The sequence below is a fragment of the Molossus molossus genome, unplaced genomic scaffold (assembly GCF_014108415.1).
Source record: "Molossus molossus isolate mMolMol1 unplaced genomic scaffold, mMolMol1.p scaffold_m16_p_5, whole genome shotgun sequence".
NCBI lineage: Eukaryota > Metazoa > Chordata > Mammalia > Chiroptera > Molossidae > Molossus > Molossus molossus.
This window is the reverse complement of record NW_023425388.1, coordinates 45,486,141-45,774,498: the sequence shown is the minus strand read 5'-3', so window position 1 is coordinate 45,774,498 and position 288,358 is coordinate 45,486,141.

Genomic DNA, 288,358 nt, shown 5'->3' with positions numbered 1-288,358 from the left:
TTCATATACATTATTTCTTCCTCCAAGAATGCCATCTGGATTACCACTCATTCTTCCAGTTCAGTTCAAAGGATATTCCCTGTACAAAGATGATTAGTTGGCTAAGCCTCTGTGCTTCATTGTATACTTGTATATCATATATTACTTGCATATTGCTCAATCGATATAAGTAATGTACCAGCTCAGTATATCTACCAACTCAGTGTAAACTTTTCAAAGACAGGCACCACTATTAAATTTTTGGTATCTTTCCTCCTTTCATTTTAATGTACATTGTTTTTCTTCATAAAATTGTGGTAATCTTTTTGTCTTATTCTCTCAACATTACATGAGTACACTTATTCATGTGGTTAAATAGTCTTCAAATCCATAGTTATTATTGGCAGCGTAATGTCACATGTATGAACCATATTTGATTTAGCCATTCCTCTACTTTTGGACAATTAGGTTATTTCCAATTTCCTAGCATTAAACATGATGTTGAACTTTCTTTTTTTTTTTTTTTTTTTTTATCCTCACCTGAGGACATTTTCCCATTTTTTTTGTTCAGGTAGAGTGGGAGGGAGAGAGAGGAAGAGAGAGAGAAACATCGACATGAAAGGGACACATTGAGTGGCTGCCACCCGCACGACCAACCAGGGCCGGGGACAAACTGCAACCGAGGTACGTGCCCTTAGCGGGAACTGAACCCGGGTCTCTCGGGACCGCAGGCTGATGCTCTAACCGCTGAGCCAAACCGGCCAGGGCATGATGTTGAACTTTTTGAAGATAGACACTTGTCTATAGTTCTGATTATTTAGAGTTTGAAAATTTCTAGAAGTGATATTACTGTGTCATAATATGAGCACTATTAAAGCTTTTACTTGTAAATGGCCAAATTGCTGTCTAAAAAGTCTATTTTGTGAGTAATATATGAGAATGCATGTTTTTTTATCACACTCACTCCTTGCCAACCCTAGATATTGTAATTTAAAAAAAACTTTTACCAATTTGACATGCAATAAATAGCTCATTTTATTTCTAGAATAATTTTGTTTTATATGATCTACTTTTGTCCTTTGAATGATTCTCTTTTCAACCACTTGACTATTTTCTGTACTAAAAGAGAGATGTTAAAAAGGTTAAAGAAAAGTAAATTTAAAAATATACTTCTAAAAAAGACTAAGAATGTTTGAGTAGTATACGTCATGTTAATTTTTAATTTTTGATAAGTACAAATATTAAAATATTTACCATTGTGGTAAAAATAAGTTATGAAAAAAATACCCTTACTCTTGTCCTGTAGTCACATATCACATCATTATATGCCATTCTTTTTTCCAAATTTGCAGAATAGGACAAGTTGTGTCAAAAAAATCCAAGGAGTTAAGATAATATAATAACAATGGGGATGACTGATTCTTAGAGTGGTTAAAATGACAAAAAACAAGAACAAAAATACTAAAATGCTGACCATACCAAATGTTGGCAAGTTTATGGAGCAACTAGAACCCTCATGCTGGTGGGAATGTGAAATTGTCCAACTACACTGAAAAACTGACAGATATTTTCTCATTTTTTTAATCCTCACCTGAGGACACTCTTTGCATTCATAGAGTGAGAGAGAGAGAGAGGGAGGAAGAGAGAGAGAGAAACATCGCTGTGAGAGAGACACATCAACTGGCTGCCACCCACACAACCCCAACCGGGGCCGGGGACAAACTGCAACCGAGGTACATGCCCTTAGCGGGAACCGAACCCGGGTATCTCCAGACTACGGGCTGACACTCTAACCACTGAGCCAAACCAGCCAGGGCCTGACAGATAATTTTCAAGCTAAACAAACACCTACTGTATGACCCAACCATTTTGCTTGTAGAAATTTACCCAAAAGATACAAGAACATATGCTCACACAAATTTTTGTATATGAATGTTTATAGCAGCTTTATATATAATAGCTCCAAACTGGAAATAACCAAAATGTTCATCAGTGGGTAAATGAGTAAATGTAGGGTATATCCATGCAATGCAGTACTACTCAGCAATAAAAAGGGAATGGACATTGATAGATGCAATAACAGATTAATTTCACAATTATGCTGAGTGAGAGAATCCACGGTCAAAAAAAGGGTTTATACTGTGTGATTTTATTTAAACAAAATTCTAGGGGATGCAAACTAGTTTATAATGACTAAAAAAAAGTCATTGGTTATCTGGGGAGGCAGGTAGAGGAATGGGTTGGGATACAAAGGGGCTTGAGGAAATTTTTTTTTAGTGAAGGACAGTGTCATTTAATTGTGGAGATGGTTTATGAGAATATGCATATTTTAAAACTGATCACATTGTATACTTTATATAAGTAGTTTATTGTACTTAAATTATACTTTTAAAAAAGACTAAGAATGTTTGAGTAGTATACGTACATCATGTACTTAAATTTTACTTTAATTAAATTAAAAAGAAAAATAATTAGAAGGAGATGGCAGTGTGATGGACTATCATTAATATCTTAGTGTTAGCTCTGGTTCTACTGTGTGAACTTCTGAAAAACATTCATATCCCTAGGACTTGATTTTCTCATTTGTAATAAAAAAGGACTTGGTTAACAAGGACCCACAATTGTAGATTTATAAAAGAGTTAAACATAGTCTCTCATTTATCTATAGGAATTTATTTTAAGCATATTTTTTATTTTGAAAACCTAAACCTTTGGCATTTCTTGAAATATTGAAGAATTCATCAAAATATATCTCCTTTTCTATCCCTACTTCTATGAGATATAAAACCTCGGTTGGTCTTAGAGATTATCTATTAGATCAATCTAATTCAAGTGGGTGCCAAATTTAATTTATGATGTTCATTGGAAATTCTATATCAAATGCATCTGGGGACTTAATTCTAAATGTTTATAACTATGAAACAGCTTTTTTTTGGAAGCATGGCTGAAATCTTTTATTGTCCCAGGTTCTAAAATATATTCTATTAAATACATAAGATATGCACTAAACCTGCTTATTTTTTATTGTTAGTATGATTTGTTTAGATATAGTGACAGGTCTTAATTTATCACAGTCTTTTCTTTTGTAAAAAAAAAAAAAAAAAAAAAAAAAAGAAAAGAAAGTACTGGTCGAATGTTATCCAATGACCTAAGTCTGCCAAGTGAACATCTTACATTTGGTTTCAGGTGAAGTATCTATGAAACTTGAAATCTTCCTTCGTGAGGGTTTTTGTTTGTTCAACACATGTATAGCTACCTACTTGAATTACAGAAGCTGAGAACTGAAAGAGACCTTATATATGATTTAACTGTAACATTTTAAGATGAGGATGCTGAGATTTAGGTATATACACCACTTGCATAAGATCACACATTAGGTTTGGAAGACATGAAGTTTAAGCCTAGATTTCTACTCCTGGTAAATTACCCTTTTTTGTATATCACCTAGCAGCTTAATAAATAAACCTGCTGACTGAATGAATGGGGTCATTGTGGCAAAATACTTTAACTCCACAGGCTGTCCTTATAAGGCCGTGGGTGTAAAGGAAAGAGAACCAAACTAAGAATCAGGTGTCAGTTTGAGCTCAAGCTTGTTGACTTTTTAAGTCATTTTACCTCTCTGAGTCCCTGTTTCTAAAATGAAGTAGTTAGCCTTGTATAATAAAAAATAATCAACTGTATTGTTTTACTGTATTTATTAACCACTCTCTACATGTGGGCCCTGAGATTTTGGTTTTGACATCAAAGCAGTAACATAACTCAATTCCAAACATAATTTATTTTGTTTTTGATCTGTGCCTTCATAGGCACATTTTAATGCATAATTGAACTAAATTTTATTTAGTTTATTTTATTCCACTTTTGGAGATCATATACCCTGTCTCTGATTTGCAATTATGAATGCTTCATTAACTCAGAAGTGAAACACTGAAGTACTTTTCTTTTTCTTTTTTTTTTATTCAGATAGAGCAGGAGGGAGAGAGAGAGAGAAACATCGATGTGAAAGGGACACATCGAGTGACTGCCACCCGCACAACCCAACCAGGGCCGGGGACAAACTGCAGCCAAGGTACATGCCCTTAGCGGGAACCAAACCTGGGTCTCTCCGGACCGCAGGCCGACACTCTAACCACTGAGCCAAACCGGCGAGGGCTGAAGTACTTTTCTTAAACAAAAAAAAAAAGGAATACCCAGTGGGGGAGGGAGCTGCAGTGTTCTTGACTTTAAGAAAAGTTTGCATTTCTAATTTCTTGAAAGGTATTTTGAGGTCACACTTATGACCTCCTAGCCATTCTGTATATTTGCACACTGAGATTTTTTAGTCATCTTGATTTACAGATTGATAAACTGATAGTCAACTTCAAGAATTTCTAATAGAAATGTTTTATGGAAACCAAACTTCAGGATTCACTATATGAATTAAAATTTAAAAAATTTGTCACTCCCATTTTCTCTAACTTGACAAATGAAAAAGATAAAAATATTTTCTATTTCTACTTTGCAATAAAAAAAAATAGACCATAATTTGAAAAGAATGTGTTCTTTTCAGTTGACTATTTATACACTTGAAGGTCAGACTTGATAGCTTTATTAACTGGACTCCTATGTTGGTACTGTGGTTTTCGTGTTTCAGTTAATTTTTTTTTTTTATCCTCACCTGAGGATATTTTTTGTATTTATCTTCAAATAGAGTGGGAGGGAGTGAGGGGGGAAGAGAGAGAGAAACATTGATATGAGAGAGACACATCGAGTGGTTGCCACCCACATGACCCAAACCGGGGCCTGGGACAAACTGCAACCAAGGTACATGCCCTTAGTGGTAACCGAACTCATGAAACCTCCAGTCCGTGGGCCAATGCTGTAACCGCTAAGCCAAACTGGCCAGGGTGTGTTTCAGTTAATTTTTTATAAGACCAGTAACAACTCATTGTATGTAGAGCTTTAAGTTCATGGGTAACTTAGAAATGGGGTATAGCTCCTATACATTATTTAATGATGTATAGTATCAGGACTCTAGGTTATAAGTTCCAAAAAATGAAACTCAAAGTGGCATAAGCAAAATATGGAATTTAATACTTTACGTAATTGAAAAGTCTAGGAAATATGGTTGGCTTTCACATATATTTTGGCCCAGGGTCTCAAGTGATTTCATTTGGACTCTGTTTTCCTCCATTCATTGGCTCTGTCTCTTCTATTGTTTTTTACTGTAACTAGAGGCTGAGCTTTTTGTTTGTTTTTATCCTCACCCAAGGACATTTTTGCACTCATTTTCAGATAGAGCGAGAGGAAGAGAGGGAAGAAAAGAGAGAGCGAGAAACATCCATGCGAGAGAGACATGTCAACTGGTTGCCAACCACATGACCCCAACCGGGGCTGGGGACAAACTGCAATTGAGGTACATGCCCTTAGCAGGAACCGAACCCAGGTGTCTCTGGACCCCGGGCCGATGATCTAACAGCTGAGCCAAACCAGCCTGGGCTAGGGGCTGAGTTTTAAAGAACATGGTAGGTACTTTGTTACATTGCTGAAGTAAGAGAAGAAGCAGTTCTCTGATGAAGAAGAATGGTTTGGGGACTGTGGAATTCTGTTCAGAGGAAGAGATGGGTATGGGACAAACTAAAATTAGATATCTACTTCAGACGCCAACTTTTAAGCATGTGACCTAGTAAAGTATCTGTAATAAAGGAAAAGGAATTTTACTTGCATCAGATTTTAATAACTTTATTCATACATCTCAGTAGTAGGAATATACATGCCAGGAAGACCAGATGTTCATCCTCACTGGGTGTCCTTCTCCTTGAGAAATGCTTAGATGGCCCCTACCTATGTTTGCTTCTACAACACTAACTTATTTCTGCTCTAATTCTAAATGAATGCATTGTTTAGTTTTGTTATTAGAGCTAGCAATCTGTTTTTGAAGATTCTACATATTTCTGATATATTTCACTATGTGTTATTTTTATTGTTTAATTATCAGAGGGAAATTTTGTTTTCAAATTCTGGATTGTCCTATTTATCAACTAATCCATTCAGAATTTTGGAGTGTTTTGTACATTTTTCTGAGGAGGCAAAAATAATTTCAGCAGTGTAATTTCTTTTGCAAGTAAATTCTTGAGTACCAAATATACCCAAAAGTTTTTACTTCAGTTATTAAGCAACTTATTTTGTTCTGCATAAAACATGGTTTGTCCATGTATAAGGAAATTTAAAGGATTAGGGAGAAATCTATGAAATTATTTTTACTATCTGCTCTTAATGTGAAAAGATGTAATAGTAGCTATTGGAGTGTTCTTCACTTAGTTTTTTCCTTTTATGTTATTCAACCTTTCTCATCATGCTTTACCTTTTACACCAAGCTTTTGATATGGCACCATCATGCTCATATTTACTCAAACCCAAAACCTGAAGTCATTACCATATGCCTCTATCTCACTCAGCCCTCACTCAGTCACTAAATCCTATTTATTTCACCTCCTAAAAATCTTCTAATCTCTCTGCTCCTTTTTTTTTAATTTTTAAATTTTTTATTACAGATGTTTCTCCTTTTTTAGCCCATTGGCACCCCCCCCTCCCCACCGCTCCATCCCCAGTTTCGTTGTCCATGTCCATTGGTCATGCATACATGCATGTAAGTTCTGTGGTTTATCTCTTCCCACCCGCCACCACCCCTTCTTCTGAGGGATGTCAGTCTGTGCCCTACTTCCATGTTTCTGGGTCTACCGTATTCCTCAGACTGTTATGTTCATAATATTCCATATATAAGTGAGATCATGTGGTATTTGTCTTTTTCTGCTTGGCTTATTTCACTTAGGATAATGCTTTCAGGTCCCTCCATGTAGTCTCAAAGGATAAGAGATCTTTCTTTCTTACAGCTGCTTAGTACTTCATTGTGTATATGTACCACAGCCTTTTTATCCATTCGTCTACTGATAGACATTTGGGCTGTTTCCAGATCTCAGCTATTGTAAACAGTGCTGCTATGAACATGGGGGTACATATATTCTTTCTGATTGGTGTTTCAGGCTTCTTAGGGTATATTTCTAGAAGTGGGATCACTGGATCAAATGGAAGTTCAATTGTTAATTTTTTGAGGTAACACCATATTGTTTTCCATAGTGACTACACCAGTCTGCATTCTCACTAGCAGTGTACTAGAGTCCCGTTTTCTCCACACCCTCGCCAACACTTGTTTGATATTTTGTTGATGGCGGCCATTCTGACAGGTGTGAAGTGATACCTCATTGTTGTTTTAATTTGCATCTCTGTGATGATTAGTGATGTTGAGCATTTCTTCATATGTCTCTTGGCCATTTGTATGTCCTGTTTGGAGAGGTGTCTATTCAGCTTCTCTGCCCATTTTTTAATTGGGTTTTTTGTCTTCCTTTTGTTGAGTTGTATGAGCACTCTATATATACTGGAAATTAACCCCTTATCTGATATATCATTGGCAATGATGTTCTCCCACACAGTGGGCTGCCTTTCCATTTTGATGATTGTTTCTTTTGCTGTGCAGAAGCTTTTTAGTTTGATGTAGTCCCATGTGTTCATTTTCTCCTTTGTTTCTGTTGCCTTAGGTGATACATCAGTGAAAATTCTGCTGCGTATGATATCTGAAATTTTGATGCCTACATTTCCTTCTAGAATTTTTATGGATTCGCAGGTCACATTTAAGTCTTTTATCCATTTTGAGTTTATTCTTGTGGATGGTGTAAGTTGATGGTCTAGTTTCATTTTTTTGCATGTAGCTGTCCAATTTTCCCAACACCATTTATTAAAGAGGCTGTCTTTACTCCACTGTATGCTTTTGCCACCTCTGTCAAATATTAATTGAGCATATTGCCTAGGGTCCATTTCTGGGTTCTCAGTTCTGTTCCACTGGTCTATATGCCTGTTCTTGTGTCAGTACCATGCTGTTTTGATTACAGTTGCTTTGTAGTATAACCTGATATCTGGTATTGTGATCCCACCTACTTTGTCCTTCTTTTTCAAAATTGCTGTGGCTATTCGGGGACTTTTTTTGGTGCCATATGAACTTCTGAAGTATTTGTTCTAGTTCTGTGAAATATGTCATTGGTATTTTGATGGGGATTGCATTGAATCTATAGATTGCTTTGGGTAGTATGGACATTTTAATGATGTTAATTCTTCCAATCCATGAACAAGGTATGTGCTTCCACTCTTTTATATCTTCCTCTATTTCTTTTTTCAATGACCTGTAGTTTTCTGCAAATAGGTCCTTTACTTCTTTGGTTTATTCCTAGGTATCTTAAGTTTTTTGCCACAATGGTAAATTGGATTGTTCTTTCAGTTTCTCTTTCTGTGATTTCATCATTGGTGGATAGAAATGCCATCGATTTCTTGATGCTAATTTTGTATCCTGCTACTTTGCCAAATTCATTTATTAAGTCTAGTAGATTTTTGATGGAGTCTTTAGGGTTTTCTATGTATAATATCATGTCATCTGCAAATAATGACAGTTTCACTTCCTCCTTTCTAATTTGGATCCCTTTTATTTTTACCTGCTGTCTGATTGCTGTGGCTAAGACTTCCAGTACTATGTTAAATAAGAGTGGCGAAAGTGGACATCCCTGTCTTGTTCCTGTTCTTAATGGAAATGTTTTTAGTTTCTGCCCATTGAGTATGATGTTGGCTGTAGGTCTTTCATATATGGCCTTTATTATGTCGAGATATGATCCCTCTATCCCCACATTGCTGAGAATTTTTATCCGAAATGGATGCTGGATTTAGTCGAATGCTTTTTCAGCATATATTGATAAGATCATGTGGTTTTTATTCTTCATTTTGTTTATGTGGTGTATCACATTTATTGATTTGCGAATATTGTACCAGCCTTGCATCCATGGGATGAATCCCATTTGGTCATGGTGAATAATTTTTTTGATGTATTGCTGGATCCGATTTGCTAGTATTTTGTTCAGGATTTTGGCGTCTATGTTCATCAGGGATATTTGCCTGTAGTTTTTTTTCTTTGTAGTGCATTTTTCTGGTTTTGGAATTAGAATTATGCTGGCCTCATAGAACAAATTTGGAAGTCTTCCTTTTTCTTGAATTTTTTGGAATAGTTTGAGGAGAATGGGTGTTAGTTCTTTTTTGAATGTTCGGTAAAACTCCCCTGTGAAACCATCTGGGCCTGGGCTTTTGTTTGCTGGGAGAGTCTTGATTACCTCTTCAATTTCCTTAGTTGTTATTGGTCTGTTCAAGTTTTCTATCTCTTTCCGGTCCAGTTTTGGGAGACTGTGTGTTTCTAGAAATTTGTCCATTTGGCTTAGATTGTTGAATTTGTTGCCATATAGTTGTTCATAGTAGCTGTTAACGATCTTTTGTATTTCTGTGGTGTCGGTTGTTACTTCTCCTCTTTCATTTCTGATTTTGTGTATTTGGGTTCTCTCTTTTTGTTTCTTGGTGAGTCCAGCTAAGGGTCTATCAATCTTGTTTATCTTTTCGAAAAACCAGCTCTTTGTTTCTTTGATCCTTTGAATTGTTTTTTTTGGTCCCTATGTCATTTATTTCTGCTCTGATCTTTACTATTTTCTTCCTTCTACTTGCTCTGGGGTTTTCTTTTTGTTTGCTTTCTAATTCTTTAAGTTGTGAGGTTAGACAGTCAATTAGAAATTTTTCTTGCTTGTTGAGTAGGCCTGTAGTACTATGAACTTCTCTCTCAGAACTGCTTTTGCTGCATCTCATAGATTTTGTGTTGTTGTGTCTTCATTTTCATTGGTTTCCAGGAAGTTTTTAATTTCTTCCTTGATCTCTTCAGTAACCCATTCATTGTTTAATAACATGCTATTTAGCCTCCATATGTTTAAATGTCTTTGCATATTCTTGTTGCAAATGATTTCTAGTTTCATGCCATTGTGATCTGAGAAGATGCTTGATATGATATCAGTCTTCTTGAACTTGTAGAGACTTAGTTTGTGCCCTAACATTTGGTCTATCTTTGAGAATGTCCCATGTGTGCTTGAGAAGAATGTGAATTCTGCAGTTTTGGGGTATAATTCTCTGTAGATATCTATTAAATCCATTTGATCTAGCGCTTCATTTAGACTCTCTGTTTCCTTGCTAATTTTTTGTCTACAGGATCTATCCAGTGCTGTCAACAGGGTGTTGAAGTCCCCTGCTATGATTGTATTGCTGTTGATTTCTCCTCGGAAGTCCTCCAGAAGATTTTTAATATATTTTGCTGCTCCTATATTGGGTGCATATATGTTTATCAAGGTTATATTTTCCTGTTGGATAGATCTTTTCAATATTATGTAGTAGCCTTCTTTGTCTCTGCTCCTTTTTCATTCCACTGCTACTGGTCTTCACAATTTCTCAGCTGCCTCTTGCTACCTTCCAAACTGGTCTCTCTGCTTTAAGTTTGTCTTCACCCCCACTCTCCCAGCACTGAGCTCAGTCCTATATTAGGCCTGCAGGCAAGGATATCATTCTGATAAGCTTATTTTATTGTTTACCTCCTTTTAGATGAATTTTCATAGCCTTTAGGATACAGTTTGGATTATATGGCTTGTGTTCTGGCATCTCACCACTTACTCAACTCCGTTTTCTGCCATGGTGGCTCCTACATCCTTTGCTCTGAACAAATCGTATGTACAAGCATCTGTTTTTAACACTGATTACTTTTGCCTATGCCTTTGTATCTCCCCCTACCCACTTCTCCTGCCTAGTTCAGTATCTCTTTCTCATCTTTTAAAAGTTGGCCCAGTCATTACCTTTCTTCTAATGATTGTCAAGCTTTACTGTGGCTGAATTTGATGCCCTCAATCCAGCCTCTTTAGCACTTTAGCATAGCACTTTCCATACTGTCATGTAATTGTTGATTTATTTGTTTGTCTTCCATATGATAATGTGATAACCTTGAGGGTAAAGTCTATATTTGGAGTAGTACTAGGCCCTTAGGAAGTGCTCAATTAATATTTCCTGACTGAATGTGTGATGATTAATTTTATGTGTCAACTTGGGTAGGCTGTGGTCCCTAGTGATTTTGCCAAATACTAGTCTAGATGTTGCTGTAAGGCATTTAGTAATGTGATTAACATTTGTAATTAGTTGATTCTGAGTAAAACAGAGTCAACTAATTACAAATTAGTTGTAATTTTACCCTTCATCTATGGATGGGCTATATTCAATCAGCTGAAGTTCTCAAGAGCAAAATCAGAGGTTTACTAGAAAACAATGATTTCTACGTGAAGGCTGTAACAGAAATCCTGCTTGAATTTCTAGCCTGCTGCCCTGTCCTACAAATTTCAGACTTAACCCTGCAACTTCAACTTTTTTCTGAGTCTCCATCTGGCCCGCTTGCCCTACACATTTCAGACTTAACCACCCCCCAATCATGTGAGCCGATTCCTCAAAAGTAATTTCACCATATATATTTATATATACCATTTTGATTCTGTTTCTTTAGAAAACCCTGACTGATACAGAATGTATTAATTAATGAATTTAATCCTGAGCATATTTCATCACAATTATTTGGACAAATACTATAATAGTATAGGTTCTTATTAATGAAATGAAAGAATGCAATCTATCTACATCTAAGTTGAATTAAGCTCTTACTGAAAAATTCTTATTAAACCTTTATTTAAAACTGTATGTGCAAAATATTTAGTGGACTAAGTGTATGGCATTTAAATTTTGCATCATTGTAGCAATTCATAAAGTAAAAATAGGGCCTTTCCACTAGAGCAGTGATTCTCAACCTGTGGGTCATGACCCCTTTGGGGGTCGAACGACCCTTTCACAGGGGTCACCTAAGACCTTCAGAAAACACATATTTCTGATGGTTTTAGGAACCAAGACACTGCTCCTCTATCTCTCTCCAGGCAGGTCCACCCACATGCAGATACACCCACATACAACATGAGGAACTGTATTAAAGGGTCGTGGCATAAGGAAAGTTGAGAACCAATGCACTAGAGGTTTATGAAAGACAATTTTAAAAAGTTGGATTATGGCATTTCTAGAGGGCCAAAACAGCCCCACCTAGTCTCTCTCCTGCTGCTTCTTCTATTCTAAGCCCTTTCTTGTTTCACTGTCCCCAGCTTTAATAAATGTACTCTCAAAATAAAAATAATAAAATAAAATAAAAACAAAAGAAGTACAAATTTGGATTATGGGATTATTATTGGCATTCTTGGTCTAAACTTGTTTTCTGTTCAATATTTTTGGTATAGATTTCTGGTCAGTTTGGCAAAAATAACCTGAAATTTAAAGTATGGTTTGCTGTCCTATTTCCATGTTTTTATTAAATGCCAAAAATGTGATAAAGTATTGGAGCCCTTTGAGCTAATTTCCATTCATTTCCCTGAAATATTCTGTGAGGAAATGGAGTGCAACAATGAAATTTTACCTCTGTCCAGGCACTGACTTGTCTTTTATGTAAGGCATTATTCACCTCAGTTGACAGACTAATTTTCTTTCATCGAGGTATCAGAGAAATAGATGTCCCATATGAAGCAAAAATGAGCCAAAAATAAATGTGTCCATGTGAACTACATCTCTTTAAATTAAGTAATAAGCAGGCTCTTGAAATTTAAACAATTGCCAAATGCCTATGAGATAAATATGTTTAAAAATAAAAAACTTTTTATGAAAAGGTAAGATTTGCCATGGCTGCAAGGCAAGCAGTCTCACATGGGTCTTACTTTTGGCATCAGATACTTTTGACTTGATCCAACTTGGTAACATTTGAGTTAAAACGTAAATCAACATTTATTGTGCCTCTACTAAGAATAAAATACTATACTACTAGATGTTTTCAGTGACTCAAAGATGATCCATAACTTGAAACAAATTGAAATATAGTCATACCAGAGATACAACATATTTTAGAAGGGAAAATAGCTAAAAAGCAGGACTATTTCCAAGTGGTAGAAGTTGGGTATGGTTCATGGCTTTGGAGTTTGATCTAAACCATGAGACATGATTCCGTACTTTTGCTACCAGACTGGGACCAGCCTGTAGTGGGTCTGCCTCAGGCCAGTCTGTAGTGTGTGGGTTCTTGACTGTGCAGGAAAGATTTCACAACCCAAGTCCAGATGATTTTGAGAATACATTTATTAAAGTTGGGGTCAGTGAAACAAAGGATGGACTTAGCGTAGAAGAAGCAATAGGAGAGAGCCTATGTGGTGCTCTGCTTTGGCTCCCTAGAAACATTGTAGGAAAGAAGTGAGCAAAGGCAGGGCTGCTGTTAGCTCACTGGAAAGTCAGAGAAAAAGGGGGCCTTGGAGATAGGATCAGGGGATAAGTCCTGAACGACCTACCATGGTCTGCTGTTCCCCTGGTTGCAAGTCTCATGGGGACCCTTAGAGTTTAGGAGGAAGTAAAAAGTTCATGCCAGAGAAGGGGCATGGACTTGCTGCAGAGAGAACCCACACTGATACCCTTTGTCTTGAGGGTTTTATCTTTCTTCTGTGGGCGAGAATCTTAGGGGACAGTTTGAGTAGAATATTCATCAACTTTCCAGGTGTATTTTTAATATGCTGATGCATCAAAACAAGTGGATAGGGAATTTGGGATTATACTTTGGTCTGCTTTATTGTTTTACTTTTATCTTAGGTCTGCCTGGCTCTGACTGAGTTTTTGTTATTTGTTCCCCTGACTTCATCTAACCTTGGGTTTAGCTGGCACAAATGGCACTAATTGGGCCTCTGTCCTCTATCTCCTTGACCAGGGTGATTTAAGCTTTGTATTCTTTGGCTAGGGAGGAAAGGTATACACCATTTGCTCTCAAGTGTCATTGGTTAGGGAAGATAGGTATTGTGATTTGCTAACTGGCTGTAAATTATTTAAATTGTTTGTCCTTGTTTAATGATCTAGTCTCAGTTTCTCCATTCCACTTGCCCAGGACTTTTTGTAGCTTCTTACTATCCTGGCTCACTTTGAGTAACAGATATGGAAATGGGAAGAAGTTTCCAAGCATCAGAACAACTTGATCATCATAAGGAAGACATGTGAGGCAGGAAAGCACAAAGTCATTGGGTCATGGCTGTAAATCCAGATAATGGTCTGGACAGGGAAAAGTCTGCTCACAGGAGACCAGTTTTAGGGTCCTTTCAGTGATGCAGAGGAGTGATAAGAATCTGGGCTCAGACAGTAGTGATAGAAGGTAGAAATAATGGAGTATGTTTGAAAGACAGTATAGAGATATATTTGATATTTTAAGGACTTAGATAAGTGAGTTTTTTTTTAAAATGGACATTTTGCTCTTCGTACATAGCGTAAACCATAGGCTGCTATGAAAAGATAAATAAGAGAGTGCTGAGTTGTTTAAGTTCAAATGATTAGTCTTCAACTGAATTCCAGGGTATGAAAGAACTTTGGTTGTGGTCACAGGGCAATTACTGGTGATTTTGAGGAGCCTGGGTGAACAGGGATGGAAAGGATGCAGAGATGAATAACAACTGTTTCAATGATAAAAATTGTGTGTGTGTGTGTGTGTGTGTATTAAATATGGATGATGGGGGAATGCATCTTCTAGGAATAGAATAATGCATTTAACAACAATTCCTAGAAGAATTCTGGAAGAGAAATTGAAGAATAGATTTTTTTGTGTACATAGTAATAATGTGTTAAATATTAGGAAACATCAGGATTTCAAAGAACAAGTTATGTTCAACTTGGTTCTTTTTATTTACATTTTTTCATGTTATTAGTAGTATATGTTCATTAAAGAAAGCTTGAATCACCCAGAAAAGTATAATAAAATAAATAATCTAAATATGTAAACTCTATTGACATATGTATATATTTCTTGCCCTTATTTTTGGACTTATATGTAATGTGGTTAGAGGTCATTTTTAGATTTAATTTTTATTAAATCCCAAAAATGCAAATATTATTTGTTTTAAAAAGATTTTATCAAATGGTTCTTTAAGGCTTATAATGAAAATTAGCAGTCTCTCGCCCTGTTTTTTTCTAATCTCGAGGTAATTACTTTTATTTATTTATTTATTAAGTGTTTTTTATTGTTTTTTAATTGATTTTTTTAGAGAGAGAGGAAGGGAGAGAGAGATAGAAACATCGATGAGAGAGAATAGCATCAACATTGATAAGCTGCCTCCTGCACGCCTCCTACCAGGGAACAAGCCTGAAACCCAGGCATGTGCCCTGACTGGGAATCGAACCAGTGACCTCCTGGTGCATAGGTCGACACCCAACCACTGATCCTCACCAGCCGGGCAGAGGTAATTACTTTTAACTATGACTTACAAATAACAGATTTTTCTGTGACGGCCTGACTTTTCAGATTTTGGAAGATGAGCATCTGCTCTCTTGCTCCAGTGCTACCCCCAGTCCTACTTCGCCCTTACACATGTACCCACACTACTTGGTTTTCTTTCATATTGTTATGTCACAATTTTTGATTAATAGCGTTTATGTTATGTTATGATTGTATAAATATTATTTCCAGTCCAGCTCTTCAGTATACTATTATATTTTCTTTCTTGTAAATTTATTTTTGTTTTCAGTGGATATCATTCTTGTTTATTGTTAAATGTGCTTGTCATTGAGTAAATTGCTTATCATCAGTTCATTCAAACACATAAATCAATCCCTCAGTTTCATTGTTTTCTTGGTGACATATTTGGGTGATATATCTTGGTGACTATTTATTTTTTTAATTGATTTTAGAGGGAGAGGAAGGAAGAGGGAGAGAGAGATAGAAACATTGATGAGTGAGAACATAGAATGGCTGCCTCCTGCATGCCCTCCACTGGGGATTTGGCCCACAACCTGGGCATGTGCCCTGACTGGGAATTAAACCGGGGACCTTTTGGTGCATGGGTCAGCAATCAACCATTGAACCACACCAGCTGGGCCCTTGGTGACTATTTATAGTCATCTGACCTCATGCTCCAGTCTAGATGGGTTACTCTTTGAGTCTGCTGCTTAGCTAGCTGCCTGGAACTTTCTTCCCTTCACAGTTCCCCAAGGAATACCTTCATCTTTCCCTGAATTGGATCCCCTTTTTTTCTAGATTTCATGTTTTCCTACTTGTATGTTCATTCCCTTGTTTTGGTGGAACAGATCCTTCCATAGCTTCCTGAGAAATAATTCATGGAAGTATAGGCTTTTTGAGACTTTATACATCTGAAAATGACCTTATTTTACCTTCACTCTTGATTAACAGTCTCCAGGCATAAAAATCTATATAGGAAGTATTTTTCCTTCAGAATTTCGAAGATATTTCTCTTCTTTAATCACTCTCTCTCTCTTTCTCTCTGTTTGTCTTTCCCTCTTTTTAAATGAGAGCAAATAAGATTAAGTATACTTATATGTGTCCCATCTTTAGTACTTATTCCCAGTTTTTGAGTCTTTCTGTGACTATACACTATAAATCAGTGAATGTTTTGGCTCCCTCAGCCATAATTTTTGTTCTGTTAAATTGGCTACTTTTCAAATTCAAAATTTTATTTTTATAATTGCTTCTCTACTATCTTCTTTCCATATTCTGGCATTCAAGTGGGGTTTTGTGAGGGAATGTAGATAAACTCATGTGTTCAATATATGATTATTTGGTTTTTCTAGAGTTCTTCCTACACTCAATATTCTATTCTACGAAGGTCCCTATATTACTGCACACTCTTGTATAAATATCGATTAAATAAAAATCTAATGTTTTCAAATATTACATGAAAGGAATATACTATCTTTCTTAACTATTCTTTTACTGTTACATTTTTCAGTTTTTTTTTTTAAATCACCAATGAACATGTTTATGTAAAAAATTTTAATATGTGGAAAATGATGTTAACTAAGAAGTTTTTATTAATGGTAGGCTGCAGAATCCTATATTTGGTCCTGTCCTATTAATATATTTTTAGTGACTTTGATGAAGCATTCTTTCAAAGGCTTCTTTTGCCTGTAGGATAAGGTTTATAACAGATTCAATTTATTTTTCATGATTCTGGAAGGCAGAACTTAGATAAAAATTTTAAGGAGACAGATGTTAGTTCAATAAAAGAAAAAAATTAATATTTATAGTCATTTAAAAACACGACTGCTTAGTATAAAGTAGGCTCTCCTTTGCTAAACAGTGAACTCTGGGAGGGTGGGGACCATCTGGTTCCTTAAAGTCCAACCAACCCCTAGCACAGTCCTGCCTTAGGGTAGCTACTTAATAAACATGTACTTAATGTTGAAAGCATTTATATTTATTTACCACCAGCAGAGTTGTTATAGTAGTAGAGATGACTGTTCTTATTAGTGAAAAGTTTACCTAAAATCCCTGTCTTTGAAATCTTCTGTATGTAAAAGGAGAACCTAAAAGCCAAAAGCTGATAACATGGGAGAACAATGAATCCAATATCTGAAATAAATCTAGTATCTTCTTTTGACATCTGCATAGAACCGTTAACGTCAGTAATGCCAAATTATGTAGATAACTCATTTAGATATGTTGTTATTTCAATAGTCAGAAAATAAATGACCTAACTTGCCCTAGTAGTGCTTCAGAAGGCTGCATCTTTCCTGCCCTGTAGTCCCAGGCTATTGTTCTCGACTTATGGTTGATTACAGAGTTGTATCCTTTTAATTTAATTTAATTTTTTATCCTCACCTGAGGACATTTTTCCATTTTTTGTTCAGGTAGAGTGGAGGGAGAGAGAGGAACAGAGAGAGAGAGAAACATTGATGTGAAAGGAACACATCGAGTGGCTGCCACCCACACAACCGACCAGGGCCGGGGACAAACTGCAACCGAGGTACGCGCCCTTAGCGGGAACCAAACCCGGGTCTCTCAGGACCGCAGGCCGACGCTCTAACCACTGAGCCAAACCGGCCAGGGCCAGAGTTGTATCCTTTTAATTTAGCAGGATGATTTCATTTGATCATTCTTCTGCCAAAATAATGAAAATAATTCAAATCACCTAATCAAACATAAAACTTAATCATATATTTTTGTATTTAAGAATTTTTGTAAGTTAACAACTTTCTTGCCTGTGTATTTGTCTTTTTTTTGTAATATACACATTTGCCTAAACTGACATTATTTTGCCTTAGTTGCATGCTTAAAATGGTCCAGGAATTGCATGGAATTTTAGATGGTAAAACTTCAGTTTTTTTAAAAAAATTTTTTTCTTTATTTATTTTAGAGTGAGAGGAAAGGAGAGGGAGAGAGAGATAGAAACATTGATGAGAGAGAACATTGACTGGCTGCTTCCTGCATGCCCCACACTGGGAATTGGGCCCACAACCTGGGCATGTACCCTATCTAGGAATCGAACTGGTGGCCTCTTGGTGTGTGCATGGGTTGATGCTCAACCACTGAGCCACACCGGCGGGGCAAAACTTCAGTTCTTTATAAACCATCTGATATTACTCTGTAAAGGTCAGAGTCATAACAATTTGTAAAGTCCCTGAAAGAGACACGACCTTTGGTTCTTGCCCTTGTATTGCCAATCTATCTGGTGAACCAGCTAGTTTAGAATTGAACATGGAACTGGTAACTTATGCAAATATTTTCCTGGGTCTTATCTAACAGGGCTCATCTAAATCTAAATAAATGCCCATAGTACTTCATCTTGAGTTCTCTTACACCATTTGTCCTTTTCGACCTTGTATTTGTAATGGCTAAAAAGAGCTGAAGTTCTCCAGGGCAGGATCCATGACTGAGTCCTCTGAACTTTCTGAAAACCCCCACCCTCAGCTCAATAAATATTAGTGAGATAGATTAAATTAAGTATATAATTGAATCCATGTTTTTGTGATGATATAAATATAACAAAGAAAATGATATTTTATTAACTGACATAAGAATTCCTGTTGTGGAGAGAACTGCTTTATTTAGAAAAATACCTTCATAAACAGCTTTGTCAGGTGGAAAATGATGTGCCCCCGGAAAGCATGAATATGAAGTGAATAGGGATTTCTGGGTGTAGGTGAGCAAAACAAAATACAGGAGGAGGAGGAGGCAGATAATGATGCCTGTTTTAGGGGAGAGGCTGCTGAACCGCATAGCAGGAGGCTACAGGCTCTGAAGGGAAGTGGGAAATTCCAGCTTTGGAGCGATTAATAATGTCAAGAAAACATGTGACTAATAATCCAATAGAAATCATTTGAGTTGCTCTCTGTAAATCCCCTTAGTACACAACGTCAGGGAACTTGGTTCACTGAACACAGTAACATATTGAACCCACCACTAAAAGCCCAAATCTTTATTCAAGACTACCACAGAAACATACCTTGAGTGAGTAGTTTGGAGAAAGAGTAATCAAGGAAATTGGGCTGAGTCCCACATTTGGGTTTGAATAGAGGGGAAAGAAGAGAATGGTACAGGAACTGAGAGGTAAAAATCAGAGATTTAGAGCTGTCAGCAAGAATTAGCAGAGGTCATTGGACTTCACATACACTTGTGGTAAAGGAGAATCTAATTTTGTTTACAACTCAGAGGCAGTGTGAACTCAGGTGATATCTGGGCTACACAGGCATGGGTGAGATCATCAAAGACCTAAATTCTTGTCACCTCTCCACTAATGGGAAATCCAATTTTCTGACAACTGTCTACAAATTCAGTAGGGCCGGAAAGTTACTAAGTCACATAACCTATATCACTGACATCCTGCCATGTTCTTAGAAGTCCAATGCGCTACCCATTGTGCCACAGAGCAGAGGCTGTGTTCTTAATAACTATACGTATTCTGATTACTGTACTTTTCAGCATGGTCAAACGTCTGAGCCACAAAAGAAGATAAAACCATCTTAAGATTTTTAAGTAAAAAAAACAGGTAGGTCAACAGGTGAGAATAGCCCTGCCCGGCTTTCAGCACTGCTGTTACTTACCTATGGTAGGAACTATTGTGAGTTATATTATGCTTTGTTTCATTTCTTCAACTTTAAAATGAGAACCATGACTACTCTTGATGTCTTTCATGGGAAAATTTTGAGAACAAATGAAAACACATTTGAAACATTTCATCAATGTATAGAAAAGTCCCATGGAAATTATAAGGTCATGTATGAATATTATAGATACTTTGAACCCTCAGCTAATGGTCCAATAGAACTGGGTAATGCCTCAATAACTCTGAGTTGAAAGATGGAAAATGCAAGTAATTCAAGCTTTGAGGGACATTTTCTTTTTTTTAAATTTATCCTCACCTGAGGACATTTTTCCATAATTTGTTCAGATAGAGTGGGAGGGAGAGAGAGAGAGAGAAAGAAACATCAACGTGAAAGGGACACATCGAGTGGTTGCCACCCGCACAACCCAACCAGGGCCGGGGACAAACTGCAACCGAGGTACATGCCCTTAGTGGGAACCGAACCTGGGTCTCTCTGGACTGCAGGCTGATGCTCTAACTGCTGAGCCAAACTGGCCAGGGCAGAGGGACATTTTCTTATACCTTGAATATTTTCTCAGTGATGTAATGAGCTGTGAGGAAAAATAGATGCTGGATTGGGAAAACCTTCGCCTTAGCCAGACTTAATTTTTTATTTTTATTTCTAATTTTCAGTTTATTGTTTTAGAACATCATCTGTACACACTAAATTCATAATATAGAGAGGGTTTAGGATGTGCTTCATTGTTATTAATCCCCAGTGTGGCCAAAGGCAAGAGTCAGAGAGGAGCTGGCAAACCGATGAAAGGCCTTGGGTCAGAGTCTATGGGAAAGTAAATGGTAACAGTCCATCTATCACCCACACCATCTTGCAATTTCAGTGCAATTACACTAGACTCAAGGCACTAAAATATAAAGGGTTGCCCAAACCAATTTAAAATGGGTGAGATGGAAGCCTGTGGCATTTTGCTGGGATTAACACAACAACCTCCATGAAGAGCAGAGTCAGTCCCAGTGTATGTTCAGTTCCTGAGAAGTAGCAATTTGCGCAGAAGGTCTACAATGCACAAGAATAACATTATTTTCCATGTATAGTTCACAATATAATGATTACTTCCCATGAGGGCAGAGATCTTTGTAAAAGGGAAAGGTTATTGTGATAAAGGCAGGGAAAGAAAAGCTAAGAAAGGAATAACAAAATTATTTAAAAAGAAATTTCTTGGACTATATTTCACTATTCATTCTAAAAATTATAATGGAGGCCTGGGGAGGGGAAAGAAGAAGAGAAGAAGAAGAAGAAGAAGAAGAAGAAGAAGAAGAGAAGAGAAGAGGAAGAGGAAGAGAAGGAGGAGGAAGAGGAGGAGGAGGAGGAGGAGGAGGAGGAGGAGGAGGAGGAGGAGAGGAGGAGGAGGAGGAGGAGGAGGAGGAGGAGGAGGAGGAGGAGGAGAAGAAGAAGAAAGGAAGAATAACATGAAAAATCAGCCTTAAATTTATTTGAGAAATATTGCTACAGCCTGAGATAGATCTAAGTGACGGTAATTGCCACTGAGACCCAGAAATTTTCATTCAGTTTTACATAACAAGATTGGTCAGTTCTAAAGAATCTTCTAACTTATAGCTATTTCTTTCTTCGTTTTGTTTGTTTGTTTGTTTTTTAAGGTACAATGAAGTGCTCTTTGCAAAGCGAAGGCTTAGGCATTTCTTCACCAGCTCCTCTTATGTGGTATCTCTGGAAAGAGCCTGGTGCTAGATACCATGAGGTTGTGAAAATAAGACTTTGATTCTGTCCTCCGGAAGCTTACAGTTTTATAGGGGAGATGACCTATATTTAAAATAATATCAAAAAGCTAGAAAGTGGCTAACCTAAAAACATGGCTCAGATAGGTTATCATGGGGATTTAGAGCTGGAAAGATTACGGGCATCAGTGAAGACATGAGAAGAAGGGCTTATGGGAATTCAGGAGGGTATCCCAAGAAGAGCGAATGATTGTATTTTGCCAGAACCTAGGATTGGAAGTTCAGGGTTGCAAAAGTGGTTCCTTCTCTATGGTGACTAGAGTTTTGGGGATGGACTGGAGCATGATTTAGTAGGATATGAGCCTAATTGACTTTTTCATAGGATCTAGGCAATCGCAGACCACTCCCCACCTTTCTGTCAGGCCCAGGGGAACTTAACCTGCACTGATTACATGGAGTTGTGTCAGAACCCAGAAGAAAAAAGAATTATTCCTCATGTTGAATTTTATTCCATATCATTCTGTACACAACTGTTAATTATGTATTTGCTTTTAGTTAGAGATTTAGTTCTAAAAGATAGAATTTGCTTTTAAAAGAACCCTTGGATAACATATACCATAAGAAAATTCAGTTTATTTTTAATATATTTGTATTAATTCTTTTGGATAGAAGGTTGGTTAAAGGAAAATCTATTAACATTTAATAACACCTGATTTTTATGACACTGCATACTCATATGTAATCACAGTGAAGAATCAGAGGATACCTTACATTACATAATCTGATATATTTTAAAGAAAGTTAATTTTAAATTCTGCTTTAGTGTTTTACCTTTTTTGGCTGTGCTTAAATAATAATTCACTGCTTAAGATATCCTCAAATTATTTGGATTTATCATGTGAAGAGGGTTTATATAAATACAAAAATTATTTAGTAATTTATGAAATTAGGGGAAAGAAAGTTAATCAACCATATGGCTGCTGTCTTAGTGATTTAGTTACTTAATGTCTCTAGCAACTTTGATCAAGTCTTAGTTTGTAATTATAAAAGGTACAGACTTTTCTCCTCTTAATGGAGAAATAATAGTGAATACCTCATCAACATCTCTCTTATTTATTGCCCTCTTTCTTTAACAAGTGGCAGGTCTACTTTAGGCCCTCCTTATCTCTTCTCTGGACTATACAAGAGCCTCCTAATTGGTCTCACTACCTTCTGTTTCTTTCCCAACTCCTGAGAAACTAATCTCAACCCAAATCATGAGAAACTAATCTTGCTAAAAACAAAGCATGGATCATGTCATCATATTGCACAAAATCTTTCAGTACTTCCCCATTGCAACTTGATCTAAGCTCAGATAGTTTGCCTTGATTTGCAAGGTCATTACAATCCAGTTCCTCATAAATTTTATGTGTTATAGTCAAAGTTGGTAATTTCTCTATAACCATTCCCACTTTCGCCTTTAAGCACATGCTCTCTGGAAAGTCCTCCTTATTACTTCCAGTTGCAGAAATCCTTCTCATCCTGCAAAGCCTGACCTTAGCAAGTGCTTTCATCCTAACTACCATGCCCAAGAGCATCCCAGTTCAGCCAAGAGGAGAAGCATTTTTCTTCCTCTGAATTTCCAAATTCTTTCTTTGACCTACCCTTATAGCAGTGACCACACTGTGCCTTGCATTATGATGATTTGTACATCTATTTATGCCCCTTCTATACTTTGAAATAATTAAAAACCAACATCACATCTCATCGTCTTTATATCTTCCACAAAATCTATCCCAGTAGTCTGCACATTATTGCTGCATAATAAATTCTGGTGCTTGGAAAATGTATTTGATGCAATATTTTTTTCAGAATTTTCTGCCTCTGGTGCCTAATTGGTTTGTCCTCCTGCATGAAGACTCCACATTCTCACAGTTTGATTGGTCCAAAAGGCACTGTCCTGATTGGTCAGAATAGAGCTGCTCTGTGCAGCTCCAAGTGGATGGGGAAAGCCTCTGTCCTACTGGTTGAAATGGAATTCCAAGAACTCCTTTAGAAGGGCTCACTCAGATGGCAGAAACACAGTGCAGGTAAGCTGTTCAGTGCAGAGGCAGGTAGTTCAGTGTAGGCTTCTTCATGAAGTACAGAAGTGCAGTTTGCATGAGAGGCCCCTGTTGGTAATTTGGCTGCCAGAAATGGCTGCTAGGCTTGGCTTTTTTTGTTTGTTTGTTTGTTTGTTTATTTGAGCCCAGTTAGCCACCAGAAGCCCTTTTTAGTAGATTTTTTTTCCCCTCAGGGTTCACAATATCAACTCTACTTCCTTCCTTGTAGTTTCCATCTCCCTTGTTTGCATATTGAAACTAAGTAACCCTAGTTAACCTAGCCAGCAATCCTTCATTTGCATGCAAGAATTTCATTTTATAGTTTTTTTTACCTTTATAAACTCAGCCTTGCTTGTTCTCTCCAGAGCCCAGTTTGGGTTGCTACCTGAATCTGCCTCTCTTGGATTGCAATCCTTTGCTCAAATACAGGGTGGGACAAAAGTATTTAATGCACCCGGCCAGTGTGGCTCAGTGAATAGAGTGTTGTCCCATGGCTGAGGGTTTCCGGTTCAATTCCTGGTCAGGGCACATGCCCTGGTTGCAGGCTCAATCCCCAGTAGGGGGCGTGCAGGAGGTAGCTGATTGATGTTTCTCTCTCACATAGATGTTTCTATCTCTCCCTCTCTCTCTACAAATAATTAATAATAATAATAATAATAATAATAAAGTAGTATTTAATGCAATATTGACTTGCTCAGAGGTTTTAATTGCCATATATCTTAACGGGAGAAATTGGAGGCTTCCAACAATTTCTGTGGGTTACTTTTCCTGAAACTCCTGACTCATTTTAGGCCATATTTCAATGTTAGAGATTTTAATTAAAGTCAGTTAAACTGGACACAATATAAGAAGAGTGTCAGAAAAGGAAATGCTGCAGATTGTACTCGTGAATTTGTTGAGCTCAGGATAAGGAAACAGCATCTGTTCCAGAAATATAAACTAGTTAAGACCCAAGAAGTCAAACATACCTAACTATCCTGCATATCACATTCTTTCAGCGGGAGGTGCCAAGAAGAAAAGGAGCAATCTACCATTTGCTAAGCCATCTGTTTCATAAGACCTATTCCTTATTTAGTGTGATCAGGGTTTTTATTTCTTTAAAAAAATGATCAGCATCATTGAAGACCTCAAATAAGAGCATATGATAATATTATCTAACAGTTATCTCAGCAGCTTCTATTTTTCTCAAAGTTGTTTCCTGTTGATTTATGTTCTTTACAATGTGTACAGTGTGAAAAGAGCCTAATGTGTAAATCAGAAGCCCTGAGTCTTAATTCTAACTCTGCTTCCTACTAATTTATGTAGGGCAGTTGCCTACATCTGACCTTAAAGTTCTTCCAGTGTAAAATGGAAATAATATTTACCTCATCAGATGTAAGCTAAAATGTAAGCCCCATGAAGGCAAGTATCTTTTTACCTGTTTTGTTCATTGATGCACGCAAGCACTCAAAACATTGTTTGGCACATGGAAGATGCTCATTAAATACTTGCTGAATGTGGTAATTCTAAAATAAATTGATACCTATAAAATGCTTTGAAGACTATCATCCAAATAATAGATTTTAGGATTAGAAGCATAAGGATCACTTAATTAACTCTCCTTGGCTTATAGATGAATAAACTGAGGACCAGAAAGACTAATCGGCACGAGATGTTACAACTGCACAGTTTCGGAGTTGGCAATAATCTAGGTTACTCAAATTCTAGTTCAGTTCTGTTCTTTTTGTTTTTAATCCTCACTGGAGGATATTTTTTCCACTGATTTTTAGAAAGAGTGGAAGGGAGAGAGGGAGGGAGAGGAAGAGGGAGAGAGAGATGAGAGAGAGACGCTTAGATCATGTGCCTCCCACATGTGCCCGAACCAGGCCTGAAGATCAAACTTGCCAGGTATGTACCCTGGATCGAATCTAACCTGTGACCTTTCAGTGGGCAGGCTGGCACTCTTAACTGCTGAGCCACACCAGCCAGGGCCCTAGTTCAGTTCTGTTCTACCAAACCATACCTTCCTCTTATAAAATTGTAAATTAATCCCTTACCTTAGTTCATTGTTTTATAGACTTTAGTCTTCTGTGCACCACCTTCTCTATTTTTGCAATATTTACGTAAGTTATTATTTACTTTTTTCTTTAGGTTGAGTTAAATCATTAAACTTAAATACTTTATCTGTGTCTTGTCTTAAGTAATAATGTCCATGAAATAATTTGTTGCATGAGTAATTTTTTTCAATGTATATTAAGATAAAAACGTGCAGTTAAGTACCACCTAAAATTGCTATGCCTATCTTCTGTAGTACATATTCTTAGGGAAAGTCTGCCTGGAAATATCTGTGATACGTGATGACTCTATACAGATGTGAATATTTTTCATGGAATAAAATAGTAAAGAAATTTCCAATATGGTGAACTCAAAGTTTTTATATTAGAGTAGCACAGATAACTAAAACTATGAAATAATTAGAAATTCAGCACACATTTTTCTCTTCTTGTTCTGTCTCAGTGGAGATGGAGAGCAAGATCATCATGCTATTGTAGTGGTTAGAAAATTCATAGTTACAAAGTTGGATGAGCAAAAAAAGACATTTATTTTATTAAAATTATATTTAGCTCCTGAGTCTCCATTCCTGCTGTTGGTACAGAATTTAATCTAGTCACTGAGAGGTCAACATAGATACTGTAAATTTTGTCTCACATGTTTTGTTTTGTTTTTTCCTTCTGTTTTTGGATAAATATATTATCAATTAAATGTCTTTTCTTTTTCCTTCTTCTTTCCTTCTTCCATGAGGGAATCCAAGTCCAGCCCAGGGGTGAGTGGGTGGCATAAATGGTGCTCTCTGAGCATAGGTTCTCTTCTTCTCTTCTCTCTTTTTTTGCAGCTTACTTTCTTTATAGTCGAAAGGGTTTTTAAAAAATATTTTTTTCAAGTGTGTATGAAAAGTAGGCTTCTACATTACCATTCATCATTCCACATTTATGGTTTATGGTATGCAATTATACACACATATAAGCTTGTATCTGCATAGGGAATTTCTGGAAAGAAATATATAGAGTGAAAGAGAGGTTTAGGGAAGGAGAAGAGGCTTTTTAAAATGTTATATCTTTCTGTATGATTTGCTTTTTAAGAAAAGTCATGAGCAGCATTACTGTTATTGTTTTAAAATTAATTGGTTAAAAGCAAAGAGACTCTTGTAAAGATGTGAATAGGCATTTTACAAAATATATAAAAATTACCAACAAATCTATAGAAAAACATATGCCAGTATCTTAACACTATAGCCATATTTTTAAAAAGTCTTGCCAAAGATGAATTTGTTTCAGAACAATTTTGTTTCATAATGATGTCATACTGATTTCAAAGTATAGCCTAGTCATAGTCATAACTACAATCAATATTATTAAAACATTTAACTCTCATAAGCACCAATATAAAACACATTGCTTAGGTATCTAGATTTCACTACTGATTCTGGGGCTAAAATTCATAGTGTGAATATTGCAGGGCTATAAAATCAGTAGAAGCCATATTGTTAACTGTGTAAACATGTCTTCTACTTTGTTCACCAAAGTCCTGCAACATTGAATCTCATCTATATTTATTGTGGAGAGCCTCTTACCAAAACCTGTAGTAGTCCACATTTTAAATGAAATAAGTTCTTTGCAGTTGGACCAAAATATGAAGCATTTATATGTAGCTTTCTCTGAGTGCTGCATATTGATAGTCTTGTTGGCTTTTCTTGGCTTCCTGGTAATCTTTATCAAATCCACTATAGGCTATAAGACCTGAGGTTTCACAGGGCAGGCAGAGCACACTTCAGTCTATACAATTTATAGAAAACTTTCCCAAAAGGCAGTGAGAGAAAGAAGTTCTGTACCCCTTTAAGGCATCTTTGTATTTGATCCAGCTATTTGAACAATTGGATTTGGGGTAACAGAACACATGGAAGGGGAAACAATAACTTTCAATTGTGATTGTTGAAATAGTTATCAATAATGAAGAAAGTTTTAGTTACTAAATGATGATCAGTGCTGGATTCTTGATTGGAAACATGACCAGCCATTGCAAACTAGCTTTTCTTGGGCCAAATTCAGCCTTCAGATGTATGCATTTGGCTGAATAGAGTTATAAAACCTTAAACTTAAATGCTTTTTTGGCCATTCATGAACAATGACAACACCATGTCCTACGTTTTTATACCTACCCCTTCCCATTAACCTCTAGATGCCTGTCTCCTGAAGGAATTTGAGAATGCTATATGCTTTAAAATTTGTTAATTTCTTGTCATTTAATGGTATTACATTACAATGAAAAGTTAATGGAGGAGAGGTATAGAGTTATAGAAAGTAATCTTTCTAAACCTGATTCAGTATGAATTGAGCTTTGTATAATTTTTCCAGATATGGTCTTTGCTTACTGAGATTTCTGAGTGTCCAAAGGGTTCATTAATCATGTAAATATGGAACAACTACAGAATTAAGACCGTGGAAGGGAGAATATACCTGTTAAGAAAGGCTGGGTATGTCTTATCACATAGCTGCCTCAATATCAGAAATAATGAATTCTTGTTACAAGATATTCAGAAATAATATTTGAAATATATATTATATAATATTTGAATAAATATTTGAAATGCTTGTCCTATCTACCCTTACTTCTACCAAAGTAAAATTGGCAAGCTTTCTGATTAAAGATATTTTTAAATCTTTGAGTGTGAGTGTGAGGAAATTCATCCTTCAAAATTAATTTTGTTATATATAATCATGATAAATCTGGGAGGAAGGTGATCTAATTGGGATTTGCAGGTGCTCAATAAATGTTCATTGGTCAAATTAATAAAAGATATGGAGGGTTCATCTTTTCATGCTTTCTAGAAACTTTCAGCTTTAATTTCTTCTTTGATCTAAAGATTATTTAGAAGCCTGGATCTTAATTTTCAAGTAGTTAACTTTATTTATGGTCACCTTTTAATTATTTCCACTTTTATTGAGTGATAAATATAGACTGTATTTTTAAGAACTTATATATGATAGCTTTTTATAAATGGACAAAGACAATAAAAGAAAAAAGTATTTGAGAGGTGAAAATTTTATATACATTTATGAAATTTAATTTATTTTTATGTTCCATTCTTCATCATTTTATTTATTTAAAAAATCTGCCCAATTCTAAAGAGGTGAGTGAATATTATTATATATACACTATAATTATATATGAATTGTCTAACAATATATAGATTTCCAAGCCTTCAAATACATCCCTTGTAGTGTGCGCTATATTTAAAAAAATTTTTCTTAAAAATTTCACCCTTCTCTTAGATTGGCATGCATCATAATATGTATCTATATATCTATATCTATCTATCTATCTATCTATCTAATCTGTGTTTGAGTTGTACTATAATTTTTTGTTGTTGTTGTTAATCCTCACCCAAGGAGTTTTTCCATTGATTTTAGATAGAGTGGGAGGGAGAAAAGAGAGAGAGCAAACAGACACATTGATTGGTTGCCTCTTGCACAACTGAGACCGGGGCGGGGGGTGGGGGAGGATTGATCCTGCAACCCAAATACTTGCCGTTGACCAGGAATTAAACCTGTGATCTTTTTCAGTCCTGGGCTGATGCTCTAACTGCTGAACCAAACTGGCCAGGGCTAGTTTTACCAGACACTTCCTTTAGCAGCATTCATATAATAATCATAGCATTTTTAATTTAAGTGGATGAGACAATCTGATCTTCAACCACCCCCCCTAAAAACCCCCAACTTTTCTTAGGATAGACATGACGTTATTGGCAGTGATTGTTCCTTTTGTTATGAAAATGGTAGTGATTCTCCATTGTCAGATGGTAGAGTGATCTCAGCAGTCATATCCTAAGTTTATAAACTACAAAGGAGTATCAGCTCTGGCTACAGAATTAGAATTTTAAAAAGCATGGTTCTCTTCCTTTGTGCCTGTCTTCAGCTGCCACCTTTGCTGTCCCTCAGCTCCATGCTGGAAGTTGGCCACGTAGTATAGCATCTGTTTATACACAGGGCAGGAGGAAAGGGCCAGGGAGGTTTGGGCTGGCTCAGGCCATCCCATGGTCTAGGGTATCTGCTCTTGGGCACTCTGTGAAGGGCAGTGGATGGGAAACAAAATTGAATAAAGGGGAAGTGTCCAGCATACAACTATGGGACGTGATCTCACATATAAATTGAAGAGAAATGTTAGCTTCCACTGCCTAATTGGGTTTTGGTTCATTTTAAAATTCTGTTTACTTTAATTAGGTTCACTGCAGAATGGGAAGCTTGCCGAGCTTGAAAATCTGTCTCTCAAAATAATAAAAGAAGGCTGGCTCCTTTGGTGGTTCATTGCTACTCTTTCACTCCACTCCTTGTTTCTCAATTATTTTAGATATTTTGTAAAATGCTTCCTGAGATGATTTCAGTTACGTGAAATCTGCAGTCAGGCACTTGCTTGTTTCTTTGGAGTTAGTTCAAGTAAGTATAAGCACTGTTTAATAAGCCCCTGAAAAAAACTGGGATGAGGCTGTCCACTGAGACTTCTTCATTCCACTCTCTAAAAAATAATAGCTGGCTTTTTAAGCATGTAACTCAGTAACCTTTCTCCGTCTCCCCACCCCATAATTACTCTCATGGCTTCTCATTCTGTTTTTTTTTTTTACCTCTTCTCAGTATGTATCTTAGGTATAAATAAATTGCGTATGCAAATTGGATAATTTGAGGTGAGTTTAATAAGGTGACAGTGAAAAAATTAAGGTGACGATTTATTAATATGTATGGGCAGGATGTAGGGAAAATACAGAATCTGGGTAGAATGACAAAGGCCTGTTGCTAGCAGAAGCTGTAGTCTTTAGTTGAGGGTCCCAGCCTAGCACATGGAAACCTTGCAGAGGGGAGTCAGAGGAATAAATACCACAACCTCTCTCTTTTCTCTCTTATCTTTGCTGGTGCACATCCCAATGACTATCCCACTGAAAGCAAGAAGACAAGAAAGCCCGTAGATATTATCCATGAAGTATCATACAGTGTACTCCATTTCCCTACCACAGAGCAGGGCAGAGTGAATCTGGAAGGGGCAGAGGGAAGATTATTAACATTCTCTCTGACCTCTGCTTCTCTGAATCCTTTATGGGTTCTATTTCCTCCCCCTCCTCACTGTGTGGAGGTACTGTCTTTAATCATTGGCTCCTCTCACTCAAAGTGTTCTTTCTTGGTGATCTCACCCTTTTTCATTTTCTTATAACTACCAAGACTCTATTAGTCCTTTCTGAAACTTCATCATTATCTTTAGGCTGAGTTGGCTTTTAGATTTTCTTTAAAAAACCAAAACCAAAATTAAAAAATAGGTTCAACTTCCTCTAGGACCACCTTGGTTCACTATTTATATGACTCTTTCAGTGTTAAGACCGTGGTAGTCTGCATACTAGTCATTGAGAAATAGGAAACAATATTTTCCTCTCAATATATCTGGGGGGATCAGATATTTATTCTGTGACTCAGTGCTACTCTGTTTATTTGATTTGTAGACACTGTACCTGAAACCGTGGGTATGATCAGCTAGAATTCTTGCACATTTTAGGGCATGCAGGAGTTGAAATTAAAAAGAATTCCTGAAATATAATGTATAATCTAGAGTATAGAAATGACAACCACATACCAGGTAAATACCCTGTACACCAATCCAATCCATTGGCCTAAGTATTCTGACTCCAGAGCACATACTCTTAATGCTTTGCTATACTGGATGTGGCTAGATAGACAGTGAGTCATCAAAGATGATGCCAAGGTCTTGATTCCAAGTGATAGAATGATGAAGAGTCACAAGACAAGTTTTGAGAAGATGAAGAATTACATTGAATTTGTGCTATCTAAAAGGAAGTGTCTATTAAGCAACTAGATATAGGGTGGTTGTTGGGAGTGCTGGGATTTTAGGATTTTAGGGAAATTCAGGAATCATCAGCATAGAGGTGGGAGTTTAAACTGTCATGAGCTTGCCCTTCACAAGTATGTAACATCAAAAGGAACAGGGTTTAGTTTTCCTCACCTTCACTGCTACCATCCAATATAAGACAATACCTTTGATCTTTTGCAAAAATCTCCTCACTTTGGTTCCTATTCAATTTATTTTCCCACATAATCCACAGTCAGTTAATCTTTATAAATGTGGGTCTTCAAAGCTTAAAACCATCAGTTTTCTTATTACACTTGGAATAAAGTCCAAATAAGTGCTTTGGAATGTCTAACAAGGCCCTCAATATCTATAAGGCACATGTGCGACCATCCACCTAATTTTATCTTACCCTCTTGTCCACTTTTTTGAGTTCCTGTCATACTGGTTCTCTTTATGTTCCTGGCAAACACCCACCTGTTTTTCACATCAGAGCCTTGGCTCCAACTCTTCATCTGTTGGTTCCTTTTTGTCCTTTAGTTATGAACATAAATGTCACTTGTTCAAAATTTCCCTATCCCCCAAGCAAAAAGAGTCTTCATTACTACATCATATTATTTTGCTTCATAACATTTTTCTGAGTTTAGAATTATATAATGATATGTGTGTTTACTTTTATGTTTTTATTTTATTTTTTTAATCTTCACCCAAGGATATTGAATTTCAGATAGAGTGGGAGGGAGGGAGGGAGGGAGAGAAACATCGATGTGAGAGAGACACATTGATTGGCTGCCTCCTGCATGACCCCAACCAGGGCCAGGGATTGAACCGCAACCAAGGTACATGCCCTTGATAAGAATCAAACCTGTGACCTTTTGGTCCTTGGGCCGACACTCTAATCACTGAACCAAACTGGTCAGGGCCCTGTGTTTACTTTTAAAATATTTATGTCTCTTATTAGATTGTAAGAAATATACTCAATACACAGTGCCTACCACATTAAATATTCGAAGCGCTTGTGAATGAATGAATCTGTGTTCACTCAAGCCACCTATATGAATCTATACTATAATCATCAATATTCTCTATCATTTATGTATATGATTCTTTGTACATGGGTACTAAGCTGAAACTCTAAAGCCTCATTTTTAAAAATCTCCCCACAGGTATAAAGAGATCATTGTTATACTTTATGTAAGCAGCTGCATATGAATTTCTGTCAAAATCAAATAAAGACATCAAAATTTAGATGGAAGACAGGAATGGCCTTCTTTTTCCGTGTTCTGTTTTGAAAAAAACCTTAATTACCATAATTGGCTGTGGTGTTGTCTATAAATATTATGCAAACTGCCTTGAGTCCTTATAATGAAAGTTAGATGATAATGAGAAATGAGTAGCAATGGCCCTGAAGACAAGCAATCCTTTGGATATGACTTTTCCCAACATGTTTATGGAGTAGTATAATAGGGGTAAAGGTTCAGGAAATAAGGAAAGGTAGGGAAAAACCTGGTCTTTCACTAGATCTTTTTATTTTTTACTCCATTCCTACTTTTTCTGTTTCCCTTAGGTTAGATGGTGAGAGAAGGGAGAGTTATAGGAAAAGGTGAAAAATATTACATGTAATCTGGCTGTAAAAGTCCCCGATAAAGAAAAGGCTATAGCCTGGCCATGTGGCTGCCTGGCCAGTGTGGCTCAGTGGTGGAGCATTGACCATGCACCAAGAGGTCGCCTGTTTGATTCCTGGTCAGGGCACATGCCCAGGTTGTGGGCCAAGTCCCCAGTGAGGGGCATGCAGGAGGCGGCCAATTGATGTTCTCTCTCATCGATGTTTCTCTCTCTCTCTCTCCCTCTCTCTCTCAAAACAATAAAGAAAAAAGATAAAAAGTAAAAAAGAAGGGGCTATAAAAGCCCCATCAAAAGGAATATACTATGCAACTAGTATATTGTGGGGTAGTATATGTGGGGTAGTATATGTGGGGTAGCTGAAGCCTGGCTACTTTCTGTATTCTCTCATCAGCCTACAAGAATTCATATCCTTGCCTCAGCAATGGATGAAGGGTAGGCTCTTCCCCTTTGCCTCCTCTCTTCTCTGCCATCATAGAAAGCTCCAGACACCTTCGTAATATTCAGGTGGACTCAAGCATCCATCTTCCTGTTCTCAGTTACTTCCAAATGCCAGCGACCACGTATAAGATTTACTCTCTCCGAGTGCCAGCTGCCTTGGTGATCACACCAAGATGGTCCTCTGGATTTTGTGGTTCAGCAAAACCTCACCCCTGGAAGATTCACCCAGTCTTTAAGAGTGGTTATTTAGGGGCTCTCCTACTGGGAGAAGAGAAGAAAGTCAGTGCGCTCTCTACTTCTACGAATTCTCCCTGCCTCACTCTTCCCCACTCTAGTCCCTTCTGAAAGCAGCAGCCAGAATAATCCTTTGAAAAACTCAATTTAGATTAGGCTACTCCTTTGCTAGGAATTCTCTAATGGTTTCTCATCTCAGAATCAAATTCAAAATTCTTAATAAGTCCATATGTCCCCCTTGATCCCATTTTCTGCTTTCTTTTCTTTAGCTCATTCTATTCCTTGCTTTTCTTTGAACAATCAGGCTTGCTCCTTTCCATATGCCTGGAATGTTCCTCCACAAACTTCTATTTGGCTACTTCTTCATCTGCTTCTGCTTGAATGCCATATTCTCAAAGAGGCCTTTGCCAACCTCCTTGTCTAAGAAAACACTTCCCTTCTGGGATCTGAGTAGTGCTGACTAGGAGGAGTATTCTGGGTTTTTAAAGTCCACAGCCATTATTTTTTTTACTTGAGTCTAAAGTGAATATGCATTTTTTTTGCTTTATTGATTTGTTTAATGTATCCGCCCATTTAGCTCCCATGTTCCTGGGAAGGCAGAACATGACCCTTTTTATTAGTTCTGTAGCAAATAGGTACTTACTAAATGTTTTTTGAAGCTTGGATGAAAATCCAAATGGGCAATAGTTTTTGAAGCTCTCTGATTTGTACTGTTGGTCATTGAAAGTTATGCTGAATTTTTCATAGACTTTCTTTACTCTGTTTCTAACCCTTCCTTAAATAATGCTGTCAGGTTGCAATTTCTAAATGATCTTCATTGTCTTCCTCCTTTACGTAGAACTTTTGAAATCATGTGTATCTGGTTGTGTAGTGTACACATGTGTGCATATGTGTATCATGCTAAGCCAAAGCTTGCTTGCTCCCCTCTCCCTCCATTTCTTCCTTCCTTTCTTTTTCAGCATTATGTAGTGAGCACCATTACATATTAGGTCTATTTTTTAAGTTTTACCTACAAAATATTCCTGTAATCTTCACAACAGACTGCAGGCTACTTTTGTTTATTTGTTTGGGTTGTCTTTTTTCATTATTTTATTGAAGTCTAATATAGATATAGTAAAATGCACAGATGTTCAGTTCAATGAATTTGAAATATGTTTATCCAGGTAATTGCCACTCAGACCAAGACATGCAACATTTCTAGTCCCTTAGGTAAACCACTTTTTAAAGAAAGAAACATTTTCATAGGTGGCCAACGCTGAATTAAATTTTTTTTATTAAATTAAAATAAACAGAAAACTATATATAATCTCCTTATGTTTCTCATTTCTTTACAAACATTAACACAAATAAATCTGTAAATTTAATATAAAGAAAGCTAACAATTTAGTAAAATTACTTTTAGCATAAATTTAATGAGACAATGTTTTGCTGAAACCAAATATTTGCTCACTATGTGACTATCATATTGATTTTATAGTTTTTTATGCCTGTGTCACTGTGTGATATCATTCTTTTTTCCTATATGAATTACGTCAGAACCTTTGTTCATATATTATTACGTGACACCATATAGACCTGATTTGGTGGGAATACAGCATTTATGTATTGCGTCATCATCCTATATTTTGTTCTCAGGAGCCCTCAAAAAATAAAGTAGTTAGCACCAATATAATCACATACATACACAGATGTGAATTCTCTTGTCAGTACCTGGTATTGAGTTGGTCATATGGATAAATCTATCCACTATAAACATTTGCTTAGATAATAAAATGAAAGCACAAAATATAAAAATTCTTGTGGCAAACTTGTGGGCTACTGAGGCTATGCTTGTGGAGTTTCAGTAAGGGAAACACTGTTCTGTGCCATGCTCAGTCCCATGTGTGACCCTCAAGGTCCCCCATATTGTGAGTCATCTCTGCTTAGAAAGCACCGCTGGTGACAATACATGCCTTTTGTTTTTGTCAGGCTGGTGTCACTCTCTTAGGAATGTGTCACCCACATTCCTAGTATATGCCTTAACTTTTCTGGAAAACCTTCCTTTAAGCTATTGCCCACTTAATGCCCACCATTCTTGAAGTCATTGTTAAAATTCTACTTCGTGAAATTCATTCTTCATGAAGAATATGCACCCCCATGTTCATTGCAACATTCCTAACCTCTTAACCTGTTAACATCTTTTTCCAACAGTATTGTATCTGTATTTTTCTATTGACCTTATTTAGTTCATCTTGTTTTCTACAGCTTAGCATAATATAATGCATAGTCTTTTTTTTAAAATTTAATTAATTTATTTATTTATGTTTATCTTTATTGTTGAATGTATTATAGATGTTCCTTATTTTCCCCCCACTGACTCCCTCCTCCCCACTGCCACCCCCCTCCTGCCTTTTCCCGCTGTTGTCTGTATCCATTGGTTATGCATATAAGTTCTTTGGTTTATTTCCTCCCAGGCCCCAACCCCCTTCTCTTTGAGGTTTGTCAGTCTAACAACCAATTTGTTCTTCTTAATCCCTTCACATTTTTCACTCATTCCCCCCAACTCCCCTCCCACCTGGCAACCAACAAAATCTTCTCTGTATCTATGAGATTGTTTCTGTTCTACCTGTTCATTTTGTTTGTAGATTCCATTGTCAATAGATATGTATTCATTGCCATTTTGTTTGTTCATATTTTTTATCTTTTTCTTCAAAAAGGCCCTTCAACATTTCATATAATAACGGTTTGGTGGTGATGAACTCCTTTAGCTTTTCCTTGTCTGGGAGAGTCTTTATATGACCATCGATTCTAAATGACAGCTTTGCAGGATAGAGTAATCTTGATGGTAGGTTCTTGCTTTTCATTATTCTGAATATTTCTTGCCACTCCCTTCTGACCTGCAAAGTTTCTTTTGAGAAATCAGTTGACAGTCTTATGGGGGCTCCCTTGTAGGTAATTATCTGCTTTTCTCTTGCTGCTTTTAAGATTCTCTCTTTGTCTTGAACCTTTTGCATTTTGAGGATGATGTGTCTTGGTGGGGCCTCTTGGGGTTCATCTTGTTTGGGACTCTCTGTGCTTCCTGGACTTGTATGTCTGTTTCCTTCAACAAGTTAGGGAAGTTTTCTGCCATTATTGTTTCAAACAGGTTTTCGATTTCTTGTTCTCACCCTTCTCCTTCTGGCACCCCCAAGATGCGAATGTTGGCACGCTTGAAGTTGTCCCAGAGGCTCCTTACATATCCTCATTTTTTTGGATTCTTTTCTCTTTTTGCTGTTCTGATTGGGTGTTTTTTGCTTCCTTATGTTCCAAATAGATGTTTTGCTTCTTGGCTTTACTTTCTCTACTATTGAATCTGTGTAAATTATTCTTTATTTCAGTTAGTGCCTCCTTCATTTCTGACTGTGCTTCCTTCATTTCTGACTGGTCCTTTTTTATGCTCTTGAGGCCCTCACTAAGTTCATTGAGCATCCTTATAAGCAGTATTTTGAACTCAGCATCTGTTAGGTTGCTTATCTCCATTTCGCTTAGTTCTTTTCCTGGAGATTTGTTCTGTTCTTTCATTTGGGACCTGTTTCTTTGTCTCCTCATTTTGGCTGCCTCCCTGTGTTTGTTTCTATGTATTACTTAACGAGAGGTATGGGGCTATCTGAGACCAGATGCTGCTTGTTTGAAAGAATTTAGAAAAACCTAAAGCAGGATCCAAAACAGGCCAATCCTGTGGTAAAGCAACTGGCAACAGCTTGGGTGGGCCTGAAATTTGGGTTGGGCGGGGCCTCAGTGAATCACCAGGGTGGGGCTACCAGTGTGAGCCAGGTTGCTGGAGTCCCAGAAATGGCAGCTGTCTGCTGCTCCAGGGAAGGGCTCACCAAAGTAACAAAGGCCTCTGACAGCATGTTTGTCCCGGAGAAAGCCCCCTCTCCAGTTCTCGCTCCAGTGCCAAACAGCTCAGTTCTTCCCTGTATGTCTCTGGCGTTCTTCGAGCTGCCTCCCCTCCAAGCTTGGAGGGAGAGAGTCTGATAAGTCAGTGTGCGGGCCCTTTAAGAGGAGCTGCCTGAGGCTCCCTGAGCCTCAGCCTCCCTGAGCCTCAGTTCCCGCTGGTTTTTCCATCCAGAAGTTATGGGGATTCTCTTCCTGGCATGGGGACCCTGAGCTGGGTACCTGGAGTGGGACGGGGACCCCTCAGTCCTCAGGGGGACCTTCTCAGCTGAGGTATCCTCCTGATTTTTATCTGCCACACGTGGGTGTGGGACCAGCCTGTCCACCTCCGCCCCTCCTAGCAGTCTGGATATGGCTTCTTCTTTAATCCGTAGTTGTAGGACTTCCATTCAGCTTGATTTCAGGTGGTTTTGAATGATGGTTGTTCTGTAGTTTAGTTGCAACTTTGATGTGGTTGTGGGAGGACGCGATACGGCGTTTACCCACGCCACCATCTTGACCGGAAGTCTGTATAGTCTTTTATTGATTATTATTTACAGCATGTGCATTGCTTTTTTGTTTATAATTGGATTTTAAGAGTTTGAGGTCAGGAGTTAAGTTCTGTGATACTGTGGTGTAGCAGGAAGAACAATGACTTTTAATTATGATTCCATTACTTATTAGCTCTGTGACTGGAAGTCTCATCGATATTGTTTTTATATGTAAAAATTGGCCTTCATGCAGCTTTTGTGGAAAACAGTATGGAGTTTTCTCAAAAAATTAAAAATGGAACTGCCTTATGACCTGGCGATTCCACTTTTGCGAATATAGCCAAAGAAATCTAAAACACTAATTCAAAAGAATATGCACACCCATGTTCATTGCAACATTATTTACAATAGCCAAGATTTGTTACAAGCAGCCCAAGTGTCTATTAGTAGATGAGTGGATTAAAAAACTGTGGTACATTTACACAACAGAATACTACTTGGCCATAAAAAAGAAGAAAATCATACTTTCTGCAACAGCATAGGATGAACCTGGAAAATATTATACTTAGCAAAATAAGCCAGTCAAAGAAAGACAAATACCATATGATCTCACTTATATGTGAAACCTAATGAACAAAATAATATAACAAACAAAAGAGAAACGGAAGCATAGATACATAGAACAAACTGACAGCTGTCAGAGGGGAGGGGGCCTAGGGATTAGGTGAGAAAAGGTGAAGCAAAAACAAAAACAAAAACCAACTCATAGTCACAGACAACAGTATGGTGATTACCAAAGGGAAATGGGGTTGGGGGGATGTAGAAGAGGATAAATGAGGAAGGAAGGAGACTAAACTTTGGGTGGTGAGCACATAATACAATATATAAATGATGTATTATGGAGTTGTACACTTGAAATCTATATCACTTTATTAACCAACATCACCCCAATACATTCAATAAAAATTAAAAAAAATAAAAACAAATTGGCATTAGGAATTCCGAGGAGTTAATATGATTAAGAAAACCTAGGTACTCTCCCTCTCGGGAGCATGCCCATGCCTTTCTTTCCTCTCAGGCGCACCTCCTAAACTCTAAGTCTCCATGAGACTTGCAACCAGAGGAGTGATGAGTAGTGGCAGCTCATCCTGGGCTAATCCCCTAAACCTGTCTCCAAGGCCTGTTTCTCTGACTTTCCAATGAGCCAAACCAGCCCTGCCTAGGCTCATTTCTTTCTTATAATGTTTCTAGAGAGTCAAGGCAGCTCCACTTAGGCTCTCCTGTTGCTTGTTCTATCCTAAACCCTTCCTTGTTTTACTGTCCCCAGCTCTAATAAATATACTCTCAAAATAAAAAGAGTAAAAGAAAACCTATGACTTAGAAAGAAGGGTCTTAATGGTGGGTTTATTTGCTCTTTGTGTTTCCTTATTGAATTTATTGGGGTGACATTGGTTACTAAAATTATATAGGTTTCAAATGTACAATTCTATAATATATTTACTCTTTATTGAAGGTGATTATGACTGTAGCTTCATGAAGATTTACTAGGAAACTGGAAAGACATTGAAACTGCTGACCACTACTCACTTTTGATGATGAAGGAAACTACCAAAAGAAACAGAATAGTTGAATGTGACTTTGGAATCCTAGAGAACTTAAATGGTGAAAAGAGAGAGAGAGAAAGAGAGAGATTGCATCTGAATAGCTAACTGATATATAGTGTTATTAGATGAAAATGGGTTTTCCAGATTAACTGGGCACCTGGGAACAGTTGGAATATATCTTATAAAACCTGGTAGGAAACTTGCATAGTTTTCAAAGAGTTTTTTTTTTTTTCCAAAGAGTTTTCAACTCAGATTTAAAAAGATTTGAGAGATAGAGATCATGTTTATCAAAAACTTTTTCTAGCCCTGGCCGGTTTGGCTCAGCAGTTAGAGCGTCCGCCTGCGGTCCGGAGAGACCCGGGTTCGGTTCCCGCTAAGGGCATGTACTTCGGTTGCAGTTTGTCCCCGGCCCTGGTTGGTCGTGCGGGTGGCAGCCACTCGATGTGTCCCTTTCACATCGATGTTTCTCTCTCTCTCTCCCTTCCTCTCTCTCCCTCCCACTCTATCTGTACAAAAAAATGGAAAAATATCCTCGGGTGAGGATAAAAATAAATAAATAAAATGTAAAAAACAACAACAACAAAAAAAAAAACTTTTTCTAAATTATTTTCAGGATGGCAGATCTAACACTGACAGATCAATAGTGGAAAAGATACATTTCTCACTGGAGAAAATAAGGAAGAGGGTCATTAACAACTCTTTTGGCCTTAAATGTATTCATACCAAAGCCTATGTAATGAAGAAAGTGAACTTGGCATGTTCAGCTAAGGATGTAATTATTATCTTGAGATCAGGGTGGGATGGTATTTAGTGCTAGAACTTAGTAATGAAATGACATAAAGACACACCTTGTTCAAAGTAACCTCTAGTCTGAACTAAATGTGATCAATGAGAGAGAACTGCTTGGAGATGTGGAGGTATTAAAGACCATGAATAACAGTGATCATGTCATTTTGGAGTTTGTAAAACCAATGAAAGGGAATAAGGGAACATTGGGACCACTAAGTAATGCTAAGTAATGATAGCTTTTATTTATTGAACAGTTACAACATTCAAGGTACTGCACTATATCATGTGTTTTACATTAATTGTAAACAATGTTTTATCTCATTTCTGTCTATTTCTTTCACACTTTTTGAGCTCCAGCTTTGCAAAATTCTTAGTGTTTCCTGAATATTGAACTTACTAATACTTTTGTGTGAATGCCCCTCTTTGCCTGGGGGATTCATGGACAGTCCTAACTCACATATTTCTACCTTTTCAAAACCATGCAAAAGGGGATAGTTTTCCCTTTGTACCTACATGGCATTTGGTACATATTTCTATCATAGCACTTATCATGTTAAATAAATGTATTTATTTATATATCTTTCTTTCCTGCTAAAATCTAAGTTTCCCAGGGGGAACTATTTTAAATATATTTCTCAGCCCTTAGTGAATATTCAAAATGTTTATTGAGTGAATTATGAGAGCATGCAGATGGTTTATATTAATTCAAGTCCTTAGGTGCAAATGAAATACATACATGCTAGTGTAGCAAAAAAAGAAAAAAATCTAGCTGTGAGTTTTTAGTTATTGCCAAGTATCTTGGAGGAATTTGGGGTAGTAGATGTGTCAAAAGACTTGAGATAGCCAGTGGCCCAATTTTCATAATGAGTGTAAAAGTATATCTAGAAATCAGACTCTAAAGCTTTAGGCTATACACAATTTTAGATCAGGTTATTAGGCAGATGGCTTGTGAACACTTTAGGAAACATACTGAAAAGTACATTTCTATTGTTGTATTATAACCCTTCTTACTGTCATAAAAGATTAGAGGCAGATGTTGATTCCTAGAAACCTGTAAATGTTTGCTTAGGATAAGTAAAATGGTATGAAACTCTTTTCCTATATTCCTTAAAAAGTATTGACTAAGAATAGTGGCTGTGTATTCTGTAAAGCATTTATTGATGTCTCTAATGGACTCTATTATGGTTTATGTGGATCAGATAATGTTTTTGTATATTGAGAACTATAAAACTCTATGCCAGTGTTTCCTATTTTCAGTCATTTGCTTTACACCTTCATATTTTGTTTTTGCCATATTCACATGTCATCCCTACTTTTATATACCTAATATTTTCGTGAAATCAATTCATTTTTTAACTTAAACTTAGCATTATTCTAAATGAAAATATTTGTGAAGTCACAGGTATGTAACATACTAGTTGATATCTTTTCTAATACATCTTATAATAAAATGTATAACTATGAACATAAAGAATGATAACCTATGTATCCTCTTGAATACAACCAGCATAAAATTTTATAATATTTTGCACTACAATCATTGTATAAAATATGAGAGAGTTTAAGCTAATTCAAAATATTGTTGAATGCATTTTATCTATTGCAGCCTTGCATGATACACAAAAGTAGTTGATTAATGGATTGATATTGAGTTAGAGGGATGTTTTGAGTGGCAAATTTCAGGGCTGTGAATTTTGTTCTAAACTGCTTACCATTTTTATTAGTGATCTGAAGACACAAGAGGTGAATGGATTCAACTGGAAGTGAAATAACATGGAAGGGATAACTAATCTGCTAGCAAAGAGAACTGACTCAAACATTTTTGACAGGCTTGGATTATAGGCAACTAATAGGGACATATAAGGAATTAATGTGGAGGATACATAATTAGATTGAGACACGTATTTAAATATAGAAAGAAGATCTGGCAAAATTATTTTGGCATTATAATTGCTGCAAATGCATTAGGAGAAAAAAAAATTTGACATAGGTGTCCTAGAAAGTAAACGTAAACTTAGATTTTAGTCATAAAGGTAATATGCTAAAGAAAGTGCTTTACAATGAAATGTCCAAATTAAGAGAGTTCAGTATTCTACAGCAGATCAATCTATATCTGGAATATTCAGTTCCAGGATATTACCCAGGAAAATTACAGAGCTGTAGATCTGACCAGCTGTGAGAAGTTGAAGGAAATTTGCATAAAAAGCCTAAAAAAAAAAAAAATTCTAAGTTGGGGCATGAGAATTGCTTTTCAAAAACAATATCAGAAAAGTTTCAATGTAGAAGAAAATTTTATTCTGCATAGTCTAATAAACAGATTTGACTTTGTCTCCATAAAAATTAAAATAATTTAACAGTTATGGATATTTCCTTGCAGGAAAGGAGCAAACTGCCAGAATTGCAATATGGTTGTGTTGTGTGTGTGTGTGTGTGTGTGTGTGTTGTGTGTGTGTGTGTGTGTGTGTGTGTGTGTGTGTGTGTGTGTGTGTAAATTGGCAGAGAGGTGACCCTTTAACTTTCTTTTTTGATTTGAATTTTTGTAATGATCACATATCACCAACAAAAATATGTTTTCATTTTGAAAAGTAAAATTTAAAAGTACTTGAGAAGGGGAATAGTTGGAGGAGACTCTTGCTTCTGCAACTTAGTAACTGTGTATTATTGACTGTTACCTTAACTTCTCAGAGCCTGAAGTTCCTCTTCTAGACAATGGGGATGACAACACTTTCCATGCTGGATGGTTGAGAAGATTAAATTAACACTGTAAATGCAAATTCCTGACACAGTAGGACTTGAGTGTATCTAGTTTTCTTTTCCTTGTGTTTGGTCTTGAGTTTTCTTTTGGAAAGGACAGCCAAAAATTAGTGAGCAGGCAAGAATTCAGCCCTAATTTTAAAACCTAAAACAGTTCAGTCTAATTTGTGATTTGGAGGTTTTGTGGTATGGGATAAATAATATAGAAGAGAGAGAAAATACAAAGATAACTGGTGAAAGCCTTCATAATGTCATATTACAGTCTTCACAGATGAGTTCAATAGTCATTATTTTCTTGCTTGTCTTAATGGCCAATCACTGTGGGCCACATGGCCTATTCAGTTTAGTTGCAATAAAGGTGAAATATTCAAATCATCCATTTTACATTCCTGTTAATTGAGTTTTATAGTAATTAAATTAGGTAGTCATTTAATGATCCAACTAACTGCTTTACAAATCGACCCTCAAATTACTTTGTGGAATTCTCACTTCAGTCAAGTAAACATATTTGAAACTTTAGGCTAGCTTATTAAAATTATGTTCTCAGGTTTAACTAATTTTGGAAGAAAATGTAAATAAAGGGAAACCTCAGATAAGGACATCTCTGTCATTCAATCCAGCCCCCCTCCCCCCAAAATATATATATATGTCTTGGCAATTCATTAGACATCACTTCATGTCTTCCCTTTTAGATTCTATATTCAAGAAGTTAATATTATTTTGCAAAGAGATTATTCTGCTACCTAGATATACTGTGGCCAGGTAACAGTCACTGCTACTGCTTTTAGTTCCAAAATGAAACCATTCACTAGGATTTCTCAGTGGTCATATTTTCGTGCTTCTATGATTTAATTATTATTTTTCTATGTATTTTACTTTTTATAAAAAATAAGTTTTGCTTTAAAGCAGTTGAGCTCAAATAATGTTAAATCACCTCTATTTAAAGATGATAATTGAGGGGGAAAAGTAGAGAGATAAATGTTTAAGGTATAGTTCATTACTAATATAGTTTATTACTTCCTCACTAATCCTACACTTTGCTTCCTTTACCCATAAAAATCTTAGCTTGAGCCCTGGCCGGTTTGGCTCAGCGGTTAAAGCGGCGGCCTGCGGTCCTGAGAGACCCGGGTTCGGTTCCCGCTAAGGGCGCGTACCTCGGTTGCAGTTTGTCCCTCGGTTGCAGTTTGTCCCCGGCTCTGGTCAGTCGTGCGGGTGGCAGCCACTCGATGTGTCCCTTTCACATCGATGTTTCTCTCTCTCTCTCTGTTCCTCTCTCTCCCTCCTACTCTACCTGAACAACAACAACAACAACAACAAAAAATGGAAAAATCTCTTTGGGTGAGGATTAAAAAAAAAAAAATCTTAGCTTGAAATCAAACGACTTCTGGCAGTCATGCTTTTTCTTGGACTGTCTGGGCCTCAGCGCCTGTTTGTTTCTCTCAGTTGCCAATGAAGCACTGCCTCAGGAACAGGTGGCCCACTGGTCCTTTCTCTTCTCCCTTTCCCAGGCTATGCACGTTAATCACAGAAAAGGTTTAGTTTGCTTTTATAGTCTTACTGCTTTGGAACCCCCTTCTTATTTTTCTCTGATGCCTGCTAATAGCAAATTATAAACCACATTCCTTCCTATAAATAAACAAATGAGTTTAAAAACAACCCTCAGAGTTTATACTACTCTTCCCATGTAGATTTTTAATTTAAATCTTAATCTGTGGTTTCTTTGCAATTTACAGGAAATTATTTTCATTATCATTGATGGATTAGAATAATTACCACCAATTTCATTAATGAAAATGGATATAAGTTTCTTGGGAATGTTGACTTTAATTCACTTATTAGCATCAAAAGTCTTTGCACTGGTGAGGCTAGCGGTAGGGAAGAGAAAGAGATGATGTAATGGAGATTGTGGTGGTCCCAGCTTGCATTTTCTTCTATAATTAGTAAAGCTTATTGTTTGACACTTAAGAAAGGTTTTAGAATATGAACTCTGCTGATGCATTTTTAAGGTATTCATTAAAACCAGTTGTGCAAGTCTCCTGATGTTTGCTCTGTTGCTCAGGCGCCTAAATGACTTCAGTCCACTCAGGGCTCTCCACTATGTCATGCTATTTTTGAGCAAGGAGAAACTTCTGGAGACTACATTTTTTTCTTAAATGGAGAAGATATTGTAGGTAGGAGGGAAAAGGCTCTGTGTGTTTAACTGACCACTTCACCAGTTACAAAAGCTTCTTTCCTCTCACTCAATAGCTTTAGCTGTCAGAGGAAATAAGAAGTGCAGAATAAACCTTAGAGAAGGTTAAAGATAAGAAAAATACATCTTATACATAAAACACATTGATGTATAAAATGGATAGTGCTTGCCCAGTTTGTACATGGGTTCAAAAGATCAGATTAGCAACTCTTTTTTTCAGAGGTTAACAGGAGGAACTTTTAAATAACGTTGCATGAGGGTTTCAACTTCTAATTGCCAGTGGGAATGAAATGATTTCCAAATCATTTCTCTAGTAGATGTGAAAATATCTTTTGAGTCTATATTAAATGAAGTTCTATGTTTTGTTTTTTAAAATCAAAACATGTCTAGATTTGCAAAAGAGGCATGGAATCAATGTGATATAGTGGAAAGAACAATGGATAGGGAATGAAAGAAACCTAGACTCTAGTCCAGTTTCTCTACTTTTATAGATGTGTAGCCTTAGGACACCTTAATGGATCAGTTACTATTGCTTCACTGGCAATGGAGGGAGCATTAATGGCTATCCTGCCTTCCTCACAGGGTTCTGAGGAGGATCGCTTGGGAATATTGAGAAATAACCTAATATAACAGTCATTATCAACCCCACTTGTTCCAAAAAGTGCCCAGACACTGATAATCCTCACCCCAAAAATGAAATACTCTCTCCTTTTTTTGAAACATCCCTAAACTTCTGCTTGCCTTAGTATAATCAACCAAGGACCGTCAATTTATCTTGAAGACCAATTAGAAAGGCCCCCTACTTCCAAGAATCTCATCTTAATAGAGCACTTGCCAATCAAAGATTCAGAATTTCCTCTACAAAACTTAGTAGTTTTTTTCTTTCTAAAACTTTTGAAACTCTGCTGGAAAAAAATGGGTTTCTTTGCTATAAATGTATGTCTTTGTTAATTTTGTATTGGGCTTAAGTTTTCCGTTGACAACATCTATATGTCAGCATTTATAATGAATGTTAAATAAATATAAGACTACTGTTGTAGAATGTAAACTTTATTAAAAGAGATAGCATAAGTGAAAATAAAATTTTAAAGGATCAAACTTGAAGTTCATTAGGAAAGTCAGATTATAAGGAGGTAACTGTTTTCATGCTTCAGAATCTAGGCAAATCATGTTTGATAATAACCATCATTTATAAGTGCTTTATGCATACCATTTTAGAGACAGTAGAGTATATTTCTGGGAACTGACTGCCTGGCTTTATTATTGGTTCCACTACTTACTAGCTGTATGAGCTATACAAAGTTTTCAATAAATGCTAACATTTATGGATTATTCACTATAAGTCAGGCACCATGGTAGACATCTTTTGTGGAATATTTCTCTTTCTTTCTTTCTTTCTTTCTTTCTTTCTTTCTTTCTTTCTTTCTTTCTTTCTTTTTTGATGCTACTTGAATGACCTTATTTTTTTTTAGTTAATTAATTTTTGTTACAGATGTTTCTCCTTTTCCCCCCAATGATACCTCCCTCCCCCTCCCTCCCCACCCTGTCCCCAGCTTTGTTGTCCATGTCCCTTGTTCATACATACATGCATATAAGTTCTGTGGTTTATCTCTCCCCCCCACCTCTCTTCTTGGGGTTGTCAGTCTGTACCCCACTTTCACATCTGTGGGACTACCCCATTCCTCAGACTGTTATGTTCATTATATTCCACAAATAAGTGAGATCATGTGATATTTGTCTTTCTCTATTTGGCTTGTTTCGCTTAGGATAATACTCTCCAGATCCCTCCATATGGTCTCAAAGGATAAGAGATCTTTCTTTCTTACAGCTGCATAGTACTCCATTGTGTATATGTACCACAGCTTTTTTATTTAATCCTACCCGAGGACATTTCTCCATTTTTTTTTTCAGATAGAGTGGGGGGGGGGGGAGAGAGAGGTCGACATGAAAGGAACACATCGAGTGGCTGCCACCTGCACAACCCAGGGTTGTGCACAACCCAACCAGGGTTGAGGACAAACCACAACCTAGGTACATGCCCTTAGCGGAAACTGAACCCGGGCCTCTCTGGACCACAGGCCAACGCTCTAACTGCCGAGCCAAGCCAGCCAGGGCGTACCACAGCTTTCTTGTCCATTCTTCTTCTACTGATGGACATTTGGGCTGTTTCCAGATCTTAGCTATTGTAAATAGTGCTGCTATGAACATGGGGGTACATATATTCTTTCTGATGGGTGTTTCAGGCTTCTTAGGGTATATTCCTAGAAGTGGGATCATTGGGTCAAATGGAAGTTCAATGTTAAATTTTTTGAGGTAACACCATACTGTTTTCCATAGTGGCTTCACCAGTCTGCATTCCCACCAGCAGTGCACTAGAGTCCCCTTTTCTCCTTTTGTGGAATATTTCATTGAATTCTCCATGAGACTGATATTATTATCATTCCCATTTTAGAGAAATTCAGAAAGATAAATAATTTCCCCAAGATCATATTTACAGCAGTTTCCACATCAACAAAATGAGATATGTTAATAACATATAGGTCAAGTGTTGAAATGATTACATGAGACAAGGCATGTAAAGTGTTTGTTTAGCAAACTGATACATAGGAAGTATTCAGTAAATATTTTGTTACTATAATTGCATTTGTCACTTATACTAGGTTACTGTAATTGTCTGCATTATTAAGATCAAGAAATTTCATCTGACTTTAAAGAATTGAACCAAACATAATATTGGGAAGGAAACTGATATATTGGTACTCTAAAATAGGGACCATTAGATTAGCCAGAGAAAAAGTTCATAAACTTTTTTGGGATGGAGAACCAAAATGTTTCTTAACTTGAATCCTTACAATTGACACAGAATAATGTCAAGGAGAAAAAGGTATTGATAGTGTCTTTTGGGAAACAGCTAAGGGCAGTTGTAAAACAAATGCAATAACTTGAGAATTATGATAGTACACTGTTGAGTGGCTGGGTTTGGGGAAGGGATGTACCTACCTATGAATCATTGCAGTTCTATAATTAAGCCACTTAAAGGGTAAATATTTAAAGCTGTGATATATGGGGAGTCTTATATTATGCCTCAATATTTAAAATATTAGCAAGCTGTAGATTAGTGAATTATTTGAAGGACTAGGGAAAATGGTAGTGGCCTCTAGCTTACAGTCTACCATAGCAGGGTCTGGTCATAAAGATTAAGCAAACACAAGTCTAATAAGTTTAGATCGTCAGTGAGGTAATGTAGAAAGACCTAGGTCGTTGCTGGGAATTAAAAGCCCCAGTAGGAGTGGTGTTGGGAGCAGACTTCAAAAGCTAAGGGTCCTCTGAGGCTGTAAAAGGAAAACGCAAGAGGTTAAGAAAGAGGGATATCAAAGACAAATTGTGCTTAGTTCATATTTTTCTTCATTCCAGCTCCAATTTTAACAATCCATAAAAGAACAATGATTCTACCTACCTAATTTCTGTTGATTAATTGATACAAGTGCTTTCAGTGCCAGGCTTGTGAAACTGATGGGAATTTGAAACCAGTTAGGAGAGGGCTAGGGTCATTGCAGGCCAATGAATGAGCTATTTTGAGGCTTGCCTGGCCATTTAAATTGTACTCTAAAAGTTGCCTAGTCATTTAACCTCTGGGCCTCAGTTACTTCATCTGTAAAATGAAGGCATTGAACTATATGATCTCTGGGAAACTTGGCAGCATGAAAATGTTATGATTTCTCTTTTGCTTACTTTTAAGGAGAAGGTATAGTCTTCTTTGGCTAATAAAGAATCAAGAAAAGAAGCTCACATCTTACAAGGGTATATTCAAATGGATATGAGCATACCCAAACATACATCCATAACATTATGTAATTAACCCATGCCACCCTAACAAATTTAATTAAAAATACTAATAAAACTGAAGTGAGTGACATAAGATTGAAGATATATCCAACTTACAAACTATTTCTGTCTTTGCATTATGAAAGAACATAACACATGCTTTTAGAAGACTCTTCTGGCTAAAGATGAGGGGATGTGGCAGTTCATGTAAGAAAAATTCAAGTTTTATTTACTCAAAAAGTAATAGCATTCTTTGCTCTGCATCCCTGTGTCCTTGAGAGTATTTCATTCCCTAGTTTCTTGCCCATAATTCGACAACCATTTATCCTAAAGATTTTTTATTTTGATGAGTATTTATCTCAGAAAGATTAAAGCCAAAATTCCCTAAACTCACCCTTAGGAAGTATTTAAATTTAATTTTTCAAATTACTCAACCACTGCTAAAGTTATCTTGACAACTTATTATTCAGGAAGCTTTATGAATTTTAAGCTTTATGTATGGCCATCTGACGTGTTTCTCATGAGGTATGGAATTAAGGCATTGTGATACCATTCTTTTTTTATTAGTGGAAGTGACAAGATTTACTGGAAACTGAAACAATGGGGTCATGCATTGAATAAAGAAAAAAGAAAAAAAGCAAGGCTGAGAAACTCTCAGACTAAACTAAACATTCATGCTGATCTGTAAAGAGATCATCTTTCTGAGTAATAGAATGCTATTTAAGAGAAACTGCTGATGATCTTAAAAAGTTGCTAGCAATCGACAGGGACACTAGGCTGAGGAAATCAGTGGCGGGGTAGGATCAGGAAGGAGGGGGTCAATGGGGAAAAAAGGCGGACATCTGTAATACTTTCAACAATAAAAAAAAAGTTACTAGCAAAGACAGGAGAGTTAAGGAAGAGAAGAGAAGATTAAGGAAAAAATAAAATAAGGTGTTCCTCTTGTTTTGTGCAAATAGAAGGCCTCAACATTTTAAAAATGATTTATATAAGCTGCTTGTGCTTATCAGTGAGATACACAAAAGGAATAGATCAATTTTCAAAGAACAATTTGAAAATTTTGGTTGCTTCTTCATACCCAGTAAGTAATAAAGACACTGAAGACTAACCAAAAGTTTTAGACATTTCCCATGCTTATAAAATGTTTTCATTCATTATTTATTTCTGTGTTAATAGGCACATGCATTTTTTAAATTAATTGGTATGACATTGGTTCACAAAACCATACAGGTTTCAAGTGTACAATTCAACAAAACATCATCTGCATACTGCATCGTGTGCCCATCACCCAAAGTAGTCTCTTTCTGTCCCCATTTATCCCCCATTTGTCCACCTCCACCTCCCCCCACCCTCCTTTCCCTCTGGCTGTCACCATACTGTTGTCTGTATCTAATTTTATATATATCCCCCCTTAATCCCTTCACTGTTTTTTTTTCACCTAGCCTCCCTACCCCCTTCCCTCTGACTGCTGTCAGTCTGTCCTCTGTATCTGTGAGTCTGTTTCTATTTTGTTTGTTAGTTCATTAGATTCCACGTATAAGTGAAATCATATGGTACTTGTCTTTCTCTCACTGGCTTATTTCACTTAGTATAATACTTTCCAGGTCCATCCATGGTGTCACAAAAGGTAAACTTTCTTTTTTTATGGCTGAATGGTATTCTATTGTGTAAATGTACCACAGCTTATTTATCTACTCATCTACTGATAGGCACTAGGGAATAATTTGAGTATTCTTTATATTCTAATTACTGGATGAAATACAAGAAAGAAAATAAATGATTCTTGCCCTTAAGTAATTTAAAATATATTTGGAAAAATAATATAATGCTTTCATTTTGATTAATTCCCCATATTGCTCTAATAAATTAAATCACAAAAAAAAAAACCTGAAAAATCAAGTTTTTTTTATGAAGTTCTTAAGGGGTTTTGATAATTGTGTCTGCTATATTTTAAAATTGTCTAGAAGATAATGTAGTCTGTTTTATGAGGCTATTAGAACCAAATGTATTCATGTTCAGTATGCTGTAATTTTATTCAGAACCTATTTTTATTCTGCTAAATATTTTAATCCTAAAATTCACATAGCCCAAGGGGAAAACGTCCTGAAATGTGTCATCTGTTCCACTCAGTAGTTAGACTACCAAAGTTCCAACTTGTTATGTATGTTTGCTTTGCATGATATCCCTTTATCCCCATGGAACCCTTTAGACTTGTTCTTACTCCCCTGCTGTCCTTGGGGGAAATTCTAGCACCTGGTTGCTGGGACTGTATGTAAGTTAGATATAAATGTTTTTCTCTGTTTGTTGTTCATGGTCACTATTCCAGTTTTCTAGTTCATTCTGGGTATGCAAAGCAGGATGGTGAAGTTGTGTATGTTGTTCAGGCAAATGAAGTGCTGGTAAACATGAATGAGGTGGTGTGAGATTAGAAATTATGTAGTAGTAGGTCTTTTGATAAAGGTGCTGAAGTTGTTTCTACTGGAGAGGAGGAAACTCTAGGGAAACATAAGAGCTGTCTTCAAATACCTGAAAGGTTGACATATGGGGCCAAAAAGATTATGGTGGCTCTTTGAGTCCCAGTAACTTATAAGGAGTGGAAAGTAGTAGGAATAGCGTTTGGCTTAACCTCAAAAAAAGATAGAGGTTCTCTACCCCTATTGAAATAGAAGCTAAATGGCTGCTTGTGGTCTTATAGAGATGAAGTAAATGGGATTAGACAAGGAGATGGGGCTTGGGATAGGGTGGAAAACGGATTCAATTCCCATGACACATGTATCAACTAGTAAGGGCTGCCTGGAGAGTTGTGGGCCTCTGAGACTATCCAAGCTCATGAGGAAGCAGTGCAGTGATTGATTAGAATAGATGTGCATGCCATAAAGTCTCTCTTTGGGATGTTTCTTCAGTATTCTTTCTATTCCTTACAGTCCATGATGCTAAGGTGGTAATACTTGGTGTTACTATTAGCCCAACATACTACCCAGCTCCCTAGACTCAAAAGGCAACTTTGGATCCATATTACTTGCTATTGTCTACCACTTCTTATATTTTGTTACCCTTGAGTGGGTAAGTGTGTAATTAGGTTGATCCGATTTGATTAAAAGAATATAGGAATGTTATTTCCTGCTATAATAAAATTACAAGGAGGCATAATGTTATACTAGAACATAATTTGGCTTCCACCCTCACCACCGCACTCAGGCTGCGTTCACCAATGATGTCTGTATTACCAAAGCCAATGCACACTTCACAACTTTTTGAAACATTGTGTCTTTTGGCTCATGCATGCTATTCCCTCCTCACTGACTGCTTCTTCTCAGTATCCTTTACCGTTGTCCAAGTACCAGAGTAAGATCCTCTTCAAGATATTAAAACACATCTACCCTCTCATCTGCCCATTCCTGTAGATTAAATTCTATTCTCATATTGATAATTCCAATATTTCCAAAAATCAATAACTTTGATTTTGACTCGATCTAACCACTTGCTTGAAATTGCCCCTTAAATGGCTCATCGGTATCTCAAACTTACCATTCAATAGGGACTCTTGATTCCCACACTAAGCTATCCCCTTGCAGCCATCCATAGCATAATTAGCCACACAGTTGCTCATCCAGGATATCTAAGGATTATTTTTTATTCTTTTCCTTCTCCTACCTCTTAAACCTTATTTCATTCAATCTATCATTGTAAACATCTCCAAATTACATTTTTATTGTGTCACTCCTTTTCATCACCACTACTACCACCCTAGAGCTACCAGTGTCTCACTTGAACTACCAGTGTCTCACTTGAACCACTGCAGTAACTTTTTAAATACTTGCCCCCCTGAAATCCAGTATTCACACAGTAGTAAGAGTAATCTTTCATTCTTTTAACATTAATTCAATGAACGTTTGATTGACTACATGGAGGGCTTTTTATCGACTAGGCTGTTCAAGGCTCTTGGGGGTCATAAGGGAACAAAACAAATATTTCTGCCTTTGAGGAGCTTATGTTCTACTGGCAGTAGATATACAATAAACCATAAACATAAATAATTCAATTATATATAAAGATAGATGATACAAATGCTGTGCAAAAATTGAAAGTGAGGCAAATTAAAAGGGATAAGATGTGCTTGGTAAGTGAAGGTTTGGATTACAATATATAAAAGGAGGTCAGGATAGGTTTAATTGAGATAAGATCAAGCAGACCCCAGGGAGAAGGATGTTCGAGACAAAAAGAACAGCTAAAGTAGGAGTCATTCAAATTAGAATGTATCTGATATGTTTGAGATATAGCATGCAAGCCTGTGTGGTTATAACAGAGTGAGTGAATGATGAGGAGTGTAGGAGGAGAGGAGGTCAGAGTTAACATGAAAGAGAATCAGAGCCCTGTGGGACATTGTAAGAACTTTGGCTTTTACTATGAATGAAAAGAGGAACCATTTAGATAGTTTTCAGCAAAGGAATGACATAATATGACTTATATTTTAAAAGGATCACTTTGGCTACTGTTTAATAAATACTAGAGGTAAGAGTAGAATGGGGAGACCAAGTAGGAGGCTATTGCAATAATCTGGGTAAGAGGTAATGGAGATTTAGACCAGGGTGGTAGTGGGAGAGGTGATGCAAAGTGGTGAGATTATGGATATATTTTGCAAGTACATCCAACAAGATTTTCTGATGAATTCGATGTGGAATATGACAGAGAAGTGTTAAAGATGACTGCAAGGTTCTAGGGCTGAGCAAATGGAAAAGGTGAGGTTGTCATCAAATGAGAGGGAAAAGATTGAGAAAGGATATTTATAGATATTTATAGGTGAATAGGAGGGGACATTTAAGTCTGAAGTTCTGGACAAGCACTGAGGGGCAAGTTGTTAGCGTATAGATGGCCTTTAAATCAAGGAGTCTAAATGAGATCATCAAGTGAATGTTGAAAGAGGAAACGACCAGTGACTGAGACTTGAGGATATTTCAAAATTAAGAAACTAGAGAGAAGAGGAAAACTCAGAAATAGATAACAGCATGGTGGTTACGAGAGGGAAGGGGGTAGGGGCTAGTAATGGGTAAAGGGGGTCAAATATATGGTGACAGAACATAATTTGACTTTGGGTGATGGGCACACAATGCAATATAAAGATCATGTATCATAGAAATGTATACTTGAAACCTGTATGATCTTATTAACCAGTGACACCCCAATAAACTTAATTAAAAAGTTACATGAATAGTTAAGTAACAACTATCTATGTATAAATAATATCATTAGCTATGATTTCCCCAAAACAGAAACAATATTTCCTTACATAAAGAATTAATAAAATATAATTTAATATATATAAATTAATAAAACTGGCCAAAGTAAAAAAAGAAAAGAAAAAGAGACTAAGAAGGAGGAATCAGTGGAGCTGGTGAACAAGCAAAACATGTGATGTTTTAAAAACCAAGTGAAAAAAAGGGCATCAATCAGGAGGAAGTCATCAGCTGATAGATTAAATAAGATGAAGACTGGGTTTAGCAATAGAGTTAAGGGGTTAAAGGAACCTTGACAGGAGCAGTTTTGTTTGACTGGCATAGGTTTAAGAGAAAAAGGAATATTTCCTATCAAATATTCATGTGAAAAAAAGAGCAGAATCAGATTTAGCTTCTGTACCTACTAGATTTTAGGACATGCATGCAAGATAGGAACAACATGGGCAAAATCCTGATTGTGGGAAATGAGAACAAAGGGACTGGTTTCTTCAACAAATAACATTGCCATTGGGGTGGGAGGGAAAGACAGGGGTTAAAGAGAAAGTGGAATCATGAATTGAAACAGATTTAAGAATAGGATGATCACACATTTCAGTTTGCCTGTGATTATCTTGGTTCATGCTTATCTTCTGGCATAATTGTTAATAGTGCCCCCTTTTACTCTCAGACATGCCCCAGATCGGACAATAAATTATTGTAGTATAAATAAATAAACATCTTAATATAATATAAATTAAAATAACCATATTTAAGATATATAACAGACAAATTCAAGTTTAGATTAAACATAGATTGTAAAAGAGAGTTTTATGAAATAGTTTGGAGAATTGGAACACTGATAATCTATTTGTTAATGTTAGGGAGTTATGGTCAATATTGTGAGATGGTCATATTTTGATTATGTTTTTAAAAAGATCTTATCTTTAGATATTTATCGATGAAATTGTATCATACCAGGGATTAGCTTCAAAATAATTCTGTGTGGGGGTGTGTGGTTAGTAGTATAGATAAAACTAGAATTATAAACTATGAATTTTATAATAATTGAAGCTGGTAAAGAGTATATGGGGATTTGTTACATGGTTTTCCTTTCTTGTGAATTTGTTTGACATTTTTTATAATTAAAAAAGATATAGGGAGAATGGGAAGAGAGGAATTACAAATAGTGATTAGATATCACTTTTGAGGAATCTTCTAAGTCATAAACATAGTATATCTTTCCTTTTATGTAGGTTTCCTGTAATTTCTCTCAGCCATGTTTGTAGTTTGCAGTGTAAATGTCTTGCATATATCCTGTCATTTTCATGCTTAAATATCATACATTTTATGCTATTGTAAATGGTATTGCTTTTTAATTTTATTTCTAGTACATAGAAATACAATTGATTATTGTATATTGATCATGCATTCTGGAACTTTGCTAAATTTACTAATTAATTATAGTAGGTGTTTTGATAGTTTGCATAAAATTTTCCACATAGACAATCAGTTTACTTGCTTTATTTCCAATCTAGATGTCTTTTATTCATTCTTCATGCTTATTGCACTGGTTAGAATGTCCAGTAATATGTTCAGTGGAAGTGGTAAGTAAACATTTTTGCCTTGCCGCCATTCTTTTTTTTTTTTATCCTCACCCGAGGACATTTTTCCATTTTTTGCACAGATAGAGTGGGAGGGAGAGAGAGGAAGAGAGAGAGAGAGATAAACATCGACGTGAAAGAGACACATCGAGTGGCTGCCACCCGCACGACCAACCAGGGCCGGGGACAAACTGCAACCGAGGTACATGCCCTTAGCAGGAACCGAACCCAGGTCTCTCCAGACCGCAGGCTGATGCTCTAACCGCTGAGCCAAACTGGCCAGGGTGCCTTGCCGCCATTCTTAAGCAGAAAACTTTCAGTCTTTTGCCATTAAGAATCATTTATACTGTAGTTTTAAGTAGAGGTCCTTTATCAGGTTGAGGAATTTTCTTTCTGTTTCTATTTTACTGAGTTTTCTCTACATCCTATCTGCATCTATTGATATTATCATGTTTTTTCCCTTTGTTTAGTGTGTTAATATGGTGAATTACATTGATTTTTGAATGTTAAACCAAACTTATGAGTCAAACACAAATTATCAAATGATATATTTGTCTTTTTAATGCAATTTATATATTGTTGAATTTGATTGTTAAAGTTTTGTTAAGAATGTTTGCATCTATGTTTTGGAGGGAATATTGGTCTATAGTTTTCTTTTTTTTCCTTTCTTTTTTTGTTTTTCAATGTTCTTTGGTTGTGGTATCAGGGTAATATTGGCCCTAAAAAATGAGTTGTAGAAATATTATCTCTCTTCAAATTTTGGAGACTTTGTGTAGAATTAGTACTATTTCTTTTTTAAATGTTCAGTAGAATTTAACACTAAAGTCATTTAGACATAGATAGTTTATTTTCTCTTTGATTTTTAAGAGGATTTAAACTATAAATTCTATCTTTTAATAGATATTGGACTATTCAGATTGTTATTGAGTGGGCTTTCATAGTTTGTGTCTTTCAAGAAATTTGTCATATGTATTGGAATAAATTTTTCAAAATAGTATTGTCTCATTTTCTTTTGTTAATACTTATAGAAACTGTACTAATGTAACCATTATCATTTCTGATATTGAAAATTTGTCTCCTTACTTTTGCCCTGATCAATCTGACCAGAGGTTTATTAATTTTATTGATATTAAAAGATTTGCTTTAATTGATTTTTATATTATATTTCTAAATATTTATTTCATTGATTTATCCTCTGATCTTTAGTATTTCTCTTTTTTTCTGCATTTAGTTTTCTCTCTTTTTAATGAGATTCTTATAGTGAAAGAGAAGATAATTAATTTCAGACTTTTCTTCTTTCCTCATAGCAATATTTAGTGTTTTAAATTTTCTTTTAAAACTCTTTTAGCTGCATTCCACACTTTTGTTATATTTTCATTTTCATTCAGTGTGAAATATTTTCTAATTTCTTTTTTGCTTAATTTTTTAATCCATGGGTGATTTGGAAATGTGGTATTTTGTTCTAAATATTAGGAAATATTTTAATGATCTTTCTATTAATTGGCTTCTACTTGAATTTCATTGTGGCCAGAGAACAACTTGTTTTGAACTCTTTTAATTTATTGAGATTTACTTTATGACTTAGAATACGGTCTAGGTAAATGTTCGGATGCACTGAAAAGAATGTGTATTCCACTGATACTGAGGGGAATGCTATACAAAAGTCAATTAGGTGAAGTTGATTGGTAGCATTATTCAAGTCTTAAATATCATTATTGATGTTTTGCCCACTTGTTCTATTTATTGAGAGAAATCTTTGGAAAATTCTTTGTATATTTATCCACATAGTTTCCATGTCCAGTGATCTTCATTCTTTTGTGCAGGTTTTTGTGGCTTACTTCCATCGGCATCATGTTCCTTTTGTCTAGAGAACTTTAATATTTCTTATTTCATTGATTTATTGCAGATGCATCCTTTTAGCTCTTGTATGTCTGAAAAAGTCTTCATTGTGCCTTAATTTTGAACGTTTTTTCTCCCGCAGGAATAGAGGTTTTGAATGACTTTTTTTCTTCTTCTATCATTATCTTAAAGATAATTGCTCCACTCTTTTTTGGCTTGTATTTTTATGATGAAAAATCTTCTGTCATCATTATATATATTTTTTCTACGTCATGTATCTTTTTCCTCTGGCACCTCTTACCAGTTTTAATCTTTTTTTTTTTTAAATGCTGTGACTCAATGTAGTTTCCTGCACATTTCTTTTGTGTTGGGTACCTTAAGCCACTTTGATCTCTGGGTTTATAACTTTCATCATATTTGGAAAATTTTTAATCATTATTTCTTTAAATATTTTTATGTCCCTCACTTTATTGATTCTCTTTGCCCTTTGTTTTAAGTCTTTATCCTTGCTGTGTTTAATTTGGGGCAATATCTTTTTCTATGTATTCAGGTTCATTAATTTTTTTTTTTCAATTTCAGTTTTCTACTAGTGAATTATATATATATATATAAATGTATTTGTTTTTTTCTTCTAGCTTCTTGGACATATGGAATATAGTCATAATAACCATTTTGATGCCCCTTTCTGCTGATTTTTTTCTTGCATATCATTACTCCTGGGCTGGTTTTGTTGATATAGGTTGTAGTTTTCTACTTTTTTGTATGCCTGATCATATTTGAATGAATTTGCATTGTCAGTTTTACCTTGTTGAGTGCTGTATATTTTTGTATCTTAGGCATATTCTTGAACTTTGTTCTGGGGGTACAGTTAAGGTACTTGAAAACAGTTGGATTCCTTTTGGGTTTTGCATTTAAGTTTTGTCAGGTAGGACCAGAACAGTGTTCAGTCTAAGTCTAATTTTTCCAACTGCTGAGGCAAAAACCTTTTGAGTACCCTGCTGGATACTGCATGAATTATGAGGTTTTTAACTCTAGCTTTTGGGAACATGAACTACTCCTGACCCTGTGAGCTCCTGGGATTCTTCCTTCTAATCTTTTTGTGAGGTTCTTTCCCTGGCTTCAAGTAGTATTCTTCTAAGCACACACTTATTAGTAGTACATAGCTGAAGACACAAAGTTGATCATCTGAAGATGTCTGGACATCTCTGTGCAGCTGTCTCCTTAATGATACTCTGTCTTGAGAACTCTAGCTTCTTTAGTCTCTCCAGAATATCAGCTGAATCTCCTCAGCTGTGGTTCTCTCTTGCTGAATAGTAGCCTGGGAGCTCTCTCAAAACAGTAAAATGGAGCAGTTTTAGAGTTCTCATTTGTTTCTCATTTCTCTGGGATCACTATCTTTTATTGTCCCATGACCAGTGTCTTGAAAACCATTGTTTCATAAATTTTGTCCTGTTATTAATTGTTTCAGGTGGAAGGACAAATGTGATCCCTCTTATTCCTTGGCTGGAAGCAGAATTGCTTTCCCGCCATTAGGTTATAGTTCTTTTTTATTGTTTGGTTGCTGCTACTGAAAACAGATTTCTTTCATGCTGTTTTTCTTTGACTTAGTTTTGTTCATTGCATTAGGTCTGGGGAGGGATATTTTGTGATTCACATAGCCATCTTCTTGTGCTTATTAGACGTTTACATTTTCTTTTCTATGATTCATCACTTTTATGCTCTTTATCCTACTTTTCAGTTGACATCTATATGAATTTCTTATAGGTTACTCTGAGATATTAAATATCAACTATACATCCCCTGTATTTATATGCCATACTTATACCAACATTCTCCCCAGTTTATTGTTTGTATTTAATCTTGGTAGTGAATTTTTTTGAAGTACAAGAGCTTTCACTCAATGTGGTCAAACCTACATAGTCCTTTTTATAAAGTCCCTTAACAATCTAAGAATGATATTTACCTGTATTGGCCTATGTTTTATTGCTTGTTTGCTTCTAACAATAGCTTCTAAATTTTGAGGAATTTATTCCTTTATATAAAGCATAGATATATATTTATTTTTCCCCAATGTATTCTCTTGGTGCTTTTGATAAAGCATCTTTCTTTTTATGCATATTTGTAGAACTAGTTTTATGTTAAAAATTCTGTCTGTTGTTGAATTATCTATTCTCTTCAATTTATTCATATTTCTACTCCTATACGATTAAAATTTTTTTAAAATTTTTGTTACATATGTTTCTCCTTTTTCCCCAACACTGATTACCTCTCCCCCTCCCTCCCTGCCCTGTACCCAGCTTTGTTGTCCATGTCCGTTGTTCAGGCATACATGCATATAAGTTCTGTGGTTTTTCTCCCCCCAACCTCCTCTTCTGGGGATTGTCAGTCTGTACCCCACATCCACGTCTGTTATGTTCATTATATTCCACAAATAAGTGAGATCATGTGGTATTTGTCTTTTCCTACTTGGCTTGTTTTGCTTAGGATAATACTCTCCAGGTCCCTCCATGTCGTCTCAAAGGATAAGAGATCTTTCTTTCTTAGAGCTGCATAGTACTCCATTGTGTACATGTACCACAGCTTTTTAATCCATTTGTCTACTGATGGACACTTGGGCTGTTTCCAGATCTTAGCTATTGTAAATAGTACTGCTATGAACATGGGGGTACATATATCTTTCTGATTGGTGTTTCAGGCTTCTGAGGATATATTCCTAGAAGTGGGATCACTGGGTCAAATGGCAATTCAATTTTTAATTTTTTGAGGTAACACCATACTGTTTTCCATAGTGGCTGCACCAGTCTGTATTCCCACAAGCAGTGTACTAGAGTACCCTTTTCTCCACACCCTCGCCAACATTTGTTGTTTGGTGATTCGTTGATGGTGGCCATTCTGACAGGTTTGAGATGATACCTCATTGTTGTTTTAATTTGCATCTCTCTGATGATTAGTGATGTTGAGTATTTCTTCATATGTCTCTTGGCCATTCATATGTTCTTTGTGGAGAGGTGTCTGTTTAGTTCCTCTACCCATTTTTTAATTGGGTTCTTTGTCTTCCTTTTGTTGAGTTCTCTGAGCACTTTACATATTTTGGAGATTAACCCCTTATCTGATGTATTGTTGGCAATTATGCTCTCCCATAGAGTGTGTTGCCTTTCCATTTTGGTGGTTGTTTCTTTTGCTGTGCAGAAGCTTTTGAGTTTGATGTAGTCCCATGTGTTCATTTTCTCCTTTGTTTCTGTTGCCTTGGATGATGTATCAGTGAAAATTCTGCTGCATATGATGTCTGAAATTTTGTTGCCTACAGTTTCTTCTAGGACTTTTATGAATTCATGAGTCACATTTAAGTCTTTAATTTATTTTGAGTTTATTTTTGTGTATGGTGTAAGTTGATAGTCTAGTTTCATTTTTTTGCATGTAGCTGTCCAATTTTCCCAACACGATTTATTAAAGAGTCTGTCTTTACTCCACTGTAAGCTCTTGCCACCTTTGTCAACTATTAATTGAGCATATTGTCTTGGGTCCATTTCTGGGTTCTATATTCTGTTCCATAGATCTATCTGCCTGTTCTTGTGCCAGTACCAGGCTGTTTTGATAACAGTAGCTTTGTAGTATAAACTGAAATCTGGTAATGTGATCCCTCCACCTTTGTTCTTTTTCAAGATTGTGTGCCTATTCAGGGTGTTTTTGGTTCCATATGAACTTTTGAAGTATTTGTTTCAGTTCTGTGAAGTATGTTGTTGGTATTTTGATGGGGATTGCATTGAATCTATAGCTTGCCTTGGGTAGTGTGGACATTTTAATGATGTTAATTCTTCTAATCCATGAAGAACGTATGGGCTTCCACTTTTTTATATCCTTCTCTATTTCTTTCTTCAATGACCTGTAGTTTTGTGCAAATAGGTCCTTTATTTCTTTGGTTAAGTTTATTCCTAGGTATCTTAATTTTTTTGCTGCGATGGTAAATGGAATTGTTTTTTTAGTTTCTCTTTCTGTGAGTTCATCATTGGTGTATAAGAATGCTGTTAATTTCTTGACGTTAATTTTGTATCCTGCGACTTTGCCAAATTCATTTATTAAGTCTAGTAGATTTTTGATGGAGTCTTTTGGGTGTTCTATGTATAATATCATGTCATCTGCTAATAGTGACAGTTTCACTTCCTTCTTTCCAATTTGGATCCCTTTTATTTTTTCCTCATGTCTAATTGCTGTGGCTAAGACTTCCAGTACTATGTTAATAAGAATGGTGAAAGTGGGTATCTCTGTCTTGTTCCTGTTCTTAAGGGAAATGCTTTTAATTTTTGCCCATTGAGTATGATGTTGGCTGTAGGTCTTTCATATATGGCCTTTATTATGTTGGAATAGTTTGAGGAGAATGGGTGTTAGTTCTTCTTTGAATGTTCGGTAAAACTGCCCCGTGAAGCCATCTGGGCCTGGGCTTTTGTTTGCTGGGAGAGTCTTGATTACTTCTTTAATTTCTTTTGTTGTTATTGGTCTGTTCAAGTTTTCTATCTCTTCCCAGTTCAATTTTGGGAGACTATGTGTTTCTGGAAATTTATCCATTTTGCTTAGATTGTCGAATTTGTTGCTGCATAATTGTTCATAATATTTGTTAATGATTCTTTGTGTTTCTGTGGTGTCAGTTATTATATCTCCTCTTTCATTTCTGATTTTGGTATTTGGGTTCTCTCTCTTTTTTTTTTGGTGAGTCTAGCTAAGTGTTCATCAATCTTGTTTGTCTTTTCAAAGAATAAGCTTTTTGTTTTATTGATCCTTTGAATTGTTTTTTTGGTCTCGATGTCATTTATTTCTGCTCTGATCTTTACTATTTCCTTCCTTCTACTTGCTCTGGGTTTTTATTTTTGTTTGCTCCCTAGTTCTTTAAGTTGTGAAGTTAGATAGTCTATTAGAGATTTTTCTTGTTTTTTGAGGTAGGCCTGTAGTGCTATGAAATTTCCTCTCAGAACTGCTTTCATTGCATCCTGTAGATTTTGTGTTGTTCTGTGTTCATTTTCATTGGTTTCTAGGAAGTTTTTAATTTCTTCCTTGATCTCCATGGTAACCCATTCATTGTTTAATAGCATGCTATTTAGCCTCCATGTTTTCAAATATTTTTGCATGTTCTTGTTGCAATTGCTTTCTAGTTTCATGCTATTGTGATCTGAGAAGATGCTTGATATGATTTTGATCTTCTTGAACTTGTAGAGACTTAATTTGTGTCCTAACATGTGGTCTATCTTTGAGAATGCCCCATGTGTGCTTGAGAAGAATGTGAATTCTGCAGTTTTGGGGTGTAATTCTCTGTATAAATATCTATTAAATCCATTTGATCTAGTGCTTCATTTGGAGTCTGTGTTTCCCTGTTAGTTTTTTGTCTAGATGATCTATCCAGTGATGTCAGCAGGATATTGAAGTTCCCTGCTATTATTGTATTGCTGTTGATTTCTCTTCTGAAGTCATCCAGAAGGTTTTTAATATATTTTGGTGCCCCTATATTAAGTGCATATATGTTTACCAAGGTTATATCTTCCTGTTGGATAGATCCTTTCAATATTATGTAGTGGCTTCTTTGTCTCTAGTTATGGCCTTCATTTTGGAATCTACTTTATCAGATATGAGTAATGCTACCCCAGCTTTTTTTTTTTTTTTTTGCTTTCCATTTGCTTGAAAGATTTTTTTCCATCCCTTCACTTTCAACCTATGTGAGTCTTTTGTTGTGAGGTGTGTCTCTTATATGTGTGAGTCACATATATGAGAGTCATGCTTTCTTACCCAGTCAGCTACTCTGTGTCTTTTTATCAGAGCATTTAAACCATTCACATTTAAGGTACTAATCGATATGTACTTATTTATTGCCATTTTTGTTTAGTGTAGTTCTATTTTTCTTCCTATTTCTTTTACTGATTACAGCAGTCCTTTTAGCATATCTTGCAGTGCTGGTTTGGTGTTAATATAGTCCCTTAGCTTGTTTTTTTATTTTTTTGGTCTGGAAAGCTCTTTATTTGACCTTCTATTTTGAATGACAGCCTTTCTGGATAGAGTAGTCTTGGATTCAGATCCTTGTTTTTTCATGACCTTGATTACTTCATGCCTCTCCCCTCTGGCCTGTAGTGTTTCTGTTAGGAAGTCAGCTGACAGCCTTATGGGGGTTCCTTTGTAGGTAACCTGTTGTTTATCTCTTGCTGCTTTTAGGATTCTCTCTTTGTCTTTAATTTTTGGCATTTTAATTACTATGTGTCTTGGTGTGGGCCTGTTTGGGTTCTTACTTGGGGCTCTCTGTGCTTCTTGAACTTGAATGCCTTCTTTTTTCACCAAGTTAGGAAAGTTTTCTGTCACTATTTCTTCAAATATATTTTGTAAACCTTGCCCATTTTCTTCCTCTTTGGGAACTCCTATGATGCGAATGTTATTATGTTTCCACTTGTCCCACCGTTCTCTTAAGCTATCTTCATGTTTTTTAATTGTTTTTTTTTTTCTTTTGGTTTTCTGATTGGTTGATTTTTCCTGTGCTATCTTCTAATTCACTGATCCGGTCCTCAGCTTTCTCTGCTGTGCTGTTTAATCCTTCCAATGTGTTCTTTATTTCTGCCATGTCATTCTTCATTTGCACTTGGTTAGTTTTCAATGTTTCTATATCTTTACTCATGGTGCTGATGTCCTTACTCATGCTTTCGAGCTTCCTCAAGATCATGGCTCTGAACTCTACCTCTGATAATTTGCTTAACTGCATTTCATTGATCTCATCTTCGATAGAGTTCTCTTGTTCTTTATTTGGGATTTGTTTCTTTGTTTCACCATTTTGGCTATCTCAGTGGGTTTTGGAGCCTGCCAAATTTTCCCTGTGGGTGTTGGTGTTCTGCTGTTTGTGGCTCCCTCTATTGGGTTTGGATGAGCCTAGGTGGGCCCACATTAAACAGCACTGTCAAGTCTTAGTTTCCTGGGTAGATTTTCAAGCCCAGGAAAGGTTCAGTTACCCTCTAGCTTTTTTCTGAAGGCTAGTATTCTCAGTTACTCAGTGTCTTGGAATGTAGCCCAGGTGTTCTGCATAAGAGGATTTCCAGAGGGTGGGATAGATGCTGGTTGTTAATGAGCCTCAATTTGCATTTCCTTGCCTCACCTGGGAAAGGCTGAATCTCTGATGGGGAGGCTGTTGTTTTTCCCCACAGCTCTGGGAAGGAGCACACTGGCCACCATCCTTTGTGGCTGCAACTCAGCAATAACTCTGAGTGCTCTCCAAATCCCAGGTATCCCCACACAGTTCCAGTCTAGTCTGCCCTCCCTCTGCCGGTGCCCCCTTGTGAGTGGTTGTGGCTATTTTAGCACTCTGTCCCAACTCTCGGCACTGTGGAAGAGACTTGGTCTTTATTCCCCAAGGGTGCTGCTCACAGCTAAGACTGCTGCTGTCCGTGGGCTCCCAGCCCACCACCCTCTCGCATCTCCACCCTCTCGCGTCTCTAGTGTCCCTGGTTATATGGTCTTGTCCTGCTGCTTTTCTGTTGCTTTTTTCTGAAGATTTGTCTTTATTTTAGTTGTAATTCTCGTTTGGTCCTGGGAGATCGTCTGTGTAGCTTTCATTCACTCTGCCTCTATTTTCACATTCTCTGACCCATTGAAATATTTTATCATATTTGATATCTTGTAGTCAAGAGCCCCATTTAAATTTTCCCATATGAATTAAATTTTTTTATGCAAATTAACATATGCTCATCACAAAATAATTAAATAATGAATGCTAGTGCAAAGAACACAGAGTATCCATGAATCAACCAAATTAACTTTTTATAAGTGGGAATGTACTGCATTATTCTATAACTTATTTATATTTCTATACAATAACATATTGTAATATATATTTTTTTGAATGTGTTTTAATTGATTATTTTTAAATAAGGAAAACACAATTTTTTTCTAGAAACTCTATCCAGGAAGTTTTGCTTATAGCTCATTAACTACATGGCTACTTTTAACTACAAGAGTAAAGAAAATAGTTGGGCACATTACTACCCCAAACACAATATGGGTTCTCAAAGCAAAGAAGAAGCTTAAAATAGATATAAGATAGGCATTAGCGGAGACTTTCATAAGAACATGTTGCCCTTTGTCTCTTGTAAGTGTTGAGTATATTTGAATTTCCCCTTTGCCATTATATATATATATAAGTTATATATATATATACTATATATAACTTATATAGTTATATATATATACTATATATAACTTATATTTAAATGTTACATTTTAACTATTTTTACAGCTTCTGTTTTTGATAATTGTGTTCAGAAAGGTCTTCTACAACCCAAAATTGGCCTGATTTTTATTTTTTTATTGACTTATTAGAATTATAACTTCAATATTGAGAGTTTGACAAAATTATATTAAACTATGCTAAACCTGAAAAATTGATATATCTGTAATGTCTATAATAGCCAATAATATCTAAATTCATAATATAGAAAGATATATTTTCCTCTCTTGCTCAAGTTTGTTTTTGCCTTCTTCTTTTTTTTTTGTTTCCCATTTTTTGTTCAGATAGAGTGGGAGGAAGAGAGAGAGAGAGAGAGAGAGAGAGAGAGAGAGAGAGAGAGAAACATTGACATGAAAGGGACATATCGAGTGGCTGCCACCTGCACCACCAGGGCCAGGGTCAAACTGCAACCGACATACGTGCCCTTAGTGGGAAGTGAACCTGGATCTCTCCAGACCCTTAGGTCGATACTGCTGAGCCAAACTGGCCAGGGCTGCCATCTTCTTCATATAGATCTTGTATATCATATTTAGGTTGCTCCTAGACATTATATATTATAGAATTTTGTATTTGTTTTGTTTACTTTTCTGTGAAGAATCTTCTTTCTATTATATTTTAAAACTACTGCTAGTTTGTTGTAAAAATATATATATATATGTATGTATATATATACACACATACATACATACATATATTTCTATAAAGATTACAATAACTTTTTGTATCTTTCCTATTAATTCTAAGTTTTTTATTGTTTTCTAGAATTTCTGGATATATAATTATTTTTCTGCAATTTATTATACTCTTGATATTTTCTTTCAATTTCTTAATGTGCTTTTTAGAACATCTTTGTTCTAGACTTTTATGAGACTGGCTTTAATATTTTAACATTAAGTGTGATTTTGGCTGCTATAATCTTCCCAGTATTAGGAAAGCATACTTCTGCTAATTTTTGCACATAGATTTTATTTTTATTCATTGTATAGCACACCATCAACTGACTATAGAGACTTTTTTTTTCCTATAGGGCTCAGGCTTAAATTCATTTTTGCCTGAGTCTCTCTTGGGGCTCCAAGTTGGTTTTAAAGTCCTTGACCTCAGGGTATGTATTTCCAAACTGGAAAAGAAATCATTGAAAACCTAGTGTTGGCTATGCTAGCTGTTCACCTAGAAGTACCTCCTGATTTGAAGGCAACTTAGTATCATAGGTGAAAGCTGCTTTTACCACAGAAGTCCTTCCAATTGAAACCTATATTTTAACCTACCCAGAAATATATATTTTATGGTGCTTCATTTACTAAGTCACAGAGCTTATTATGATAAACATTTCAAGAAATTTTGAAACAGAAACTTTTTATGTTATCTGAAGAATTTCAGAATATTCCTATATTTACTCGAGGAACCAATTTTTTATTCTTTATCATTTGATTACAAAAGTTGTACTAATACTGGATCTACTTTTAAAGTTGTCTCTTTCTTTTTTTCTCTCCAATTTTTATTAATTTATTTTTGTTACAGATTTTTCTCCTTTTCCCCCCCTAAATCCCTTCCTCCCCATCACAGCCCCCTCACTCTCCTAGCATTGTTGATATGTCCATTGGTTATGCATGCATGCAATAAAGTTGTCTCTTCCATTCATTCTTCAAATATTATTGATTTGTTCCTGAACAGGAACAAATTATTAATTATTAAAATATTAGTTTGGGGTACTATCTTTGGGAGGAGGAATATAAAGATGAAAAAACCAAAGCACTTATATGCATATATGCATAACCAATGGACACAGACATTAGTTTGGGGGAAAGCAGGAAGAGGGTGGGAGTGGGGAGGAGGGGGTCAATGGGGGAATTAAGGGGAGACATCTGTAATACTTTCAACAATTAAAAAAATCATAGTCCATACCTTCAAGGTGATGATAGTCTAAAAGGGAAATGTTTAAACAAAATAATTCAGGTCAGTGTGATAAATACTATGACCAGGTATTTTGAGAATATAGAGAATGTTCATCTAAATTAGACAAGTTGAAGGAAATTCACTGACATTGGCAGTGAATATTTGTCCTCATCTTTTTCTATTATAACAGAACTTTTAGTTATGCACACGAATACTCAGCTATAGCCTACATTTCAACTAACTTCTAGCCAAAAGAATGTGAAGGGGAGTGTCGTGTGCCATTTCTGGGTCCTGGTCTCCTTCCTTCCTTTTCTCCATATGCCTTCCTAGAATGTGAAAAATCTGAGGACTCACCAGGAACCATACAGAAGAGAGCAACATCCTAGGAATAATGGAGCAACGACAATCTTATAAAGCAGGATCACTCTCTTCCAGACTAATACAAGAGAGAAATAAATGTCTGCTTTGTTTAAACCGGTGTTAATTTGGGTCTCTGTAATCAGAGCTGTATCTAGATCCAAACTAATATACACGTGGTTAGCTTTTCCCAATCCTTACTCTCTTGGGTCTTTCAGTATATTTTGACCATATCCATCCATTTTCACGTTTAAAAGATTCTTTATTGATGTCTTTGTTCTGATTCTCTTAATGTCTCACAACTTTTTCATCAGTCTCTTGTAAGACTCTTCTTCCTATTGCTTCTAATAACATGAAACTTCTCCAAGGTTTCTTCCTTGACCTTCTCTGTCTTTATGCTTTTTTCCCCTTAGAATTCCATGGCTATAAATATCTCCCCTAGAAACAGATTTACAAAACTCTATTGGTCTTCCACAGTCTTGGCCTGTCCAGTGGGCTTCATGCTAGATTTCCAATACACGGCATACATTTTCGATTGGCTGTCCTCCTGTCATTTCACATTCAGCAGGTTTAAATTAAACTCATGGTTCTCTCCAGACCAACTTCCTTCTGGAGTTTGCTGTATATGTTAATGACGTCAGTATTCTCCCAGTCATTTATGTTTAAACCTTAGCATTGTCTTTAGTTTCTTCTCTCTTACCTGTTAACTGAAATTTAAAATGGTAGACTGCCTGAAATCACTTCCTTTTAGTCCTGGCCTCCCAGAGTCCTCTCCATAAAGAGTAGATGGTAATCTCAGTATCCAGAACACCTTTAATTCCCACTTGCCAAAGCCTGATTAAAGGAGCTCATTTCAGGTCACCTCTGTGGGAAAACCTCAGTCTAGGTAACTCAGGAAGAATTCTGCTGGCAAATCAATTAAATTCCTTTGCATAGAGTATGAACCCATGGTTCTGGCTCTCCTTTTGCCATAGTTTTGCTAATTCCTGTTCTTGCATCTTCTTTCATATAATTCATGGCTACATAGCTTTCAAGTGCTCATACTTCCTTAAATATTTGCCCATTCATTTAGAGATGATATTTTACCTTTTTTATTTGTCTGTAAACATATTGTTATTTTTTTCTCCTAGTTCCTGATAATTACCAAATCGTTGGTTATCACTACTCTGAATAATTCAAGGGCATTATTGGGAATTTTGTCATCAGTTTACTGAGCTTGGAGTTTTTGAAGCATCTTATCTCAAGTGCACAAATTTGAGTTAAACTCTTGAGTCATAACTTAGAGTTCAACCACATATTAGCTTTCCTGTCCTTGCCCTGTGTTCCCAACACTGGTGTCTTCTCTCTACTCCCATGCAGTCACACCTCAGTTCTTGTGAAATCATATGGTATTTGTCTACCATACTGACAAATACTGACTTATTTCACTGAGAAAAATACTGTCTAGGCCCATCCATGCTGTCACAAATTGTAAGATTTGATTCTTTTTTTTTTTATGGCCAAGTAATATTTGTATATATGTACCACAGCTCTTTTATCCACCCCTCTATTGGTGAGCACTTGGGTTGTTTCCATAGTTGGTTGTTGTAAATAACCCTGCAATAAACATAGGGATGCATATATTATTTTGAAGTAGTATTTTGAATTTCTTTGGATAAATCCCCAGAAGTGGAATCTCTAGGTTGTAAGGCAGGTCCATCTTTAATATTTTAAGGAATCTTCATACTGTTTTCCATAGTGGCTGCACCAGTCTGAATTCCCACCAACATTGCATAGGGGTTTTCTTTTCTTCACATCCTTGCCAATACATGATTCGTGGATTTATTGATGATAGCCATTTTGACAGGTGTGAGGTGATATTTTATTGTGGTTTTAATTTGCATTTTTCCATCTATTAGTGACATTGAGTATCTTTTCATATGTCTATTGGCCTTCTGCATGTCCTCTTTGTAGAAGTGTCTTCAGATCCTCTGCTAATTTTGTAATTGAATTGTTTTTTGTGTGTGTGTGTGTTTAATAGTATGAGTTCTTTATAAATTTTGAATATTAACCCCTTATCAAATGTACCTTTTTTATGGTTTTCTTTGTTGTGTAAAAACTTCTTAGTTTATGTAACCCCATTTGTTTATTTTTTTCTTTCATTTCCCTTGTCCATGAAGATATATCAGAAAAAATACTGCTTTAGGAACTGTCTGAAATTTTACTGCCTGTGTTTCCTTCTAGTATTTTTATGCTTTAGAGTCTAAAATTTAAGTCTTTAATCCATTTTGAGTTTATTCTTGTGTAAGGTGGTCTAGTTTCTTTTTTTTTGCATGTATCTGTACAATATTTTCAGCACCCCATTGTATGTTCTTGCCACCTTTGTCAAATATTAAGTGATCATACAGACATGGGTTTGTTACTGGGCTCTCTATTCTGTTCCCATTGATTTATATGTCTGTTTTTATGCCAGTACTATGTGTTTTTTTTTTTGTTTTTTTTTTATCACTATGGCCATCATAGTATAGTTTTATATTGGGTAGCATGATACCCCCAACTTTGTTTTTCTTTTTCAATATTGCTGAGGCTCTCCAGGTTATTTTGTGGTTCCATATAAATTTTTGGATTATTTATTCTAGTTCTGTGAAATGTGCCTTGGTATTTTGACAGGAATTGCATTGAATCTATAGATTGCTTTGGGTAGTATGGACATTTTAATGATGTTAATTCTTCCTATCCATGAACGTGGTATATGCTTTTATTTATTTGTATCTTTGATTTCTTTCTTCAGGGCCTTATAGTTTTCTGAGTACAGATCTTTTACCTTCTTGGTTAAGTTTATTCCTAGGTTTTTTATTTTTTGATTTGATTTTTTGCTATAATTGTAAATGGGAGTGTTTTCTTGGTTTCCCTTTCTGATATTTCATTATTGGTATATAAAAATGTAATCAATTTCCAAATGTTAATTTTGTATTCTGCTACTTTATTGCATTTATTTATCAGTTCTAGTAGTTTTTTGGTGTCATCCTTAGAATTCTCTGTATATGGCATCATGTCATCTGCAAATAATGAGAGCTTTATTTCTTCCTTTCCAATTTGGATGCCATTTATTTCTTCTTGTTTGATAGCTGTGGCCAGGATATATATTCTTTTGTTTCTCCCCTTCTTCCTTTCCCTTTTTCTCCTCTGCCTCATCCTCTTCTTCTTCCTCCTGAAAATAAAATACATTATCAGTTCATATTAATCCTTTGAATTAAGATTCAGGACTAAACAGGTTTTTAAAAAATCTTTTTTGTTTTTAAAGTATCTTTATTGTTGAAAATATTACAGATGTTCCTCATTTTTATCCCATTGACCACCCCCACCTCAGTCCTGTCCCCCTTCCCCAGTCCTTCACCACAGGACTGAAGAGTTTTTATTTAATCTCTTCTATCTTGCATTTGTATCTTTTTTCTCTTCACACTGAGAGTTCTAGATCTGAAGGACAACAGAGATGCAAGAATCAGAGTACCAAGTAATTAGTATTTGTTTTATCCCACATTTCCCAGAGCAGTTTCAGCATAGAATGACTGATCAACAGTATTTGACATAGTTGATTACTCTTCCTTCTTAAAATCTGTTATTCACTTGGTTTCCATGACATCACTAACACTTGTTTTCCTACTACCCTATTGACTGCTTTTCTAAATCTCCTTTGCTGGATTCTTTTTATCCTCCTGACCCTGAACCATTAGAGTACCCCAGTTCTGTTCTAAGACCTCTTCTGTGTTCATAGTCACTGCCTAAGACATGTCATCCATGGTATTAATTGACAATCTATATTCTGACACAACCTAAGTTTATATTTCTGACTTAGACCTCTACCCTTACTGCAGACTCTTGATACCAGTTGCCTACCAAACATATCCAATTGGATATCTAATAAGCAGCTCAAAGTTAACATGTCAAAAAAGCAGAAATGTAGTGCTTGTGATTTTAGAGATGATAATACTGAGATTAGCAGGGGTTTCATACGTTAGTAAAAAGCCTTATGGAGTCATATCATTGAAATCCATCTCTTGACTTTAAGTACTATCATTTTGTTATGTTATAACCCTCTCTGTTGTGATCTGTATAGCTTAAAATACACCTATGTTGAGTTTAGGGGATGTATTGGTTCTATAGAAAGTAAGAGAGGCAATGGTGAGTAATGACCTCCCCTAACTTGTATTATTAGAGATAGAGGAGTGTGTACAAAGTTTTCATATACCTACATTCTGCCATTGTGGGGTTGTTAGTCAGATAAAATAAAAAAGATATATAGAGAGAAATTGGACTTTCCCACACAAGAGACTTTCATTTGAGCATAACTATAATGAGTTCAGGAGCGTCTGTAAATCCTCAGAAAATTACTTACTGTTAATAGCTGCCTGCATTGCCACAGCAGGCCCAGCTCCCTCTCAGTGTCAAAGGATTGAGAAGCACCATCATTCAAGAGGGAGAGAAAGAGCTCAGAGATTATGGAATGCTCTTGTTCCGTAAAGGCAGACTACACTGAGCAGCTCTCTTATTTCTGTTGATCCTCAAATGTTGATCACGTTAGTAACTCTCAATTTAAATGAAAAACATTTCCCTACTGCATCAACTATAATACAGTCTGGTCTACTTATATGTGGTTGTAATGTTTTATGAAATTACTGCAGACAGAGAATTGGTGAAGGCTGAACTATTGCTCCTATGAGAAATACAGGGTAAGTTTCTGTGAACCTTATGGAATAGCATTTTTATCAACTGAAATGCCATTTGTGTTTATTGGTTCATTTTCCAATATCCTTGTAAAAGAAGTTAGTCTCATTGGCTTTGAAAACCTACTTTTCCCCATAACGCTTTTCTTGTATAATTTTTGGTAGGTATTTAAAATTCTTTTTTTTACAGCTTCCTGATTTGCAAAACTTGCCTTACTTTCAAGTTTAACATTTTTCACTCTGGATTGCCCTTTGAAATGTGGGTAGTCAGTACTGGCTAAGAAAGGTTCAACATTTTTCTGACCCTGGGTAACAAGGCCATGACTTTCTTTGTTTTTAAGTATCACAATAGTGCTGTTTGCTATACTTTTTCAATAGGTCGTCATCTGGTGAATCCACAAATTTAGCTTCTCTTCCATCTTTTCCATAACTTCATCACACACTGCAGATGTTACTTTAACATTGCCAGAGTGGCCTCATGTACAGATCAGCAAATTTCCTGTTTTCTTCTAGATGTATCATATTGTTGATTCATTAACATTGAACTCGCAGCCAACAGCATTATAACTCACACCTGAAGAAAGTTTATCTAACACGTGTATTTTCTCCATAAGGCACATTGCAGCCTTTTTTGCTCCTAGGAACACTGGATAACACTTAAGTACTATGCTTGGGGGACATTTTAAATATTAAAATCAACAATAAAAAATGCGAAAACCTAGCACTAAATAGACCACCTTAAGGACAATTGTTTACAGTATGAGAACTGAAACAAGAAGGTAGAGGGTTTTTTTTGTCTAACCTCAGTTGGGAATGTGTCAGTCAATTCAAATTATTATTCTCCATTTTGTGCAGGTCTCTGAATGAGTATGAGACAGTTGTGAGCATTGATTTTGGGGCTACAAATATATTTTAGTGAGTAGGTGAATTTGCAAATATGGAATCTGTGAATAATTAGGATCAACTGTAGCTGTGCAGGTGATGACAGGGAAGTAATCTGTATTCGTTCCATGCCAATGTGGTGATTGTACAAGCTCCTTCACTACAGACGGCTATCATTCTTTGTGTATAAAGTGTCCTTAGAAAATTGTTATATTTGATAACTAAGGCTAAATTTTTAACATCACTCAGTATAGGTTAAGAAAAAGGCTTTATTGGGAAATTTAGGACCAAGGGCCAGTATGAAGGGGCACATAGATGCCCCCATCCAAAGAAGCAAGGTAAGGCCAGGGGCAAGATGTAGGAGGGTTACATTCCAGGAAAGGGACCCTTCCTTCTTATATGGGAAAAGCACGAGAGCAATCTTTTCAGCTGGGAGTAGGGTAGAAGGAGGAACAGATTATTTGGGTGTCAGAGATTCTGAATTTAGATGTTGGCTATTTTCCAGAGATTTCTGTGAAATCTAGCTGCCCAGCACCTGGACAACTTCAAGAGCCTGTGGGAAGTTTCAGACCCTTCTGCTTTGGGGGAGTCACAGTCTGGACAGCTGAGTTTGGGTGCAATTCTTCTCACTGTGGGAACGCGGGAATTTCAGGTACTCACTGAGCGGTCTGGACCGTGCAGAGTGAGCTTCCTCTTCATTCCAAATCACCTCATAGCACCATAGTGGTCGCTGAATCATTGTGTTAGTCTGATTTTCAGATTCAAAAATGTGCGATTATTATTCCTGTATGTAGTTTTCCATTATATTGTCTCCTCTTTTGTTTCTAGAGACTAATAGTAATTGATCTCAAGCAACCTAATTAGAGAAGATTACCTTATATTGAGTACTCTGAATTCAAAACTGTCGCAGAGTTATCTATGCTACTTAAGTTAACTCTATAAGTTAGTTATATAAGTAATATAACTTTAAAATTAAAGCCCATGCCCTGGCCGGTTTTGCTCAGTGGTTAGAACATCGGCAGGCAGACCAAAGAGTCTCAGGTTTGATTCCTGGTCAAGGACATGTACCTGGGTTGCAGGTTCAATCCCTCGCCTTGGTCAGGGTTGTGCAGAAGGCAATAGGTGTGTCTCTCTCACATGGATGTCTCTCTCTCTCCCCCCCTACCTTCCTCCCATTCTATCTAAAAATCAATAAAAAATATCCTTAGGTGAGGATTAAAAAAAATTAAAACCCATACAAATCAATATATTGCCCTCACTCCAGTAAAAGACACTTATCTATCCAAGTTGCAAAATCAGCTGAAGAAATTCTCAAATTAAAACCTAACTTATCTAGCCCTGCTAGTGTGGCTCAGTGGATTGAGCCTCATCTCATGGTCCTGGTTCGATTCCCGATCAGGGCCCATGCCTGGGTTTCAGGCTTGATCCCCAGTAGGGGGCATGCAGGAGGCAGAGGATCAATGTTTCTCTCTCTCTCCCTTCCTGTCTCTCTAACAAATCAATAAAAACATTAAAATAAAGCCTAACTTATCTAATTTTATTGTAGCATACATTTCTACAACCTTTATTTTCTTTAGTTTTAAATTTAAATTTTAGTAGTTTAAATTTTCCAAATCAAGGACTTTTCCAACTTGTAGTTGTAAATATCTTAAAAACCACATTTCATTAGACTTGGTGGGAGGACTGGCCAGGATTTCTTCTTATTTAGACGTCACAGATTCCACAGCATCAAACGAGGACTGCAAAACAATCTTCAAATAACTTTCTCCCAAAACTTCAGCTTTGAAGAACGATTCTTGGATAACCATTATTAAGTATATAATGCTGTGCAATTCTATATTATAGAAAGATTTTCTACCTTTACCCATTTTTATACTTCTTTTTAATCAGGGTAATCTTTCTAAAAAGAAATCTAAGCTAAACTCACAAAAAAGTGATTTAAAACAGAAGCTAATTTATAATAAAAGGTTAACAGATCAATTGTTGCAACATCATTTCAGTTCGGTATACTTGGGGACCAAGGTTCATCCATCCTGAAGTGAAAAAATATATAGCTTTAAAAATTCTTACCAGCATAGCCCACATTCTAATCTTTCTACCTGGTTTGTTTTACAAAGAAGTTTCAGAAATACTTTGACTGTAGTTTTACCAATAGAAATGTTATGTTTTCATGTCAAAGCAATGAAATCATGAAGATTAACTTGAACCCACCTTTTAGTACATTCACAGAATATCAAAGTCTAGCATTTGTTATCTATAAGGAGAGAGGTTTAAACCACACACATTACAAAAATAAAAGTTATTTACAGTTTAAGGTTTTGTCTTTTAACTAGCATTGCACTTAGAGTTTCAAAACTTTTTACTTTGAAACACTTTACTTGAAACCAACCTTTTTTTAGGTTGCTCGTTCTGAGAGGATCAATAAAAGCACAGCATTGCCCCACTCTCAAAGCCTTTGGCATTCATCCAGTTTCCCTTGGTTTTTAGTCTTTTTATTGCTGCCAGTTCTCAGAGATTTATTCTGTTTCTGTGAGGGCAGGTCCCTTGTCAAAGAGGTGGGCCATCTTCCAAGCTGTCTCATCATTTTTAGCTGCTTCTTCATTCTGATGTCCTTGCTTAGGACAGTATGGTGATCCAGATACCAGATGTAGATCAGATGCTAGAGAGCCTGGTCATCATCTTTGACTCATCACCCTGGGCTCATGATGGTACCCATGGAGACAACCTTGACAGAGACAGGGATGGATCTTTTCCAGTTGTCAGGGCTGGTATACTACTCTTTTTTTTTTTTTTTTAATTGTTTTTTCTTTATTGATTTAAGAGAGAGAGGAAGGGAGAGGGAGAGAGATTGAAACATCGATGAGAGAGAACATTGACTGGCCGCCTCCTGCATGCCCCCCACTGAGGATTTGGCCCACAACCTGGGCATATGCTCTGAACCAGGAATCGAACTGGCAACCTCCTGGTACATGTGTTGATGCTCAACTACTGAGATATACTACTCTTTATAGCCATTGTCCTTTTTGAGGACTAGGAAGAGAAAGGGAAAACCTTTTTTTGTTTTATGCTTGGAAATCTCCTTGTGACATGGGATAGCTCCCACTTCCTCTGGGTTAGCTGCTGCTCTGTCACTTCCAGCCCCCAAATGGCTTGTGCAGAGTTTGCGGCAATGACCTGCTAACTCTCTGCAAGCTTTATTCTCTTCTCGGTTCTTTTCAATTCACTCATCATCTTGACCAAACCTTACTTAAGGACCTTTAGTCCTAACCTTTGGGCAACTTTACCCTTTTTCCTCACTTCCAGAGATGACTCCAGTTCTATTTATTGGAATCTATCCCCAGTTTCTTTCAGGACCATGAAAGTCTCTCCATGTTTCTGAACCTGATGCTGCAATAAACCAAATATTTACTGGTTTAAATGTTGCATCCCTTTCTGACACCAGTCATGATTGGATTAGTCTCTTTCTGTATTTTTCATGCCAAGCACCGTTCTAGTTTTCCTGCCTTTCCCTCAGTACAGGTCAAGTTGTGTTATTAGTGTCTCTGCAGAGGTCAGCTCACATGCTGCCCATGTGCCAGTTTATTGACTCCTTGAGAAATCTAAGTATTGGGATTGACACAACCTTTCTAATTCCCAACCTAAGTTATATCACTGGGAAAACGAACTTCTGCTTTTTCCTAGTTTTGGTGAGGAAAGAAAAAAAATGTGTGTAAAATGCTTAAGCCAAAATCTACTTAAAATTTTTTTCAGGCAGTAAGGCTGATGAGTAGAATAGATGAGACATTATGAATTAGGAAAAATAAGTATAGCTTCACCTGTAATTACTAATGTATTTGCATGTGGTTTCCCCATGTTATGGTGCACATGTCTGTTACCAAGAAAACTGAATGTGGACCTTGAGAATGTCAACCCCAGCTGCTCCATGTAGTCCAACAGTGTTCTTAGGCACATTCATTTTCTGCTTATATGTTTGTAAATATTCTTCAGTGTCTCCCTCTTTTTATTTCATTTTTAAAAATATATTTTTATTGATTTTTTTAGGCAAAGGAGACGGGAGAGGGAGAAAGAGATAGAAACATGGATCAGCCCTGGCCAGTTTTCTCAGTGGTTAGAGCACTGGCCTGTGGACAAGAGAGGCCCCGGTTCAGTTCCTGCTAAGGGTATGTACCTCAGTTGCAGTTTGTCCCCACCTCGGTTGGGGTCATGTGGGTGGCAGCCACTCAATGTGTCTCTCTCACATGGATGTTTCTCTCTCTCTCTCTCTCTCTCTCTCTCTCTCTCTCTCTCTCTCTCCTCCCTCCCTCCCTCCCTCCCTCCCTCCCTCCCTCCTACTCTATCTGAAGATAAATGCAAAAAAAAAAAAAGAAAAGATCTTCTGTTGGAGATTGAGCCTGCATCCTGGGCATGTGCCCTGACAGGGAATCGAACCAGTGATGTCTTGGTTCATGGGAATGATGCTTAATCCAGTGAGCCACACCGGCTGGGCTCTTTTTCACTTTTAATTTTAGTCTATCTCCACAAATTCTTGCTGACCTGTATGTGCTCCTCTGAATTCACTGACTTTACACACTCCATTTCTTCTAACTGTGATACTTTCTCCTTCTCCAGTGCCATGGATTTTTTTCCCCTCTGAATTTTCCCTTTCATCAGTATTGCCCATTTGACATAACTGATGTGATAAGCGCTTTTGTAGAAGTGTGAAGGAATTGCTTTGCAGAATCAGAGGAAAGAATTATTGATTCCATAAGCAAAGAAAAGGCTCCTGAAAGATTTCATTGAGGAGTTATCACTTGGAGACATTAGAGGAATGCACAAATAGAAGGTTGGGAAAGGCACTTTAGGCAATGGGGACAGCTTGCACAAAGAGAGCAGTACAGTGTGCCGGGCAGGTTGGAGGAGGGAGGTCAGGGAAGACACTTAAGGGTCTTGGTAAAGACTGTGAACTATTATCATATAGTATCTGGCAAGCAAGTGAGTAACTGTTCAAATATATGTATTAGAAGCAAAATCCTTGCAGAAAGAAGGACAAATGGATGGCAGATGGGGAGAGACTGGAGGCAGGGAGACTAGTTAAGAGACAAGTCATCAACTCTCCTCATTCCTCAGAGCAGTGAGTGTGCTTCCTGTCCTCCCTGCCTGCTTCCTCCAGGTACTGTAAAGCAGCTCTGCTCTCCAGAAGCAGAGCGATGAAGGAAGGAGAGATGTGCATAGTTCTCAGCATGTACCCTGAGTAGGGGTAGTGGGGACTTAGAGTTGTAACTCTGGAGTATAGAACCTTGCATATCATAGGTGCTTGAAAATATTTGTTGAATGAATGAGTACATGAAAAAAATAAAATAAACCAACAACCTCTCCCCCCTTCCCTGGCATTATCCTACCCACAAAATCAGAAGTTCCCTTTACACACTTCTGTGGAAAAAAATAGATTCTTCTTAAATCTAGTTCTAGGTTTTAAGTTTTTCTTCTTAGTTACATTTTCTTGAAAATTGCCTCTGCACCTTGCTGTTGGAGGTCACCTGGGATTTAGAATTAGCATGGGCTTTAGAACCGGGAGATTCAGGTTCAAATCCTCACTTAGTAATTGTGTAAACTTGAGTAATTATGTAACTTTCTAGACCTCTGTTTTCTCATCGCTACCCTATCAATAAGGAAAAGGTTGCTGTAAGGAAAGAGATAATGTCTATAAAATGCCTAAGTCAGAATTTGGCTGCAGCCCAGCCAGAAGCACTCAGAAGGACACGGGCAGGATCTCTGAGATGGAGTCAGAGAGAGAGCTGCAGGGTTACAGCGGGGTCCCCCTGGCTCCTCTCCTTCAAGCCTCTGCTCCCGTCTTGCACTGCACCCCCTTAGGCTCTTGTCTGAGGCTAGGGCATGAACTAAGTTAGGCTCAGGTAGCATTCATCTTATTTAGCAGATAAAATCTCAGTCCAAAAAAACCAAGTCATACAAGTGTGTTAACCTTATTTTTCCATAAGGACTAAATTTTCTAATTCGAGGCTTAATTTAATGGAAAGGGAGTACCATACTTTCAGTCAACGTGGCATTCCTTCTCACTAACTACCCTTATCTGGAGCTGTATATAAGAAGACTTTCATTGGACCAAATCATTGGGAGAACATATCTGGCCATTTATAGGGTCAGGTGCCACTTAAGCATTTGATGGAATAACCTTACTCCCCTTTGGTCTCTATGGTAACTTCTGGGTCCTTATTCCTTTTCCGAGCAGCTGGTCCTCTGGGCCCTTTCTGTACCACTCTTGGGAACACAGGAAGCACTCTGTGCTCCTGAGCCACATAGTATCCCAAGGATCTCTAGAACACCATCTGAGGACTGCCTACCTATCTCATATAGCCATCTCTTCTGCACGTGCACCACAGGAGATTTGGGGAAACCTGGAGTTTTGCTGCTTCTCCAGAAATTGGGGCACAGACTCACCTAGACGCACCTGGACCTAGGAGTTTAGGAAGGATTCTCCCCACTCTTATTTCTCTAGTCCTAGGAACCCTTACTAATCTCTAGCTTATTTTTTCATCTTTTAGCTTTACTAGGATTCCTATGTATTGTTTCAACATAATAATTCTTTTTTTTTTTTTTTTTTTTTTGTCCTTTGATTCTAAGGTTTTGAAATTCAAAAGCCAGAAATAAGACCTTTTTATTCTTCTCAAGGCAATGAGTGCTATTGTGGCTGAATTGAGGGGAAAGATGGAGAGTGAGGAGTCAAGGGATATGAATCATTGGTGGGTGAGTGGGGGGCAGATATATTAGTTAATTTAAAGTCTTAACCACTTCAGACTTTACATTTTCTTTGGTTAAACCATTCCAATTTATTTTTCCATATTTTACCTTTTTTTTGCCCTTGATATTATACATCGTCTAAAGCATTTTTTTCTTTATTGCCAAAAGCATCTTTCTGAAAGTGACCATATTAAAGTAAAAATAGGAATTTAGTCTACTGGACTATTCATCACATTATGAAAATACTTTGGGATTAAATCAATCATTTATTTAACACTAATATCCATATATACTTTTCTATGGGTGGTGTTTTTAAAGACTGCAAAAGGGTATAATCAAACAGACTCTGTAATCATTAGATTTGGAGCATTAATATAGAATTTATTAGCAACTTGCTTTTTTTCTGCTACATTAATTTTATGAACATTTCTACAAAAGTATTTCACAGAAACTATTTGACAATTTAGTTTGTTGGGGAAAGGTCAAAATCTGGTTTTCGAAAGAAATAATTTAAATTAAATGGGAAATAAGAATAGAGCTTAGGAGAGCAACTAAATAAGGATTTCAGTCTTTTTTATTAGAACATCATGATCTGCTGTTTCCATTATCAGAGTATAATGTCTATGACTGAAATAAATTTGACCTGCCATCAGAATATAAATGGAATATAAAATCACTTGGAATGTAAATTTTAAACATTTATAGTCAATCTAAAGTTCTTTTGATTTGATGTCCAAATTAACTCATAAATTTACTCATGATTTGTGATCAGTCATTCCAGAAAGCAGTAATATTGTTGAACTTGAATTTACTGTTTTGGGCTCTTATCATAGAATAAATTGAAAATATTTTCTAATACACAGTTTATATTATTTTGTACAATTTTTTATGTGCAGGGATTCCTACATTACCCAGCAGCACTAACTCTTCATGAAACACCTAAGCAAAGTAGATAATTAGCAAGGCAAATTATAGGACTGTTTTTTCAGATAAATACGTTTATAAAATAGACCATTTGTTCATAGAGATGTACATTATTTCATCTTTTATGCACAAATTAAAATACCATTATGTTGCTGTAATGACTGATGTAATGGGACACATCAACCTTCATGTAGCTAAACCCTCCTCAGCACAAAGACAACCTAGTAGAAGCTGAAAGTCAGAAAACAATGGAAATGGAAAGAACCTTAGACATTCATTAGTCTAACCCCTTGCTTTACAAGCACAGAAATTAAGGTCTTAAACAGCTTGCCTGAAGACACACATCGCTGGCTAAGCCCTGCTGGGAGTCCCTGCTTCCCAGCTCTCACTCTGACCATTGCAGAATTCTCATTTCCTGCTTCTTGATTCACTGGGACAGATGTGTGTACAGCTCAACCATCTCCTCCTGAAAAGTGCAAAATGAAGGGTTATGAAATTATTTCACCTTTTAATTTTACTTTAAAGTTTTCCATTTGGTTAGAATTATAAAAACAAGTTTCTCTAATAATCCAAACACTTCTAATTATAGAGCAAATATCCAGCTTACCATACATTATATACCCTGTTTCTCCATAGTTCATTTGTACATTCACTATAAATACATAAAATTCTAACCATTAACTGAAGTATTTTATCCATTAGCAGTGAACTATCTGAGGTCAGCTATTATGTCTGAGCTCATTCAGCTTATTATATCACTAAATCACTAACATAGTTCATGGCACAGTACATTTTTGGTGAATGTATTTGGTGAATATATTTTGATTACCATTTCCTTAGAGGTAGTAGCCTTGTTTTATATTTGTGTCTTTTGTACACATTAGGCACTCAGTATATGTTTTTAAAGTGAATAATAGAATAAATGAATGAAAATAATATTTATAGAGGGTTCTTTTGTAGATTTTCCTAACTGGAAACAGTGGTGAGTTTTTGAAAAAGTAATGAACTATGAAGTTCTTAATTAATGCTCTTAGTTAATGCTCATGTTACACCTTGTGAATATGTAAAATGTTTGTAGCCCTGGAAATTATATAATCAAAGTAAGACCAAAGTGTGATCTAGTGTTTGGCATGAAACCAGAATATCTTAGAGAAAAATGTAACAAATTCATTTAACTACATAGGTTACTGGTCTAAGTTTTCAGTTTTATTTGATCAATAGTATATTTGGTTAGAATGTTTTATTTTAGCATCAAAACTTTCTAGTGAATTAAAATCAACAACTAAGATAGAAGACTAAAATTGGGGTACCACCATGAAGTTGAAACAGATGAGAATACAATTTTATACAGAAATAGAACATTTTCAAGATTTAGTAATCTCCCACTTCTTACTAATCTCCTGTGTGTGTGTGTGTGTGTGTGTGTGTGTGTTTCTATCAAGTTTACATATTACTGTAAAGAAATGTAAAAAAAAAAAAAGTGAATACTTTATCTTGAAAAGAAAAAGAATTGAACTCTATCTAGCTTGGCACTCAGAGAGACTTCCTTTGAAAAATCATTGTGAGAAGACCCATGAGATTGTAAGTAGAGCTTTTGTTAGTTAACAGGAAACAATGTGTTTGAATAGATGAGGATTTACATTAAAAACATAAAATCTGAAGCCTAACTTATATAAGAGAAACCAAAATGTATTATTGTCACTACTGTGTTATAGATAGTATAGGAGATCAGAAGATTGCTGGATTGGTCCTCATGATCAGGGAATAAAAAAGGCTGTGCCATCCCTGTTTCTCTGTTCCCTTCACTACATTGTTATTTAATCCTCACACATTCCTATCAGATAGATGCTACTACATTTATTTCACAGTTCATAAAACTGAGGCTCAGTTAAATAAAATAATTGTTGAAGGTCACCAGTCACTCGGCTACTTCTCCAGCTTCACCTTCACCGTTCTCTACCTTCCTTACCTACTCCCCTCAGCTACAGTGACATCTTTGCTTTTTCTTGAACATGTTATGTTATTTCCTCTGCTCAGGCCTGTCTGCCCCTAGCTAATTATGTGGATATCCCTCTCTTCATTCAGGTCTTTGATGACATGTCATTGCAGAAAGGCCTTCCTTGATGACTCTATATAAAAAATATTATTTCCTATGCCAGTTTTAGTGAGATGCACCATCATTTTGGGCACCACTAAGAAAGAAAATAGCTGCCAGTTAATCAATGATACGACAATTTTGTAACATCCTGATTTCAGAGATGTTGAAATGTGAAGAAAAAAATGTTTCTAGACTCAGTGAAATGCAATAGTATGTCCTGGCTTTCTAGTGTTTTCTTACCCTGAATTATTTCTCTTTTCAGTACTCATCACTATCTGATATGATGTACATTTTCTTTACTGCCTTCTCCCTCCACGGTAGAATTTAAGCTACATCTAGAGGTTTCGTTTTGTTCATTAGTGGTTGCAGGACTATGTTGCCCTGGCTCTCTTTCAGTTAGGTGAACCTATGTGACAGACTTCTGGACAATGAATTATAGGTAGAAGTGAGGTTTTCCACCACCAGGCCTCTCCATCACTGTAATTCTCCTGGTGGTTAGAGCCACTAGTGATCAGAGACACTAAAGGGAAGGAGCCCAGGTCTGTAAACGGTGTAAAGGAAAGCCTGCCCCCATCCCATGACATTGATCTTCATTGATTGTGAAGAGAGAAATAAATCTTTCTTGATTAAAGTCACTGAATGTGGGCTTTTTTGTTGTTTTAGATAGCCTCCCATGACTAATACATTGCTCTACATGCAATGCTCAGACTATGCATGGCACATAGCCAGCTTTTAATAATTTATAAAGATAGGCAAAATTAAAGGAATAGCAGGTCTGTGTTGAAACATGATTAGTTTTGCTTTGTACATAAGGCATCTACCTGGAAGTACGATAGCTACATCTTGTACCTCCTCCTGACAGGAGACCTGGAAGAATGCAGAGGGGCTAAAGATCTGAAGGTTCCAGTGTTCAATTTGTATAAAGAGTAGATTTAGCCCTGGCCAGTTTGGTTCACCGGTTAGAGCGTCGGCTGACGGACCAGAGAGTCCCAGGTGCGGTTCCCGCTCAGGGCACGTACCTCAGTTGCAGTTTGTCCCCGGCCCCAGTTGGGGTCATGTGGGTGGCAACCAGTCGATATGTCTCTCTCACTTTGATGTTTCTCTCTTGCTCTTCCTTCCTTTCTCCCTCCTGCTCTATCTCAAGATAAATGCAACAAAAAAGTCCTCAGCTGAGGATACAAATAATAAATAAATAAATAAATAAATAAATAAATAAATAAATAAATAAATAAAATAGTAGATTTAGTAGAACAAATCAGTGGGGATTTGTGAAAGGAGAAGTAATCAAAGGGAAAAACTTTGCTTTAAGGATCACTAATTTGCAAAAACTCTCAGTGACAATAGGTTCAAAGCAGTAGGTAGGGAGATTAGAATTGAGAAAGTTGAGATACTTTAAGGGTCATTGAGTTTTAAGGTGAGCAAAACTTGTTTATTATGGGACAAAGAATAAAAAGATGAACTATTTGTTGAAATAGTCTAGGATGAGCATGGGCAATTACCTGGTTAGGAGAATGACCCACTTCCTTAGATGCCATCTTCTTTTCGTTTCTTTTCTTTTCTTTCTTTCTTTCTTTTCTTTCTTTCTTTCTTTCTTTCTTTCTTTCTTTCTTTCTTTCTTTCTTTCTTTCTTTCTTTCTTTCTTTCCATATCTATTATCTGTTCTTTTTATTTTTTAAATCTTTATTATTGAATGTAAAATGTATTACAAATGTTCCACATTTTCCCCCCATTGACCCCCTCCTCACCACTCCGTCCCCTCCTGCCTTTTCCCACACTATTGTCTGTGTCCATTGGTTATGCATATAAGTTCTTTGGTTTATTTCTTCCTACCCCCCACCCCCAACCCCTTTCCCTTTGAGGTTTGTCAGTCTAGCAATGAATTTGTACTTCTTAATCTCTTCACCTTTTTCACCCATTCCCCCAACCCCCTCCCAACTGGCAACCAACAAAATGTTCTCTGTATCTATGAGAATGATTCTGTTCTACCTGTTCATTTTGTTTGTAGATTCCATTGTCTGTAGATATGTATCCATTGCCATTTTGTTTGTTCATATATTTTATCTTATTCCTCAAAAAGACCCTTCATCATTTCATATAATAATGGTTTGGTGGTGATGAACTCCTTTAACTTTTTATTGTCTGGGAAAGTCTTTATATGGCCATCGATTCTAAATGACAGCTTTGCAGGACAGAGTAATCTTGGTTGTAGGTTCTTGCTTTTCATCACTCTGAATATTTCTTGCCACTCCCTTCTGGTCTGCAAAGTTTCTTTTGAGAAATCAGCTGACAGCCTAATGGGAACTCCCTTGTAGGTAACTAGCTGCCTTCCTCTTGCTGCTTTTAAGATTCTCTCTTTGTCTTGAACTTTTGCATTTTGATGATGATGTGTCTTGGTGTGGGCCTCTTGGGGTTCATCTTGTTTGGGACTCTCTGTGCTTCCTGGACTTGTATGTCTGTTTCCTTCACCAAGTCAGGAAAGTTTTCTGCCATTATTGTTTCAAACAGGTTTTCAATATCTTGTTCTCACTCTTCTCCTTCTGGCACCCCCAAGATGCAAATGTTGGCACGCTTGAAGTTGTCCCAGAGGCTCCTTACACTATCCTCATTTTGTTGGATTCTTTTTTCTTTTTGCTGTTCTGATTGGGCATTTTTTTGCTTCCTTATATTCCAAATCAATGGTTTGCTCCTTGAATTTGCGTACTCTATTATTGAAGCTGTGTAAATTATTCTTTATTTCAGTTAATGCCTCCTTCAATTCTAACTGTGCATGCATGATTTCTGACTGGTCCTTTTTTATGCTCTTGAGGCCCTCCCTAAATTCACTGAGGTTCTCACTATGTTCATTGAGCATCCTTATAAGCAGTATTTTGAATTCAGTATCTGTTAGGTTGCTTATCTCCATTTCGCTTAGTTCTTTTCTTGGGGTTTTGTTCTGTTCTTTCATTTGGGACCTGTTTCTTTGTCTCCTCATTTTGGCTGCCTCCCTGTGTTTGTTTCAGTGTATTACTTAATGAGAAGTATGGGGCTCGCTGAGACCAGATGCTGCTTGTTTGAAAGAATTTAGGAAAAACCTGAAGCAGGATCATGCCATCTTCTTTAGGTGTCACCTTTATTTACATTTTTCCCTGTCACTAATCTATCAGTATAGTTTTCTTTAGGTGAGTATAAAGAGATCTTTCATGAGGGGTTGTGGAGATAATGTCTGTAACATTTTTACCTGCATTTAAAGATTTGAAGTTACTCCTTAAACATTCAGTATTACTAATGGTTCTATGGCTAACTACTATTCTCAATATACATAACTTTGGGTTTCCTGAGTATGAGTTTAAGTAACTCAGGAAACCACAGCAAAGCAGAAGGAACATGTAAAATATTTAGACACTTTAGAGAAAGAGGTTCAGACTAATTCTGAATAACAAAACATTTATTTTTTTATAAGGTTATTCACATAATTCCTTATAGGATCCAGTATTCAATTTGAATTTTGAATTCCTCCTTGTTTATACTGCCTTTGGAAGTTTCTGGATATTTGAGTGTTAATGAGGTGTGTGTTCTAGTGCACAGTTCCTCTATAATTAGATACAATCTACTCCAGAAAACTGTTCAAGAAATGTCCAACTTTCTTCCCCAGTTTATTTTTTGTTTTTGTCTTGTTCCTATCTTTGGACAAAGGAAAACAAAGTGATTAGTGCTCATCAGGGTCATGATGTTGGATAGAGAACTATTTTACTTATCTTTCTCATCTCCATATTAAAATGTCTGGGAAATAACTGTCAAGGTTATGGAATCTCAATGATCTAAGAATAGGATTAATTTATTTTATTTTCGTCTTTCAGGGTTTAGCTTAGATGTTATCTCCTCTGGGAAACAGTAGGTAAATTCCCAAGACTGGGTTGGGTGCCATCTCCAGGGATGCTCCCAGCATTCTGTGCTTCCCTTTCCACATACGATTCCAAAGGATGAGCTCATCCCAGAGTCAGAGTCCCTATCAGCTTCATCATTGTATCTCTATAGCACAGCACAGGAACTGAAAAAGTATTCAATAAATGTATTTTGAACAAAAGAATAAATGAAGCTCTCTTTTTTGGAAGCAATGATTATTTCATGTCTCCAAGATTATTTCAATGCCTACTACTCTAGGTTTAAACCACATTTTTTTTTTTTTTAAAGGTGAAAAGGAAGATTACTCTGGGTAGAACATTTATGTATTTCAAATCAAGTGTTCCTTCCCTTGTTTTTTTTTTCATTATTCTGAAACTACTTAGAATGAGTTTGTTGGAATAGGCTCCTTTCTAATTTGTAACACATATTGAATAGACATTTGGCATGGCTTCATAGTAATCAGTTTTATCTGTGAAATTTGCCGATTTCATCTTCCTTGGCTCTTCTTAGTTTTCAATTTAGTGCCATAGGTTTTAGGCCATTATGAAAGTTTCAGTTTTAAGGTTTGAGTTGATGGCCATCCTAAGATAAGACTGAATTGATTTGATGTTTTAAAGCTGTTAAGTATAACCCATACGTAGTCGTCATGAGAGAATAACATTCATCCTTGAATAAGAGCTTGGTTAAGCTGCAGCCCTAAGGCTCTTTGATTTCTTTCCCCCCGTTAGGATGTTGTAAGAGTCAGGGTGACAGTGCCCTACCTAAAGCAATCAGACCTATCTGGCAGAAATCTTTCTATGGCAGTGGATGTGGAGAGATGAAGTGAGGGTTGAAGAGAAAAGGAAAAAGATGGGACTAAAATAAGGGGTACTAAGACCAAGTGGTGTGAGGAGAGGGCAATATTAATAAAAGGAATGATGAAAGAATCAACAGCTGCTACTGTGTTCTTACAGATGAGACATACATACAAATAAATGAACATCAACACAAAACCCTCGCATTTGCATCTGTCACCAAAACCTAGGGTATTTGCAGAGAAACTGGAGTAGTTATAGCTGTTATTTCAATAATGACACAGGGAATCAATGAGACTGGCATGAACAATATGGTAGATGAAGAAACTCAGGAAATCACAATGTAATATGATTTCATGGGGGGGTCACAGTGCCTGGCACATGTCAGCTATTAAGAAAAGTATTGGTTCAGCCTGACCAGTGTGTCTCAGTGGTTGAGCACTGACCCATGCACCAAGAGGTCACTGGTTCAATTCCTGGTCAGGACATAGGTCCAAGTTGTGGGCCCAATTCCCAGTGGGGGGCATGCAGAAAGTGGCCAGTCCATGTTCTCTCTCATCGATGTTTCCATCTCTCTCTCCCTCTCCCTTCCTCTTGCTCTCAAAACCAATAAAGAAAAAAAAAATTTTTTTTTAAGTGTTGGTTTAATGTCCTTGAATTTTGAATATGACACACTTAAAGTTAAGAATGAGAGAAGAACTAGTTGCAAGATCAGGACCAGAACCTGAATGAATAAAGAAATGACCACAATTGCCTGTTACTTGAGCTTTATCAGTACCCTGGAACTGATAAATTTAGATAAATTTATCTGCAAAACATTTTTCCATTTCTGGTTCCAGGAAATGAATTAAAGAAAAGTGAGTTAAGAATCAAATAACTCTAAAATTCATATTAAATAATCACACATTAATATTTTAATTTAATTTATAATTATATTTAGACTGTCATGTTTTATTTTTCACAATTAATTTCATTTGATATCCTTATAAACTCCCTAATTATACAATTTCTTCAGATAATGTTCAAAAAGAGATAGATGACATTCATTGGAGTGAATAGACAAAATTAATGGTGCATCCCCAGGGGCTAGCCCTAACTGATAACCAGATTAGAGTCTGCATTCTCTATCAGTGCTTTTTATATTTTGAGGACACAATAAATATTTAGTGACTAAACTAGTTGGTAGCAAGGTAAGTGATCTTTTACATGAGCATAACTTATACCCACTGATGATGGGAAACATATATATAATTATACATATACTTCCTTAATGGTTCTATATTGAACTGTTTATTCTTTAAAATGTAATGTTATAAACTACATCTTAATTATTGGTTCTGTTTTTATAGCTAAAATAATCACTTAGAGAAACAGATACGTCAATTATTTTCTCTGTCATAAGGACTTAATCTTTTTAACGCCTGCCCAGCTGTCACACAGTATTTTAAACCAGAAGTATCAGGTAAACACAAGCACTGCCAATTCAGTCACATTGCACCAAATAATTTTTTTCTGAAATTACTGAATCAGTGTTCTTTACAATATGTAACCTATTAGGATTTGCCTCTCTACTGTTTAAACTTATATTACAAATAACAAACAAAATGTTATAAAACCGAGGCAAGTCATAGAACAGGTGAACGTATTCACAACTTTCATGAGCTATACATAAATCAAATGACACTTGTTCTCCTCTGATGGTCCTGTTTCTAGCTTTCTCTTAAACTGAATTCCACAAATAATTCTAATTTAAGCAAAATTCTTTGCATTCATTGACAGTTTATAGGCTATTCAGGAAAATGAATTAGCTTTAGATCAATTTATCTGCAAAACATTTTTCCATTTCTGGTTCCAGGCCATTTATGAAAAATTTTGTTTTTGTCTTAGAGCTTGAATTGATGAATCTTTACACTGGCTGTCTTTTGTCAATGGATTCCCCCCTCCACCACCTTCAAATTCACTGCAAAGAAATTGGAAAAAGTAAATTATGAGGAAAATTTTGACAAGACCAATTGTAAAAGAGTCAATTGAATAAAAGCACCTAAAATGAAGTGAAGTTAATAAGAGCAAATAGATTTAGTGAAAACAATATGCATTTTAAAACCATTAATAGATTCAGATAAATAATGTTTTCCTGTAAATTTCTCTCCCCTTTCTGCTTTCCATTCATCACTATGTGCGTCTGCAGACTGGGAAAGATAAATTCTTATGCCTTCCTCTAGAGGCAGATCGGCAAATATTACCGTTCTGTTATCAGCTGTACAATACTTGACATGCCCATAGTTTTTTTAGTTGGGAAAACTAATAGGCTGTGAACTCCCAGGGGTGGAGAAAGTAAGGAATTAGTCCAAAATCATAATGAATGTCAGAATAAGTGTTATCATTGTACTCACGTTCTTGGCTTCTATACACATTTTTTCCCCTTGGTCTCGAAGTCCCCCTCCCCTAATCTTTTTTTTTTAATCCTCACCTGAGGATATATTCTCAAATATCTTCATATAGAGTGTGGGGAGGGGTAGATAAAAAGAGAGAAACATAAATGTGAGAGGGACAAATCGATTAGTTGCCTCCCGCACGACATGCACGACCCACCTGCACAACCCGCATGACCCCAACCAGGGCCAGGGTCAAACCGCAAACCCAAGGTTCGTGCCCTTGGCCGGAATCAAACCCAAGACTCTTTGGTCTGAGGGCCGATGCTCTAACCACTGAGCCAAACTGGGCAGGGCTCCCTTAATCTTTTTCTTGCCATTATTCATGCTATCTAGTTTTCCTCAAACAATTTCCCATTCTAATTTGCTGACACAGATACCTCTTATTTTAAAATTTATTATATATCCCCTTGAAAAACTTATTCTGATTAAAAGTAAAGAAACTTAAGGCATCGGTGATTGTCTGTATTGATAGGAATAAGATCTTTTAATTTCCATCTCTTCACTGGCAAGCCTAACCCATCACTTCAGCCACCTTCCTCTCTTATCTTCATAACCTGGGGAAGAGGTGTTTACACACATGTCTTTAACATGACCATAATTCCTCCATCTCTGCTCGTATCTAATTCTAAAACATTTCTTCACTAGTTTTCTCACTTCTATTTACAAATATGCACAAGTTTTTACCATCCTAAAAACAGCAACAACCCAAAACTGGACCGGGAAGAGATAGAAAACTTGAACAGATCAATAACAACTAAGGAAATTGAAGAGGTAATCAAGACACTCCCAGCAAACAAAAGCCCAGACCCGGATGGGGGAGTTTTACTGACCATTCTAAAAAGAAATAACACCCATTCTCCTCAAACTATTTCAAAAAATTCAAGAAGATGGAAGACTTCCAAACTCGTTCTATGAGGCCAGCATAATTCTAATTCTAAAACCAGAAAAAGACACCACAAAGAAAGAAAACTACAGGCCAATATCCCTGATAAACATAGACGCCAAAATCCTGAACAAAATACTAGCAAATTGGATCCAGCAATACATCAAAAAAATTATTCACCATGACCAAGTGGATTCATCCCAGGGATGCAAGGCTGGTACAATATTTGCAAATAAATAAATGTGATACACTATATAAACAAAATGAATAAGACAAACCATATGATCATATCAATAGACACTGAAAAAGCCTTCGACAAAATCTAGCATCTATTTCTGATAAAAACAATCAGCAATGTGAGAATAGAGGGATCATATCTCGACATAGTAAAGGCCATATATGAAAGACCTACAGCCAACATCATACTCAATGGGCAGAAACTAAAAACATTTCCATTAAGAACAGGAACAAGACAGGGATGTCCACTTTCACCACTCTTATTTAACATAGTACTGGAAGTCTTAGCCACAGCAATCAGACATGAGGAAAAAATAAAAGGGATCCAAATTGGAAAGGAGGAAGTGAAACTGTCGTTATTTGCAGATGACATGATATTATACATAGAAAACCCTGAAGACTCCATCAAAAATCTACTAGACTTAATAAATGAATTTGGCAAAGTAGCAGGATACAAAATTAACGTCAAGAAATCTACGACATTTGTATACATCAATGATGAACTTACAGAAAGAGAAACTGAAAAAACAATCCCATTTACCATCATGGCAAAAAAATTAAGATACCTAGGAATAAACTTAACCAAAGAAGTAAAGGACCTATTTGAAGAAAACTACAGGATATTGAAAAAAGAAATAGAGGAAGATATAAAAAAGTGGAAGCACATACCTTGTTCATGGATTGGCAGAATTAACATCATTAAAATGTGCATACCACCCAAAGCAATCTATAGATTCAATGCAATCCCCATCAAAATACCAATGACATATTTCACAGAACTAAAACAAATACTTCAAAAGTTTATATGGAACCAAAAAAGTCCCCGAATAGCCACAGCAATTTTGAAAAAGAAGGACAAAGTAGGTGGGATCACAATACCAGATAGCAGGTTATACTACAAAGCCACTGTAATCAAAACAGCCTGGTAGTTTATTTATCTTCTAATAGCACTTTAAAATGACTTGCATCAGCATAAGGTACAATTTCTCCCAAATGTAAAATTCCTGGCCCAACTTCTCTCCTGAATTTCATCAAATTTCCAGCAGTTTATTACGCATTTACTCTTTTTTATCCTCACCCAAGCACATTTTTGCATTTATCTTCAGACAGAGCAGGAGGGAGAAAGGGAGGAAGAGAGAGAGAGAGAAACATCGACGTGAGAGACACATCGAGTGGCTGCCACCCACACGACCCCAACCAGGGCCGGGGACAAACTGCAACCGAGGTATGTGCCCTTAGCGGGAACCGAACCTGGGACTCTCTGGTCCACAGGCCAGTGCCCTAACCCCTGAACGAAACTGGCCAAGGCTACTCATTTACTCTTAAGTATCCTTTATCAGTCTGTCTTTAACATGACCAAGACAGAGGTTATCACCTGTCTCCTGAAATCTACTTTTCTTCTTAGATTTACTATCTCAGGTAATGTTAATCAAAATCAAATCTAGGAAAACATTAGACTTGGACTCAGAAGTCTTTTTTTTTTTTTTTTGGCTTAATCCATTGACCTTTTTCACCCAGTCCTATTACCCCTTATCCCCCAACAGCTGTCCTTCAGTCTGTTTTCTGAATCTATTAGTCTGTTTGTTTCTATTTTGTTTGTTTGTTTTGTTCATTAGATTCCACATATAAGTAAAATCATATGGTATTTGTCTTTCTCTGACTGGCTTATTTCATTTAACATAATACCCTCTAGGTCCATCTATACTATCACAAAAGGCAAGATTTCCTTCTTTTTTATGGCTTAGTAGTATTCCATTGTGTAAATGTACCATAGCTGTTTTATCTACTCAGCTACTGATGGGCACTTGGGCTGCTTCCAAAAAAACAAAACAAAACAGCTCATAGACAGACAACAGCATGGTGATTATCAGAGGGAAAGTGGGAGGTGGAAGAGGGTAAAAAGGTGATAAATGGTGATGAAAGGAGACTTGATTTTGGGTGATGAACACACAATACAATATACAGATGATGCATTATAGCACTGTACACCTGAAACCTATATAATTTTATTAGCCAATGTCATCCCAATAAATACAATAAGAATTTTTTTTTTAAGTCTTGGGGTCAAATCCTGGATCAGGATCAGATTAGTTTTATGATTTTGTGTGAGTTTCTTCATTTGAGCCTCCATTTCCTCACTGGCAAAATAGTAATGGTAATACTTCATAGAGTTAAAAGAACAAATAAGTAAAGATTCAAATGCCTAATTTACAGCCACAACTCAATGAATGTTAGTTTCCTTTCCTTTCTACATTGCCTTTTTCCTGTTGAAGAAAGAGAGTACCACACAATAACTAAAACAATCAGGTAAATTTATTAAATAGAGATTTATTAGATAGGTAAGAACTAGATAAAATCTCATAGTATGGATGCACTCGAATTTATTCAACCATTTCTTTGTGGTTAGACAGTCATGCTGTCTCTGAGTAAGGGAGAGTGATGATAGCAAGGCAATCTCTCTCAGTGAAGCAGACATTTGGACAAGGCATGGGGAGAAATTGACAGACTTTTGGAGAGGCATGGCTTTCAGAGTTTGAAAGAATTTCAGGAGCAGTAGTGGGATGAAGTCAGCTATAGAAGAAGCATGGTTTCTTGGGTCAGACTGATTGGCTGACTTTCAAAAGTTTGTTCAGGGAGGGAAGTAGTCATTTTTTGATTGATGGTTTTAACATTATTCAGTATGATAGCCTTAGAACAACCAATTTTGTCCTAGGACAGTGGGATCTCTGTTTTTGTTTTTCTCATTCTTTTCCTCTCCACCCTCCCTCTAACCAATTTTCAATTGTTCAACAGTCTTGCTCTTTCAATTTCTGATGTTTTTAAAAATTGCCCTCAATGTCTGTTTTTGTTGCTGGTTTTCAATTCACGTTTTCATCACTTTTCAACTACAACACTTTGGTAATGGGTTCTGAATATCCTAACCCAATCCTCCCACCCCCCAGTCCACATTTCATTTTCTACACTGATGTCAGAGTTAGTCTAAAACACAAATCTGATAATGTTATCATTCTGATGAAAAGTCTTTGATTATTTCACGGAGTTTATAGCATTGTTTCTCAATGTCAGCACCACCTGAATATTATAATGTATATTCCTGGGTCCCGTGGAGCTAGATTCCAGGAATCTGAGTTGTAATAAGCACTCCTAGGATATTACTATGTATACTGAAGTTTGGGAACTACTCTCCTGTAGGCTGCAATTCATATTCCTTAACACAAGAAACTCTAATGAACTGGCTTGGCAACTTCATATTTTGACACTCACCACGTACCCTGTGTTGTAGTCACACTGGTCTGCTTGCTACTCTTCAAATATACACAGAAAATCCTCTTCTGTTGCCTATAGATTTTTGTCATTCTTCCTGAAATATTGGTTCACCTTATAAATCCCTGTTAATTCTTGCAGGTTATCTTTTCCTAAGATAATGAATTATAACCTCATAGATGTTCCTATGCCTATTTGTATATTTTGTAATTGCAGTGGGTAGGATTAACTGCCTCCTTTTTCTCTGGAGAACTGAATTTCTTCAGAGTAAATGTCAAATCTTATCCATATGTGCAGGATCACTTCCTAGCACACTGCCAATCACATAATGTGTACATGTAGGCTGTATTTTTGCTTTTATATTTTTATAGTATCTTAAAGGACTTACAGAACATTAGAGGGAGGAGATTTTAGTTAACCCCCTTATTTGTAGCTGAAACTAAAGCCCAGTGGTATCCATTCATGACAAACCAACTGTATTAACTTCCTAGCTTTCCTTGGAAATAAAAATTAACTTAAACCTAGACACTTTTTAGCAGAAAGTTGTTTGTGTTTTAGATTGTTCATTGGATTAAACGTTTTAGGATTGTTCCAGAAGATTTATAAATTCCTTTTTAACCCATGCTGGAATGGCCTATAAAGAGCCCAGAGTAATAATCACTGCTCCCATGATTTTATTTCATTAGTTTTCTTAATTAGAACTGTAATACATGCAACTCTTACACACAAAAACAATCCAAGATGTTCAAAGTAAAAAGAATAATTTGCATACACATATACTTCCTGATTCTCACCTTCATCTAATTCTTCTTTTGCCTGTGTAGAAACCAGTATTTATAGCCTGATACGTATTTCTACAAATCTTCTTTATACTCATATAAATACACACAAGAATAGGTTTAAAAATATAATTGTTTGTTTGTTGTTAATGGAATCATATTATAAAAACTGAAATGCACTTCTCTCCAGTCAATAGGTAACAATTTAACTTGTTTTTTAAAAACCTAGATAAAAAGTCATAATGTGACTGTACTACCATTTTTTCAACCACTCTCCTGTTAGACGGTCATGCCATCTTGGCTCCATTTTTTGCCCGCCTCTATCCACACTGCTTCAGACTATATATCATAGTCTATATAGGTACTACTGGTTGTAGTTATATAGAACAAATTACCATGAGTTAAATAGCTCGATCACAAGTATTATAATTTTAGTTTCATTAACCAGATTATGTGACAAAATGTTACACATCTTTTCTTAAGTATATCGCCACTTAGATTTTTCTTCTTTGTGTATTATATGCTCCTATCCTTTTTCCATTTTCCCATTGATTTGTTCTTTTATAAACAATTTTCAGAAGCTCTTTCATATTAATCTTTGGTCTCCTAGATAGGTAACTAATATGTCTCTCTATTTCTTGTTTATCTTATTTCTTTGATTTATAATATCTTCACTCTAAAAACATTTAATATTTTTATGAGTTTAATTATGTCTATCTAGTCCTTTATAGGTTTTTATATTTCTTAATTTTATTCCAAATTTCTCCTTAACCCCCAACTTATGGATAATCCTCTAATTTTCTAATATTTTAATTTTATTTTTTATTTAAATATTAAATGTTAAAATAAATTTATTTTTGCCCTCTTCCAGATGGATGGCCAATTAAGTCAACATGATTTATTATGTAAATTATTCTTTCCATATTAAATTCACATGTGACTTGAATCATATATTAAGTTGTCATATATATTTGGAGAAAGGAATTTGGGAAAGGAAGTGAGTTCCCTCAGTGTCCATTATAAAAAAAAGTAGATGTCACAAGTTTGGTAATTATATAGGGAGGATGAGGATAATAGGCAAGATGGGAGGGAAATTGATTACCATTATACTTTCTTTAATACTTATTTGCATCTTCATATTTTTATTTCTTCTCAAACTGTAACATTTTAATTATAGTTATGAAACAGAAAATGACTAAAAATATTTTGTACCATGAATTTAAAATAAGAGTTTTATAGATATGACAAAGTTTTTTAAGTTGTTAAAATTTTTTCTTTACAAAAAAAGAAATTTCTAAATTTGCTGACATTTTTGAAATGACAAGTGACTTCCACAAACAAAGCTACCAGCATTTTTTTAAAAATTAAAATAAACATATTTAATATGTTCCTTTACAGTAAGATATTTTTTTTTAAATTAATTAATTAATTTTTTTTTTTTTTTTGTGGTACATGCCCCTGGTGGGAGCCCAACCCGGCACTCTCTGGTCCGCAGGCTGACACTCAACCACTGAGCCAAACTGGCCAGGGCAAGGTGATTCTTAACAGACAGTGAGAATGTACCTTCCTTTCAAAAGCCTTGTACTAATAATAGATCACTTTAGTTTGTTCTATTACTATATTTTGTTGCTCAAAATGTCTGTTTTATTCTCCATCTCATAGACTTACGTCTTTCTTTAGCTCAGGAAAATTTCTTCTATTATTTCTTTAATCATCACTTTTCATTTTCTTTTCTTTGGAACTCTGATTTTTTAATACTCTTAAGTCTCCTACATTTATTCTCTAAGTCTCTTACTTTTTCTCCATGGTTCTCATCTATTTGTATTTTTGCTTTGCCAGTGAGATATTTCTTCTACCTGATTATTTACCATCTTTAAAAAAATTATGTATTGACATTGTAAATTAAAATATTATGTTGATGTGGACACAAAAATAATCAGTTATGGGATTTTCATGTAGATTAAATAAAACAATGTGTAAAAATCTTTTAGCATATAGTAGACTGCAAACATAGGACGATGTCCAGCTCATGGCTAAGCTAAATATATATTACCTAAATTAATGAATAAAGAAGGAAATAATGTTTCTGATTGCTTGTGCCATTAGATAAAATACATGTAAACTTGGGAAAATTTTTAAATTAAACTTTCTATTTTATTTTCTCTTTCTCTCAAATTGCAAGTTGTTTCTAGTTTAATTCCAGTTAGTTTAATGATACAAATGACTAACTGGGAAAAGACTAAATTCTAGAAACAGGCATGACCAACTAGATACAAGACAGAAAAATGTGCCATAGATTATCCTAATTATCAGAAGGCTATGGCATTGGATAATGGTACCCTGCTCTTTTATTTCATGGTATACTAAATCAACCACATGTTATTCAGTTTACTATTAAGTATAAACATTTCCTTAACTCCAAGATATTTGTTTATGAAATATTATATGAAAAGAATTATTTTGACTTAACAATATGGTCCATTCTTCCTGGTGGTAAGCATTTACAGACAGAAAATGTGGTAAATTTAACAATTCAATTTTTCCCATGGAATAGTAAACTTGAAACATGGGTTCTACAGTTTTAAGGAGGCTGCCTGTGGACCGTGGATGGTCAGAACATTTATCTCTTGATTCAATCATCTATGAAATTGGTAAAACAGACATTTTTACATTTTCTATTTTAATGTCTTTTGACTCTGAGAATCATCTATTTTTGTGACCTTTAAATGAAACCTGCAAGTGTGTCATTTTTCTAGTAGCAGTGTCTTAAGATACAGATTCTTTGTTATTTTATCTTTCCTGAGATGTTATTTGTAACTTTCCATAAGCTTATGCCAATGTATCTTGTATGTTAATTATTTTTGGAAACTATACTTGATCTTTTTACATTATCTGTTATACTACCCATACATACTACTTCTTAAACATGTACTCTTTAAATTTCCCAGTAAAAAATACCATTCTCAACTAGAATCTTAGTTAATGGATTTTATTTCAAACTATGCCATTGAAATTTAAAACTTTACTTTAAAAAGCTAATCAGAGATGTCATTTTTATATTTAAAACTTTTCTATAAAATAGAATTAAGACATTGATGAATATAAAGGAAATCTTACTAAAATTAGATGTTTGTTGAATGAATCAGACAAACATAAATTACTTTTTCTATTTATGTAGTCATTCATTCATCAAACATAAATTGTTTTCTATATTGCCAAGTACATTCTAGTCTTTGGGTAACAATGATCTATGGAATATGTTCTACTTTCCGCAGAGAGCTCATATTTCGGTTGAGGAGACAGTCAAACAATAATTCAGTAAGCATGAATATAATAATAGACACATGGATAAGTTCAGTGCTAGCAGACAGTATGGAATGTTCAGTTTTGCTTGGACACTACAAGGGTGTCTGGGAGATTTTACTGAGAGAATTATAGTTAAATTGAGGTTTGAAAGATAGATAAGCATTCCCTGGTGGACAAAAGATAATCATTAAAAATATAAGGAAGAATATGTCCTAATACAAGAAGGCATAAAAAACACATGGTATGTTCTAGGAAGTGCAAGTGGGTTAATGTTTTTGACTACGAGGTTTGAGGTTGGGAGTTTCTGGAAATGAGACTGGATTGATATAATAAATCTATATGATATAATTTATATAGATGATGTGAGTTCTAAGGGATTTTCATTATAATGTTTACCTTTCAGGTAATCTAGCTGTAGTGTATATACAACCCAAATACTAAAACAATTCACCTTGATTCACCAAAATAGGAAGTGTATAAAAATTAGATAAAACAAAGCAGATACAATTGTTTGTTACTTATTTTTCCATGGGTATTTTAGGAAATCACAAACTATTCATGAATACATAAATGAACTCATATGTAGACAATGAAATTACAAGTAAAACTAAAATTATTAATTATGAGAGTGAATAATTATAATATTAACACAATGATTAGATTAAAATATTTACTTTAAATTTTTGATTTGGTAATTTTAATACAAACTAATCGAAATACGAAAATAGTCTAATGTTTCATCTATTAATCAAAGAGCAATTCAAAGAGATAATTAAAATTTGGCTGAGTTATGATTATTTAGTACAAATAAGACAACTATATAAATACTTGAAAAATTGAAAGTATTTTTATTTTTTCCTAGAGGTAAAGTTCTTCAAGAGCTCAGAGAAATTAAGATTATTTCTAGTTGGATAGGGTAGTATTTTATAATTGGGATTTTGAATGGTGGGCTTGCATTAATGAGTTTGTAGGTTTACAATAAATGAAATATGTGCAGGAAAAACAGCATGAAATAATGTTTAGCAACTGGCTAGATATTTGGGCTGATGGGATTTAATACTATTCAATTTATTTCATGAATTCTTACAAAGTCATAACGTGGTTAGCCATTACTCTTTCAACTGCATTTATAGAAACTTAAACAGCTCAAGCAAAATGGAGAATTTATTGGCTTTCATACCAGAAAAATTATAGGTGGCTGTATCCAAGGGTTTAAGCAATGCTATTACTATTCTCTGTCTTACTTATAATTGGTTCCATTTTAAGGCAAATTCCTTCCCCTCAATAATGGCCAGCATTTTCAGACATATATGCCATCTTAGTAATCGCTACAGAAAAAGTTTCTTTTTCAAAATTACTCTGAACACTTTCCATGTGTTTGCATTAACTGAGCTTCCAAGCTCTTCTCTGAACTAATATGGTGGCTGGTGGTTGATTCCTATGCTCAGATCATGAAGTCCTTGAAGTGCAGAGGTAGGGCCAACCTGAGAAAATTATATGATCTCAGAGTGGGGAAGTATTTCCTCAAATGAAAATCAAATGAATCCTGGACTGGTAAGTATAATATTTATCTATTTTCATCTTTTTACCTTTTACTTTTTAAATTTTGAACTTGGCATAAATGGGGCTACTTGGAATTTTTTTTCTTATCAAAATTAACTTGAACGAAGAGCACTAACATATGTTCTTACTTGACCAAACCTTACATACTAATGTTATAGGTTTCAACTTATATGTAACTGCTAACTCACTCTTGAATTTATGTTACTCATGAATTCATAACTTATAAGAGACTATATAGTCCAAGTGGAAATTAGGGTCAGAGAGGAGAAGACCTGGTATAATAAGAAGGCAAATTTACCACAAAATTTTAAAAAGTAAAGATTTACATACAGCCTATATTGATTCAAGCAAATATTTGTTTTACTTTTGCAATTTTTATTAATTTATATTTGTTATATATGTTTCTCCATCCCCCCCCAGACACCCCCCTCCTGATCCTACCCCACCCCCCAGAATTATTGTCTATGTCCATTGGTTATGCATACGTGCATTTAAGTTCTTTGGTTTATCTCATCCTTCCCCTTCATCCTCCTCCTCTGAGGTTTGTCAATCTGAACTGTACTCCTTTCTATGTCTCTGAGTCTATTTTGTTCATCAGCTTATTTTGTTCATTATATTCCACAAATAAGTGAGATCATGTGGTATTTGTCTTTCTCTGATTGGCTTATTTCGCTTAGCATAATACTCTCCAGGTCCCTCCACGTCATCTCAAATGATGAGATCTTTCTCTCTTAGAGCTGCATAGTGTTCCATTGTGTGTATGTACCATAGCTCTTTTATTCACTCGTCTATTGATGGACACTTGGGCTGTTTCCAGATCTTAGCTATTGTAAATAGTGCTGCTATGAACATGGGGGTACATATATTCTTTCTGATTGGTGTTTCAGGCTTCTTAGGGGATATCCCTAGAAGTGGAATCACTGGGTCAAATGGCAGTTCAATATTTAATTTTTTGAGGACCCATATAATCAGGTACAGAAAAAGAACACTAAATTAAGCCTGTTATGATCTGGGAAGGCAGGAGAGGGCTGGGACCCCACAGACAGCAGTTGTTTTAGCTGTGAGCAGCTCCCTCTGGGTTAAAATCCCAAGCCAGCTCCACAGTGCAGAGGGCTGGGACAGACCAATAATTAGCTACAACCACTCACCTTGGGCTCTGGCAGAGGGAAGATGGACTGAACTGAAACTGTGTGTAGACTCAGGAGCTTGGAGAGCTGAAAGGGCAATAGGAGTTTTGTGCTGAATCACTCCCTCACAAGACAGTAGATATCTTACTCAAAGAGCCCCTTCCCAGAGCCCTGGGGAGAAGCAACAGCCTCTCCCTCAGGAATTTAACACTATCTAGCCAAGCCAGAGAAATGCAAATTGAGGCTCATTAACAGCCAGCTGGAAATTCTCTTACTCTGAACACCTGAGGAATTTTTTCATTCAGTTGAGGGCTACAACCCAAGGCTCATCAAGAGATTAATAGCCTCCAAGAGAAAAGCTAGAGAATAACTAAACCATTCCTGGGCTTGCAAATCTACCCAGGAAAGTGAGACTTGACAGTAGTGTTTAACGTGGGTCCTCCCACACTCACCCAAAACCAGTAGAGGGAGCCACACCCTGTGGACCACACCAACACCCACAGGAAAAATTTGGCAGGCTCCAAAATCCACTGAGATAGATAAAATGGTGAAACAAATAAATAAACCCCAAATGAAAGAACAAGAGAACTCTACCAAAGAAGAGATAAATGAAATGCAGTAAAGCAAATTCTCAGGTAGAGTTCAGAGTAATGATAATGAGGAATTTCAATAGTAGAGAGCTCAACAGCATGAGTAAAGATATAAAAGTTTGAAAACCAACCAATTAGAAATGAAGAAAAACATAGCCAAAATGAAGAACATACTGGAAGGAAGAACCAGCAGAGTAGAGAAAGCCAAGGGCTGGATCAGTAAATTAGAAGACAGGGTAGAAAAAAATCACCCAATCAGAGAACCAAAAAGAAAAAACAATTAAAAAACAGGAAGACAGCTTAAGAGAAAGTTGGGACAACTGGAAACATAACAACATCCACATCACAGGAGTCCCCGAAGAAGAAGAAAATGAGCAAGGGTTAGAGAATATATTTGAAGAAATAGTGACAGAAAACTTCCCTAATTTGATGAAGGAAGAAGGCATTCAAGTTCAAGAAGCACAGAGAGCCCCAAATAAGAAGAACCCAAACAGGCCCACACCAAGACGCATAGTAAATAAAATGCCAAAAATTAAAGACAAAGAGAGAATCCTAAAGGCAGCAAGAGATAAGCAACAGGTTACCTACAAAGGAATCCCCATAAGGCTCTCAGCTGACTTCTTAACAGAAACACTACAGGTCAGAAGAGAATGGCACAAAGTAATCAAGGTCATAAAAAACAAGGATCTGAATACAAGACTACTCTACCCAGCAAGGCTATCATTCAAAATAGAAGGTCAAATAAAGAGCTTCCCAAACAAAAAAAGGCTAAGGGAATTAGCACCAAACCAGTACTGCAAGAAATGTTAAATGGACTGCTGTAATTAGTAGAAGAAATAGGAAGATATATATAACCACACTAAACAAAAATGGCAATAAATAAGTACATATCAATAATCACCTTAAATGTAAATGGATTGAATGCTTTGATAAAAAGACACCGAGTAGTTGATTGAATAAAAAAGCATGATTCATATGTATGTTGTTTACAAGAGACCCACCTCACAACAAAAGACTCATATAGGTTGAAAGTGAAGGGATGGGAAAAAATCTTCCAAGCAAATGGAAAGCAAAAAAAAAAAAAAAAAAAATGCTGGGGTAGCAATACTCATATCTGATCAAATAGATTTCAAAATGAAGACCATAACTAGAGACAAAAAAGGTCACTACATAATATTGACAGGATCTATCCAACAGGAAGATATAACCTTGATAAACATATATGCACCCAATATAGGAGCACCAACATATATTAAAAATCTTCTAGAGGACCACAAAGGAGAAATCGACAGCAATACAATCATAGCAGGGGACTACAACACCCCACTGACACCATTGGATAGATTCTCTAAACAAAAATTTAGCAAAGAAACAGAGACTCTAAATGAAGCACTAGACCAAATGGATTTAATAGATATCTACATAGAATTATACCCCAAAACTAGATAATTCACATACTTCTCAAGTGCACATGGGACATTCTCAAAGATACACCACATGTTAGGACACAAACTAAGTCTCTACAAGTACAAGAAGATTGAAATCATATCAAGCATCTTCTCAGATCACAATGGTATGCAACTAGAAATCAATTGCAACAAGAACATGCAAAAACATTTGAACACATGGAGGCTAAATAGCATGTTATTAAACAATGAATGGGTTACCACGGATATCAAGGTAGAAATTAAAAACTTCCTGGAAACTAATGAAAACGAACACACAACACCACAAAATCTATGAGGTGCAGTGAAAGCAGTTCTGAGAGGGTAGTTGATAGCACTACAGGCCTACCTCAAGAAACAAGAAAAATTTCAAATAGACTACATAACCTCACAACTTAAAGAATTAGAAAGCAAACAAAAAGAAAAGCCAAGAGCAAGTAGAAGGAAAGAAATAGTAAAGATCAGAGCAGAAATAAATGACATGGAGTCCAAAAAAAAAAACAATTCAAAGGATCAATGAAACAAAGAGCTGGTTCTTTGAAAAGATAAAGAAGATTGATGGACCCTAAGCTAGACTCACTAAGAAACAGAGAGAAAACCCAAATACACAAAATCAGAAATGAAAGAGAAGTAATAACTGACACCACAGAAATACAAAAGATCATTAACAACTACTATGAACAATTATATGGCAACAAATTCAATAGTCTAAGCAAAATGGACAAATTTCTAGAAACACATAGTCTCCCAAATCTGGACCGGGAAGAGATAGAAAACTTGAACAGACCAATAACAACTAAGGAAATTGAAGATGTAATCAAGACACTCCTAGCAAACAAAAGCCCAGGCTTGGATGGGGGAGTTTTACTGAACATTCAAAAAAGAAATAATACCCATTCTCCTCAAACTATTTCAAAAAATTCATAAAAAAGGAAGACTTCCAAACTCGTTTTATGAGGCCAGCATAATTCTAATTCCAAAACCAGAAAAAGACACCACAAAGAAAGAAAACTACAGACCAATATCCCTGATGAACATAGACGGTAAAATCCTGAACAAAATACTAGCAAATCGGATCCAGCAATACATCAAAAAAATTATTCACCATGACCAAGTGGGATTCACCCAGGGATGTAAGTCTGGTACAATATTCGCAAATCAATGAATGTGATACACCACATAAACAAAATGAAAAATAAAAACCACATGATCATATCAACAGATGCTGAAAAAGCATTCGACAAAGTCCAGCATTTATTTCTGATAAAAACGCTCAGCAATGTTAGTATAGGAGGATCATATCTCAACATAATAAAGGCCATTTATGAAAGACCTACAGCCAACATCATACTCAATGGGCAGAAACTAAAAGCATTTTGCTTATGAACAGGAACAATACAGTGATGCCCACTTTCACCACTCTTATTTAACATAGTACTGGAAGTCATAGACACAGCAATTAGACATGAAGAAAAATAAAAGGGATCCAAATTGGAAAGAAGGAAGTGAAACTGTCATTATTTGCAGATGACATGACATTATACATAGAAAACTCTAAAGACTCCATCAAAAATCTACTAGACTTAATAAATGCATTTGGCAAAGGAGCAGGATACAAAATTAACATCAAGAAATTGACGGCATTCTTATACACCAATGATGAACTCACAGAAAGAGAAACTGAAAAAACAATCCCATTTACAATCATGGCAAAAAAATTAAGAACCTAGGAATAAACTTAACCAATGAAGTAAAGGACCTAAATTCAAAAAACTACAGGACATTGAAAAAATAAAAAGAGGAAAATATAAAAAAGTGGAAGCACATACCTTGTTCATGGATTGGAAGAATTAACATCATTAAAATGTCCATACGACCCAAAGCAATCTATAGATTCAATGCAATCCCCATCAAAATACCAATGACATATTTCAAAGAACTAAAACAAATACTTCAAAAGTTCACATAGAACCAAAAAAGACCCCGAATATCCACAGAATTCTTGAAAAGGAAGGACAAAGTAGGTGGGATCATGATACCAGATATCAGGTTATACTACAAAGCGACTGTAATCAAAACATTCTGGTACTGGCACAAGAACAGGCATATAGACCAGTGGAACAGAACTGAAAACCCAGAAATGGACTCAAGGCAATATGCTCAATTAATATTTGACAAAGGAGGCAAGAGCATACAAGGAGTAAGGACAGCCTCTTTAATAAATGGTGTTGGGAAAATTGGACAGCAAAAAATAAAACTAAACTATCAACTTATACCATACACAAAAATAAACTCAAAATGGATAAAAGACTTAAATGTGACCCATGAATCCATAAAAATCCTAGAAGAAAATGTGGGCAAGAAAATTTCAGACATCATACGCAGCAGAATTTTCACTGATATATCACCTAAGGAAATAGAAACAAAGGAAGAAATGAACACATGGTAGTACATCAAACTCAAAAGCTTCTGCACAGCAAAAGAAACAATCATCAAGATGGAACGGCAACCCACTGTATTGGAGAGCATAATTGCCAATGATATATCAGATAAGGGGTTAATTTCCAATATATATAGAGTACTCATACAGCTTAACCAAAGGAAGACAAAAAGCCCATTTAAAAAAATAGGCAGAGGAACTAAATAGACACCTCTCCAAACAGGACATACAAATGGCTAAGAGACATATGAAGAAATGCTCAACATCACTAATCATCAGAGAGATGCAAATTAAAACAACAATGAGGTATCACCTCACACCTGTTAGAATAGCTGCCATCAACAAATCATCAAACAAGTGTTGGCAAGGGTGTGGAGAAGAAGGGACTCTAGTACACTGCTTATGGGAATGCAGACTGGTGCAGCCACTATGGAAAACACTATGATGTTTCCTCAAAAAATTAAAAATTGAATTGCCATTTGACTCAGTGATTCCACTTCTAGGAATATACCCTAAGAAGCATAAAACACCAATCAGAAAGAATATATGTACCCCCATGTTCATAGCAGCACTATTTACATTAGTTAAGATCTGGAAACAGCCTAAGTGTCCATCAGTAGAAAAATGGATAATAAAGCTGTGGTACATATACACAATGAAGTACTATGCAGCTGTAAGAAACAAAGATCTCTTATCCTTTGAGACGACATGGTGGGACCTGGAAAGTATTATCTTAAGTGAAACAAGACAAGCAGAAAAATACAAATACCACATGATCTCACTTATTTGTGGAATATAATGAACATAACAATCTGAGGAATAGGGTAGACCCAGAGACGTGGAAGTAGGGTACAGACTGACAACTCTCAGAAGAAGGGGTGGTGAGGGGAGGGCAGAGATAAACCACAGAACTTATGTGCATGTACGCATAACCGATGGACATGGACAACAAAGCTGGGGACAGGTTGGCGGGGAGGGGGAGGAAAGTGTCAACGGAGATAAAAGGAGAAACATCTGTAACAAAAATAAAATAAAATAAAAAGACGATCACAGGCAGTGGGGGAAACTGAAAAGTGAACAAGAAATATCAATATAGTGTATTTCATGTTAAGGGAAGAGGAGGGAGCTTTACCTCAGGTTTTATTAGTCTTTTAATAGTTTGGAAAAGAAAAATATTGGTCTGCAGCATGTACACAAATTTCCTTGTAAAATCAAACCTGAAGTGGAGTAAACAGCAGTTTAGCATATTAAATTACTCAATGAGTTGTGTCAGCACAATCATAGTACTCATCCAGTGGACCTTTTAAAGCTGGTATAAGAGAACTTCCTTTGTATTGATGTGTTAGTAGTGTTACTTGCTCTCTGTAATGTGTCATAACAGTGACCATAAGTCACTAGCACCTGGAGAGGACTAAAATTTATATGAAAGTACAATTCTTGTTTTATATTACAGCTACTCCCAAGCATTATTTGAGATGACTAAATAACCATAGTTTTCATTACATGAGATCCTACACTGTACTCAGATGTACATGTATTTTATAATTTAACCCTACAACAATACTGTAAGATAGATAATAGGATTATTTTTATTACCCTTATTTCACAGATTAGAAAATTTAGGATCAGACGGGTCAAGTGGCACAGTGAAGAAGGGTAAGGATTAAATTCCTATCCAGGTCTGGTTAACTCCAAAAGCCACCTGCTTTGAAGTCTCTCTAATACAAAACATACATGAAAGTGGGTGGTCAGGAAAAAAAACGAAGAAGAAGAAGAAAAGCTGTTAGAAAAAGGATATGGATTGTAATAACTTAGTTACTGTAAGTATCAATTATATCCAGCTCTGAGTTTCATGACAAAGCAAAAAATATGAAAGTATTTGGGTTGAAAAGAATCTTAATCTGACAAATAGAAATATTCATTGAAATTTTTTTCTGACTGTAAATTTTAGAACTAATTTTTTATATCTCTATATGCTAGCTATGTCATTAAAATAATGGTCAACATCTTTTCTAAAAAAATTTGGAAAAGACATAGGAGTCTCCTTCAAATAGATGAATTTCTTGCTTGAGATTTGCTGAACTTCTTGGATAGTAGTTTCCTGTTTTTGGTCAAATACTGGAATATTTTTAGTCAAGATTTCTTCAAATACTTTTCTTCCCCATTTTCATTCTACTTGCTTTTTGGAATTCTTTTAAATATATTTTAAATAGCTTGAGAATGCCTCACATGCCACTGAGACTTCCTTTGTGCTTCTGTTTAGATGCTTTCTGCTGACCCATGTTCAAGTTCACTGATCTTTTCTTCTGTTGTGTACAATCTACCATTAATATTTTCAATATATATTTTATTTTATATATTGTATTTTTCTGTTGCAGTATTTTTGTTTCATTATATAACGTACTTTCTTAATCTCTCAAAATTCCCCAGTTCTATTCCCATTATAGTATTTTTTTTTCATTTATATGTTTAACATATTTAATAGTTATTTTAAAGGCCTTATTGGCTACCTGGCCAGTGTGGCTGAGTGGTTGAGCATCAACCCATGCACCAAGAGGTTGCTGGTTTGATTCCCAGTCAGGGCACATGCCCTGGTTGTGGGCCCAGTCCCCAGTGGGGGGCATGCAGGAGGTGGCCAATCAATGTTCTTTCTCATCGATGTTTCTATCTCTCTCTCTCCTTTTCCCTTCCTTTTTCTTTGAAATCAATAAAGAAAAAATATTTATTAAATAAATAAATAAATAAAGGCCTTATCTGCTAATTACAACTTTTAGATTTTCTGTGGGTCTCTTTTTATTGACTGATTTTTCTTTGGTCTGTGTGTCAAATTTTCTCACTTATTCACATGTATAAATTTTTTTCTATTGTATACTGTACATAATAGGCAATATGTTATAAAGACAGTAAATTTTGATAACTTCTTCTAAAGAGCATTGGGGTTTGTTCTAGCAACAGTTAACTAGAATGCATAGAAATGTGGCTTGATGCTTTGTTCATGAGGGTCTATTTAGGTTTGCTCTTAGTCTTTGGGCAAATATTCTCAATCTGGAGCTTAATTTATATTCTTAAGATGTGGCCATTCTGAGATATCAGTGGAAAAACCAAGGTGTTTACCAAGTCTTTATATTTTCGCAGGACTCAATTTCCAAACTCTGCCTTTCTGTGGTAGACAGAAACAGAAACATCTGGTGTGACAGCATTATACCTACTTTTAATCCTAGGACATAATGTACTTACTTTGTCTAGAGCACGTGCTGATGCAATTTCTACTTTTCTTTTCAAACTGCTATCTGGGTCAGATGTGATCACTAGAGTTGCTTCATGGATTAATTGATATCTCCAAGGCTCAGTTTCTTAGAAGTGTTCCTGAGAGCTGGAGGTAAACCATAATGAGCTTAAAGTAGAAACTACAGAGCTAACTTCTTCCATTTGCCCATCCCTAGATATACTTCAGACTGCCAAATGTCCAACTGAAATGAACTCTATATTTTCCACATTCATCTATCACCTTATCTACTAATTTCCCCAGGGGTCCCTGTAAACTTTTGGAGAAGTTGATTTCAGGCTGTGCCCCAGAAACTGTTTAGTTTATCTTCTCCTGGGACTCTAACTTTAACTGTGGCAATATTGACTTTTCCTACAGAACCAGTTTTATTTTTGTGATTAATTTGTTCAAAGTTGAATAAAATATGTGTAAGATACATACATGTATGCCAAAATGATAAACATAAAGGAATGTTTAACATAAAAGAGATTATTAACCTCTATAGGGAAAAGAGAAGATTATGATTAGGAGGGACTCACAGAAGGACTGGTGCTGGTAAAGTCCTTTTACTTAATCTAGATATATGGTTATTTATTGTGTTATGATTCTTGAAACCATACATACTCATCTCATACACACTTGTGTATACATTTTACAATTTTTTTAAATAGAAAAATAACAGTACAACAGAAAAAGACATAAAAAGAAAGGAAAAAATGATGTATTAGAAAGTGACTTCTAGTTGTACATTTCTGTTGTACATAGGGAGACTACTGTATTAATTTCAGAAGGTTCTGTTCAACAAATAATTATTGATGATGAAATTTAAAGATGCAATTAATTAAGATAATAGTGTTCCCTATGGAAGTAAAAACAAAAGTTTAGAGCCAAATTCACCAGGGTTTATATTCCACCTCTGACAAATTATAATAGTGTAATTTTGGGAAGATTAATTAATCTCGCCAAGGCTCAGTTTTCTCAAGTATAAAATGAGCATAAAAGTAATTACATCACAGAGCTATGGTAAGGAGTAATGAGTTAACATGTGTAGAGTACTTTCTAGCACAACATGTGGTATACTTGTAAGTCCTCAATAAATATGTCCACCAAGCTCCACCTTCAGACTTATTTCCATGGATATTGGACAACTAGAAACAGTAAAATACATAGCCAAACTAAATTTGTATTGATCATGAGAGGCCTTTTCAACTCAGCTTTCTTGGAACTTTGCTTTTATTCTAGAGTCAACAGTTACTCATGACATCTCATTATCATTAGATACCCAGTTGTTTTATCCTTTAATATCCTTCAAATTCAGTGCCCCCAGAGAATATTTCATTTTTTAAAGCACATGAAAATAGAGTATAGGAGCCCTACATAGGGAAGAAACAGATTTGATGAAAATAAATATCATATGAAAAGGAATCCACAGAAAGATTACACAAACTCCTCTCTGCTCTAATGATTCACATGGTAGAATTTTCTTATACTAATTAACAGTATCCAAGAATATAGTCATATGAAGAAGTACATGGCTCCAAGACATATTGCTCTATCTACAATGAATCTGTGATGAACACAGGATATATTTTCCACAGGCTAGGAAAGGCATTTAAAGATACATGGAAAAATATTTCTGGATTTTTTTTTTAAGGTTAAATTTATGCAGAAACATTTTGGAAATCACTTAAGAAAGGAACAATTTGTTAATGAAGTTATCACTCCTCATTAAACTCAACACTGAACTCAACCTCTTTACTTCTTTGGACAGTCTAATTTTGGTTTTGTTTTCTAATTTTTCATCTTGAGCAGTGATTTTCCTTGATGCAGAGGTTCATATCCACATTACTCACATAAATACAAAATAGTAATTCAGAGACAGCACATTCCTATGCTGAAAAAAATCATTTTGTTATTGTCAGTGCAATGAAGGGTCAAAAGGTTGAGTGTAAGGTTTGAAACTTAGGCAGACTGAAGATACTGAGTCCTGGAGTAACAAAGGTGGGCCCAGAAATTAAACAGATCCAAGTCTGGGTCCAGGCTCAACCATTCTGTAGCTCTACCACCTAAAGCAAGCAATTTAATCTCTCTCCACATCAATGTTCTGTTTGGTAAAATCCCACCTCACTTATCTTCACGGAGTTACAGGGGGATTAAATAAGGCATATGTGAAGGGCCTAAAATGGTGTCCCCTCACCCCCTAAAATCTGGGTTAAGACAGATATAAGGTGTCATGAATCCCACAGGTACTAAAATTAAACTGCTTCCCTACTCCCCTCCCCATGTTTTCTGTTTGTTTGTTAGTTTGTTTTTTCTGACCTGCACATTAATTACACTTATATAAAGTAGCTCTAAGGGCTGACCCACTAGCTGCCCTCAACCTGCCCTGAAACACAAAGCTGCCTTAACGAACCAAAGCCAGGTTCATCTTGACTGAAAATGGAAGAACAATCCCAGAGAGGGAGAAATGGCTGTCTTTCCGCCTTGAGTCCTTCCACCCGAATGACTTCCTCCTCGAAGATTTCTCACCAGTAGTGCTGCCCTAACCCTCTCATCTCAGGAATGTTGTTTCCCTAACATGTGGACTAAAGTATGAGTATAGAAACTTTCCCTAGTTTCCCAGTAGCACAATAAACCCTGTCATTCTTTATCAAATATCTGTTAATTGCCCAGTGTGCCCTGGCACTGTTCTAGGCATGGGAGAATGCAGCCGTTAACAAAGCAGACAAACACCCCTGCACACATGGAGCTTACATCCTTGTGTAGACCAGAACGTAACATTTAAAAATAGGTTTACGAAACACACGGGAAAACACATGGAAAGAGGCAGAGTATGTAAAGTGTAATTTGATAACCTGGTTTATAAATCAAGCTTCTTATCTCTCTTCAGTCTGTGACCTATTCTAGAATATTCTTGACCAATCTTTGTCTCAAGATGTCATGAGATTTTTCTTCTCCAACGTTTAGGAGTGTCCTTAATCTTGACTTCACTCCTTCAAGTTGAAATGAGTATTGTGGGACCTAGAGATCATCTTCCAAAAATCAGCTTCTTGTCTCAAAACCAGCTCGCCTCAGTGCTTTTTAGGGGTAGGAGAGAATTACTAACTGCTCACATGGATATAGTCTTTCCCCATCATCTCGTCATCTCAGCCAACAACATCAAGTAAGCAACAGTGTCTAGTAAATGCAAAATGAGCCCTGAGGCTACACACATACTGCAGGGAAATGGCGGTATTTAATCCCATACACACATGCACATACATACACATACAGGCATGACATTTTAATTTAGTGGCTGAGTTTATCCTATATCTTATTGGGAACTATGCAATTGTGTGAAAATATTCTTTCTCTCACAGAATGAGACTAGAAAATTCATGTGTTTTGGGATATATTGGGATTTGTTACTTAAGATGACATGCATAATTCTTACATACATGCATAATTATAACAAGACATTTTGACTGGCTTAGCTGGGTTCAGACCCTACTGGTTTTGATAACATCCTCCTTCTCCCCCCTTTTGGTAGCTATATGTATTTTTAACCATGTAACAATTTTTACTATGCATATATTTTCCTTGAGTGCACATGCTCTTTTACCCTCAGGACCCACAAAGAGTAAAATGTTAGATTTTTATGATTCCTTATCCTACCTTTAGCTGTAGCATAATTTGACAGATGCCTTATATATAGTTTAGAAATTTACTTAAGAGGGAGTGTTCCTTTATTTGATATAGAAATGAACATTTTAAAGGTTCATTCTTTAGAAAACACTTCTCCAATTTTAAATGCTGTGGCAAATTGTCAGGTTCTGCTATGTTCATTTTTCAAGTGACAATGCTATTAGGATACTATCACACCGTGCACTTTTCAGGGATACATTTCATTTGGGGATGATTGAAAGCTCTAGGTATCAGCGATTCTATCAAGCCTGGTTGCATTTCTGCCTTCCCAAAACTCACTGAGAAGAGACTTTGATTCTAGAATAATATTATAAAGGCTTTCATAACTCTTCATTAGCTCTCCGTTTCATGGGTTTGTTTTCCTAATGTGATTTACAATACTTCAGGGTTAACTCTTTCCTTCATGTTTGCAAAGACATTTTATGGAGTATTTTCTAATAAAAGTAAAGGTATTTTTAGTACAGACTCAATGTAATCCTTTTTCTCTACAGTCAAGATCCTCTTTATTGGTCCTACCTTTTGTCTCTCTTTAAACTCCACCCCAGTCCTTCTCCTATAATGGATCTATCTTCACCCCGGTTCCTATAAAGTGGCTTTTCTGAATTTTAATATCATTGATATGAGGAGTAAGTTTCATAAAAAAACAGGAGTAGAGCTTGCACATTTTGATCTCAGTTACACGCTCTGAGCGTTTGGGTAAATTCCAATTGCGTTCTTGACTCATCTCAATTTTATGGTCCCAAGAATGAGTATACTCCGCAATCTCTTCATCTTTTCTTTTTCCCCACAATGTATTATGAACCTATGCATATTCCCTTGAATTTGCTGTTTTAACATATTCTCTTTTCACTGAACCTTATATAATTCCCTCCTCCAATATAATAGATCCTCTTCTAATCAATACTACCCAATTCCAATGAAGTAACTGATTCCTCAGGCATAGGTGAAAAAAGTGTTCTATAAATAAAACAAACGTTCATTTTTTTCCCCTCTATTGTCATAGTTTTTACCCTGAAAAACTCTTTATTGTAGAAGTAGCTATAATTAAAATTTGCTTTCATTTATATATATAAGAAACAAGGTTAATTAATATGTTCTACATTAAGAATAATGAGTGAATTGGGAGAAAAATTCATTCCTTAATAGCATTAACTGTTATGGTTAGTATTTTAAATACTTTTGTATCATCTTTTATGTCACAGAGAAAAATTTAAATACTATTTTTTAAAAAGGCAAAGTTACATTATCAAGAAAGTGAAAAGATAACCTATAGAATGGAATAAAACATTTGCAAATTATATATATGGTAAAGTGTTAACATTCATGAATGTATAAGGACCTCCTAAAATTTAGCAACAAAAATACAAACAACTCAATCAAAAATGGACAACAGACTTCAACAGACATTTCTCCAAAGAAGATATATAAATGGTTAACAAACAGTAAAAGATGGTCAACATCATTAGTTATTAGGAAAATATAAATGAAAACCACAATAAGATATCACTTTATACCCACTGAAATGGCTATAATAACACTTTTAAAAATACAGAAAATGACAAGTATTGGCAAAGATGTAGAGAGGTTAAAACCCTTGTGCAATGCTAATGGAAATGTAAAGTATTACAGCCACTGTGGAAAATGGTTTGGTGTTTTTGGAAAAAATTAAACATAGAATTACCAAGTAACCCAGCAATTTCACCTTTAGGTATGCACTCCAAAGAATTGAAAGCAGGGACTCAAACACATATTTGTATGCCAATGTTCACTGCAGCCCTATTCACAACAGCCAAAGGGTGGAAACACTCCAGGGGTCTATCAGGAGATGAATGGAAAAGCAAAATATGGCAGACAGCTCTGGGGAGCAGAGGAGTGCTGGGGGAAGAGGATGGTTGGAGGGGCAAGAGGGCATAGAGGGGATAAATGGTGATGAAAAAATAAATAAATAAAAATATGGTACATACATATAATGAAATATTACTCAGCCATAAAAGGAATAAAGTTATTATACATGATAGGACATGGATAAACATCGAAACGTTATGCTATGTGAATAGGCCATAAAAAAGGACATATATTGTATTATTGCACTTATATGAAATAGAATAGGCAAATTCATAGTGACAGAGATTAGATTAGAGGTTATCAGAAATTGGGGAGGATAGGAGGAATAGAGCACTATTACTGACTTGTTATAGTTTCTATTTTTGTCAATAAAAAGGTTTTGGAAATAGTGGTGATAGTTGCCCAACATTATGAATGTAATTAATGTCACTGAGTTGTCCACTTTAAAATGGCTAATTTCATGTCATATGTATTTTAGCACAATCTAAAAATCTTAAAACAAATTTCAAAAGAAACAAAATTATATTAAGAATATATTTCATTTATAGTATGCCAGTAAAAACTAGTGTTTATGGTTGTTATTAATTTCATTTTTTTTATTTTTTTTATTTTTTATTTTTTTATACAGATAGAGTGGGAGGGAGAGAGAGGAACAGAGAGAGAGAGAGAAACATCGACGTGAAGAGACACATCGAGTGGCTGCCACCCGCACGACCAACCAGGGCCGGGGACAAACTGCAACCGAGGTACGCGCCCTTAGCGGGATCCGAACCCGGGTCTCTCCGGACCGCAGGCCGACGCTCTAACCGCTGAGCCAAACTGGCCAGGGCGGTTGTTATTAATTTCAAAGAAACCTCCTAAAAGTTTTGTTCTTTTACCCAACTTTTTCTTACTGTCGGGATATGAAAACTATGTCTGAGAATTTTTTTGAAAAATTATTTTCTCAGTATGCTAATGAATACAACAAAAAAATATAGAATTGGCACACTGATTTCAATTATAGGCTCATGACATCAATAATTAATTTAGGCCCTGGCCAGGTAGCTCAGTTAGTTAGAGCATCCTCTTGATATGCCAAGATTGTAGGTTGGATCCCAGGTCAGGGCACATATAAGAATCAACCAATGAATGCATAAATGAGTGAAACGACAAATCTCTCTTTCTCTGTCTCTCTTTCTCCCCGTCACTCTCCCTCTAAATATCAATAAATAAGACATTAAAAAAATAGCTAATTCAGAACCATTTATTTTAACTGATCAATTTCTATAATAATGGCTTATTCTTTCTGCCATTAAATAATTCTTAGAAAATCTATATGGTTCCAAAGAGTACCATAATTTGGGTTAACAGTATTAACTGAAGTAGTAAATTCAAGTGGAAGGTAGATCTTTATAAAATCTAATAGAAAACATTGAGTTTGAAGTGGTACTCAAAGTTTTTTTTTATTCTCACCTGAGAATGTTTTTCCATTTATCTTCAATAGAGTGGGAAGGAGGGAGGAAGAGAGAGAGAGAGAGAGAGAAAGAAAGAGAAACATTGACGTGAGAGAGACACATCAATTGGTTGCCTCCTGCATGACCCCAACCAGGGCCAGGACTGAACCACAACCAAGGTATGTGCCCTTGACCGGAATCGAACCTACGACTCTTTTGTCCATGGGCCGATGTTCTAACCGCTGAGCCCAACTGGCCAGGGCAAAGATTTTTATCTTAGAGGAGGCACTAACATTTAGAGGCTTGTTTTTTAAGATAATTTGAAATCGTAACAATAACAACAAGATAATTTATAAATTGCCTCAATTTCTTTCTCAGACCAGAGAATTATAATCCGAGGAGCAAATATGTTTTTGCTTTTGAAGATTCCTTGGGTTCACACAATGAACATATGCAGGCCTTTTTAAAAATGTAAAACTCTTCATTTTTCCTGGTTGATCACACACAGTACCTTTAAAGGTTTATCATCCTTATTTTGCAAAGGAAAATGTTGAGAGAGATTAGGTTTGGATGTCCATTTTTCTGCATTTCTTCTGATCCCATGACTTCAGGAACACATGACTAATTTAAATGCTTTTGCATGATGTGAATTCTGAAGAGGATAAGAAAAATGGAGAAATCTTTGACTTAAGTACTACTAATTTGTTGCTGTTGACAGTATTACAGATGTACCCCATTTTCCCCCCTTGACCCCATGCCACTGAGCCCCTGCCCTAGCCCAGGCCTTGACTACACTATTGTCTATTATTGTCTACTATTGTCTATGTCCATGGGTTATGCATACATGCATGTATGTTCTTTCATTAATCTTTTTCCATCCCCCCTCCCCCCAACCACTGAGATCTGTCAGTCTGTTCCATGCATCCATGCCTCTGGACATATTTTGTTTGTCAGTTTATTTTGTTCATTAGATTCCATGTATAAATGAGATAATGTGGTATTTGTCTTCCTCTAACTGGCTTATTTCACTTAGCATAATAATCTCCAGGTCCCTCCATGTCGTCTCAAATGGTAAGAGCTCTCTCTTTCTTACAGCTGCATAGTATTCTATTGTGTAATTGTACCACTGCTTTTTTATCCACTCATTTACTGATGGGCACTTGGGCTGTTTCCAGATCTTAGCAATTGTAATTATTTTGCCAGTGTCTTTTGCCAAATAGGACAAATTGAGGAAAGTCTGCTGCAGCAGTATCTCAAAGGTATTCTTCAGTAGACAGGCTGCTTTACAGGGTTCATAGAGCCAGATTTTGCTCCCTGCTTCTATTGAGTATATGGGACTTTTTTTTTTTCCATAGGACATTTTTTATTTTATATACTTATTTCCTCCCTGGCTTTTTATTATTTTTCTTATCCTTAGTTTATACATTATTGTGATTAGCCTTTTGAATTGTATTTTGTTTATGCTACCTTAAAACATTTGTGAAAAGAGGGAGGGAAGGATTTTATTTGTAAAAGAAAAATTACTATACTTACAAGTTGCTTATTATGTGTTAAAACTCTTTAAGCATTTTATATGCATAAATACATTTAATGCTTACAACTCTACATGGTAGGTTACTAGTATTATCTCCATTTTCAGAAGAGGAAACTGAGATAGATAAAAGATAAAGACACATTGCTTTTGTATGATGGAGCTAGGAATACTGGCTTCACAGCTCATGCTCTACTATTAGTCATGTGCCACACACTGACATTTGGTCAATGATGGGCCACATACACGAAGGTGGTACCAAAGACTATAATGGAGCTGAAAAATTGCTATCACCTAGGGACATGGTAGCCCTCTTAATGTAGTAGTACCATGTGTTATTCACATGCTTGTGGAGATGCTGGTGTAAACAAACCTACTGTGCTGCCAGTTGTTTAAAAGTATAGCTCATACAACTAGATACAGTACATAATACTCGATAATGATAATGTTACCAGCTTATGTATTTACTGTACTATACTTTTTTTTTTTAATCTTCACCCAAAGATATTTTTCCACTTATTTTCAGCTAGAATGGGAGGTGGGGATGGGGTGAGGGAGAGAAACATTGATGTGAGAGAGGCACATCAATTGGCTGCCTCCCACATGACCCTGACCAGTGCCGGGGATCGAACCACAACTGAGGTACATGCCTTTGACCAGAATCAAACCTGCAACTCTTTGGTTGGTGGGCCACATTTTAACCACTGAGCCAAACAGGCCAAGACTATTGTACTATACTTTTAATCATTATTTTTGAGTGTACTCTTTTTACTTATAAAAATGTTTGCTATAAATAGTATGTAGTGTTACTCTGGCAGCATCCTCATACATCTTGTGTTTACTGTGTCTCTTGATTTCATAATTTTCTCTGTGCTTGATTTAATTCCATGTTTTGTTCATCATGACCCCTAAGCATACAAAATCCATGGCTAATGTCAGTGAGAGGACACGCTGAGTGATTGACCTGGAAAGGAAATTAAGAGTGATTAAGGACTATGAAGGTGGAAAATAAGTGATGGTTATTGCTTGCTAATCAGGCATGTCCCATTCTACCATAGCTATGATCTTGAACACGAAGAACAAAGTGACTTGCCCGGCCGGTGTGACCCAGTGTGTGAGCATTAACCCATGCACCAAGAGGTGGCCGGTTCAATTCCCGGTCAGGGGACATGCCCAGGTTGTGTGCCAAATCCCCAGTGGGGGCCATGCAAGAAGCAGCTAGTTGATGTTCTCTCTCATCAATGTTTCCATCTCTCTTTCCCTCTCCCTCTAAAAAATAAAGGAAAAAAAATTAAAAATAAAAAGGAGAACAAAGTGACAGAAGTTTTAAAGGACCTACTTCATTGATGGCAATGAGACTAACACAAATTTTGAAAAGTGCCTATTTCAGACATGGAGAAACTTCTAATGATCTGGATTAAAGACCAGACACGAAAGCATATCCCTCTCAGTACCATGATGATTATGGCCAAAGCTAAAGTTTGCAATGTTCAAAGAAAAGGCTGGACTCAACTATGATGTTGAATTACTGCTAGACCTGAGTGGTTTAAATGATTCAAGGATTATTATGCATCACACAATGTGAAAGTGAGTGGTGAGCCTGTGAGTGCTGATGTGAAGACAGCTGAAAAATTTGTGGAAACTAGAAAAGCTGATTGTGGAGGAAAATTACTTGCCAGGGAAAATATTCAATATAGATGAAACCTTCCTACTCTGGAAACAAATGCCCGAGAGGACTTTCATCCATAAGGAAGCCAAGTCCATGCCAGGTTTCAAACCTTTAAGGGCAGGATAACAGTCTTACATGGAAGCAATATTGCAGGCTACACATCAAAACCCTTTGAGATCTGGCACAGTGAGGACCTGGGTCTTCAAGGATATCAATAAGCACACACTGCCAGTCTACTTCAGGAGCAAGAAGAAATCATGGGTGACCCAGGATACTCTTCCAAGATGCCCTCTTGAATTACTGTGCCAGAAAAATGGAGATGCACTTTTTGGAGAATAACATGCCTCTTGAGATTTTGCCTTTTGTTGACTATGCTCCCAGATATCCTCCTTTCTTCGTGATCTTCATCCCAATATCAGAATGGTGTTTCTCCCTCCAAACACCACTTCTTTGATCCAACCAATGAATCAAAAAGTTATAGCAGCATTTTTGGACTACTACCTTGGAGGACCTTTGCCTAGGCTATTGCCTGGCAGGAAGACACAGATGCAGTTCTGGAGGGATTACAGCATTTATGTCTGCACCAAGAACCTTACTTGGACTTGGGGTGATGTCATCAAGGAGTGTATGAATAGCATCTATAAGAAGACACTCCATGACTTCCAAGGATTTGTCAAGGATGAGGAGATTTCAAAAATCAACAGGAGTGTGGTTGAGATGGCAAACAACTTTAAACTGGATATGGATGAGAATGACATTGAGGGGCTCCTAAAAGTAGTCCCTGAGGAACTGACAAGTGAGGAGTTTTTAGAACTGGAAAGGGTATGCATAGAAGAAGAGTCAAGAGAAAAGGAAACCTAAGGAGAAAAAATAAGAAACCCCTAAGAAAAGTCACAGTGAAGAGTTTGGCAAAAGCTTTTGTAGAAAGCTCCTAAAAAAGCTGGAAATGTGGGCTCCAATACCAGAAGATTTTCATTAATACAGAAGAATGTTCATGATGCATTATTTGATTTTACAAGCAAATCTATCATGAAGAAAAAATACAAACAAACCACCAAGGATATATTTCTGAAGAGGGACACCTCCTCAAGAATAGCCTCAGGCAGGTTCTTCAGGAGGTATCCCAGAAGAAGGCACTGTATCATAGGAGGTGGCAACTGCATGCTTGTTATTGTCCCTAAAGACCTTCCAGTGGGACAAGATGTAGAGGTGGAAGACAGTAATATTGATGATCCTGACCCTGTGTAGGCCTAGGCAAATGTGTGTGTTTGTATCTTAGTTTAAAAAAATAAAAGAGTTTAAAAGTAAAAAACAAATTAGTGTGTGGAATAAGGATATAAAGAAAGAAAACATTTTTGTACAGCTATACAATGTGTTTGTGTTTTAAGCTAAGTGTTAGTATGAAAGAGTCGAAATATTAAAATATTAAAAAGTTTATAAAGTAAAAATGTTACAGTAAGCGAAGGTTAATTTATTACGGAAGAAAGAAACATTTATTAAATAAATTCGGTGTATCCTAAATGTACAATGTTTATAGCGTCTACAGGAGTGTACAGTGATGTCCTAGGCCTTAACATTCACTCACCATTCACCACTGACTCACCCAGGGCAACTTTCAGTCCTGCAAGCTCCATTTATGGTAAGTGCCCTATACAGGTGTATTATTTTTTCTTGTATACCATATTTTTAATTAAACCTTTTCTATTTTTAGATAGGCTATATGATATAGCCTAGGCATGTAGTAAGATATACCATCTAAGTTTGTGTAAGTGTACTCTATGATGTTCACACAACAATGAAATTTCTGATGACACATTTCTTAGAATGTATCCCATCATTAAGCGACATATGACTGTACATCATATTTCTTTGCCTAGTATATTGAAAATCTCTTTCTATATTGTTATACCTACATAGTTAATTGAATTCTCATTAATTGTATTAATCATAGTGCAACCTATTTTATTTGCTCATCAAACATTTATCCAGAGGCTCTTTGTGCAGCAAAGGCAACTGGAGGAGTAGTACTTCTAGCCAAGGCAAGGGAGCAGTAAGGTGAGAGAGAAGTTTTAGAGAAGTTTTAGAGAAGAGTTAAATCTTCAGACAGATTTGCTATGAAGTTAATGAAGCTAAACCTTCATCTACATGGGAACTTCCCAAAATCCTTGGCAGGGCCAATACTCATGTTCACATAGTCAAAAGTTTTGGTAAATTTTTCAAATATTTTAAGAGCAGTTGGTCAAGACTGCTGTGTCCCCTTCAACTTCCTCTCTGTCACACTTCTAGTATCAGGTAACATTGTAGTGGCCATGGTTACTTTTGGGATCCAACTAAAGGGAAGTTTAGTTGAAAACACATTTAGTTTGAATTTTGTGGAATATATTGATGTGGCTTGCAGTCACTTTCTTATATAGTTAATTCTAGCCATCCCACTGTAAAAAGAATTTCAAGGATAAAATTTGAGTAGAAACAATGAATTATACTTTGGGATTGTTTAATAACCCAGTTAACGAAGAGGGATACATCATATGAACACACTGGGAAAATATTTTAATTTGACATGAGTACAAAATTGATAATTTTAGGAAAAACTGATTAATAACTATTACCAAATCAATGAATGTGTTAGGTTAGTCTCTAGACAGAAAAACATGAAATGATCTAAGATCATAGAGTACATGTAGGAAAAGCACTTGATAGAAGTTTTTCCAAATATGACAATAATTTTAAAAATATACATGAAATTGCCAAACAACAAACTGTGAAGCTAAAAGAAACTATTTTAAGTTTCTTCAAAAAAATTCAATCAATCATATCAGAGGATAATCTGAATTATTTTTTTACTATAGAAAATTATATTATAAAACCCTTATTATATCAAGAGGTGTTTAACAAGTATGAAGCTGCTCAGCCAGTGTGGATCAGTGGTTGAGCATTGACCCATGCACCAAGAGATCGCCGGTTCAATTCCAGGACAGGGCGCATGCCCAGGTTGTGGGCCAAATCCCCAGTGGTGAGCATGCAGGAGGCGGCCAATCAATGTTCTCTCTCATCAATGTTTCTCTCTCCCTCTCCCTTCCTCTCTCTCTAAAATCAATAAAGAAAAACAAATTTTTAAAAATAAAACTAAAGAGTGTGAAGCCAAAAATGTAGAAAAGCCTATTTTGACAACGTCAGCTAATTAATTAATAAAAAGATTATGCATGTAGCTGGATTCATCATGTTTGTGCTATTTGTCAGTATCTTAACATTTTAATTGCTTATGGTTTATTTTCTCTGTCTAATATTTACTTCTGTCTAATTTTGTGTTTATAATACTGTATTTTTTCTTATAGGGGACCCCCAAATACATATAAGCCTCACAAAACTTGGATATGTCCCTGAATCTCTGCATAGTATTTTCAGTTTGCAAAGTATTTTCTCATTTGTTTTTTAAAAGTTCTTATTCTTGTTTTTCTTGATATGGAAGGGAAGCTCCAAAGGCTTCAGTGACTTGTTTGTATCTACTGAGGTCTGAACTTCAGTACCCAGAATTAAGACTTACATTGCTTGGTTCTGCTGTTCTCTCTCCTATATCTCATTACATTTTATGTCTATAATCTTTTAATTAAAGCACAATCTCCCAGAAATGTATAACTAAAAAAAAGCAACATCAGATTTTAATAGTTTGGCATGACCTTGTAAGAAAAACCTATTTGAATTCCCATAAAGCTATAAAGAGCTAGATGAGCACTTAAGAAAACAGTCTAAAGTTAGACTTCACAAGTTAGGAGTTTGTAAACCTTCAGAGACATGACAAAGGAGCTTTCTTGTTAAGCAAATAAGTGTTCATAAGGGCAAAAGGAAATGGCTAGAAACAGAACAAGCTATTTTCAAGAACTTTGTTTTATTTTTATATGACAAAGTTTCCTTTGACATTTTAATTTTCTTTAGGCTTAACTGATTACATTAGATTTTAGAGAGATGTTGACATACCAGACTGAATGATGTGTATGATCTCCAAGCGATAATGTTTTCACATATACGTAGTACTTCTCATTGGTTATTACATCTCCAGTTGGTTATTACATCTCCAAATCCACCAAGTCATTACAACCTGGGAGGTCTTTTTACTTATATAGTCCTTATTATATCCCAGGCACTAAAGCACTTCATTGTATACAAGGCACTAAGGTTTTACGTGCATTTACCAATATGATAATCACATTAAGGCTACATGGTTGGCATTATTTTGATTATTCCCATATGGAAATGTAAGCACAGAAAGGTTAGGTTAAGTAACTTTTTCAAGGTCATGCAAGGAGTTCAATGGGACTCAAACCCATATGTCAGTACCTGAGACCTTAAACAGGCCCTCCCCCTCCCCATTTATCATATCTGTGGGAGAGATGGTGCTGTTTGCAACATTTTACTTGAATGTAATTATTCAGTATGATGGCTTCAGCTACAAGGCATGTTCTATATGCAGTCAGTTCTTTTATTTGTCTTTATTTCTACTAAATTACAAATTCTTTCATCATAATTATAGACTATTGGAAATGGCAGCAAGTGTTTGTTGGCATTGTCATATAGTTCCAGATTTTCAGAATGCATATGGATCCAGAAATATGAAGAAACTTTCCACTGAAGTTTACTTTGAATATTCTGAAAGATGCTAAGTAAACAAGGTTAATACACACTGACCCTAAAAGCTTCAACTTGAGAGATGTAGCCAGTGCTTTTCCATTCACTCTACTTATTACCCAGGTTTGGAAGTATAAGCCATATTCTATTGCAGGATTTGGATTTGTTTAAAAAATAAGCCCAGTTTCTTTCTCTGTCAAACATTGGATTCTTGGTAGTCAAGTTGCTTGTCCCAATGCATGGTCTTCTCTAAGAAATGCTAATATTCTAAAACTTAATATCTAAATTGTGCCATTTTGGTAATGTACAGGCAGTAGTATGTTGGTAGCTGTTTAATCACAAGCTCTCTGGGGAGGAGAGCCCCTGATTTGTAACATTTGCCAAATTTTGTGGTGTAAATATTCCCACTGTGGTCTATTTCAAGCTACTACTAGCTTTAGAAATTTCTGAATATTTATTGGTTGGTTCTCACAAAATCAAAGTGGCATTAGCTTGTTCCAACACCCATTGCAGGACCCATGTATCCATTTTGAGAAAACTTGGTTGAAGAGAGAAAAGTGTAACTACTCTTAATTAAAAACTGTAGTTATTTTTTTGTTGTTGTTTTTATTTTTCTTAAAAACTGTGGTTTAAATTATAAGATTTTCTTTAATTCACTTTAGTCTTATGGCTTAGAACTCATTTATTAGATGCAAGTAATTATAATTCAGCAAAGATATGAGTGTTGAAACCAAAGGAAAACTTCATATTTATAGCCTAACCTCATTAAATAAGTGAATTTAAATTGGAAAGTGCTCACATACTTAAAACTGTGAGTTGAATTGTAGTCCTTAAAAAAAAAAATGTCCAAGTCCTAACTCCTTTCACTTCTCCCTGTACCTGTAAATGTAACCTTATTTGGAAATAGGGTTTTTGCAGATGAAATTAAGCTAAGGGTCTCCAGGTGATATGATATGGATTCAGAACTGGTCCTAAATGCAGTGAACGACATACTTATCACAGAAAGGACACAGAAGCACAGACACAGTGCGGGAAGGGCATGTGAAAGGCAGAGACTGGAGTTCTGCTGCCACAGACCAGGGGACACCAGGAACCATCAGAAGCTGGAGGAGGCAAGGAGAGATTCTCCCGTGCAGCCTTCCAGGGAGCTTGGCCCTGCTGGCCCCTTGGTTTCAGATTTCTGGTCTCCAAAACTGTGAGAAAATACATTTCTTTTAAGATTTCTAGTTTATGGTGATTTGTTAGCAGCCCTAGGAGATTAACACACAGCACAGTTGACCCTTGAACGATGAAGGAGTTAGGGGTGCCAAACACCCATGCAGTAGAAAATCCACCTATAACTTTTTTGGTTGTTGTTGTTAAATAACCTGTTCAGGTTCACCTGTAATCAATAGTACTTTATGGTTTACAACGGTGGCTTAAAATTTTTTTGTTTGCAACTCACAATAAGAAATACATTTTACATTGCCACACATAACTTTTGTCTCTCCAAAAACTTAACTACTGTTGGCCCACTGTTGACCAGAAGCCTTACCAATAACATAAATAGTCGATTAACACATATTTTGTATGCTATATGTATTATTTACTGTATTCTTACAATAAAGTAAGCTGGAGAAAAGAAAATGTTATTAAGAAAATCGTAAGAAAAAGATGATACATTTATAGTATTTATTGAAAAAGTTCCATGTATAAGTGAACCCTCAAAGTTCAAACTCATGTTGTTCAAGGGTCAACTATATATCAAATTAATTGTAAAACAAGGGAAAATACTGTTTGGCTGTTTCAGTTTTCAACACAAAAGTTTGATTTATTTTTACTCTACATAAGAGTTCTATTTCTGCTACTATTAAGTTAAATATAAATTACTATGTATTGATGAAAAGTAATTAGCCATTAGATAGGATTCCTTATAACTATTAAGATTTCTTGTAACTATTAAGATTGTGATCTATGAGTATCATGACTAACTAATGGGTACCATAATTAGTTTATTTAGAAAATTAGTGTCCACAAAATCCAATAAATGCCTAGAAACATTAAGCAGGTAGTTTAAATGAGTGAATTGAACTGGATCTGGTGTACAATAGTGTATGGAGGGGCCTCCAGGAACTGGAGTATTCATGCTATACCTAAGAGGGAACTGACTATTCAGTTCAACTGTAGCTGTTTGTTGCCAGTGGACATGTGAGTTGCTAGATCATTGCATTTTTTCTGAGGAGAAACCAGGAGTCTGGCTTTTTATGTGATATCCCTGAAATTTTAAATGTTGTCTCAAAAAAAGTAATAATAATAAAATAAATAAATAAATAAATAAATAAATAAATAAATAAATAAATAAATAGAAAAGAAAAAAAGACTATCTTTTTTTGGACAAATCTGTGACCTCCCCTTTATAAAAACAACTTGTGTATTTAAAAAATTGTGTATGTTTAATTTTGGCAACTGGCATTTTCTTTTTAATGCCTTCCATTAGCAAGCAGTGTTTCACCATAGAGTGGAGTTAAAATTATCTGTCCTTTTCAGAACTAGTTATTGTGTCTTAAAAATTTCAACCATCCCAGTTGAAAGAAAGTTTATTTTCTCAATTTTAAACCTATATTTGGGACATGTATTTTTAGCTGAGAGGATAAAGGTGGAATGGTTTGCTCTGCTGGTGTCATGCTGTCGTTAAATTATATGGAAAAAGGGAATTAGGAACAACTTCTGGACCATATACTGCAGCACATAGCAACTGAAGTTAATTTATTTTTATTCTCTATTGCTACCTGCTGTGAGGTTACAATGAATGGGTGACAATGTACATTACCCAGAGGTATAGCTCTTAGCAGAGGACTAAAGACACTGTCACAGGAGCTGTAGGTCAGTGCTTTAGGCAGAGGCTTTGAGGCAGTTCACGAAAGTGGGCCAGACAATGGCTGCCTACAAAGGGAGCAAACAGGTGAGGCAAGACATCATATAGGCAAATGAGAGGAAGATGGGCCATTTCTACAGAGCACCCTTACTGATCAAAAATCACGAAGGAAAGACCGCTGTGCCTCATGGAGCATGATGGTGGGGTTTACAGTCAGAATTATTTTTAAAGCATTTAAATACCAATGACATACTTCACAGAACTAGAACAAATACTTCAAAAGTTCATATGGAACTAAAAAAGACCTCGAATAGCCACAGCAATCTTGAAAAAGCAGAATGAAGGAGGAGGGATCACATTACCAGATTTCAGGTTATACTACAAAGCCACTGTAATCAAAACAGCCTGGTATTAGGCATGGAAAAAAGAGAAAGTTTACCGGTGACAAGGATACCAAAGACTACAGAGAAGATAATGATAATACCCACAGAACTGAAGAAATGCTACTCAGTCTATATCAGCAAACATGAATGCAGCAACTCATCAGCATATCTGGATGTAATTCCACTCTCAACAGCATCATTCTAAAACATTATCAAATATTAAGATAAAAATCGATTACCACATATCTAAGCAACAGTTCACTCTATATTCTGAATCACTGAAGACTGCTGGGACGCAAAACAAAAGTCTATCGTGGCCAAATTAGCGAAATAACACCATACTATGTTTTCAGACTATGGCAGTACAAAGCTATTACATTCTAATTATTCTCAGTTTGGGGAATTGTGTGTATGAGTCAGCAGGGCTGAGGTCACAGTGAATGTAATAAAAATATAAAGGGATGATATCCCATAATTCTCCCAGTTACTGACTTTGCACAGTGACTGGGCTCTTCAGTATAGGAGTGGCTATACTAATGAAGCTGGCTGGTGTGGCTCAGTGATTGAGTGTCAACACATGCACCAAGAGGTCATTGGTTCAATTCCCGGTCAGGGCACATGCCAGGTTGTGGGCCAAATCCCCAGTGGGGGCATGTAGGAGGTGGCCAGTCGATGCTCTCTCTCATCGATGTTTCTCTCTCTCTCTCTCTCTCCCTCTTCCTTCCTCTCTAAAATTCAATAAAGAAAATAAATAAATAAATAAATAAAAGCATTTAAATAAATATAGCCAAATTTGCAGGCTAGAAGAGAGTGGCAAGAAATATTCAAAAGGATGCAAAGCAAGAACCTACGACCAAGATTACTCTATCCTGCAATGCTATCATTTAGAATTGATGGACGTATAAAGAGTTTCCTAGACATAAAAAAGCTGAAGGAGTTCATCACCACCAAACTAGTATTAAATGAAATGTTGAAGGGTCTTCTTGAAGAAAAAGAAGATAAAAAATATAAACATAAAATGACAATAATTACATATCTGTGAACAATGGAATCTACAAAGAAAATGAACAAGCATAACTCAAAAAGACTCATGATACAGAGAACTTTTTGTTGGTTGCCAAATGAGACGGGGGTTGGAAGAATGAGTGAAAAAGGTGAAGGAAATAAGAAGTACGAATTGATTGTTAGACTGACAAATCTCAAAGGGAAGGGGGGGCACAGGAAGAGATAAAACAAAGAACTTATATGTATATATGCATAACCAGTGGACACAGACAACAGTGTGGGGAAGGCAGGAGGGAGGCAAGAGTGGGAAGAAGAGGGGTCAGTGGGAGAAAAAGGAGGGACATCTGTATTATATTCATCAATAAAGATGTTTAAAATAAATATAGCCAATTTGAAAAAATATTATATTTATACAAACATATCTGTAAGGAGAAATTATGCCTAATTCTTTGGAGTTCTCTGAAGAGGCAAATCGATTTATGGAAATGAGTTACCATGAGATTGGAGGTGAGTGGCAGATATTTGCTGTAGATAGAGAAATGATTTGGGACAAAAATTCAAGGGAAGAATAGATGAATATTTTCCTGCATAGAAAAAGATATAGTAAGGTTTCTCCTTGAGAAAACTTGTTTTATCCAACATCTCAAATTAAGAGATCAAAAGTAACTGAAAGGGGGAGGACAATGTAAATATCCAATTTTCATTTGACCCTGTATTATTTATGAATTGAATATGCTGGTAAATTGATACATAACCTAATATGTCTGTATGAGCAAAATGACAGCCGTTGTTTCTCCTATTTTTACTATGCCTGTTTGTGTTTTTAAATTATTAGCAACAAAGTATGTGTACATAGTCTCAAAAGTATAATAGTACTAACAAACTTATAATAATAGCAGTTCCTAACTCAAATCTTTTCCTTCTCTGATTCTGCTTAAGAGATGTCCATCTTCAATGCATCTATCTGTGTCCCTCTAGTGCTATGTTAATACATTTAGATAATGTAATTATTCTGCTATTCTCGATCCGTTTTAGACATTATCAATGTTAGATGTAATAATGTAGATGCAGGCTTCTCTGTCTGTTACCACACACTCCATTTTTCTTTTCTTTGTTTAACAGAAGTTGTCCTGGCTTCTGGTTAGAGCAATTGTCTACTTTGTCTGGCATATTACATGTAAGTCTAGTAAATGGGCCTCAAGGAAAAGACACCTAAAATGATCTCAAGGCTAGAGGTATGCAGCTTGTAGACTGACAACAAGAGCTCTTTAGGGAGGACAGACCAAGACTGATACTGAACATAATTAATATCTAAAAATACATAAATGCTATGGATAAGGTAAACAAACCTCATTCAAATTTGAACTTTGGAAGTAAAATTGTGAATGGGCACATAAGCACTTTATTCTGAAGTGCTATTTTATTTATTTATTTATGTTAGAGAATTAGCCTACTTTACAGAGGTATTGAGTTCATACCACTAGAAAAGGACCGTATTTTTATAGCTGTAGTAGAGAACTGGGTGTATATTTGTGTGTGTGTGTGTGTGTGTGTGTGTGCACGCGCACGCGCACGTTTTGTTTTTGTTAAAGATAGATCCCAGGTTAGGAATAAATAAGAACCATTAAAAATAAACTTAATTGAATTGAAAATTTAATTAGGGTTTGTGAAATTTGTCATGCCTTAAAATGTGTATTATCTGGGATTTTGCATGAAAATATAAAGTAGCTTCATAAGTGTAATAAAATAAGTAATATATTTACTGAACTGAAGAATGATGGATTTTCTTCTCAAATGCACATATGCAAACCCTAAATAGTATTGGCTGTGTGATTTTGGATTTCTTGGGAGACAAACAAATGATGGAACCACATTTTAGCCTGGGTTCAGAAGTCTATAAAGAATTTTTTCTTTGCATAGATAAATAGCATTTTTTTAAATTTAAAAATAAGACAAAATATTTTCTTCTGGTAAAGGCCAACTCAAAAGGTGTTTCCATAGCAACATAAGAAGAAAAATAAATGGGAACATTACTTTAGCTCTGCTCAGAATGATCTGCAATGCCCAGAGATTTAAACTTGGCTTATGATAACATTATCCAACATTACATGGGTTGTTAGGAAAAGCAATTTATCCATTATGTGCACCCTTCCTAATAAGTTGACTTATTCCTCTTACAGCTTTGGGGTTGGTGTTTTTTACTTCTTATCATCATTAGGACAGACAAAAAACTCAAAAGATTTTAATGCAACAACTGAAGCAATCTCCACAATTTTAGAACCCAGGAAAAAAGGGTTCTAAAAGTTTTACTTCTTTCATATTTCATCTTATTCTAGTTGAAGTAACCATAAGAATTAAGAAGTAACAATTTACTTTGTAAACTATTTATATTGTACTTCAAGGACGATAAATAATTTCATTTTACAAATCCACCGTGACCTAGGGATGGTGCTAATGGGAACATTGTGCAGAAGCCTTGTCTAAACTCAGCAGTTAAGAGTGATGAGTCTGATTAGCCTGTCTGCCAGGAGTTCAGGATGAGAAGTGACAGCCTTCATGGTATATATTTACTATCCTAAAAGTTGTAGATTCGTGGTTATATTCAACAGACTTATGTCTGGCTTCCATCTATTTATCCTAATTTGTACTGACATCTATCTGTTTACCCTAATTTATACTATTACTAGATCTCAAAGTTTCTACCTAATGTTTCTATTAGAAATATTTTTGGACAATAAGAATTATAAAACACTTCTGAGATCTGAAATAAAATTTTAGATTTTGCTTTTCTTATGTCAAGGGCCTAAATAATTCCAGTTGTTTCCTCACCAAATTAATCTTTTTTTTCCTATTTATTGAATTTATTGGGGTGACATTGATTAGTAAAATTATATAGGTTTCAGGTGTACAATTCTATAATTCATCATCTGTATATTGTATTGTTTATTCACTATCCCAAGTCAAGTCTCTTTCCATCACCATTTACCCCTCCATACCCTCTTCTAGCTCCCCCCACCCACTTTCCCCTCTGGTAATCACCATGATGTTACCTATGTCTATGAGGTATTTTTTGTTGTTGTTGTTTGTTTTGCTTAATATTTTCACCTTTTTTACCCAGTCTCCCAACCTCTCTTCCCTCTGACAACTGTCAGTCTGTTCTCTATCTGAGTCTGTTTTTATTGTGTTTGTTAGTTTTTACATTCATTAGATTCCACATATGAGTGAAATAATATGGTACTTGTCTTTCTCTGACTGGTTTACTTCACTTAGCATGATGAATCCCAGGTCCATCGATGCTATTGTAAAGGATAAGATTTCCTTCTTTTTTTATGGCCGAGTAGTATTCCATTGAATAAATGCACCACAGCTTTGTATCCACTCATCTACTGATGAGCACTTGGGCTACTTCCAAATCTTGGCTATTGTAAATAATGCTGCAATTAACATTGGGGTGCATATATTCTTTTGAATTAGTGTTTCAGGTTTCTTTTGATATATTCCCAGAAGTAGAGTCACTGGGTCATAAGGCAGTTTCATTTAAGGGAAAGGGATACAAAAAGTGATGAATTATTAGCTAATGCAATAAGACAAGAAAAAAAATTATACACACACACACACACACACACACACCCCTTTGGTCACAGATGACACAATCATTGAAGTAGAAAATCCAAAAGAATTGGCAAAAAACCAAAAACCACCCAACCCTCATGGAACTAATAAGCAATTAGAGCAAGGTTGTGGGATAGAAGGTTAATATACAAAAGTCCATTGCTTTCTCATATACCAGCAATGAACAAGTAAAATTTGAGAATAAAAATGTAATAATATTCACATTAGCATCCTCAAAAATGAAATACTTAGGTATAAGTCTAACAAAATATGTACAAGATCTATATGAGGAAAACTACAAACTGATGAAAGAAATAAAAAAAGAACTAAATAAGTTCCATGTCCATTGATAGGAAGACTCAATATTGTCAAGATGTCAGTTTTTCCCAACTTGATCTATAGATTCAACACAATCCCAGTCAAAATTCCAACAAGTTCTTTTCTGGATATTGAAAAACTTATTCTGAAGTTGATATGGAAAGGCAAAAGACCCAATATAGCCAATGGAATATTGAAAAAGAAGAACAAGGTTGAAAGACTGACACTACCTGACTTCAAACTTACTATAAAGTTACAATAATCAAGACAGCATGGTATTTGGTGAAAGAACAGACAAATAGATCATTTGAACAGAATAGAGAGTTCAGAAATAGACCACATAAATAATTCAACTGATCTTTGCAAGGGAGCAAAGGCAATAAAATGGAGCAGAGGTAGTTTTTTCAACAAATGGTGCTGGAACAATTGGACATCCACACATAAAAATATGAATCTAGACACTGAACTTACACTCTTCACAAATTAATTCAAAATTGATCATGGACCTAAAATACAAAACTCTAAAGGTCTTAGAAGATAAAATAGAAAATTTAGATGGCCTTTGGTTTGGTAATTACTTTGAACACATCACTAAGGACATAATCTGTGAAAGAAACATTTAATAAACTGGATTTTATTAAAATAAAAAAAATTGCTTTGCAAAAGACACTGTCAAGAGAATGAAAATACAAGCTACAGACTGGGAGAAAATATTTGCAAAATACACACCTGATAAAGAACTAATATCTAAAATATACAAAGAACTCTTAAAACTCAACAATAAGAAAACAACCTGATTAAAGAAAAAAAAAAATTGGACCGTCTGGCCAGTGGGGCTCAGTGGTTGAGCGTTAACCCATGCACCAAAAGGTCGCCAGTTTGATTTCTGGTCAGGGCACATGCCTAGGTTGTGGGCCCGATCCCCAGTTGGGGGCATGCAGGAGGCGGCCAATCAGTGTTCTCTCTCATTGATGTTTCTCTCTCTCTCTCCCTCTCCCTTCTTCTCTCTTTAAAAACAATAAAGGAAAAAAATATTTTTTAAATAAAATGGACCAAAGACTTTAATAGACACTCTGCTAAAGAAGATATATAGCTGGCATATAAGAATATAAAAAGATGCTTCATATAATGTTCTATCAGGGAAATGAAAATGAAAAAATCACTGAGATACCACTGCACACCTATCAGTATAGCCAAAACTTGGAAAACTGATGATACCAAATGCTGACAGGGATGTGGTGCAAAAGGAACTTTCATACATTGCTGGTAGAAATGCTAAGTGGTCCACCACTTGGAAAGGCAGTTTATAGGTTTTTTACAAAACTAATGTTCTTATCATATGACCAAGCAATCACTCTCCTTGGTATTTAAATTCATATTTATTTAACCAAAGAAGTTGAAAAATTATATCCACACAAAAACTTGTATTCAGATGTTTATAGCAGCTTTCTTCAAAATTGCCAAAAATTGAAAGCCACCAAGATGTCCTTCATTGGTAAATGAACAAACTATGGTACATCTAGACAATGGAATATTTATTTTTCCATTGAGGAATCTTAAATGCATATTATTACATGAGAGAGGACAGTCTCAAAAGGTTTCATACTATATAATTCTAACTACATGACATTCTAGAAAAGGCATTATAAATTTGTCCAAACCCATAGAATGTACAAAGCCAAGAGTGAACCCTAATGTAAATTATGGACTCTGTGATATTTGATATATCAATGTAGGTTCATATGTGTAACAAATATATCACTATGGTGGGGAATATTGGTAAAGGGGGAGGCTGTGGGTGTGTAGGGGTAGGGAGTATATAGGAAATTTATGTACCTCCCATTCAATTTTGCTGTGAACTAAAACTGCTCTAAAAAAATAAATTTTATTCAAGAAGAAAAAAAGTAATTCAAGGGGAAAAGGAGTAAATATAAAAATTAGGCATGGGTACTCATATCTTGATAACTATTAAAACACTTCTCTTACTCCTCCCCTTATTCTGCATTTCTATATGAAATATATAATATCAAACTCATATTTATTTACCAGGACACTAAGTATAGGCCCATGAATGTCACTGTGAAAAGGAGAACAAGAAAAATCAAGATCTTACCACTTTTTAATGCTGACTAGCAGCATGAAAACACAAAGATACACTTTATATTCTGGTAGAATCAATCCATGTATTGGCCTGTGAATTTGTTTCTACTGCTAAATGTATCAGTCAAATGTTAATTTATTTAAACTGACATGTTTAAGCATCATTTGGGGGAGGGGGATAAATAATGTTTCTAAATTGGTATTAACACATATTATTTTCCAAAGTACAGTAAGTCCTCACTTACAGTGGTCAACAGGTTCTAACAACTTTAAGCAAAATGATGTATAATAAAACCAGTTTTACCATAGGCTAGTTGATAATAAACAAGAGTTAGGTTCCTGTGCATTTCATCAACATTATAACAAAAACGACACTGAACACTGAAAGGTCATTCCAAGACCTGCAGTACTGAAATGGTAAGGGGACTCAGATAAGAGGAGTATCTCTTGAGAACAGAAAATAGGCTGGAATAAGTGTTTTAACAATAACTGATGTTTTTCTGAAAATAAACACCACAGAAGAATCCAATAATTAGAATAATTAATTGTAAATTTAGAAAGAAGTTTAAGACTAAAATAGGGAAACCAGGACCCTCTTCTATATAGACATTTCATTCTGAATATGTTCCTTATTGAATTATGTATGGTTATATATTTCTGTATTGACTGTAAGTAAGCTCTTTGCTCCTTGTAAATAATCAGCACAAATATATTTTTTAAATACCCCGTGTCGAATTTATAGTTGCTGCGCATACTATGCCATTTAAGTATGTAGTCCACACCTAAACTTGCTTCTCAGCAATCTTTAAAATTCATCACCTTCAAGTAGAGAAGATACTTTTGACAGGATTTATTTTTTTTGAAATGGAAGTCATGTATTGCTATTAATTATGAAGTAAACTTAGCATCTTATATAGAAAAATATATATTTTTTAGGTTAATGAGGATTTTAAAAAGATTTGAGGCAAGGTAAGAAAATCTCTCACAAGTTAGCCCTAAGTATGGACAAAATAACACCATTGTCTTTCTTTCTTCCTTTCTTTCTTTCTTTCTTTCTTTCTTTCTTTCTTTCTTTCTTTCTTTCTTTCTTTTACAAAAGAACTATTCTTAGGTGAAAATGTGACCTTTGTTAGGATTATAAATGTCAAAACATGACCTTTTTAATTCTTCAAATTTCTGACAGGCAAATGTTTAATATATTTACTAATGTCAGCTTTTTTGCTTTTGTGTTCCTAGCCAGTAGCCCAGTATTTGACACAAAGATCTCTAATAAATGCTAGTTGAATAAAAATGAATTCTTTGAAAAAGTTTAATTCTTTAGATCATAGATATTATTTCTATTATTATCATCACATTGCCACCATCAGACATTTAATAACAACCCTTTGTTAAATTAGAAGAAAGTCTTGTCAGTGAAACCACATACTGTAAGAAAGGTAAGTCTTGCAACATAAAAGTTTAAAGTGGGAAATAAAATCAGGCTTAATCAGTAAAAAAGGACATGTATTTTCCAGCTCTGTCACTACAGCCTTCACAGCAAGACTTTTTCGCTCACCATCAGTACTCAGGTGCCTGATTTTGATATATGATATGTAATCTAGGTCTGCTCAGAAGCAGACACTGAGGCAAAGATTCCAGTGCAAAGACAGAAATAAAAAGAAATGTGGTAGGGAAGGGGAGAAAGCTGATAGAAGATAGTATCTAATGGTTGTTACTGCTGGTAACTTGGAACTCGGAACCAGTGTAAAATCCAAGCCTCAAAATTATAGCTTCTGTGGATGAGGGAGTTGTAGTATTTATATCCAACTTCCATGAGTTACTGGTTGAACACTGCTCCCAGGAGTGTCAATTTCCTGTCACTTCCAGTCTGCCAATTACATCTCTACTAGAAAAAGCCCTGCGGCCAGAGAAGCAGAATGCTAGTATTTTGGAAATGGTCCCAGTGATAAGTGAAATGGTAAAGCCAAGGGGAAATGGTGGGGTTGAGACTATATCTGATATAAATATCATTCTCCTCTAAAAGGATAGCTCAGAAGTCTTAGGACAGGAACAGTTTAGTTTTGAAAAAGCTTGATGCCAGAAAAGGACATTTTAAAGGATATTGTGGCAGTTCTAAAAGAACAAAGATGTGATAATATAAGCATCAAAAAATAATGATGATAATTGTAGTTAATTAGAATAAGTTGAGTCTGTGTAGGGCCATGAGTTCATAATAATATAAAGTATACAAAACCTAGTTGTAACAACAACAACAACAAGAAATAGAAGAATAAATGGGCATGTTTAATTTTTTATTTTTAAAAATAGGAGTGCTAGTGTGTTTGGATGTGTTCTTACTTCCACTTAATGTACATTTGTTTTTCAAGCATACGTAGGTACTTATTTCCATCCAAACACAGGGAACTATTAATATGATCCTGGTGAATGTATCAGTTACACCAAGGACTGGTCAGTACTGGTTATACATTATTACCAGTCAGGAAGGGGACACACAATAACCAAGGAAGAAAGGAGCTTAACATTGTGTTCAAGATGATAATTAGACCCACAAGCTAAAGAAGAGAACTAATAGCTAAGGCTCACAGTTTCCACCTCCTGGAAGACACTTCAATATTGGCCCTACTAATACAAACAATAATGATAAATATTAAAAAATATAATAATGTTAACAGTACAAGTCACTATTTTAGGACAGGACAATAGCTATGATAAATCTTGCCAAGTGAGAATTTAAAAGCACATCTTGTAACATAACCATCCAGAGAAAATAATTATTGCACTGACCTTAATTCAGAGTCTATAGACTTCAAAGTGCAAATAAATCTTACCTATAGTCAAATTTTGTTAATATCTATATGTATATGATATAGAAAAAATGAGTATGTTAATGTTAGAATCAAGATTTTTAGAGAGAGATTAAGAGAAATCAATGATATTAAGTTAAAAGTCTGTTACTTTAAATTTCAATTGTACATATTAGAACTCATGACTTTTTTTCTCATCTCATAAAAAATAAACTCTTCTAAAATATGTCCACTGCAAAGGCGTGGAAGTATGACAACCCAGGAGCAATGAGCATGCAGAATGCCTAAATTGTAGTATTCAAATCCCTCTGCTAAAAGGAATCAGAGCTTCTTGAGGGAAATAGCTGATTCTATATGTGGGGGAGGAAAGTTCAAGATGAACCTGCAATATCTCTTTGTGCCAGAGAGCAAGGAAGCTATCAAAGACTGATGAGGTCTTGTCAAAAGAAAACAGGAACCAACATGAAGAGACTCCTTTTGACTAAAGTTAAGGTTGCAATTGATTATATCATGTTGAACATAAAAATACCTGTATGTCTAATGGTAGGAAGAGGTGGAGGAAGAGAAGAAGAAGGAATATAGAGAGAAACATACCAAGAGTCCCCTTTTCTCCATACCCTCGCCAACACTTGTTGTTTGATGATTTGTTGATGGCGGCCATTCTGACAGGTGTGAGGTGATACCTCATTGTTGTTTTAATTTGCATCTCTCTGATGATTAGTGATGTTTAGCATTTCTTCATATGTCTCTTGGCTATTTGTATGTCCTGTTTGGAGAGGTGTCTATTTAGGTCCTCTGCCCATTATTTAATTGTGTTTTTTGTCTTCCTTTTGTTGAGTTGTATGAGCACTCTATATATTTTAGAAATTAACCCCTTATCTGATGCATCATTGGTGATTATGCTCTCCCATATAGTGGGATCCCTTTCCATTTTGATGGTTGTTTCTTTTGCTGTGCAGAAGCTTTTGAGTTTGATGTAGTCCCATGTGTTCATTTTTTCCTTTGTTTCTCTTGCCTTTGGAGTTGTATCAGTGAAAATTCTGCTGCCTGTGATGTTTGAGATTTTGTTGCCTACATTTTCTTTTAGAATTTTTATGGATTCATGAGTTACATTTAAGTCTTTTATCCATTTTGAGTTTATTCTTGTGTACGGTGTAAGTTGGTGTTCTAGCTTCATTTTTTTTGCATGTAGCTGTCCAATTTTCCCAACACCATTTGTTGAAGAGACTATCTTGACTCCACTGTATGCTCTTGACACCTTTGTCAAATATTAACGGAGCATACTGTCTTGGGTCAATTTCTGAGTTCTCTATTCTATTTCATTGATCTATCTGCCTGTTCCTGTGCCAGTACCAGGCCGTTTTGATTACAGTGGCTTTGTAGTATAACCCAAAATCTGGTAATGTGATCCCTCCTACTTTGTTCTTCTTTTTCAAGATTGCTGTGGCTATTCGGGGTCTTTTTTGGTTCCATATAAACTTTTGGAGCGTTTGTTCTAGTTCTGTGAAGTATGTCATTTGTATTTTGATGGGGATTGCATTGAGCTGGTGGGAATGCAGACTGGTGCAGCCACTGTGGCAAACACTATGGTGTTACCTCAAAAAGTTAAAAATTGAACTGCCACACAGTGATCCCACTTCTAGGAATATACCCTAAGAAACCTGAAACAGCAATCAGAAAAAATATGTGTACCCTTATGTTCATAGCCCTATTTACAATAGCTAAGATCTGGAAACAACCCAAGTGTCCATCAGTAGATGAGTGGGTTAAAAAGCTGTGGTACATGTACACAATGGAATACTATTAAGCTGCAAGAAAGAAAGATCTCTTATCTTTTGAGATAACATGGAAGGACCTGGAGAGTATTATGCTAAGCAAAACAAGCCAGGTAGAGAAAGACAAATATCACATGATCTCACTTATTTGTGTAATATAATGAACTAAACAAACTGCTGAACAAAATTAACCCAGAGACATGGAGGTGGGGTGCAGATGACAAGCCTCACAGGGGTGGGGAGTTTTTGAAGGAAGAGATAAACCATAGAACTTACATACATGTATGCATGACTAATGAACATAGACAACAAAGCTGGGGATAGGTAGGGGGGAAGGGGAAGAGGGTGTTAATGGGGGAAAAATGAGAAACATCTGTAACAAAAACTAATAAATAAAAAATTTTTTTAAAAGAAGAGAAACATACCAAGCTCACTGGAAACTATTGGATGTTGCTAGGACATCATTGTTTTAATTATTAGCTATGAAAAAGAAAGAATTAAGCATTTATCTTACCTATGTTTATAACTTTTATTTCAGTGTAACTATGTAGGCTTATGAATAAAGGAATTCAGAAGAGTCTAGCTAAGTAATACAGAATAATCAGAGAATTATACGATTTCCATTTTGCAAACATTAATGAAATAAGTTATTTAAGCACTACTCATTAATAGATGCTAAAACTATCAGGTAAAATGTTGATGGTGAACTTTACAATGAAGGGAATTAAACTGGTCAATCCCTTAATCCACTGGTTAAGATCCGCATCACTAAAATTGAGGCAACCAATTTGCCTTCTGAGATGATACAATATTAAGGAGACAACACCTCCTAAGTAGTATTCTTAAACCTCTTCCCTCAAATATTGAATATGTTTAAAATCAAGTCTTTAGCACTTTTTTCTTTTGATGCTTTTTTAAAAATTATTATGTATTGGTTTCAGGTATACAGTTTAGTGGTTAGACAATCATATACTTTACACAGTGTTCCTTTCAGTATTTCTACTACCATACCTAGTTTTCACAATGTTAGTGACCATATTTCCTATGCTTTACTGACTTCCCTGTGACTTTTTTTTTTAATCCTCACCCAAGGATATTTTTTGTTACTGCTTTGATTTTGTTGGTTGTAATCTGCTTTTTCAGATTTTCCATTTCTTCTTGATTCAGTCTTGGAAGATTTAAAACACCAAAATTTAATTCTTGTTCGTCTTATAGCACATCAGCATGAGGGAAGGGGACTCTGTTCCATGCATGCAGGAACCCAGGTTTATTCCATTTAGTGTAACCTCTGTCCCCTAGGGCTTCAGAAGCCTGCACTAGACCCTCCACATCCAGTCAACAATTTAAGGAAAAAAAAAAGTGAGCATATTCACATGACATTTCAGTGGCCAACTATAGTGGTGGCGTGCATCACTTCTGCCCACATTTCACTCTACAAACTTAGTCCCATAGTTCATCTAACTGTAGGGGAGCCCAGATAGTAGCTCAGTGATGTGCTAAAGAATGAGAACAAAGATTGGTGAACAATTAGTCAGTCACTTTTATATTCCCCAACTACATTGTTACCTCCTAAGATAAATTAGTAGTACATACAGTAAGTCCTCACTTAACATTGTTGGTAGGTTCTGCAACTTTAAGTGAAACCATGTATAATGAAAACAATTTTACCATAAGCCAATTGATATAAACAAGAGTTAAGTTCCTTCGGCATCACATTAGCATTATGACTAGACAATGTTGAATGAAATGACATTATTTGAAGACCTGCTGTGCTTTGTAGTTATTTGTATGCCCATAACTTCTAATAGGGTTTCTGGAATCTAATGGACTCTGTACTAATTTTTGAATAACTGTATGAACTCTCTAGCTCACTCTGTAGCTTCTGGGCCATTTAAAGACCTTCATAGGCTCCAGGCCCTCTTATTTTAGAAGCCCAAACCTGCAGTATATCAAAATATCAGCAGGCATTCTCATACAATATTAAATATTAGTTTACCAATAAGATTTGAAGGACATTACAAGTTCTAGTTTTGAAATTATTTTACTACAGTCAAATGGCAAAATTGATCAAAAAGAATTTATTACATGGAAGGAGAGAATGGTATTAAGGGTTGATAGGTAAAATAAATGCATTATTAGTAAATCCAAGGAAAAGTGTACATGTTGGAAATACCTGTTATCGACACACAAAATAAAGAAACTGAAACCTGTAATGTTTTTACCATCAGAAGAAGAGTGAGCCAAGAACACAGATGTTGACCAAATGGAAGAGAGGGTCTAATTGAGAAAAATCTACACAATCACCCCTTCTGGCTACCTGGATAACTAAGCCAAATAGCACGATAATGTCATTATACTGAGAAATTCTCCTATGAAAATAACAAAATTAATCATTAGAAGTGGTACCACACATGAACACCTTCCCTTTGCCCGCCCCTGCCCCCGCCCTAATCTGGGGGGAAGATCTGGGCTTCTGGAAGAGGTTTATGCAGCAAAGGATAAGGGTAAGAATTTGGGGTAGTATATAGGGGTGAAATTGGGGCCTACATGCTTAGAAACTTCTTGGCTTCTAAAGATGTATTCTCTACTGCCTTAGCTGTGACAAATGAAATGTTTATTCATCCATGTTATCTTACTTGTTTTAACTGATATCATGGAAGGAAACCCTACAAGAGGAAGTAGAGGACAATAAGAGTTTTAAGTAATTCACTTAAATAATATCAGTTTTGGTTTCTTCACAATAATTGTATGTGCTAAGGAATTCTTAATGAAGTGAGAAAGTCTAACCTAAAAACTGCTTTTAAATATAAAGACAATGTTTGTAATTCTAAGAATGAAGTTGACATGTTACACTTATTTAAATGTTTAATCAAATATTTATAGATTTAGAGTTTGCTCCTTTTTGTGTTTTGAAACTGATGCATGTATATTTTTCATGTCTCCAGTGTTTGTGTAAGCCCTTGAAAAGCCCAGCGACCTGGGCTCTGTGCCTATGTTGTGTAACAGAACAAATGGCCGTGCTTGGTACTTGGCAGTGGGGTTTGCACTGAAGCGTGGCAGGTGAAGAGAGGCACATTCCTTCTTTTGTCAGTGAATGAATGGAACCAAGGGTGTTCTTTCAGAGGTTTTTCTTTTAAAAGATATGTTTAAATTCTACAAATACATATTTAAATATTTACAGACATATAACCAAATACAAATTTATAAAAAAATATACATATATATATAACTTCTATCAGGTACAAGACCCTGAGCTGGTTCTTATACTTTTCAGTAGCCCTTATCTTCAAGGTTTTATGCTATTTAGCAGCCAGTTATTAATTTCACATGAATCAAGTTTTTACATATATTATAAATGTAAAAATTATATTTTTCTAGCTCCATTGTTTCTTCTGTATTTATTAGCTGGTAGTCTATTGTAAGGAAAAACTTTTTCCTATTGTTTACCAGTGTATATAGTCATCAATATGGAGTCATGAATTCTTATATTATTCAATAGGTTATTGTATTTAGTTGCTGCTTAAATTACTCCAGATATAGCCAGTGGGGGTTTCTTTAAATATCATGTCACCATATTTTTGGGCACTTTTTTATTTTCTAAGGTACATAGGATCCTTTTAGTATGGAAAAGTATTTATAAATAAAGATTTGTGTGTTGTATTCCTTGCCAATGGATTTTACTTCTTCCTTACAACAAAGACAGCTAAAAAATAAACATTCACCACCCCATAACGCGCACACACACATTTATATTAAGATTTCTCATTCCAATCTGAACTCCATAGGAGTGTTTCTTTACTGCCCTTATTCCATTTGTATCTCCCTTCTGCAGTGAAAACTCTAGTTTCTAACACTGATACATTTACTTATTCTGTTCTACAGTACACTAAAATGTTTCAGAATTGCTATACCACTATAAAAACAAATGTACTCAGCCCTGGCCAGTTTGGCTCAGCGGTTAGAGCGTCGGCCTGCGGTCTGGAGAGACCCGGGTTCGGTTCCCGCTAAGGGCACGTACTTCACTTGCAGTTTGTCCCCGGCCTGGTTGGTCGTGCGGGTGGCAGCCACTTGATGTGTCCCTTCACGTTGATGTTTCTCTCTCTCTCTCTCCCTCCCACTCTATCTGTACAAAAAATGGAAAAATATCCTCGGGTGAGGATAAAAAAAATAAATAAATAAAAAATAAAAATAAAAACAAATGTACTCAAAAGAGTTCAGTATTTTTCCATTTTTATTTTCTTTAGTCTAAGGGTACCCAAACTGTTTATAAAAGTTAAAAAGTTATTTAGATTTTTAAAAATCCTCCTTTAACCTTCCTACCAAATTTTGAGTTTTAATTCTTACTCTTTTGTTAGCTAAAATGTCACTTTCTGTAGATGCCTTCTCAAACTCTCCCTGTTAGTTTAGGCTTGCTTGTTACATAATCCCATAGTATCCTTTGATTTTCCTGTGTAGAACTTTTTCTTTTTAATCTTTGTTTGTGGAGACCGAAAAATGGCGGCGGAGTGAACGGAGCTACACAGACCGTCTCCCAGAACCAAACTGGAATTACAACTATAACACAGACAAATCGACGGGAAAAACCAACAGAAAAGCAGCTTGCGAGGACCATACAACGAGGGACACTGACTCCATCCCGGTAGGCTTGCGAAGGCGCGAGACAGGGCTGGGAGCGCACGGTCGGCAGCTCGGCAGCGGCCTCAGCTATAAGCGGCGCCCGCGGGTTACACTCCCAGGCGGCCCCACAGCGCAGCCGGGACTGAGGCTAAAACAGCCACAGCCACTCACCTTGGGCTCCGGCAGAGGGAGGGCAGACTGGACTGGAACTGTGTCGGGACACTCGGGGTTTGGAGGGCTCTCGGAGCTTTGGCTGAGTGCAGCCACGCAGTATGGTGGCCACATTGCTTCTTCCCAGGGCTCTGAGAGAGGCAGCAGCCCCTCCCTCGGAGATCCAACCCCACCCTGTGGGCCATTGAAGTATTAATTGAGGCTCACTAAGGACCAGCATCTGCCCCACCCTCGTGAAAGCCCCTTGGCTGAGCACCAGAGGGAGTTTTTCAATCAACTGACAACCCAAAACTTATCAATTAACCTAGACTGCTAGCTTCCAGGCAAAAAGCTAGAGGATAACAGTACGTTTCCTGGGCTGGCAACTTTAACCAGGAAAGTAAGACTTGACAGTGGTGTTCAACGCGGGTCCTCCCTCGCTCATCTAAACACAGGAGAGGGAGCCACAGACAGCAGAACACCAACACCCACAGGGAGAACTTGACAGGCTCCAAAGCCCAGAGTGATAGCTAAAATGGTGAAACACAGAAACAGAAGCCAAATGAAAGAGCAAACCACCTCCACCGAAGATGAGATCAATGTGGAGCAATTAGGCATGTTAACAGAGCTAGAATTCAGAGCCATGATCTTGAGGAAGCTGAACAGCATGAGTAAGGACATAGAGACACTGAAAATAAGCCAAATGGAAATTAAAAACCAACAAGAAGAGATAAAAATGACATATCCGAAATGAAAAACACATTGGAAGGTTTTAAAAAGCAGAGTAGGGGAAGCTGAGGACCGGATCAGCGAATTAGAAGACAGGGTAGAAAAAATCAACCAATCAGAAAAACAAAAGGAAAAAACTATTAAAAACAGGAAGACAGCTTAAGAGAACTATGGGACAACTGGAAACGTAATAATATTCGCATCATAGGAGTCCCCGAAGAAGAAGAAAAGGAGCAAGGGATAGAGAATATATTCAAAAAATAGTGAGAGAAAACTTCCCTAATTTGGTGAAGGAAGAAGGCATTCAAGTTCAAGAAGCACAGAGAGTCCCAAGTAAGAAGAACCCAAACAGGCCCACACCAAGACACATAGTAATTAAAATGCCACAAATTAAAGACAAAGAGAGAATCCTAAAAGCAGCAAGAGATAAGCAACAGGTTACCTACAAAGGGAACCCCATAAGGCTCTCAGCTGACTTCTCACAAGAAACACTACAGGCCAGAAGGGAATGGCATGAAGTAATCAAAGTCATGAAAAACAAGAATCTGAATCCAAGACTACTCTACCCAGCAAGGCTATCATTCAAAATAGAAGATCAAATAAAGAGCTTCCCAGACAAAAAAAAGCTAAGGGAATACATTAGCACCAAACCAGCACTGCAAGAAATGTTAAAAGGACTGCTGTAATTAGCAGTAGAAATGGGAACAAAAATAGAACCACACTAAACAAAAATGGCAATAAATAAGTACATATCAATAATCACCTTAAACGTAAATGGACTGAATGCTCCCATAAAGAGACACAGAGTAGCTGATTGGATAAGAAAGCATGACTCATCTATATGTTGTTTACAAGAGACCCATCTCTCAACAAAAGACTCACATAGGTTGAAAGTGAAGGGATGGAAAAAAATTTTCCAAGCAAATGGAAAGCAAAAAAAAGCTGGGGTAGCAATTCTCATATCTGATAAAATAGATTTCAAAATGAAGACCATAACTAGAGACAAAGACGGCCACTACATAATATTGAAAGGATCTATCCAACAGGAAGATATAACCTTGATAAACATATATGCACCCAATATAGGAGCACCAAAATATATTAAAAATCTTCTGGAGGACTTCCAAGGAGAAATCGACAACAATACAATCATAGCTGGTGACTTCAACACCCCGTTGACAGCACTGGATAGATCCTCTAGGCAAAAAATTAGCAAGGAAACAGAGACTCTAAATGAAGCACTAGACCAAATGGATTTAATAGATATCTACAGAGAATTACACCCCAAAACTACAGAATACACATTCTTCTCAAATGCACATGGGACATTCTCAAAGATAGACCACATGATAGGACACAAACTAAATCTCTACAAGTTCAAGAAGATTGAAATCATATCAAGCATCTTCTCAGATCACAATGGCATGAAACTAGAAATCAACTGCAACAAGAACATGCAAAGACATTTCAACACATGGAGGCTAAATAGCATGTTATTAAACAATGAATGGGTCACCGAGGAGATCAAGGAAGAAATTAAAAACTTCCTGGAAACCAATGAAAATGAACACACAACAACACAAAATCTATGGGATGCAGCGAAAGCAGTTCTGAGAGGGAAGTTCATAGCACTACAGGCCTACCTCAAAAAACAAGAAAAATTTCTAATTGACTGTCTAACCTCACAACTTAAAGAATTAGAAAGCAAACAAAAAGAAAACCCTAGAGCAAGTAGAAGGAAGGAAATAGTAAAGATCAGAGCAGAAATAAATGACATAGAGACCAAAAAACAATTCAAAGGATCAATGAAACAAAGAGCTGGTTTTTCGAAAAGATAAACAAGATTGATGGACCCTTAGCTAGACTCACCAAGAAACAAAGAGAGAGAACCCAAATACACAAAATCAGAAATGAAAGAGGAGAAGTAACAACCAACACCACGGAAATACAAAAGATCGTTAACAACTACTATGAACAACTATATGGCAACAAATTCGACAATCTCAGCGAAATGGACAAATTTCTAGAAACACACAGTCTCCCAAAACTATTCCCGGAAGAGATAGAAAACTTGAACAGACCAATAACAACTAAGGAAATTGAAGAGGTAATCAAGACTCTCCCAGCAAACAAAAGCCCAGGCCCAGATGGTTTCACGGGGGAGTTTTACCGAACATTCAAAAAAGAACTAACACCCATTCTCCTCAAACTATTTCAAAAAATTCAAGAAGAAGGAAGACTTCCAAACACGTTCTATGAGGCCAGCATAATTCTAATTCCAAAACCAGAAAAAGACACTACAAAGAAAGAAAACTACAGGCCAATATCCCTGATGAACATAGATGCCAAAATCCTGAACAAAATACTAGCAAATCGGATCCAGAAATACATCAAAAAAATTATTCACCATGACCAAGTGGGATTCATTCCAGGGATGCAAGGCTGGTACAATATTCGCAAATCAATAAACATGATACACCACATAAACAAAATGAAGAATAAAAACCACATGATCATATCAATAGATGCTGAAAAAGCATTCGACAAAATCCAGCATCCATTTCTGATAAAAACGCTCAGCAATGTAGGAATAGAGGGATCATATCTCGACATAATAAAGGCCATATATGAAAGACCTACAGCCAACATCATACTCAATGGACAGAAACTAAAAACATTTCCATTAAGAACAGGAACAAGATAGGGATGTCCACTTTCGCCACTCTTGTTTAACATTGTACTGGAAGTCTTAGCCACAGCAATCAGACATGAAGAAAAAATAAAAGGGATCCAAATTGGAAAGGAGGAAGTGAAACTGTCATTATTTGCAGATGACATGATATTGTACATAGAAAACCCTAAAGACTCCATGAAAATCTATTAGACTTAATAAATGAATTTGGCAAAGTAGCAGGATACAAAATTAACGTCAAGAAATCGACGGCATTCTTGTACATCAATGATGAACTCACAGAAAGAGAAACTGAAAAAACAATCCCATTTACCATCGCTCCAAAAAAATTACGATACCTAGGAATAAACTTAACCAAAGAAGTAAAGGACCTATTTGCAGAAAACTACAGGTCATTGAAAAAAGAAATAGAGGAAGATATAAAAAAGTGGAAGAACATACCCTGTTCATGGATTGGAAGAATTAACATAATTAAAATGTCCATACTACCCAAAGCAATCTATAGATTCAATGCAATCCCCATCAAAATACCAACGACATATTTCATAGAACTAGAACAAATACTTCAAAAGTTCATATGGAACCAAAAAAGACCCCGAATAGCCACAGCAATCTTGAAAAAGAAGAACAAAGTTGGAGGGATCACATTACCAGATATCAGGTTATACTACAAAGCGACTGTAACCAAAACAGCCTGGTACTGGCACAAGAACAGGCATATAGACCAGTGGAACAGAACTGAAAACCCAGAAATGGACCCAAGGCAATACGCTCAATTAATATTTGACAAAGGTGGCAAGAGCATACAGTGGAGTAAAGACAGCCTCTTTAATAAATGGTGTTGGGAAAATTGGACAGCTACATGCAAAAAAATGAAACTCGACCATCAACTTACACCATACACAAAAATAAACTCAAAATGGATAAAAGACTTAAATGTGACCCGTGAATCCATAAAAATTCTAGAAGAAAATGTAGGCAACAAAATTTCGGACATCATACGGAGCAGAATTTTCACTGATACATCACCTAAGGCAACAGAAATAAAGGAGAAAATGAACACATGGGACTACATCAAACTAAAAAGCTTCTGCACAGCAAAAGAAACGATCATCAAAATGGAAAGGCAACCCACTGTATGGGAGAACATCATTGCCAATGATGTATCAGATAAGGGGTTAATTTCCAATATATACAGAGAGCTCACACAACTCCACAAAAGGAAGACAAAGAACCCAATTAAAAAATGGGCAGAGGAGCTGAATAGACACCTCTCCAAACAGGACATACAAATGGCCAAGAGACATATGAAGAAATGCTCAACATCACTAATCATCCGAGAGATGCAAATTAAAACAACAATGAGGTATCACCTCACACCTGTCAGAATGGCCGCCATCAACAAATCATCAAACAACAAGTGTTGGCGAGGGTGTGGAGAAAAGGGAACTCTAATACACTGCTGGTGGGAATGCAGACTGGTGCAGCCGCTATGGAAAACAATATGGTGCTACCTCAAAAATTAAAAATTGAACTTCCATTTGACCCAGTGATCCCACTGCTGGGAATATACCCTAAGAAGCCTGAAACACCAATCAGGAAGAATATATGTACCCCCATGTTCATAGCAGCACTATTTACAATAGCTAAGATCTGGAAACAGCCCAAGTGTCCACCAGTAGACGAATGGATCAAAAAGCTGTGGTACATATACACAATGGAGTACTATGCAGCGGTAAGAAAGAAAGATCTCTTATCCTTTGAGACGACATGGAGGGACCTGGAAAGTATTATCCTAAGTGAAAGAAGCCAAGCAGAAAAAGACAAATACCACATGATCTCACTTATATACGGAATATAATGAACATAACAGTCTGAGGAATACAGTAGACCCAGACACATGGAAGTAGGGCACAGACTGACATCCCTCAGAAGAGGGGATGGGGGGTGGGGGGGTGGGAAGAGATAAACCACAGAACTTATATGCATGTATGCATGACCAATGGACATGGACAACTAAGCCGGGGACAGGGTGGAGGGGGTGGGGTGGGGGGTGCCAATGGGGTAAAAAGGTAAAATATCTGTAACAAAAAAATAAATAAAAATTCATAAAAAAAAAAAAAAAAAAAAAATCTTTGTTTGTTTTTTACTAACTGCCCCCCCCCCGCCTTTTGCTATAAGTTTCAAAAGGATAAAGACAATGAATCTCTTATTACCTTTTATTCCCTTTTGAACACATAATATGTATTAAATGGGTGTTCATCAAATAAAAGAAATCTTTCTAATAGCTGCTACAGGAGCTTAGAAAAAGGAGAAATTATAAAAGGTCATTTGTTACCTTCTTTCTTCATCTCACTATTCCACTATTTCCTTTCCTCTTTTAGACTCAGAGATGTTTTCATTTCAGTTGACAAATGTTTGTTGAGAAACATTTATGAAGCACCTAAAGCGTATTTCCTGGGCACTGAAATACGTGTAATTCATGAGATTAAGATCTCGTGACAAAATGTTTAGTAATTTAGCAAATCAGTTGGGTTGGTTGGAGACCCCAGAAGAATTGGGGCAGGTAGATTTCTACATTTATCTGCCTGAAAAGGTAGATGTTCTTATTTGACTAATGATCAGTACATTTCCAAGTTCATTTTTGAAGATTTTTCTGCCAAGTATGCTTTCTCTTTTGTGGTTAAATGTAAAAATAGAACTTCTCACTTGAGGAGCCTCTGAATTAGGCTCCACGTATGAGTGTGAAAATTCATTACTGACAGGATTGCAGTGAAAATCATTGTAAATGCTTTCTTAAGGTGGATCTGGAGCTATGTGACTTCTAATTTTGGCCCTTCAAATGAAAACCATGTGGCTCACGATTAAATTGAATTTTTTCATTGTGTTAAAAAATAATAAAGAGGAAGCAAAGCATTTTGAACAATAATGAAAACCTCTTCAACAGAAATTTAAATGAAGTATGAAAAGAACTAATACAAAGTGATTTCTGTCGCATGCTTTTTCTTCATTTGTTGCTGCTAGATCCCAAAATCCTGTGTCATCTTATCATCTTATCCTAAACCAGAACATTTGTTGTTTCTTTTGAATTCTGAGCACTCAGTTGATATAGTTCTGTTACTTCACCTTACCTTCTGGAGAAAATTGGAGGATAATCAAACAAAGAAGAATGCAAAAGGAGGCACTGTGGTGTTATAGGAGAAGTATGGACCTTGGACCCAGAAAGTCCTGTCTCTACATCTCAGCTCTACCAGCAGGAAAGCCTTGGATAAAGCCGATGCTTCTAAAGTCTTAGTTTCTTTATGAATAAAATGATAGTCCATTTTCATTATAATTTTTGAGGATTTAAAAATACAGTAAGGTTCCTCACACTGTGCCTGGTACATAGAGAGTATAAATATTTGTAGTTAAGCATGAGTTTTTTTTTACCTTCTCTCTATCCATAGGCAGTTATTATGTATCCATTATGTATTCTGTGGACTAGTAGGATATAAGTTAATTGTAAAATATTGTCTCTATCACATAAAGGGGCGTGGCGGGCAAGGCTGAACCAGGTAGGAAGAAGGCCAGCCACAGTTCTTAAAGAAATAGCAGAACATGGTATCCACATTTTGGCAGAGTCCTATGGAGGATTCAGCATACAGGGGATACAACATGGGTGCAGGATGGGATTCAAAAGAAGGGAAGAGCCAACAAATTCCAGAGGCGGGTACTATTTTTAGAGGCAAGTGCATAAACCAAACCAGTTGTGTCTTTCCACAGATTCAAAGTTAATCGTCATTGTGCTAAGCTGAGGAACAAAACTCAAATGTCTGGTACAACTAGGTGTAGGACCTTGCTCCTATAAAGTCTGACCTGAACAAGTTTATCAAGAGAGAGTTTCAGGAGACGGAAGAGCTAGTTAACAGAGCTGGGTTATAGAGTAGGGTCTGCGTCCTAAGAATTAAATTGAATACATTTTTTAAGGCTAGAGTCAGAATAGTCATAAGCATGATTGGATAGTGAAATAATACAAATAATTGAATTATCATATTAGAAACTGGAAACAGAGATTTGGGTTGAGAACAAGTTTTACTAATGATTTCTGGGACACAGTGCTAATGAGACAGAGGTAAAGAAGGGAGGGATCTGAAATAGTCTGTGCACTTTACTGGGTCCTTTTTGTTTAGTTTTTTCTACATCAGGATGTTCCCAGGACCCAGATTAATATATGAGGTCTTCAATGAAGTATGCAGTTAAGTTGTTTATGGAGAAAGAGCTGCATGGACCATGAAACATCTCTTTTATACTCAGAACTTACAAAGGTTATTTGACATTTTCCAGAAAGTCATGTCTATAAATCTATAGATTCCAGATATGTTTACCATAAATGATCTTGTAACAGGTATATCCTGGTATAGATGAGGACTGTTCTGCTAGCAAATACCTTAGTTTGCTCCCTAGGAGTCATTGGCCTTAGAATGTTTACAAGGATATTTGACTAACTCATCTTTTTTTCCCTTTGCTAGAGTTGTCCCCTGCCAATGGGAGAGAATGAATTGCAAATATTTTATTGAACTACTTCCCAGATGGTGAGACCCAGTGAACTGGAATCAAGCCAAATTTCTACCTCCTGAAATCTAGGTTACTTTTGGGGTTTGACTTGAGGACAGAACTAGAAGTTTTGAGGAATACAGAACAGGGGAAAAACTCAAGGAACTTTTGTGCTTGTCCCCATACTTAGTGAACAAATATACTCTACATCATTCAGTATTAAAAAGGATGAATAGACATATAATAGATTAAAAGTGCCTTGAGTATATGGATAAAAGTATATAGATCAGGTAAGTTGGGGTAACAGGGCAGGCTTTATGATTGTCTTTGTTGTCTTTCTCTATTAATTTAACCCTTTCTCTCAGCCTGTGATGAAGTGACAATGACTTCTGTAGTCCACTAATGGATGAAGTTCTGTCCATAAAGTCAAGGATTGTTCAATGCAAAGTCCAAAATAGAAGTATTAAAGGTAAAAGTAGAATTAACAACGAGAGTGGATATTAATAGGTAGGTGGTTTCTGTGTCTTGAACAGGTTTGACTTAATTTATCATTGGCATGTGACCCATTGTCAAGTCTGAAGACATCTCCTAGCAACATGTCACACCAGTTGAAAATATTTTGTAGGGTGATCATGATTCCTCAATCAAGAATTCTTTTGCAATACTTAACACCCAAACTAATGCAAGCATATTGCTTTCTTTCTGTGTTTATAATTGAGGTTCTTGCCTGCTCAGTCTTTGCTTATAATTAACAGTTGAACAAGAACTAGAACTCCTGCAGTATACCTTTATACAAAGGTACAGAAAGAGAATCAAATTAGGCAAGACAAAGCTGATGATATCATTAACTAATAATTATTGTGTGAGCCTGGCTGACTTTGCATCTTCCAGCATGATGGGCTTTGCGAGCACCCTGTGCCAAGACATTGAATAGGACTTTGAAATATGGGCCACAGGATATTTAAGGCTGACAATATCAAGGCCGAGGAAATGTATGTGGAAGGGCCCTACAGCTCATGGTAGAGTTTTCTGGTAAATGTGCGCAATGAATCATCCTACCTTGCAACATTTTATCTACTATTGTCTTGAAGTATTACTTAAGTATGTTTTATTGTTTTCTACATTTCCATGCTTGTATTTTTCTTGCGGACTGAATTTTAATTTCTAGAGAGCACAACCAGTACAATATATGTTTCTTGATATAACTTAAAGATCAAAGGGATATTGGGAAAATACTTCAAAATATAGTCTCTTTGGTATATGGCACCTTTAAGAATCTGTAAAGACAGCCCAAGTAGATTTATAACAGATAATTTAAATTTTCTGTTGGTGGGTACTCATTATTTCCAGCTTCACTTTAAAAGCTTATACAATAGTTTAAAAATAACACTAGACTTAAAGAGAAGGAAAGATAAAGAAAGAGCATTGTATACTATAAAAAAGGGAAGTAAATTGTAATCAAATCAAACTTTTTATTATGGTTTGAGATGGGTTTTTAAGAGAAAGGGTTGTGAATTTTGTAATCTTCTACTAGGCTTTAATTTTTTTTTTTTTTTTTTAATTTCTGATCTATTGTATTTCCAAGAAAATGTTAGGTTCTTCACTAATATTACAAATATTATCTCTGTCAGTCAGGTTTCAATCAGAAAAAGATGTTATTTTAAGTATTCCAACTGGGGTCTCTAAGGAATGATTCTCTGGAGTTTGTCCAGAGGCCTCTGCCAGCTTCCTGCATCTGCTCACACTGCCAGCAGAAACTACTGGCTTCTTTTCTCCCACCTTCCAAATCTAGCCTCAGTGCTTCTCATCCTCAGACTCTGGCTCAGATGGTTAGGAACTCTGGGAAATGTAGTTTTGAGGTCTTACCTGTGATGCAGAGGAGATGTAGAAAGGCATGGGCAGTGATGCCCAGTACTCTCCAGATCATCTTGCATACTATCTGTTCAGCATTTAAATATTTTTAAAGCAGTTGTAATACATAATTGGTATATTAATATTTACATATTTGCTTCAAAGACACACTGAACTTCCTCTTCAAATAGAAACCAGGCATTTTTAGTTATACTCAAGGAAATTCAAACTGACTCTAGGTATCGCAGGTGAGAGTAGCACTCTGGGGAATAACTTCTTTCTCTTTTTAAAGCTGGTGCTGACACTATGGAACATTCTTTGTTTTTTTTGTTTTTTTTTTTTTGCTTCATTCTCTAACAGTTCTATGAACTATGGGTAACTAAGTTTGGTCATTTGTTTTGGTATCACAAATACAATTACAGGACAATAATGGAGGGGCCAACTTTGCTATCTTGTTTCCTTAGGAATATGATTAAGAATGATGGATATAGAAGGTACTTACTAAAATGAACAATGTCAGTGTTGAGTCATGGATGTTTAGAAAGCAAAATTTGTACTTGGTCTGTAAACTTCTTTTACCAATATGCTTGTTACTTTTAAGGGTGTAATTATTAATTGTTGAGTTTTAGGACTCTTTCTATATGCCAGAGTAAGTGCTTTATGTGGACAATTTTAAAAATGATGATCTGCATTAAGCATTAATATTCTCATTTTATGGATAAGGACAGTAGAGATTAACATCACAGACAGTAAGTGACACAGCCAGGAACTGAACCTACAGGGTCCCCGCTTTTAACCAATGGCATGAGCTTTTATAGTTAAGAGGAACCTTAGAAAGAGCTCATCTAAACTGTGCATTTTATACTTCAGAAAACTGAAAGCTTTGATTATACTGCTTATTCACAGTTGTTACTTAATAGCCAGACCAGGCCAACCTAAGCTGCAGTAGCAAAAGGCTTTAGTACAATGAAAGTTTGTTTCTTCTTTTACAAAGCCTAGCAGAGGTCAGGCAGTTCCACCCTATGGAACACATAGCCTCCACTCACTTTTAACTGCCTGGGACTAAAAGTAACACATTGGATTTCACTGGAAAGAATTAATCAAATTACCTCAACCTAACTGCCAGGACAGCTGGGAAATACGGTCTTCTTACAAGTGTGGTGAACACACAACATTGTCCCTGTCATAGCAGGAGTCTGATATCTGGTCACAGACTTTTATCATAACATTAGTCTGCCTCTCTCCTCAGACACTTGGAAGATGGTTTCATATTCTTCAGTGATAATATTCTTAGCTAAAACATACTTGTTTTCATGAAGCTAGTCATTCTGGTCATTTTTTTCTTACTTTAAAAATATTAACTGTGACTGCTTATCATGGGTGTAAATTGTTGTTTTTTTAAATTTCCACTTGACATAATTATAAAACTATATATATGTGACATTCGACATAAACCCCATTTCTGAATAGATGGGGGACTCATCAGGCCTCCTAGAGGCAGCTCAGGTTGTAAATTTCTTTTCGTCTCCCAATTTAAGTGGGCACTGTGCACACTTCATATCCCACTTTCTCGTGAAAATGCTACTCTGTGGCTTTAGCTGTATGATTGTAGATGAAATAGCTAGCTAAATAAATATGTCATTATGATAAAGAGGAGGATTTGGCCAAGAATCAACATTCTTTATGTTACTCTACAGAGAAAAGCTATACAAAAGCTAAACAATATATTTGGTATATGAAGTTTAATGAATAGAAGATATATAATGATGCAAAAATATTACTCAAAAATATGTATTGAGTAATAATTACAAATAAAGGAAAAGATGTGGGTATCACTTTGCATTGACACCCAAGAGTCATAAGATATTGTTAGGTAGTTGAATATCACCAAATGAGGTGTGCGGTAGAGGGATAACTCGGTGATTGGGTGTGTTCAGACCCTGCTTATTCCAGAGAAAGGATTGGCCCTTGACTAGCTCCGGGGAGACAACCTCTGAGCCCTTGGATATTCTGCCTGGAAAGAGTATCTTTGTATACCTGAGACCTTGGCCCACAGCAGATAATTTATGCTAATACTGAGCATTCTGGTGAATGCCTGTTCTTGTTTTTCTGAGACCCTGGGCCATGGTTTATCAGTCTGAGCTGTGGTGGGCGTGGGGATGAGGAGGAAAGTTGGAGACTGAATACTTAGGTCAGTCATGCAAACAGGGAGTGCCTACATGACTGGTTCCCAATAAAACACAGGACATCAAGGCTCTAGTGAGCTTCTCTGATTGTCACCCATTGTTCCTGGGAGGATTACACGCTGTCTGTAGAACTCTAATTGAACGGATAACTGGAAGCTTCTGCCTGGTTTCTCCTGGACTCTGTCATTATTCTTCCACTGCAATAAACTGCAAATGTGAATATAACAGCTTTTCTGAGTTCTGCGAGTCCTTCTAGAAAATCACTGAATTTTAAAATGGTAGTCTCGGGGTCCCCTAAAATTTTCAATAGGCCTATGAGACACTAAGTGTCATAATAATATATCAAACATTTTCTAAGTATATTACCATTTACAAAAATTTTCCATTATTTCCTGTTAGTTGTAGAAATTCAGAAAGAGTGAGAATCACTTCAAATTACAAAGGTTGAGCAAGGTTTTATGGAAGAAGAGTCAGGAGATTGAGCTGGATCATAAGGGCTCAGGAGAGGAAAGGAACCACCAGAACAGGGTAAACAAAATTCAAGCCAGGGTCAGAGGGCAGTAAGCAGAACACATCTGCTGAAGTGTGAATTGGAGGAAGGCAAGTAAAGAGTTAAGACGAAATGTTAGGCTAGGGCTAAGTTGTGGTTTTAATATTGGTGGTGTTTATCATAAAATTAAAAGCAAAACTTTAAGTAAATTAATCTAATAAAATTCCAGAAAGTTTCTGGGTGGAGAGGGTTCCCTATAGGGGGGGGTCTCCATATGCTGCTAAATTCTAATCATGAAGTAAGTCTTTCTGCCAGAAAAAAAAAAGTCGCTATAATAATAACCAGCAGGGTTCCACATATATCATCTTACAATGATGTCCATATCAAATTCGCACAATTTATAACTGTAAAACTGAGTTGTCCTCAGCCAGAAATTGCAAACTCCACCTGTCATCTGCTGATCCAGCTGTGTTCTTTCTGGATTGTTGTACCATCACAGCAATGAAGATTTTGCCATCAGAATTTAGCTCACAATTTTGGTAATGATTCATGATGCAAAAGTGCCTTCAGCTCAGCCTCCCTGTGGCTTCACTGGCCCTAAAGCCCCCAAATTGCTGTTGTCAGGAAGACACATTGGTATTACTTTTGTTGTCTTTCACCGAGTGCCATAAATACACACCATTTTCTTTGGAAATCAGTTGTGGGAATGGGGTTGGAGTGGGTGGAATTTACGAGGAGAAGCTGTCAGATTTATGCAAGGGTTTGGATTACAGAAAGGAATGAAACCTGATGTAGGTGTTAAAAGGTTGTAACAGTGGGCAGGCCACCCACACCTTTATTTCTATAACAAAACATTATGCCAAGCAACCCATTTCCTTCCCCCCTAAGTATATAAAGACAGCGTTGTGAGGACGGTCTGTTTTTGTTTCGAGAATATTTCTTCCATAAGGAGTGGGAAGTGGAGATACTCTATATGTAGTGGTTCTTACTACGGTTAGTGCAAAATTCTAGCCTTCCAGCCACATTATTGTGCAGAGTAATTTTATCATAGCTGCATACTCACTTTCACATTTAAAAAAAATATCAGCTATACTTAAATTATATGAACACTTTCTCAGTTTCTTCTCATTCTATTAGACATGAGCTTGCAGTATGACTGAAATTGAACCATTTCTTCCTTTCTCCAAAATTGTATGCTTTCCATGTATTCTCTATCTCTATGCTACCGACATCCACCCAGACTCAGATGTCAGAACCCGAAATAATTCTGACTTTTCCCACTTCTCTACTCTTTAATTGCAATTAATTAATAACACCTAGCTAACTCACTGCCCCAAAACTTCAACATCTTGTCTACCTTTTTTTCTCTTCCGATTACTATTTCTTAGTTTAGGCTACCATTATTTTTCACATGAATTGTGGAAATAACCTGTGGGCTGGTTCCTCTGTTTTTTATCTTTTCCCCCCTAATTAATTTTCTGTTTGAAAATTAATCATGAAATATTGTACTAAATTTTCAGAATACAGAGAAAGAGACACACGATGGTCAGGGAAGATCTTCCCTGCCACTTTCTCTTTTTCCCTGTCCTGTTCTATCCTGGAATGGATCTGGGGAGTGGGGAGAAGGTAGAATAAGGAAAGAAAGAAGCCAACTCTTCCTTCTTCTCCTCTCAATCAAGCCTGTACAACATGCACAAATCAGGTGTGTTTCTATACACTAACAGTGAACTATATGAAAAAGAAATAGAGAAAACAATTCCATTTATAGTAGCATCAAAAACAATAAAATATTTAGGAATAAATTTAACCAAGGAGATTAATGATCTCTACATTGAAAACTATAAGACATAATGAAAGAAATTTTAAAAACCCACAAATAAATGGAAAGATATATTATGTTTATGGATCAGAAGAAATAGCATTATTAAAATAGTCATATAACCCAAAACCATCTACAAAGTCAATGCAATGCCTATCAAAATTCCAGTGGCATTTTATACAGAAATAGAAAAAACAATCCTAAATTTGTATGGAACCACAAAAGATCCCCAATAGTCAAAGTAATCTTGAGGAAAAATAACAAAGCTTGAAGGTAGGGTATTATAGTTTCTGATTTCAAACTATATCACAAAGCAAAATAATCATGGCACTGGCATAAATATAGATACATTGACCAATGGAACAGAATAAAAAGCCCAGAAATAAATCTATGCATATACAGTCGGCAAATCTTTGATAGGGATGCCAAGAACACACATGGGGAAAGGAGAATTTCTTCAATAAGTAGTCCTGGGAAAACCACATATCCACTTAAAATAGAATGAAATTGAACTGCTATCTTACACCATACACAAAAATTAACTCAAAATGCATTTAAAAATTTAAATGTAAGAACCGAAACCATAAAACTAGAAGAAAACATAGGAGAAAGCTCCTTGATCTTGACAATGATTTTTTTTTTTTTGATATAACACCAAAAGGAAAGATAACAAAAGCAAGAAATAAATGAGACTACATTAAACTGAAAAGCTTTTGCACAACAAGGGAAACAATCAACAAGATGAAAAGCCTGCCTATTGAATGGGAGAAAAATATTCGCAAACTATATATCTGATAAGGAGCTAACATCCAAAATATGTAAAGAATTAATATAGCTCTGGCCGGCTTGGCTCAGCGATTAGAGTGTCGGCCTGCAGACCAGAGAGTCCTTCCTGGGTTCGGTTCCCGCTAGGGGCGTGTACCAAAAAAAAAAAAAGAATTAATACAACTTAGTAGTAAAAAACAAACAAAAAACATCTTCAAATAATCCAATTTAAAATGGGCTAAAGACCTACAGAAACCGTTTTTATCAGAGAAGACATAGATATGGCCAGTAGATACATGAAAATGTGATCAACATCACTAATCATCAAGGAAATGCAATCAAAACATAATGAGATATTACCTCACACTTGTTAAAATGGCTATTATCAAAAACATAAGAGATAACAAGTGTTGACGAGGATTTGGAGAAATGGGAATCCTTATGTACTGTTTGGTGGGAATGTAAATTGATACAGCTATTATGGAAAACATTATGGAGCTTCCTCAAGAAATTAAAAATAGAACTACCATAAAATCTAACAATTCTACCTCTGAGTATATTTGAAGGAAACAAAATTATTATCTTGAAGAAACTATGTATATTGCAGCGTTATTCACAACAGCTAAGATATGGAAACATCTTAAGTGTCTGTTGGGAGATGAATGGATAAAGAAAATATAATTATGGAATAGTATTGAGCCATAAAAAGAAGGAAATATTGCTGTTTGTAATAACACAGATGAAGCATGAAGGTATTTTGTTAAGTAAAATAAGTCAGGCAGAGAAAGACAAATACTGTATGATCTAACTTATATGTGGAATTTTAAAAAGTTGAACTCATAGAAGCAGAGAATAGAACCCTGATTGCCAGGAGCTGGGCTTGGAGGAATGGGGAGATGTTGGTCAAAGGGTATAAGATGAATAAGTTCTGGGGATCTAATATACAATACGGTTGCTATAGTTAATAATACTATATTGAACACTTGAAATTTACTAAGAGGGTAAATCTTAAATGTTCTCACCACAAAAAAAATGGTGACTATGTGAGGTGATGGATGTACTAATTAACTTTGTTGTGCTAATCATTTCACAATACGTATACATGTATCAAACCATCATGTTGTACACCTTAACTTTATATAATTTTCTTCAATTATATTTCAGTAAATCTTGGGAAAATGTAAGTAAAAAACCTCCCCCCAAATAGACAAAATAAAATAAAGTAAAATTTAAGGCTGGGGATACAGATTTGGGAGTCTTCAGGTTATTAGTGGATTCAAAAGCTAGGAGACTAGATAAGATCATTAGGGAGCGAGTGTAAAAAAAAAAAAAAGAGAGAGAGAGAGAGAGAGAGAGAGAGAGAGAGAGAGAGAGAAGTTTAAAGACTGAGACTTGAAACCTTCCAGTGTTTAGATGATGGGTGAATGAGGAGAAAACAAAGGAAACATAGAGGTGTTTCCAGAGACGTGGAAGGAGAATCAGGCTAGTGGGGTGTCCCGGAAGGCAGATGAAGAATTTATTTCAAGGAGGTGGACTGATGGCCTCTGGGAAATCGTGGTGAAGGGGAAGTAAGATGAGGACTGAGAACTAACCATTGCATTTAGCAACATGACGGTGTTGGTCATCTTTCAATTTCCATGAACGGTGGGGTAAAGGCCCAATTTGAAAGGCCCTAGAGAGAACACAGGAGAGGTGTTGAAAGGAGAGTGTAGATAGGAGAGGAGTCTTACTCTAGAAGAGAAGGGGGTGGTTGCTGGAAGTGGACTCAAAGAGGATTTTAAGATGAGAGATGTTTCCATTCCATAGAGCGAGAGAAAATGGATGATACAGGAAAGAGGAGAGGGACTGAAACAGTGTTCTCAGGTAAGCAAGAAGGGATTGGATCTGTGCACAAGTGGAAGGACTGGATTTATCTCAGAGCACAGAGAGTTCTTCCAAATTAGCTGGGGAGAAGGCAAAATATACAGGTACAGGTATTGCTGGCTGGGTAGATGTGGTGATGGGAACTAGTGGAAGCTCCCTTCTGATTGCTTCAGTTTTCTCAGGAAAATAGAAAGCAATGTCACCAGCTGGGAGTGAAAAGTCCCCTTCTCATCAACCTATTGAAAATTTAGCCCTCTTGACAAATAAGATTCTATGTCTGGTTTATTTTACTGCTGTACCTGCAGAACCTAAAATACTACCAAGTAAATAGGTGATCAGTAAATATTTGTTACATTAATTAATGGCAGGATTTTATGATTGTTAGACTAGAGTGGCTTGGGCTTTTCAATACAAATACAGAGGAAGTGAAGTATCTGTGTATCATGTAAGAGTGACTGAAAAGTTGTGGGGCTTGGGGACATGTCATCCTAACAATGGGGGGAAACCAGAATGCTGAGTGGTTTGAAAAAAAATAGGTTGGTTTCTACTGGCAACCTCCTGGTTCCAGCTCATTCAACACACTGGTTAAAGTATTTTATATGTTTCAAGGAAAGGAGCAGCTTCCCTTACCTGAGTGCTTTCCGAAGCTTGGACGAAATAGTTGTAGACTGCTTGTGAGTTAGACAATTATAAATACCAAGTTTCCTTTCTCACAACACAGAGCAAAAACATCAGGTTCAGATGCTGACAGTATGACAAATGATAGGACTGGTGGCCAAAGGGAAATGAGTCTTAGTAAAACATTAAAATCCATGGTTGTGTGGCATGCTTTTTGGACTCCATATGCTTCTCTGCCAAAATCCAGCCCACACTGCTGTAACTAACTTACACCCAAACATATTTTGAACATAGCTGTGCCAATAATAGTTGCCAATTACATAAAACTATTAAGAAAAAAATGCATAAAATGACAAGACATCCTATAATTAGGGAATATATGAAATGGAGACAGAGACAGAAATTCTTGTCATATGTTAGTGTGAGCACACATTCATCCTTTAAAATACCCACCACTGAGACTTCCCGTCAAGATGGCGTCGTAGGTAAACGTGGTATCGCGTCCTCCCACAACCACATCAAAGTTACAACTAAACTACAGAACAACCATCATTCAAAACCGCCTGAAATCAAGCTGAATGGAAGTCCTACAACTATGGAATTAAAGCAGCAGCCACATCGAGACTGGTAGGAGGGGCTGAGGCGGACGAGCTGGTCCCACACCCACGTGTGGCGGATAAAAATCAGGAGGACCTCGGCTGGGAAGGTCCTTCCTGAGGACTGAGGGGTCCCCGTCCCATACCAGGTGTCCCGCTCAGGGTTCCAGTGCCAGGAAGAGAATCCCCATAACTTCTGGCTGGAAAAACCAGGGGTAACTGAAGCTCAGGGAAGCTGAAGCAGCCAGAGCCCCAGGCAGCTCCTTAAAGGGCCCGCGCACAAACTTATCAGACTCTCTCCCTCTAAGCTTGGAGGGGAGGCAGCTCGAGGGGCACCAGAGTCATACAGGGAAGAACTGAGCTCTTTGGCACTGGAGCGAGGGCTGGAGAGGGGGCCTTCTCCGGGACAAACGTGCTGTAAGAGGCCTTTGTTCCTTTGGTGAGCCCTTCCCTGGGGCGGCAGACAGAAGCCATATCTAGGTCTCCAGCAACGTGGCTCACACTGGTAGCCCCGCCCTGCTGACTCCCTGAGGCCCTGCCCCACCCAACTTTCAAGCCCACCCAAGCTGTTGCCACTTGCTTAACCATAGGATTGGCCTGTCTTGGATCCTGCTTCAGGTTTTTCCCAAATTCTTTCAAATGAACAGCATCTGGTCTCAGCGTGCCCCATACCTCTCATTAAGTAATACACTGAAACAAACATAGGGAGGCAGCCAAAATGAGGAGACAAAGAAACAGGTCCCAAATGAAAGAACAGAACAAAACCCCAATAAAAGAACTAAGCGAAATGGAGATAAGCACCCTAACAGATACTGAGTTCAAAATACTGCTTATAAGGATGCTCAGTGAACTTAGGGAGGGCCTCAAGAGCATAAAAAAGGACCAGTCAGAAATCATGGATACACAGTTAGAATTGAAGGAGGCATGAACTGAAATAAAGAATAATTTACATAGCTTCAATAATAGAGTACGAAAATCCAAGGATCAAACCATCGATTTGGAATATAAGGAAGCAAAAAATGCCCAATCAGAACAGCAAAAAGAAAAAAGAATCCAAAAAAATGAGGATAGTGTAAGGAGCCTCTGGGACAACTTCAAGCGTGCTAACATTCGCATCTTGAGGGTGCCAGAAGGAGAAGAGCGAGAACAGGAAATCAAAAACCTGTTTGAAACAATAATGGCAGAAAACTTTCCTGACTTGGTGAAGGAAACAGACATACAAGTCCAGGAAGCACAGAGAGTCCCAAACAAGTTGAACCCCAAGAGGCCCACACCAAGACACATCATCATCAAAATGCAAAAGGTTCAAGACAAAGAGAGAATCTTAAAAGCAGCAAGAGAAAGACAGCTAGTTACCTACAAGGGAGTTCCCATTAGGCTGTCAGCTGATTTCTCAAAAGAAACTTTGCAGGCCAGAAGGGAGTGGCAAGAAATATTCAGAGTGATGAAAAGCAAGAACCTACAACCAAGATTACTCTATCCTGCAAAGCTGTCATTTAGAACCGATGGCCATATAAAGACTTTCCCAGACAAGAAAAAGTTAAAGGAGTTCATCACCACCAAACCGTTATTATATGAAATGATGAAGGGTTTTTTTGAAGAAAAAGATAAAATATATGAACAAACAATTTGTTATGAATACGTATCTATCGACAATGGAATCTACAAACAAAATGAACAGGTAGAACAGAAACATTCTCATAGATACAGAGAACATTTTGTTGGTTGCCAGTTGGGAGGGGGTTTGGGAGAATGGGTGAAGAAGGTGAAGGGATTAAGAAGTACAAATTCATTGCTAGACTGACAAGGGGAAAGGGGTTGGGGGGGTGGGAAGAAATAAACCAAAGAACTTATATGCCTAACCAATGGACACAGACAATAGTGTGGGAAATGTGGGAGGGGGGCGGGAGTGGGGAGGAGGGGGTCAATGGGGGAAAAATGTGGAACATCTGTAATACATTTTACATCCAACAATATAGATTTTTAAAAAAATAAAATAAAATATCTACCACCTTTTTGTTGGCAGTGTGCTATCATGGATCAATAGAAAGAGAGGTAGGCAAGGGATTCAAAGACTCACATTTGAGTCCCAATCAGTCAGGATGAATCAGGAACAGAGGAACCAATCCAGGTCTGATCCTATCTTTCCTTCCTCCCTCCCTCCCTCCCTCCTTCCCTCCTTCTCTCCCCCCTTTCCTCCCTCCTTTTCCCTCCCTCCCTTCTTGCCTCACTCTCTCTCCTTTTCTTCTCTGTCTCCTCTCTCTTTCTTTCAATGCTAGAGAGTTTTAATGCAGAGAATTGTCAAATAGTTGATGAAAGGGCAATTTAGAAATTAGCAAGAACAAGAAGCAATGACAACCCCTAAAGCTAAAGTTGCTGGGAGGAGATGGACTGTCAGAATCCCAAACTGAGGCCTTTTGATAGAAGCTAGAACTAGCTACACCCATTAGACCTGGAGCCAAGAAGGAACGTTTGCTGCTCTGGAAAGGTTAGTTCAAGCAAAGCAAGAGAGGAGAGATGATCTTGTCTTCTTTTCTGTGGCCTCCCAGGCTCCACGAGGACCTGACCCTTTCAGCCTTTGGCCAAATATATCTGTGTGGAAGCCACAAAAAAAGGAACCTGGGAACTATAGTTCCCTCCAATAGAGCAAGGCAAAGAGAAGGCACAGAATATATCTGAGAGCAAAGAAACAGTTCAGAATCCCTGTTAAGCCTTTTATTAGCTGTGAGTTCTTGAGTGATTTTTTCCTTATCACTTAGAGTCTTAGTTTATCTGCAATATGAGAAGAGGGACACCTACCTCACAGGAGTTTTGTGTTAATAAATGAAATAATGACTAGACAGTGGCTGGTTCATAGTGGGAGCTCAAGGCCTATCTTCCCTCTTCCCTTCCCCATTTAGAACTATTCCTCAAGAAATTGCTTTCTTGGGAAGATAAAGAAACTAATGAATCTGAAAATAATTTGGTCACTGAATCTTATCTTTGGCTATGCTTTAATTTTAGTAATTCTCATCAAGCAGCACAAAGCCAACTCAGAGGGGCTCACATTTCTCCAGAATTGTTTCTTTGAAATCTTGGTCACTTCCAGGTGCCCCTGACAAGAGAATGTTTGTAGTAATGGCCACAAAAATCAATTAACAAGTGTTTGTAGACGAGAGTAAAGTCAATAGCCCTTAATCCTTGCTGCTGAAAGAGGATGTAATTTTTCATAGATCTTGAAAGAGGATTTTTAATGGCTCTACTAAAATCTTAAGGGAGACATGTCTCTTGACAATAAAACCCACACTCAGGGTTAAGAAACTTGCTCACAAAAGTGTGCATGAGGGAACTCAGCAAAACCTTATTCTTTAGTTTGTCATAATTTGAAATTGGGGTACATTGGTCTTGGAAAGATTTAAGTTCCTGCTGAAAGATCTAATTAATTAAACTCATCAACTCTTACTGGGTCCCTATAGTTGTTCTGGCCCAGAGCTGGGCTCAGGAAAACAACCTCAAAGCATCATCCCTGCTTTCAAGACATTCTTTGCCTGGTAGGGTTTCCCTTGATGAAAGATTTGTATATGTTATGATTCAGGGAGAAAATTTAATCTATTTAATAAAAAACTTTAAGTAAGTAAATTGTATAACTGACTACAAATAAATATTACCTCTTCATAAAGCAGACTTTGAACTCTTATATTACATAGAGTGTTATTTAATTGCAATTGAATGGGCAAGAATTTATTAGCAGTAAGTCCTGGGATCAAAATATGACTTTGTCACACACTAGAGTGGTTATGGACAAGCCAACAACTTGTGGATAGTAATATCTTCTCTGTAGTATTTTCCTGGCAGTTAATGAGAGGGTTTGTCCCACCACCAGAATCCACATTCTTTCATATTTTTAAATATGTTTTTATTGATTTCAGAGACAGAGAAAGGGAGAAGGAGGGAGGAAAGGAGGGAGAGAGGGAGGGAGGGAGGGAGGGAGAGAGAGAGAGAGAGAGAGAGAGAGAGAGAGAAACATAGATCAGCTGCCTCCTATATGACCCCCACTGGGGATCGAGTCTGAAACCTGGACATGTGCCCTGACCAGGAATTGAACTGGTGACCTCACTGTGCATTGGATGATGCTCAACCAATTGAGTCTTTCAGGCTAGGACTGGTTCCACATTCTTAAGAAATATATCTGATGACTCACATTCTTTTCTTCTCTGGGAATTACTCAACCTTTTAGTGGCCAATTTTAGTTATCTGGTCACTGGAGAGTAACAAAAAGTTATTTAAAAATATTTTCTGTGTTTTTAGAATTACTAATACTCAGACATGTCCTATCCAGAGTTTAATTAAAAAGGGTTTTGTTTTGTGCTTTTCACGTATATAAGAAAGCATAATTGGGGGAAGGGAGGATCAGTTTTTCTACTGACAATCAGATTATTACAACAAATTAAGAACCAGAGCTATATGGAAACAGAAAATATTTTTAACTTCATTTTTTAGAGACACCACTGTTATTTTGGGGTATTTTTCCCTTTGATCTTTCAGTTGACTATTTTCTGTATGTAATTGAAATAGTACTGTATGTACATATGTATTATATATCTCCTTTTTGAGGGAACTATATTATAAGCATATTTCCATGTCATTAAACACACTGTCATTAAAAGCACCATGTTCCATTGTAGACATGTACCACAATTATCTAAGGGAATTAAATTATTCCCTTAATGTCAGGCCTTTGCTTAAGTTTCATTTTCTTTATTATAAATATCACTGTAAATATGTTAGTGCATAAATGTATACCTCCATTATTGAACTTCTTCCTGAGAATAGACGTCTAGTCATATATTTACAGATTATAAATTTTCTAAAACACTTGATAAGAAGTGTGATTGGCCCTGGCCGGTTTGACTCAGCAGTTAGAGCGTCGGTCTGCGGTCTTGAGAGACCCAAGTTTCAGTTCCCGCTAAGGGCATGTACCTCAGTTGCAGTTTGTCCCCGCCCTGGTTGGGTCGTGTGGGTGCCGGCCACTCAATGTGTCCCTTTCACATCGATGTTTCTCTCTCTCTCCCTCACACTCTATCTGAACAACAACAACAACAACAAAAAAAGGAAAAATGTCCTCGGGTGAGGATAAAAAAAAAAAGGAAGTATAATTGGATAAAGAAGATGTGGCACATATACACAGTGGAATATTACTCAGCCATAAGAAAAGATGAAATACTTCTATTCTTGACAACATGGAAGGACTTTGAGAATATCATGCTAAGTGAAATAAGTTAGACAGAAAAAGTTAAGAACCATACAATTTCATTTATATGTAAGATATAAAAATGAAAGCAACAAACAAAAAAGAAAAACAAACAGCCCTGGCCGGTTTGGCTCAGCTGTTAGAGCGTCGGCCTGTGGTCCAGAGAGACCCGGGTTCGGTTCCCGCTAAGGGCACGCACCTCGGTTGCAGTTTGTCCCCGGCCCTGGTTGGGTTGTGAGGGTGGCAACCACTTGATGTGTCCCTTTCACGTCGATGTTTCTCTCTCCCCCACTCTATCTGAACAAAATATCAAAAAAAAAAAAAGAAAAACAAACAAATACTCATAGACACAGTCAACAATATGGTGGTTACCAGTGGAAGGGGGTGGGAGGGTAGTAGAGGGTAAACGGGGTCAAATATATAGTGATGGAAGATGATTTGACTTTGGGTGGTGGGCACACAGTGCAGTATACAGATCATGTACCATGGAAATGTACACTTGAAACATATATGATCTTATTAAACAATGTCACCCCAATAATTTTTTTAAAAAGATGTACCAAACTGAGTACATCAGCAAGAGTATGAGTAATAGATATTATTTTACTTTTAACTTTAAGACAAAATAATATATATTATTTCAATTTTTAGTTCAACTAATAATGAGACTAAGAATTTTCTGATATGCTTATTGGCCATTTGAATTTCTTCTTTGGCAAATTACTTTTGAAAGGGTAATTTATTTTCAGTTCCATTCAGTAAATAGTTCTTTAGCATTTTCAATGCTGCAGATAATGGAACAAGAGTTAGTGTATAGAGATGCATAAAATATAATCCCTATCTTAAAGGAATTCTAAATATTGAAGGAGAGAAGGAAAAAGTCTAATTTCATAAGAACAACAATGGAAACAGAAATTGTTTGCAGTTAGAGCAGAGGATGGAGTGATTAATCTTGGAGACTAAGGACATTTTAAAGGACTAATAGAAAAATTTCAGGCAGTTAATTAAGGAGAAGGCTTTTCAATGCAGATTTACTGAGCATTTACAAAGCCTGAATATTTGGAGAAGCAAATATTCAGAAAAGGAAGTGATGATTGTGGGAAGATGGAGATGTGTACTAGAGCAGACCAAGATGGACCTCACATTTCATGCTGAGCAGTATGACTTGACTCTGTGGGTGATCTGTAGCCTCTGAATTCAACCTAATAATTTATGATTTCATAACTAAATAAGTAGATAGAAATTTAAGCTTCTTAAATGTCTTATCTGTAAGTTAGAAAAATCTGTTTATATTTTTGCTATGTTAAATATGCTATGGAAAAAACAAAACTGATTATGTGGTGTTACCTTGGAGACATGAAAATTATTTTAGGAAGGAGACAGGTTGCCTTGTCCATAGCTCAATCCCACCAGGGCCCAGTTATTTCCTTGATATCGCACACATCCTTTATCTACTTAGTTTGGGACATGGTGACACTTGTCATGCCACAGTAAAATTGTATGTATTTTAACATTGTCAAGAAATTTTCATCTTGCACAAATTCAACATCCATGTCTTTACCAAGCCATTGAGTCACATCTCCCTTAGGGATGTAATTAAGCCATACCTCCCTTTTTATATAGCCTTTCAGAGTACTAACACTTTTTCTTGCCAGAGCGAAGGCCAGGGGGTCCAGAAGAGCTTGGCCTTCCCCTGCCCTCAGCCTTATCCAGAGCACTGTGTGGTCCTTTAATGGTCCTGTGGATCCGAATGCTCAGCCAGCTGCTCCCTGTACTTCTCATTCTCATTCTCATTCCTCTAACCTTCTCCCTGTTTCATTCATTTCCTGTCCCCAGTCACAGCTTTTGGCACCTTCTGACATCAGCTAGTTATGGACTTCAGGTGCTCTTGGAACTTTGCCTCTTGGATTGCATGTTGTGCTGTATACTGTTTCTTTGGATGGCAGAGACTCTTTTATAGGCAAGTGAGGTTCAGAAATACAAATCTACTGGTATGGGTGGGGTGGAATTCAAATGTTTCTTTCCCATCAATCCCCACTTGTCTCTCTACCACATTCTCCTTCAATTAACTACTTTTAGGGCTCTAAATACCTCCACTCAGTTCCACCCCTTCCTCCATCTGCCTTTCCTTTAGGTGATAGGTACCTAGTACATGCTGCCTCTTCTGTTTGGAACCTTTTCTGTCCCCACCCCCTCTTGTCATCTGCATTTATTTATTTATTTATTTATTTTTATTTTTTTTAGTTCTCACCTGAGAATATTATTTTATTGATTTTTTTAAGATAGTGTGGAAGGGAGGAAGAGAAAGAGAGGGAGGGAGAGACAAACATCGATGTGAGAGAGACAAATTGATTGGTTGCATCCTGTAAGACCTTGACTGGGGCTGGGAATTGAACCTGCAACCCTCTAACTGCTGAGCTAAACTGGCCAGGATTGCTGCTTATAGTTCTGCTCCACAACTCATGCCTCAGGCATCCAGCCTCTCAGGAAGCATTTCTAATGACTGTCCTAACCAACTCTGATCACCCAAGTTGTTCTGGGAGCCATTCTTATGGGTCCCCATAGCTTATTGTATGTACTCCAACCGACAGTCTTCACACACAGTTTAGTTGTGCGTACTTACTCATCTGTTCCTAGATTAGACTGTGAAGTCAGGGATCCCATATTTTAGGGTCCCAACTGATGCACATCTAGCAAAACATCTTTGTTGAATAATGACGGAGAGAAGAAGCTCAGAAAACAGCAGAAAGTCTTACCGATTGATGTGAAACCCTTCCTCACCAATTTGTAATTTCCGTATTGGATCTTTCCAAAAATATCCTGAAGACTCTACTAACACTTCACTATACACATCCTAATAGAAGAATAAAATAACTTATTTTTCAGCCTTTAATTAGCTTTCCACTAATTTCAAATTTGTGACCATTTAGACAAGGACTATTATCCCTGCCATGGGTAAAATTAAAGCCTCGTTTCTTACATCCATGTAGAATGTTTTTTGTTTGCATCATCTCTATTACAGTCTGAAAATATGGTCCAGATAAGAACTAATATATTCAGGAGTCTTGTTCAACCCATATCATAAGATCACCACACTATTTTCCCTATTTCTATAGTCCTGGCTCTCCAGTTTTTGTTTTTGTTTTTAGTTGTTGTTGTTTTGGTCAATTTTCAGAACCAGAAAACCTTCTGTGAACTATATTAAAGGATTTAACATTTAGATAATAAAATATATCTACTGTTGTCCTTAATAACCTTGTGGCATGCATTCGTGTACTTCAGAAATTTCAGCCATTATTGCTGATTGCAAGTTCCTCAGAATATACAACAGAATAGATAGGCACCATCAAGTAGGGTCATTTGTATTTCCTCTTGGCGGAAGCAATACCAGTTTGCATTTTGCTAGTCACCTGAGGTGGAAACTTGAGTAAACTGGCATCTGGTTTCTAATTTATCCTGTTGATGCCTCAGTACCCCTTAAAGAGTCTAGTAACACTCTGGGTGCTGTTTGATCGGTGCCCCTTAATCTGATTTTTTAAAATAAGTTTTTTTCATTGATTTGAGAGAGAGAAAGAGAGAGGTAAGGAGAAGGAGAGAGACAGAGAGAAAAACATGGATATGAGAGAGAAACATTGATCGGCTGACTTCTGCACACCGCCTTCTGGGGACTAAGCCTGCAACCAGGGCATGTGCCCTGACCTGTAATCCAACCAGTGACCTTTTGGTGCACAGAATGTCACCCAATGAACTGAGCCACACTGGTCACAGCACCTTAATCTAATCTTAAATGAATAGAAGTCAGGAGAAATGCAGAGGGAAGAGAAAGAAGGGCATCCACAGTGCCCAGAGCAAAATCCTCTGGACTGCCAGGGGCTGATCTCTCCTTATGGGAGTGTTTTTGCCTGCAGCCTGAAAGGAATGAGCACAGCTTTCAACAGAATATATCAGGTGAGCACAGGATGAATCCTGACTTCAGCTTACTACAAAAATTTAGAATCTGCAACTAAATGAATAAGAATAAAATAGTATATCTGCTTCATTTAAGACATTAAAAAAGCTAAACATATTTATCGGGAATCTATTGTATATTAAGCACTGTTCTAAAAAGCACTGGTAATGTAAGAAGAGTATCAACAAAAGAGCTACTAAACAAATCACCATGGGATTGAAATTAGAAGTGAACGTGGATATAATTGGATGATAGGTAAAATGAAAATTATCATAACCAAGGTAATAAATGTATGCATTATTCATTGTCTTCAACAACATTGATTTTGCTCTGTGTGTTGACTATGTTATTTTAAGCTTCATAGTGTAACCCTGTATCAGCCTCTAGCTACATCAAAATGGGTAAAAAGGATTTAGGCCCACTCAGTATTCTAGGAGTGAAAAATCCTGTATAGTATTTTAAGAAATGAATTACCAGCAACTTTCTACAACTCAGCTAACATTTAGCACATAAGTCCACTTTTATTTGGCCAGAGGAAATTATTGTAACTAGAGGGAAAGCAAAATCAAAGATACCCATTTTTAAACTTAAGCAAAAACCTGAGAAGTGTCAATTTGTTACTAAAATTTGGGACCCTAATTTAAAAAATGTATTTTTACCAAACTAGTTTTGACTGTTTTGGGTCATTCTGGAAGAAATGATGGTTCTATCATAAATAAAGTTGTTAGGAAGAGAATCTCTTCAGAATGATAAACAAGGATTGCTGTCTCACAAAAACAATTGGGTCTTTGAAGTGACATCATGGAAGACTTTTTGTAATATATCATAGTTTCATGAGAAAGGCCTAAAGCTTTTCTAGCAAGAAAAAAATAAATAGCAATAATATCCTTTGAAAGGAATCTGCAAAACAGATTTCTTCTATTGGACACAGAGATAACTAATATAGCTATTTAAACACCTTAAATTAATATGCAGATTATTAATTAACATATAGGCCCATATTAGATAATATTCACTCTACAGGATAGCTGAGTTTAAATAAGATCAGATTTTTTAAAAACTTTGTATAGAGAAGTATTTGTATTTTTTGCTATGTATTTAAAATTAGAATGTATATTTTTTGGAGGGAAAAAAATGTCCCTGAAGACTTGAGTCAAACATCTTTGACTAAAAGTATACAAAGATGCTATCTATGCTCACCATGATGTTCTATCAACAGTGAAGATCTGTGGAAAGACAAAGTTCTTACTTGGCAACTTATACATCTTTTTTTTTAATCAAATTACCCTTTTTTTTCCTTGATCCCATAGACACAATTTAATTCCAGGTTTATTATAGTTCTAAATGTGAAAGACAACAAAATAAAGACAAAACCATATCTTTATGACCTTGGGATAGGCAAAGATTTTTTTATTATTTTATTTTTATTATAGATGTCTTTTCTTCCTCCCCCTCATTTTTACTCCCCCCCCCCCATCACCACCATCTTTACCACACTATTATCTGTGTCCATTGGTTATGCATATATGCATATAAGTTCTTTGGTTTATCTCTTCCCGCCCTCCCACCCCCCAAGTTGTCTTTTATCTTCTGTTCTTTCACAACTTTAAGAGATTTTAGTTTGTGGATGAAAAGGGGCCACATGCTACCCTGACAAGCTCAGGGTAGGCCTTATGGTGGACTTGCGAACTCAAGGAACCACATAGGATGTCTAGAATTAAAACTTTTTAACTAAAAGCAGTTTATGGCAGGTAGTCATGTCCTAAGCTAGGATCTTCCCTGACAAAGGTCAACCTTCACCTTAATTAAGCCTGTCTGTTGACTTTTGGCATCTATGATAACCTATCTTTGGAATGTCAGAGTAATTTTCCTTTTTCTGGACCCCTCAAAGCACAGGCACCATTCAGTGGAGACCACAAATCCCCTCCTTGTTATTGGGTTATTTATTGACTGTTAACTATCCTATACCCACCTATGTAAAAGATGTGTCTTTTTACTTTTTATCCAGCCCCAAAGGATTTCCCACGTTGCTTTCTCCCGCCTTCCTAATCTATCACTAATGCATTTCATGAAACTCACTTATATCTTGTCTTTTGATTGTAATGTATAAAGCAGGGTGCAAAACAGCCATTCTCTGGAGCATTATCTCAATCCGTTGAGATTTTGCTTCCCGGCAATTGTCAACAGTTTTTGCTCAAAAAAACTTACAAAAATTCTTCACAGGTTTGAATGTTTCTTATTTTGACAAGTTAGATATTTTGCCATTCTATTCTATTCCTGTTCCCCTAGCCTGTTTGTATATTCTTCCTGCTACATCTGGGATTTCCTTAGCACTGCATGCAAAGATCCCTGGATTTGTTGCATGGTTATTTTCTCCAATTTTTGACATTGCTTCCAAATGTATACATAGTTAAATGACTCTAGCTCTTTAACAAACAAATGCCAACATTTTAATAGCTTAACCCAATATAAGGTTATTCTATGCTCATCTAATATTCTAATGTGTATGTTCATGGTTGGAGGGCAGCTTTCTTCTACACGGAGTTTCAAGGTCACAGACTAGTCCACGGTGAAGCTCCACTGTTCTGAACGCCTTGGAAATGACTCACAACACTTCTGCTTCTCTTCCATTGATAAGAGCTTTCCCTGTGTCCCAACCGAAATGCAAAGTGTTAGTGGATTAATCGCCAGCTGGCAGCTGCTTCCCAACCATGAGTCTTCACTATGAAAGAGGGAACCCCAACTTTTGTTATGCAGGTAAATATTACGTCCAATAGACTGCAGTTACATGCAGGGTCAGGGGGTACTGTTAATGTCAACGATGGACTCCAACCCCAAAAGTTCTTTATATCTGAAGTATAGGTTGTGCGAAATGAATTTGAGGTGAGAAAATACATTACATTTTTTATAGTACTTGGCCCTTCCTACTTCAGCAAATCGCTAACTTTGAGAAAATGAAGATGCCTATGGTAAGAACAAGTTAATTCATTTATATAAAAAACACATGTTGAGAATTAGATAGCCTAGGGCTAGAGGCAATAAGAGATATAAAACCTCATCTATACTCTTCAATTACTCTTAAAAAAGTGGGCAGAGTTTTTTGTTTTTTGTTTTCCTTTGTTTGTTTTATAGGAGAGAGGAGTACTTCTTTGTCATATTTATCTCTATAATCTTCTGGAGGCAAAGATTTAACTATCACTGGCTCCAAACTCCTCTGATGAATGAATGCATGAAGGAATGACCAGGAAGCTGAAAAAGAGTAGTTGTTCTGAGCTAGGCTTAACGGTCAGTATTGAACATGACACTACTCAAATTTCTGGACAGCATGTGAATTCTGGGAAGGAGGTGGGCACTGCATGTGCTAGCTCACTAAATACTGTGACATGCACCCCTGCTGTGGGATCAGTAAGCCTCCCTCAGCTGGACCCGACTTCTGTCACCCTGCTCCCAGTGCTCACTGTTGTTGGGTAAATGTTCTGCCCTGCCAATGTGCAGATTTCACCATCTCTGTAAGTACCAGGGCTGCCTGCACAAAGCTGCAGTCACTAGCAACGTAAGAAGACTCCTGATCTCTTTCTGCATAGCATTCAGTTGGCAGAGAAGAGCTGTGGCCTATTTACCAGTCTTCTGTTATTCCTTGGTTTTGGCACAATCATTGTCCTTGGATTACAGTACCAGGCACACTAGATATAGACTCAGACTAGGGCGTAAATCCTAGCTCCACCACCTGCTTCTTAAGTAATCTTTATCTTTCTGAGCCTCAGTTTTCTTGTGTTGAAGTAGGCAAAACAGTAATACCTGCCTAACTTCCATTAGAGGTTTCTCTTAAGGATCAAAGTGAGAGAATGTTTGTGGAAGTATATTGTGAATCACAAAGTATTATACAAATTTGAATAAATTATTTTTAACCATTGTTAATTTGTGAAGGAAAATAGGAAAAAAAAAAACAACTGTTTATAAGAAAAAAAGACTCCTCTGAAATTCTCATTCTTCCAGAGATAATAGTCAAAAATATTCTACATGGTGAAGTTGTTTTCTTTTTGCTAAAAGCATAGCATTTTGTTACCTGTGGTGGGGAACAGAGAATATAGGATTAAGAGAGAAGCATTAGCCATGACTGAAAGGAAAGTATAGAAAAATTTCTTGTGTGGACATTTCTAGGGGAACAATATTATGGAGATAGTCCAACTAACATGAACTTTGCAGGGAATGTTAAATGATCCTTGAAGTAACAGATAATGCATTTTGATACAGTGTGGTAGGAAATATCTACTTTTTAAATGAAATGATTTAGGAATCTATTTTCGACTTTGGATGAACCCATAATTCAAAGGAGCTCATCGTAAATGATTAGTGCTTAGAATCTTGTTTTCAGCTAATATAGGAAATTGGAGACATTGTTCATGAACACTTCGCAGTAAGCTGTAACGTCTTTTCTGAATAAAAAGAATACGAGTGGTTGCATGATAGGCAAGAATTTGGGTGTCACCTTCAAATTTGTACCTGATAATTTTAAGACAATATACATTTAGAAAAATCCAACATTTAGCTTAAACTAAAGGCAGACTCTAGAATAATTTTTTTCTCTTTAAGCATTAATAGAGTAAATGACATTCTAATGACTTTAAATTATTAATATAGCTCACATTTTGTCATTCTTGAGCCTGAACTTGTTTCATTTGAGCCCATAGTTTGTGTAGATAGGAAGATACTGCTAATAAGATTGAAGTGAAGGGCTTTGATCTCTGAATTAGTTACATCCTAATCATGGAACCAGTTGAGAGACTATGATGGGTGAGCTGTAGCCAAGACCATAACTAGCAAAACAATTCAAAATGAACTTCCTACTGATGATGATCATTAATATCACTTTGCCTTGCACATAATTACTCTTAAGCCAGATTCTCTTTTCTCTGCATTTATTTTACTTTTTAAAATTTCCAGTGAGCAAATTCACTTTTGAAACTTAATTTAATTTACATGATACTGCACAGAGTTCAAAAGTGATCTTAAAAACAGAAAATAAGTAATTTAAAGCGAGTAACTGTTCTTTTCCTGAAAGTCACTGAAATGTTCTAGTGAGTTAAAGGTAATTTAAAACATAATGGGCTAAGTAGGAATAAAGGAGGAAAAGGAAAAAAATGTAATTTCAAACACAACATCTCATACCTCCACACAAGCAACCAGTTTATCTTAAGAATTAGAAATTAAATAGACTTCATAAAGACAAACAAGAAAATTTCATAATCTATTACATTGAAAAATCACATTAATATAATCTCTGCAATTGTTCTCAAATTTGTCCTCTGGTTTCCATCGCCTCTCACCCCTTACCTACTTCCTATTGTCTGTGTTATTACCATAGTCTCCTAATGAGCTCCGTACTGCCCTGCCCTGGGACCATCCTTCTGCCACTGCCACCTGATCATATTCCTACTTCGAATCAAACGTGAGACGGCTTCTGCTGCCTGTGGGTTGAAATCTCAACTACTAGGTTTCCAAAGTCCTCTATAGGAAGACAATTCCCAACTTTCCTAGCCATATTCTCTGCTTGGATTCTGACATCAATAATGTAGATTAGACTTTGTTTATAATGCATATCATTCCACTTTATAGCATTGAGAATTAGGTGACCCAGTGTTATCAGAGAGCAGTATTCCTCATGTCCCCACTCTCCACCCCCCATTGGTACCGGGATGGAGTTCTTGCAATATCCCAGAAAAGGACTTTTCTGAGACTTGCACAGGAGGATGTGACATAGTAGAAAGTTTCATTTCCACAGAATTACACCCCTGGGTTTCCAAAATCCCATTTCCCTTAGTCTAGTCATAGAAGTGTAGCTGATGTTTCAGCAGAGTTAAATCAGAGCCAGTATCCAGAGTTTCTGGTCCATATTTGCAAAGTCCAATATAGCATCAGGCTAGCTGCAGTCCATTAGTCCATTGTGTGTGGAATCCTCATGGCCATAGGCCATATGGGTGAATACCAGGAAACCAAGAGTGAGCCAGAAGCACACCAGCAACAAGAGTCCCCCAAAAAACAAACTCCTTTGTTTAGGGGATTATGTATTCCCAAATGTTTGCATGCTTGCAGTCCATACCCATTCTGGCCAACCATCTCTGCCCCAGGTGTGATTGACAGGCAAGTATCTTTCCTGTGTCACTCCAACTTTACTGGGCATTCATTTATCTTCTCTTTGTTGGGTCCCTTCCCCCATGTTTTGCAGGGAATAAACCAGTATTCCCAGGGGAGTGTGAAACTGCAGCTTCCTGGTGAAGCTGCCCACATGACATACCTATAATGTCTGGCCTTCCTTTTGCTCTTTTTCTATTATGAATAACTAGCTAATTACAGTGGTATCACTGGGGCTGGAAGTGATAAGAAATATAATACCCCATCTGTGCTCTTGAATTACTCTTGGTAGGGGAGAGTGTCAATGTAAGAAGTGTTCAAACCTGTAGAGAATTTTTATGAGATTATTTGAGCCAAACTGATGACATTTGCCGGGAAGCAAAATCTCAACGGATTGAGAAAATGCTTTGGAAAATGACAGTTCTGCACTGTGTTTTATACATTACAATCAAAAGACAAGGTGTTACGTGGGTTACATGAAATCCGTTGGTGATAGATTAGGATGGCGGGAGAAAGAGTGGAGAAACCTGTGGGATTGAATAAAAAGTAAAATGATAGCCACATATTTCTTTTACACAGGTGGGTACAGGATAGTTAACAATCAACAATTAACATGATATAGATGACAATGAGGGGATTTTTGGTTCCCCTGCTAGAGCTCATGTGCATTTGTTTACTCACAGTGAGTGGTGAATGTATGCATTTACTAGACCTATTCGTTATAAATTTAAAATTACAGTAATACATATAGAAAAAATTTCTGTGAAATTAAACTTTTCATACATAATTTTAATTACAGAAATGTGTCTACATAAGTAAAAACAGGTAAACTAACTAATTTGTCAGTTTTTTAATATACTCATTCAGAAAACCGACTTTATTATATAACAGACTTTCGGCTTTGTCAGACACCCGCTCACCTGAAGTAGTCCATTATATCAAGGTTTTGCTGTATAGCATTAGGGGAGTTATGAACTGAGAGCCAGACCTGGAGCCTAGGATCTAATTGAGGTAGGGCCACCAACCAGCTGTGTGACATTGAACAAGTCACATAATAACCCTATGTCTTAAGTTAGAAAAGACAGTGACAATCATTGGATACTTCATAATATTAAGGGTTTATGCAAAATCACTTATAAAACTGTAAATCTCTTCAAATGTCTTGTCCTTTATTATTAGACTATTCCCTACATTACACTTTGAAGTCTTTGAAATATATTTGCTCCTTTTAAGTACAGTTCTGAGTGCAATTAAGCTGGTTCTTTTCATGATTGCAATTCTTGAGCCACAGTACCTCACGACAAGTATTATTATTATTTAATGAAAAACAAGTAAGTGGATTTTGGTTTTCAAATTAAGAAAATTAGCTTGAGATGATATGGCTTTTGGCAGCCATAATGCTTGTGAGCTAAGCTGTCTAATTTGGAATGCAGACACACTCAATCTGTAGGATTTGATTAACTCTGAAAAAAAATAAATAAATAAAAAGAGTACATTGTTTTGACGCACTTTGATATCTTAATGTATCTAATTTCATTAGTACTTTGAGGCGAAAATAATGGACTTGTGATCCACTTCAGCTCAGCCAGTCAGTTGCTCTGTGACCTCTGGTGAGTCACTTAACATCTCTGGGTCTTAATTTTATTTGCAAATCACCTGGAGAAAATAATATCTAAAGTCCCTTCTAATTCTAACAACTCAAACTATTTCACAACCATTACAATTTTTAAATTTAAATGTTTTTTTTTTTCTACTTTCATTAAAAAGGTTTTTTTCTACTTTAATTAAAATAAATGCTTGGCTAGGATTAATTTACCCAGCACCAAGTAAGTGACAGCCCAATGACAGTATTTACAAAATTAAGTTGTCAAAATGAAAGAATGACTTTTTGGAAAAGAGTATTAAAGTGCAGTTGACTTTGAAATAACCTGCCTAGCCATGTCTCACAAATTCCACCCAAAGCAACGTTCTTGAAACAGTTTGCTTAGTATGCAAATTAAAATCACCATTAAAAGATCAGTGGCCTTGTGGTAGCTCTATGATTGATGATTTCCAGGGCCAAGGGGAGAGAGCTGATTTAATTAGCTTGCCTGATCTCTTGCCTCCTTTGCCTTCTGGGACTCAGCCGCAGGCAGAGGTGCTTCCTTGTGGGAGAAGGCAAGCCCTTCAGTAGAGAATGCCAAACTCTTAAACTGACCTCGGTAATCTCATCCGCCTCCTTACCCCATTCTTTATAGTTGAATGGAGGTCATTCCTTGAAAGACAAGGTGATCGTGGTTTCAATGAAAGAACCACAGTTATTAACACTGTATCTGATCCCTGATGGAAAGCAAAGTAATACATTGTACAAATACAATTCTTAGCACAGATTAAGAAAAAAGTAATGCAAATTCAAAAAAAAAAAAATTTTTAAAGGATAAAGTCCATACACTTTCCTTTATGCATACTACTGTCTCTGCTTCTGCTTCTGTATTCCCACCTTTACTATAGACATCTGAGTGTAGTAGAAAAAGCAGAGTCTCCTGGCTTTCTTGCTAACTTATTTTATAACCTTGGCAACTGAGTATCTTTCTGGGACTGTTTCTTTCTGTGCAAAAATGTTCTAGCTTTAACAACTAACTCTTCAACTCAGTGACTCCATATCTCCTTTTATTTTACCTGAAAACAAAAAAGAGACGATAAGAATATCATAAAGTCTGAAGGTCAGAAAAGTTGTAGGCAAAGCGGATTTAAGAAGACAAAGCAGAGATAATTGGAGGTTTGAAGTCTCAGTCAAGTAGTCTGTGACCAGAATAACAAGAATTAGAGTTGCTGGAAATGCCTGGGCTTTTGCATTTTGACCTGGCCACTATTCCTACCTTGGACACTTGGATTACTCGAATAAGTCAGTTCTGGAAGTTTTAACCCAATCTCATATTGTTTAATCGCTTCTTCATTTCTGTTCTCCAGTTGCTGAGTTCTCATTGCAAAAATCATGAAGCACTCAAACTGATATTACCAAAACTTGGTGGTCTTCAACCCTTCATCAGCTACCCACAACCCCCCTCCACGTTCTCCATCTCCTTCCTCCCTCTGAGCAGAAAACCTTTCTTGAATCCACAGAAAACAATAAGATTGTTTTAGGAGGACCATTTCAGTGTTTCCCTTTCTATTAACACTCTACTCACAGCATATACACTTGGTTTTCCCTTCTTAAGAACTTGTCCTACATTCTCTTGTTACTTCCTTATGAGTTTCCCTCTTTTCCTTACCAAGCTCCTTAGGAAGGGTTTTTTTGCTCTTTCTTGCTTACCTTCTGTTTCCTTTTCAATGAGTTTCTGTCTGGGTTTGGGTTCCCTCAGAAGCAGATTCTGGGATAAGCATTCAAATGCAGCTAGATTATTTGAAAGGTGATCCCAGGAAATACATTAGGGGTAGAAGAAAGCAAAGCAGGAGAGACAAGGAAGCCAATACAGTGTGTGCAATCAAACAATCACTTTAATGATGAAACTTCTCAAATCTGTCTCTCCGGAGCTTTTCATAAGTTCTAGGTTTATGTTTATCAATCTACTAAATGCCCCTAACTGAACATCTACAGCAACTCCAACCCAACATATACAACCATTGGTGTCATGGATTCAAGGCCTGGCTCTCCTACTTGATACATATGTAACTTGGAGCAAATTATTTAACTTCCATAATTTCCAGATTAGTCCTCTGTAAAAACAGGGACAATAATAGTGTATCAATATTGACACGGTATTGTATGAATACTGTTTGGAGGAATGAATGAGGTTGTTTCTGTTAAGCACTAAGCACAGTGACTGGTACGTAAGAAGTGATCAGTAATGATTAGCTTCCATTATTAGTGCAATAAGGACTTTCTCCACAAACTATTTTATTATCATCGTTCCCTGTCTTTTTTGTTAATGGCATTGTCACCTACCCACTTAAATCAGAAATTTTGAATCATCCTAGAATCTTTTCTCACTCTCAACATCAGGCACCAGATTCTGCCAATTTCCCCTCCCACATAGTTCCTAAATTTGTCATTTCCTCTTCATCTTTCTCCCTCCGCCTTAATGCCAGTCCTCGTCACTTCTTGCTTAGATTGGAATTCCTTAGGAAAGTATTTCTACCTACAATGCTTAGCATATTGTCTAACACTAAGTAATCATTTAATAAATGTTTGAATGAATGACTATCATCAAATCATCTCTACAGTAATAAATGGTACCACATTCTTGGATGGTACCTGACTACCTAGGAGTTTTCCTTGATTCCATTTTATTCCTCACAGCACACATTTAATTCATAGTAACTTTGTTTCTTCTACTTCTAAAATATACCCAAGCATTTCTCAGTACCTCCCCTGATATAGTCCTGGTTTAAGCAGACTCATCTGACCACCCAGACTTTCCTCTTCTTGACTTTCTATATATCTGCCATGTGGAAACTGATGTGATCAAAGTATCAATTAGATCTTACCATGCCTCTGCTTAATACCTTCCTGTGGCTTCTCAATAAATTCTTTAATATTATCTACAAGGGCTCCAAAGTCCTCTACTGACATTTCCTACTTTATTTCTTTCTCTTCGTTTCTTCACTCACTTTATTTTGGTTCCAGTGGCCTTTGTGCTATACCTGGAACACACTAAACTTGCACCTTTTATTTTACATTTGCTGTTTTCTGCTTGAACCAACCACTTTCCCTGTGTCTTCACACAGCTGCATCCTTCTTATAATTCAAGTCTCAACTCCCCACACTTATCTTATTATCTAATTTATATCTTTACATCTTATTGTCTATCTCCTCAGCCCCACTCCTAGACATACACTACTTGAGGCAGAACTTATCTCCCTCATCACTATCTCTCAGGACCCAGAAGAGTGCCTAGCACATAGTGGGACCTTAATAAATATTTGTCAAGAAACATTTATTAAATACTCTGTCAAAACTAGGTTCTGCAGAACACAAAAAGAGGTTAAAAGAGGTTAGAAGATATAAACAAGAACATTAATAGCAATAACAAGGCCCTAAATAAATATAAATAAGGATGAAAAGTAAATTAGAACATTGGAAATAGCTAAATTGTTAAGATGATAAGTTGAGTGTTTAATTACCATTAATGTAGAGGAATAAGTGAAAATTGCCAGTTGAGTGTTATGAAAAAATGTCCTGTAGCAATTCTAATAAGGAAGGAGTGTTCTATGGCCAGGGAGCTGTGAGAAGACCTCTGCTACTCAAGTTCCTTAGCAGACACATAACTATTTGCCATAGTGCCAAATGCGCAGTTTCTCCTTTGATTTATTTCTGTATTGAAATTTTAAAATTACAATAATGTTAACATCTTAATGGAATGAAATATACAAAGCTCTGAGTCTTTAATAGGGTGAGTTGAACTATGATATTTGTGCGTGTGTGTGTGTGTGTGTGTGTGTGTGTGTGTGTAGGGGCAATTAGCAGATACATAGGGAAGACGCTTCTGGTTTGGGGGCCTTTGACTGCTCATCAAATTACAGCTACTTGCCACAGCCTTTTCATTTCACTTAACCTGGAAATTCTGAACAAGTTTCTGAGTTTCTGATTTCCCTTGAGAGTTCCTGTACCAAACAGCTCATACAGTAAACCTGAGCTGAGAAACAAATTGGTTTGAGAACATTCGCATGATTCCCGTTACTAGAAAATGTTGCTGCTTTTAATTATAGCACAGATTTCCAGAGTGTTATTTAGAAACAAAAAGAAAAGGAAATCATGGTATTTTTAAAAAAGGGAAGGGCAGGAGAATGAATTGTTCTTATGTTGGTGCTGTCATGACTGAGGAGCTTGTCCATGATCCACCAAATGAGATAATTTGGCACCATAAACTACTTCTTGAATTCTGTTTAGGTCAATAATGATAAAGTGGGATACATAAAAATCACTTTATAAATAAAAAACTCATGAGTATGTGGCTTAACCACACAAAAAATAAATAAACAAATCCAGATAAATTTCATCAATGCCAATATGAAATCTGAGAAGCAGGCTCATTCTCACCCCCAGCATCAGGCAATGATAGACAAACCAGAGCACTTTGAAATATTAATGCTTGTGATTTTGTATTTTTTCACCCATAATGTTGGTAAATATAAATTTTCTATTTATGTAGACTTCAGAATTGGCATTAAAACGTATAAAGCAGTTGACTGATGTGGCAGAAATTGTTAGCTGATGCCACCAAATTTTCCCTGTTCTTTCTGGACACTCAAGTAGACTGTATTTTCCAGCCTCCTTTGCAGTTAGATGTGGGCATGTGAGTGAACTTTTGGCCAATAGAATGATATCAAAGGTCCTTTTAAGACTGGTCCATAAAGCCTCATGTGCATAATTTTCATTGTCTCTTTACTTCCTGACTTGATGCAAATGAACACAGTGACCTTGGAAGTAATAAGTTGAAGTTATAGAGCCAGAAGATAGAAGAATCTAGGTCTTTGAACCATTTGGTAGATTTTTTTTTTTTGGTACGTGCCCCTAGTGGGAACCAAACTCTCTGGTCCGCAGGCCAATGCTCCAACCACTGAGCCAAATGAACCACTTAGTAGAAAGCCACTTGTCAGTCAGAATTTTACCTAAGTAAAAAATAAACTTCTCTTATGTTAAGCTTCTGAGATAAGGGGCTATATTTCATATCTAGGTAGTATTACCTTTACATATACAGCTGTTTGGGCTTGTTGCTTATAAATTAACAGTCCTATTGGTTCAGTCACAAACTTGTCATAAAAAGTGCTGAGAATTTTAAACAGTATCTTCAATTGCAGATTGTATTTTCTCACTCTGTATATAACTTTCCAACAATAATTCCCAGTTGGGAAAATTCTATTCGTTGGTATTATGTGATATTATATAACTTCCCAGAAAGTTAAGAGCTTCTTGACTGAACTTTTTCTAAGTCATTTAAATTTATGCATGATGACTTTTTAGGTCAGCAAGCTAACAATGAAAATCAAATAGTTACATAGTTCAGAACTGTGGACTTATATTATAAAGAAAATGAAGATAAAGTAAAGTCATTATGTTAAGTAACTCTAAGGTTTACAATCATTATTCACATATAGCGTACCACAAAGAATTACCTGTGAAAGAAATGCTTCTGAAATCAGGTCATGAGTCATCATTTTCAAGCAGTGGGTAAAAAGGTATCTTAAAAAAAAAGAAGAAGAAGAAGACGAAGATAAAAAAAAAGAAAAAAAAAAGGAACCCTCATACATTTCAACCCAAATGCTGATTGGAATGTAACTGGTGAAGCTACTATGGAAAATAGTATGAAAATTAAGAATAGAGCTACCATATGACCCAACAATCACTCTTTTGGCTAGCAACCCCCCAAATTGAAAATATTTATTTGTAGAGATATATGTACCCCTATGTTCACTGCAGCATTATTCATGGTAGTCAAGACATAGAAACAACCTAAGTACCCTTTGATGGATAACGAAGATATAGTGCATATATACAATGGAATACTACTCAGTCATAAGAAAAGATGAAATACTGCCATTTGCAACCATGGACGAATCCTGAGAATATGCTAAATGACATAAGTTCGAAAGAAAAAGTCAAGAGCCATATAATTTTATTCACATGTGGGATGTAAAACAGAAAGCAACAAATGGACAAACAAAACAAGCTCATAGATTCTGACAACAGTATGATGGTTACCAGACAACAGTATGAAGGAGGTTGAAGATGTTAAAATGGTCAAAATATGGTGACGGAAGAAGACTACACTTCAAGTGGTGAACACACAATGCAGTATACAGATGATATATTATAGAATTGTACACTTGAAACTCATATAATGTTATTAACAAATCTCAGGCCAATAAATTTAATAAAAAGTAGGGACACATGGCCAGTTCTCCAAATGGTGAAAATATTTATTAGTGTCCTTTCATGACTACATGGATTGATTTCTTCAGATACTAACTAAAGGAAGATAATGTATTGAAAAGACATTCTATCCAGCGATACAATTATAGGTTATAATACAATTTGCAATATAAAGAGCTTCTATTCTTGCCCAAGTGGTGTGGCTCAGTGGTTGAGTGTGAACCTTTGCACCAAGAAGTCGCCAGTTAGATTTCCAGTCAGGGTACATGCCAAGGTTTCAGACTCAATCCCCAGTAGGGGGTGTGCAGGAGGTGGCCAATCAATGTTTCTATCTCATCAATGTTTCTATCTCTTGCTCTCCCTTCCTCTCTCTATAAAAATGAATAAAAACATATTAAAAAATAATAAAAAGCTTTTATTCTTGAATTTTATGCTTTTTAAAAAAACTGAAAACACTTTGTTACTGACTGAAAACCAAGATTTTCTTCTTGATGAGTTAATCAATCATATTTCTAAAACCTTACTGTGTAGATGGGAAAGCAAACTGTTCTCTGGTTTACAAACTGAAGTCCAAGGTGTTGACTCACCCATGCAGTTGTGTCACTCTATCAATACTCAGTTTGCGTGTGTGGATATGTGTGAACACCCAGGTGTACGAGAAACATGAATGAGAATTCTTGGTAAGGCAAGGCAGAAGTCTTCTTAGCTCAAAGAAGGACCAAACTCTTAAATGTGATAAATAACTTTCTTAGGAACAGAAATTCTGTTGAAATCCCAGTTTCCTTGTTTGTGAAAATTAGGGTGTTAGTAGGCACCTATTCCATAAAACTTTTGTGAGAATCAAAGGGGAAAAGAGACATAAAGTGTTTAGCTCCTAGTATTATTGCATTTTATCCTGGCTCTGCCACTTACAAGCCTATGTAGGGGCTGATTTGATTTTAGAAGCCCACTTTAAGAAAAACAGTACAAGAAGTGATATCAGCATGATGTCAGACTAGAAGGTCCTAGCCCTCATGCTCCCATAAAAACAAACATGTTATAACTACCCAGCAGTGAAATAGCTTGGGAATGCCCAGGTACCATTAAGAAGCTGGAGCAACCCACTGAAGCACAAAAACTGGGGATGGCTACGTAGGAAAACACAGGAGGTGTCTTGCCTGCATCACCCCATCATTCACCACAGCACAATCTGGCTCCAAGGGGAATCCCCTTCTTGCAAACTCCTACCACGGGGGAAAGGAAACCAGAAGGATCCCAGCAGCCCTCACCACCACCACGGAAACCCACGGCTTTAGCCACCAAAGACTGCAGCCGACTGCAGCTGACTGAAATGCCCAAGAGGCCTCACCACTGTGCACCCCCTGAGCAGGACCTGTTACTGTGTCTCTTGGGGCCAGAGATTTTCCCTACCTCATCCTACCTTCCCTCCCCCATCCTGGTGTCACAGCATGGGCACCACGTTCCTGACACTAGCTAGCACCAAGAGAGATCCCCTTGGCCATGACTTCACCCCCCAGGGGGGAAAAAGAGAACAAGAGGACCCCAGCAGCCCTCATCACCATTGTGAACATCTGCAGTACAATTTAAATTGTTATCAACTTGAAATAGAAAGTTATAACTAAAAGATATTTTATGTAAATCTTGAACTAACCACAAAGAAAAACCTATAATAGATACACAGAAGTTAAACAGAAAAGAATCAAAGCAAATCACTACAAAAAAAACAAAAATCACCAAATAAGAAAGGAAGACAGCAAGAGAAGATGACAACAAAACAAAACAAAAAACAACCAGCAAGGTTTTTTCAAAAAGATAAAACAAGATTGATGGACCCTTAGCTAGACTCACCAAGAAACAAAGAGAGAGAACAAAAATACACAAAATCAGAAATGAAAGAGGAGAAGTAACAACTGACACCACAGAAATACAAAAGATCATTAACAACTACTATGAACAATTATATGGCAACAAATTCGACAACCTAAGCGAAATGGACAAATTTCTAGAAACACATGGTCTCCCAAAACTGGACCGGGAAGAGATAGAAAACTTGAACAGACCAATAACAACAGAAGAAATTGAAGATGTAATCAAGACACTCCCAGCAAACAAAAGCCCAGGCCCAGATGGCTTCACAGGGGAGTTTTACCGAACATTCAAAGAAGAACTAACACTCATTCTCCTCAAACTATTTCTTTTTTTTTTTTTATCCTCACCCGAGGATATTTTTCCATTTTTTGTACAGATAGAGTGGGAGGGAGAGAGAGAGAGAAACATCGATGTGAAGGGACACATCGAGTGGCTGCCACCCGCACGACCAACCAGGGCCGGGGACAAACTGCAACCGAGGTACATGCCCTTAGCGGGAACCGAACCCGGGTCTCTCCGGACCGCAGGCCGACGCTCTAACCGCTGAGCCAAACTGGCCAGGGCTCCTCAAACTATTTCAAAACAATTCAAGAAGAAGGAAGACTTCCAAACTCATTTTATGAAGCCAGCACAATTCTAATTCCAAAACCAGAAAAAGACACTACAAAGAAAGAAAACTACAGGCCAACATCCCTGATGAACATAGACGCCAAAATCCTGAACAAAATACTAGCAAATCGGATCCAGCAATACAACAAAAAAATTATTCACCATGACCAACTGGGATTAATTCCAGGGATGCAAGGCTGGTAAAATATTCGCAAATCAATAAATGTGATACACCACATAAACAAAATGAAAGATAAAAATCATATGACCATATCAATAGATGCCGAAAAAGCCTTTGACAAAATCCAGCATCCATTTCTGATCAAAATTCTCAGCAATGTGGGAATAGAGGGATCATATCTAGACATAATAAAGGCCATATATGAAAGACCTACAGCCAACATCATACTCAATGGGCAAAAACTAAAAGCATTTCCCTTAAGAACAGGAACAAGGCAAGGATGCCCACTTTCGCCACTCTTCTTTAACATAGTACTAAAAGTCTTAGCCAAAGCAATCAGAAAGGAAGTAAAAATAAAAGAGATCCAAATTGGAAAGGAGGAAGTGAAACTGTCATTATTTGCAGATGACATGATACTATATATAGAAAACCCCAAAGACTCCATCAAAAATTTACTAGACTTAATAAATGAATTTAACAAAGTAGCAGGATACAAAATGAATGTCAAGAAATCGATGGCATTCTTATACACCAATGATGAACTCACAGAAAGAATTCTGTAAAACAATCCTATTTACCATCATGGCAAAAAAATTAAGATACCTAGGAATAAACTTAACCAAAGAAATAAAGGACCTATTTGCAGAAAACTACGGGTCATTGAAAAAAGAAAGAGAGGAAGATATAAAAAAGTGGAAGCACATATCCTGTTCATGGATTGGAAGAATTAACATCATTAAAATGTCCATATTACCCAAAGCAATCTATAGATTCAATGCAATCCCCATCAAAATACCAACAGTATACTTCACAGAATTAGAACAAGTACTTCAAAAGTTCATATGGAACCAAAACAGACCTCGAATAGCCACAGCAATCTTGAAAAAGAAGAACAAAGTTGGAGAGATCACATTACCAGATTTCAGGTTATAGTACAAATCCACTGTAATCAAAACAGCCTGGTACTGGCACAAGAACTGGCATATAGACCAGTGGAACAGAACAGAGAACCCAGAAATGGACCCAAGGCAATATGCTCAATTAATATTTGACAAAGGTGGCAAGAGTATACAGTGGAGTAAGGACAGCCTCTTTAATAAATGGTGTTGGGAAAATTGGACAGCTACATGCAGAAAAATGAAACTAGACCATCAACTTACACTCTACACAAGAATAAACTCAAAATGGATAGAAGACTTAAATGTGACTCATGAATCCAAAAAAATCCTAGAAGAAAATGTAGGCAACAAAATTTCAGACATCATACGCAGCAGAATTTTCACTGATACATCACCTAAGGCAACAGAAACAAAGGAGAAAATGAACACATGGGAATACATCAAACTCAAAAGCTTCTGCACAGCGAAAGATACAATCATCAAAACGGAAAGGCTACCCACTGTATGGGAGAGCATAATTGCCAATGATATATCAGATAAGGGGTTAATTTCCAATATATATAAGAGTGCTCATACAACTCCACAAAAGGAAGACAAAAATCCAATTAAAAAATGGGGAGAGGAACTAAATAGATACCTCTCCAAACAGGACATACAAATGGCCAAGAGATATACGAAGAAATGCTCATCATCACTAATCATCAGAGAGATGCAAATTAAAACAACAATGAGGTATCGCCTCACACCTGTCAGAATGGCCCATCAACAAATCATCAAACAACAAGTGTTGACGAGGGTGTGGAGAAAAGGGGACTCTAGTACACTGCTGGTGGGAATGCAGACTGGTGCAGCCACTATGGAAAACAATATGTGTTACCTCAAAAAATTAAAAATTAAACTTCCATTTGACCCAGTGATCCCACTTCTAGGAATATACCCTAAGAAGCCTGAAACACCAATCAGAAAGAATATATGTACCCCCATGTTTGTAGCAGCACTATTTACAATAGCTAAGATCTGGAAACAGCCCAAGTGTCCATCAGTAGACAAATGGATAAAAAAGCAGTGGTACATATACACAATGGAGTACTATGCAGCTGTAAGAAAGAAAGATCTCTGATCCTTTGAGACTACATGGAGGGACCTGGAAAGTATCATCCTAAGTGAAACAAGCCAAACAGAGAAAGACAAGTATCATATGATCTCACTTATTTGTGGAATATAATGACCATAACAGTCTGAGGAATGGTGTAGTCCCAGAGACGTGGAAGTGGGGTACAGACTGACAATCCCCAGAAGAGGGGGTTGTGGGGGAGAGATAAACCACAGAACTTATATACATGTATGCATGAACAATGGACATGGACAACAAAGCTGGGGACAGGGCAGGGAGGGATGGGGAGGCGGTAATCAGTAGGGGAAAAAGGAGAAACATCTGTAACAAAAATTAATAAAAAAAAAAAAATGAGTGGAAAACAAAACAAAACAGCAAAACAGACAGAAAACAATGAATAAAATGGCACTAGTAAGGTCTCACCTGTCAATAATTCCCTACAGTGGGGTGGCTGACAATAACTTAATCAAACATAAGATACCCCCGAACCCAAATGAAATGTATCCCCACCTCTATGTGTCCTTATTCATCAACAGAAATTGTTCATGGCCACTCCAGTGCCATGAGGGAGAATGGGATGGCAAGGATGTTTTAGTGGAAAAAAAGAAAACAGTCTTAATTGATTTCTGTTGAAACATCTTGCTTTAGCAGATTAAAAAAAAAAAAAAAATCAGACATATGACCATGTGAACACAATGCTAGGGCTTCCTACAGAGCCTTCCAAGGGACCCAAGCAAGTGAAGGACCTAAAGCCTGTGCTGCGTATGCTTTTCGGTAAATCAGTGCTGGCTTGTTGTGTGAGCTCATGCTAGCTACCTCATTTCTCTAGCAGCCATTCCTCTCTCTCACAGGGTTATGAGGCAGATGGGTGAAATAATATAGATAAAGAGTCAGTGTCTGGCATATAATAAATAATAAATGGCAAATAAAAAGTGATTACTATATTTTGCAAACCAGTGGCATCTTATTTTATGTATTTGATTATAGTAGATGCTATCTAAGCTCTCAGGCTATGAAAGTTTTTTTGGTGACTTTTTTTTATTATTTAAAGACAGGGTGGGCTCCTTGAGTACTTTCTGGGGGCACCTTGGAGTTATTATAATAGAAAGCTTGGAATCACTAGGGGTGGGGTATGGGTGGGGCAGTTTTCGAGCAGAGCAATGAAAGCAGAACAGCTTAAATGCATAAGAAAGTCCTGTTTCCTAAAGGATTTCCTTCTCCTTTTACTCTGCTAGGTGTAACAGGTGCATGAGCTCAGATACGCACATGTGTCATATCTTCATACGTTCCTGACAGAAGGTCAGGAATAAGTGAACAAATATGTTAACAAACACACCCACTTTCCGAATAGCTTTGGTGTGGCAGACACTATGCTGGACCGTCTCATATCTGCCATCTCAGTTAAGCTTCACAGCAAGCCTGTGCCCGTGAAAGTCCTCACTGAACAGATGAAGAACCCGGAGAGGAGATCAGCTTCTTCAGCCCTCACTTGGAATGTGTTATGTGGATGTGGAAAAGCCCCAGGGGAAAGAAGCTGTGCTCCATCTGTGTGGTTCTCAGCTACGCTTCAGAAGTGGCTGACCCAACCGGCCTGTCCCCCTCCTTTTTATTCTTGCCCTGGGGCAAAGCCAGCACTGTAAACCAGAACTCCGTGTGTCCGGCCAAGGGGGTAGGGCTAAGCTCAGTTTAAAAGAGAGTAAATGCCAGGAACAGGTGTGGGAGTGAGAGCTGGCTAAGAGGCTAGAAAAGAGGAAGGAAGATTGTCTTCAATGTGAAGCCATTAAGCAGAAGTCCAAATGTTGCTTAAAAATACAATTTTGGATAGTGGTTAAAAGTACTCTTCTTACCACTGACCCCCAAACCTTGAGATAGCATTAATCAGAATATCTACTGTATTTTTAAAATAAAATATATAAATTTATAGGGGTAACATTGGTTAATATAATTAATAAGTTTCAAGTGTACATTTCTATGTATTTATTCTATGTACAATTATCCGTATATTGCATTGTGGTACATATGTACAGTGGAATACTACTCAGCCATAAAAGGTGAAATACTGTCATTTGTGGCATCATGGACCGATCTTGAGAATTTCATGGTAAGTAAAATAAGTCAGACAGAAAAAGTCAAAAACCATAAAATTTCATTCATATGTGGACTATAAAACTGAAAGAAAGAAATGGACAAACAAGAACAAAAACTCATAGACACAGACAACAGTATGGTGGTTATCAGAAGGAAGGAGGTGAGGAGGTGTAGTGAAGGGTACAGGGGGTCAAATATAAGGTAACAGAAGAAGACTTGACATGGGGTGGTAAACACACAATACAATATACAGATGATGTAGCACAGAATTGTACACTTGAAACCTATATAATTTTATTAACCAATGTCACCCCTATAAATTGAATAGAAATTTTAAAATATATAATATATACCTCTGACACATGAAAATCTGTACCTATGAAATAGATAGGTTAAAAGGCCATTATTTTATTTACTAAAGGAGCCACTGTAAAATTCCTTTAACCAACCAGTACCCTCAGAACATTTGGAAATAGATCCACGTTTCAAAGATTTGTCTATTACCCTAAGAAACAAGGTATCATTGTACATCCGAACATCAAAGTCTCTCATGTCATAATGATGGTGCCTGTATCTGGGGACTGAGATGAGAAGTGAAAAAGCATCAAAATAATTATATTCCTTCCCTTTCTTATTCCCCAGGCTCTGATCATCAGATCTCTGTGCTGTTGGTCATGCTGACCATTCCTTGTCCCACTAGCATGAGACGAAGAGACAAAGTAAGAGGCACTGTTACAGTGAATGGAGGAGAGGCGAGTTCCAAAGGCTATGTTCCCAGAAAGCAGATCCTCAGACGGAGGTAGACAAGCGAAGTGTCTGTGAAAGAAAAAAGGGGGAGGAAGCAAGACTGAAGAAGGGGAGATTTCAGATCATATGCAGGTTTGGCAAGGACTCTGCCAATCCTATGGGAGCTCCAGAACAAATATTAACCATCAGAGGAACTCTAGGTTGGCCTCAAATGAACAGACCGCATTGGGTACTAACCACCCAGGAAGAGTGAGGCCCTGGCTCTCTGCAGTTGAGGCAAACTCTGAAGGACCCAATGATTAGAGGCTGTCTGCTATCAGCTACTTCCTGCAGCTGGGCAGAAATGTGTTCTCTGAGGAAGGATCTGGGCAGCTTATTGCTGTGTCTGCTAAAGTCCATCCCTTGCACTCCCTGGATCTCCTTCTTCATGTATTTTGGCAGCAGATCCTCTGGAATTCTGGTAGACCGCTTTTCCTGAGAGAAACTTAGAAAGGAACATTATTAGGACAAGCTATAGCTGCTGTTAAATTGGTCGGGGGACAACAGCCAGTACTCACTGTTTCCCTCCTCAACTCAGCTTTCCAGAGTCCCCTTGTCCTCAGCTACCAAATTGGCTCTTCTCCACAGCTTACCTGCTAGCACAACCCAAACACTTATTCCCGAGGAATCTGAGCCTATACCAGTGCCCTCCACTTACACTCCTGCCTCATCCAATCCTTGGATGGGGCAACTCTGAGAAGAGAACCACTCTGGTTCTCTGTAGCTGAGCCAAATTCTAAAGGACCAATGGATGGAGGCTGTCTGCTGACCACATTCCCTGCATCTGGACCAATTGTTCTTCCTTGAAGGCAAAGATGAGCAGTAGATTTTCTTTTCTTTCTTTTTTTTTTTTTTTTCATTAATTTATTTTTGTTACAGATGTTTCTCTTTCTTTTCCCCATTGACACCCTCCTCCCTATCCCCCCCATTCCATCCCCGGCTTTGTTGTCCGTGTCCATTGGTTATGCGTACATGCACATAAGTTCTGTGGTTTATCTATTCCCTCCCCCCACTAACCCCCTCTTCTGAGGGTTGTGAGTTTATAGACTACTTCCACACCTCTGCGTCTACCCTATTCCTCAGACTGTTATGTTCATTATATTCCACAAATAAGTGAGATCATGTGGTGTTTGTCTTTTTCTGCTTGGCTTGTTTTGCCGAGGATAATACTTTCCAGGTCCCTCCATGTTGTCTCAAAGGATAAAACATCGATCTTTCTTACAATTGCATAGTACTCCATTATGTACATGTACCACAGCTTTTTTATCCATTCCTCTACTGGAAGTAGGATGGAAGTGGGATCACTGGGTTAAATGGCAGTTTAATTTTTAAGTTTTTGAGGTAACACCATAGTGTTTTTCATAGTGGCTGCACCAGTCTGCATTCCCACCAGCAGTGCACTAGAGTCCCCTTTTCTCCACACCCTCGCCAACACTTGTTGCTTGATGATTTGTTGATGGTGGCCATTCTGACAGGTGTGAGGTGATACCTCATTGTTGTTTTAATTTGCATCTCTCTGATGATTAGTGATGTTGAGCATTTCTTCATATGTCTCTTGGCCATTTGTATGTCCTGTTTGGAGAGGTGTCTATTTAGTTCCTCTGCCCTTTTTTAATTGGATTTTTGTCTTCCTTATGTTGAGTTGTATTAGTACTCTATATATTTTGGAAATTAACCCCTTATCTGATATATCATTGGCAATTATGCTCTTCCATACAATGGGTTGCCTTTCCATTTTGATGGTCATTTCTTTTGCTGTGCAGAAGCTTTTGAGTTTGATGTATTCCCATGTGTTCATTTTTTCCTTTGTTTCTGTTGCCTTAGGTGATGTATCAGTGAAAATTCTGCTGCGTATGATGTCCAAAATTTTGTCACCTACATTTTCTTCTAGGATTTTTATAGATTCATGGGTCACATTCAAGTCTTTTATTTATTTTGAGTTTATTCTTGTGTAGAGTGTAAGTTGATGGTCTAGTTTTATTTTTTGCTTGTTGCTGTCCAATTTTCCCAACACCATTTATTAAAGAGGCTGTCTTTACTCCACTGTATGCTCTTGCCTCCTTTGTCAAATATTAATTGAGCATAATGTCTTAGGTTCATTTCTGGGTTCTCTGTTCTGTTCCACTGGTCTATCTGCCTGTTCTTGTGCCAGTACCAGGCTGTTTTGATTACAGTAGCTTTGTAGTATAACCTGATATTCAGTATTATGATTCCTCCTACTTTGTCCTTGTTTCTTAAGATTGCTGTGGCTATTTGGGGTCTTTTTTGTTCCATATGAACCTTTGAAGTATTTGTTCTAGTTCTGTGAAGTATGTCGTTGGTATTTTGATGGGGATTGCATTGAATCTATAGATTGCTTTGGGTAATATGGACATTTTAATCATATTAATTCTTCTAATCCATGAACAGGTATGTGCTTCCACTTTTTTATATCTTCCTCTATTTCTTTTTTTAGTGTCCTGTAGTTTTCTGCAAATAGGTCCTTTACTTCTTTGGTTAAGTTTATTCCTAGGTATCTTAATTTTTTTGCCATCATGGTAAATGGTATTGTTTTACAGAACTATTTTTGTGACTTCATCATTGGTGTAGAAGAATGCTGTTGATTTCTTGATGCTAATTTTGTATCCGAGCAGCACATTTTTATATCTGCTATCAGGGAATGGTATTTTAAGTACCTCTCACAAAATAATAAGAAAATGTAATTTATATTGGAATAGTAATTCATCTATTATCTAGTGTTTTCCTATTTATTTTTATTTTTAAGTGAAACAAATGATTCTTATGTAAAATTTTTGGTTTCTCTTTAAAACCACACATCTTTAAATTACTAGGTAGAACGGAGCAGGAGGAAATGACTATATGGCTCTAAATAAATGTGTTTTTTATTTAGTCGATGGTGGTTGTAGTAAAGAACACAGGTCCTTTTAGGTGTCTTTCTTAATTACTTAAAAAGGGAGGCCTAAATTCCATTACCACAATAGTCGGATATTTACAAGTCAATTATTTTTCTGACCATAAAAGCTTCAAAGTGAAACACAAAGTCCTGATAAAAATGACTGAGTGAATGCTAGCGATAAGTGGTAAGTCAGAAGAATTAAAAGACAACTGCCAGGCCTGGCTGGTGTGGCTCAGTGGATTGAGCATCCTCCCATGGACTGAGAGGTCCCGGTTCGATTCCCTATTAGGGCACATGTCCAGGTTTCTGGCTCGATCCCCTGTTGGGGTTGTGCAAAAGGGAGCTGATCCATGTATCTCTCTCACATCGATGTTTCTATCTCTAAAAATCAATAAAAACATATTTAAAAATAATAATAAATGATAATTGCCAGAAAAGAATGTTTAAAGAAAGCCCCAAGTGGTGGAAATCATCCTGAAGAGGAGGAAGGAATGAGAAATGAATTCATTCTCCAATAAATGGGCATCAGTGTCAGAAATGAACAGACTATTAAGAGGGGCTAGTGAATAACTTAACTCCTTGGGAGGGGCTCGTCTCCATGTGAGCCACCCAGCAGACTCACCTCAAGGACACAGAGGCTGCCTGCAGTTAAGCAATTGCAGTAGTATTCCTTCATCCTTGCCCAAGTGTGGAGCTAAATGTGGTCTAGAGTCCTTTGAATCAATCAATCACTGCCACCGAGCTATAGATACTTAGTGGCTTGGAAAAACATGGATATGTATATATGTGTATACTTACTTTGTGAGTGTGCAAGAGAGAGAGAGAGAGTGTGTGTGTGTATGCAAACTTTGCAGATAAATTCCAATATAATTCAGAAGAGACCACAAATGCAAACATGTAAGGTGAAAATCTGCATGTTGGCAAATGAACAAGTCTATATTTCTGTTGAGCAAATGAATCTTGCCTATGTCTTGAAAATGAATTAACCTTTAAAAACGAGTGTCAAACCATTGGTGGAGGATTATTATTGAGCTCTTTAAGGTCAGCGATTTTATTAAAATTCCTAGAGTGTTGCTTGGCCTATAGTAGTTACTCAATGAATGTTTGTTGAATGAAGGATAGGTGGATGACGAATGAATGATATTTGATTAACCATAAGCAGAATAAAGGAATAAGTCAATCCTTAGCTGTGTTACAGTAATGATTTACTTCACCTAGCTCAAATCAGTGCCAATGGTTATAAGAATTGTTAGAATTGGAGTGGACTTTAGGAATCATCTTGTTAAATCCTCTTATTTTACACATGGGAAAGTGAAGTTTACAGGAGTGAAATGATTCACACGAAATGCCTCAACCAGTTTGTGATCTGACCTGTTCTAGACTCCGGGGGATTCTGGCTTTGAGTTCATAGTGCCGCCAAATGGTTATCAAGAGATCTTACGTTGGTCCCCATAGACATTCATCTGTGTTGTGCTGCATGTGTGAGTATATGTATTTGTGAGTGTATACAATATTTCTGATTCCATTTGCAGATTTTGCCTTGTTTCCCCTCAGCACCATTTGAGCAGAGATGGTCAACTCCTTGTGCATGTTAATTCCTATCTTGTCTTCCTCCCTAGATCAATTCCACCTCTCTTTGAATATTTTATTTTTGTGAATATTCTAAATTTAAGCTCATTTTAGATTCCAGTAAACCCGATCATTGAAAACAGTATGGGCCCTGTCTCACACACTTCTTCTGTTTATAGTCTCTACACAGTGAACATTTCAGTCTTCTGCTAGTGCAGATACTAGATTTAAGCCATTATCATGTCATGCACTTTGCTGTTCACTTTCCATCTCAGGTGCCCCCTGAGGCTAACCTTTCAATAGAGTGACTTCTGTCATCATTAAAGGGTCCAGTCCACAGAGATCTGTTAAAGACTAATAACCTTGGCAGCACTGTGCCTGATGCCAAACCCCTCCCTGCAGCTGGTTATAGAACTTGGTCCTTTCTGGCACTCAGTCACCCACAACATAGAAACTGGCCTTCAATGACCTTTCTATTCTTAATTATAGTCTTATTTCTCTTCTCCTTAGACTCTGTAATGCCTTGTGTCGAATCAGGCTCAGTTCAACCTTCACTTGTTTCATGTAACCTCTCTATTCTCCTGACAGCTCATTCTTTTTCTTTGTCAAAGTTACACTTTGCAGAATGTTTTCAGTCTATGGGGCTTTGGTTCATACTTAAACAAAAGTATGTATTTTATTTCTAATTATAAAGTACTACTTTATAACTTGAAAGAAACTATTTATTGACAGGAACTGCTGTAAACATTAGGGATGGAGCACTGGATGAAGTTGTCCCTGCTTCCATGGAGCTAACATCCTACACAGGAGGGCAGATTATAAACAAACGTATATTCAATAGAAATGAAGTAGTGATAGATAGTGCTATCAAGAAAAATAAAGCAGGGCGAGGAAACAGATGAGACCACAAAGGTGAAGGAGCAATATTTTGGCAGAGTCAGGAGAAGTTCTCTAAGGATATGACATTGAACAGAAATAATAATGAATTGAGGAAGTGTACTCTGCAAAGACCTGGGGAAGTATGTGCCAGGCAGAGGAGCTAAAAAATTAAAAGGCCTTGAGGTGGAAATAAACATGGTCATATCAAAGATGAACAAGAAGGCCCCTGTGGCCGGAGGAATGGTCCCAGATGATAATAGCAGACAGATGGAAAGGTGGGCCAGATCTCTTACAGCCTGAGGGAAAGACTTGAAGAAGCCATTGGAGAAGAAAAGGATAATGTGGTCTGAATTATGTCCTACTAAGATTGTCCTGGGTGCTGTGTGGAGAATTGACTGGGCTGGGGGTAAGAGGCAGGGGAATAGGCAAGAGTGGAAAGAGGAAAGCCAATTAGGTGACTTTTGAAGTAGGATCTAGGTAAGATTTGGGGGATGGAAATACAAGTGATCAGAAGTGGTCAAATTTAAGGCATATTTTGCTTTTATTGGTACTCAACTAAAGAGAGCAGTCAAGAATGACTCCTACATTTTGGCCTGAGCAAAAGGAGAATGTCAAGGCCATTAATAATTTGTGGAAGCCTGGAAGGGTACAAGCACCTGGTTTGTGTGATGGGTAGGGAAGAAAATCAAGAGTTCCGATTATATGCCAATTTGAGATCCTGGGGCTGTAAAATTCAAACGAATAAAAAGACTTTAAAACGTCTCAAATATAGTGCTCTAATTCAAAGGAAAATGCCTTTTAACATTATGGTTTCCTCTCTTTTCTAATTTTTTTTAAATTAATTTATTTTTGTTACAGATGTTTCTCTTTTTCCCCTGAAGACACCCTCCTCCGTCTCCCGCCTCCCACCCCCAAGCACCCCAGCACTGTTGTCTATGTCCATTGGTTATGCATACAAACATATAAGTTCTTCGGTTTATCTTGTCCCTCCCCACTGTCCCCCGCCCCCTACCTCTGAGGTTTGTCACTCTAAACCATACTCCTTTCTATGTCTCTGGGTCTGTTCTGTTCATCAGCTTTTTTTGTTCATTGTATTCCACAGATAAGTGAGATCATGTGGTATTTGTCTTTCTCTGATAGGCTTATTTCACTTAGTATAATACTCTCGAGGTCCCTTCATGTCCTCTCAAAGGATGAGATATTTCTTACAGCTGCATAGTACTCCATTGTGTATATGTACCACTGCTTTTTTATCCATTCCTCTACTGATGAACACTTGGATTGTTTCCAGATCTTAGCTATTGTAAATAGTGCTGCTATGAACACGGGGGTACATATATTCTTTCTGATTAGTGTTTCAGGCTTCTTAGGGTATATTCCAAGAAGTGGGATCACTGGGTCAAATGGAAGTTCAATTTTTAATTTTTTGAGGTAATACATATTGTTTTTCATAGTGGCTGCACCAGTCTGCATTCCCACCAGCAGTCTACTAGAGTCCCCTTTTCTCCACATCCTCGCCAACATTTGTTGTTTGATGATTTGTTGATGGTGGCCATTCTGACAGGTGTGAGGTGATACCTCATTGTTGTTCTAATTTGCATCTCTCTGATGATTAGTGATGTGGAGCATTTCTTCATATGTCTCTTGGCTATTTGTATGTCCTGTTTGGAGAGGTGTCTATTTAGTTCCTCTGCCCATTTTTTAATTGGGTTCTTTGTCTTCCTACAAGGCTGAGACGACTCCAGGAAAGTCCAGGCCTTAACATTTGAAAAGGTGACTGACTGGTCTTCTCTAGGTGTAAATGCAGTGTGGGAACATTGGTACTAATGGGTGGATGTTTTAACCGGTGGCGATTCCCTCAACTATTGATGTTTAATGTTAATAAGAGATAGAAGAGGGTGAGGTAGCTTCTTAAGAAGCTTTGTATCAGTCTGAGGAGAAGGTGATATTGATTTTTAAAAGCTTAGAAACTGCCAGTTTTAATAAGAACCACCTGGATTGAGAGTGAAGACTGCCTTCCATCCCTGACATTTTCATATTACTACCATGTGGTCTTTAGTCACATGATCTCTCTGGAATTTAGTTTTTACACATTTGAAGTAGGGTCTACACTATGAACTTTTTAGGACTATTCTGAGGATTCTGTAAAGTAATGCATATGAAAATACTTTATGGGTAATGAAGCAGTACACAATATGATATAGAACATAAAATATTCTAAAAAATAATATAGACTATACATATGTGTTATATAGTAGTCATAGTTCTGATTATGTTGTGGCATACAAATATGGTAGAATTACAAATATATAACACATCAGTTTTCCTAATACTAAGAGCTATAAAATTACACATGTGGAATTAAAAATATGATTTTTCTCATATTTTAATATCACAATATTGGTAATTATAATGATAAATAAAAAGACATGTCATAACACCTTATTGCTTATGATTTGCTGACATAAGTAGACATAGCAACTATTAATAAATCTCTATTATGAGAGCAAATGGGTGAGTCTCGCTGGCTGATGTAGTATGAGCATTCACAACCAACCTAAAGTTTCTGTGGGTACCCGTGTTAATTTTTCAGTGCAATACCTGTGTAAATACAAATTATGTAATTTCTGTTCTAGGTAAATTGAAACCGTCTTTGAGTGTGTGTGTGTGTCTAATATGCCTCTTTATCCCTCCATTTTGTTCAGATAACTTCATATATATTGTATTTTGGATTGTAAATATCTGTCAAAAGCTAAAGAAAAAAGTATGCCTTATGAGTAAAGTTGAACTGCATGGAAATTCAAGTGCAATGCTGATTTACACAGCTAAAAAACTTTCTAAGTCTTAAAATTATTCATTGTATTTCTTAACCTCACAGTGGACAGTATAGAGCCTTTTATAGTGAACACTGAGTAAGGCATGAAAATAAACTTGTTATTCAATGAAGTGTAACAGATTTTTTAAAAATTGCATATACCTATACCAGCAAGTACATTGCAAAAAGCATATGAATAATTTTCACTTGTTTATTTAATGCCTTCTTCCAAAAAAGTACTTGAAATTATTTATGAAACAAATGTCAGCAAAAATGACATGGTTAAGGAAAACATTGCCGAAAAAGCCTTGCTAGGGATTTCATTACTCACGATTTGGTTCTGAGCTTCCTAGAAGGCTCAGCACAAAAGGAAACTTGAGTTATGAGTCACAGCATGAATTTTATGAAAACAAAGCGATTTGCTACAATGTAGGACTTAATTTTCTTGTGCTTGTTTTCCCCAACAGAAACACATTTATGTAAGTAGGTATAATTTAAATTGTGCAGGCTGATTTTTCCTTGTCTTACTTAAAATGCTGTGGTTACCCGCTTGGTAATGAGTCTTTATATTGAAAATCAACCTATGCAATCCCTGGTGCCACAGAGGTGCGTGACTTGATAGGCATTTCAAAAAGCCTTCTAATTTGGCAAAGTAGGTAATAATCTCAAAATTTATGGTGAACGGAACACAGGGAAGCAGGAGAGGCTTGCAATAGAAAGAATATTAATCTAAAATCTGAAACTATGGCTTTATACCTAACACCAGTGTTTATTACTAGTTTTATTACCAAAAAGAGAAAAGAAAACGTTCTTAGCCTGTATTTTTTCATCTGAAAAATTTTATTTTGAAATAGATAACTTTTAATCTATCTTTCTAGCTGTGAAAACCTGAGTTCGCAATTGTAGTCTGGAATCAGATAAACAAGGTGGGAAAATAACATTCAGACGACAGCGAGTGCCGGAGTGCCAGAAAAAAGACAACATTACATGTGTTAATGTATTCATTCTGCAGTATTTTAAAATACCTAGTTTTGGTGTAAAGATTTCAAACAATTTTTCCTGCAATGCAACTCTTCACAGCTGAATGCTTACTCTAAGCATGATCAACTGGGAAACTCTCTGGACCACAGGCCGATGCTCTAACCGCTGAGCCAAACTAGCCAGGGCCTCAACTGGGAAACTCTCTACCACAAGCCAATGCACCTTCGGTTAGTTTCCCTCACCTTACCATACATTTCTTTTTTAAAACTGGAAAAAAATAAAAACACAAAAGGGAAAGAATTAGCTTACAAAATATTTTCAGGCTGTCAAATAAGTAAAGGATCCATCTACCAGTTAGAAGATAAATTAAAGAAAACATCTATACTTCTGAATACCCAGTTTTTATATCAATAGGTTTACAAAATTATTTTTCTGATTATATAAGAAATACATGTTCATTGTATAAAAATGTAAATAAAAAAATAAAAATCACCCATAACTACACTTCCTAGAAAAAAATCACAATTACTATTTTGGTGAATTTTCCTCTAGCACATTTTCTATGTATTTAAATGTGAAAGCATAAAACATTGATTGAATTGACTGTGTTTCACCAACTAGGCTAAATACTTTATATGCATTTTTTTCACTTAAGAACCTCATGAGTATGTGTATATTATTTAGTATTTAGCATATATATATATATGCACATATATGCACACATCTACACAAAGATATATACTGAACTTTATACCATTCCATGTGTACCATTTTAAATCCTTGAAGCATGAGGCCGTTTTCAGCAGTGGGCACATTAAGTCAGCAGAGGAAGCTTGTCTGGATAATGAAACAAGAGAGTGGAGGAGATACACATAGGGGAGTAGAAGCAAGAAACTGGACACCCTTGTGTCCAGGGAAAGAGGGGGGCAGGAAACAGCGGCCAGAGGCATCTCCAGCTGCAGAGAGATCTTGCTATATTTTCTCCAAGTGGACTCCAAACCCTTCTCTGTATCTTTCCTCTAAACATACTTTTAACTTAAGCTAACTTGAGTAAGCTTCTATTCTAAAGATACCATGTCAGTCAGTCCGTATTAATAGTGACTAAGTGGCTACGTGAAAGGCATCATTCTAGCGTTTTTTGTTCCTTTGTCTCGTTTAATGTTTTTTAATCTTCATATTAACCCTAAGAGGTAAGTATTGTTATCTTAATTTTGCATATGAGGAAACTGAAGCTTAAGGCAGTTAGCAAAAGGGACTATTTAGGAATGTCAGGTTTACTGCCCCGACCCCCCACCTCCTCAAAGCCTACTAAAATGACAGGAAAGGGAATTTTTAAAAGGCTTATATACACCAGGACTAAGAGCACAAGAACAGTAAAAGAGCTGATGGACAAGTGTCCTTGCGTAAATCTAAGAAAGTTGAATTCTAAACTGGCAGTGAAAAAACTTGAAAAGCAACTCAATCTGCCTTTTGTAGCTGACTCCAAGTCTCAGAAGAGACATCAAACAGTGGAGAAGATGGGACTAAAACTGGAGAAATGGTTGGTAGTGTTGAAGCAGCAGTTCAAGGCCCAGATCTGGAGTCCTGCCTCCACACGGAGGTGCCTGCTCCTCAGCCCCTCTCCTCACCCCCTCCAGCAAGACACTGGAGCTTTAGTCCACGGAAAGGGTGGGTCCCTCGAGTGGGAGACACCAGTGTATTGAAGGGTGTGGAGGTTGTGTCAAAAGCCGATAGAGCGTCCACCTGCGGTACAGAGAGACCCGGGTTCGGTTCCCGCTAAGGGCATGTACCTCGGTTGCAGTTTGTCCCCGGCCCTGGTTGGTCGTGCGGGTGGCAGCCACTAGATGTGTCCCTTTCACATCGATGTTTCCCTCTCTCTCTCTTCCTCTCTCTCCCTCCCACTCTGTCTGTACAAAAAAAACAAAAAAAAGGAAAAATGTCCTCGGATGAGGATAAAAAAAAAAAAAAAGCCGAGGGATTGCAAACATGTTTATACTGAGGTTTTCTTCACTTACTTACCTTCCAAAATGCTGGCAACCAAACTCTTCTGGTTCAGGCAGGAGACCGAAACGCTTGTCTCTTAAGAATTGCCCTAACCCAAGAAGAAAACTGAAAGACGCTGACATCAGGGAAACAGTGTGGCCATTTCACTGCACAGATGCTCCACCCACCCGCACAAAGCTTCCTGTTGGATTTCTAATATAAACAGCCTATGGTCATCAGATAGTCCACAGATAAACTGTGAAATAAAGAGAAAATAAAAATAGCAACTTTTAAAAAAACTCAAAATATTACGGTTGATGTGTGAATATGACTAGTATATGAAATATACTCGTGAGATAATAAACTCATGGGGGGAGGGGTGGAAACCAGAATGCATTAATGAAGTACATTCAGAGGACACAGAGAAGAGCTCTTGGATAGTAAACATATCATAGCAGAAATAAAAAATTCAATAGAAATTTTGGAAAATTAAGTTGAGGAAAAGCTTACAGACAGTAGAGCAAAAAGGCAAAGCTCTGGAAAATAGAGCAGGCAGAAAATAGGAAAGTTAGGGGGACCAGTCCATGAAGTCTAGAAAAAGAGCATAGAGAAGCATGGAAGGGAGGAAACGGATAAAGAAATAATTCAAGAACCTTCTCCAGAATCGAAGCACAACATTTCCAGATTGAAACGTAATAAATGAGGGAAGACCCACCACAAGACTCAGCATTGTGACATTTCAGGATACTGAATACAAAATAATAAAAAATAACAACAAAGTATTCAGATTAAAAGTTAACCTTGATTGAAAAAGGTCATTAATCAATTTTTAGGTAAAGTATGGAGGTTAAGAGATTCTAATCCCAGACTCTATACTTACCAGCCTGGTAACTCTGAGAAAGTTACTGCTACACTGTGTCTCAGCTTCCATATCTGTAAAATGGAAATTAAACATGGCACCTATCCCGAAGGTTTGTTGTGAGGATTACAAGGCATAATAAACATAAATACATACAGAAGGTGACTAAGAAAATGTGAGCCTTTGTTATTGAGCCTCTTATTAGTAACTCTAGAAGCTACCAGACAGATCGAAGCCTTCATAATTCCCAGGGTACATGGTTTCTAGGCTAGTGTTCTTTTCCCAGCCAACTTTTAGTTAAGTATGAGAGTAAACTGTTTAAAATTTCTGACATACATAGTCTCAAAAATTTTACATCCCCTGTGTACACTTTCTCAGGAATCTGTGTTCTGTCAAAACGAAGAAGACAAGAGAGAAGACATGGAACCCAAGAAAAGGAAATCCCATGCAAAAGATGGAAAGAGAACCCCCAGGATGAAATGAGACCCCCAAGCAACAGCTAAACTTCAGCCACTCAAGATGTGGGGAGTCAGAAGGCTCTTGGGAGATTTTCTTTAGGAGGATGAAACTGATGCTTAATGTGTCTATGTGTCTTAAAAGAAGATTTGTACAACTTGGGGAAGTCTTTGTGAATTAAAGAACTACAAATACATAGGAAGCTAAGAATAAACAACAGTACCACCACCCCAAAATTTAAAAAGCAAACAACCCAAAATTTGTTCAGAAAAGGAAAAGTAATCATAGTACCCAATATAATTCAGCAAGTTCTTGTGTTTGCATGGTCATAATACTATATACATTTCTGATGGGAAGAAAGGAGGAAGAATCAGTGTATATATGTATGCCGGGGATAAAGGCAGTAAAAGAAAGCTGTACCTTATAATTTTCCATGGTAGAAAGTCAATGGATAATGCTTAAAACTAAAAAGTCAAGCTTGTTTGCTTGTATTGTAAGAACCAGTTAAAAGTGGTTAAGAACAGCTGGAAGTGTCTGCCACTAGGGAACAATTGGAAAGCGGTAATCTAAATTATGGTCATGTGTAACTTTGATAAAAATTAACACTGAATTAAAAAATGAATATTGCCTAGAAAATTAGAGCACAGTTAAATTAAATAAGACACTTGCTCAAGGTCATAGATCTTGAAAGTGGAAAAACTAAGATTCAACACCATGGCTCCAACATAATACGTAGATACTTAATTTTAAGGAATGGATAATATTCTATAAATGAATATTTTCTAATTTATTTAGGCAGTCCTCTATTATTAGCCATTTAAATTCTTTCAAAAATTTCTGTATTATTATGTAACAAACATTCTTATATCTTCAAATATTAATCTCTGACAAAATTCTGATTATTTATTTTAGATAACTATCTAGAAGTAGGACTCCTTTGTCAAAAAAGGGTATGAACTCTTTAAGCCTCTTCATATATATTTCCAAATTAGTTTCCAGAAAAGTTGTATCAAAATACACAGCCAAAGGTAAAGGGGGTAGGGGAGTTGGAATAGGGCAAAGGTGGGGGGGTGGTAAGTGGGGTTGAAAAAAACTTTACTTTGGGCGAAGGGCACATGATGCACTGTGCAGAGAATATTTTGTTGAGTTGTACACTTGAAACCTGTATGGTTTTGTTAATTGATGTCACCACCAATAAACTCAATTAAAAAAAAATACCTCTCACACCAGCAGTGGAGGAGAGCAACTCTCTCAACAAACTCTAGCCAGCATTAAGTATTAATTTTCAATAAATTTTGTCATTTAGTATAAAGAAGACATATTTTTATTGACTTATCAAAGGAAAAATTAATTTTTGTTTGTAAAACTGGCAGCCTAAAAGTCAGCAAATTTTAGTGACTTCCTAAAGGTATACATAGCAGAGGATTTAATCTCCAATATCCACCTTGGGGGCTCTTGCCTTTGATCAGGATATTTGAAAGAAAACATACTACCACACAAGTTATGTGATACAGACTTATTATACTTGGTCTCATAAAAAGAAGCTTTATTCTGAGCTGAGGGAAATTAAAGATCTTGGATTTTAAACACAGCCTTTCATTTTAGATGTATATTTTATGACTGTCTTAAATTTACACAGTTTTTCTCTCTTAGAAACATATATTCAGTGTTCATTTAACAAACATTTATTAAGTAAACACAATGCTCTTGAATGTACCAAATGCTGGGACATACTCGTAAACAAAACAGTTTCTGCCCTAGAAGTTCAGTCCTTGCATAGGATTTACATAACAGCCTGAGAAACTCCAGATAACCCCAGAATTGAAGAAGAAAATGATTTTTGAACATAAAAATGTCTCTATAGTATGAGAAATAGGAGTGAATAATCCAACTTCCTGTTGGCCAGCCAAGAGTTCAGTATACTTGGAAATCACTGCACATCGGAATATTTACACTAATCCTGTTCACAGGTGTCATGTGATTACAATGGAACATATGGCGTGTACATGTGGTTTAGACACCAAGTAATGTCTATTCTGTTTATGAAAGTGTATAGAGAAAAGACTTTTATTCATATGAAACATATATCACTTCTCCAAACTCTCTTTTCTCCTTATACATTCTCTGTAACTTCGTTTTCTGTCAGAAAAGAGATTTGATTCTAGTTCAGAAAACAACTCAATAGTGTCCCATGGTTGTGTCTTTGAACTGCATTGTCAATGCCACTTCAAAAGACAACTAAACATGGGACCTGACACATCAAAGCATCAGCATTGAATCATATCTCCACGGTAAGAAAGGAAAACCTGACAGGTTTTTACCCTTCAGACGCAGACCAACCCGGTGTTCCGCTTCTCAGCCTCTGACAATTTCTCATTTGTCCAAAAGCAATTTCTGTGACAGAAACAATCCTTCTCTTTCTGAAGCAGATCTGGAATTATAACTGTCTTCAAAAAAAAAAACAAAAAAAAAAAACAAGCGCAAACAAACAACAACAACAAAAACTCCACACCACTGCTTAGAAGCTATCTCCCAGTCCCTAGAACAGGAGATAAAATCACTTTCATCATCTACTCTCCCCTCACAGTGCTCCAGGGACTTGGTTTGTATTTTGAAAACTGGCTTAGTGATTACAATGGAGCCAGGGTATGATTGTAGAAAGACAGGTAAACATTCAGGCCATGTCAAACAATAGCTGGATAGTGTCATAGGTATCAAGGAGCATAACTCTCCAGTGCCCATGCTGGTAAGTAGCAAGATAGGGAATCATCTGAATGTGTCTGGTATCAAGGGGCCATGCTTCTTAGCATGCGTCAGTGAAACACATCAGATATATCTTTCCATTTTTCTAACCATTTGTCTATTGTTACTCTTCTTTTTGTGTATACTGGATAAAGAATAGTTTTATAACTTAGACAATATGGGTATTAATCTTGATGCCACTTAGTAACTATAGCAACTTGGGCTCAAACTCTCTAAACCTCGCATTTCTCACCTATAAAAAGAGGAAACATAGCTCCCACTCCTTAAGTGTGGGCTGTGCACAGTGGCCTCTTCCCAAAGAGCACCTATGGTACATAAAGGAGGGAAAACAAATAACTTGACAGTGGTGAAATGGGACAAGCCCTCCCCCAAGTTCAACATCAACAGTAGTGATGAGTCATGTTGATAGCATATTCCCTTGAGAACATGTGATGACAGTGGCACTTTTCTGCTGTGGTATTCCTTCCCCAAAACCCATAAACCCAATCTAACTATGAGAAAAACATCAGGGAAACCTAAACTGAAGAACATTGTACAAAATACCCAACCGATCTTCTCAAGAAGGAGTACATGGCATCTATCTTTTCTTGTTGTAAAGATCACAAAATTTTAAGTTATTATATATTGTTAAATAATTATATATTGTTCAACATCTACATTCCCTATCCACTGACATCAGGCTTGGCCGTGTCAACTTGACTTGACAAATGAAAAGTGAGCAGAGGTGAAGTGTGTCCTCTGAGCTTGTGATTTTGTTGTACTGTTTTCCCTCTGCAACCTCCCTGAAGGCCTCTGTCAGTCAGCCTGAAACCTACGGGAACACAATGAACTGCCCAGTGGCAGCTGACCTGTAATAGAAAAGTAGCATGAGAGAGAAATAAATGATACTGTTGTGAGCTAGTTGGATGTTTCAGTCACCTTGTGCCCCCAGACTGAGCTTATGCTGAGGACCTAGTTCTAGTCAAGTGATGAAGTTCCCACCTTTTCCCTTTGTTTCTCTCACTTCTTCCTTCTTCCTCCACATTCCCTCCCTCTTTCTTCCCCCTCTTCTTCTACCAATTTCTCCTCAGGCTATACTTACTGATTTCTGAGTTTCTTCATCCTCTAATACTTGTGTTTAGACTTCAGCATTGCAGTTTTTCTTGTTAAGTGTGCTCTTTGCTGTGTCCATCGCCTTTATTTTTCTGGTGTTTCCAGCCAGAGGCACCAGTGACCAACATCCCTCTGCTACTCATCTTCCTTGCCCTGTGCTCTCCCCACATTGGTGTCCTGATGAAATCAGATTAAAATGAACATCCAGAAATCCTTGGGATGGAAAAAGAAGCCACCACAAGGGAAATTAATAGTGTTTTTAAAGAGATTAGGAGCTAATTATAGGCATGTAAGTCTCATGTGTTCTTTTTTTCTTTTAGCATTAGCAACCTCCTGAATCACTGCCCAGTTGCCAGCTGCAGGTCCTAGCTCCGAAGTAAGTCTGGCCAATTCTGAAATTCTAGTCGACTAATCCAACTTTCACGTTCACCCTGGACTTACACATAGAAAATTACTTAAAACTCAGATTCCCTCATCAAATGGTTCCTCTTAATCATGTCCAATTTCAGTTGCACATGCATGCAACTTATATGGGGGAAAAATAGCATCATTAGATTCACCAACCTTCACACAATCAAACCATAATCAACCATCTTCTTAGGAAGCAAATGTGCACAGCACAAAGCCAGAAGAATCTCTGAAGCAGTGGTCCTGTCGGGCAGGAGCAGAAGGAGCTGGTATTCTGAAGTCAGACACAGTTGACATCAGCTTCAAGATTGATTTCATTGTCACAGGGAGGGAGTATTGCTCACTGCCATTAGGTAAGCATGGACAGTTGTTTCTAGTGTGGTAAAAAAAAAAAAAAAAGATTGAGGGATTTGATTTTCTTTCTCAATTTCAATCTTAGACTTTATATTGAGCTCTATGGAGTCCCTTTATCTTTACCATCTGAATCTATTAGACATATCTGCCCAGGTGGGTGTTCTAGGCATCTAGAAGCAAAATTTTAGAAGAAATTCAGTTTGCAAGATAGTTGGTTCAGGAGTAGCCCATGTTCTTCCTCCATGAAAAGTCCCGTCGGCACAGTTGAACTTCAAGTTTAAAGAAGACTGTTGTGGGTGGGTGGGTGTGTCTGTGGGCAGGGGAGTGGGGTTACAGTAGCAGGGGGAGTAACATCATAAGATTTTAGAAAAATACAAAAGGTTCTAGAAAGAAACCTGGTATAGGATACATTTTTCTGGAGACAGAAAATTTTCTGGGGTATTTTTGGCCACAATTGCCAATTAGACAAAATTTGGGTAAATCTTATTCCAAATCCTGTTAAGACCTGATGGCAGTTGGAATTCTATAGCTTCTAAAAAGCCAAATGGGCAATTTTCACAATGTACAGTAGTACCCCCTTTATTCACAGGGATGTATTCCAAGACTCCCAGTGGATTTCTTTAGCCACATAATACCGAACCCTATATATACTTTTTTTTCTGTACATACATACCTATAATAAAGTTTAATTTATGAATTAGGAACAGTGAGAGATTAATAACATTAATAATAAAGGAGAAGAATTATAATAATATACTATACTAAACGTTATATGAATAGAGTCTCTCCCTCGAAATATCTTATCGTACCATGCCCACCTTTTCATTTAAAGGAAGCACTTTATAGCTTCTCTTTGGCATATCCAAACCACCAGCATCACATTATGAAGTAAAATAAAAGTTACTTGAACACAAGCACTGAGATACAGATAACCAAATTGGCTATTAAAGTGGCTGCTGGTTAGGTAGACAATACAGTGTGGATACCCTGGACAAAGGGATGGTTCATGCCTTGGGCAGGATGGCAACAGATTTCATCACACTACTCGGAATAGTGTGCAATTTAAAATTTTTGAACTGTTTATTTCTGGAATTTTCCATTTAATATTTTGAATAGTGGTTGACCATAGGTAACTGTGAGTGTGGAAAACGAAAGCACAGATAAGGAGGGACTACTGTATGAAGATCTCTTCCTTTGCAAGCTTAGAAAGAGGAAGAGAAGAGGAGAGTGGTGGATAGTACAAACCACCTAGAAAATATTTATCTTACAGGTTTTATTTAATTCAGCAAACTGGCTCTTAATTTTTCTGAGCTCACTACAGAAACCTTTGCTGGTCATTAAATTCCTATTTAAAAAAAATTTTTTTATTAATTTATTTTTGTTACAAATGTTTCTCCTTTTCCCCCCATTGACACCCTCCTCCTGATCCCCCTCCTCACCCTGTCCCCAGCATTGTTGTCTATGTCCATGGTTACGCGTACATGCACAGAAATTCTGTGGTTTACCTCTCCCTCCCTCCTACCCCCTCTTCTGAGATTTGTCATTTTTTCTACTCCTTACTCATTTTTTTTTTGTTTGTGTGTTTTTAGATTATTACCTACTTTAAATGTTATTTTAAAAGTTTATTTATAGGATCAAGAGCTAATTTGCTAAATACTTCATATCTTTATCATGTATAACAATGTCTTGACAAGGATTTTAAAAATATATTCTTTTTTTTTTTGTACAGATAGAGTGGGAGGGAGAGAGAGGAAGGGAGAGAGAGAGAGAAACATTGATGTGAAGGGACACATCGAGTGGCTGCCACCCGCATGACCAACCAGGGCCGGGGACAAATTGCAACCGAAGTACGTGCCCTTAGCGGGAACCGAACCTGGGTCTATCAGGACCGCAGGCCGACGCTCTAACCGCTGAGCCAAACTGGCCAGGGCTAAAAATATATTCTTGACTATGACTTACACTGTCTCCTTGAAGGCAAAGTAGGAGGGTCCTATATTAAATATTCTGGTCACCAATTGCTAGAAAGAATAAATCAATAGAAACAATGAAAAGTGTATCAAACATAATAATAAAAACCATTACCTATCAAACAGAGGATTATCATATTGACAGTTTGAGACACAAGTTAAATCCAGAAAGTACAGCATTTAAATTCATGAGAAAAAAGGAATGCACTCTTAAAATATCAAAAGGTAGAACCCAATACTTTTTATTTATTTATTTTTTTGTTGACACTATTACAGATGTCCCCATTTTTCCTCCCTTTGCCCACCCCACCCAGCCCCTATGTCCCTTTCCCTCTGGCTATCACCACACTGTTGTCTGTGTCTATGGAGAACCCAATACTTTTTAGTATATATTGTTTTATGTCTTGTTAGAACTTGACATATGGTACTCATGAAGCCTAAATTAAACAGAATGAATTGCTAATATGATGTGTACTTGTGTCTAGGTCATTCATAGAAAATTGTATTATTTGGAAAACTTTAATATTCTAACATTAGCATACTACTTAAAAATATGAAGGAAAGACAGAGCACTAATGGTCAAGGTGAGTAGCTAGAGATAGAATTCCATGGACTGGTTCTAGCTTCAAAGTCTGTGGCTAGACAACATCTTTGAATTGAAGAAAAATAGAAAAATAGCCTGAAATTTAGGGATATTGTGAATGCTTTTTGGGGGGGGTGGTAATGGGCACTAGAACACTCAGAGATATTGTTTATTTTCTTGTATACTAAGTCTAGATGTTCTGGGTATTTGAGGTTACTTGATTATATATATATATATATATATATATATATATATATATATAAAGCAAATAATAAATACTAATATAAATACATAGAACAAATATGTTCAAGATGTTCATATTAGATGATAGCATTAGTCATATCACTGATTAATACTGACCTGTAAATTTTTTTTAATTACATGCACATATTTGTGTTAGTAACTTGCCTCAGTGTTGAGTCCTTTTTCCTAAGTCCCTCTAACCCCCCTCATAGAAAAAGTGAGAAAATTTAGAACCTTTTATCCACTCTACCAGAAATCCTAAGAAGTACTTATTCTAACTTAAATTAATCATGCTATCATTTGTTTCATTAGAGTAGTGGCTCCTCAGCTTTCCATTTTAGGAGCTACATTCTACCCATCCATGGTGATCTTTGTGCCTTCCTGATAGAGTGAAAAGTAATTGGAGTGTTTGTGTCTTTGCTTGTGTGCTCCCTCTGCCTGAAATGCCCATAGCTTTCAATTTAGTAAGTGTAAGTCATCCTTTAAAACCTAGGTCAATAATGTAGTCTTCCTGAAGATTTTGCCATACTGAGTAGGCAGTCAATAATTAATCTGTTTATTTACATTTATTAAAATGTTGTGGCGATCATGTAAATTGTTTTAACTTATTTTTATTGTTGACTGCATTACAGATGTCCCTCTTTTTTCCCCCCTTGACCCTCTCTCCAATCCCGCCCCCCTCCTGCTTTCCCCACACTATTGTCTGTGTCTATTAGTTAGTTATGCACATATGCATTTAAGATCTTTGGTTTCTCCTCCCCCCCCACCTCTCCCCTTCCCTTTGAGGTTCATCAGTCTAACAACTAATTTGTACTTCCTAATCCCTTCATCTTTTTCACCCAACTCCCTTCCCATCTGGCAACCAACAAAAAATTCTCCCTGTCTATAAATCTCTTTCTGTTCTGCTTGCTCATTATGTTTGTAGATTCAGTTGTTTATAGATATGTATTTATTGCCATTTTATTGTTCTTTTTATCTTCTTCAAGAAGACCATCAACATGTCATGTAATACTGGTTTGGTGGTGATGAACTCCTTTAGCTTTTTTTGTCTGGGAAACTCTTTATATAGCCATTGATTCTAAATGATAGCTTTGCAGGATAATCTTGGTTGTAGGTCCTTGCTTTTCATCACTTTAAATCTTTCTTGCCACTCCTTCTTTGCCTGCAGAGTTTCTTTTGTGAAATTGGCTGACAGCCTTATGAGCTTTATTGTAGGGTAACTATAACTGCTTTTCTCTTGCTGCTTTTAAGATTCTCTCTTTGTCTTTAGCCTTTTGCATTTTGAAGATGATGTGTCTTGATGTGGACCTCTTTGGGTTCATTTTATTTGGGACTCTCTGTGCTGCCTGGACTTGTATGTCTGTTTCCTTCACCAAGTTAGGAAAGTTTTCTGTCATTATTTTTTCTAATAGGTTTTCAATTTCTTGCCCTCTCTCTTCTCCTTCTGGCACTCCCATGATGCGAATGTTGGTACGCTTGAAGTTGTCCCACAGGCTCCTTATACTATCCTCATTTTTTTTTTATCCTCACCCGAGGACATTTTTTTATTTTTTGTTCAGATAGAGCAGCAGGGAGAGAGAGGAAGAGATAAAGAGAAAGAAACATTGATGTGAAAGGTACACATCGAATGGCTGCCACCCGCACGTCCCAACCAGAGCTGGGGACAAACTGCAACCGAGGTACGCGCCCTTAGAGGGAACCAAACCCAGGTCTCTCTGGACCGCAGGCCAGTGCTCTAACTGCTGAGCCAAACCGGCCAGGGCTATCCTCATTTTTTTTTTTTTTTGCTGTTCTGATTGGGTGTTTTTTGCTTCCCTATATTCGAATTTGATGGTTTGCTTCTTGACTTCACCTACTCTACTATTGATTCCTTGTAAATCATTCTTTATTTCAGTTAGTGCATTCTTCATTTCTGACTGGTCTTTATTATGATCTTGAGACCCTCACTAAGTTCATTGAGCGTCCTTATAAGAAGTGTTTTGAACTCTGCAACTGTTAGATTGCTTATCTCCATTTCATTTAGTTCTTTTCTTGGAGTTTTGTCCTGTTCTTTCATTTGGGACATGTTTCTTTGTCTCATTTTGGCTGCCTCCCTGTGTGGATTTTTTTTATTCTCACCTGAGGACATTTTTTGCATTTATCTTTAGATAGAGTGGGAGAGAGAGAGGGGGGAAGAGAGAGAGAGAAACATTGATGTGAGAGAGACACATCGATTGGTTGCCACCCATACAACCCCAACAGGGGCCAGGGACAAACTGCAACAAAGTTCATGCCCTGAGCGGGAACCAAACCCAGGACTCTCTGATCCACAGGTCAACACTCTAACCACTGAGCCAAACCAGCCAGGGCTCCTTGTGCTTTTTACTATGTATTAGGTAGAGTTGCTGTGTCTCCTAGGCTTCCTAGGGTGGCCTGTTGTATTAGGTGTCCTGTAGGGTCTAGTGGCACAGCCTCCCTGATCACCCAGCTGGGCCCTCGAGGTACACCCCTCATGTGGACTTTACACCCTTCTGTTACAATTGAGTCCTGATTGCTGTTGGCACATCAATGGGAGGGTTTTACTCAGGCTGATCAGCTGCAAGGACTGGCTGGGCCCTCTGACTACCTTGGATGATCAGCTGTGCAGGGGCCCACCACACAGAGCAAGACTTACTTCAGCAGTGCTCTGGTACCCACTAAGTCCATTCCTTGAGTGTGTCACTTGTGGAGGTGGTTGGGTGTGGTGCTTCGCAGTGTTCTGAAGCTGTCCACTGGGTGTGCTGGCTCTGGGGCCAGGTCAGCCTCTGCCTGTGTTCAGTCCGGGGCCACCATGCATAAGCTACAAAGCAATCTGCCGATGGCTGCTTCTTGTGCTGGGCTTGGAGGTGCCCAGACAAAGCCCAGCTGTGAACCAAGGCTGGTTGCTTCTGGTGCCAGGCCTGGGGCCACTTAACGAGAGGTGTGGGGTTCACTGAGACCAGATGCTGCTTGTTTGAGAAAATTTAGGAAAATCTGAAGCAGGAGCCAAAACAGGCCAATCCTATGGTAAAGCCATTGGAAACAGTTTGGGCGGGCCTGAAAGTTGGGTGGGGTGGGGCCTCAGGCAATCAGCAGGGCGGGGCTACCAGTGTGAGCCAGCTTGCTGGAGTCCCAGATATGGCAGCTGTCTGCTACCCCAGGGAAGGGCTCACCAAAGGAACAACGGCCTCCACCAGCACGTCTGTCCAGGAGAAAGCCCCCTCTCCAGTCCTCGCTCTGATGCCAAATAGCTCTGTTCTTCCCTGTATGTCTCTGGTGCCTTTCAGGCTACCTCCCTTCTGCTCTGGAGCTCAGAGGGAGCAAGTCCGAGTAAGTCTGTGCATGGGCCCTTTAAGAGGAGCTGCCTAGGGCTCCAGCCACTGCAGCCTCCCTCAGCTTCAGTTCCCACTGGTTTTTACAGCCAGAAGTTATGAGGACTTCTCTTCCTGGCACTGGAACCCTGAGCTGGGCGCCTGGTGTGGGACGGGTACCCCTCACTCCTCAGGGAGGACCTTCACTGCCAAAGTGTCCCTCCTGGTTTTACCCTTCACACATAGGTGTGAGACCAGCCTGTCCACGCCTCCTCTCCTCCTACCAGTCTCAGTGTGGCTGCTGCTTTAATTTTGTAGTTGTACGACTTCCATTCAGCTTGATTTCAGCGGTTCTGAAGGATGTTTGTTCTGTAGTTTAGTTGTAATTTTGATGTGGTTGTGAGAGGAGGCGATACCGCATTTACCTACACTGCCATCTTGACCAGAAGTCTCTATCATGTAGTTTTTATTAGCATCTCACTAATGAGTAATGATATAGAGTATATTTTCATGTGCTTATTTGCCATCTATATATCTTCTTTGATGGGATGCCTATTGAAATATTTTGCCCATTTTAAAAATTGGATTGCTTATCTTCTTATTACTGAGTTGTAAGATTTTTTATATATGCTAATAAAAGTGCTTTGCCAGAAACTTTTTCTTGCTTTATCACACTGGTGAGAACCTCCAGTACATTGTTGAATAGAAGTGATGAGATCTGATACCTTTACCCTGTTCCTGTGCTCCTGACGTAGGGTAAATCTTTCACCACTAAGATGATGCCCTTTATCTAGTTAAGGAAGTTCCCTTGCACATACTGAACAAGACTTTTTTTGTTTGTTTTTTACTATGACAGATTTCCCTTGGTGCCATAGGAGAGAGCTCAGCTGTGACCTTTAGCTTTTCCCATAGGCATAGAATCCCTGTGCACAAAACTAAAAGTGGAGGCGGCAAGTACTGGAATCAAGCTGTACTGACCACACTGAAAGCAAAGTTTTGCTTCTAGAGGAATGGAAAAATATTAGTATATGTGCCTTATGTTCTTATTTCCATGCTTATGATAGAAATTAATGGTTGATAACAGTATTCTTTCCGAGGGAACCCAAATGCAGAAACTGAATCATCACAGGGTCTAGGCAGCCACTAGAGTTGGCATGTATGTTAGATATTTCCATCCCTGTCCTGTAATATTTCTACATAAAATATAAAGAACAAAATATTCCAGTGTATGACAACATATACTTGGTATCTGGATATGGGCAGTAAGTAACTTGAGAGAATCATCTTACAGCTTTGGGAGCCTTTTCATAACTATTTCTCTAAACAACGTTGTGGAGAGGGCCAGGATTTGGAGAAGCCAGGTCATTTACAACACTGTAGATCCATAGAATGTTTCAGGTGGAAGGCTACCTTGAGATCATCTAACTCAGAAGTTTTCAGACTTTTTTATTCCTAGCTTCAGAATATTTTTTAAAGAACCGCATAAAAAAAAGTCCAATGTATAAGGCAACTAAAAGAAGGAATGTTATAGTCTCCCCATGCCCAACTCCTTCATCCCTTGGGAGCCCCTGAGATAGCACAATAAAAAATGCTAATGCTCCATTGAGCAAAGTTTTAAAACCACTGCTCTTGCCCAACTTTCGCTTAATGAATGTTGAAGTATAAGGAGTGATGTCAAGGGCCTAAGATCACCCAGTAGAGAGAGTATGACAAAACTGAGACTCGACACATCCTTTGACCTGGTCTGGTACTTTTTCTCTGCACAATATCACACAAAGAAAAATACTTCCATTATATACATATGAGTCCATTGATGATGATAATAGAACTTCACAACCACATAATACTTTACAAAGCACTCTCTCACTTATGAGCTCATTTGACTCCCATAGCATCTTCATTTTCAAATTAAGAAACTAAATCTCAAAGAGAAATAACTTTCTCAAGATCACAAAGCTGGTATGTAGTTAGGTCAGGACTCAAGCACAACTTTACATAAATGTAGGCTAATGAACCATGGATTTTCTGTACCCACAGAAATTCAGGGCTCACAGACTTCTGCAAAGCTCCAGACTTGTTGATCCAACCACTCATGGGATATTTCCATCTCCACCTTTGATGCCCCATAGGTATCCCCAACTCATCACATACAAAGCTGAACTAAAGTCACTGCTACCTACTGAAATACATATAGGTGGTGACTGGGCATTTTAAAAAATCCCTGTGGGCAGTAATAATATGCAGCTAGGATTGTGAAACACTGGCCTAGAGAATAGAACCCAGCTTCTGAGCACAGAACACCAAGCCTCTGTGATCAATCCAGCACACCCCTCCAATCTAATCCTCTGATACTCCATGCTTAACACTTTGTACTCCAGGATCATAATATCTGAAGTTTATTGAACTTGACATATCCTTTCACTATTTTGCACACTGTGTTCCTTCTGTTGTCACATGTAGCAAACTAACTCTTATTTATCCTTCACGACCACCTGCTTAAGCAGTGTCTCTTGGGTGATTTCCTGACCTCTCCAGACAGAGTTCAAAGGTTCATTCTTCTGGTTTCATTTTACCATGTATATTATTTTATTACTGCATTCAGAATAATGATTCACTTAAACAATTGTCTCCCTTATTGGACAGTTGGCAGAGCCATGCCTTGTTCACATTTTTTTGCATAATGGGGATGGAGTTTTTTCCATCTACCACCATTTTTTATCCCCCATACCCCCCACTTTGACTCCTATATATGAAGGAAACATGAACATAGCTCAAGGGGATCTCCTGCAGATTATTTGTAACAGAATTTCAGGCACTGGAAGCAAAAGCAAATAAAGTCAACAATCTGGAGACCACAGCCTAAATCAATGTTGGTTGATCAATTAAACACCACCTATTTATTATGTTTCTGTTGTATATTTGACCCTGTACTAGGTATCCCAGCATTATAATAATAGGTAATCTCTGTCTGAAGTTGCTAACTTACCACCTTGATCCATATGAAGAACTTAAGGTATGTCAAACATATTTTCAACTTAACTGATGAGTAAACAGAGAGCAGTATCCCCAAAACCTTAAAATAAGAAGAATAAGCAACACATTATTTGATTTGTTTAAAAAGGTCTTCTTCAACCTTCTGGTGAACTACAATGCCTCTATTAGAGTCTCATCTTGTTAATATAAGGGATTGATCCCTTAAAATGCAAATAACCTCAAAAAGGAAAACATTAAGTTATTGTTCATTAAATGTGCCTTCCTGTTCATGAAATATGTAGGAGAAGGTTTTCAGGAGGACAGAGGAGAGTGTAGAAAAGAGGGAGTGTAGAAAAGCGGCAGTGACAACTGGGCAAACGTTGACTAGAATGCTGAGGAAATGAGTCCACAGGGCTTAGTCAAATAGGTTACAAGTTACTGTCTGGATGAGCAAAATTAAGGTGGGTTATTATGAAAGGATAGAAGAATACTAAAATGTGGCTATTTCCAATAATTTTCAGAAGTCTCTGTGCTAACATAAAAAGTAAATATGAGCTCAAATAAATAAGTCAAGAGGTTATTGATGATGAAGTCACTATGTCAGAGACAACCAGATTATCCAACGATAGGGATAGTTCAATAAATTACGGTACTTGCAAACATCAAACTTGTAGTGAACAGTTAAAAATGCTATTCTATAATGGTGTATCATTTCTTAAGATATTATGGAATAAGAAAAATATTCAAAATAGATAGTGAAATTTTAAAATTCATATTATAAAATAATATATATGATCCTAGATTTGTGAAGTACATATGCAGACACATATATACATAGAAAAAGGATCTAACCCTAATGTTAACAGTGCCTATCTTTGTGGGGTGGAGAGAAGATACTATGAACTTTTAAAGATATAATTTTTTTTACTTATATAATTTCTTTAATATTGTTTTGAATTGCAATTTGATAACTTTTAAAATTAAATCCAGTTGGAAGTTATAAAATTCTAAAGTTTGTTAGATCACATTGGATGATAAATTATAAGGGAATATGTGAGTGAACATGGCAGATGAGTGTATTACTAAAAGCCCTAGTGAGAATTTTGCAAAGAAGTATCTAACTTGTCCCAAGGATCACTATATGCAAGATCCAAAAGCAAACAGACCCAGAGCATCCATATATATATATATATATTTACTGGTTAAAGAATATCTTATTTATTTATTTTTATTAATTTTTTATTTTTTTTGTTACAGATGTTTCTCCTTTTTTACCCCATTGACACCCTCCTCCCCATCTGCCCCCTGCCCCGTTCCCGGCTTTGTTGTCCTGTCCATTGGTCATGCATACATGCATATAAGTTCTGTGGTTTATCTCTTCCCAGCACCCCGACCCCTCTTCTGAGGGATGTCAGTCTATACCCTACTTCCATGTTTCTGGGTCTACCCTATTCCTCACACTGTTATGTTCATTATATACCGTATATAAGTGAGATCATTTGGTATTTGTCTTTTTCTGCTTGGCTTATTTCACTTAAGATAATACTTTCCAGGTCCCTCCAGGTCGTCTCAAAGGATAAGAGATCTTTTTTTCTTACAGCTTCATAGTACTCCATTGTGTATATGTACCACAGCTTTTTTATCCATTCGTCTACTAGTGGACACCTGGGCTGTTTCCAGATCTTAGCTATTGTAAATAGTGCTGCTATGAACATGGGGGTACATATATTCTTTCTGATTGGTGTTTCAGGCTTCTTAGGGTATATTCATGGAAGTGGGATCACTGGGTCAAATGGAAGTTCAATTTTTAATTTTTTGAGGTAACACCATATTGTTTGCCATAGTGGCTGCAGCAGTCTGCATTCCCACCAGCAGTGTACTAGAGTCCCCTTTTCTTCACACCCTCGCCAACACTTGTTGTTTGATGATTTGTTGATGGCGGCCATTCTGACAGGTGTGAGGTGATACCTCATTGTTGTTTGAATTTACATCTCTCTGATGATTAGTGATATTGAGCATTTCTTCATTTGTCTCTTTACCGTTTGTATGTCCTGTTTGGAGAGGTGTCTATTTAGCTCTTCTGCCCATTTTTTAATTGGGTTCTTTCTCTTCCTTTTGTTGGTTGTATGAGTACTCTATATATATTAGAAATTAACCCCTTATCTGATATATCATTGGCAATTATGCTCTCCCATACAGAGGGTAGCCTTTCCATTTTGATGATTGTATCTTTCGCTGTACAGAAGCTTTTGAGTTTGATGTAGTCCCGTGTATTCATTTTCTCCTTTGTTTCTGTTGTCTTAGGTGATATATTAGTGAAAATTCTGCTAGTATGATGTCCGAAATTTTGATGCCTACATTTTTTTCTAGAATTTTTATAGATTCACAGGTCACATTTAAGTCTTTTATCCATTTTGAGTTTATTTTTGTGTATGGTGTAAGTTGATGGTCTAGTTTCATTTTTTTGCATGTAGCTGTCCAATTTTCCCAACACCATTTATTAAAGAGGCTGTCTTTACTCCACTGTATGCTTTTGCCACCTTTGTCAAATATTAATTGACCATATTGCCTTGGGTCCATTTCTGGGTTCTCAGTTCTGTTCCACTGGTCTATATGCCTGTTCTTGTGCCAGTACCAGGCTGTTTTGATTACAGTCGCTTTGTAGTATAACCTGATATCTGGTATTGTGATCCCACCTACTTTGTCTTTCTTTTTCAAAATTGCTGAGGATATTCAGGGTATTTTTTTGGTTTCATATGAACTTCTGACGTATTTGTTCTAGTTCTGTGAAATATGTCATTGGTATTTTGATGGGGATTGCATTGAATCTATAGATTGCTTTGGGTAGTATGGACATTTTAATGATGTTAATTCTTCCAATCCATGAACAAGGTATGTGCTTCCACTCTTTTATATCTTCCTCTATTTCTTTTTTCAATGTCCTGTAGTTTTTTGAATTTAGGGCCTTTACTTCTTTGGTTAAGTTTATTCCTAGGTATCTTAATTTTTTAGCCGCGATGGTAAATAAGATTGTTTTTTCAGTTTCTCTTTCTGTGAGTTCATCATTGGTGTATAAGAATGCCATCGATTTCTTGACATTAATTTTGTATCCTGCTACCTTGCCAAATTCATTTATTAAGTCTAGTAGATTTTTGATGGAGTCTTTAGAGTTTTCTATGTATAATGTCATGACATCTGCAAATAATGACAGTTTCACTTCCTCCTTTCCAATTTAGATCCCTTTCATTTTTACCTGCTGTCTGATTGCTGTGGCTAAGACTTCCAGTACTATGTTAAATAAGAGTGGTGAAAGTGGACATCCCTGTCTTGTTCCTGTTCTTAATGAAAATGTTTTTAGTTTCTGCCCATTGAGTATAATGTTGGCTGTAGGTCTTTCATATATGGCCTTTATTATGTCTAGATATGATCCTTCTATTCCCACATTGCTGAGTGTTTTTATCAGAAATGGATGCTGGATTTTGTCGAATGCTTTTTCAGCATCTATTGATATGATCATGTGGTTTTTATCTTTCATTTTGTTTATGTTTTGCATCACATTTATTGATTTAGCAAATATTGTACAGACTTGCATCCCTGGAATGAATCCCACTTGGTCATGGTGAATAATTTTTTTGATGTATTGCTGGATCCGATTTGCTAGTATTTTGTTCAGGATTTTGGTGTCCATGTTCATCAGGGTTATTGGCCTATAGTTTTCTTTCTTTGTAGTGTCTTTTTCTGGTTTTGGAATTAGAATTATGCTTTGGAAGTCTTCCTTTTTCTTGAATTTTTTGGAATAGTTTGAGGAGAATGGGTGTTAGTTCTTTTTTGAATGTTCGGTAAAACTCCCCCATGAAGCCATCTGGGTCTGGGCTTTTGTTTGCTGGGAGAGTCATGATTACCTCTTCAACTTCCTTAGTTGTTATCGGTCTGTTCAAGTTTTCTATTTCTTCCCGGTCCAGTTTTGGGAGACTGTGTGTTTCTAGAAATTTGTCCATTTTGCTTAGATTGTCAAATTTGTTGCCATATACTTGTTCATAGTAGTTGTTCACGTCTTTTGTATTTCTGTGGTATCGGTTGTTACATTTCCTCTTTCATTTCTGATTTTGTGTATTTGGGTTCTCTCTCTTTATTTCTTGGTGAGTCTAGCTAAGTGTCCATCAATCTTGTTTATCTTTTTGAAAAACCAGCTCTTTGTTTCATTGATCCTTTGAATAGTTTTTTTGGTCTCTATGTCATTTATTTCTGCTCTGATCTTTACTATTTCCTTCCTTCTACTTGCTCTGGGATTTTGTTTTTGTTTGCTTTCTAATTCTATAAGTTGTGAGGTTAGACAGTCAATTAGAAATTTTTCTTGTTTCTTGAGGTAGGCCTGTAGTGCTATGAACTTCCCTCTCAGAACTGCTTTTGCTGTATCCCATAGATTTTGTGTTGTTGTGTGTTCATTTTCATTGTTTTCCAGGAAGTTTTTAATTTCTTCCTTGATCTCCATGGTAACCCATTCATTGTTCAATAAAATGCGATTTAGCCTCCTTGTGTTCAAATGTCTTTGCATGTTCTTGTTGCAATTGATTTCTAGTTTTATGCCATTGTGATCTGAGAAGATGCTTGATATGATTTCAATCTTCTTCAACCTGTAAAGATTTAGTTTGTGTCCTATCATGTGGTCTATCTTTGAGAATGTCCCATGTGCACTTGAGAAGAAGGTGAATTCTGTAGTTTTGGGGTGTAGTTCTCTGTAGATATCTATTAAATCCATTTGATCTAGTGCTTCATTTAGAGTCTCTGTTTCCTTGCTAACTTTTTGCCTAGAGGATCTATCCAGTGCTGTCAACGGGGTGTTGAAGTCCCCTGCTATGATTGTATTGCTATTGATTTCTCCTTGGAAGTCCTCTAGATCGGTGAACTTGATATATGTTTATCAAGGTTATATTTTCCTGTTGGATAGATCCTTTCAATATTATGTAGTGGCCTTCTTTGTCTCTAGTTATGGCCTTCATTTTGAAATCTATTTTATTAGTATTGCTACCCCAGCTTTTTTTTGCTTTCCATTTGCTTCGAAAAATTTTTTCCATCCCTTCAACCTTTGTGAGTCTTTTGTTGACAGGTGGGTCTCTTGTAAACAACATATAGATGAGTCATGCTTTCTTATCCAATCAGCTACTCTGTGTCTTTTTATTAAGGCATTCAAGCCATTTACATTTAAGGTGATCATTGATATGCACTTATTTATTGCCATTTTTGTTTAGTGTGGTTCTATTTTTCTTCCTATTTCTTCTGCTAATTACAGTAGTCCTTTTAACATTTCTTGTAGTTATGGTTGGGTGCTAATGTATTCCCTTAGCCTTTTTTTTGTCTGTGAAGCTCTTTATTTGACCTTCTATTTTGATTGATAGTCTTGCTGGGTAGAGTAGTGTTGGATTCAAATTCTTGTTTTTCATGACCTTGATTACATCATGCTATTCCCTTCTGGCCTGTAGTGTTTCTTGTGAGAAGTCAGCTGAGAGACTTATTGGTTTTCCTTTGTAGGTAACCTGTTGCTTATCTCTTGCTGCTTTTAGGATTCTTTGTCTTTAATTTTTGGCATTTTAATTACTATGTGTGTTGGTGTGGACCTGTTTGGGTTCTTCTTACTTGGGGCTCTCAGTGCTTCTTGAACTCGAATGCCTTCTTCCTTCACCAAATTAGGGAAGTTTTCTCTCACTATTTCTTTGAATATATTCTCTAACCCTTGCTCATTTTCTTCTTCTTTGGGGACTCCTATGATGCAAATATTATTACGTTTCCAGTTGTCCCACAGTTTTCTTAAGTTGTCTTTCTGTTTTTTAATCGTTTTTTCCTTTTGGTTTTCTGATTGGTTGATTTTTTCTACCCTGTCTTCTAATTCACTGATCCGGTCCTCAGCTTCCTCTACTCTGGTTTTTAAACCTTCCAATGTGTTTTTATTTCTGATATGTCATTTTTAATCTCTTCTTGGTGGTTTTTAATTTCCAATGGTTTATTTTCAGCATCTCTATGTCCTTACCCATGCTGTTCAGCTTCCTCAAGATCATGGCTCTGAATTCTAGCTCTGTTAACTTGCCTAACTGCTCCACATTGATCTCATCCTCAGTGGAGGTCTGTTGTTCTTTCACTTGGCTTCTGTTTCTGTGTTTCACCATTTTGGCTATCACAGCGGGCTTTGGAGCCTGTCAAGTTTTTCCTGTGGGTGTTGGTGTTCTGCTGTTTGCAGCTCCCTCTCCTGGGTTTAGATGCGCAAGGGAGGACCCACGTTAAACACCACTGACAAGTCTTACTTTCCTGGTTAAAGTTGCTAGTCCAGGAAAGGTACTGTTTTCCTCTAGCTTTTTGCCTGGAGGCCAGCAGTCGAGGTTACTTGAAGAGTTTTGGGTTGTAAATTGATTGAAAAACTGCCTCAGGTGCTCAGCATAAGGGGATTTTCCGAGGGTGGGGCAGATGCTGGTGGTTAATAAGCTTCAATTAGCATTTCAATGGCCCAAAGGGTGGGGTTGGATCTCCGAGGGAGGGGCTGCTGCCTCTCCCCAAAGCCCTGGGAAGGAGCAATATGGCCACTGTCTTGCGTGGCTGCCACTCAGCAAAAGCTCTGAGCACCCTCCAAATCCCGAGTGTCCCCACACAGTTCCAGCCCAGTCTGCCCTCCCTCTGCCAGAGCCCAAGGTGAGTGGCTGTGGCTGTTTGAGCCTCTGTCCCGGCTGCGCTGTGGAGCCGCCTGGGAGTGTAACCCGAGGGCACCACTCCCAGCTAAGGCTGCTGCTGAGCTGCCTACGTGGGCTCCCAGCCCCTGTCTTGCGCCTTCACAATCCTACCAGGATCGAGTCAGTGTCCCTGGTTCTGTGGTCCTCGCAAGCTGCTTTTCTGTTGCTTTTTCCCGTTGATTTGTCTGTTATAGTTGTAATTCCAGTTTGGTTCTGGGAGACGGTCTGTGTAGCTTCTGTTCACTTCGCTGCCCTTTTGGATCTCCCACATAATTTAAAAATATTTAAAGTCAAATAAGATTTTCACGATGAACAACTCCATTAGTGGAAATAAACACGTGACAACAATAAAAAGTCAAGAACAACTAACCACCAAAGGTACTGGTAAGAATGGTGCCAAACCAGACCGTGTACAAATGTGAGGAAGATTCCACATTAAGCGAGACTACATGCAGCCTGATACTTCAGTTCCTGAGTCTGGAGAAATTAGTCATCCTAGTCACACCATGAATGGAAACCATAAAAACTAAATGTAAAATTTAAAAAAGATTGTATGGGAACATGTATTTATTGTGACATTAAATCAACTTTTATGTTCATCTGGACTTGTCTTCCTACCCCTCTGTGAACTATGAGGATCAGATTTGGGGAGCTTGTTTTACTTCTTTAATAATTAATTCAGGGAAACAGTAGATCAGAGATTTAAATCTCCTTGCATAGTTTTCAGATTCTCATTTCTTTAAGCTGAGTGTCAGTGGCATTACAAGACACAAAGGTCTAACTTTTCCACCGACTTCTAAACCAACTGCTGCAGGCAGAATCAAAATTAACAAAGGAAACAACTCAAAAACGATACAAAGACCTCTGTGGTGCATTAATACCAGGAAGAATTTAAATGCCACATGCAATTATCAAATGACATTTACAAAGATATACCCTGTCTAATTCTTCTGTGAGCTAATGTGGTAATTACAGATTTTATACTTTCCACAAAATTACCTTCAAGAATAAAGCAGCCAGGAAAATTTCAATCATAAGGGAAAAGCCACAAAGAATTACTGAAACTATCACCTACTCAGAGATCAAGTTCAGTGGGTTGATTCTGCTAATATTGACTGACTGATCCTTTTCCTCCTTAAGAATGAATGTGAGGAGTGGGCACCTGTGTAGAATAAATTTCCTTCTCTGTATCTGTATCTATATCTGATACATATCTGTATATCTATCTATTCGTATTATCTATATCTGGTAATTATCTATATCTGTATATCTATCCCATTTGAGCTTCAGTCTGACATAATGAGTAATGTGTCGCTATGGAACATTGAAAATACCAACTCTGGGGCATATCTAGTTTATAACCAAAGACTACACCTTAACAAGCAAAGCCATACTCTAAAACAGTTCTGTATAATAGAACATTTGGCAAAGATGGAAATGTTCTATATCTGTGCTCTCCACCTCAGTAGCCACTAGCCACATGTGACTACTGAGCATTTGAAATGTGGTTAATGTGACTGAGCAGTGATTTAATTTATCTTACTTAATTTTAGTTAATGTAAACAGCCAGATTTGTCCATTCACTACCATATTGGGCACTGCAGCTCTAAAGCAAAGAAGGTCATGAAATGACAGTGATGAAATGCAATCCACGTAAGAAAGCCTCCAGCTGCTTGCGTCTGAACAAGCTGAGCTTCTCTTCCCTTCTGGAGAACTGAGCCATCCACATGTGTGGTGGCAGGGAGGAAAATGGGTAGAAGACATACATGCTGTTTGGGATATTTAGGATTGTTTCGTTAAGGTGAGGACTAAGGTTGCTCACCTGTATATGCAGTAAATAGCCTAGTGTCTAGAACAGAATAGGTGGTTAATGATTGTTTTTAAATATGTTGTGTAAGGTGCTTCTGGTTATCAAAATGGGAGACAAATTCAGACATTTGACTCCTATAAATATAAAACAATCAATAAAACAATTGATTATGTTCTCTTTTCTATGATTTGTATTACACTAAACTTTGACTATTTATACATAACCGGTAAATATGAACATGTTGAAAATTAGACACTTAAAACTTTCTTACTGTTAAACTACATAGAATGTCTTCATAACAATATCTTCACAGAGATTTGATTTAAATTTTTCTGAAATTTTTCCACACTTTTGAAGAAATGGTTATATGAAACACAAAACCCACAGTATGTTATTTATTGCTTTGTGTACTTTATGTTCGAGGTAAATTTCCAAGTGCCTATTTCACCTTATAGTTTAAGCTAGAAAAAAAAACTTACCTCAATTTACTGTCATACTCCATACTTAAAGATAGCTATGTATTTTTAGGAGGGTTATGTACCTCTTGGACTTGGTAGCCAGAAAACCCAGAAGAACAAAATAAAAGGTATGACTCATTGTTGGGAAACAATTCCATGGTTTTCTCATGTTTCTACTTGTCTTGCAAGTGAGATAGTAAATACTCTTTGTTCTGGATTATCTTTTTAAGGATTTTTTATGGCACACAACCTTGAATGACAGACATAAAGTTTCCCTCCAGAGCAACTATAGGTATGCCTATTGCCCATTATAAAAGATTTGGATTCCCTGAGGTCAGAGTTCCTCTCTTGCAATGCAACCCATTGTCGGTGCATCCTCTGGGTCTGTTCACTCTACCCCATGGCAGCTGGGGTTCAGGGAATTAGTGCAGGCAAATGTGGATACTCTGGCTACTGCTATTGCTGTGAATAATCATCCTTCGTCTCTAACTAAAGAATCTCATGACTACTTCCAGAATCTATGAAACTGTGACAGACTAATTGTTACCTTGTGAGTGGATTAAAACCTCAGCCTCTACAGTTCTTCACACTCCTGTGTGGCAAAAATTCAAAACATAGATTTTTGGTGTGATTATATATACATATATATGTGTATATACTGAATATATATTAAATACATACATTGTATGTGTGTGTATATATACACATATATATGTATATGCATTTATATAAAGAATTTATTACAAGGAATTGGCTCACGTGATTATGAAAGCAGATGGTCTCCGAGATCTGCAGGTGCTCTGGGAGCTGGCGAGTCAGGAGAGCTGATGGTATAATTCCAGTCCAAAGGCCAGCAGGCTTGAGACCCAGGAAGAGCCTGTGTTTCAGTTTGAAATCAAAGTCAGAAAAAAGATGAATATCCCACTTCGAAGGCAGTTAGGCAGGGAGAATTTTCTCATTTGAGGGAGTATCAGACATTTTGTTCTATTTAAGCCTTCAACTGATTAGATTGGGCCCACCCACACTGGGGAGGGCAATTTGCTTTACTCAGTCTACCAAGTTAAATGTTAATCTCATCCCCAATCACCCTCACAGAAACACCTAGAGTAATGTTTGACCTATGGCCAAGTCCAATTGACATATACAGTTAACCATAACATTTGGGATGAGTTGAGAAAAACAGATTTTTTTTATTTGGTATTGTTTTCCTCTTCTGTCTCTTTCCTCGTGAATGACATCAAGCCAGGGTAGGTTTCTTAGAAGTGGCTTTAGTGTTTTAAAAGTTCTCCATAGTCCAAAGTCCTCTTGTTAGCCTTGACAAGAAATGGAGACTTAGATAGTTTAAGTAACTTGCCAAAATCATAAAGGATAGAACCAGTATATGAACCCATTTCTGCCTATCTCTAAACTTTTCACCTTTTTCATTCTTCCCAGGAGGCACCTATTTTCACTTCTCACTGGTTTTCTATTTCATGTTTATTCACCCAGTCAATGCCTGCCTTTGAGAACTACCCACTACATTCTATTTCTGAAGAAGTAGACTCCCTTTATATTTTTTAAATATATGTTTTTATTGATTCTTTAGAGAGAGAAGAAGGGAAAAGAGGAGAGAGAGAAACATCTCTGTGAGAGAGAAGCATCGATCGGTTCCTTCCAGTATGCACCCTGACTGGGGACTGAACCCACAACCTGGGCATGTGCCCTGACCAGGAATTGAACCGGTGACCTTTTGGTGCACAGGGCAATGCTCAACCAGCTGAGCCACACCAGCCAGGGCTAGACTGCCTTTAGATTGTGAACCTACCTGTAACTGAACTGGGGCTGCTTTTATCTTACTGGGATGTGATTTATGATTATCAGCCTCTCCCTGACCATAACTTCTCTTCCTGCTTGCTGCCCTCCTCTATCACCTCTTTCCTCTGCAACCCAGAATGCTGTGCAGCTGGAGTTGTGCTGTGGATGATCCCAAGCCCTCTTGAGAACTAAAGCTAAGCAATGGTAAAGCCAGGAGTCAAACCTAAGTTCTCATTATCTTATGTCTCATGGCCAGAGATCTGCAAAGTAAATGTGTGCTCAAGATGATCCTTTGAGACAACAGCAAGAAGTTTCTAGAATGTCTGTTTTGAACTTATCATTTTAATTTTTATAAGATATATAGTTTCATGTTACAGTAGTACATATATAATTTATAAAACTATACACTCATGTTGGAGATACTACTTTTTTTAAACAAAGATACATGATTTTGAGTTGTACACTTGAAACCTGTATGGTTTTGCGAGTCAGTGTCACCCCAATAAACTGAAAAAAAGAAGTTTGTAGACAACTGCTCTACACTGGTGCTTCAAGAATGTTAATGTGAATATAAATCACCTGGAAATTTTGTTCAATGCAAGTTCAGATTCAGTGTGTCTGATGCAACTAAGAGTCTGTATTTCTAATAAGCGCCCTGTTAATGTCCATATTTTGGTCCAGGGCCATGCTGAACAGCACGGTTCTATGTCACACTGCTGTCCTTGGCCTAGTGCTATGGAGCTGCCAAAAGTGTCAATATGTGGACATTGGATGAATAGAACAAACAATTCAAGATATATGTGCTCAGATAATATTTTCAATTTTTTCAAAATGTTCCTTATTTAAGAAAACCAATACTTACATTAAAAAAATCTATTAAGATTGATGTGAAATCAGGTTAGGGTATTATATTACTTCTAATCTATCCATATGACAAATTGTGTTTGTTTTTAACTGTCATTTGGGGTAATATTTTATATTGAAGAAAATTAACAACAGCAAAGTAACCAAGTAATGCGTTTAATTTTGAGCTCTGAAATAAACATTTCAGAGACTCCTTACCTCCTCTTTCCTTCACACCCAGAAGCTCTCTAGGGAGTGTGTCCAGCCTATGAAAGGTACTTCTATTATGGGTATCCTCTGTGTCCCCACCTGTTGCTAGTGGAAGTGGGCTCCTTGTGATGCCACGGGGAAGAGAGTTTCCTGAGACCCCCCCCCCCCCAAAAAAAAGACGGAGGATAAGGCATCATGGAAAGCTTTATTTCTGTGGAATTAAACCCCTGGGTTTCCAAGGTCCCATTTCCCTCCGCCAGGGTCTTATTTCCCTCCGACTTGCCATAGAAAAAGTCCTGTTTTGTCTTGAGCAGGGCTAAGATCAAAGCCACTGTCTAGAGTTTCTGCTCCACATCGGCACAGTCCAGTCAGCATCTGGCTAGGTTAGCTTGTGTTCCCATTGCATGTAGGTTCTGTATGGCCCACGGCCATGTGGCTTCCAGAGCCACATGGCGGGCTACTGTGGGTCATGGAGCAAGCAAGAAGCAAGACCACAAGTGGCAAGAGAGAGAATTCTTTGTTTGGGGGATTTTATCCTTCCAAAATTTTATGCACTTCCAGTGGCTCCACCCCCTCTAGCCAATTATCTTTGTTCCCAGGTTAGATTGACAGGCAAGTGCCTTCCCTATGTCACTCTGACTTCACTGCTCATGTGTCCATCTTCTGTTTGTTTGATCCCTTTCCCCAGTGATTTGCAGAGAATGGACTGGTGAGTCCCTGGGGAGTGTAAAGTTGCAGCTTCCTGGTGAAACTGCCCAGTTGACCAGGCTTATAATGTCTGGCGTCCCCTTTGCTCCTTTCTTCTTACAGTGATACCTCGGTTCTCGAACATAATTCGTTCCAGGAGGACGGTCGAGAACCAAATTGTTCGAGAACCGAAGCAATGAAACCCAATAGGAAATAATGGAAACTGGATTAATTCATTCCAAGCCCCAGAAAATGCCTATTTACTGGCCTAATTTGTATATAATATGTAGAAAAACATAAGTCTCAACAAGAAATAAAAGTGTACAGTATGTCTAAGGGTAAATTCAGTGTAAAGCGTGACTCTCTCCACAAAGCGTGACTCTCTCTCTGCACTCACACTGAGGACGCAAGCAAGGCGCGCTGGGCCGAATGAACGCCATTCGGCTCAACTCGGCTCATCTCGGAAGTTCGAGTTCCAAATATTTGTTCGGATTCCAAGACAAAAGTTTCTCGAATCTCCTGGTCGAATACCGATTTGGTCGAAAGTCAAGGCGTTCGAGAACCGAGGTATCACTGTATTAATATTAATAACTTTCTATTACATAGGTAACACTTCCCATAGTATTGCCCAAAATCCACCCTAGCATTTCTAAATTCAACCTTTTCCTTCCTGGGTCTGAGCACTAAAGGAGGTAGAGAATCTGTGCACTGATCAGTAGCAGCTTCCTTCCAGCTAGTTCTAGGGAGTGAATGGGGTTGGAGGCATTAAAAGTTATAATCACATAGGCTGTGGTTGGAAGGGTTAGAAGGCAGCCAGAGGGCATGTCAATCACCTTCCAGCTGCTGCAGTGCCAGGTGGAGGGTCAGCTGGATGGAGACAGGCATGCTGTGTTGGGGGAACTACATGGGGTTATTTATGCGCAAGCTCTGGGAGCCCCAGGATCAATGCAGAATGTAGCAGAAAAGGGGCAAGTGCCCTGCTGAAGCAGCAGGTAGTCTCTTACAAAGGACTTCATCTGGCTATTTTATATTTTACTTTTTAATCTTCTTGGTACAATGTGTTGTTTATAAGTAACTATTTCGTTCTTTTTTTTTTTTATCCTCACCCGAGGACATTTTTCCATTTTTTTGTTCAGATAGAGAGGGAGGGAGAGAGAGAGAAAAAAACATCGACGTGAAAGGGGCACATGGAATGGTTGCCATCCGCGCGACCTGGGGCTGGGACAAACTGCAATCAAGGTACGTGCCCTTAGCGGGAACCCAACCCGGGTCTCTCTGGAGAGCCAAACTGGTCAGTGCAACTATTTCATTCTTCAGCAAGAAAGAAATTAATTTCAATGAACCAAAATGACATATCTGTGTATGGTCCTTTTTAATAGCTAAAAGTATTTTAAGTATCTGGAAATGGACATTTTAGAGAACAACAATGATAATAATTTTTAAGGATGTTGTTAACTCTGAAAGCCCAGTTTACATGTATTTTCTACAGATTACACAGGAAAAATAAAAAATATGAGAATCTCTCTGGAAGTGTTATAAATACATGGCAGACGGATGGGAGTAAATATTTTCACCAAATTTTAAGTTCTCCTTCCCCAACCTTTAACTTTAAATTTTTGTGTTTTCTTTATAGTGACAGACTACATATGAATTCAACCAGTAAACATTTTCAACAACCTTGAGAGATTTTGTAGATCTTTATTCCTTGCCAAATCTTGGTGCACATCCTTTACATTCTTAACTTGTATTTATATTAATATATAGTCTAATCCATTTATAATATATTTATAAGCTGGATTTATATTTTGATCTGCATTTGACCTATAATGTTAAGCATGTATTATTCCAAGTAACTAGTTTCTCATGGCTTCATTATTCCAGATTTTTGGCAAATCATTTTGGATTTCTTTAATATTTCTTAAGCAGTGTTCAAAATACTATCTCCTAGGATCTGAGAATACACAGGTAAGTTGACTTAACCTACCCCCAAGAACCTACAATTTGAGAACCAAGTGTTGAAATATTTATACAAGAAGTTCTTTTTCATAATCATGGCTTCTTTTTTTTTTTTCATATACTTTGTTTTTATCTAATTTACAGTTATTTTATTTTGTTAATCTGTTAATTGATGAAAACTATGGTAATAATATGCATAGACTCATCCATACAGTATATTCCATAGAACTGCCTCATAAACTCTGTCATGAAAGCAGCTATGGCATTGGATCCACGTACAGGTCTTCTCCTCTGAGCTGATGACTTCATTGTAGGCCACGGACTCGGAATATACCTCCAGTGAAGCCAATCCCCTGTAGGCCAGTTATCTTCACAAGACTTGCGAAGACCTTACGCCTGATCTTTTGTGAACATGTTTGTATTCACGTGTGTTGTATTCCACACCTTCCACTGGTTGCATAGGAAGCAGGTGAAAGAGTTGAGAGGATTAGCCCAAATCTACCTCCACTGGTGAATAAACAAACCAAAGCTCAGGTCCTATAGTCAAAGGAGTTATTTTTATTTAACCACGAGGCACTCTGTACAGCTTTTATGGCACAGAGTCAATGTTTTCTGGATGTAAAAATGAAGTTGGCCCAGGGCCTGTGCCATGGTGAGCCTACGGAGCATGGGAGGCCTGGCTGCATTAGAGGGAGAGAGGCCACCATGAGTGGAATTACACAGGTGGTTACCTCCAGGGTGAGGGTTAGGAAGCCAAGTGGGTTACTAGCATCAGACAACATGACACTGCACAGGAAAGTTATAACAAAAGCCCTGCAAGACCTTTCATTGTCAGCCTTAGGGCTCTGTGGTGACTTTCTCTTGCATCCAAAACCCTAGTCACAGGACCCTGCCTGGAGTTGCTAAGGTGAAATACTGGAGGGATAGGTCTACATAGGAGCCCTGCCTGATCTCTGTTCTCTGCTGCTCTTTCTTAACATGACTTATACTGTATTATTATAGTTGGCTTCTCTGTCTACTTTCCCTTCTAAATTCTGAGCTCCTTGAGGGCAGTGATCCAGTGATTCCAGTGTCTGACTTGGTATTTCATAAGCCTTCAGTAAATGTTTGCAGACTCCCAGGATGCTGAACAGGGACTCTGGGAAGTAAGGTGTCTGCCAGCCAGAGGCAGGCAAAGCTAGACGGTCTCCATTGAGGTGGTGATGACAGCTGGTGGGGTCCTCCAGGAAGCACCCAGGAAAAATGAAATCTGCAGTAAGATGCATATTGGTTGAGGGAGGGAGTCGGTTGCAGCAGCAATGCTGAGGAGAGCTCTGGCCAGAGAGCAGGAAGGCACAGGCCCCTGTGGTGGCTTCCGAGGTTGAAGACAGCTCTGAGAGGGCTGAAGACCTCAGGAAGCTGCAGCGGTCAGAGCCCAGGGACTAGCAGCCAAACAGCAATGCAGGTCGGAGGCAGCCAACACTCACTGGAATTATCCTTCAGGAATGGAACCCACGCTGCCCAGATACTGATAACATTCAGAAGGAAAAAAACAGACAAACAAACAAAAAAACTGTTAACTAAATGATACATTTAAGCTAACAGAAATAATGTAATGTAACCTGCTAAAAATTAGAATGCAATAAAAATAATAACATTTTCTTCTCTATGTGAATATAATTCTTCTCTTAAACCCCACTGGCCAGTGGGTGACAGAGACCTTGTTCTTTGACACACGAGCCCCCATGTGGAGCCCTGAGACCACTACTCACTGGTCACTAAAGAGTATGTGCCCTCTGTCGTCCAGAAGACACCACTGCAGGTTCTCCATAGCTGAGATGCAAACCCCTTGTCCTAGAGACAGAGACAATCCACATCTATTCCAAGTGATGTGGCTCAGGCGGGTTGGTCCAGGCATGTGTGTTATAGCAAAAGCAGCACTGAACAGGGAGTCACGTGATCTGGGTTTAAAGCCGAGTCCTCACACTCCCTAGTGTGTGCTCCAGCAAGTTCCTGAGCCTGTTTTCATCTGTACAATGAGTATAAGAACACTAGTTAATGCTTAAACTACTTAGTGCTCTGTGCTAATACCATTACAGACCTTTTTGTTCATGTTATATTTGCTTCTTTAGCAGAGAACAAAAAGAATACCCTGTTGCTTTAAAATGAAAATAGATGGCCCTCTTGCTCATTTAAAACTTTTCTGAGCACCCACTACTGTACAAAGGTTGGTTGCTTAGAGATAGCACGTTAGTCTCTGTCTTCAAACAGCTTCCATGTAAACAGCTAAATCAGAATTAAATGCTCACTAAGTAGAACTGCAAATAACATGGCCATGGCAGCTCAGGGAAACAATGTATCCCAACAGCACCTCGAAAGTCAGGATGTAATAATGACTCTTGTTTTAACAGAACCTGAAGTATGAGAAGGAGTTTAAAGGTTAGAGATGAGAATAAATGGCTCTACCGCTGCCTCACTGTAAGGCCTTTTGCTACTGTTTACCCTGTATTCTCAGGTTAAAACATCAGACTGAAGCAGATTACCTGCATCCCCATCCCGGCTTCTGCCACTTACCTTGAATACGTCACTTATCTCTCTCTGCTTCTGTTTTCTTATCTGCAAAATGGGGATAATAATGGTTCCTACCTTTTTAAGGTTGTTATGAGGAACTAAACCTATGAAAAGATGCAAAAAAAGGATTTGAAAGATTGCCTGACACATAGTATTATGTGAGCTTTAGCTACTGTTATTCTCAGTGCCTCTTGGTTTCCTTATATCTAAAACAGAAATAACAATACTGACCTCACCGATTTATTGTCAAAATTAAATGAGGTACTGTAAGTGGAGTACCTGGCACATAATAAACATTAAACATCTGTTCCCTTCCTACTTTCTTAAGGGAAGACTTATTTCCTCAGCTTAAAACAGACACTAATGTACACATACAAAATATCAGCTTAAGGGTTGCCTTTTTAGAAATTGCCTTCATGAAGCTTTAGAAATTTGTGAACACACCAATAAAAATGTTGGTTCACTTTTGCTGGGCAGTGTATTACGAATGCCCAACTTCTGAAATTTATCAAGTTCCCAAAACTGGCATGGCAATTTATTTCCATGATAGACTTAGTGAAGCCTTTAAAGAGGCTTATTCATGTCATCATTTCAGAATAAAGCAATCACGGTGATATCCATAAAGCATTGCAACACTCAGTTCTTCCACCCACTCTCACCGCTTGAAAGTCTGTAAGCCTGTCAAGAAACTGTTGTTTTCTCTTAGGAACTCTCTAAGCTAATGAATGAGAAAGCCTGCATTAAAGGGCATTTATAATAACAGTGACAAAACACTCATACATTTGGAGATATACCAGCTTTAAAAATGAGTTTTGGCTGAAGAGTTATTCTTCCACATTAGCATATATTTTGAACAGGGTCCCCCACAATGGCATGCAAATGTTTGAGTGTGGGTATTAGTATTTTTTTAATAGACTTTATTTTTTAAAGCAGTTTTAGTTTCACAGCAAAATTAAGCAGAAGATACAGAGCTTTCTAATAGAACCCCTGCCCCCACACATGCATAACACATGCGTAACATCTGCCACCAGAGTGGTATGTTTATTAGAACGATGAACATACATCTGTTAGCGTAGGCAGCTTGGAGTTAACAAAAGAGAAGGGAGCTAGACTGGCTGGGCCTGATTGAGTTTGGAAGTTATACTTAACCAGGCTTAGGTCTGGAAGTTGCAGCCTCAGACACGCCAAACAAAAGCCCCATCCTTTGTTGACTTAATACCCGAGTGGTCTCTGCAGGGGATGGCTGTTATCTAGGATTACCCAGGGAGAGATAGACAGTAAAGGGAACAGTCCTCTGCTGGGCACATGTGCTGTAGAAGCCAAGATGGTGGCCATAAAGGGGAGGTATCTAGTCTGGGGAAGGGATTGGATTGGAGAAGGGACGTAGAAACCGGTAAGATCTAGGAAGGGAATTAATTGGACAGGGGTAGGACCCAGCACAAGCCCACAAAGGACTGGGAAAGGGATTGGTTATTTTGAAAACAAAGCTTACCTCTTCCCAAGCTAGAGGTAATATAATCAAAGCTTAACAAAGGCCCCTCTTGGTAGTCTCACCAGTTCGATCTTGTGTTCTTTGTAGCAGCGGTGCAGGGCTGGCAGCCAGGGGGGCCAAGTGCCAGTCCAAGCGTAGCTCCAAGCACAGGCCTGGGTGCAACAGCACAGTGCCTGCCCAGAGCATAGCTGGAACAGAGATTGAACTAGCTGGATGGGGACAGAGACTGAGTTGGACTAATCTTTGGATGCCCTGCCAATGCTAGGTAATGGCACAATATCTCTACCCTGGACCTTCTTCTGGGCTTGGTGAAGACAAGGCTGGACTTCTTCCACAGCAGGAGGGAGCTGAGCCACCTGGTCCTGGGTGAAACACTGAGCACTTGGGGACAGTCCTTGGTGTTTGCTCCAGCTTCAATAAATCTGACCTCATCCTGCCATGCATGGGTCCCCGAAATGCTTTTCTTGTGACTCCCTGGAAGAACTCCATTTCCACTGGCAACACATTGACACATTATGCTCACCCAAAGCCCACAGTTTACATTAGGACTCACTTTGATGGGGTACATTTCATGGATTTGGACAGATTTATAATGACATGTATCCACCATTCTCATACAAACAAAGTAGTTTTATTGCTCTAAACATCTTCTGTACTCTGCCTATGCATCTCTCCCCCTGACCTAATGTCTGGCAACCACTGATCTTATTATTGTCCCCATGATTTTGCCTTGTTAAAATTATGACAGACTTTAACCAGGACAAAATCATTCAGGAGGGTCGTGGGAGGAGTTCGGGCTTATGGGAGGCGTTCTCCCACCTCTATGTCATCTTGAGAACCTTACAGAAGAAATCTATGTTGACAGCAGAGCTATATGGTTGAAACAGCACCTCCCTTTAACTTCCTCTTCCCCTCTATAAACTCCTCCTCAATCTTTGTCCAGTTCAGTGTGTGCACACATGGGTATCATGTCTGCACTTCACAGGATTGCAACCCTTTTTTTTCCCTGAATAAATCCTTTTTGGTGACAGAATACTTAACTGATTCTGTTTTTTCCAGTCAACATCCTTTTCTAGAAGGTCATATAGATGGAATCATATGGTATGTAGCCTTTTCATACTGGCTTCTTTCATTCAATATCATGCATTTAATGTTCGTTTGTGTCTTCTCATGGCTTAATAGCTCATTTCTTCTTAGTACCACAGTTTATTCATTTACCTACTGAAGGACATCTTGGTTGCTTCTAAGTTTGGGCACTGCTGAAAAAAGTTGCTATAAACATCCATGTGCAGGTTTTTGTGTGGATATACTTTCACCTCCTTTGGTAAATACCAAGAAGCACAATTGCTGACTCATAGTAAGAGTATACGTAGTTTTGTAACAAGCTGCCAAACTGTCTTCCCAAGTGACTGTTCCATTTTCTATTCCTGCCAGCAATGAATGAGAGTTTCTGTTGCTTCACATCTCTGCCAGCATTTGGTGTTGTCAATGTTCTGGATTTTGGCCATTCTAATAGGTGTGTAGTGGTATCTCATTGTTGTTTTAATTTGCATTTCTCTGAAAACATATGATGTGGAGCATTGTTTTGTATTCTTATTTGCCACCTGTATTTCTTCTTGATAAACTGTCTATTAGGTCTCTGGCCTATTTTAAAAATCAGGTTGTTTGTTTTATTATTGTTAAGTTTTAAGTTACATAATAGTCCTTTATCAGCTATATCTTTTGCAAATGTTTTCTCCCTGTCTGTGGCTTATCTTTTTATTCTCTTGACAGTGTCTTTTACAGAGCTGAAGTTTTATAATTTTAGTGAGGCCCAACTTATCAATTCTTTTTTTCATAACTCATACTTTTAGTGTTATGTCTAAAAGTCATCAACAAACCCAAGGTCATCTAGTTTTCTCATAGCTTATCTTCTGAGAATGTTATTTTTTATGTTCTACGATCCATTTTGAGTAAATTTTGTAAAGGGTATAAGGTCTATGTGTAGATTAATTTTCATGCTTGTGGATATCCAGTTGTTCCAGAACCATTTGTTGAAAAGACTGTTTTGTTCCATTGTATTACATTTGCTTCTTTGCCAAAGATCTATTGGCTATATTTATGTAGTCTATTTGTGAGTTCTCTAGTCTGTTCCATCGATTTGTTTGTCTGTTCTTTTGCCAGTGCCATATTGTCTTGATTATTGTGCCTTTATAGTAAGTCTTAAATTCAAGTAGTATCAGTATGTCAACTTTGTTCTTCTCCTTCAATATTGTGTTGACTATTTTGGGTCATTGGCCTCTCCACATAAATTTTAGAATTAGTTTTTCAGCATCCATAAAATAACTTGCTGGGATTTTTGTTAAGATTGCATTGAATTTATAGATCAAATTGGGAAGAACTGACATTAATAATATTGAGTCTTCCTGTACATGAACAAAATATATATCTGTTATTTAGTTCTCCTGTAACTTATTTAATCAAAGTTTTGTAGTTTTCTTCATATATACCTTGTACATCTTTTCTTAGGTTTATACCTTTTTTCCTTTTAGGGGGTGCTAATATAAATGATATTGCATTTACTTTAAAATTCCACTTGTTTTTGCTGGTATAAAAGAACATGACTGAATTTTTTATAGTAACCTGTGTCTTGCAATCTTGCTGTAATCACTAATTAATTCCAGGAGCTTTTCTTTTAATCAGTTTTTTTGGATTTTCTGCATAGATGATGTTATCTTTGAACAAATGAAACTTTAATTCTTTCTTCCCAATCTTCATATCTTTTTTTTTCTATTTTATTTTTTATTATTAAACTTTCTTTTTATTTATTTTTATTATTATTATTTTTAATTTTATTTTTGTTACAGATGTTTCCCCTTTTTTACCCCATTGACACCCTCCTCTCCAATCCCCCTGCCCCTTCCCCGGCTTTGTTGTCCAAGTCTATTGGTCATGCATACATGCATATAAGTTCTGTGATTTATCTCTTCCCACCCCCCACCACCCCCTTTTCTGAGGGTTGTCAGTCTGTACCCTACTTCCGTGTTTCTGGGTCTACCCTATTCCTCAGACTATTATGTTCATTATATTCCGTATATAAGTGAGATCATGTGGTATTTGTCTTTTTCTGTTTGGCTTATTTCACTTAGGAAAATACTTTCCAGGTCCCTCCATGTGGTCTCAATGGATAAGAGATCTTTCTTTCTTACAGCTGCATAGTACTCCATTGTGAATATGTACCACTGCTTTTTTATCCATTCGTCTACTGATGGACATTTGGGCTGTTTCCAGATATTAGCTATTGTAAATAGTGCTGCTACAAACATGGGGGTACTATATTCTTTCTGATTGGTGTTTCAGGCTTCTTAGGGTATATTCCTAGAAGCAGGATCACCGGGTCAAATGGAAGTTCAATTTTTAATTTTTTGAGGTAACACCATATTGTTTTTCATAGTGGCTACACCAGTCTGCATTACCACAAGCAGTGCACTAGAGTCCCCTTTTCTCCACACCCTCGCCAACACTTGTTGTTTGATGATTTGTTGATGGCGGCCATTCTGACAGGTGTGAGGTGATACCTCATTGTTGTTTTAATTTGCATCTCTCTGATGATTAGTGATGTTGAGCATTTCTTCATATGTCTCTTGGCCATTTGTATGTCCTGTTTGGAGAGGTGTCTATTCAGCTCCTCTGCCCATTTTTTAATTGGGTTCTTTCTCTTCCTTTTGTTGAGTTGTATGAGTGCTCTATATATTTTGGAAATTAGCCCCTTATCTGATATATCATTGGCAATGATGTTCTCCCATACAGTGGGTTGCCTTTCCATTTTGATGGTTGTTTTGTTTGCTGTGCAGAAGCTTTTTAGTTTGATGTAGTCCCATGTGTTCATTTTCTCCTTTGTTTCTGTTGCCTTAGGTGATGTATCAGTGAAAATTCTGCTGCGTATGATGTCTGAAATTTTGTTGCCTACATTTTTTTCTAGAATTTTTATAGATTCACAGGTCACATTTAAGTCTTTCATCCATTTTAAGTTTATTTTTGTGTATGGTGTAAGTTGATAGTCTAGTTATATTTTTTTACATGTGGCTGTCCAATTTTCCCAACACCATTTATTAAAGAGGCTGTCTTTACTCCACTGTATGCTCTTGCCTCCTTTGTCAAATATTAATTGAGCATATTGCCTTGGGTCCATTTCTGGGTTTTCAGTTCTGTTCCACTGGTCTATATGCCTGTTCTTGTGCCAATACCAGGTTGTTTTGATTACCGTTGCTTTGTAGTATAATCTGATATCTAGTATTGTGATCCCACCTACTTTGTTCTTCTTTTTCAAAATTGCTGTGGCTATTCAGGGTCTTTTTTGGTTCCATATGAACTTTTGAAGTATTTGTTCTAGTTCTGTGAAATATGTCGTTGGTATTTTGTGTATACTTTACAATAATAAATGATAAAATAGACCAGAATCTACATATATTTTATGCATTCATGATATACCTAACGTTTTCTTAAGTTTTTTGATATTTCTAGGCTATGGCGTTCATCTTTTCAAATTGTTGCAAATCTCCAAAAACTTTTTCAATATTATTTTTTAAGAATCTGTCTACAAATGGAGCTGCACAATTCAAACCTGTGTCTTTCGAGGGTCAACTGTCCATTTACAACTAGTCCAAGCCATTTTCAAATAAAAGTATACCACTTCACTGGTACAACAAGTACCTTAGAATAACACTATAATCCTAATTCCTCCTTCCTGTCCCTTGTCATTGCAGTAATTTATTTCACTTATACATAAGTATATATACATATGTAAATATACATATTCAATATGTTGTTGCTATTATTATTTTGAACAATATCTAATATATCAATTAAGAATAAGAAAAATAAAGTTTTATTTTACCTTCACTTACCCCTTCCCCAGTGCTCTTCCTTTTTATATGTAGATCTGAGTTTCTAACCTATATAATTATCTTTCTCTCTAAAGAAGTTCTTTTAATATTGCTTTTAAGGCAGAACTATGGGCAACACATTTTCTTGGTTTTTGTTTGACAATCTTTATTTTTCTTCCCTTCTGAAGAATAATTTCACAGGGTTCAGAATTGTAGGTTGGTGGCTTTTTAAAAAAAATCTCAATACTTAAGATATTTCACTTCAGTCTCATCTCCCTTGCATGATTTCTGAGAAAAAATCAGATGTAATTCTTATTTTTGCTCTTCTGTAGGTAAGGTATTCTTCTCCTACCCCCTGGCTTTTAGGATGTTTTCTTTATCGTTGGTTTTCTGCATTTTAAATATGAAATGCCTATGTGTAGTTTTCATTTTTGTTTGGTTGTGTTTTTTTTGGCATTTATTCTGGTTGGTATTCTCTGAGCTTCCTGGATTAGTGGATTTTGTCTGATATCAATTTAAGGAAATATTTAGTTATTATTGCTTCAAATATTGCCTCTTTTTCTTTGTTTCTTCTCCTCTGGGATTTCCATTATGTAAGTGTTGCATATTTTGTAGCTGTTGCTGCCTCAGAGTTCTTGAATAGTCTGTTCTGGGTTTGGGTTTTTTTTCTTTCAGTCTTTTTTTTTGGTTATTCCTTACCCAAGAATATTTTTTCATTGATTTTTTTAGGCAGAGTGGAAAGAAGGGAGGGGGAGAGAGAGAAACATCAATGTGTCTCACATTGACTGGCTGCCTCCCACATGACCCTGACCAGGACCAGGGATTGACCCTGCAACCTAGTTACATGCCCTTGACCAGAAATCAAACCTAAGACCCTTTGGTCCACAGGCTGATACTCTAACCACTGAGCAAAACCTATCAGGGCTTTTTCAGTCCTTTTTTTCCCCCTCTTTTCTTTTTAGTTTTGGTACTTTCTATTGAAATATGCTCAAGCTCAGAGATTCTTTCTTCAGTGGTGTCCAGTCTACTAATAATCCCATCGAAAGCATTCTTCTCTTCTATTACAGTGTTTTTGACCTGTAGTTTCTTTTTTATTCTGTTTTAGAATGTCTGTTTCCCTACTTACATTGTCCATTAATTCTTGCATGCTATATGTCCACTTTATTCACTATAGTTCTTAGCATATTAACCATAGTTGTTTTAAATTTTCAGTATGGTAATTCCAATGTGCCTGCTATATCCGAATCTTGCTCTGTTTCTTCAAACTATGTTGTTGTTGTTTTTTACTTTTGGAATGCCTTGTAATTTTGTCTTGCTATCAAGACATGATGTACTGAGTGATAGGAACTTCTGTAAATAGGCCTTTAGTAATGTGGTGGTAGGGTGAAGGGAAGGAGAAGTGCTCTTTAGTCCTACGATTAGGTCTTAGTCTTTTAGTGAGCCTATGTTTCTAAACTATGAGCTTCACAAATGATTCTCAGATTCCCTCTCTTCTTTAGATGGGACAGTATGGCTACAGTGGGATGGACTTGGGTATTTCCCTTCTTCCAAGTCAATTAGGCTATGATAAAAACCCCAGGAGGTTATGTAGGCTACGGTTAAATAGTTTCTCTATGGGGCAGACTTCGTTTAGAACAGAATGATCTGGTATATTTTACAATGTCTCCTTTCCCCTCCTCCTGATGGATGTATAGGGGAACTTCTCTCCAACGTTCACTGAGAAAGTGGTTAAGTTTCCAGAGGCAAAAATTCACAAAAGTATGGGGACCCTCTTCTATGCCTTTCTCTGGAGTTTTTGACTCTCAGATCTGTCCACATAAGCTTTCAGCAGTTCATCAATTATAATTTTCTTCCCCACACTGGTTCCCACAGAGATTTCTGCTTCAATAACTTGTGGTTCTCTCCATCTTCCTTTCTCTTCAATTTTGGGGCCAGTTGTTTGCCCTAAGACCTCACCTCTCTTAAGGAGTCAAGATGAGCTGTTAATTTTTGGTTTCTTCGGGTTTTTATTTGTTGTTAACTGGAGTGGTGACTCCCAAGCTCTTTGCATGCCAGACCAGAAACCGAAAGTCAGTAGCAGTATTTCAAATTCTAAATTGATTCTACCTATTTTTCTCACTCTGCATTGCAGTTTTTTAAAGGAGATCAAAATTTTACCATTTTGAAGAAGGGAAAATGCCCTTTGTTTGTAGCATTTGTTAGATTTGTTTCCTCTCTACCTATTTTAAAACCATCTCCCTGACCTTTTGCTTGCTTCTCATTCTCCCTGTCAAAACTTTTCTTAGAAAAGGCTCTGTTATCAGTCGTTGAGAGGCATAGAAGAAGTAGAAGCTGTCAGAAATGGGAGTGACTTTAAAAATTAGTTAGTAAAACTGCACCTGAGATGCCCAAAACTCTTCTACAACATCCTTAACAACCTCCCAGCAACTGCTTGCATGTGCAAATGGTGTAGAACTCACCTCCATCTGCAAGCAGTCTATTGGACAAGCACAGCTCATGAAATGTAAGCAAAACACAATTTTTAATTTCCCCTCATCGCTTTAAAATATTCTTTGTGGGAGAAGCTTTCTCCAGCCTTTACACAAGAACTCTGGCAGAACCCGTGATGTTTCTAGTCACTCATAACCAATGCACAGTGCTGCAGTCTTTTAAAGTTGCAAAAGTACATTCTCAATTCTGTAATTAAATATTTAATTTGATATATTAGTCAGCACTTCAATCTTTGCACAGAGGCACAGATCCTTTGAGGGGCCTGCCCCCATCTTCCTGGGTCATCTAGCTGACCTTGGTCTCAAACCCTCTGGAGTTAGTCAGGGAAAGAAAGACAGAAAGGGAAAGGGGGCAGAAAATTCTTGCATTTGCTTCGTGGTCTTACCATGATGCTACTGAAATCAAACTTTAGAGCTTCACTTGCAAAAGCCCCGTCCAGCTCATTTTTGTGATGCTTCGGTATTTTTCTCAGAGAGTCTTTCAAACCCTGAAACTTTCAGACCTCACTAAACTTGTGTCCCCCCGTGTGTCACAAATTCTGCCTTGAGCCGGTTCCATAGTCCATGGTTCCAGCATTTGATTAAACTGATGTGCGTGAGTAGTTGGCGTCGGTTGGTCCTTCAGAGGCTCCCTGACTGCGCCCCTCCGAGATGACGTCCAGAATGCCAGTCCCGCCCTTTCGCTGGTTGCTCTGCCTCCCTCCTTGGTCTTTGATTTTCCAGTGGTCCTTCCCATCCAGACCCTGTGGTGGACTCCCCTTCACCTTTAGCAGAACCTTACTGCAGGTTCCATATGTGTTCTCTGGGCTTCAGGCACCTTTGACTCACCGTTGGGAAAAGGGCAGTTTTTCCAACACGGAACATCTCTTTCTTTTTGCACTGCCTACTGTGACTGATGGCCAAAGCCCCTGGCGGATCACATCCCCATCCAAGGCTCCTCTCCGCCTTTAGAATGGCCTCTTTGAAGCCACTCCCTCTATGCTGGAGGTAAAGGAGAGAACATCCGCACCACGCTCCCTGTGAGGAAGGGAGAGATAGAAGCTCCCTTTAAAGAAACCTCTTCGTAAATATTTTCCCGTCTTCAATCTGTTGACCTCTTACAGTGTCCTTGTGGAATCATTTTCTTGAAAATCTGTTCCTGCCTACTACTTCTTTTTGGAATAGCCTAAGTGTTATATGGTGGTGCTACAGTTGTAATATAGTTTAACATCTTGTCACACATCCAAGGGAATTCTTTCCACTTTTGGAAAGTGCTAATAATCTAAAGTACTTCCCTTCAAATTTCAAAAATGCTCTTTGATGTGGCTGAAGGTTCTGAGTCACACAAAACAAGGTTAATTGCTCTTCTACTTGGTAGCCCTTTGTGGTAGGCTGAATAATGGACCCACAAAGGTAGCCACATCCTAACGCTAAGAGTTGTGAATATGACCTTATATATGGCAAAAGTGACTTTGCAGACCTGATTATGTTGAGAACCTTGAGTTGGGGAGATTATTCTAGATTATTCAAGTTGGCCCTAAGTGTAATCACAAGTATTCTTATAGAAGAGAAACAAAACAAGATCTGCCCATGGAAGAGAAGGGAATGTGATGACGAACACAGAGATTGGAGTGATATTTTTTTTAATGGGAGAAGGGTCATCATTGAAGTAATATAGGTAGAAGCTGGACAAGGCAGAGTAATGGGTTTTCCCTCCAGAGCTTTCTGAAGAAACTACTCTGCCAACACTTCGACTTTAGCCCAGTGAATCTGATCTCAATTCCGACCTCCAGAATTCTAAGAGAATACATTTGTGCCGTTCTAAATCACTAAGTTTGTGGTAATTTTTTACAGCAGATGCTTGAAAAGCATTATAGCTTCTTGAGGCCCTTGGTGAAGAAGTTGCATTTTCCAGAAGGATTGGGTCTTCTCTTTAAAAACGTTTAAGCAAAAAGCAATGACCCTTCCTGGTACCCCACCACCATCCAACGTAAATAAACATCACTGTTAGAAAATGGTTTCTTGTGAATGTTTTTTTTTTTTTGAAGGGACTAGCCGTTAGTTTTTATCAAGTCAAATTTCTACCCTGCCTGGTCTTTGGGGCCTTCTGCAGCTCCGAAAAAACAAAAATAATGGAAAACAAAAATGCTGATAACACCAGTACATGACTCCACTGCTGCAGACCGTTCCAAAGTTCTCTTTAACTGAAACTTACTTCTTTGTTCTAAGAAGTTCTGCAGGCTGCATTACTGCCTTCTGCTGAGGAGCTTTAAATAATCCCTGCCCTACACTATTTTTGGTATTCAGGACAATAGATTATTATAGGCAAAAGAAAAATTCAGGGCAGTACTCCCAAAATAGGCCATCTCATTTTAAAATAAATTATTTCTCACTTGGTCCCAGGGTATCTTGCAGGAACCAAAAAATTTCTCAGGGGAGCAAAGTAAGGACCTTGATGGCATTTTGGGGCAGCAAGTTTGGGTTGATTCTATTTTGTTCATTCTTTAAGTTTCATCAATTTCCTGGGTTCATTTGCATAACTCTACATTTTGCCACACACACCCCCCCCTCCATAACTAGATATGCTGGCACTTTCAACTTAACAGTTTTAATATAGCTCATATTTTCTTAGCAAATTCCAGAATGTTAAGAAAATCTCAAGCAGCAGCATCAATGTTCTCCGCCTTGCTATTGAAATGATATTATTTGTGTTTTAATAATTATATACATATTATTACAACATTTGCAAACAAAAATACAGCAGCTACATAACAACTCCACAGTAACCAGTGTTAGGATAAACACTTTTGTTGGTGTCTCTAATTATTCTATTTATAGGTAAGTTACATTTCATTCACTATTTAACGTTTCTCAGATAAGCAAATTCAATTGAATTCACATCAGCCTGCATTTGGGGAGCATGTACAATGTACCGCCAGACAACATGCTGGACAGTGGTTAAAAATGTGACACGAACAGCATGTCCCTTTCTTAAAGAGCTCACAGGCAGGAAAGTGATACAAGCATGCAAAAGAAACCCATTCCAAAACATGAGGATAATGAAGAGATGTAAAGAGGACACAGATGAGAAAGCTATCTGTTCTCTTTGGAATGGGCAAGGAGAAGTTAATCGTGAAGAAGTGATCTTTGATCTGGGTTTTTGTTTTGCAGGGTGTTTTGTTTTATGGGGCCAGGTATGCAATGGGGAAGCTAAACAAAAGGAACAAAGGAAGTACACAATGCAAATACTTAGTGTATTTAGGAAAAGAACATATGCATCAACAGAGATATAGACGCTGCCTATACTTTAGGCCCCTCAGGAAGAAGAGCCAAAGGTAGGCAAGGCAAAGGGTGGAAGGGGCCTTCCAGACCACATTTATCCCCTTCCTTGGCTCCAGTGTATAGATATACATGAGCAAGCAGGTAGAAACATCAGACTCTTCCTTTTCCAACACATTCATCTTAAAGTCAGTTTCCTGCTTCCATGTGCAAGGAGGAGAAAGGAGACACCCTGACTCAGATACGACCCACCTTTCTACACCATCATTAACAGAATGTTAGTATCACTTCCTCATGGTTGCACTATGGCTGCTTCCATTCCAGCTATCACATCTGCATAGTTGGCACTGAAGCCAGAAACAAGGGGGCACCTTTTTCTTTGCCCATCTCTTTCTTTTAAGGAAGGAAAATCTCTCACAAAAGCCCCTATAGGTTTTCTCTAACAACCCATTGGCCAAAACTGGGGTCATGAGTCCTTGCCCCAACCAATCAATAGTAGGGGGAAAGTGGTAGCTGTAACCAGCTTGGACCAACCATGATTCCTTCAAATTGAGCATCCACAGGAAGAAGTCAGTGTGCTGCCATAATGGAGAAATGTACATGGTATCTGGGGATTTGAAGCCAAGGGAACAGAGAAGCCAGAGGAGCAGAACATGTGAAAGTGCAGAGTTGTTCTGATTAAGTCTGAGTACTACATCACCATATACTTCTCAAAGGAAGATGATGTACAACGCCAATTCTGTGCAGGGCGGATGCAAAACAAGAGTACCCAATACACCTTTTGGAAGCATCAAGTTTATTGCAAGCTTTGGAAGAAAGAAGTACTTTAATGAGAATCACCCCCTCTCTCACAAACATAGAAGAAAAGATGAACAGGGGAGGGGAGATGGGTCCCAGGAGAAACAGTCCAGTCTCTGAAGTTTTACCCAGGTGGGAGCCAAGTGGTAGACCTGCAGCAAGGGCAGCCTCTCCTCTTGTGTCCTAGGGGGCTCCAGGCTGTCCTCCAAGCTCACCAGATTTTTTGGGTACAACACATATGAAGGCCACAGAGATGCCAGATACCCTTCTGATGCGAATCCCATTCAGAGAGTGCCATGGTAGTATGCACAGCTCCATCATCCACTGGACCAAGTCCTCTTGCCTATGGCTCCTTGCACACAGTGTGTACCTCTTGCACTGCAGTCACCTGCAGTAGTTTGCATCCAGATTCTGGCCTACCTCCCCTGCACCATGTGGCTGGGTTCTCTGAAGTTCAGCATCTTTGAATTCAGCATTTAAATTACGGGGAGCCCAGCTTGATCTCCCAGGAGTCTTTGGTTGTAGCCCAGCCTTGGCTGCCCACAATTTACATTGGCTCTCTCTTGTTCCATTTGCCATATTGCTTCTTGGACATCCTAAGGCAGAGCCTTTTTAAAATAAAGTTCAAGAACCAGCCCTGGCCAGTTTGGCTCAGCAGTTAGAGCATCAGCCTGCAGTCCAGAGAGACCCAGGTTCGGTTCCCACTAAGGGCATGTACCTTGGTTGCAGTTTGTCCCTGGCCCTGGTTGGGTTGTGTGGGTGGCAACCACTCGATGTGTCCCTTTCACATCGATGTTTCTCTCTCTCCCTTCCTCTCTCTCCCTTCCACTCTATCTGAACAAAAGATGAAAAAATGTCCTCAGGTGAGGATAAAAAAAAAAAAAAAAAAGAACCACCTAGCCATCCCCTGCCAGCCTTGGCTGGTTCTCTCTGGGGTTCCACTGCTGGTACTAAAATTTGTGAAACTCTGATCTATTCCAACCCTCTCAATTTACAAATAAAAGTCTCAAAAAAAGGGCTAGTTGTGGGCAAAAGTTAAGCTATATCCTTGTCTTCTGTCTTTGTTGTCTCCGTTATACCAACCTCTGTTCCCAAGTTCTGAAGGTCTTTTCTCCTTATCATTCTTTTCTGTCTAATGCTTTCCCTTCTACTGACCAGTTGTTTCTTTTACTGAAATTTAGCTAACACTTATTTCTGTTGTATCTAATTCATGATGTTGGCAGATACATCTTAACTGGGTTCACAAGAAGATTGTCCATCACTTAAATCACGTAAAAGTCTACATCCAATGGAAATCTACATGTTTATAACTGAAGATGTTTTTATTTTATTAATAAATAATATAAACATTTATAATACTATTTTTTTAAAATATTGACAAGTTTGAAACAGCCCTTATCCTTGATTTTTTAAGGAATGCAACTGAGTTGGGAAGATTCATTATCAAACATCAGGAGTGAGTTAGCCAGAGAGAAATGCTGTGAACATAAATGAAGTTTAATTGAATTAATGTTTATTAAATGCCAGCTATTTGTTTGTCACTGTGCTCAGACAAATTCAATATTCTAATAGCTATAATTTACTGGGCACATTTAATTTATTATGCCATTTACTTCTTACAACAATCCTCCAAGATAGAAGACTGTTATCTCGACTTAATAGATGAGAAAGAGTTTAGGTAACATGTCCAGCAGCACACAGCTAGCAGGTGCCACATCAGAGTTTTAATCTGTTAGACGCGAGTCCTCATGTTGTTTACATTACACTATTTTACCATATGTGTGTGGTTTTATCCTTAAAACTAAATCTATTTGGAAAGAAAAAAACTTGAGCTCTGGCCAGTTTGGCTCAGCAGTTAGAGCATCGGCCTGTGGTCCAGAGAGACCTGGGTTCGGTTCCCGCTAAGGGCACGTACCTTGGTTGCAGTTTGTCCCCGGCCCTGGCTGGGTCGTGCGGGTGGCAACCACTCGATGTGTCCCTTTCATGTTGATGTTTCTCTCTCTCTCTCCTTTCCACTTTATCTGAACAAAAAATGGAAAAATGTCCTTGGGTGAGGATAAAAATTTAAAAAAAAATCTTGAAATATAAAAATGAAGAATAACCATTTGAAATATTCCAAATGCCAGATAAATGTAATATCCATATACATGGCCAATGTTCAAAACTGCATTGAAGGTGAACACAGTGGAGGAGTTCGCTTGTCTCAACTGGACAGGGAGTCTAGGGTTCAAAGACGTAGGGACAATTCGGAAAGTGTTTAAGGCAGATAAATGGGACTATGCAAAGGAATGGAAGATTAGAAGAAAGAAGCCAAGGAGTGGGTCACTGTTCACTATGTTTAGAGCAGAGAGTATACGTTGGTAAGCAGGGGAAGGGACAGAAGTAGAAAGGCTGACAGGGACGAGGTCATGAAGAGCTTGAATGCCAGGCTTTAAATTTTATTCTAAGGCAAGGGATCCACTGAAAGGTCTTGGGAAAATATGTAAGAAATGTACTTTACGAAGATCATTTGGCAAGAGTATGCAGGTTAAGTCAGGAAGGGAGAGAAGCGAGGAGGCTTCAACCTTAGAACTACAATAGCTTGATGATGACAAAGGCGTGGACTGAGTGGCAGCCATGGGACCAAAAAGATGGACACCTTCAAGGGTTCAGTCATCACCTAGAGATTATCCATTTAGGCTCTCCTTCAGGTTCATCTCTAGGTCCTCTCTTCAGAAAAAGGAAATGAGCAGAATAGGACATCACCAAGGCAGAGACAGCAGAGGAAAGAAACTAAAAATATCTTAAGATGATGTATCTCAGGGCTAAGCGAGATCACATGAAAGGCAATACTTCCGGGAACAAGCAAGGGGGCATGTAATCAGACAAACCCATAGAGGTATGAAGTACACAAAGAAAAAAATATGTAAAGCAAACCGATTGTTCTGTAACTTTCTGATGGCCTTGCTGTAACCAAGACATCATTTCAGATCTCTGGAATTCTGCCTCAGCAAGATCTTATCGGGAGTGTGTTTGCGGCACATTGGCAGGAAAGTATTACGTGGATTGAAATGGACACCTGTTCTGACATGTGACTGCTCTGTAGTAATCTTCAGTCGTGTATATTTTATGTTTGCCTTATTAAATGTCTGTCCATTTAGGAAATACAATTAGGACCTAGTAAGCTATAAATAAGGTAGAGTTTATTTTCTGGCAAATTATTTAATGTAACTGATTACCCTTGGCACAAAAACTAAAGTTGCATGCGCTTCTTAAATAAAAAACTGCATAATGATCTTTCCATCTGTCAAAGTCGAATAATTAAAGGCATCAGCAGCGCATAGAATTAGCACTTCAGGTTTTGTTCTCAGGTTTGGATAGCATCCATCATCAGTTTGACAGATGGAATTGTTTTTTCTTCATTTCTCCATTTTGCTCTTCTTTTCTGCAGCTATGTAAGTCCCTATTGAGGGCCCCTTGGAAGAATAAGAATTATGAACCTGGGATACTTGACTATAGGCAGGATCCATTAGCTTGCTTCATATTTATCACCAGGTGTACACTGAGACTCTAACTGCATCATTAGGGAGGGGATTAATCTCCCCTAGACACGGGAGAAAGTTATCGTAAGGGCACAGGATGACATCTGGCATTCTCTAACGTAGAAAGAGGAAGAGGTAACTTCTTGCTTCTTGGTGGCATTTTCTGAGCACCTGCTATATACTTGGCTGTTGGACTTACTACAAGAATTACAGATGAGTCATCCCTTTCACCTGCATATTCTAACTCTAGTTTTCACATTAATTATTATTATTATTTTATTATCAATATCAACTTTACTGAGTGCGGTGTCACAGGCACAATCCTCAAGCATCTTCTCATTTTATAGACAAAGAAACTGAGACACAAAGAGCTAACATCTTGCCCAAAGTCAGATACTTAGTAGTAGAACCAAAATATGACTACTCAAATAGTCTACATAAATAGAAGAATGTGGCTAAATAGTTGGTAGAGTGATTTCTTTCTTTCCCATACACAGAAGAATGTTCATAAGAAACAGAGAATAGACAATTAATAAATGCATTATTCAACTCAAAGTGGAAGTACAAGCAATATCCAAATCAGTAGAGGATTGTGTCCTAAAAATGTATTTGTAAGCTAGCTGTTTGGCATTTATTCATGAAATGATTTGTCTGAGATTTGTTTCAGACAATGGAAGGGAAAGTGAGGATGCTATAAGTTTGGTCATGAGTTGATAATTGTTGAAGCTGGTGACAGGTTCATGGGGTGTTATAATACTCTAACATAATTATAATATGTATATATTAAATTTTTTTCATAATAAAAATAATCTTAAAGAAAATTATGAAAACTATAGCTTCACTATGAAGAAACATACAGATGCATGTATGGAAATGCATATATGGAACATTCCACATAAAATTCCCAAGGACCTTTGTTGCATCGGCAAATCTGCCTTTCTATAATTTGTCTCAAATGGTAAGATGGCTCATTCACTTAGATGGCTACCATATTAAAGAATTGGTTTGAGGAGTGAAATGTTTTCTAAGTCCCTTTTCATCTCTAAGAGTCCACAAATATGTGCTAGGTGCCTATATTGGTCTCGGTTCTCCAGAGAAACAGAACAAATATTTTATTTATTACATATTTATATAATATGAAATAATAGTAATAATAATATAGATATTTATAGATAATAATAATTATAGATCAGTTGACACAAGTAAATAATATAAGGTGACCTGGGGCTGTAGTTCTTCTCTGCCATCTACTTACCTGCTCTGGTGAAGGCTCAGCAAAGATGAGTGATAGGTTCATTCAGAATGGGATTTTGTCAGGGAGATGTGATTGGAGAGGGGCAAGGGGTTAATTGTTGTATTGGGCTGTGGAACCAAGCTAGACAATTATGGAGGTGAAGGAAGGTAGGGAATGGTGGATGTAAATGAAGTGGAGTAATCAATAAATTAGAGGTAGGGAATCTGTTTAGTGATACTGTATTTCGTAGGCTATCGGACACCCACAAACATGAGATTTATTTATATTCAGTAAGCTCTACTGGACACTGGTGCCATCTCTACTACGGAGCCGGACATATCACCCCAGAAAGGTTATTCCACTCTAAACCTCTTAATCCAGAGGCTGAAAACATCCCCAGTGTCTTCCCAAATAGTATCTAGACAGGAAAATTCAAATCTCTTTGCTATGTTGGTGAGCATGCTGGTGATTCCTAGACCTAACTTCCTACCTTCACTCTTCTCTTGCTGGTCCATGACTTATCAGTTAAAACAGCATCCAAAATAGCTCTGAAGGGCTACCTTTAGTTATCATAGACTTAAGAAAAAGGAGGATGGTACTGAGAAAACTTGTTCATGCTAAGCTGAACTAGAGATCTAAATGTCAAATGCTAAAGAAATTTTCCAAAGAATCTGCTTCTAAAAATGGTAGGGTTTGTAATTTTCAGAATTTTAATTATGGATTATTTTAAATTTCTGGCTTCTCACTACATTAACACATGCAAAATTTATTTTGCACAAATATGTCAAGTAATGCTTTCTGACCAAACCAAACAGGCTTGGTTTAATGACTATAGAAATGGGTTCAGTCCTAATTGCATTAATTGGTATAATATTTATGACCCATAGAATTATAATCTATGTGCAAATGTTGGGTGACCCAGATACCACTGAGAGTGCTTTGTCTAGGATTGAATTAATTCCTCTAAAACCTAATTTTTTAATACTATTTGGTAGTGAGGACAACTAGATAGAAACACCAGCGAAGGAGCCATAAAGAAACAGCTGGGCCCTGGACTGTGTGGCTCAGTTGGTTGGGCATTGTCGCATGCATTGAAAGGTTGCTGGTTCAATTCTTGGTCAGGGCACATGCCCAGGTTGTGGAATCAATCCTCAGTAGGCACCATGCAAGAGGTAGCCGATTGATGTTTCACTCTCATATCAATGTTTCTCTCTCTCTCCCTCTCCCTTCTCTCTCTAAATATCAATTAAAAATCTTTAAAAAAGAAAAAGCTAGGAAAACCTCCTAAAGGCTGTATGCATAAAATCAGATCACCTGATATCAATTTGTAGCTTACCTACTATGTGTCAGGTCTTATTACATCCCTCATTCCATTAATCTCAACAACACTGCAAGGAAGGTGTTTGCTGATTAGAAAACTAAGCTTAGTAGAATAACTGATTCTCCCAAAGTCATATGCTCAAGATGTGGCAAGCCATGATTCTAACTTAGGTACTTAGGTTTATCTGGTTCTTGAATCTTTTTTCTCCCAAACTTTACCTGCCTCCACCCTGTGCTTCTGCAAGAATAGCCTCTCCCTCCTCTCACACCTGCTCTTTTGTCTGCCCTGTGGTGATGTGCATCTCCTTCAAGACTGCTCAACATATGCCTGTACCGTTTTCACCTGGATAAAAATATCGGAAGGGGCAGGAGACAGAACATGTTCTGAATTGTCTACTTAGTCTCTACTATCTTGAGAAAATGGCCTCTTGGAGTAGATCATCTTCAATTTATTTATTTTATTAATGATGGTCCCACCAGTTATATTTCAGAAGGAAAAAGGACACAAGGAACTGATACATTGGCTAATAATCCTGACTATTAAGTTGAGTCTCATTTATTTTATCATAGCAATGAATCCAAAATGTTTGATTCATTGTAATCATCATAAGAATCAATAAGATGATACGCACTAAAAACTGTGGAGTATTTGTAGGGAAAGCAGTGAACAAAATCGATAGTAGATAATATTCAGCCTCTACCAGGTCCTATAATGCCTTCCTACTGAAAGTGTAGTAGCCATGGCACCCCCTGGGATCTCGTGAAAAATACAAAAGCTCAGGCCCCACCCTGACTTCTTGAATTGGAATCTACAGTTTACCAAAATTCCTAGCTTGTTTGTACATACATTAAAGTTTGAGAAGCACTCTTCTATATGTACTTTTTTTCCCTTTTTTAATTGAATTTATTGGGGTGACATTGGCTAATAAAATTATATAGGTTCCAGGCACACAACTATAATACATCATCTGTACATTGTATTGTGTGTTCACCACCCCATGCCAGGTCCCTTCCATCACCACTTGTTCCCCCCTTTACCTTCTTTTACCTCTCCCCACCCTGCTTTGCCTCTGGTAATCACCACACCCATAACCACACTTTTAACTCAATTCATATGTTGCTTTAGAAATGTTCTTTGTTCTGAAAATGATTCAGCTTCTCTTCTATGCAACTTCTTTTTCTATTGAAATTGCTGGGAATGTCTATTTTCCCCATTCATTAACTTTTTTCTTCTTTTTAAAAATTTTATACATTCATTTATATTGTTAATCCTCACCCAAGGATATTCCCTCCAGCGTAATCCATGGACAATTGTGTGGTGAAGGCCGGGGTGGGGCAGGAATGGGGTGGAGGAGAGCAATGAGGGGGAATTGGGGGACATCTGTAATAACATGTGTACTTTTAATAGCCAGCACACAAGCGTACATGGAATTGTTCTTGTTGGAGTAGTTTTTGAAATACTAGGAAAAGCTAGAGTTTAGGTGTTAGACACTTTCTAGTTTTTTTGGCTTTTGAGTCATTGTCTATAAGGTGAGAAAAGGCTAAACTGGGCCAGAAGGAGAAGCAAGAGAAACACCAAGGCAAACAGGTGACGGGAAGGAAAAATAGATTTTGCTGTAGGGTTCACTAGAGTGAAGAGGTGGAGAGCAGATTTTTAAGAATATTTCTTTACCCGTTACTGGAAATGTATACTTGCAAAATTTTGTTGACATTTAGGAACTACATGAAGTAAATTTTGACTATGGTTTTACTATGTCTTTTTGCTTTTAAGCAGTTTACGTTTTGAATCAATAGTCTTATCTATAGAAAAACAACAGAAATGGTGAAACAGAGGTGACTTAAGGATAGACAATCAACTTAATGAAAAAGTTCTTATAAGCAAAACAAAAAAAAATGACTTCCAAAAATGCATCTGCATAATATATCTCTCACAATTACTCTTATGATCAAATGAGTTGAGACTTTTTCTCTATCAAAGTCTATACATTTTTAAAATCCAGTGTGCTAAATTTTAATGATTTTTTTAAATTTACCAGAGATACAGCCTTTTTTTTTCAGTCAGAATAATGATTTAATCCAAAACATCTCTTATTTCTTTGATCTATTGAATGATTCCAAAAAATAAGGAAATAAAATAAAATCTCATGTATTTCTGCATTGATTAGATAGAACAAAATGTAAAAAATAATTATATTGGAAATACTGTTAAAATAGCTTCACAGACAACTTTTCATAATTCTCTTGCCAAAATATGGGTATTGCAAGTGTTTCTTTGAATGATAGTATTGCAGCAAATATTAAGGTGGTGTTTGTTTCTTTATATGTGAAACCAATACTCATATTAGTAAATTGTAAAATATCCTTCCATTCTATCTGACATTGTTCTTGCCCTCTTTTTTGTTGGAATATTTTTGCACAAATTCATTACCTGGAATTTCAGGCATAGATAAACAGATAACTCCAAAATAACATAAAAATGATAAAGACCATTATCTGATGTTCACTGGGAACAAAAAAAAAAGTAATAATATGTTATATATTTTTTAAAATAGAAATCACATCAGGACAATCTTGGTTGCTTTATCTATTTTTTTTAAAGGTTTTTAAAAATTGATTTTTAGAGAGAGAGGGAGTGAGAGAGAAACATTGATATGAAAGCAAAACATCGATCAGCTGCCTCCTATACACCACCTGTGGGGAATCAAGCCCAAAACCTGGCATGTGCACTGACCGGAAATCGAACCGGCAACCTTTTGGTACACAGGATGTTGCCCAACATCCACACCAGCCAGGGCAAGATGTTATATCTTTAATGGAGGAGTTTACTTGGGTCAGCCTGTATATTCACATGGGCATTGTTGTTTTTCTGACCAAAAGAGTCCAATAAAATGAAACTTAATATATTAGGTTTCAAAACCTGTGCACAAAAATTTAAAAATAAAATGCTGTTTCACTGTACTGGCACTCACACACATAAAGAAAAACAACAAAACAGCTTTGTGTGTCTTAAGGCATTTTGAGATTTTAAAAAAGCTTTATTCTAATTTTAGTGAATCATGTTTTGTTTACTTCCTGGAAAAAGCTAGAACAGAAAAATTATTTAAATAAAAATGTTATGTCAAAAACTAGAGGATTCAGATCAAGATTTATAGCATATATTTCAAAGAAAATAAGGATATTTTAGAAATCTAAAACAATGCATAATTCATGACAAATCTTGGCATATCTAAAATGTCTTTGAAGATAGAAGATAGAACAAGTTTCTATAAATTCTTTCCTATGATGAACCTATGGAGAACTTTTTATATTCATATAATAATTCAGAAGTGCCTTTGCAAAGAGAAAGCTATTCAATGGGGATTTTTCTAATATAAAGTGTGTGCTCCTATTGAAAGGCTGAACTGAAAAGTTGGGAGTACTTCATAAGAATGCCTTGTGAATCCAGGTGCATTTTTTATAATTGAGAAAAGTAGGAAAGGTTGTATCTCAACAACCTTTGGGGTTTGCAAAATTGTTGATATGGGGTTTAAAGTTGCCTTAACAACAAATGCCATCATTTATGATTCAATGATTTCCACAACATAGATGCACCATTTATACTGCCCCATAAAATCTGTGGACCAAAAGTAACCTCTCTTAGAAGGCTAACCCAGTCTTTAAATCTCTGCTCACTAAGTGTTCTCAGATGCCGGAGTTGTGCCATAGCTCAATGACACATCAAGGTTAAACTCTACAGGCAAGTGGTAGTTAATTATCCAACTTATGCAGATGATAATGTGCCAGAAAGCTGCATATGGCAAATAAGAATATTTAGTTTTACAAAGGGCAAATATCTGAAAATATAACTTGAACAACGATCAACCGCATATCTTTTGGGAATTATATAACATAATTCTATTAACATCTAAGGTCTATTAACATCTAAGTAGCATATGTTCAAAAATGGTTTAGATGAAAGTGACTGGCAGAAAACAGAAGATTTAGACAGTTGCCCAAGTTTAAGATTGTATTGCCCAAGACAGTAATTGTTAATAATGCTTAATAGATATTGCTGTTTTCCTTTACCATCATAAAGAAACCTTTGTTATAACAGTTAATAGAATGAGCCCCTATATCATAACAGATGTGTGCCACATTGTTCAAGATTTTGGCTGAATCTATTTCCTAGGGCTGTTGTAACAAAGTACCACAAACTGGATGGCTTAAAACAACAGAAATGTATTATCTGACAAGCTAGAAGTCTGAAATCAAGGTGTCGGCAGGGCCACGGTCTCTCTGAAGGCTCAAAGAGAGAGGGTTATTTTTTTATTCTTCTCTTCTGGTGGTTGCTGGCAATTGTTGGCTTGTTAATGCATCACTCCAATCTCTTCCTCTGTTTTCACATTATCTTCTCTCTGTTTCTGAATCCATATTTCCCATATTGTATAAGAACCCCAATCCTTAGAGTATGACCTTATCTTAACTTGATTATATTTACAAATACATTATTTCCAAATAAGGTTACATTTTGAGGACCCAGGGCTAGGACTTCAACATATATTTTTAGGGGACATAATTCAACCCATAACACTGGCCTAGTGTTAAGTAGCTTAGGAATAGTAATTCACTTATTCATTTACAAATATCTATTAAGTGTCTTTATGTCAGGCACTGTTATGAACAAAATAAACCAAGCCCTTGCCCTTAAAGAGGTTATGGTTTGCATTTAAACCACATCTTATAGCTGTATGTATTTTATAATTTAAAATTATATTTAGTTTATAATTTATCAAAATCTTTTAATATACATTTGTGTGTGTGTGTGTGTGACCAGTCTTCAGAGTATCCTGCAAGATATAATAGTAGCTACTTTTTTTTTGCATGGGGAAACTGAGGCTTAGAGAAGTTAACACTTGTCCAAATGTACCCATCTGATAAAAGCAAAGTTGGAACCAGACCTGAGGTCAAAACATAATTGCATATAAAATTGTGGCTGGCATCCACTTGCCATTTTTAATTAATGACAAGGAGCATCACTACATGCTAGTATGTAACAACTTGTCATATAGAAATACGATTAAAAAGTAAAGGACACTAGCTCACAAAGCAAATTTTATTCATTTGTTTTGACAAATTTATTTTCTTTTTAATTATTCATGATACTCGAGCAAACATCATTTATATTTAAAAACAAATAAAAAACAGTAACACTTGAGGAGTGGCAAGAAGGCTGTTGTAGCTTTTCACTGAGGGATCAAGTGAAGCTAAGTTTTCATTTGAATTTATAGAATCATAATTACATTAGAATTTCAGTGTTTAAAAGGTTGAAAGCAATCTTAAATCTCATGTCATATAATCCCATATCCTCTCCACAACAGATATCTAGAAAGAAAATTATGGTAGTGAAGAATAAAAATTTGTGAGCATGGTGTAGTCATTTCCCTATAATTAATTTAAGTGATGAATGATATTTTATGCATTCTAAACCATAATGAGTAGTAAAAGTATGCCAATTCTTAAGCCATCATTATATGAGGTAGTAGGTGGCGGCCATGATGGAGAGATGGGGAGGCAGTGGTTGAGATCAAATTCCATCCCACAGTTGTGTGTGTGGTTTCTTTTAGTCTTTCAGAATTGTTTCTAGCACACTCATGAGAGTGACACGCGATTCTTAGGTCCTTATAACAAAGCTGCCGCCAGTGCTGAAACCAACATTAAGAAACAGAGAAGAAAGCATCTGAAACTGAAACCAAGATGATAGAAACATGAGCTCAAAAATAGTCAAATAAGGCAGATGACAAATGAAAGCATATACTCCCTTAACAAGCCTCTGCATTATTTAGCTACAATGATGTCGCATTAGTGAATCTATAAAGGAGTGGGAGAGGAGAATGGATAAGCAGGAGATAGAACCAGAAAAAAACACACACAAAATTATGGGATGATAAGATGCTTTTCATGGGCAAACAGAACACATTCTGATTAATTTAAAGAAAAAAAGGTCTCTGGTCCTCTGCATACACAGTGGGAACATTTCTCCTTGTTATTCTCCCGATAGGGAATGATCTCCTTCTGAGCAAATTAGCTACTTGGGAATATGCATTTATATCTCGCAATATGGAATTTTTCCTATTCTCTTAAAAACAACCAGAGCAATGTTTTCTCATAATTAAATCATCATCTACTGTAATCTCCGAGGTCATTTTTGTCATGCATGCAGGCAGCCAGTCGATTCCCCATATTTTAGTTGTGTGTCATTACCTGGATGCTTTCATTTCTCTCTCATACTAAGGTTTAAAAAAGACTTTGAAAGACTTCATACTGCCATTCCTCACATCCATAAACCCCTTAGCATGGCTTTTCTGCTGTGTGTTCCTTTCTGTAACCCATTTCCCCTTCCTCTAATAACAGCCTTGAGCATTTCCTTTAAACTTTTGCTCCTTTCCCATTCTCAGAGGAAGATGCTCTAGGGCAGTGGTTCTCAACCTTCCTAATGCCGTGACTCTTTAATACAGTTCCTCATGTGGTGCTGACCCCCAACCATAAAATCATTTCCGTTGCTACTTCGTAACTGTAATTTTGCTACTGTTCTGTCTTAGGCGACCCCTTTGAAAGGGTCGTTCGACCCCCAAAGGGGCCACGACCCACAGGTTGAGAACCACTACTCTAGAGGCAGGAAAATGAGGCAGATGTGTCTATCACAGACAACTGGCTCTTTTGCCTTTGCTACAATTTGGGGGGATGAAACGCTTTCTCTCTACTGAGGTTCCTAATCCAATAGGATATTAGCTTGGGGCTGCCAGTGCCATTTTCATGCCTAAAAACAAGCCCAGCTAGAGAAAAGTAGAGGCAAGAGATGAAAAGAGAAATACTTCTAAAGTTAGTGTTTAAGCACCTGGATGCAGCCTTGCCTGAAAATGACATCTCCCCTGGTCTTCCCAATTATTTTATATAATAAGTTGCCTTCATGCTTAAAGCAGATTAAGTTCAGTGTTCTATTGCATTTGGCCAAAAGATTTCTGAGTGATCAGGCATTTAGGACTCAACACAATTAGCCTCAAGCTCTGTAACTCTTTCCTCCATAAACTGTGTACTCTCTGCCACTTCCTTTCCCCAGTCGCCAGACTGCCCATGCTCTCCCTGTTGGAGTCACGTTGATCTGGGAAAAGGGAAGGTATTGTTTGTGAAAGACAATTTATTATACAGGTATTTCATGCTTGTCCTTAAGATATCAATCAAAATAATAGCAAAAAGTACAACACATTTGTTCATTTCCCTTTCCATTCATCCCACATCACACGTTACCCTGTGGGTACATCCAGACATTTTAAGTTCAAATACAAATGTGTGGGGGGGGGTGGGGGTGGGGGCAAGGGATATTATTGTAAAAGCACAGAAACTATTAAACAGAGGAAGTACATCCACATTTACTGGTGTCTTCAAAATATTATAAAATTTAAAAACTAGACACACAGGTTTCCTATAAATAGTATGAGCCTGCTTTAATTAACAAAGCAAACTTTTCCATAAACCCCTATCACCCCTCAGTGATAAGTTGATAATTTTCTCCTCTTCTGCAATTCTTTACTTGTTTATTTAATCCTGCTTCACATTGCAGTCAACTGCCTACACACATTAAACTCTTCTCAGGATGGTAAACACATTGAATGCAAGAAATTAGTTTAATTAAATTTTTTAATGTTTTATTTTTCTTTATTGATTTTAGAGTGAGGGGAAGGGAGAGGGAGAGAGAGATAGAAACATCAATGAGAGAGGACATGGATTGGCCATTGGCCTTCTCCTGCATGATCCCTCCTTGGGGACTTGACCCATAACCTGGGCATGTGCCCTGACTGGGAATTGAACTAGCAATCTCTTGGTGCACAGGTCTATGCTCAACCACTGAGCTACACCAGCTGGGAAAGTTTGATTTATTTTTGTATTCCCAGTATTTAATTCAGTGGTTAATTTATGTTTTAAGTGGACTAATGAGTGAATGAATGATAAGTGATGAGATCTCCTCAAAAGTATTCTCTTAGGCTGAATTTAAAAATGGCTCTGCAGCCCAGCCACTGTGGCTCAGTGTATTTAGAGTTGTCCCATGGACTGAGAGGTCCTGGTTTGATTCCCAGTCAGGGCACATGCCCAGGTTGTGAGCTCAATCCCCAGTAGCAGGTGTGCAGGAGGCAGCCGATAGATGTTTCTCTTTCACTTCAAAGTTTCTCTCTCTCTCTCCCTTCCTCTCTCTCTCTAAAAAAAAAAAAAAAAAAAATCAATAGAACAAATAGCTGTGCAGAGATTCTCTTATATTTTAATTCAAGCTCGTTCTCTTCGAGTTCTTATATTAGCAGAAACCAGGCAAGCGAGGAGCAGGCCTTTAGTTCCAATTCTTTTGGGAGAGCAAACACTCGTCTGAGGTCATCCTGTCCTTGATCACTACAAAATGACAGGAAGGAAACAAACAAACAAAACAAAACACCCAGCTAAGATACAATTATAGTATTCTCTAGAATTCCCACTGTGAACTTCAATTAGTTAACTAGACCTTTGAACCTGCATCCTAAGGCTTTCTACCCTCGAATCTGTGCTCCAGCTAATAAAGAGTGCTTAGCTTATTCTGTGACTGAATCTAGATAGATATTTTCCTCCTTCGTTTCCTATTAAGTCCTCCAAGGGTTGGAATTGGAACTTGAGTTTCAGACTAATGGGTAGGGACATTTTAGGGGCCATAGATTTTTATCTACTTGCTTCGACTTCCAATATCGCTGGTTCCTGGATCCCCATCATCCTGGCTCTATCAGTTCTTGTTTAGTCTTCTCTTATTTACTTCCATATTGCACTGCCAACTACTCCTATTTGTCTCCTACCTTATTAGGAAGGTAATATAGCATAGAATGACGCCTGCATCCAAATTCCATTTCTGCTACACAACAGCTGTGTGATCTTGGGCGAGTTACTTAACTTCTCTGCACCCATATTTCCTGTGCAATGGGATTTATAATCATATGTACCTTATGGATAATATAAGTTTTTATCTTATTTCTAATACCACCTTCCATTAGCATTTTTTTCTCCTCATGCCAGGTATTTGCCTTTTAGCTCTCATCTCTGTCTCTTCATTTTCGTACGCTTCCAAATATCAGAGTTAGCAATAAATCTGAAAACTCTCTAGACTTTCTGGCCAACCTTTCTTTGGTTACCTCGTGCAAAGGAGGCTCTGCCAGCTCTGTGAAGGGCGGGGACGCTGGGAGGAAGGGAGAGCGATTAGTTTCCGGTGCTGGCGGTGCCTCCAGCAGCAGCAGCTGTCAGCCCTGGGCTTCGGGAGAATCGATGGCAGTGGCGCTAACATTCAGCAGGACTGCGAGCTCAGCAGCTGTTGCTGGGTCTCAGTAACAGCAGCGATGGCCATGCCTCCAGCGCATCTGTTAGCGTTTCCCAAAAGTTAAGAACATGACACTCATACAAATATAGAATGAACATTGTAAATGCTTTATTCAATTTATTAATTAATAACTAAATGGGCGAAATGATAAGGCTGGTGCAAAAGAGAGAATTTGAAAATGAAGAGTTATACAGTCAATCACTCAGAAGGATAATGAAATGAATTTGCTAAACGATACAAAATGCCTACAAGGCAATACACTATAACCCTCAGTATTATCTCTGCAACTGGACAGAAATTATTTGCATTTCTACTAGACAGAAATCTACAAATTAACATGTAACATGTATCTTCACTAAGTCTGGACAAAGTACATTGCCCTAAATATCCTTGGGTGAATCTGTTAAACAGTCTCCTCATAAAACAGTGAAAAAAATAGGTGCTGCCCCCACCCCCCCTTTTGCCACATTTCCAATTTTTGGATAATGCTTTTGAACAAAAATAAGGAAAGTGGTGTTGTTATACAAATGAAGCTTCAGGCAAATCCACTCCCCTCCCCTGCAAGGAAATCCAGCAGATTATTCATTTATAACCAGATTGTTACCCAGAAAACTCTTCCAATAGTTAATCTGGAGACATCACTGTTTAAATGTTATATGGAGTACTAGTGCATATTCAGTGTATGGACAATAATGCGTGAGAGTAATAATAGCATTATTTTCTATTATACATAAATAAACAGTTAAAATGGAATTAAGAGCTGTTTCTTCTGTCTCTGCTCCCCTTCCATGGCTAACTCTAGTTTTAGGATCGGGCCCTTCTCAGGTTGTCCAGTTTATTCTAGTCAGTCCTGCCGTGCCCAGGACTGTCACATGGATGAGTACAAAAGTATCTGGTGGCTTCTCTTAACGAATCAGATTGGTAAGAAAAGAATCATTGTCTCATTCATTTCATCATCTTGCTGAGTTTTTAGGAAATGCAACTGCAAAATCAGTACCGGGTGGAGGAGCTACAGCTAAGACTTCACCCACCGTGCGTTTGCCCAGAGAGGACTGCCTTTCGCGTTGGCTGGAAAAGCGCTGCGGTACCGCCCCATCTTCTCAGCACGTCCGTGTGGCACCGGATCTGGCTCCATGATTCATAGAAAAATTGGGCATAGACAAGATCGCATCTGGAACACCGTTTTGTTTGTTTAGTAAGGACGGGTGATTACATTTGGATTGGCAAGATTAAAAAGAACTTTTGAAAACTCTTGATCCATGGTTCTATATTGAATTCAGCAGGACTGTCTCAATAAGGACATGAAGAAACTATATTTAAGTGATAAAAAAAAAAAAAATTCAACTCTCTGAATTGAATTAGAGAGTATTGGTCATTCTTGTCTAACAATGTATTTCAGGGCATTTTAAGTCATCAGCATTTTACTTTTAGTCTGATTCTAATCATTTCTTAGACCCTTGGTCTCTCATCATTCTAACCCCTGGGGCTGAGTACACTTCATCATCTCAGGTTCTGTGTGTTGTGTGTGACCTTTGCTCCCAGATTTGACCAGTCTCATTCCTAATGAGACTAAGATTTCCATTTGGGGAGCTCAGCACCAGATTTCCCTTGTTGTTCATTTCACTCTGATACGTGTCAGCATTTCCAGCACACACAGCAATACCAGCAACTAATCCTCAACTTTGGTTGCCTACTCGATTCCTGACTTCCACAGGAATGGGAGAATCATTCCTTGTTTCTCAGAATTTAAGATTTTCTTCTTGGCCCAGTCCTGTTACTAGTTCCTTTTCTGTACAGACAAACTTCCTAAAATTCAATTATTTTCTTAGATTTGTAATAATATCTGTTGATAGATAACTGTGGCCTTTCCTCACCTGCCTATTGTGAAAAATACCTCTATAGATCCTCTCTGCTTGCTTTCTGAACCCATTCTTATTTGAGGCTTTCTAATGACCATCCTTTTCCCGCCAAATGGATTTCTTGTAATTTTGACTAATCCTAAAGCATCTTTGTGGTGATTCACTGATTCTGACCCCTCTTTGGTACTTCTGCATGAGTTCTGCTTAGACATGGATGCTTTCCATAGGGAGAATAAGAGTAATAGTGATGGTCTATACATAGTTTATGGTGTATAGAGTCCTTAAACATGGATTGACTAAGTGACATAAATGAATTGTTCAAGCTAGATGGGGTGTTGAGGACCAAAGTGCTGTAACTCAAAGAACTATCATTTACTAAGAATCCATGCGAATGGCATCTCTGTGAGTCCTGCAGAACAGTGATTCTGATGGGGACTCATATGTCACACATGATTGTTGCCAACTCTTTTTTAAGAAACTCAGGAATTTTTCTGAATCTCACAATTTTATAAATGTTGGCGACTTATTCAAAACATTTATAATACTGTGCCGGCTAAAGAAAATATGTCAGTCATCAGGATTTGGCCCACAGGCCACTAGTGTGAGTCAGTTCACATACTGACTCTAGAGCTAAAGAATGTGGGAGAGGAGGCAAGCTGTATTTGCCAAATCTTCCCCCTTTGTCATGTTGGAAAATTGGAAACATATCTTAATTTTCTCTGATACTTTTCCTTGAGTATGATTTTTTTCAATTAAATTTATTGGGTCGTCATTGGTTAATAAGATCATATAGGTTTCAAGTATACATTTCTATGATACATAATCTGTATATTACATTGTATGCCCACCACCCGAAGTCAAATCATCTTCTGTCACCATATAGTGGACCCTGTTTTTTATTCTTTATTACCCCTTCCACCCTCTTCCCTCTGATAACCACCTTGCTGTTGTCTATGTCTATGAGTTTCAGTTTTATGTCCCAAATATGAGTGAAAGCATATGATTCTTAGCTTTTCCTAACTGACATTTTACTTAGCATGATATTCTCAAAGTCTATCCATGTTGTTGCAAATGGAAATATTTCATTTTTTTCTTGTGGCTGAGTAGTGTGATTTTTCTCTTTATTTGTTAACCAGTCATTCAACATAGGTAGTTATCTTTAAAAATTGCTCTGTTGGGCTTATGCAGTATCAAATCAACCAACATCATAGTTTAGCTATAATTTAACAAAAATTTATTTTATGTGGGTGTGTTGTGGTAGGACCATTACTAAATTCTGACTGGTTGAATTTGTTTCTATTTGACTTCTTTGTAAAGTCTGATAGTCTTGTGCATTTACAAGAGTACAGGTTACACTAACCACACTTACAGAGAAATAATAGTGTGTACTTTTATTAATATATATTGTGCAACATGAAAATTTAAAACTTTGGACCTAATAGTGTTTCATAAATCCTAATATAAGACCTATAGTCTAACAATGTTTTTACATATGGAGCCCTAGGATAGAGTTCAAATTTTTTCCAAAATACCTCTAAATGTCACGAGTCTTGGAGTTCAACCCATAACTGTCTTTTTATCTATAAAAATAATAGGAGCCCTGGCCAGTTTGGCTCAGCAGTTAGAGCGTCGGCCTGCGGTCCGGAGAGACCCGGGTTTGGTTCCCGCTAAGGGCACGTACTTCGGTTGCAGTTTGTCCCCGGCCCTGGTTGGGCCCTGGTTGGTCGTGCGGGTGGCAGCCACTCGATGTGTCCCTTTCACGTCGATGTTTCTCTCTCTCTCCCTTCCTCTCTCTCCCTCCCACTCTATCTGTACAAAAAATGGAAAAATATCCTCGGGTGAGGATAAAAAAAATAAAAATAATAGGAGTTTTGCTTTATAATCCATAAGATATCTATGTATAATCAGGTAACCATGGATAAAATAGACTAAATCAAAATTTAGGACATCCTGATAGAGTTTAGGTGGGATTTTTCCTAAAAATTAAAAGAACGTTCCTATTGTCTGTTATACTGAAAAGGTCACTAGGGCATAAAGTAGGAAGCCAGGCATTAAATGAGTAAAACTTTGTCCCCTTTTCTGAGGCAGAGATTAGCTGCACTCAGAACTCAAAGCCATTCTAAGATAGGGATATATAATGTGAGTTAGCACATTTCTTTTGGGAATCAGTGGTGACAGATGCATCCTTAATACAGTTTCCTTGTCTCTATAATATCCCTTGACACGCAAACTTTGTAGGGGGAGCCAAATAGAATAAGGAGTTGGGAGATTTCCTGAAGAACGAATGAGCCCTTTCTGGCTTTGAAGTTCAAAATTATTTTTTCGAAAATTCTTGTTGGATTAGGATATCTCCAACAAAGGTTTCGGTAGGCCCTGTTAATCAGGGGTCACTCACTGGAAGGAGAAAGGAAAGTAAATTGGGCCCAGACATTTGTAGGAAGGTTGGCTTTAGCACTGCATTTAGTTGAGGCTTGAAATCATGTCCAGGTTCATCTTCCAGACATGAGTCATATTTGGATGAGCAGTGGCTGACTTTAGAAGCGTAAACTAAGATAGCAGCAACCTTGGAGGCCCAAAACAGGGCATCATTGTACCCTGTGCCAGCGAGGATATTGCTGTGCCTAGACAAGCACCTGTGTGTTTAGGGTCCCACAACATGTTGTGGCTGGATCCAAACCAATAATGCTAGAGGATTAATTGAATTTTCTATTTTTCTTCACTCAGCATATGGAGGACCTAATCTCCATATGCAGAGTAGTCCCTGGAGTTCTTGAATGAGTCAGAGGAGGGATATAGAACATGAACAGTGATTTGAAAAACCAAAAAAAAAAAAAATGTACCTTTTAATAAAGTATCTGTATTTGTCTTGTAAGTTGCCAAAGCAGACCATTCCAATTACTAGTATATGAACTGAATAAACTCCAGTTATGGAACATAGCTTCGCACACCACATGCCAGTCTGGAAAGAGATGGAACATGTCTTGAGAGAGACCAAAGTTTCTTTTACACAGGTGAAAGGCCCTGGACTCAGACAAGAACTTGGGAATGCATGGAAGAACAGTGTAGAAGAAGAGAGTAGTACCCCTCTCCTGAATCTAGAGCATGGGAGGACCTCCGTAGAGCAGGGCATCCATAGAGAACAGGGCATCCATAGAGTGCCAGGCTGTGGAAGCAGTTAGCTCAGACAGACAGACAGAAAGCAGCTACACTAAGCAACTATACAAAGGCTGGACAGCAGCAGCCACACAGAGGTGGCCAGGTTCTTAGATATCCACGTTTGTGTTGCCCTTCATCTTCAAGAGAGAACATCTGAGATCCACGTTAACTAGTGAAACATAAGAGCATGCAGGACTTACCACCTGAACCCGAGGAAGCTCCCTTGGGGCCCTTGAACATATCAGAAGAGCCTAGACATCCTGACAGAGGGGGCGGGTGGGAATCTCAGATTTGTTGTACTCTGGGGATTTGGTGTAGGATCACATTGTTTCCACTCGAGGCTGAGGAATATCGACATCACAGCAATAAATGCTGGCGCAGTATTGTATGTCTGCATCTAAAAAGTCTAGTAAAATTGCCATTCCGGGAAGATGCAGCCTGTGCCTTCATGGAGCCGCTATCAGTTTGCTGTGAAGCCTCGGGACTTGCATGCCCTGGTGATAAAGTTAATAGCAAAGTTTCTTCTCTGCTCCCTAGCAGCTGCAGGTAATCCCATCTCTCTACACTTTATTTTTCATCTACACATGGGAACTAGGCATGTAAAGTTCTCAGCAGGGTGCCTATCAATATCATAACAAATAATTTCAGAATGTCAGCAGCTATAAGTTATTTTTATCCGTAAGTGCAGCACATGACTTATATCAGAGATTTAAATCACTTGGCAAAATTTTGCCCAATCAAAACATTATTCCCAGGGAACCTTTCTGCAAAACTAGTTTGTGGTAAAAGATACAACCTCTTTCTGAAAGCAGTTGGTGTCAGAAATAATTTATAAAAATCACTGGCAATTGCAAGTAGTACTCTTGGATGCTATGGGGAGTCATTCTTTGTAAATGCATTATAAATAAATGATGAGAAGGAACAGAGAGAGGTCTTTCTAAAAGAAAAAATAAATAAAAGTGATCAAAGAGAAAAAAAAAAAGAGTATTAAGAATTATAGTAAGGTGCACTAGGCAAAGGCTCCCTCTGACTGCCAGTCCAAGTCTCTGAGCAGAATGCATGAGGCATGCTGTGGGGAGAACCCTGCCCTCTGCTGCTCCATCCCTTTCAGGCCAGAAGATGTTCACACGACTCTCCTCCCTCTTTCATTGATACCTGTGAGCTGTTAGTGCGTCTTTTTTCTGCCTTCAAAACGCATCTCAGACCATCTACCGCCAGTGCTTTCCTGCCTGACTCCCTGCCCTGCCCACCAGAGACTCCTGCGGGTCCCCAGGATTCTCACTGTGAGATCTGAAGCCAGTCCTGCTATTAAACCAGGGGGGTTACATAAGCAGAAGCCAGATAGTTTAATGAATACTTCTTGGGTGAGCCTGCACTAGTTCTAAATCCTTGGGAACAACCTGGGACAGGACATCCTTCCTCAAGTCCCCCAGGGCACGGAATCCAAACTCCAAGGCCAGTTTCCATGACTGGGGCCCCTACTACCTGAGTCTCATTTTATTGAGCTTAAAATATAATAATAATGAAGGTCGCGCCACTATTAATTGAGCAGTGTCTTTATGCTACATGCTATACAAAGCAGTTTACACGCTTTACCTCATTTAAATCTGACAATAACTCTCACGGCCCAATAAATCTTATCCCCATTTGAAGTTGCAAAGTAACTTAGACTAAAATAGATATTACTTGCCCAAAGTCTTACAACTAAAAAGAGTCAGGGTTTGAATCCAAGTTTATCCAACTCCAAAGCCCAATACCAGTGCTGACTGTTCCTCAGTTAATTCCACTTTTGAGTTTGTTCTCTCCTCACCCCATGTCCAGATCCCTGCAAGCAGCCTCATAACCAAGGCCTTGCTTCTGTCCTTCCTCCACTCCATGCTTTGTCTTCTGCCCCCGGAAATGCTCGCAGCCTCTTCCTAGCCGCCTCCTAGCCTCCCGCTGAGCACGGGTCAATCAGCAAAGGATGTTAGCATGTGCTTAATTGCTTTACATTCCTCAGGATCAGACTTTGTCCAGGAGCCCCGAACAGAGCTGCTGCAGTCTCAGATATGTTTTATGTAGAACAGACAAGGGACAAATGACAGTTTTCTAAAATAATAAATCATTTTGCCCTATAAAATGTATTCTTTATGAGATCATTCATGTTTATCACTTTGATTCTTTCAGCAATTTCTTGTGCAATTAATTTGTGCCATTTTACCAACTGAGAGCACGGGTAGGAAAAGCGTGCAAATGCCAACTTTCTGGTGGAGATGACACAGCAGAATCTGAGACCCACCACAGCAGAAAATTCAGAAACTTGATCAGTATTGCTTTTTCAAGCTTATAAGAAGAGCATGCAGCCTCAAACAGTGAGCAAACTATGCTGGCTTTTATTCTATGGCCAATTAAGGGCATAGACATTTTTAGGAAATAGTCCCAAGAGGTTTATGAAGGAGTAGAAGTAATAAAAGAATAGCCATAGAGGTAACTGTGACTTTTCCTTTCATTAAAAAAAAAACAGAAAACAACAAAAGCCTCTTAATGTAATCCCATTAATATGTTCCAAATTACAGAAGAGGAAAGAAAATCACCTATAATTTTACTCCTTAATACAACTACTATAAATATCTTTAGGTGTTCCTTCTCATCATTTCATTTTTTTTTTTTCTGGTTGAAATCGTAATATCCATAAGGATGCAAACAAGCAATTCGTAGAAGACATATAAGTAGGCAATAAGCACGCTTCACTAATAATCAGGAAAATTGAAATTAAAACAATGAGGTATCATTTATTGGCAAAAATTTAAAAGATTGAAAATATTCATTTTGGGATATAGGCACTCCTGTATTCCATTTGTTGGAGTATATAATGGAAAAAAGTGGTCGGGGGCAATTTGGCAGCATTTGTTAAAATTCTATTTTGAGGCATTGTCCTACAGAAATAGTCACCTAAGTGCACAAAGATATATGTGCAACAATGCTCACTGAATCATTGTTTGCAGAGTTAAAGAACAGAAAGCATCTAAATCTGTGTCAATAGAAGAATGGTTAAATAAATTACATGTTCATACTGGTGAAGTCAATAGATGTTTTAAAATGTGATCGATGTTAATGATAGCAATGTCAGTTATGGAAAATATTTCCACACATATCATTAAGTAACAAAAGCATGCGGTAGAAAAATAGATTTAATATAACCTCATAAAAATGACACATGGAAATAAGTAGAAGGTGGGAGGGAAATGCACCATGGTAGTCACAATGATTGCATCTGGAAGCAGGAGTGATTAGAGAATCATAAAGAAAAATTATTGCTTTTTTGAGTTTTCTAAAATTTTAATAATGAGATTATATACATGTATTTGATTTTATCATGCAATTATTTACCTGTATTTGTTGTGCAATTTTTATGTTGGAACAAAGAAATTCTAATATTCATATAATTTTAGATATCATCAGGTTCATTCAGTAGTATACCCAAGCTTTTCCTCTGCTTTTAATAACCTATATTTTAACAATGTTTTATATTCCATCCAGCAAATATGCCACTTCACATAGTAATTCCCCTATTGCTTGAGTTTTACATTGTTATCAACTTTTCACTGTAGATAATGTTGCAATGTATATCTTTTTTAGAGATAGGAGTTTAATTTTCTTCATTTTTGAAATAAATTTATATAGATTAGAGCCCCAGGAAGAAAGTACTTAGTGAAAGGTTGAGAATCTTATTCAACTGAAGAATCCTATTGAAAGCCAGAGCTAAACCCTATTGTTCTTGACTCTACTGCCAAGATCCTTATTTCAGTCTCTGCACAAATAGCAAGGGCTCTGTTTTATTTGGTCATGTTTTTCCCTTTGTTCCTTTATATAAGTGACTTTGGTCTTAAATTATAAGCACTTGTTCCTGCCACCTCTAATTTTGTGGCTGAGCCCAACTCCAACACAGTAAAGTGAAGCAAGGTGGCGTGTTTTTTATCATAAGGTGTCACAGGAAAATTCAGACGTTGATAACTACTTGCTGTTCCAGAAAGCATTCTCCAGTTGGTAAGGACATGCTGTAGAACATCTTTTCCCAGAAGGCAATGAAGTTGCTCAGCAAGAGAAGCCTTTTGTGGAAGAAAAACCTGATAAAGATTGAGTAGCCCCAGGAGAGCTGTACTTTGTTTTTAGAACAAGGTTTATCTTGAATTATATCAACTCAATCTTGGTGAAGCCTGAGACAAACATTTTCACCCTTTTTTGTTGTTGTCGTTGTAGTTGTTGTTGTCTTTTTGGTGGTGGTGGTGGTGGTAGTGGTTGTCACTTTTTCATAAATACCTGATCCTGCAGTTTTCTTCACAGATTCACATAGGAATTCCTCTATTGTTACCTCGCCACCATCCATTCTCTTGTTCTGGGTCCTCAGCCACTTTCCAGGAACAATATCCAGTTTTTCCTTAAACCTTCTGGAGAAAACCCCAGTAAAGTTTAGAGTAAATACTTTAAGTCACCAGCAAAATAATACTAAGAGAATTAGAAAGGGTATAAACCCACAAATATATATTACATATAGGTCATTTACAAAGTCCCTCATCAAAAGGCAGAATATATTCCCCTGTTCTTCTAATTGAGAATGGCTTTTGTGCCGCCTAGATGAACACATTCAACTAAGTGATGCTGGATGACATCCAGAGCTGTGTCATAAAAAGCAATCTGGCTTGCCCCACGCCCCACCCCCGCCTTGATGGGCAACCTCGGAACCTGGCCACCATGTTGTGAAGAAGCACATCATTTTGGAGAGACCATGGGTGGGTATTCCAGCCTACACATTAGCCTCGCTGAGATCTCAGTCAATAGCCAGTATCAACTACCACAGACGTGAGCCAACAAGCCTTCATGTTGGATCTCAACTGCGGGCAATGTTGCCTCCCCACCTCCCCTGAGAGGGAACATCTGGCCATTTTTGGAGACATTTTTGGTTGTTACAACTAGAGAGGGAGTGCTACTAGCATGACATCTAGTGGGGAGAGGCCAAGAATACTGCTGAACATCCTGCAATTCACAGTCCCCCACAACCAAGGATATTCAACCCAAATGCTCAGAGTGCTGAGATGGAAAAACCCTGCTTCAGACAACTCCAGCCTCTAGTCTTTGAGCTATGCCAGCTGATTTGCAGTGGAGCAGAGACACACTGTCCCAAATCACACTTTCATGAGGTGATTTGTTTTGCAGAAAAAAGTAATTTGTATACCATGAAATAAGTGGAAGAACTGAGTCCTATCTTCAGGTTTTTGTGACTCTGAAGCTCAGGCTTCTTCCAGGGTTGCCTTGTAGGGACACAACAACAAAGACAGAATAACAAAGCAGTGTTAGCCAACGTGTGGCTGAGACCTGGGCACAGGAGGACAGGTGGCCATGATCAAGAAGAGAGCACGGGAGGATTGCTCATTGGGTAACTATCCTCCGTGTTCCTAATCTCAAACTCAACATCATGCCTCTCCTCTCTGGAAAACCTAAGAGGAGAACTCTCAGTTTTCTCTTCACAAATTCCTTGTGAATGTGCTCTTGAAGGTTTGTTTCTATTTGATGGCCCCAAGTACTCCCCTAGTAACATTTAACAATCGAGAAACCCTAAAGAGGCCCAACCTTCCCTTAGTAAATTGTGGAAAGATTAAGTTTTCACAACTACCTTCTTCCTTGAAAGAACTGGTCATTCAGGATCTTTTCTCAAACTATATTACACATAACTTTGTTCGTAAAAATTATTTACATAATTAACTAGTTTCCTAAGTACCTCATCACTTCAAAATGGAACAGCATCCCAGTAATTCACTTATAGTATCTGTGCTAAGAAAATACTCTGAAATTTAGACAGAGATTTATGAGCAAAACTGTTCACTACAAGATTATTTGTGAGAAATAAGAACTGGAGGAAAACACTTTAAGGTGTGACAATAAGGCAATGAAAACATACATTTATGGTATAAATCTACAGCAGAGTATTTTGCAACCATAAATGAACTGTTCTATTCTGGGACCTTATTCTGATCGTACTTAGTTTACTTTCCCTATGCAACTGATTTTCTCCCATAGTCACAATGACCACTCCTGATTCTCAAGAAAAGATCTTGCTCCCAAGTTCAGGCCTACATATATATAAATGTCTGTTGGACAACTCTGCACTGATGGTGTTCAATGTGTTTACAGTCCATCATCTTTCTTCAAAATTTCCTGACCTACATCCTCTGTCAAAGTGACTGACAACACCTTCTACCCAGATTCCAAGCAAGAAACATCTGTGATTAATCCATCTCTTTCTTGCATATCCCATATCCAGTTATTCCTAGATTATTTCATTTTACTAAGTCTCTCTTAAATTTCTATTGAATTAATCTCAGATCTCTAACTTAATTGCTACTATTTTACCCAAGGTCACCATCACCTCTTACCTGAGTTCCTATAGTCGATTCTAACTAGATCCCCCTGCTCATTGCTCATCTATTTTTCATGTTATAGCCAGAGTGATCCTTCTAAAACACAAACATGATCAGCATCCCTGTTTAAAGCCCTTTATAACTCATGATTGTTTTAGGATAAATCTCAAACTCTTTACTAGTGTTTATTTTTTGTTTTTCCTTACTGGGTTTTGAAAGGCCATTCATAACCAGATTCCTGCTTCTCTCTCCAGTCTCATTCATCCCAGATCACTTGACCTCTTTAAATCTTTGCACTTCAGCCAGCTATACCATTTGCAGTTTTATAAATGTACCACATTAACAATTTGGGACCTTGCACACATACTCTTTGCCTCTAACTAGATCACTTTCATCTCATGCCCAATCCCAGTTGTTACTAATCTAGCCAATGCCTACTTTCCCCTCCTTTCAATTTCTGGAAATCGCCAAGCTCTTTTACCTTTAGGTCTTTTCATATGCTGTTCCTTGTTCATGGAATTTCTTCTCAACACAAATAGACAGAAACACACACACACACACACACACACACACACACATCAGTCTTGTGTGTGATCATAAAATGTGCCTCTCTGATCCCCTAGTGTGGAAAACAAAATTGGTTGTTAGCTGTGGCTCCTTTACTCTGAGTCCAGACTACGTTCACATCCAGCCACCTTCGTGCAGGCTGCTCCAAGTCAATGGCAGGCCCATTCCTGGGAGACATGAGACTCCTCTGACAGGTGACTTTGGCCCAAGGACTACCCATCAAGCTTGCCAAATTCTCCTAGAATTGTGCTTCAGCGAGATCTTTCTTCCTTCCCTGTTTCTTTAAAAGAAATCAGACCTGCTTCGTGGTCTTATGACTCTCCTAGCCTCCTCAAAATCCCTCCCTTTCTTCCTTCATAGGCATTTCCCCAGTAAATATCTTGCATGTCTTATCTTGTCTTGTCACCTACTTCTCACAGGACTGATGCAAGTTGTCCTGAGAATGGTTCAAGAAAACAGATGGGGACTTGGGATTGATTCACTCACTACCTGATGGGCATAGAGGACAACATCAGTGAGGCATGCTTTGTCACAGATATTTCGCAAGTGGTAGCCTAGTAAAACATCTTGGTGGAGAGGGATACTACTGCAACAATTCACTGGCTTTGAGGAACTTTTCTGGGCCATGGGTTGTATCTCCCTGGCAAGTACCACAGGAAATATGGAAAACTCACTGCAAGGGTGGCCCTTAGACATCTTGAAAAAGTAATGGCCAGTGTCCATTAACACCAAAATGCCTGGGTTGTCCTGAAAGGTGACAGAGGAGAGAAATGGGCACGTTGACATAGATATATCATTAGTGATCAGAAGGCCAACGACATACTGTGTTCTAAAGAAGGGTGCTAAGGACACACCGTTCACCAAGGCCATTAGGAATCCGCTACTGAGGGGGCACCAGCATCACTGAAGATCCAGCGGCAGCTGTCTTCTGCAGGGCAGTGCTGATGGTAGAAAGAAGTCATAGTGTTAGATACTTTAATAGCCACAATAATGATGGTTCCCTGAAGTAATAGAGGCCAGGTGGCTACCATTAGCCAGTTATTGTAAATGATCAGGAGATTTGGACATTGCTGGTAATCACTGAGCCCTTTTAATCTGGAAACTTAGATCTTTAGTACTGGGATCTTTTCTTTCATACATTATTTGACAATGTACTGCTTCCTACACTATCTGTTCTCTTTTTCTGGAACTCGTTAATTCAGGGCTTTTTCTTCATGGATCGATTCTCAAAAAAAAAAAATTAAATAATTTCATCTCTTCCATTTTTTAAAAAAATAATTTCATCTCTTCCATCTCTGTTTTTTTCAATGTGTTGTACTTTTTGTAAATTTTTCTTAACTTTATCTTCCAACCCTTACATGGCTTTGTTGTTTTCTGGTTCTAATTTTTTAAATTTCTAGTAGTTCTTTCTAGGTTTGATTGTTCTTTTATATATTACCCTGTTATTTCATTATTACCCTGATATTTTATTGATGCAATATCCTATCCTTCTGAGGATACAAATTATACAGGGTTATTAAACCATTTTTTCTTTTTTTGGTCTTTGTTCCCTCTGAGGATTTTATATGTTTATTTTCTGATTGCTTTTGGCCATTCTATTTCAAGTTGGAGGTTTTGCTTAATTATCCAGGAATTCTTGTGTACGAAAAATAAATTGGAGCTTTTCTAGAGAAAGGGGAAGAGAAGATGAGCTCAGAAATTGGTAAGCTTTATTTTAGAGTGATCGGGCAGGAATATAGTGGAACTCAAGTATAACTGACATTGAGACCCTTCTCAATTTCCCAAGAAAATAATCCTCTTTTCTTCAGCCTGGGGTAGGTGAACAACTGGTTACTGTTATGGGAAGGGTGTTGGAGGAGACCCATGATTCAGGTTACAGACATCACTGATCCTTCTGTTTTCAACCTTATCCACAATTCGCTGTGCCTGGATTTCACTTATGGTGTCCTTCTCTGCAGGTACCTCCAGTACAGGTTCCTTCCCTTGCTGAGTTAGTTACTGTTCCTCCATTTGCTCTGTCTTCCCAAAATGTATCCATCTCTCATCTGCTTGTGTCTTCTCTCCTGATGCACTGGTACTTGTAGTTCTATGCTTCAAAAAGAATCCTTTGATATTTTAGAAAAGTTTCCATAGGGAGAGGAGATAGATGCCTCTATTTGGTTTACACCCTCATATTTTTCTCTCTGGTTTAAATGCAACTTTCATCATACATGAAAATTGTCATATAATTAGCAATATTTTGAAGCGTTCTAATCTATTCTACTGAGCTAAATATGCAACAGTACCAGACTTCTAATTATCATGACTTTTAAAATATATTTTCATATCTGGCAGTATAATTCCTAATTGTAATTCTGCTTTTTAAAAAATTTAAAAATTTTCTTGGCTGTTCTCACACTTTTTAGATTAACTTTAAAATCAATTTGTATCAAATTTATAAATCAATTTGAGAAAATTGACTTGTTTCTCTTAGTGTCTCCACATTTAAGAACTTCAGATGAGTTCATTTATTCAGTAAAGTTTTATGTTTTCTTTCATATTAATACTGATTAATTCTTACTCCATTCTTAGGTATTTCATGTTTGCATTTTATTGTGAAAAGAAAGTTTTAAAATTACATTTTCTAATATGTTGTTTACTGATACAATGAGAAACTACTGATTTAAAAAAATCATTTTATACTTTAACATTTTACAGGTTGCTAATTTTTTCTAATAGGTTTCCTCTTGTGTCAGGTTTTGCAGTCATGCCATCTGCAAATAAGGACAATGGTTGTCTGGCTTCCAGTAATTATTTTTATTAAATTCTGCATCATTATACTAGTACATTTGAAATATAACATTAAAGAATGGTAGTAATAATGGGCATTGTTATCTTGTTACAGAGTTCCATAAGAATGTTTCTGGTGTTTCATTAAGAATTAATTTGTCAGTTTCAAACAAATAAGTTTTGTCATTTTAAGAATATATCATAGTTAATGAAAGCAAATCCTCCCACCTTATCCAACCAGCTTTGACCTTCCTCTCTCCCTTGTTCAGCCATCACCAGTACTTCATAATTCTACCTCCAGAATACTCTTAAATCTGCGGTGGCTTTTCTCTTCTACGGTCACTGCCGGGGTCTCTGCTGCCATCCTTTCTTTCCTCTTACTAAGTGAACTTTTAACACTCTGCCGTCCATGCCAAGCCCCTCTGATTCATCCTCATACAACTACTCAGATGGACGCAATGTGAAACTATGTCACACATGTCCCTCCACGCCATGACTTAAAGTCTCTCAACGGCACTGTTGCTCTCAGAATGAAATTCACACTCCTTAATATGACTTAAAGGGACTGAATGATCTTGCCCTGCTTACCCCTCCAGCTTCATGCCTTGCCATCAGCCAAATTTACCTCAACACTCCAGCCATGTTCTCTTTTCTTCAACTTTTGATCTTTGCCCATATTATTCTTTCTGCCCAACACATTATTTTTCCTTCTTCGCTGGCAAACTCCTATGCATCCTTCAGCAAGCCTTCCCAGACACACCAGGCTGGGAGAGATACCTTTGATATATGGCCCTCTTAGCACCTGTACTTCCTTAACTTATAGCCTCTTTGCTCTGTATTACAATCACTGGTTACTGCTCTGTTTTCCCCTCTATAAGATAAACTGCCTGAAACTAGGGACAGTACCCATCTTTTTTATTATTTTATGTTCCTTGCCTGGTAGAGTGCCTTGAATTTGTGTTCAAAAAATATTTGCCACTATGCAAACAATATGGTGTTTCCTCAAAAAATTAAAAATTGATCTGCCATTTGACCATTGATCCCACTTCTAAGAATATACCCTAAGAAGCCTGAAACACCAATCAGAAAGAATATATGTACCCCTATGTTGATTCATAGCAGCACTATTTACATAGATAAGCTCTGGAAACAGCCCAAGTGTCCATCAGTAGATGAGTGGATAAAAAAAGCTGTGGTACATGTACACAATGAAGTACTATGCAGCTGTAAGAAAGAAAGATCTCTTATCCTTTGAGACGACATGGAGGGACCTGAGGAGCATTATGCTAAGTGAAATAAGCCAATCTGAGAAAGACAAGTACCACATGATTTCACTTATCTGTGGAACATAATGAACAAAAAAAGCTGATGAACAAAACAGACCCAAAGACATAGAAAGGAGTATGGTTCAGACCGACAAACCTCAGAGGAGGGGGGCAGGGGAGGGGACGGAAGGGATGAGATAAACCAAAGAACTTATATGCATGTATGCGTAACCAATGGATATAGACAACAATGCTGGGGCGGGGGGGGGGGATGTCGGGGGGGAAAAAGGAGAAACATCTGTAACAGAAATAAATTAATAAAAATTGAAAAAAATATTTGTTAAACTAATGTTCTACGGAGAAACAGATGTTTCATAGATCATTGTATATTTTTTCTTTGAACTATTCACTGATGATATTTATATATCATCATTATATATATATATATATATATTTTTTTTATCCTCACCAGAGGATATTTTTGCATTTATTTTGAGATAGAGCGGGAGGGAGAGAGGGAGGAAGAGAGAAACATCGATGTGAGAGAGACACATCGAGTGGCTGCCACCCACACAACCCCAACCAGGGCCGGGGACAAACTGCAACAGAGGTACATGCCCTTAGCAGGAACCGAACCCGGGCCTCTCTGGTCTGCGGGCCAATGCTCCAACCGCTGAGCCAAACCGGCCAGGGCAATATTAATATATGTTTTTAACGTTGCATTACCCTTATTTCTAAAATAAAACCTAATTGGGTTTGGTATAATTGTCTCCCAATACACTTTGGTAGCTATGCAGTCACTTACTTGTTTCATTGCTTAGTTACTAGTGTGTTGTTGCAATGTTGGCAATCTAACCATGACAGAAGCTTCCTCTCTTAGAACTAATATTAATGGAGATGTCCTCGGAATGCCAGCACTTGGTTTTGCTTTCATCCTCTGGGGCCAGATTGCCTGGATTTGAATCGGTGGTGTGCTGGGCCAGCTCCAACAGGCTTGAAGAGAAAACTGGGCGCATCTCCTTCCAGCTCCACTCACAGTGCTGGCTTGTTGGTAATTTAAACTTGGTCATGGTAGAAGTACTCGCAAAAACTAAAAAGCAGGAATTTTGGAGAGAGGGGGCCATTTACCAACACACCGCTAGTTTGAATATTTGTTTATTAGACAACTCTGGGCAAGTTATCTATCTATACCTCAATTTACTCATCTGAAAATGAGGATAATAATAGTCACTCCCTCAAAGTTTGTCATAAGGAATAAAAGGAGTCATTTAAGATAGTGTCAGATTTGTTACAACCCTTAAATGTTTTTCTAATTTATAATTTTTTATTGTATACTCATTGTGCCCTTCTTTCTGGTCTCCTTAGTCATGTTTTTCTAACTTGCATTGACTTCTTATTTCAATTATTTTCATTTTTTATTTAATAATGGTCTTTAAGACTATTAATTTATCTCTGGATTCATTTCTAAGATTCCTTATATAGTTTTCTGATTGTAATTTCATTTTACATAAGCTTTGAGCTGCAGGTTTTATTTTTTTTTTACACCTTATTACATTTTTTTTTTAATGAATTTTTATTTATTTTTTTGTTACAAATATTTTATCTTTTTACCCCATTGGCACCCCCCAGCCCACCCCACCTCCACCCCATCCCCGGCTTAGTTGTCCATGTCCATTGGTCATGCATACATGTATATAAGTTCTGTGGTTTATCTCTTCCCACCCCCCCCACCCACCCCCATCCCCTCTTCTGAGGGATGTCAGTCTGTGCCCTACTTCCATGTTTCTGGGTCTACTGTATTCCTGAGACTGTTATGTTCATTATATTCCGTATATAAGTGAGATCATGTGGTATTTGTCTATTTCTGCTTGGCTTCTTTCACTTAGGATAATACTTTCCAGGTCCCTCCATGTCGTCTCAAAGGATAAGAGATCTTTCTTTCTTACCGCTGCATAGTACTCCATTGTGTATAGGTACCACAGCTTTTTTATCCATTCGTCTACTGGTGGACACTTGGGCTGTTTCCAGAACTTAGCTATTGTAAATAGTGCTGCTATGAACATGGGGGCACATATATTCTTCCTGATTGGTGTTTCAGGCTTCTTAGGGTATATTCCCAGCAGTGGGATCACTGGGTCAAATGGAAGTTCAATTTTTAATTTTTTGAGGTAACACCATATTGTTTTCCATAGCGGCTGCACCAGTCTGCATTCCCACCAGCAGTGTATTAGAGTCCCCTTTTCTCCACACCCTCGCCAACACTTGTTTGATGATTTGTTGATGGCGGCCATTCTGACAGGTGTGAGGTGATACCTCATTGTTGTTTTAATTTGCATCTCTCTGATGATTAGTGATGTTGAGCATTTCTTCATATGTCTTTTGGCCATTTGTATGTCCTGTTTGGAGAGCTGTCTATCCAGCTCCTCTGCCCATTTTTTAATTGGGTTCTTTGTCTTCCTTTTGTTGAGTTGTATGAGCACTCTATATATATTGGAAATTAACCCCGTATCTGCTACATCATTGGCAATGATGTTCTCCCATACAGTGGGTTGCCTTTCCATTTTGATGATTGTTTCCTTTGCTGTGCAGAACCTTTTGAGTTTGATGTAGTCCCATGTGTTCATTTTCTCCTTTATTTCTGTTGCCTTAGGTGATGTATCAGTGAAAATTCTGCTCCGTATGATGTCCAAAATTTTGTTGCCTACATTTTCTTCTAGAATTTTTATAGATTCACGGGTCACATTTAAGTCTTTTATCCATTTTGAGTTTATTTTTGTGTACGGTGTAAGTTGATGGTCTAGTTTCATTTTTTTGCATGTAGCTGTCCAATTTTCCCAACACCATTTATTAAAGAGGCTGTCTTTACTCCACTGTATGCTCTTGCCACCTTTGTCAAATATTAATTGAGCGTATTGCCTTGGGTCCATTTCTGGGTTTTCAGTTCTGTTCCACTGGTCTATATGCCTGTTCTTGTGCCAGTACCAGGCTGTTTTGGTTACAGTCGCTTTGTAGTATAACCTGATATCTGGTATTGTGATCCCACCTACTTTGTTCTTCTTTTCAAGATTGCTGTGGCTATTCAGGGTCTTTTTTGGTTCCATATGAACTTTTGAAGTATTTGTTCTAGTTCTATGAAGTATGCCGTTGGTATTTTGATGGGGATTGCATTGAATCTATAGATTGCTTTGGGTAGTATGGACATTTTAATTATGTTAATTCTTCCAATCCATGAACAGGGTATGTGCTTCCACTTTTTTATATCTTCCTCTATTTCTTTTTTCAATGAGCTGTAGTTTTCTGCAAATAGGTCCATTACTTCTTTGGTTAAGTTTATTCCTAGGTATCGTAATTTTTTTGGCGTGATGATAAATGGGATTGTTTTTTCAGTTTCTCTTTCTCTGAGTTCATCATTGATGTACAAGAATGCTGTCGATTTCTTGACGTTAATTTTGTATCCTGCTACTTTGCCAAATTCATTTATTAAGTCTAATAGATTTTTGATGGAGTATTTAGGGTTTTTTATGTACAATATAATGTCATCTGCAAATAATGACAGTTTCACTTCCTCCTTTCCAATTTGGATCCCTTTTATTTTTTCTCCATGTCTGATTGCTGTGGCTAAGACTTCCAGTACAATGTTAAATAAGAGTGGCGAAAGTGGACATCCCTGTCTTGTTCCTGTTCTTAATGGAAATGTTTTTAGTTTCTGTCCATTGAGTATGATGTTGGCTGTAGGTCTTTCATATATGGCCTTTATTATGTCGAGATATGATCCCTCTATTCCTACATTGCTGAGCGTTTTTATCAGAAATGGATGCTGGATTTTGTCAAATGCTTTTTCAGCATCTATTGATATGATCATGTGGTTTTTATTCTTCATTTTGTTTATGTGGTGTATCACGTTTATTGATTTGCGAATATTGTACCAGCCTTGCATCCCTGGAATGAATCCCACTTGGTTATGGTGAATAATTTTTTTGATGTATTTCTGGATCCGATTTGCTAATATTTTGTTCAGGATTTTTGCGTCTATGTTCATCAGGGATATTGGCCTGTAGTTTTCTTTCTTTGTAGTGTCTTTTTCTGGTTTTGGAATTAGAATTATGCTGGCCTCATAGAACATGTTTGGAAGTCTTCCTTCCTCTTGAATTTTTTGAAATAGTTTGAGGAGAATGGGTGTTAGTTATTTTTTTAATGTTCGGTAAAACTCCCCCGTGAAGCCATCTGGGCCTGGGCTTTTGTTTGCTGGGAGAGTCTTGATTACCTCTTCAATTTCCTTAGTTGTTATTGGTCTGTTCAAGTTTTCTATTTCTTCCAGGTCCACTCTTGGGAGTCTGTGTGTTTCTAGAAATTTGTCCATTTCGCTTAGATTGTCAAATTTGTTGCCATATAGTTGTTGATAGTAGTTATTGACGATCTTTTGTATTTCTGTGGTGTTGGTTGTTACTTCTCCTCTTTCATTTCTGATTTTGTGTATTTGGGTTCTCTCTCTTTGTTTCTTGGTGAGTCTAGCTAAGGGTCCATCAATCTTGTTTATCTTTTCGAAAAACCAGCTCTTTGTTTCATTGATCCTTTGAATTGTTTTTTTGGTCTCTATGTGATTTATTTCTGCTCTGATCTTTACTATTTCCTTCCTTCTACTTGCTCTGGGGTTTTCTTTTTGTTTGCTTTCTAATTCTATAAGTTGTGAGGTTAGACAGTCAATTAGAAATTTTTCTTGTTTTTTGAGGTAGGCCTGTAGTGCTATGAACTTCCCTTTCAGAACTGCTTTCGCTGCATCCCATAGATTTTGTGTTGTTGTGTGTTCATTTTCATTGGTTTCCAGGAAGTTTTTAATTTCTTCCTTGATCTCCTCGGTGACCCATTCGTTGTTTAATAACATGCTATTTAGCCTCCATGTGTTGAAATGTCTTTGCATGTTCTTGTTGCAATTGATTTCTAGTTTCATGCCATTGTGATCTGAGAAGATGCTTGATATGATTTCAATCTTCTTGAACTTGTAGAGATTTAGTTTGTGTCCTATCATGTGGTCTATCTTTGAGAATGTCCCATGTGCACTTGAGAAGAATGTGTATTCTGTAGTTTTGGGGTGTAATTCTCTGTAGATATCTATTAAATCCATTTGGTCTAGTGCTTCATTTAGAGTCTCTGTTTCCTTGCTAATTTTTTGCCTAGAGGATCTATCCAGTGCTGTCAATGGGGTGTTGAAGTCCCCTGCTATGATTGTATTGTTGTCGATTTCTCCTTGGAAGTCCTCCAGAAGATTTTTAATATATTTTGGTGCTCCTATATTGGGTGCATATATGTTTATCAAGGTTATATCTTCCTGTTGGATAGATCCTTTCAATATTATATAGTGGCCGTCTTTGTCTCTAGTTATGGTCTTCATTTTGAAATCTATTTTATCAGATATGAGAATTGCTACCCCAGCTTTTTTTTTGCTTTCCATTTGCTTGGAAAATTTTTTTCCATCCCTTCACTTTCAACCTATGTGAGTCTTTTGTTGAGAGGTGGGTCTCTTGTAAACAACATATAGATGAGTCATGCTTTCTTATCCAATCAGCTACTCTGTGTCTTTTTATGGGAGCATTCAATCCATTTACATTTAAGGTAATTTTTGATATGTACTTATTTATTGCCATTTTTGTTTAGTGTGGTTCTATTTTTCTTCTCATTTCTACTGCTAATTACAGCAGTCCTTTTAACATTTCTTGCAGTGCTAGTTTGGTGCTAATATATTCCCTTAACCTTTTTTTGTCTGGGAAGCTCTTTATTTGATCTTCTATTTTGAGTGATAGCCTTATTGGGTAGAGTAGTCTTGAATTCAGATTCTTGTTTTTCATGACTTTGATTACTTCATGCCATTCTCTTCTGGCCTGTAGTGTTTCTTGTGAGAAGTCAGCTGAGAGCTTTATGGGGTTCCCTTTGTAGGCAACCTGTTGCTTATCTCTTGCTGCTTTTAGGATTCTCTCTTTGTCTTTAATTTGTGGCATTTTAATTACTATGTGTCTTGGTGTGGGCCTGTTTGGGTTCTTCTTACTTGGGACTCTCTGTGCTTCTTGAACTTGAATGCCTTCTTCCTTCACCAAATTAGGGAAGTTTTCTCTCACTATGTTTTTGAATATATTCTCTATCCCTTGCTCATTTTCTTCTTCTTCAGGGACTCCTATGATGCGAATATTATTACGTTTCCAGTTGTCCCATAGTTCTCTTAAGCTGTCTTCCTGTTTTTTAATAGTTTTTTCCTTTTGTTTTTCTGATTGATTGATTGATTTGTTCTACCCTGTCTTCCAATTCACTGATCCGGTCCTCAGCTTCCTCTACTCTGCTTTTTAAACCTTCCAATGTGTTTTTCATTTCTGATATGTCATTTTTTATCTCTTCTTGTTGGTTTTTAATTTCCAATTGGCTTATTTTCAGTATCTCTATGTCCTTACTCATGCTGTTCAGCTTCTTCAAGATCATGGCTCTGAATTCTAGCTCTGTTAACATGCCTAATTGCTCCACATTGATCTCATCTTCGGTGGAGGTCTCTTGCTCTTTCATTTGGCTTCTGTTTCTGTGTTTCACCATTTTGGCTATCACTGTGGGCTTTGGAGCCTGTCAAGTTCTCCCTGTGGGTGTTGGTGTTCTGCTGTTTGTGGCTACCTCTCCTTTGTTTAGATGAGCGAGGGAGGACCCACGTTAAACACCACTGTCAAGTCTTACTTTCCAGGTTAAAGTTGCCAGCCCAGGAAAGGTACTGTTATCCTCTAGCTTTTAGCCTGGAGGCTAGCAGTCTAGGTTACTTGATGAGTTTTGGGTTGTCAGTTGATTGAAAAACTCCTTCTGGTGCTCAGCCCAGGGGCTTTCAGGAGGGTGGGGCAGATGCTGGTTGTTAGTGAGCCTCAATTAGCACTTCAATGGCCCACAGGGTGGGGTTGGATCTCCGAGGGAGGGGCTGCTGCCTCTCCTCAGAGCCCTGGGAAGGACCAATGTGGCCACCGTCCTGAGTGGCTGCACTCAGCCAAAGCTCTGAGCGCCCTCCAGATTCCGAGTGTCCCGACACAGCTCCAGTCCAGTCTGCCCTCCCTCTGCCAGAGCCCAAGGTGAGTGGCTGTGGCTGTTTCAGCCTCTGTCCCGGCTGCGCTGTGGGGCCGCCTGGGAGTGTGACCCGAGGGCGCCGCTCCCAGCTAAGGCCGCTGCCGAGCTGCCGACCGAGGGCTCCCAGCCCCGCCTCGCGCCTTCGCAAGCCTACCGGGATGGAGTCAGTGTCCCTTGTTGTATGGTCCTCCAAGCTGCTTTTCTGTTGGTTTTTCCCGTCGATTTGTCTGTGTTATAGTTGTAATTCCAGTTTGGTTCTGGGAGACAGTCTGTGTAGCTCCGTTCACTCCGCCGCCATTTTTTCCTCCCTTATTACATTTTTTGACATATAATGGACATATAACATCTTATTTGTTCCAGGTGTACATCATAGTGATACGATATTTATATACATTACAATATGATCCCCACAATAAGCCTACTTACCATCTGTCACCATGCAAAGTTATTTAAATATTACAAATTTCAGGGTTTTTTTTCAGAGTAATATATGCACAAGGTTAGATATTAGTGATCTGAAGGACTGAAGAGAATTACCCACCTGTGCCCTATCCCTCAGTACTGAAGTGCCACTAACCAGTGTAGCCATTTTAACCAATTTTGTTTTAATACCTCTGGTAATAATCTATCTTTAAATAAGTTCACTAAACTTCTATTCCAAGAATCACGCAATTCAGATATCATCTA